General features: G+C 46.6%; 10 protein-coding genes across 33 annotated transcripts; 4 read left to right on the top strand and 6 right to left on the bottom strand.

Annotated features, from left to right (window-relative positions):
• The first annotated feature begins 4,994 nt into the window (after positions 1–4,994).
• On the top strand, positions 4,995–11,486 carry SLC37A4 (solute carrier family 37 member 4). Of its 6 annotated transcripts, none has more exons than XM_057552199.1 (10): positions 4,995–5,055; positions 6,294–6,635; positions 7,506–7,738; positions 8,043–8,286; positions 8,781–8,939; positions 9,187–9,272; positions 9,788–9,901; positions 10,099–10,164; positions 10,531–10,669; positions 10,780–11,486. In XM_057552199.1, exons 2-10 carry the CDS (start codon positions 6,488–6,490, stop codon positions 10,944–10,946), a joined length of 1,356 nt encoding a protein of 451 aa, XP_057408182.1. In that variant the 5' UTR covers positions 4,995–5,055; positions 6,294–6,487; the 3' UTR covers positions 10,947–11,486. The 6 variants fall into 6 exon arrangements, with proteins under 6 accessions (XP_057408182.1, XP_007196701.2, XP_057408184.1 ...); XM_007196639.2 differs by lacking the exon at positions 4,995–5,055 and adding an exon at positions 5,099–5,208; XM_007196640.3 differs by lacking the exon at positions 4,995–5,055 and adding an exon at positions 5,410–5,674.
• A 940-nt stretch (positions 11,487–12,426) lies between these two features.
• On the bottom strand, positions 12,427–15,325 carry TRAPPC4 (trafficking protein particle complex subunit 4). Its single transcript, XM_007196636.2, has 5 exons — positions 14,901–15,325; positions 14,563–14,737; positions 13,839–13,942; positions 13,067–13,193; positions 12,427–12,785 (listed from the first exon to the last, which is right to left on the bottom strand). Exons 1-5 carry the CDS (start codon positions 15,073–15,075, stop codon positions 12,707–12,709), a joined length of 660 nt encoding a protein of 219 aa, XP_007196698.1. The 5' UTR covers positions 15,076–15,325; the 3' UTR covers positions 12,427–12,706.
• Positions 15,326–15,431: 106 nt separating this feature from the next.
• Positions 15,432–17,300, top strand: RPS25 (ribosomal protein S25). Its single transcript, XM_007196637.3, has 5 exons — positions 15,432–15,587; positions 15,830–15,925; positions 16,483–16,666; positions 17,057–17,155; positions 17,251–17,300. The coding sequence occupies exons 1-4, from the start codon at positions 15,585–15,587 to the stop codon at positions 17,149–17,151; spliced, it is 378 nt and encodes a 125-aa protein (XP_007196699.1). The 5' UTR covers positions 15,432–15,584; the 3' UTR covers positions 17,152–17,155; positions 17,251–17,300.
• On the bottom strand, positions 17,266–26,021 carry CENATAC (centrosomal AT-AC splicing factor). Of its 2 annotated transcripts, XM_007196638.2 has the most exons (11): positions 25,859–26,021; positions 25,553–25,716; positions 25,032–25,130; positions 21,286–21,352; positions 21,145–21,207; positions 20,749–20,813; positions 20,491–20,596; positions 19,455–19,485; positions 17,762–17,851; positions 17,557–17,689; positions 17,266–17,473 (listed from the first exon to the last, which is right to left on the bottom strand). In XM_007196638.2, the coding sequence occupies exons 1-11, from the start codon at positions 25,976–25,978 to the stop codon at positions 17,410–17,412; spliced, it is 1,002 nt and encodes a 333-aa protein (XP_007196700.1). In that variant the 5' UTR covers positions 25,979–26,021; the 3' UTR covers positions 17,266–17,409. The 2 variants fall into 2 exon arrangements, with proteins under 2 accessions (XP_007196700.1, XP_057409105.1); XM_057553122.1 differs by lacking the exon at positions 21,145–21,207.
• Positions 21,372–23,310, bottom strand: LOC130708856 (enhancer of rudimentary homolog). The gene is given in 2 exon segments (XM_057553124.1): positions 21,372–22,580; positions 22,583–23,310. Coding segments are annotated over 2 exon segments (360 nt in total). The 5' UTR covers positions 22,638–23,310; the 3' UTR covers positions 21,372–22,275.
• A 60-nt stretch (positions 26,022–26,081) lies between the features above and the next one.
• BCL9L (BCL9 like) lies at positions 26,082–102,706 on the top strand. Of its 12 annotated transcripts, none has more exons than XM_057552424.1 (16): positions 26,082–26,201; positions 27,830–27,892; positions 28,101–28,243; positions 28,746–28,806; positions 71,999–72,267; positions 72,685–72,760; positions 73,989–74,725; positions 81,016–81,071; positions 89,703–89,804; positions 91,057–91,442; positions 92,117–92,236; positions 95,326–95,536; positions 95,695–95,779; positions 95,879–98,165; positions 98,604–98,885; positions 99,315–102,706. In XM_057552424.1, exons 9-16 carry the CDS (start codon positions 89,779–89,781, stop codon positions 100,406–100,408), a joined length of 4,491 nt encoding a protein of 1,496 aa, XP_057408407.1. In that variant the 5' UTR covers positions 26,082–26,201; positions 27,830–27,892; positions 28,101–28,243; positions 28,746–28,806; positions 71,999–72,267; positions 72,685–72,760; positions 73,989–74,725; positions 81,016–81,071; positions 89,703–89,778; the 3' UTR covers positions 100,409–102,706. The 12 variants fall into 12 exon arrangements, with proteins under 12 accessions (XP_057408407.1, XP_057408410.1, XP_057408412.1 ...); XM_057552425.1 differs by having other exon boundaries at positions 26,143–26,289; XM_057552427.1 differs by lacking the exon at positions 28,101–28,243.
• FOXR1 (forkhead box R1) lies at positions 34,674–43,880 on the bottom strand. Its single transcript, XM_007196634.2, has 6 exons — positions 43,805–43,880; positions 37,121–37,195; positions 36,772–37,019; positions 36,304–36,530; positions 35,185–35,423; positions 34,674–34,702 (listed from the first exon to the last, which is right to left on the bottom strand). Exons 1-6 carry the CDS (start codon positions 43,863–43,865, stop codon positions 34,674–34,676), a joined length of 879 nt encoding a protein of 292 aa, XP_007196696.1. The 5' UTR covers positions 43,866–43,880.
• UPK2 (uroplakin 2) lies at positions 50,927–53,046 on the bottom strand. Its single transcript, XM_007196635.2, has 5 exons — positions 52,971–53,046; positions 52,382–52,516; positions 52,056–52,194; positions 51,729–51,799; positions 50,927–51,326 (listed from the first exon to the last, which is right to left on the bottom strand). The coding sequence occupies exons 1-5, from the start codon at positions 53,044–53,046 to the stop codon at positions 51,190–51,192; spliced, it is 558 nt and encodes a 185-aa protein (XP_007196697.1). The 3' UTR covers positions 50,927–51,189.
• A 1,539-nt stretch (positions 102,707–104,245) lies between the features above and the next one.
• Positions 104,246–114,161, bottom strand: CXCR5 (C-X-C motif chemokine receptor 5). Its single transcript, XM_007196627.2, has 2 exons — positions 114,105–114,161; positions 104,246–105,313 (listed from the first exon to the last, which is right to left on the bottom strand). The coding sequence occupies exons 1-2, from the start codon at positions 114,159–114,161 to the stop codon at positions 104,246–104,248; spliced, it is 1,125 nt and encodes a 374-aa protein (XP_007196689.1).
• Positions 114,162–193,467: 79,306 nt separating this feature from the next.
• DDX6 (DEAD-box helicase 6) lies at positions 193,468–228,246 on the top strand. 7 transcript variants are annotated; one of them, XM_057552758.1, is made up of 14 exons: positions 193,468–193,618; positions 196,889–197,363; positions 200,028–200,091; positions 201,059–201,163; positions 210,312–210,441; positions 211,641–211,787; positions 212,912–213,006; positions 214,474–214,596; positions 215,085–215,213; positions 216,666–216,782; positions 219,830–219,893; positions 222,124–222,225; positions 222,706–222,888; positions 223,918–228,246. In XM_057552758.1, the coding sequence occupies exons 2-13, from the start codon at positions 197,164–197,166 to the stop codon at positions 222,879–222,881; spliced, it is 1,452 nt and encodes a 483-aa protein (XP_057408741.1). In that variant the 5' UTR covers positions 193,468–193,618; positions 196,889–197,163; the 3' UTR covers positions 222,882–222,888; positions 223,918–228,246. The 7 variants fall into 7 exon arrangements, with proteins under 7 accessions (XP_057408741.1, XP_057408735.1, XP_057408737.1 ...); XM_057552752.1 differs by having other exon boundaries at positions 222,706–222,912; XM_057552754.1 differs by lacking the exon at positions 193,468–193,618 and adding an exon at positions 194,034–194,115 and having other exon boundaries at positions 222,706–222,912.
• Positions 228,247–231,381: the final 3,135 nt, after the last annotated feature.

Raw genomic sequence — 231,381 nt, 5'->3', positions numbered from 1 at the left:
TATTTGGCAGTGGAAATTCTCTTTACTCTTTTTTTTTTTTTAATTCGTTGAGTTTCTTACTCTGATGTTATTTATTTTCCCAGATGATCTTTAAAACAATTTTACCCAATTTCCAAGAAATCCTATTGGGATTTTGATTGGAATTGCTTTAAAAACCCCAAATGGAAGGAATTCCCTGGCGGTCCAGTGGTTAGCACTCCACGCTTTCACTGCCTGGATTCAATACCTGGGTGGGGAACTAAGATCCCGCAAGCAGCGTGGCCGAAAAACAAAAAACAAAAAACTCCAAATGAATTTGGAAAGGATTGATGTTTTTACAGTATCAAAATCATCGTTTCTTCTTCAGGCATGTAGTATAATTTGCATTTATTCACGTTAGGTTTTATTATCCTGTAGCAAAGCCTGCTTACTTTTGGAGGATGTCATTGTCTTATTTTCTTTCCTTACTTTTCTTGGGAAATAAAGAGTGAGAAGACTAGCATTTACGTCTCTACATTGTCCTGGCCATAAGATGCTTTACAATGTTTTCTCGTTTAATTCCCACAGTGATGCTGAGGTGGGTTAGATCGTCCATGTTTTATTTGAGGGAACTGAAATGGGAGAAGGCAGGGAAATAACTTAGCATGACCCCTGGCTGAAAGGAGGTTGAGGATTGTAGTAGCTACGTTGGTACTGCAGGCGTTGAAGGCCTGTTAAACTCTATTTCTGGGCCATTTTTCAGAGCTCTTGGCAGGTGTCTCTGTCCTCACATATGTGGCTGAGCAAACCTTGTCCAGACTTTCTAGCTCTGGCTGACCTCTGAGACCCACTCCCTTCCCCTCCAAGCCAACTAGCTGCATCAGCAGTGGCCAAAGCAAGATTCTGTGCCTACCTCTGTCTCTGAATCCCCATGGTTCTCTCTCTGGTAGGAATTTTTAGCACTTCCCATTGGAATTATGACTCTGTCCAGTTTCTGTGCTTTCCATCTATTGCTCCTCAATAGCAAGCTAATTCTTACCAAACAGTTCTTTGAGTGTTTCATGCCCCTAAGCCCAAAATCCTTAACTCTATAAAACATGTTTATGCTATAATAGAAAAAAAATCAAGATATAAAAGTATTTAGATGGTGTGAATAATTGTTCATCTAGCAATTTACTGAGTATTACAGTAGTGTTTTGTACCAAACACTTAGCTGGGTACAGTGGTAAAGGGGCCATAGTCCATCCTCAGGGATGGGTTATTTAAGTGTTGAGAACCCAATAGAAAAACACTTTAAAAAATCTCACAGGGCTTCCCTGGTGGCACAGTAGTTAAGAATCTGCCTGCCAATTCAGGGGACACAGGTTCGATCCCTGGTCTGGGAAGATCCCACATGCCACGGAGCAACTAAGCCTATGTGCCACAACTACTGAGCCAGTGCTCTAGAGCCTGCGAGCCACAACTACTTAGCCTGCGTGCCAGGACTACTAAAGCTTGTGTGCCTAGAGCCCGAGCTCTGCAACAAGAGAAGCCACCGCAATGAGAAGCCCGCACACCACAACGAAGAGTAGCCCCTGCTTGCCGCAGCTAGAGAAAGTGCACGCACAGCAACAAAGACCCAATACAGCCAAAAATAAATAAATAAATACATACATACATAAATACATAAATACATAAATAAATAAATAATAAAAAGAAGAAGAATACCAACTCATAAATACAGAAGGAATGATAGAATGAAAAATCCTTCACTTTGCAACCACCATATTAATAAATGATTCAGGAAAGAATCATCAATAGATGATAAAACCACTGGGTGAAAGATTGTTGAAACAGGAGGATATATCTGTAGTATCAAAGTATGGTCCCACTATAGATTACTAATTACAAAGAGGAAAAGTTTCCTCTAGTACAGAAATCAGGTGGACACCATTTTAACTAAATGATCAAATTTATCACATGCTTCCTGATGTGGTACACTGAGAAAGACACATTGTCATCTATATAGTACTTCTGCCAAAATTATTTAATATGATCGTTATTGCAAACACAATCAGACATATCCATATGAGGGACATTCTGCAAAACAACTGACCTGGATTTTTGAAAAATACTAAAATCATGAAAGATTTCTTTCTCTTTCTTCCTTCCTTCCTTCCTTCCATGGGAAACTGATTTCTCTTTATTTAGGCCCTAGGAAGACAATTAAATTTGGTCACATATTACTTTTTTAAAAATCTAGTTTCAGGGGTTCCCTGGTGGTCTAGTGGTTAGGATTCTGGGCTTTCACTGCCATGGCCTAGATTCAATCCCTGTTCCGGGAACTGATATTCCACAAGCTGCGTGGCATGGCCAAAAAAAAAAAAAAGAAAGAAAAAATCTAGTTTTACACAGATAGGACCAAAGTATCAGAGAAATAATTTCTTCTGTAAAAATTGGCCAACCTTTATAAAAAATCTAACATACAATGTAATTCAAATTATATAAAGACTGCTTGGGATCATAACAGTCTGAATGCATGATAGTTGCAATTCCATTCTAATAGGTGTGAAAATATTTGCTCTCCTGTGGCTTTGGTCCAAAAGAGGTGAGCTGAATCTGCAAGAATAAACTAAGTACCTGTGGATGAAGAATGTCGTATTACTAAACAAAGGATGTTACAGCCATCAAGCCCTCAGCCACTGCAGCCACCACCAACTGTGCATCCTGAGGGGATTCAAAGGAGAAAAATAGGATGCTGGCCCAAAGAATTAATGTGCATATGAAAGGAATGATTTCAATGAGCCCAGACTCTTACATCTTCCAATACATAGAAAAGTCCTATATTCATTAACTTGAGATGTCTGGTTTTTCTTTGATTAACAGTAGTCGTTTGATGTTCTGACAACCTAGTTTTTGCCCATATATCCTGGTTCCTCCCTTACCTCTTCAGAGCAGTTCCTCAGAGCTATCTGAGAGGCTGTCTTCCGGGCTTAAGTCCTCAGCAAGTCTACTGAATAAAACACAATTCTCAACTTTTGTGTTGTGCATATTTTTTCAGTCGACATACCTAGTCTTTTGCCAACATTAATTTAGATTGCTATTGGTAGCAGAAATGTCCATGATGACTAGTTCTACTATAACAAAGTAAAATAAAATAATTTTTTCTTTCGGCCACGCCACGTGGCTTGTGGGATTCCCCGACCAGGGTTCGAACCCGGGCCACAGCAATGAAAGCACAGAGTCCTAACCACTGGACTGCCAGGGAATTTCCAATTAAAGGATAGTTATCATGAACACATCACAGTATCAGATAAACTTTTTATAACAGAAAAGTATGAAGAAAAAAAAAAAGATTAAACAGTTACCACAAACAAAAAAATAGTGTCTCCCCCATAACTCTATTTGAAGGGGTAGAAAGTGCGATTAGAGGTTTATTGATGCTAATATGAAAGGAAATTGAGTATTGTATTTATTTCTTATTTTATACAACTCTTACTCTTTATAACAATGTTTATAGTCACATCCATAAAAGTATGACCCATGGCATCTGAAAGCAAACACTCTGTAATTATTTAAAACGGCCTTTTAAAAAGTATAATACTGGGCTTCCCTGCTGGCGCAGTGATTAAGAATCCGCCTGCCAATGCAGGGAACAGGGGTTCGAGCCCTGGTCCGGGAAAATCCCACATGCCGTGGAGCAACTAAGCCCGTGCGCCACAACTACTGAGTCTGCGCTCTAGAGCCCGAGAGCCACAACTACAGAAGCCCGCGCACCTAGAGCCTGTGCTCCGGAACAAGAGAAGCCACCGCAACAAGAAGCCCGCGCACCACAGCGAAGAGTAGCCCCCGCTCACCGCAACCAGAGACAGCCTGCGTGCATCAAGGAAGACCCAACGCAGCCATAAATAAAATAAAAATAAATAAATTTATTTAAAAAAATTCAACTGAGTAAATTCTAAAAATCTTATTGGCTTTATTCAACAATTTATGAATCAGGACACGTCCAATCTAGCAGCTAGAAAGGCGCTCTGAAGAGATGTACAAAATGAAAGCCTTTTATAGGTAGCAGGGAACAGGAACAAGGAATTAAACTAGGCAAAAAGCAGATTGGCTATTACCAGGTTACTTCGCTTTAGGGAATGGCAGGGGGGTCTATAGGTAGATGACATAACTAAATAACTAGTGCTGAGCAGGCGATTCCTTTTTTATTTTCTTTTTGTGGCGGCACCACATGGCATGTGGGATCCTAGTTCCCCAACCAGGATCGAACCCAGGCCCCCTGCCTTGGAAGCACGGAGTCTTATCCACTAGACCGCTAGGGAAGTCCCAGGTGATTCCTGATTGACTTATTTAAGATTCCACTTCTGGGAGAGCCAAAACAGTAATTAAGTCTCCCTTTGGTGATGTGGGGCTTAGCATAAGCAACTCCATTTTGGACCTGTTGTGTTTTTAACATCACTCTAAAAGAGCTTTACTCTCAACTTTGAAGCACTTATTTCAGCAATTCTCTGATGGACTCTGTGAAAGCAATTATCTAAATTTTCTGAACTCCTATCTGAATCTTCTATTGAATCCTCACAACCACCCTATGAGGTTGGTAAGAAACTGGGGCTCATAGAGATTATTAATTACCCAGGGTCATGCTGTCAGAAGCAGCGCGTCCGGGATTCGAATTTAAGTTTTACTCGGGGCCCATACTTTAAACACTCTGGCTATTTTGTTTTAACTCTGTCCGCAATAGTCTGACCACAGATAAATGTTCAAATTGTGCTTACTGAGGACTGCATTAATTTCTTACAGAAAATACTGTGTTCTCTTACAAGATGTTTCCCTACCGTGAACAACTAGGGAACAGTAACTGGTAGCTGGAGGCACTCACTGATTTGGTTTGTCGAATGCCTTCAGTTAAGAAGGGAACGTACGACTCCAGCCCCTAAGGGGCGCTGTCTTCGCCCAACGACCAGCGTGACCCGCATTCTTACACGAAAACGTTTGTGGATGGCCTCGGCTCTCCGGACTGGAAGACGCAGGCGGAGTCCCCGCCCCACTCTGGGCGCATGCGCATGCGCCCGCCGGGCCCCGCCCCATGCCACTCCAGCTCCCACCTCCGTTCAGGTAGGGGGCGGTGTGCGGGGGAGGGGCGTCGCCTGGGGGCGGGGCTGGAGCGGGAGTCTCAAGCGTTGCTGCTCCTTTCTCGGAGGCCCAACTTCAAATCCAACCAGGAGCAGTTTCTGCGGCTGCCGGTTCAGGGGTGGAGGCAGTTGCTGGGTCCGTGAGCAGCACGCTCCCTCTCCTTTTTGTCGCACGAGTCCTGGGGTCTCCGCACCTCTCCAGCCCCTGCTCTCGGGCCCCCGTCTATTCCCAGCCGGAGTCGGGTGTCCTGGGTAGCTTGAGGACACGGGGCTGGGCAGGTGCCGAGAGCTCGCCGCCTCGCTCCCTCCTCCCCCTTCTTGCCGCTTGGCCCCACCCCGCCTGGCCGAGCCACTCGGCGCCGGAAGCGAGGGGCCTCCGGGGCCTACGTGGGGCAGCCTGCTCCGCTTGCGCCCACGCCTTCTGCTCCAATTGCTTTCCCAACCAAGCGGCAAAGCCGGGGTCGTGCTGCCGGGGCCCTGGGAAGCGGGGCGCATGGGCACTGCGCCTGGAGTCCATCGCTGCGCCTTCCCGCCCACGGGGCGTCCGGTCACCGTCCCTGAAGCCCCAGTCTGCCAGACCGGAGCCCATACTTACGTCAAGGGTAAAGGCGACCAGAGGCATCTCAGTGGCACAACCAGGACCCCTGCCCCTAGTGGGGCTTTCGGTGTGCAACCGTGGGTCCTGAGCAGGGAACTTCCTTCCCCCGCCCCTTGCTTACCGTTCTGCAACTGTCAGTAAACAGTTACACCCTATCGTGTGCTAAGCATCAGGAGTTACAGGGCTTGAGGTCAGTTCTGGAAGACTTGAAAGTGAGGTTGTTGGGGATAGGTGTCTGATTGAGTGTGTGTGTGTGTGCGTGTGCGTGTGTGTGTGTGTAGAAACTAACCCAGCACCTAGTGCAGTGCCTCTCAACCAGTAAGCCCTCAATAAACCTTCGCCGAATGAATGAGAAGGTAGGTGGATGAGGGAGCCGGGCTAGAGAGGGCAGCTCTACTCATCCCACCCCTGCCTCCCCTGAGCGCAAGCCGACAAAAATAATTAGGTTAAGCCTTTAATCACAGCTGGTTTCACGGGCAGGCGGACAGGGAAGAGCTGGGAAAGGCAGCAATCCTGGGGACACAGTGTGCTGGCCTGTTTCACGGACACTGCCTCCCTCTCGGACGCCTCCAGGCCCCCACAGCTTGGGCGTCAGTAATCTCCTGTTTTCTTGTCTCCCTCAGGACACCGGGTTCCCTAGGAGCCACCCCAGGCTTAATGATTGTCCAGAAGGTGCCTATGAAGGGAGCCTGGGAGGCTGGGTGGAGGAGGGAGCAGAAAAAGCCCAACTCAGCAGATCTGAGCACTTGAGAGCCTCAATCAGGAGCCGTGGTCAGAGGCTCTGTGTCCCGGCCAGTAGGGCCTGCTCTTTCCCACCATGGCGGCCCGAGGCTACGGCTATTACCGGACTGTGATCTTCTCGGCCATGTTTGGAGGCTACAGCCTGTACTACTTCAACCGCAAGACCTTCTCTTTTGTCATGCCGTCGCTGGTGGAGGAGGTCCCTCTGGACAAGGATGACTTGGGTGAGCCCTGGCAGGGCAGGGGGGGTGGGCCCAGGAACACAGGACCAGCAGAACAAGTTGGGTGTTTGTGCAGTGTGGTGGGTACAGGCATGTAGTGTGTGTGGAGTGTCTGCACAGCAGACGCCGGGGGACAGTGCATGTGCCGGATGAGGAGGCTCTGAGATCCATGTCTGTGGGCACAGGTAAAGGACTGTGGGTATGGTCTAAGCATGTCTGAGGGCTGCTTATCTGGTGTGTGTGTGTGTGTGTGTGTGTGTGTGTGCACGCCCGCCTGTGACTAACATGTGTCCCCAGAGGCACTGTGTGTTAGGGGGATTCTGAACATGGTTTCTGCACCTGTGTGGATGCAGGCTAAGACCACAGGGTGAGTGCTGGCCACTGACATTGTGAGCACTGGGAACTGGGGAGTTGGTGCAATGACTCCATGTGGCCTAGCAGGCTACCCTTAAGGAGGAATAAGGTCCCTGACTCCAATTCTAAGCCTTTTGCCCCATGTTCTGAGATGGGGCAACAGAACTGCCAGAGACACTGGGTTGGCATCCACGGTGAGGGAGAAATCAGGCATATGAGAATCCCATGGAGGAGGGCTGTCTTGCTCCCTGACAGCTGCTGCTGGAACTCTCCAAGAGGCTGAAAAGTCATGGGTCAGCCTGGGGCTAGTGCTGATGGAGAGGCCGGAGGAGTAGCCTGGCCCCATGAATGAATGTCAGGATTCCAACACAGGCCCCTCCTATTCCTCTTGCAAGGAACCAGTCTCACCCTGCCAGGCACCTCTACACACCTGACCCCATGCCTTCCTCCACCCTCCTGTGCCTCTGCCCTGGCCCCTAACCCCCCAGGTGTCCTGCTCCCTGCTCCCCTCCCCTGCAGGGCTCATCACCAGCAGCCAGTCGGCAGCCTACGCCATCAGCAAGTTTGTGAGCGGGGTGCTGTCTGACCAGATGAGTGCTCGCTGGCTCTTCTCTTCTGGGCTTCTCCTGGTTGGCCTGGTCAACGTAGTCTTTTCCTGGAGCTCCGCAGTACCTGTCTTTGCTGCTCTCTGGTTCCTCAATGGCCTGGCACAGGGGCTGGGCTGGCCCCCATGTGGCAAGGTCCTGCGGAAGGTGAGTGTCTGCTTCCAAGGAGCTAGTTCAGCTTGGCAGAGAGGACACCTAAAGAGCATGTGGGCACGCTGGCACCTCCACCCCCAACCAGAGCAGGTTCCTCAGGAGTTCCAGCCCAGCTTCTGTTGCTTGTCAAGGCTGAACGTGGTGGGATCAGGTGGCAGATGAGGGAATTGGCCCTGCCAAGTAGAAGAGCCCTCTCCCTCATCCCTGTAATGTGAGCTTCTGGGTCTGCGCCACCTGACCCTCACCTTCAATATGGACTGTAGGCTGGGCATCTACTCTGTCCCCCTCTGCCCCACAGTGGTTTGAGCCATCTCAATTTGGCACTTGGTGGGCCGTCCTATCAACCAGCATGAACCTGGCTGGAGGGCTGGGCCCCATCCTGGCAACCATCCTCGCCCAGAGCTATAGCTGGCGCAGCACGCTGGCCCTGTCGGGGGCACTGTGTGTGGTTGTCTCCTTCCTCTGTCTCCTGCTCATCCACAATGAACCTGCTGATGTTGGACTCCGCAACCTGGACCCCACACCCTCCAAGGGCAAGAAGGGTGAGTACGCACTAAAGCCGACCCCTAGGGAACCTTCATTCATCATTCACCTGGCAGACTTTCATTGAGGACTGGCTGTATGCCTGGCCCTGTACTAGCTAATGGATGTCGGGATGGTGATGGAGAGTGGGTGGGGAGTAAATAAAACTCCATCCTGAGAGGCAGTTAAGTACCAGACAAGTGGCAGAGTCAACGAATGCTATGACTCATGTTATAGCCTAGTCCTTCCTTACAAGAGAGCCAGAGTTCCCTGTGTGGACAGCATCCTAAGCTTAAGTGGCTTGGGTGCCTTCCTCCATCCCCACTGGTCCTCAGGTTCTCTTTCATTCGTTGAGACTTGCAGTGGAGAGGAGAAGGCAGAACAGTGGGTGAGGGGGACCTTCCTGCTGATCCTTGGCTATGTGGACGGACTCTGCCCCTATGGCTAGTGAATGAGTGGTGGGGGCAGGGCAGCCTGAGCAGAGTCCTGAGGCCTGGCGTCCTCCCACCCCCAGGCTCCCTGAAGGACGAGAGTACCTTACAGCAGCTGCTGCTGACCCCCTACCTGTGGGTGCTCTCCACTGGCTACCTTGTGGTGTTTGGAGTAAAGACGTGCTGTACTGACTGGGGCCAGTTCTTCCTTATCCAGGAGAGAGGACAGTCAGCCCTCGTGGGTGAGATGAGTGTTGGGATGGGGCAGGCCTAGGGAGCAGGAGCCAATGCAGGGGATGGGAAATTCAGACCCGCTTCCCTTTATCCTCTTTCTTCTTTCCCTGAGGCCGGGCAGTACTCAGGCAGCTGTGGCCAGTCACCCTTGGGGACCTTGTACCTCTCTGGGTTTCAGTCAGTCTGGGACAACCCCAAGGTGTAATACCCTTCCACCCTTCCTTTCCCTCTTCCCACCACAACTCCCCACTGCAGGTAGCTCCTACATGAGTGCCCTGGAGGTTGGGGGCCTTGTAGGCAGCATCGCAGCTGGCTACCTGTCAGACCGGGCCATGGCCAAGGTGAGTGGGCAGAAGGGACGGGAAGGAAGAGGGTCCCTTTAAATCTTCCCAGCATGACTGGGACAGGCACCAGAGAGGTAGGAGCCCTGGGGCACAGGCAGCTTGGCATATGCTGGTTTAGGTTGGGTGAGGTGGGAATGATTCCAGGCTACTCTTCTTTGCTAGGGATGTGGAGATGAGACTCTTGGGGGAAAGGGTTTTAACTGATGTCAAGGAGAGCCAGAATTTCTCTCCGCCTAGCTTCTCCACAGCCCCAGGGAAACTGGGGTTGGGGAGGGACTGGATGCAGCCTGCCACCACGTGTCCCCAAGCCTGCCCCAAGTGGAGGAAGGGATGTTGTGGAGTTTGGCCTCAGAACATAATAAGCAGGTCCCAGGGCCTCCCAGAGCTGCCTTGGGCCAAGAACTGCAATGGGATTGCCAAAGACCTGTCAGCAGAGGTCTGCTGTGTCAGCGTCCAGGGGTGAGGGTTCTCTGCTGCTCCTGGGGCCTGATGTTGCTGGACTGTGTCCACAGGCACGGCTGTCCATGTACGGGAACCCCCGCCATGGCTTGCTGCTGTTCATGATGGCTGGCATGACAGTGTCCATGTACCTCTTCCGGGTAACTGTGACCAGTGACTCCCCCAAGGTAAATAAACAGGGACTGGCCCACGTCAGGGACAAGGATGAGAAAGCAAGGGCCACTGACTCTGTCTCCCTCTCCCTGGTCTTTCTCTGCTTCTGACTGCCCTTTTCAGTTGTTTGTACCTCCATTCCCCTCCTCTGTACTCTGATGCCCCTCCTTGACTCTGGGCCTGGTTTCTTCTCCTCTCTATGCTCCTCTAGGATGTTGCTTTCTGGACTCCGGCTCTTCACCCTCTCGCTGAGCTCACAGGCTTTACAGAGCATGAGGTGCCCTATCTTTATCTCTGGTTTTCCGCTTGGTGTGTCTCACCTTTGTCCTACCGCCTCTGCCTTGCCCTTAGCCAATCCAGCTTGCACAAGTCCTGAGAAGAGACAGCATCTCACTTGGAGGGATGGCTCCTGAACCTCCCTCCCCTACCTGCACAGGCCGCTGGGTTGGCTGAATGTGGCCCCCACTCCTCTAGCTCTGCAGTCAGCTGTGCTGGGAAGTGGTGTGTGTGGGAGTCACTTACTGTCTGCTTTTACTACAATTAGTTGTTCCTGGGGCCAAGCATTCCTCTCTCCTCTGGCACGGGTAGGTAGGTAAAAGAGGCTTTCTCAGACTTTAAATGCTACCCTGCACTGCCCTTGCAGCTCTGGATCCTGGTGTTGGGAGCTGTGTTTGGTTTCTCCTCTTATGGTCCCATTGCCTTGTTCGGAGTTATAGCCAATGAGAGTGCCCCTCCCAACTTGTGTGGCACCTCCCATGCCATTGTGGGACTCATGGCCAATGGTAAGTGATACCCCCACTGATGCCTTGCACACCAGCCAGCTAGGGGCTGGAACAAGCCCCACTGGCTCTATCCTCACAATGACTCAGGCTCTTCCCCTCCTCCCTGACAGTGGGCGGCTTTCTGGCTGGGTTGCCCTTCAGCACCATTGCGAAGCATTACAGCTGGAGCACAGCCTTCTGGGTGGCTGAAGTGATCTGTGCGGCCAGCACAGGTGCCTTCTTCCTTCTACGAAACATCCGCACCAAGATGGGCCAAGTGCCCAAGAAGGCTGAGTGAAGACAGTGCAGGCTCTGGGGCATCCTGTCCCACTTGTGGCCTCTCCCCTCCATGGGGGTGGGGGAAGGGAGGGAGGGGACTATCTGACTAGCACCTTTGACTTTCCCTTTCTGCTCCCTTTCCCTCATCCAAGTGGCACTGGAAGTTATCAGTGGCTAACGAGGTCCCAGCTTCCCATCTGATCTCTATTTAAAAGACAACCTTTGTTCTTGGACTCCATTAGCTCCTATTTCCTGGCTTCAAAGAGGAAACCCCTGCACTCAGGGAGTCTCCTATATCCTTCTCCCTCTCTTGGGCCCTGCCCTGTCCCCATCCCACCCCATCCTCACCTGAGGTGAGGCTGCTCCTGCAGCAGCAGGGCAGCAATGGCCTAGGACCTCTGCCCTGAGGCCTCTCAGCTGGGGGCAACTGCTCCTGCCAATACCTTGGACTCCAGGGGAAGAGGGTCACTCTCACCAATACCCAGGGTACAGTAGGGGGGTATGGGTGGGAGAGTAGAAAGATTTGTTATAGAAAATTAAAACTAGATTTGATACTAAACCCTGTCAGTGAGTCATTCTTTCAAAAACGGTAGTACAGGGACTTCCCCTGGTGGCGCAGTGGTTAAGACTCCACGCTCCCAATGCAGGGGACCCGGGTTCGATCCCTGGCCAGGAAACTGGATCCCACATGCATGCTGCAACTAAGAGTTTGCATGCCACAACTAAGGAGCCCGCCTGCCGCAACTAAGACCCAGCGCAACCAAATAGAGAAATAAATAAATAAAATAAATATTAAAAAAAAAAATAAAGAGTACTTCTCAAAAAAAAAGGGGAGGTAATACAAGCCAGAGATAGCTTTTTTTGGGAAATACTCCCTTAATACATGCTTTTTCCACCCCAGAAGAGAGAGACTTCATTCCCCTGGAAGGGAAAGCTGAAGTGTAGATGGACTCCTTTAAACTCATGTCTCTACTGCCTTCAACTTCATACTGCATAATTCAATGAACATTTTGAAGATGAGACTACTGGGTGCCAGGCAGGTTAAGTAATTTGATGGAGGGAGATAACAGTGTAGTCAGAAAGCCTGGGTTCAAACTCAGTCTGCTGGTAACTAGATTTGAGACTTTGTGGCAGAGAGTTTGTACATTGCTTGCTGAATCTCATCTGTAATAGAAACAGAATGTACCCCCTGAGGTAAGGGAGAGGATTAAGTGAGATAAAGCAGTAAAACGTGGCTATAAGCACTTGATAAATATTCCATCATCATTTTCATTATCGTCATCACCACCATACCCACCACCTAGGAAGTCAGTAGCAATTCTGGAACTAGGACCAAGGCTCCTGATTCAAAGTCCCATGTTCATTCATTCACTTAATGAACATATATTTGTTTCGTTTTCTACTAGAACATAGTATCTCATTTTCCCAGAATTCCCTTATCATTCCTGTCTCCCCTCCTGAGGCTTTTTCCCCAAACCATCAATTAGGATAGCAAACACTGAGATCAAAGGAATGTTTATTATAACATTTATTGGCCTACCTCCTCCATAAATAATCTGTACAGAGTTGGGAAGTAGGACCATGATAGATACAGGAGGAAAGAGAGCATGGTATTAAGGCTCAGGCATCGGTACATGTCATCAGGCTCAGCAACCTCCCATTTTCAAGTGCACTAACAAATGCCGCTGGGATCTCCATCGGAGTGGAAACAGCAGGACCCCTGTTGCAGGATCTCTCAAGAATATGCGGGGAGTGGGGGGGGTCCACTGCAGGTTCAGCCTAAGACCCAGGTCCAAAAGTTCCAGCCTTCTCTGCCACCTCCAGGGCTAACTTCAGGTTCTGGTCAAACAGCTCACACCTAGGCCAGACCCAGGAAGCACAAATAAGGACAAAGTGTGAGGCCTGGCTCTCTCCCCACCTTGGGTGCAGAGGCACAGCCAGTGGAAACTCTGCTTGAAGAAGGACATAAACCCCAAGGAAAGTCTTTAGTTTCTCCAAAAAATAAATAAGTAAAAGGCTAGTTACTTTTGTTTTATTTAAAAATAACTCTACTACACTTCAAAATGACATTGGGGAAAAGCACACAGGGAGGGGGAACAAGGAGGCTTTGACCAGAAGCTGGGAAGTGGGACCACATACCTGATGGGCATTTCCAGGGAGTAAAATGGATTCTTCAGGGCAAAGTCTGAGTAAATCTCATAAATCTTTCGGAGAAGAGAATCTATCCCAGCCTGCCTAGGATCCGCCAGCACCACAAACTTTATCCCTGGAGAGGGACCAGGAATGATTACCAAAGGGTAGAGAATGCAGCAAATAATGCTGTCCTTTGTTTGTACAGCACTTTCATATGCCCACTTAAATTTTATCCTTATTGCTACCTAAAGCACGAAAAGCAAGATTTTGAATCTACAGGTGAGAGCAGAGAAGTGAAATGACTTTGTTGTATCACCCAGCTGACTGAGTGACCAGGCTTTGGGTTCTAGCTCTGTCGCTTACTTCTGGCCTGGGGGCCCCTCAGCAGAAAGTGCCAGGCAAGGAACAAACTCAGGCAGTTTTCAATGATCTGCCTTCAGGGAGTGATGCAATGACAGTTACGATCCAAAGGCCATTTCCATTTCGCATTCAAATTTCATTTTGGAACAACACACCTTCCAAAACGTGTGCAACATGAGATAACATTAAGGTGAGTTTATCTGTGGACAGGATAACCAAGGCTGAGCACGCTCAGTGGCATGGACAAAACTGGCGTCAGATTAAATATTGGCTATAGAGTCACAAAACAAGTAACTGTCTGTGCAGTTGTCCCAGAAAAGGCTAACCAACACTCCCTTGCTTACCAAACCCAACTTGGGTCAATCCCTTCTCCCAACCTGCCCCATCGCATCCCCTTGGCCTATCTAGAGGTGCGTACCTGTCAATGTCTGGAAGCAGTGCAGTTTGAATGTGTCTGTCTCCAGCATCTCAATGCCTGAGCTGCCCTGTTCAGGAGACAGCTGGGAGCCGATTGCGAACAGCCTATTTGCAAAGGAGGCAAAGCTGGGAATGCACCTCATTGCTATAAGGGAGAAGTGCTTCTCGAACTTTTCCACTGAAATGACCCTTATCTTCTGAAGAGTTCAAATTACAGCTTGAGAGAGTCAGAAGCAGCAGTGTGAACTGCCTGGCAGCAGTATCAAAATTTCTTAAAAATTCATTTTAATTCTGCATGTATTTTACATTCATACTTTCCTACAAAACATTGTACGTTGAAAACTTTGGGTGAAATTAACACTCTGGGACTATGTACCACGTTTACTCACCCCATAACTATGCATATCCAGCACATCTCATACCATAATTGACAGCAAGAAAAGATCTTAAAGATCATTTAGCTCAATTGCCTTACTTTAAAGATGAAGAAACTTAAGACTCAGAAAAGAGGTGACTTAGGCAAACAAAATCACACCACTGCCAGCATTACCTACAGCCTAGTCATACTGGATCAATTCTTTTCATGACACAAGAACTGACGATTTAGAAGGAGGAAGGTAAGCACCGCCGCTCAGGAAGTCTCTGAGCGCAGAACCACACTAATACAGCCAGTCTGTGAGCCAAGTGCAGACCGACAAAAATCTAGGAAGGCTTGTGAGACTTACGAGTGGAACATGGAGGCCAGCATGAGCTTCTCATTGGAGGTGAGGCGAGGCCGGCCGAATCGAATGGACACCGGGTAGTTAGCAGGGTTGCCCAGGTACTCCAGCACCTCTTTCCCATCGGCCGTGTACTTGCCGCTCACGTCCACACCATTGATGGCCAGCACTGCGTGGCCCACTGCAGAGCCGAGGCTAAGCGTCAACGAAGCCTCAGCTTGGGGATCCCGCCAAGGGGACAATGGACCCGGCCCCAACTCCTCACCCCCTCCATCCCCCGCCCAAAGACACCTGCCCACAACGGCGGCACTGGGCCCCGCCCCCCGGGCCCGAGCCTAACCCACCCCGGATGCCGTCGCGCTGGCCGAAGGCAACCAGCACACGCTCGTCATGCAGTTTGAGCAGCAGATCAAGCGGGTAACTGAAAGTCTTCTCAGCCTCGGCCCGTGGCGCGTAGCTGTCCAACTGGTAAATGAGGCCTCCAGCTTTGTTCACCACAAACACACTGAAAATCGCCATTGCTGCCGCCGCGACTGCGGGACTGCCTCCCCCTCCCGGCTCCGCCCCGGAACCGCAGCACAGGACCTGCCCCTGGCGCCCCGGCCGCGCTTCCCCTCTCGACCCCGGAGCGCGGCCCGCTGCGGCGCTTGCGCACTTGGAGCACGCCTGGCTGTCAGTAATGCCGGGAAGTTAGTTGTCGGGGTCTAGAAAATTGTTTTCCGTCCCTTTTCCCCGGTTTTTAGTGTCAGGAAACAGCAACGTGTGACTGCCTCACAACTAGCTGCAAAGCACAAAAGGTAGGGGCAGCCTCGAGTGCCTCCGGCTGCGGGATGAGGTCACACTGCCCACAGCCACTTCCGGGCCTGAGTCAGGCCTGAGCCTCCGGACTTCCACCGCGCGGTCCCGCCCCTTGCCCCGGAAGCACTCGCTGCAGGCGGAGGTTTCTGGGTTTCTTCGCTAAACGTACTTCCTTTTTGTCCGACATCTTAGCGAAGCGAGGTGGTAGCAGTTCCTCTCTCGGCTTCGTTATGGTGAGCTCTGTTCGGGGTCAGCCGGCGTGGTTTTGGGAGCCGGCGATGTCGGCGCGCATTTGGGGCGGCATCGGAGGAGGGCTCCCAGAACTGCCGGGCCGCGTGTCGAGGCGGGCGGTCTATTGCTTCCCCCATGTGCTCCGGCAGTGGGGTCTGGGCGGGGGTGGGGGGGTGGGGCGCAGGCGTAGGGGGAGCGTGGGGCTGCCTTGAGACCTGGCCGCATTCCCGCTTTTCTTCTGTAGCCGCCCAAGGATGACAAGAAGAAGAAAGATGCCGGAAAGTCGGCCAAGAAAGACAAAGACCCAGTGAACAAATCTGGGGGCAAGGCCAAAAAGAAGGTAGGAGTGAGTCGCTTGAACGTTGAGGGAGGCTGCGGGCGCCCGTCCCTTATCGATATATTGACTGACACCTAGCAGATGGCTTGTAAGGTTGTGGGGTCTAGAGTCAGGTTATTACAGCTTATGCTCTTATCACCATTCTGTTTTTTCCTCATTTGGAAAATGGGGTGATATATGCTGTTCGGAAATTTAATAGATGTGTACAGAGCATTTATTTTGACACGTAGCACATAGTGTTATTTTAATTGGTTCCTTGGGGCTCAGTCAGTATCCGAAAGTCTCAATAATAGGTTTTCCACACCCCCAACCAGATGTGTCTTTGATGCCGTTAACGACAACCAGGGTCTCTTTTTACTTTGAATTCTGGCTTTCTAATTATTTAAATCTTAATTTGCGGAGTGTCTGCAAATTCTGAATTTCATGGATCTCTGTAGGCCAAGGAATAGAGCCACTCTCTCAGTATAGCCGTAAAACCAAGTAACAATTCTTTGAGGCAGGTTGTTCAAGGAGGGAAGAACTGGAGCACTGATTTTTTTTTTTTTTTTTTTGGTGAGCAGAAGTGGTCCAAAGGCAAAGTTCGGGACAAGCTCAATAACCTAGTCTTGTTTGACAAAGCAACATATGACAAACTCTGTAAAGAAGTTCCCAACTATAAGCTTATAACTCCAGCTGTCGTCTCTGAGAGACTGAAGATTCGTGGCTCCTTGGCCAGGGCAGCCCTGCAGGAGCTGCTTAGTAAAGGTGAGAGGGGTGTGTTGTACTGATCTGTATGCTTTTGCACCTTAAATTGGCCTGACCGTGTTAGCCATCTTAAATGCAATAGGTGGTTGTTAGTAATGTAATTCTAACGTGTTAACCTAGGTTATTGGTTAGTGCCCAATAATGGAAACAGTGATTTTCAAGTTATAGTGTAGTGCTGTGAAGGTGGCCATCCTAAGAGCAGGTGGTGAGTCCCTTGTTTTAAAAGGATAAGTCAAATTAGATTATAACCAAGAAATGTAGGCATGTCTCCTGAACTCATGCTTAAATTCAGCATTTCTGTTTTGGGATGGGATGTAAAACAAATATTTCTAGTGTCTGATTAAGTATTTCATAGTACTACTGTGTGAAAAATTTATAATTTCTTTCTAGGACTTATTAAACTGGTTTCAAAGCACAGAGCTCAAGTAATTTACACCAGAAATACCAAGGGTGGAGATGCTCCAGCTGCTGGTGAAGATGCATGAACAGGTGAGCAAGAACCCAGGGGTTCATGGTGTAGGAAGTATGCATTCCTTCACAAGGCTCTATAGTTCTGATTCTTGAATATTTTTTTTTTTTTACAGGTCCCACCAGCTGTATATTTTGAAAAATAAAACTTTATTAAATCAAATAAGTGGGCATGTCTGTTTCCTAAGAAAGGCAGTTACAAAGGATAATAGTAGGTATTGGTTTGTTGGTTTGGCTTTGAGCATTACAGTGGTTGAAAATGTATTAGGAAACCATTAACTTTTCTTTCTATGTGGCTGCTGTTTGTTTCTTGCTGCGGCTTCAGTTTTGAATTGATGCCTGAAAAGAAATGAAGGGTTAGCAGGACGAAGGGTGAGATCTCCAAGGGGGAGTGGGTTGGGGTCCTGACACTGGGCCCATACCTAGATTGCCAGCGGCGTCCATTATTCCAGACCCGGCCAAAAGAGGGCAGCCAGCCTGCACTGGTACTGGAGTTATGATCAAAGTTGGCCCCAACTCTGTCTGGTGGGAGTTTCTTCAATTTCTGTTTTTCCTCTACAATAAGCAGTTTTATTTCAGTAGGAAGACTTAAAGAACCCATCACCATTTCTGAATTAGTTAACTTACTTTCTTTGAGAAACTCTTCATAGGAGGGTCCTATTTGTTGGTTCCCAGAGCTACAGTCCTCATCTTGGACCATCCAGGGAGGTGTGGCACCTGGAAAAGGAAGACCCTTTAAGCAGAAATCAAAGCACTTAGAAAAAGTTTTTAACCTTCAGGCTATTGTGGAACATACCTAGCTATAAGTTCCTACCTAACTGAAAACTATAAATGTTCGTAAGCAAAACCCAGGAATTCTGGACCATGGGAAGTTGAGGGGCCTAGGCTAATTTAAAACGTGCTGATACTTAATAAGCTGTATTGAGGCATGACTGACATAAAACAAACTACACACATTTAAAGCGTACAATTTGAAATGTTTGGGGTGAAATCATCACCATGTATCCTTGTGCCCCTTTAAAATATTTTCTAGCACACCTTCCTTATACCCCTTTTCCCAGGCAACCACTGATGTGCTTTCTGTTGCTATAGGTTAGTTTGCATTTTCTGTAATTTTGTATAAATGGAATATATTATGTACCCTTGTGTGCCTTTTAGCATAGTTACTTTGAGGTTTTTGTGTTAGACGTGTGTTTTCAATCATTCCTTCTTTGTTATTGAGTATTTTTTGAAGTGTTCATTTGCTGAGGCACATTGAGGTTTTTTTCAACTTTTTAAGAAACTGCCAAACTGTTTTCCAAAGTAGTTATGCCATTTTGCATTCCCACCAGCAGTGTATGAGAGTTCCTGCATATATAAATGGTCAGTCTTTAGCCTTTTTAAATTTTTTGGCCACACCACGTGTCATGTGGTATTGTTCCCCGACCAGGGATTGAACCCGTGCCCCCTGCATTGAGAGTGCGGAGCCTTAACCACTGGACCGCCAGGGAAGTCCCTAGTTTTAGCCATTTTGATGAGCATCTTTTTATACGCCTTTATTGAGTGTTGAGAGGTTTTCATATGTTGAGAATACACATCCTTTATTAGATGCTGCTTTACTTTGGAAAAACGTAAGTTTATTATGCTAAAGTTTGTAATCTTCCATTTTTCAAGCAAAGTATTTTTTCTCTTAGTTGAAATACAAGGAGACGAGTGGCTGTAGCATGGCTAATGCCATGGTGGGCACTGTGTAGGGTATAAAAATTTCTCTGGCCTTCAATTGCAACGAGTTTTATTTTTAAAATTTATTTTATTGAAGTATAGTTGATTTACAATGTTGTGTTAATTTCTGCTGTACAGCAAAGTGACTCAGTTATATATGTACTCTTTTTCACATTCTTTCCCATAATAGTTTACCACAGGATATTAAATATAGTTCCCTGTGCTATACAGGAGGACCTTGTTGTTTATACTCTTTTTATTTTCACTCTTAAGTGTATTATTTCAAAAAAAATTTTAACACAACACTCATATAGTGGTTGAACAAAAACCCTTACAAGAATTACCATGTCTGACATTTTCTAACTTTTAAAACACCTTAGATCTGAAAGTTAAAAAAAAAAAAAATCCAGTAAGCAGGTGAATGTACATCTGTTACTTTCCTGAGTTACTCAGATGCATTTGACATACGTGTCTTCGATACCCTTCTACCAATGAAAGGCCTAGAACTCAAGTGTGTCTCAAAGATCCCAAGTTCACTGACAGTGCTGTATCTTAATCAACTTTATTTTCTTAAAAAAAAAGCTTCTTACAGTTTGAGAAACATTGCCGTGGGTCTCACCTGAGTGGATGTTACCAATTCCTGGTGTATCCTGTAGTTGGAAATGGGGGGAAAAATCATAAGAAAGCCAAGAGATGATAGGATACTCGTAGCCTAGAGGAAGAAATTTTACAGGAGGTGGATGGAACCACTGCCATGTTGCTAGTTCCGCACTGGGTTGATGTTAAATCTTGCAGAGCACAGTAAATCACTGAAAGACAGTCTTGCCCTCACCAGACTCAAGGTCTTAGTAGCAGAAATGTCCAAAAATAAGTGCCAACTAGATGGTAGGTAAACGAAACCCTTTTCTTAGCATACATACTACTGGGAAAGAGAATTAAGTATGAATTATACAAATTACATTCACAGCTTTTTACATGGGGCTACATACATTTATAACCGTTTTCCATGAAAAAGTGACATTCGAGCTAAGAGCTGAAGGAAGGTGAGGGTTAAGTAGATGATGAGGGAAGGAAAGCATATCATTTAAGACAATGGCAATTACATGTTCAAAAGCAAGGAGGAGCACAGTGCAGCTGGAGGACAGAATGTAAGAAAGCAGGTGATGCAATTATTTTCTGTTGTGTTTGGGACAAGATGGCAGTAGTAGGAATTGTTCGAAGGTGGAATAGAGACCAGCTTGTATTCAGGAGATAAAATAGATAAGACATACTCATTGAGGTAATGTGAAAAATGAAAGAAAGGAGGGGATAAGAATCTGCAACTACAGTTAATGGAAACACAGGAGTGGTAGGGGTTAGCTTCAGGTACCTGCGGGGTATCTATAAATGTCCCGTATTGAGCTGGAACTATGAATTCTGCACAGCATGAGATTTAGGAGTTGGTACTCCTATGTGGCAGTTGGGGCAGTGTGTGGATAAGATCACCATGGAGGGTGAGGAAAAAGTCTGGGAACGTGATACTATGGGACAGGGCAGCAAGAGGGAAAAGCCTGCTAAGACAGGAATGGCCAGAATACACAGAAAAGCCAGGAGAGACGGGTGTCCTGGGAACTGAGGGGGCATAGGCCCTTTCCCAACTTTCGTATCCATTGTACCTGATGGCCAATGAATGTCAGAGGTTGTCCTGTCTCCATCCAGTCAAGCTCTGGGGCTGGTGGCAGGTCCACATATGAGGGCTGCTGTGAGGTGGAGGCTACTTGGCTGAAAAAGACAAACAGGAGCCAGGCTGGCAGACAAGGTCCTTGAGCCATGAGGATAGCAAAGATGAGATTTGTTCCCTTTTCCCAGCCAGAGTTACAGAATGTTCTAAGAGATGTCAGAACTCCCAATAAGAGGTTTCCTAACAATCTTACCTGTTTGTCCCGTTCCAGCTTCCAGGTGCCGAAGAGCCCTCTTCTGGGTCTGGCACTGTCTGAGGCTGAGTTTGATTCAGGAAAAATAAATGTGTCTAGGATGCTTAAGAATTTGCCTAGGCCATGCTCCCACCCTCCAGAAGTAAACAAATTGAGATACTGAGGGTGCTGCCCATATCTTGCAAACTTCCCTCCCTCCCTCCCTCCCAGCCTGGCCCACATCATCTCCACTGACAAAGGCCTGCCCCCTGGTGGGCAGGTAAGGGAATTAAGCCGAGCTGATGAAGCATGGAGTCCATGAATTCTAAGAAGAGCTGGTAGGTGAAATGTTGGACCTGGGAGAAGCAGGAATCAGTGGATTTGGATACTGCGCTGGCTCCTCCGAGGGAAACCAACCTCTAAGACAGACCGAACCACCTCCTGCCGGCTGTGCTCCACCTCACGGATCTGAGCTGCCATCTGTGGGAGGGAGGCTGCTTAGATAGGTACAAAATGGTGGGGGGGCTGGGTCCTTCAGAGGCCTTTCCTTTAACTCACCTCTTTAATCACTTCATCCTCTTTTTCCTCATAGGAATCCAGACTTTTCACCATGGACTTCTTGAATCTAAAAAGAAAAAGGGCAAGTCCCTGCCAGTTGTGAAAAGATCCTCAGTAGATCATTCTTCTCTGAATTTTGAGTAGTGTCAAACTCCCAGAAACAAAACAGTACAATGAACACCCAAGTACCTCTCCCCCAGATTCACTGTTAACATTTTGCCATACTGGCTCCAGTTCGCTTATAAACACATTTCTTTTCTGCCAAGAACATGAGACTTAATTCTAAATTTTTCAGCATGCATCTCCTGGGAACAGGAACAGCCTATGAAACCATTACCATACTTAAGAAAATCAATTTCCTTTTCTTGATGTCCAAATTGTCCCATATTTGGGACAACAATATATTTGCAGTTGTTTTTATCCTACAATACAAAGGTATCCGAATAACATCAATGCTGCTATCAACAATAAGACTACTAAGCAAAGCTCAGGATTTCTTTGCAGTTCATTAGTCCTCAGAAAACCTTCGAAGGGTGTACAGTCAGATTTTTGTGTTCAAATGTTACTTGAATTCTTATTCTTTCGTCATTGTTATCAATTGATATATAATTAATATAACTTTGCCTAATTTTATTATTATCTTTTGAAAATATAACTAAAGGACATTTATTTGTTTTTCACTAAGACTTTGTCTTGAGGACGTAACTAAACCGCGTCACCACCCCCCACCCCGATTTGAAGAAGGGTCAGTACCGTGAATGTTAAAGCAGATATGAACAGTTTGAAGGACTGGAACCAACAGTAACTGACAAAAACCAGCTTCCATCTAAATCATCATAAAAATGTTTTAAGTTAAAAAAAAAAGGGAGGGGGAGAAGGGGGCAAAAGGGGTTTCAGATTGAACAAGATCCTCACATTTCATCTAATACATTCAACGCTGGCTAGTGTATACCAAAATGGAAACTGGATTACTATAATACAAAACTTCTACTACAGCACTCTGTACACACCTGTGTTCCAAGCCCACCCCCATCCCCCTAATGCTTCCAAACTCAACTGTTTCCTGGCCTGTTGACGAAGGAGCATATAGATCTCTTTAATCCAGTCTTTGTTATAAGGCTGGTATGTCTGGGTATCAGCTCGGTAAACAAGGCAGCTGAGGTCTTCCAGGTCATCAATAAAATTAAATAACTGACTGATATACGTGATAGAAGGGCTGTTGGGATTCACTCTCTTTAGATGTTCTTCATACATTTTACAAACACCTTCCATGCATTCATTCACAGATTAATAGCATAAGTTCTGCCTTCTGGCCTCTTGGTAGGCTGTACCAGCAAAATGGTGTGAGACATAGTGCCAAACTCTTGCTGCAGCCGCTGCCGACTACTATGCCGACTCCGCCACCGCACACGAGCTTATAGCCTTTTTGCCTAATTTTAATATGTAAAACATTTATGTAGGGGAACGGCTCTATCAAGGTGCCCTGGCAGCCTTGCACGTATCCTTACAGGCAAAGCATTGAACTGCAGCTTAGAGTTTTGGCTGAAGGTCTGTGTGATCCTCCTGGAACACAAGAGGACGGGAGGCCTGAAAGGAACTGCTAGGAGGCCATCTCCCACTCGTCTTCCCTATCTCATGGGAGACCATTATGAAAGAGTTTCTCATCAACTCCCAGTTCTGATGGGGTATGGGACTTTGTGCTCTCAGATTAGAGCTGTACATATAAAGCACGTAGCTGCAGTCTAGACTTGGCTCCCCAGCAAAAGTACCGCACAGCTCACACTGCAGTCATCCAGCCCTATTTGTATCAGTATGGTCCTTTTTGGTGTGTTGGACAACCTGGGAAGCTGGCACTTTGGGCTTACTCTTTTCACTGCCTATGTAACAAACTGCTTGAATCTAAAAGCTCACTGGGACTTTCCTGGTGGTCCAGTGGTTAGGAATCTCCCTTCCAATGCAGGGAACTTGGGTTTGATCCCTGGTCGGGGAACTAAGATCCCACATGCTACAGGGCAACTAAGCCCACACGCTCTGGAGCCTGCGCGCACCAGAACTAGAGAGAAGCCTGTATGCTGCAATGAAGACCCTGCATGCCAGAACTAAGACCCGATGCAGCCAAATAACTAAAAAGACTAATCTTTAAAAATAATGATTAGGGCTTCCCTGGTGGCGCAGTGGTTAAGAATCCGCCTGCCGGGCTTCCCTGGTGGCGCAGTGGTTGAGAATCTGCCTGCCAATGCAGGGGACACGGGTTCGAGCCCTGGTCTGGGAAGATCCCACATGCCGCGGAGCGACTAGGCCCGTGAGCCACAATTACTGAGCCTGCGCGTCTGGAGCCTGTGCTCCACAACAAGAGAGGCCACGATAGTGAGAGGCCCGTGCACCGCGATGAAGAGTGGCCCCCACTTGCCGCAACAAGAGAAAGCCCTCGCACAGAAACGAAGACCCAATGCAGCCATAAATAAATAAATTAATTAATTAATTAAAAAAAAAAAAAAAAAAAAAAGAATCCGCCTGCCAATGCAGGGGACATGGGTTCGAGCCCTGGTCCGGGAAGATCCCACATGCCGCGGAGCAACTAAGCCTGTGTGCCACAACTACTGAGCCTACGCTCTAGAGCCTGCGAGCCACAGCTACTGAAGCCTGCACACCTAGAGCCTGTGCTCCGCAACAAGAGAAGCCACCGTAATGAGAAGCCTGCGCCCCGCAATGAAGAGTAGCCCCCACTCGCCGCAACTAGAGAAAGCCTGCGCGCGGCAACAAAGACCAGACACAGCCAAAAATAAAATTATTTATTAAAAAAAAAAAAAGTTAAAAAAATAATAAAAGTGGTTCATTGTATCTTTACTGGTCAAATCAGTCAGGCTTGGCCTGGCCTTGTCTTGTGTGAGCTTGAAATTCATAAAGCTCAAAAGTCAAACTATATTTAAATAAAAAGTTCAAAGAGTCCATCCTCATAATTCTCAATTATAACCTTTGCTGCTCAACTATCCTTTATTCACCCACCAAAAACCATACGGAGCTGAGCCAGTGTGTGAGGAGTGAGTGGCCTCAGTTTCTTACCTCCTCCCAGTCTGAACCACAGATTTTAAGGCAAGGTGGTGGGATTTAGGCATTTCTTATTTCCTCATTATTCTCTACACTGGGTAGAAAGAAATAACAAACACCATGTGTTTTCTTAACTTTGGCTTTGGGATCCCCTTGGGTTCCACACTCCACAATCTCAGTATGGTCCCAATAGAAGTGATGATGTGAGGCTGCCTGAGTCCTCTCCCTGAGGCAGGCAGGGCTCACTCCCTCTCTGTGCTGTCCAGCTTCCTGCACTCCAGTTCCTTGGGGTCCTCCGAGGCCAGTTAAAATAGAGTCTAAAACTATGAAAAGTGAGCACTGGGTGAGCACCAGTTTCTTGCACACTATAAAAAGCATCTTCTCCTAAAGAACCTTAGTAGTTTCTGTGTCATACATTTAAGTAGTTGATTATGGTCAGCTTTAATTATACACTATTCTCTATTTGCTAAATACATTGTAAATCCCCCCCCCACCCCACAACTAGACTATAAACCTTTCAAGGACTCTCATATTTCTTTTGTGTCCAATATGGTGCCTAGGATAATGAGTGCTACAAAGACAATGGTTACTAATGAAGTCCTTACTAAACTTCCCAAGTAGTAGAGGAAGCTCCAGTACCTGACACAGGCCCAGAGAATCCACACTCTGCTACTTCATCATGTGAAGTAGTGACTTACCGTGCATAATCCTGGGGGGAGATCAAAAACTTCTCTTTCATCTGGAACTCAGCCTTGTTCTCCCACCAGAATCTGTTGGTTGCTTTCTTGTGCTCTGGACTGAGAATGGAAAGGACAAGTAATCTCAATGATAGATTACAGAATATTACACAGATATCTAGGCATTAGATAAATAATGCAAACTGACATCTGGGTTTCTGTCTCTGGGCAAGGCTGAGAGAAGAATACTGATAGTAGTCTCTTCAAGATCTCCAGTCTCCCCCTTCCAATAAAAATGTGAGAATCTGAGAGGAAGTGATGGGAGGGAACCTTGATTGAGCAAGCTGCCCAACTGACTTTCCCAGCTAGACCACCAACACCACTGGGACCATGGCAGCCGTAAGCCCGCTACCCTCAAGGCTGACAATGCCTACAAGATGACTCAATCAAATCACAAAAGCGTTCTTCCTCTCACCCACCCTAAACTCTCCCTCCCACAAATGTACACGACTGTTGTATGCGGCTCCCGGCCCGGCGCTCACCTGGCCAGATGCTCCAGCAGCCCCCCATGCAGCACGGTCAGGTTTCCGTGGCTCAGGTGTTTCCTCACCTCACAGCCGCAGCACAGGCACCAACAGCACCGCTCGTGCTCGGGCACGAAACGCTCCACCTGAGCGGCGCGGACGGCCTTGCGGGCGGCCTCCACCTGCCGCGGAGAGGGTAGCAAGGGGAAGAGGCTAAGCAGGACCCCGGCGGGACCCCCAGATCCCACCCCCTCGGGCCCTCACAGCCCCGCCCGCATTCCCGCCCCATCCTGTCCAGGGTTTCCTCCAGCCTCCCGTCCGCACCTGAGGCAGAAGCCGCTCCAAAGCCACCTTCAGCTGCCGTTGGTGCTTGCGACTGTAGACGTGTCCGCGGCCGCAGAAGAAGGTCTGGCGGCAAACTGTGCAGCGCTCCGCCGGCGCCATCTACCCAGGACTGGGGATCCGCGACGCGCAGCCGCTCCTTCGCCGTCCGGTGACCTCTAACCCCTCAGGGGCGGGGCGAACCCAGCGGCCCCCGCGGCCCCCAGCGGCCGGCAGGCGCCACTGCAAGTCCTTCTACGGTTGCGCGGGTTTTTCTCCGGGAACCCTCGTTGCGCACAAATCCAGCCCGTCGCCAGTACCGCCAAATGCGGTCTGGCTGGAAAAGGTAAGGGGAAAGAGCGCACGCAACAGTTAGCGGGGACCGCGCACGTATCTGGGCACTGACAAGGACCCGTAGAGACATGTAACAAATCGTAGCTAGTATTTATAGGGTGCTCAGTGGGGGTCCAGAGCTTTACCTTAACTACCTCAGGTAGCCTTCACAATAACCCTGTGTGGTGTCCTGTTATTACTGGCATTTTACAAGCGGGAAACTGAGGCGTGAAGGAGGAGGTAAGTCTGTGGAAGGTTGCACAGGTGTAAAGCGGCAGAGGCATTACCAGCAGGCTGTAGGGAACACAAGCTGAAGGCCTAATCTAACACCTAATCACGCTCATACCCCACAGGGGTGATCTGAACGTTGCTCCTGTAAAGCTGTAAAGAGAAAGCTATAAAGGGTGCAGAGTCATTGCTGAGGGTTGGCAGACGTGTTTAATCTGTAAACGTGCTAAACTAGTGGAACTTTATTCTCTACAAGCCACTTCTCCCAGAGTCGACAGCCTTCCTGTCTGCCCTGCTCCCTTAGCACCTAAGGTGAATTGCTCCCTCCGAGGGCTGAAATCCCCAGACTGTGATCTCCACCCTAGAACTCCCTCCAAAAAGCCTGGGGCCTGGCCCACACCTTAACTTATAGGATGTGCAAACAGAGCTGGCACAAAGTCCCCAGCTTCCCTTACATTTGTTACCTGTACTGGTGCATTAACCTGAATGGGTTACAATGTCTGTGGGCATATCCAGTCAGCTCTACATAATTCAGACCCGGAAAGTAGCCAGACTCCCCTTCAGATCTTGACTTCCTGATGGAGCTTCCCTTTAGACTCAGGCCTTTGCCAGATGTGATCCATTTTGATGACCTTGCAGTTCTCAGTTCCTTGACCTCTCATCACTCCCCTGGCAGGGGTAATCCTGGACCTTGTCCACCAAAAATTGCTCCTTCTCTGAATTCAAACTCTGAAGTTCTACTCTGACCATCGTCTTCCATCCTCCCCTGTGGACTTACCTTCTATCTGGTCTTTAACTGCAGGGAGACCTCCATTCCTGAATATGAGTACTCTTATCCATTCACTTGTAAAATTATTCAGCATCTGCCAGCTACTAAATGTTTGCTCTAGGCCAGGTTTAAAAATTTAAAAACCTTTAAAATGTGGCCTCCCGCTCAGCAGCATCAGCATCTGGGAGCTTGTTAGAAATGCAAATTCTTGGGCCCCACCCCAGACCTACTGAATAGGAAACTCTGGAGTGGGTCCCAGCAATCTGTGGTTTAATGAGCCCTTCAGGTGATTCCGATGCTCAGTCAAGTTTGAGAATCACTGGTCTAGGTCTTAGGTCCTCTTGACTTCGCTTTACCCACTGGATCCCAGGAATACTTCCACCACACTCTCATGGCAACATATTACTTCACTTGACCTACCAAGACCTCTCATTCTGTCACACCCCAACCATCCCATCTGTTTCCGTCATTTGTCCCAAAGCTGCTTTAGAGTAGTCTATACCATCTGCTTAAACTCCTAACTTTTCAGCCCTCTGTAATTTGGGTTTTGAAACTGTTTCCCTAAAGTCTTCCATTACTGAGTATTCATTCGGCTGCCATCTGAACTAGACTGTGTGAATGGAACTCAATTTCTTCCTCTTCAGATCATCCCCTGTTTTCATCCTCCCGGTGAATGATACCACTAAACTAAAGCCTGGAGTTTTGGGGTAAGTTATCTTTTTTTTTTTTAATTTATTTTTATTTATTTTTGGCTGTGTTGGGTCTTCGTTTCTGTGTGCAGGCTTTCTCTAGTTGTGGCGAGCGGGGGCTACTCTTCGTTGCGGGGCGCGGGCTTCTCATTGCGGTGGCTTCTCTTGTTGAGGAGCACGGGCTCTAGGCGCACGGGCTTCACTAATTGTGGCTCGTGGGCTCTAGAGCGCAGGCTCAGTAGTTGTGGCGCATGGACTTTGTTGCTCCGCGGCCTGTGGGGTCTCCCGGACCAGGGAAGGGCTCGAATCGGTGTCCCCTGCATTGGCAGACAGATTCTTAACAACTGCGCCCCCAGGGAAGTCCCCGCGGTAAGTTTTCTTTGATACTCCCTTTCACTTAGTCCCCACATCCACCCTGTGCAAGCTGTCTTACTGGATTTCTGAGATGTCTAAAATCTGTTCTCCACCTTTTATACTCATAGACCATACCTTATTTCAATTCCCTACCTTTCTTGCTTAGATTCATGTAAAATCTTTCTGACTGGTTTCCAAGTGCCTGGTGTATTTCAGCTCCATTTATCCTCCACACACTGGTCTTAAGGTAGTCTCTAAAATGACTTTCCTGATTAATTTAATGTCTCTAAGTTGCCTTCAGGAAATATCTAAATTTCGCAACATGAATTTTACACTAAGTTTCCTAACCTCCTTTTCAGTCTTGTGTCCCACACTCCACCCCTCCCCCCGCCTCCTTCAGGCAATATTCCTGCAGTCCTGTTGCTCCTATGCACTTTAGCATCTCCAGCCCTTGGTTTCCTCTGCCTAGAATTTACTTCTTTCCAGCTCTGCCTGATAAATTCTTTCTATTATATAGGGCTCTGAAATATGAACTAGAATGGAATTTCCACAAGGCTGGTGACTTTGTCTGGAACATGGTAAGCTCTCAATCTATTCATAAGCTCTTAGATCAATTCATGATTGAATGAATGAAATGTCACCCTTTTTGTGAAGCCTACCAGAGTGGATCCTGCAGAATTAATTTTTCAATTCCAAGGTCCTTTGCTCATCCTCTTGTCGTTTTGTTTAGTAGTCAGTTGAAAACCCAATAGTTAAAAAGCTCTTCAAGTGCAGGGACTGTGTCTTTTTTTTACTAAATAATACTCAGACCCACAGAACTGAGCTTTTCTTTTTTTTTTTTTAAATTAATTAATTAATTAATTTATTTGTGGCTGTGTTGGGTCTTTGTTTCTGTGTGAGGGCTTTCTCCAGTTGCGGCGAGCGAGGGCCACTCTTCAGCGCGGTGCGCGAGCCTCTCACTGTTGCGGCCTCTCGTTGCGGAGCACAGCTCCAGACGCGCAGGCTCAGTAGTTGCGGCGCATGGGCCTAGCTGCTCCGCGGCATGTGGTATCTTCCCAGATCAGGGCTCGAATCAGTGTCCCCTGCATCGGCAGGCAGACTCTCAACCACTGCGCCACCAGGGAAGCCCAGGGACTGTGTCTTGATCATACCTGACTCAGTAGAACTAGCAGAAAGGGATCGTCTATGAATATTTCCCAAATTAAGTTAAAATCATCAAAACTCCAGGCACCCTGGTGTTAACATGCCCATGGGGTGGGAGTCTGTGCTGGGAAGGAGCCTCAGAAGCATGCAGCTAACAGCCTGCTAATTATGTTGCAGGAAAGGGGACCCCTTCCAGGGCCCAAGAGTGGGTTCTTGTCTAACACTCGGAAATGAATTGTCTGAGGACATACATGTACTGACGAAACAAAAGACTTTATTGGGAAGGGGCACCCGGGTGGAGAGCAGCAGGGTAAGGGAACCCAGGAGAACTGCTCTGCCATGTGGCTCGCAGTCTCAGGTTTCATGGTAATGGGGTTAGTTTTCAGGGTTGTCTCTGGCCAGTCATCTTTCTTGGCCTATATTTGGTCTGACTCAGGGTACTTCCTGGTGGCGCGTGCATCTCTCAGCTAAGATGGACTCCAGTGCAAAGGATTCTGAGAGGTTGGCAGGACAATATTATGGGCTGGCATCTCCTCCCTCCTTTTGGCCCCTCCCAGATTCTCCTGGTTAGTTTTCGGTGGCAGCACCATGTTCCTTATTGGGAACTCGTGTTGTGAGAGAACTCATGCAAGTGGTTATCATTGTGCCTGGCCAAGGTGGGTGGTATCAGTCAATGGTTCCCTAACAATTAGAGTATCAAACTACACAATAGGCTAGTGGATAGCTTTATTTATTTAAAAATTCTAAAAAGTAATTTCTTATTAAAAAAGAAAAAAAATCCTGTACCGAAGCTATAAATAAGAAGGGGGACTTCCTTGGAGGTCCAGTGGCTAAGACTCTGCGCTCGCAATGCCTGGGGCCCAGGTTCAATCTCTGGTCAGGGAACTATATCCCACGCCGCAACTAAAGATCCCACGTGCTGCAACTAAGACCCAGCACAGCCAAATAAATAAATATTTTTAAAATAAATAAATAAATAAATAAAAAGGGATTGGCCTCCATATCTTTTTGCCACCCGCCAATCCCCAAAGATGACTATTACTGTCTGATACCTGTTTTCTTCAAGACATTTTCTGTGCGTAGACAACATACTGTTCTGCTACTGTTTGTTTTTTTAGCCCTAAAAATGTATTATGAATATCTTTCTACACCAGTACATTGAGTATGATTTAAATACCGTCTATATCCCCCTGACTCTCAAATGTATTTACGTCTTCAGCTCAGGCTTATCTTCTGAACTCCAGACGTACAACAATTATCAACTTGACGTAACCACCCTGATGTCTCACACATTCTAAACACAAAACTGCTCAAACCTGCTGCTCCTACACAGGCTTCCCCTCCTCATCATTCATCCAGTCATTCAAACCAGAAACCTCAGAGTCATTATTTTCTCCTCCTGCATCTAGTCAATACTGTTGACGTGTTGATTCTGCCTCCAAGCTATATCATCAAATCAGGCTGCTGCTCTCCATTTCTACTGCCACCTGGATTCTGCAGTCACCTCCCTACAGGCCTTCCTGCTTCCATGTTTGCCCCCTCCAAGCCACTTTCAATGAGTGGCTAAGCATCATTTAAAAAATAAAAGGGAGTTGGACTTCCCTGGTGGCACAGTGATTAAGAATCCGCTTGCCAATGCAGGGGACATCACTTCCAGAGAAGAGCTAGATGTTGTTTTCCAGACTTGGAAAGCAGACCCTGTGCTAACGTCTCCTGTGAGAAATCTTCCCCAGTTCCTCTCACGCTAATTGCCCTCTTCTCTGTGCTTCCAGAGAACAAGGAATCTGTCTGTTAGGGAAGTTACTAGTGACAAGTCCTAGCAAACAGAGCATTCTTACTACCTAATGGGCCCCATGCTAGGCTCTGGGGTTTGGACATGAACGGGACTTATTCCATTGTATTGTCCTCACTGGTTGCCAAGGTCACTGAGGGTGAGCGCCTCTGGGACAGGGACTGTATCTTATACGTTGCTTGGTTTGGTGTTTTTCTACTTCATCAGTCTTAACACCCTAGGAATGGAGCAAATACTCTGTAAGACCGTCTTTACCACCCTGAAATGAACCTTACTGATAAAATAACCTACCTACACATACAATTAAAAAAAAATCAAACTGTAATGCTCTAACGGTAATACAACAGAAAAATAAAGGGAGAGAAATGTATAATAAAAATGTATTCTAATGGATAAACTATATATATTCTTTTTTGTAAATTTATTTATTTTATTTTGGCTGTGTCGGGTCTTCGTTGCTGCACGTGGCTCTGGTTGCATCGAGCAGGGGCTACTCTTCGTTGCGGTGCGGTGGCTTCTCTTGTTGTGGAGCATGGGCTTTAGGTTTGCGGGCTTCAGTAGTTGTGGCTCGCGGGCTGTAGTGCGCAGGCTCAGTAGTTGTGGCACACAGGCTTAGTTGCTCTGTGGCATGTGGGATCTTCCCAGACCGGGGCTCAAACCCATGTCCCCTGCATTGGCAGGTGGATTCTTAACCACTGCGCCGCCAGGGAAGTCCAATAAACTATATTTGAAAATATGAAACAGTTAAAAATTTGTACTTATTGTGAATAGCTTAAAGAGATGTCATTCAAATGATTATTGAAAATACTTTTTAAAAAATGGATATAGAGCTATTCTGATTTTTTAATTTATTAATTAATTAGTTTGCACCAGGTCTTAGTTGTGGCTCGCCGGCTTCTTAGTTGCGGCATGTGTGTGGGATCTAGTTCCCTGACCAGGGATCGAACCCGGGCCCCCTGCATTGGGAGTGCAGAGTCTTAACCACTGCGCCACCAGGGAAGTCCTGAAAATACTTTTTTCTGTATATTGGCTACCTTGAAATAGCTAAATATTTGTTTATACATGTAGAATCCCGATGATTACAACAAATACAAACAGACCAATACAGGCATGTGGTATTGGTGAGTTAAATACCAGAGCAGCTTTGCTGTCAGTGAAGTGATTTTCTGAAATGGCAAACAACTCTCAGAAAACTTCCAAACTAAAAAAAGTACAGTCTTCCTTCACTTTACATAAGAGTTGCATTCCTGGAAAATTCAGTATATAATAAAACGACACAACAAATACTTTCTGCTTAGGTGTAAAACCGGGTTAGGTTCTTGGCTCAGCTCATTCTCAATGGCCTTCGGTATGAGGCTCAGCTCTTTAAGGTGAGACACTGCCTCCTGCACTGACACTTGACACTCCTGGGCCTGCCAATCCCCCACATCCTTGCGGCAACCATAGGGCCAATGAGAGCCCCTGGCCTAGCACTGCTTTTGGTGCATATTCCAGAATGAATGCAAAGCTGGAGCAGGTAGAGCAGAGGTGGTTGTGGTGATGGACAAGTGACTAGGGCGAGACTGCATGACTGTTACCAAAAACGTGCAAACCAAGCAGATGAACCGGGGCCTTTCTTCAAAGATAAAGATTTTGGTCAGATAGGGCATGGGCCATGCTTTCAGGAATACCATGTTTCAGAGACTAGGGAGGAGGCAGTCTGATTTTATAGTGCTATAGACTGCAAGGGATTAAGGGCTGAATAAGTGGACAGAAATGAAGGCAACTCCTTAAATAGCTATCACACTCAATGACCTGAGAAGAATAACAGTACCTACTCCTTAAGGCCTCTGTATGGATTAAACCTGCAAATGCACTTAGAATGATGTCTGGTCCAATTGTAAGCACTCAATGTTAATATGCCAGACACAGGACTACACACTTTCCATTGTCCTATTTAGTTCCCAAATCAAATTTGTGTGTACTTTTACTATCCCCAATTTGCATGCAAAAGAAACTGAAGTTTAGAAATGTTAAGAAAACTGTGCTAAAGAAGATACAGTGAGAGATGACAGGTGATCTGCTGAGTGGGAGCAGAGCGGGGAGTCAGAGATGGAGCAAGGTCCCGGCTCCCACTGAGAGTTGCCAAGTGCTGAAAGTAAATCCAGGCCATCACTAGCCCACCAGCATCCTGGAGGAAGGAGGCGGGTCCTAACTAGACATCACAAGAAGCAAAAAAACAGCTACCATTTATTTAGAACTGGGAGCCAGGTTTGGTATGAAGCACTCTACTCCATCCCCCCACATCTCAATGCTGGTACAGTACTAAGAAAGAGCCATCAGGGACTTCCCTGGCGGTCCAGTGGTTAAGACTCTGCGCTTCCACTGCAGGGGGCGCGGGTTCAATCCCTGGTAGGGGAACTAAGATCCCACGTGCCATGCTGTGTGTCCAAAAAAAATAAAAATAAAAAAAAGAAAGAGCCATCATTAACTCATTTTCCTGATCAAGACACTCAAGCTTAAAGAGAAAGTGGCTGCCTGAGGCAGGTTCTTCTAGAACGAGGATGCAAGAGCAGCAAGCAGCTACATCAGAGCTGAGAGCCAGTGCCCTTCTTGAGACTCACGCACCACCCACTGCTACCTCTGGGGAGTAGTGATGCCCAGTCCCCTGGGACAGTGTCTGAGGCTGGAGCCATGTTTCTGTACAGGCCTGTTGTGGGGTGAGGGAAGAGCAGGAGAGGGAATGAGAAGGGTCATCTCAGCCCTGTGGGAAACCCAGCGTGAACTTCAAGCACTGTGGGAATGTCCATGGCATCCCGACACAGCTCTGAATCTCGTCCCTTCCTTACTTGTCCCCCTGGCTTCTCCCTATCCCTCAGGTCTGAGGCTGGCAGCTGGCCTTGCCCTGGACACGGTCTCCTGCAACCAGGGAAGCCACAGCAGCCCAGCTGTGATCTGCAGCCTCTAAGGACAAGTACTCTGGTTTCTACTGAAACCGGAAATATGGAAGGGCCATGCCTCTCAGCTCTCAGTTCCCACCCCTCACCCCCAATGCTTAAATGGGGGAAATGAGACTTAAGCCTGGCTACTCCTTTTCTCAAGAAATTCTTTCCTTTCACCTTTCTCACTGCTCCTTCATGGCCTCCTATAAGGGTCTTTCCTTCAACTGTTCCATAGATGATGTGTTTCCCTGGGCCTCTCCTCATTGTCCCCAGCTGATTACATCCACTCCTATGAGTGGGTGGTGATTTGGGGGGGCCTTTTGCAGGCCTGGCTGCTTTATGATAGCATCTCCCAAGAAAAATGGGACCCTAAAGAGGGTCGAGTGTTTTCTTCCTTTGAAGAAGGAAGAGTATGGGCTCCCTTTGCTGTGCATCAGGCAACTGCCCCACCCATCAGCTCTGAGGGCATCCCATTTCCAACCTCAGAACTCACCTCCGCCCCCACCCCTGCCCCATCCTCAGACCACGCACACGCCAGGGTGCTGCAGATAACTTTAATAAGGCGTGGGCTGATGGTTGGTTTGTGGAACTAAAGGTCAAAGAGGGAGGGCATCACATCTGTAAGGAAAGAAGAAAGTCAAAGGGATCTATCTGCCGTTTGCAGACGCTGTTCCCTAAGCCTGGAAAGCTCTCTCACGGCAAATGATCTACTTTTCCTCTCTCAAGGCCCAAATGCCACCTGGTCTCCAGGAGAAGAAAAAGCCCCCTTTGCAGAGAACCGCTTATACCATGCTTCCCACATTGTGTGGTCACCATTTCCCCAAGCTGCGGGGCTGTGAGTAGGGCCAGCTGCACCTTAGCTGTTTCTCCACCAACTCCCAGCACCTCAGGTTCCGTGCTTGTGTGTGGGGGGGGACCTCTGACGCAGGCACGACCCCAGGGTCTCAGAACACTGCTCTCCTCTCCCGTTCCTACAGAAGGTGCCACCCCCTCCCCGCCCCCTCCTCCGTGTGACCCTGGCTCCTTCTCTGCACACTCGGCCTTGGGTCAGGATCTTCAGGACCCCTTCCCTCGGCCCCACGTGTGACGAGGCCTCACACCTGGCTGGCTCATGCACTGTTGGATAGTTTCCAGCTTAGTGGAGGCCAAGGCGCGGGCCTCCTCTGCAAAGCGGCGGTGTCCCTCCTCGGTCAACTTCCAGAGGCAGGATCGGGGCCGTGTGCTGGCGCCACCCTGCGTGCTGACCGGCACTTTCTCAAAGCTGTCTCGGAAACAGAGATTGTGACGCACGGTATTCTTCCAGCCTTCAGGAGCCGTCCGGAAAAAGGGGAAATGTTGTCTGCAGACAGGGAGGAATGGTAAGGAGAGGTGTGGTCTCTCTGGGAGACGCCTTACCCTGGAGAATGTTCTCCCCCGGGGCCAGGAGCCTCAGCCCTTCTCTCACGTCGGAGAAGGGCAAGCTGGCCCGCGACGCACTCTGCCAACTGAGCATGTGTCAGACCTCCACCTGGCGCAGTGCTTGTGCAGAGCCTCACCTTATAGACCCAGTTCACTGCCCCCACTCCCCGGCTCGCTTTCCTCCCTCCCTCCGAGGGCTCAGGAGTTTGACTTGCAACAGGAACAGAGCAGAAATCAGGCCAACAAGCTCCTGTCAGAGGAATCCTGGTCAAGGAGGATGCCTCTTGCGGATTAATACTCTGTGACTCGTCTGATAATAGAGGGAAAAGGTCTGAGAAACTCGTCATAGTCATGGGTACCCGACTCTCAAAGCTCAACGTAAATCCCTTCTCAGCCCGGCTTCCCCGGGTCCTTGGGGAACAGGCTGTGCCAGGCAGTTCAGTCCAAAGGGAAAGCATGTGAGAAACTGTTGGGGAAACCAGATTTTATACTGGGTTTATTTTAAACCAGATTTTATACTTCCCTCTTGAGAGGGAAGATGGGAGAATTTATGACCCGGGTGATTTTATATTTTAAGGAACTAAGGTATAAAAAGGTTGGAGTTTCTTAGATGTGAAAGGGGGTGGGGTGGCTATCTTCCTGTCTATGTGAGGTGTGGACACACATTCGGGAACAACCCAGAACCAGTGCCTGGGAAAGGAGAAGTATCCTCTCAGCCCCAGATGGGGGAACTGAAGCAGCAGCCCAGGGCCTGGAAGGTATCAGAGCAGGGCCCTGCCCCCTCCCTTCGCCCTCCTCACAGGGCCCCCCCCTGCACATACCGAGTGAAACTGTAGATCTGTTGCACGTTGAGGCCACAGGGGGAACTGTTTCTTAATGCCAGTGCAATTAGGTGGAAGTAATTGAGAGGGGGCCGGGACCACAGCCCCCCCTCCTGGCTGTTGGCTTGCCGAAGCCTCCGACTCTGGAGGGGGGCCCTTTTGTGAGGGGACGGGAGAGCCACAGAGGAGCTGTCATCCTGGTCCTCCGCCTCCTCCTCTTCTGTGAGCTAGAGGAGCACAGAGTAGGAACTGGTCCTGACTCCACGGCCTCTACTCCAGGGGTGCAGTGGCAGGAAGGGGTGGTGGTCTAGGGCCACCATCTGGGCTTCTCCCCAACCCAGGGGCACAGCTAATTTCTGAACCCATTAACCCTTCGTTAACCCTAAGAAAACAGAACTCTCTGCTGCATCATCCCTGTGCCCACCCTGCCTACATCCCAAGTCCAGCCCACACCCCAGAAACCCCTACCTCCCAGTTGCTGGGGGAAGAGGCAAACCACTTCCGAGGGGGATACTGGTCTCCAGAAAGTGATGGCGACTCCACCACTGTGGCCTGTGGGCATTTGGCAAAGTCGTCTTCTTTTGGGGGTGGCTGAGGGGAAGGGACTATGCTTGTCAGATTCTTCCCCTTACTGGGTTCTGGGACCTCCAGCTTTCCAGGGGGGAACACGATGTTGGGGTCTACCCACATCCACAGGTTGGGCTCGAAATCTGGACCTGTGCAGAGAAAAAGGAGATTGCGGACCATAGGTCATGGGCTTTGGGTGTCCCGCCCAGGCCACAGGGCCATGTCAGAGAACTCACTCCCATCTACTCACCATCTTTATCAGGGTTGGGTTTTTTTCCCAGAGGTAGTTTTGGTGGCTCAACTATTCGGAGTTTATATCTGGCAACTAGCAAAAAGAAGAGAGTCAAAACATCCTAGGATTTTCATTTTGGCCCCTTGAAGCTTCCCTGGGAGGTGGCTATGGGCCCTGCCTGGGAAGTTATGATGCCATATTCTACTGGTTTCCCCTTACCTCTCTGACCTTTTCATTCTCCTCTGCATTCTTCTCTTCTCACCCCACATTACGGCCCCTAAACCATCTCATTAATGCCTGTTACTTTAGTCAGTCACCATCTATAAACTCAAGGCTTACAAATCTTTCTCTCTAGCCCAGACTTCTCTGCCAGCCCCTTAACTAGAACTGCCCGTGGGATAACCCACAGGCATTTGAACAACATTTCTAAAACCCAACTCCATTTTCCTGCTCTTGCTCCTGCATTCCTCGTTTCAGCGCGTGGCACCAGCTAACCAGCTGTCCAGGCTAGATACTTGGAAATCATTCTTTTTTTTTTTTTTTCCCTCAATTTTTTAGTTGAAGTATAGTTGATTTACAATGTGTTCGTTTCAGGTGTACAGCAAAGTGATTCAGTTTTTTTTTTTTTTAATTTTTTTCTATTTTTTTAAATTATTTATTTATTTATTTATTTATTTATTTATGGCTGTGTTGGGTCTTCGTTTGTGTGCGAGGGCTTTCTCCAGTTGTGGAGAGCGGGGGCCACTCTTCATCGCGGTGCGCGGGCCTCTCACTATCGCGGCCTCTCTTGTTGCGGAGCACAGGCTCCAGATGCACAGGCTCAGTAATTGTGGCTCACGGGCTTAGCTGCTCCGCGGCACATGGGATCTTCCCAGACCAGGGCTCGAACCCGCATCCCCTGCATTGGCAGGCAGACTCCCAACCACTGCGCCACCAGGGAAGCCCGTGATTCAGTTTTATACACACACACACACACACACACACACACACACACACACGCGCGCGCGCGCGCGCATATATATACACATTCTTTTTCAGATTCTTTTCCATTGTAGGTTATTACAAGATATTGAACATAGTTCCCTGTGCTCTACAGTAGGCCCTTGTTGGTTATCTATTTTATGTACAGTAGTGTGTATCTGTTAATCCCAAACTCCTAATTTATCCCCCCCCACGCCCCCTCCCCCGCCACCACTTCCCCTTTGGTAACCATAAGTTTGTTTTCTATGTCCGTGAGTGGAAATCATTCTTGACTCTTCTTTCCCGTACAGCCACACCCAATCAATCACCAAGTTCTACCATCCTAGTCCAAGCCTATAACCTAAAAGGTCTGTTTATCTTCTTTTCTTTAATTTACCGTATTGCAGTTTGAGTGATCTTCCCAAAATGTTAATCCAATCATGCCACCCTTCAGTGTAAAGCCTTTTGATGGCTTTCCATTGCCTTTGGGCCAAATCTAAATTCCTGAGATAGTCTACAAGGCCCTGGCTTCTCATCAGTGTTGAGTCATTCCTCCCAGGCTCTCCACCCATCTCCAACAGACCACATCTAGATCCTCTGCCTTCCCATAAGCTGTTCCCTTTGCTGGAAAGAAACACTCTTCCCTCTTCCTGCTTGCCTAGTTAAATGCTACTCACCCATCAGGTCTCTGTTTAAACATCTTTCTAAAGCAGGCCTTCTCTGACTACCTGTCCAAACACTCCCGTAGCACACATTTTATTGTAATTACCTGGTAAGTGTCTATCTCCAGGTCTGTCTCCTTCACTGCCTGGCACATGGGAGGAGCTCAACTTAACTGGATGAATGAATACATGGTGGGCTCAGAGTAAATCAGGTATATATTAGAGCTAGCTGCTCGACATGAAGCTGGCTTCTGGTCCAGTTAGGGGGAACTATTTTTGTCCCCCTCATTGTCCCCATGAGTGTCATCATATTACAGATGAATCTAGGTTTTTGTCTGGAAAATGATGATATACTTATTAGAGAGCTCAGTAATTAGAAAGGATGCCCATTACATCGTTAATGTTCAACACAGTATTCTAAAAAGGAAAAAGTAGTAAGAGATACAAGAAAGAAAAAGGCAAAACTGTAATTATTTACAGAAAAAAACATAGATTAACAGAAAACCATACAAAATCGATATATAAATTATTAGAACCGATAAGAGTCCAGCAAGTTTGCTGGATATAAGACCAACATACTAATCACCACTGTTCCTCTATACCAGCATTAAGAAACTGGAAAATAATTTTTTTTTTCCAAAAAGGTGCTGTTCACAATAGCAACCAAAGTTATAATGTATCTAGGGATTAACTCATCAAAGAATGGACCTTTATGTGAAAAAGATGTACTTACTACTTAAGGACCTAAAAGACTTCAATAAACAAAGACATATAATACATATTATAAAGATGCCAATTATCCTCAAATTAACCTATACATTTAATGCAGATATTATAACACATAAAAATTGAAAGGTTCTGCACAGTAAAACTCACAAGGGAAAAAAAAATCCATAGATAATAAACCAGAAAAAAAATCATCTCCAGAACTCTCAATTCTCTGATAGACAGCTCCTACAAATCAAAAAATAAAAGGCTAAGACAAATCTATACGTGGGTGAAAGATACGAATCAGTATTCAGAAGGAGGGGCTACCTGAAGATGCTCAGCCTTACTAGTAATAGGAACACAATAAAAGAATGATATAATACTTTACATCAAACTGACAAGAATTATAAAAAGAGGTAATACCAAGTGTTGGCAAAGATGCAGTGAAATAGGATCCTTTATTACATCTGAATAGCAACCGGTGCTGGTGAAGAATAATCAGGCAGCACTACAATTTACTGTCTAATCCTGGGTGTGTCTACTCAAGTTAAAAGAGGAATTTATATACTAATTTTCATTGCTACCATCATCTACCAAATTCTCGGCCACTCCCCCTCATTTAGAGGAATTTAGTTCCTGGCTCACTGTCACTAGTGCTACTCCTGCCTTAAATCTTGGCTATTTCAATAGATACATAGATGATTATCCTAATAACCTGGCCTCTAGTTTCTTGAACTCTTCTCCTCCCAAAATTCTGCCTTCCATCCTAACATAGACAGTCCTCACTGTCATAACCTAAACCAATAACTGCAACCTCTCCATAACCTCATTTTTGCACCATGTAAAAATGCACCACCTCCTCTTTCCAACCATCTCTTTTGATACCAACTGATAACCCCAATCCATTGATCTATGGCTTTGGAGCACTTGTTTGGTAGAGCTGGATTTAATCAGGGTTGTGGTTTGGCCAAGCAAGTGTTCCAAAGCCATAGAGAGCCAAAGGAGTCAACGGTGTATGCAAGAGAGTGAGCCTGTTTGACTGGGGGATTCCAGGTTAGTTAAAGAGAGGACATCCTCTCTAACTCTGCTCTTTGAGAGCAGGGAAAGGGTGATGAGATCAACAGACGGGTGATCTCAGTGGGATCAAAGGATAGTGCCTCTGTCCATCTCCCTCCCTTGCTCTCTCTGACACAGGTGGCCCCACGCCTCCTCAAGGACAGTGTTTGAAATTTATTTTGGCCTCAGGAGGCTTGTGGGATCTTAGTTTCCTGACCAGAGGGGAGTGAAAGCGCCAAGTCCTAATCATTGGACAGCCAGGGAATTCCAGTCTCCTCTCTTTTCTGTTATAAATTTCTGTCTCTGGACCATTATCATCATTCAAATATGCTGTTAATTCTCTCATCTTATTAAAAACAAGAACTTCTTTTGTCCCCACTTTCTGTGCCAGGCCACTACTCCATATTTTTGCTTTCCTTTGAGGAAGAACTCCTCGAAAGAATTGCCTATACTTTGTCTCCACTTCCTCTCCCTTCCACACTTAAAGCCTTGCCAATCAGTCTTCCTCCTCCACCACTCCACCAGAACCACTATGATCAAGGCTGCACTCCACCAAAACCATATAATCAAGGCTCTGCTTTGCTAAATCCAATAGTCAGCCCACCTCCGACCTGATCTCTCACAGCAGTGTTCCTGTCCTGTGACCACTCCTTCTTTGAAACACTTTCTTCACTTGGTTTCCAGGAAACCACAATATCAGTTTTGATTCTTAATGGTCACTTCCTCAGTTTTTTTGGTTTATCTCCTCTCCAATATCTTTAGAATGGAATGCCCCCCAGGGCTCATCCTTGGTTCTTCTCTATTCTCACCCCTTAAATGCCAGGCGTGTACCAAAGACTCTCAAAATTTATATCTGCATACCTCTCTCCAGAATTGCAGACTTATATATTCACCAGCTTACTCAACATTTCTACTTGGATATCTAAAAAATATCTCAAACTCAGCATGTTCAGAACAGAATTCCTGATTTTCCTCCCTAAACATCCTATCAGGAGCTTACCCCATCTCACTACAAGACAACCCATCCTTGCTCTTGATCAGCCAAAAACTCTGGATGAGTCATCCTCTAATCTCTCTTTTTTACACCACACATCCAATCCATCAAGCGAATCCACGTGGTTCTACCTTCTTACCATATCCTCTGCCACCACCCTGGTGGTGCAGTCTGCCATCGGCTCTTGTCTGGATTACTACAGTAGCCTCCTAACTAGTCTCCTGGCTTCCCAGTCGCTCTACATTTACAGTGTACCCTCAACCCAGCAGCCACAGTGATCTTTTCAGACTATAGATCATTCAGGATCAGCTACATAATTTGCAGCGCCCAGTGCAAAAGGAAAATGTGGGCCTCCTTGTTCAAAAATTATTAAAAATCTTAAGACAGTGATAGCAGGACATTAAACCAAGTATAGGCACACTATGCAATGGCACAGGTCACTCACTAAGCTGGCGATCATGTCACTCCTCTGTTCCAAACCTTTCAACCATGCTGCATCTTACTTGGAGTCAACCCTAACGCCCTCAAAGGGGAAGACGGCTCTTCCTGATCTCTGCTCCATGACCCACACCCTCTGAACTCTCCTCTTTATTTACTTTGATCCAGCCTCACTGGCCTCTTTACCGGTTCCTCCAGGCATATTCCTGAGGGCTTCTACACTGGCTATTTTTTCTGCCTGGGAAATTTTCCTCTAAGTATCCTCCGGCTCACTATCTCACCTCCTTCAACTCTGCTCTGCTCATATACTATGTTCCCAATGAAGACCAACCTGATGACCCTATTTAAAACTGTAGCTGCCACCACCTCCCAGCCCCCATTCCTGAGCCCTCTTACCATGTCCTTTTTCCCCCCATCTCAGTTATCACCTTATAACATACCATATATATATATATATATATATATTTTTTTTAATGTGGATTGCCTGTGTGGCCCCAGTAGAATGTCAGCTCCATGAAGACTTGTCTGTTTTGTTCATGATGTATCACGTGAGTGTCCAGAACAGTGCCTGGCAAATTGGAGGTGCTCAATAAATATTTCTTGAATCAGTGAAGATACAAGAATGTTCGTCAGCATTACTTATGGTGGCAAAGAGTTCCAGTGGAGTTTTGTCTCCATCAGTAAGGAGAATTAAAATGCAAAAAGTAATGTATGCAGATGATAGAATACCGCACAGCAGTCAGAAATGATGAACCAGATCTGCATTTAGCAACCGAAATAACTCTTAAAAACGATTTGGGGGCTTCCCTGGTGGCGCAGTGGTTGAGAATCTGCCTGCCAATGCAGGGGACACCGGTTCAAGCCCTGGTCTGGGAAGATCCCACATTCCACGGAGCAGCTGGGCCCGTGAGCCACAATTACTGAGCTTGCGCATCTGGAGCCTGTGCTCCACAACAAAAGAGGCCGCGATAGTGAGAGGCCCGCGCACCGCGATGAAGAGTGGCCCCGCTTGCCACAACTAGAGAAAGCCCTCGCACAGAAACGAAGACCCAACACAGCCATAAATAAATAAATAAATAAATAAATAAAAATTAAAAAAAAAAAAAAACGATTTGAATGAGGGGGAAAAAAGCAATGAGTTTATGTCAATTAAGTTCATCTATAAAAGCAAAATAATGCTAAACAGTTTTCAAAGATACACCTATCTAAAGACATTAAACGGATTAGGGTAGATACTTGGGAGTGTGGGAGGTGACAAAAGTGGGTGGGGATTGAATGAGTTAATCCAAGTACTTTGCCCAAACAGATGTCAATCATGTACCATGAATGTAGGAGGTGATTAACTCAAATCGCAACACTTGAGGACCAAACAAAAAAAGTTTTTAAAAGACAACGGTCAACTATCCATTCAGCAAATATTGAGCACCTCTAGGTGTCAGACAATGTATTAGGAGGTGGGGATACAGCCACGAACAAAACCGATTTTAAAAAGATTTTAAGAGAAAGATGAACGAAAACGTAGTGTGTCCCGATGGCGTAGGCGCCACGGAGAAAAGGCCGAGAAGAGGCCTAGAAAGTTCTGGGATTTAGCCGGGGTGGGTGGGGTAGGATTGAAAGGCCGTGTTCAGGCAGGACCCCTGCCCTCCCCGGGCTTTCGGTCGAGGCGGGGACTCCATTGCCCCTCGGAAAAAGTGGGGGTGGGGTGGGAGCTCCGGGGTTCAGCAAAGGGGGCGCGGGGCCCGGTAACGCGACATACGTCACGGGGCTCGTGGGGGCGAGTGGCAAGCGAGTCAAAGGCCGGGGAGCTTCCGGTCCGGCGCGCCCAGGAGCCTCCGACCCTCCGCGGCGCGCCCATCCCCCACGACCCCCCTCTCGGACACTCACGGTTCTGTTCCGCTAAGGGCAGGTGCGTAGTGGTGAAGGCCAGAAAGCACTCGTTCCCCATGTCCCAGTCCAGCAATCCCGGGACCTGGCCATGGAGGCTGGCCCAGAAGTCTAGGTGCTGGAGCTTCAGATCCACGATTAGCTAGAGGAGGGAGAGCCAGCACAGGGTGGGAGAGTCTGAAGAGACTGAGGCTGAGGTCTAGGAGGCACTTCCTCAAATACCCGCACTCTGATTGAGTTAGGTCGGAGCCCGCTCAGGTGTGCCCAGTCCGTCTGACACTCTTGCTCTCGAGCCTCCACTGAGTGCTCCTTGCCACGTCTTTCTGCAAGACCCCCCGCTTTCATTTGGGAACCTTGGGGGTCCAGAAGGGAGGTACCCCAGGCCCTCTTTCCCCTCTACATTTGCACCAAGCTCTTCTTTTATTTAGTAAATCAGTCTACCATTGAAGAACGATCCCGTGGTGGTATTAATAGCTACTTTCTAGAAGTTTGGAAGATTTCATGGTTTATCCAAGATTACATCTGTAAGTATATGGTGGAGATAGGATTAAATGGTGATTTTTTTTATTATTTTTTTTTGAATGGTGATATTTAAATTTTGTTTTTCATAATTTCAGATTTACAGAAAAGTCCCAAGAATACTATAAAAAATTCCAGTATACCTAAATCCTGTAACTCACCAATTATACCAATTATTAACATTTCATCACATTTTTGCTTTTGTCTCCATGTATGTAAGACATACATTATTTTTTCTGAACTGTTTGAGAGTAATTTGCAGATATCATGTCCCTTTACCCACAAATACTTCAGTGTGTATTTTCTAAAAACACGGATATTGTTTTACATAACCAGAAAATCAGAAACAAGAAAATCATCAAAATTTAACATTGATGGGCTTCCCTGGTGGCGCAGTGGTTGAGAATCTGCCTGCCAATGCAGGGTACACGGGTTCGAGCCCTGGTCTGGGAAAATCCCACATGCCACGGAGCAACTAGGCCCGTGAGCCACAATTACTGAGCCTGCGCGTCTGGAGCCTGTGCTCCGCAACAAGAGAGGCCGCGATAGTGAGAGGCCCGCGCACCGCGATGAAGAGTGGCCCCCGCTCGCCGCAACTAGAGAAAGCCCTCGCACAGAGATGAAGACCCAACACAGCCAAAAATAAATAAATAAACAAAGTAAACAATGCGTTAAAAAAAATTCTTTAAAAAAAAAAATTTAACATTGATTCAATACTATGTTTAAGATACACAATTCTATTCAGATTTCACCAATTGTCCCAATAGTGTCCTTTATTTAATTTGTTTTCTGGTCTAGAATCCAATTCAGGATCATGCAGGGCATTTAATATTTATGTCTCTTTAGTCTCTAATCTGGAGCAGTTTCTCAGACTTTTATTTATTTATTTTTAATTTTTTTTTGAATTTTATTTATTTATTTTTTATACAGCAGGTTCTTATTAGTTATCTATTTTATACATATTAGTGTATACATGTCAATTCCAATCTCCCAATTCATTCCACCACCCCCCCACCAGACTTTTAAATCTTTCATAACGTTGACACTTTTGAAGAGTACAGGCCATTTATTTTGTAGAATGTCCCTAATTTCCTCATAATTAGACTTAGATTATGCATTTTTGGCAACAATACCAGAGAAGTGATTTTGTTTCCTTCTTAGTACATCACATCAAGAGGCCCATGATGTCACTTTGTCTCATTATTTGTGGTATCCATCATGTTTCTCAATTGTGAAGTTACCTTTTTTTTTTTCTTTTGTAATTAGTAAGCAATTTGTGGGGAGATACTTTAAAGTGATCTAAAATCCTGTTTCTCATCAAGTTTGGACCCACAGATTCTAGCGTCCATTTACGATTCTTGCCTAAATCAATCATTACTATCATGGATGTGAAATGATGATTTTTTTTTTTTTTTTTGACTGTGGGATCTTAGTTCCCCAACCAGGGATTGAACCTGGGGCCACGATAATGAAAGCACTGAGTCCTAACCACTGGACCGCCAGGGAATTCCCTGATTTTTCTAAATCAATCATTACATCTCCATTTATTTAGTTGGCATTCTGTTGTAAAGAAGAGCTTTTCCTTATCTTATTTTGTTTATTTGTTATCAGTATGGACTCAAAGGATTGATTCTTATTTTACAGAGTGGATCATAATTCAGTATTGTAATTATTTGTTTTAATTCTTAAATTGTTCAGATTTGGCCAGAGGGTGAGGCAGCCCCCTCTGGTTCCTTTGTGCATACTGGGTTTTCACATCAGAGCTCATCCACCCTATATTGTGTTGCCTGTTCCTTGTCTACTAGACCAGATTTTTTTAAAAATAATTTATTTATTTATCTTTGGCTTCGTTGGGTCTTCGTTTCTGCACATGGACTTTCTCTAATTGTGGCGAGCAGGGGGCTGCTCTTCGTTGTGGTGCGCAGGCTTCTCATTGCAGTGGCTTCTCTTGTTGCGGAGCACAGGCTCTAGGCGTGTGGGCTTCAGTAGTTGTGGCACACGGGCTTAGTTGCTCTGTGGCATGTGGGATCTTCCTGGACCAGGGCTCGAACCCGTGTCCCCTGCACTGGCAGGCGGATTCTTACCCACCGAGCCACCAGGAAAGTCCCGACCAGAAATTTTGAGAGTAGTACCTGGTGCATAGGAGACCCTCAATAAATGTTGTTTTAACTATGGTGAAAACAACAGCTTTCTTTTAAAAAATTTACTGGGACTCTACCTTTAATATCAGTAATAATAACTTTTATGACAATTTACCTAATTATAAAAATAATACATGTTTGATGCATAAAACTTGGAAGTATAGAAAGCACAAAGAAAAAACAATAAAATAAAAATCACTCTTGTTATCAACCAGAGATAATAATTAATTACATTCTGATGTATATTATTCCAATCTTTTTCCTTATGAGTGTTTCATTTTTGTTTTATAAAAAATGTTATTGTAACGCATCCACCCTTTTATAGCCCTTTTTATTTATTTTTATTTTTATTTTTTTTCCTTTTATTTATTTTTTAGGCTATACTGTGTGGCATGCGGGATCTTAGTTCCCCAACCAGGGATCGAACCTATGCCCCCTGCATTGGGAGCACAGAGTCTTTTTTTTTTTTTAATATATATTTTATTGATTGATTGATTGATTGATTGATTGCTGTGTTGGGTCTTCGTTTCTGTGTGAGGGCTTTCTCCAGCTGTGGCAAGTGGGGACCATTCTTCATCGCGGTGCGCGGGCCTCTCACTATCGCGGCCTCTCTTGTTGCGGAGCACAGGCTCCAGACGCGCAGGCTCAGTAATTGTGGCTCACGGGCCCAGTCGCTCCGCGGCATGTGGGATCTTCCCAGACCAGGGCGCGAACCCGTGTCCCCTGCATTGGCAGGCAGATTCTCAACCACTGCGCCACCAGGGAAGCCCGGGAGCACAGAGTCTTAATCACTGGAGTGCCAGGGAAGTAAGTCCCCTATAGCCCTTTTTTGGTTGTTGTTGAATTTTATTTTATTTATTTATTTTTTGTACGGCAGTTTCTTATTAGTTATCTATTTTATACATATTAGTGTATATATGTCAATCCCAATCTCCCAGTTCATCACACCCCCACCCCCATAGGCCTTTTAAAATTAGTGTATCATTTAAGAATGTTTATATCGTGTAAATCATATCTCTGATAAGGGGTTAACATCGAGACTATATAAAGAACTCCCACAACTCATCAAAAAACCCAAACAACCCAGTTTAAAAATGGGCAAAGGACTTGAATAGACATTTCTCCAGAGAAGAAATACAAATGTCCAATAAGCACATGAAAAGATGTGCTTTTATATCATTAACATTAGAGAAATGCAAATAAAAACCACAATGAGATACTACCACATCCATTGGGACAGCTATTATAAAAATAAACAAAACACAGAAGATAGCAACTGTTGACTAGGATGTAGCGAAATTGGAATCCTTGTGGATTGCTGGTGGGAATGTAAAATGGTGCAGGCCCTCAAACCAAAAAATGTAGGGACTTCCCTGGTGGCATAGTGGTTAAGAATCCGTCTGCCAATGCACGGGACACAGGTTCAATCCCTGGCCCAGGAAGATCCCACATGCTGCTGAGCAACTAAGCCCACGAGCCACAACTACTGAGCCCACTCACCACAACTCCTGAAGTCCGTGCACACTAGGGCCCACGTGCCGCAACTACTGAGCCCGCATGCTGCAACTACTAAAACCTGCATGCCTAGAGTCCGTGCTCCGCAACAAGAGAAGCCACCGCAATGAGAAGCCTGTGCACCGCAACGAAGAGTAGCCCTCCACTCAGTGCAACTAGAGGAAGCCCGTGCACAGCAGTGAAGACTCAATGCAGCCAAAAAAAATAAATAAAATTGAAAAAAAAAATGTAGAATTACCGTATGATCTAGCCATCTCATTTCTCAGTATATAACCGAAAGAAGTGAAATCAGAGATTTGAACATACATCTTCATACCCATGTTCGACAGCCTTATTCACAATATCTAAAAGTGGAAACAACCCAAATGTCCATCAGTGGATGAAGGTGGTATATACATACAGTGGAATATTATTTAACCTTAAATTGTTCTGATGCATGCTACAACATGGATGAACCTTGAAAATATTATGCTAAGTGAAATAAGCCAGACACAAAAGGACAAATTTTGTACAATTCCACTTGTATATCTAGAATAGCCAAATTTATAGAGACATAAAGAACGGTGGTTGCCAAGGGTAGAGGAGGAGGGAATGGGGACTTATTATTTAATGGGTACAGAATTTCCGTTTGGGCTGCTGAGGTTCTGGAGATAGATAGTGGTGTTGGCTGCACAATGTAAGTGTACTTAATGCCACTGACCTGTACACTTAAAAATGGTTAAAATAGTACGTTTTATGTTATGTTCATTTTACCACAATTTCTAAAATGTTTATGTCAGTAATATCCAAACTTTGCTGCACATTGGAATCCCCTGGGGATCTTTAAAAAGTACTAATGCCTGGATCCCACCCCCAGTCATTCTGATTCTGGTGTGGGGTATGGCCTGGGTGTTGGGATTTTTAAAACCCCCCTGGATGATTCTAATGTGCGGCACAGTTTTGCTCCTTGTCTGATGTTCTTCCCACAATACAAGAGGGGTGGGCACCAAACCTCCCTCAGCTGGTGCAGTTAGGGTGGGAAGCAGGGCCTGAACCATTCTCCCTGACCCTCCCTCTTGACTCCAGGCCTCAGCTCAGTCAGGCCCACTGAAACTAAGGAGGGTCCCAGTGTTCACCTCCTCTCATCTATCATAGCACTTATTACAGTTTTATTTATTTACTTGTTCGCATTTTGGGGAATCTGTATCTTCCACTAAATTCCATGTAAGTTCCACGAGGGAGGAACAGTGTCTTTTCACAGTTTATTCCTAGCACCTCCAGTAGCACCTGGCACATAATAAATGCTAAGTTAGTGTTCGTGGAATTCATAGATATTGTTGTTCTTCTCTTCCATTGCCTCCCTCTCCCGGGCTCCTGGATTACTCTAGAAAGGGATCATTAGACCATTGTTCCAGCATCTTCTAACTCTGTGTCATTTTTTATTGTTTTTGCAGAATTTTTGGCACTTTCCTAGCCCCCGCCTTCTCTTCAGGGGCTTGTTAATTCATTCGTTCGTTCACTTATTCAACAATATTTATTGAGTATCCACTGTGTCCCAGGCACCTCAAAGGTACTACAGGCCCTTGGGAGCAAAGCGACAACTCCCAGGGAACATAAAGTCTGGTGGGGAGACAATTGAATAATCACATAAACATAATAAACATAGTAATGCTATGAAAGATGGGATAGGAGAACCCAACCTAATGGGGGGTGGAGGTCAGAGAAGGCTTCCCTGGGGAAGCTGGCTTAACTACGCAAATAGAATGGAGTGGGCATGGGGGCAGTCTTCAGAGCAGCCTGGGCTTGAGGAATAGTCTGTGCAAAGGCACTGAGGCAAGAGGAAACACAGGACATTAGAAGGCACATGGTGAGAGCCAGAGGGGCAGTTAGGGGAGAGACCCAGGGCTGTCTTTGAAGGCCACCTCAAAGATTTTGGTCTTTCCCCTAAGAGCAAGGCAAAGATCCTTAGAAGGAATATATATATTGGAGAAGACACGAATGAGGATGAGTACTCCCGCTCTTTTCCCTCCGTTACCCCACGGTACCACTCTTGCCCCCTCCGGCAGGGTTCTTCCACTTCTGCTCTCTCCTCCTAGAGACCCTTTCGCCTATTTTCTACTCCCCTTGCCCCCAGCACCCTGTCCTTGGGTCTCACCCTGGTGGCCCTCTGTCTTTTCCTGGTCAGAGCCTCTCTTTCCCCCAGCGCTTCCCCTTGCCCTGCTGGTCCTCACGTGGTGCACCAGCCTCGGCCACACCCCCACCCCAGGCCCCTGCTTGGGTGGCCTGCTCTGGAGGGTGCAAAACCCACAGCCCAGGTGTGAGTCTGAGAACCCTGACTCTTGGATTCTTTTTTATTTTTAATTAATTAATTAATTTACGGCTGTGTTGGGTCTTCGTTGCTGCGCACGGGCTTTCTCTAGTTGTGTCGAGCGGGGGCTACTCTTCATTGTGGTGCTCGGGCTTCTCATTGCGGTGGCTCCTCTTGTTACGGAGCACGGGCTCTAGGCGCGTGGGCTTCAGTAGTTGTGGCTCGCGGGCTCAGTAGTTGTGGCTCACGGGCTCAGTAGTTGTGGCTCACGGGCTTAGTGGCTCCGCGGCATGTGGGATCCTCCCAGACCAGGGCTCGAACCCGTGTCCCCTGCATTGGCAGGCAGATTCTTAACCACTGCGCCACCAGGGAAGTCCCTGACTCTTGGATTCTTATCTCATCCACCCCTTCCTGCCTCCTGGGAAACGCAACTTTGGGGCTCTAGGGCAGAGAGAGGACTGAGAGCAGCTGCAGCCTGGACATAGATGCTATAGGTTCACCCCAAAGTGGAGCCCGCTGAAGAGAAACACACACAGCAACATGGCATCAGGTTTTATTGTAGGGACTAAATTCACTGAGGGAAGGAAAAATTCCTGTCTGTCATGGGTAGGGATTGGTTAAAGAGGTGAAATGGGAGGAAAACCAATTCTGACACGAGTGGGATGAGGGGAATAATAGGGAGTGTTGGGTCAAGGTGAGGCCTTAGGGGACAAGGAGGGGGACAGAGGGAGGAAAGGGCTGCAGTGGAGAGGGGGCAGGGAGGGGAGGTGATGGCACCAGAGGAGCCAGAGCCTGGCGACTGTGGCCTGGGCGCAGGCAGTCTTTTCAGCAGAGGAGACAGGAGCAAAAGCAGAGCCCTGAGCTGGGGAAATGGACGGTGCCTTGGACTTCCTGGAGGAGCCTGCTGCCCGGTGCTGTCTTCCTCACTTTTGGGCGCCCAGTGCCAGGGCGATGATGAAGCCCAGAACCAGCAGGAACATGGCTACAGAGAGCAGCACCGTGATGACCACCATGCCCCCCGTCCGGGCCATTCCCAGCCCAATAGATTCTGCCTTCCTTCCTGTCAGAAGAGAGGAGGGAGGCCGTTGTGGTCAGGAGGGGCCCCCATCCTTCCCAAGGCTCCTAGCCTAGCCCCTCATCCATTCATCCAACCAGCCATCCCTTCACCCATTTATTCACCCACCCAACCAACGACTCGTTGGAGGGATCCAGACATCCATCAGAAAAACATTTACGAAGCATCTCCTAGGTCAGGCACTGAGGATACAGAAATTAATCGGACACAATCGCTACCCACAGAGTTTAGCGGTGTGGGCAGATGAGTCAACAGCCACTTAAAATGCCAAGGGCTCAGTGTGAAGATAGAGGTAAGCAAAGGAGCTAAGGGAGCACAGGGAGGGGCAGCTGCGGGATGGGGTGGGAGGGGCCTGGAAAGGCTCTGGGGCCCTGAGATGTTACTTACGAGGAAGTGTGGACATTGGGACCTCTCTACTGGACTCAGTGGATGCCCCCTTCGTCACTAGGTAGGAAATGCTTTTGTGGTGAGATTTGGGAGAGGAGAGAATCCTCAGTGAGTATCTGGGACTTAGGGTAAGAGGGAGCCCAGGCCTCCCCCTTCACAGCTATGCCTCCTGTTGTGCCCAGGAGAGGGGCATTCTTGCATCCCTTTAGCTGTGCCCTCACTCTCCCCCATGCTGACCACCTCCCACAACCAACACCAAAGTCAGGACCCAGCTTCTCTTCCTGTAGGCCCTCCCACAGATGCCCCAGGCCAGGGTCCGGTACTTACTAGTATTTGGTTCCTGGTACTAGGTTTGTCATCTGGTATGCACTGAGCCGGGTGACCGTGAAGCCAGACCCACTGTCCACCACGCTCACCAGTTCCCTGCGTCCGCGGCATGGAGGCACCACGAAGCTAGATTTCACCACTGGGCAGGAAATTGGGGGTGTGAGGCAGGGTCAAGTTTCTGGAGACCCCAAGGAGAAGGGCAGGCTTTAGAGTATGGATGACCCAAGAAGGGGGTCAATAGGAAGGGATGAGTGGGAGGAGGGATGCCGGGTGTCCTGGGAAGGGATCTCTGGAGACTAGGGGATGCCTGGGAGGGGGTAGCAGACCTTTGCTGTCATTGGCTCTCCGGACTATCAGTGTGGCATTGCCCCCTGTGAGGTGACAGGGGGGCAGGGCAACTAGCAGGCTTTCCGTCAGTGCTGGGGACAGCAGACCAGAGAGGCTTGAGATGTTGAAGTCGGCTGGGGGGCCAGGAGGGAATACAGGGGAGGATCAGTCCCCCTCTCGTCAACAGATCTGCCCCCCACGCCTGGGGGTCCTCTCTAAGGATGAAGAGTCCCATTCTGCAGTCCGTTTGCAGAACACGAGTCTTTGCCTGTGCAACCACCAGGTGGCAGGCTTGAGCTGCAGAAGCTACGTACTCCACCAAGCCGCTAGACCCTGGGTGCCAGAAGGGGGCAGAGCCCAACCCCACCCATATCCATAGCCTTGGACTCTTCCCCACACCTCCCTGCCTCCTAGATCTGGGACCAGGAGTGTGCCCTGGGCCCCAGGGACTGATGCCTGGTCACTGCCATCTCCAGTCCCCCAACCCCAACTGGCCAGACCAGCCCCTCTTTGAGAGCCCTGGAAGGCACAGTCCCTCCTCTCCAGACCCCTGAGCCCCTCCCCACCCCGGACAGAGATGGCAGAAACCTGCAGCCCCGGGGGCCAGGACAGCCAGCAGAATCAGGATCAAGGACAAGGTCCGGACAGGCAGCGGAGACGCCATAGCTGGGAGCTGGGGTGGGTGCTGGCAGGCTGTGGCTTCCTAAGGAAAGTGAGGGCCTGCCCCGGGGGCGTCTGATTTTGTCCTGGGGGTGGGAGGGGCTAGAGGGGAATCCTGTCCAACCTGCCCCTTGGGCCCTACAGCCTCAGGGGAGGCCCCCAGACAGGTTTTTCAGGATGGGGAGCTAGCCCTCAGGCCATGAAGGGGGAGGCCCTGGCTGGATCTTGGTGGCTTAGTCACCTGCAGAGGGGCAGGGTAACTAAGGTGGGGGGAGGGAAACCCCCTTCTTCTGGGGCACCCACGTGTAAGGGCATGAGTGTTCCTGCCTGCACGTGCATCTGGAGCCCGGCCTGTAGAGGACCGTTCCCCTCAGGTGGTGCGGGGCTCTTCCTAGGAGGGCGACAAGTTCTGAGTTTGCCCTGGTGTGCAGGGAGAGGAGAATAACCCTGAGGGGCTCCAGAAAGGGCTTGGTTGGGCAGGAATGGGAGAGAAGCTGAAAGAAACAGGTAGTAGGGGGTGGGGGCAGCAGAGCCAGGGGTTCCGGTTCTTGGCATCCACTGAGGCCCAGGCCCTGAGCTCTGGGAGAGGCAGAGGGGTGTGGGTGCCCGGGAGCGCACAGTGCTTCCCATTCTTCTCGAGAGTGGGACCAAGGATGCCGGGGAGGACTTCCAGTGTTCGGAGAGGTGGGCACTGACCCACCCAGTGGGGATGGGGGTGGGAACAGTCAGCCTTGGTCAGCAACCTTTGTGAACTGTTTGAGAATAAAGAAGAGAGAGAGGGGCTTCCCTGGTGGCGCAGTGGTTAAGAATCCGCCTGCCAATGCAGGGGACACTCATTCGAGCCCTGGTCCGGGAAGATCCCGCATGCCGCAGAGCCACTAAGCCCGTGCGCCACAACTACTGAGCCTGCGCTCTAGAGCCCGCGAGCCACAACTACTGAGCCCGCGAGCCACAACTACTGAAGCCTGCATGCCTAGAGCCCGTGCTCTGCAACAAGAGAAGCCACTGCAATGAGAAGCCCGCGCACCACAACAAAGAGTAGACCCTGCTCACCACCACTAGCGAAAGCCCCCACTCAGCAATGAAGACCCAATGCAGCCAAAAATGAATAAAATAAATAAATTAAAAATAAATAAATAAATAGATAGATAAATAAATAAATAAGAGGAGAGAGAGACCTGGTAGGAGACAATGAAAAAGAGACACAACTTCTCTGATGGCACCATCCGTGTTAGACCATCAGTGTTGGAGAGACGTGAAGGAGGAGTTGTGAGTGGAGAGAAGACAAGAGGAGAAAGCACCTACCCTGAGCCCCGGGCAGGGTCTTTGCTTGCTCCACACTTACCCTCACAGCCATCCTGGGTGGTAGATGTCATTGGCTCCCTTTTGTGGATGTGGAAACTGAGACTCAGCACTAGAGCCACTTGTGGAACATGGAATACTTTGTCAGGAGAGGTCATAGACCTCCTCAGAGAGTGTTATGTGTGTCTTTCTGCTCCAGGAGCCACTCTAGCCTCCCCAGTCCTGGAAGAGGGCCGGGGTCCTGATAGGGAAGTAAGGGTCTGGTGGGGTTGTGTCCTTACCCCCACGGTGGGAAGGTAGGCTCAAGGTCTGGGGTGTGAGCAGGCAGTGACAATAAAGATAGGGCTCAGGGCCCCAAGCAGAGTAGGAGGGCCTCAGACCAGTGCTTCTCCAAATTTAATGTGCATATGAATCAGCGGGGATCTTGTTAAGATGCAGTTTCTGATTCAGTGGGTCTGAGGTGAAGCCTGAAATTCTGCATTTCTAACGAGCTTCCAGGTAACGTTGATTGATGCTAGTCTGGGAGGCCCACACTTTGAGTCACCAGATGCTCTGTATTGCCTCCCCCCTCCCACACACACACACTCTGGATCCTGTGATGGAGATCAGGGGCAGGTGTTTTTCCCCAGTCTCCCAGGACAGGCTGCCTTTGGGTGAAGAACTGAATCCCGTTTTCCCTGCACCTTGGCTTTTGTCCCCTTTTAGATCAGCTCTTATCATCGTTCTACAAACTGAAAGAGGATCTTTTGCACATTGAGAACTTTGGAGAGCGGGAACAGACTAAAATTCCAGACCCTGGAATTCCAGGGGTGAGGGATCTTCTTAGTACTCTTCAATCCCATCACCAACTGGGAGGATGTTTACACTTGGGCTTGGGAGGTATCTCTTCCCATTTCAGTCACAAACCAGGAGCAGAAAGAAGAGGTTGGGTTTATTGCAGAGTGGATCGTGTTGGGTCCACTCCTAAGCCCCCATCCCCATCTGAAATTATGAGGGGGATGGAGTCGGGTAGGGGAGGGCAGAGCCCTGACCAGATTTTAAAAGGATAAGAGGGGCCTGTGCCTTTAAACCCTCCTTTCTCCCTCCAATCCCCCCCCCTTCCCCACCCCTGGCCCTCCCCAGGTTTCTGGAGGAGCTGAGAGTTGCGTCTTCTCCCTGCCCTGCCGAGCTGCTCACTGGCTGCTCTGGAGGCTGTGCTTTGCGGTCTCCATGGAAACCATTAGTTGCTAAGCAACTGGAGCATCATCTGTGCTGAGCTCTCGCATCTAATTATCCCATCATAGCAGCCGAGAAGGGTTTGGGGAGCTGAGAGAAGGGGGAGGACAAGCGCAGGAGCAAGAGGATAACTCTTTTAGCAGAGCAGATTCATTGACAACGCTGAAGTCATTTAAAGCCACAGCACTCTCTTCCTCTGGAGGATTTCCTCATGGCTTGGAAAAAGGGAACCAGGGCCACAAATGCCTGGAGTCTCTCTCTTGGACCCACTCTTTCTAGGCTGTCTCCCCCTTGGATTCTTGATTCTCAACTCACTCAAGTTCCCTTCCCTGCCTCCTTCCTTCCAAATCCCCTAGTCAAGACAACAAACATTTATTAAATACCAGTTATGTCCCTGGAACTGTGCTAGGCACCAGGGATATGAAAGTAAGATAAAATTTTGCCCTCAAGGAGCTCCTGATCTCTCTATTCTGCCACAAAGATTAGCTCCTAAAACAGACCTACTCTTTCTAAACTGTGGTTCTTCCTTTCTTCCTTCCTTCCTTCTTTCTTTTTAAATTGAACTATGGTAGTTTTGCAACCAAAAGAGCTCAGATCAGAGCTCAGATCTGTCTGATATACTTAATGGTTCTCCTTTCCTAATGCCACTCTTCTGCTTCCCAGTCAATTAGAAGAACATGTCCCCTTGGTTCCATGGGCATGTCAACCTCTGATGGGGACTACTGTCCTCCTGTTGAGGAGTGATACCATATGACTTTAGGTGAGTTACTTTGAACCTCAATTTTCTCACCTGTAAAATGGGAAGACTCATTCCTTACCATCTATCTAGTAAGATATGACAGGTGTACATATGCTTTAAAATAAAGGTGCAGAAGGAATGTAGATATCACGATCAGAATCTGTAGGAGCAGACTGGGGGAAACCCTGGCGACTTGGACCTGGGGGTAAGATGCAGTGCTCACCAAATGTTGTTCTGATGGGAAATGTCAGAGCCTCTATCCTTGAGATACTAGGCTGGAAAAAGCTGTGAGTAAGAAAATCTCAGTTGTTCAGTGATGGAAGACAACTGGATGCTTCTTTATTTTTTTCTAATGTTGCCTATGATACAACCACTTGCCTCAAATCTTCCAGCTTTCTGACCTTGGCCAAGTTACCTACCTAACTACTCTGAGCTGCAGTTTCCTCTTCTGTAGAAAGGGTATAAAGTCTGTCTCACCAGGATACTATGACTATCGCTCAAGCTAATTTATTTAAGAGTGCCTAGCACAGTATCTAGTTCAATTAATATTAATTTAAGTAATTTATCTCATCCTCTCCTTTTTATTAACCCTTGGTGCAGATGAAGACTAGAGGCTCAGAGGCAATAAATAATGTTCCCAAGGTCACAGAGTGAGCAAGAAATGAAGTGGGTTAGAATTCAGAACGTGTTTTCCAACCATGTCATTGAAGCAAAGGGAGATGGTTGGGCAGGAAAGGTAGTCTGAGAGGGGAGAGTGACTGAGAGGTGGACAAGCTGTTCCTTGGATATCACAAATGCCACAGGGGTACTAGGCACGCAGGAACTGCCTGCTCACACACTTATTCATTCAGTAAACATTTGTTGAACAACTCCTCTATGGTGGGTACTATGCTAGGTGATGAGATACAGAGATGACAAGACACAATTCCTGTTCTCAAGTTGCTGAATTTTGGAGAGTTGCAGAGTTAGCCTTACTAAGTGGGATATTCTAAAAAGAGGGAACAACACATGAAAAGGCTCAGAGAAGTGAATTATCCTGACACCTCCTGGGAACTGTGAACCATACATCTTGGCTAGAAAGAAGTATTAAAGGATGGACATGGTGAGAGCTCTAGCTACTGGTTGGGTCACCAATGGCTTTGTATGCTATGCTAAGGAGCTTGGTTTTTATGCTGAAGAAAACAGGAAGCCTTTGAGGTGTTTTACTTGCTTAAAGATCATTCTAGAAACAGTGTGGAGAATGAATTGGCAGTGGGTAAAAGATTGGTACGTTGTGTCAGCATTGGTCTATGTGGCCAATAGAATACGACAGAAGTGATGGTAGGTCACTTCTGGAGTAGGTCCTAAAAGGCATTGCACCTTCCTCCTTGCTCTCATGGATTGCTCACCCTGGAGGACATGGGAGCACCTCCATGGGGAGGTCCACGTGGCAAGGGATTGAGGCCTCCTGCCAAGACCCAGAGAGGAACTGAGGCCTCCAACCGACAGCCATGTGAATGAGCGAGCTTGGAGACAGAGCCTCCAGCTCCAGTCAGTCCTTCAGGTGACAGTGGCCCAGGTTGGCATCTTCTCTGCAACTTCATGAGACACCCAGCTAAGTCTTTCCCAGATTCCTGATTCTCAGAATAAATGTTTGCTTTTATAAGCCACTAAATTTGGGGATAAGCTGTTATGCAGTAATAGATAACTAATACCAATATCTTGGGCAAGTCAGATGAAAATGACATTTTCATAATTGAGTATATGAGTCTGGAGCACAGCGGGGAGGTCTGGGATGAAGAGAGGGAAGGCAGGCGATGGTTAAAATCATAAATGTAGAAAAGAGTCCTTGAAGAGAGTAGTGGAAGGGAAGGACAAGACAACCAAGGGCAGGATGCTAGGAAACACAGTGTCTAGAGGACAGATGGAGGGTGAGGAGCTGATGAAGGAGGAATGAGCATTAGGAGGAGAACCAGTAGAAAGTGGATGGAGGGTTTTGCAAAGGAGGTGTCAAACGGTATGAAGGTCAGGATTGAAGGCAAGGACTGAAAAATGTCCCTGAGCCTAGCATCTTGAGGGGTGTGTGTGTCCTTCAGAGCAGGTTCCTGCAGGTGAGGGGGGCAGAAGCCAGACTGCGAGAGTCCAGGGATAAGTGGGAGGAGGGAGAGTTAGAACTGTGTAGACTGCTCTTTGAGGAAGCTTGGCTGGGAAGGGAAGGAGACATAACTGGAGGGAATTGGGGGTACAGAAAAGTCTCATCTGTTTTGTTTTTAAAGTTGAAGATACAGGAGAGAGGGAGGTATAATTTACTGGGAGGCTCCTGGAGGAGGGAGAAGATGGGACTCACATCAGAGGTGGAGACATTAGCCTTTGGCTGTAGGAATGACACTTTCCAGCAGAGAGAAGAATGGGGGCAATGGTGCAGAGAAATTGTATACCTTTGGGGGGGTTGTGTTGGGAAAGGTTGGGGGATGAGAGAAGTAAGTTAAGGGCGCTCCCTCCTGAATGTGTCTGCTTTCCCTGGGAAGTAGGAAACTCAGGGGGGAGAAGGGTTTGGGGCCTAGGTGTTGTGGGGAGAGGAAGGCACAACTACAAACAGCCCTGAGGAAGTCTGTGTTTGGAGGTGACAGCCCAGCTCAGCGTGGGGACCACTGGTCTTCAGGGACACGGACTGTATTAGTTAGGGTTCTCTAGAGAAACAGAACCAACAGGATGTGTATATATAGACAGATTTATTTTAAGGAATTGGCTCATGCAAATGTGGAGGCTTGGCAAATCCAAAATCTGATGGGGGGAGGCCGGCAGGCTGGAGACTCAGGAAAAGAGTTGCAGTTTTTGAGTCCAAAGGCAGTCTGTTGGCAGAATTCCTTCCTTCTCATGGGAAGAGGGTGGAGGTCATCTTTGTTAGGGCCTTCAACTGATTGGATGAGACCCACCCGTATTATGGGGTAATCTGCTTTACTCAAAATCTGCTGATTTAAATGTTAATCTCATCCAAAAAACACCTTCACAGAAACATCCAGAATAAAGTTTGACCAGATATCTGGACAACATGGCCCAGTCAGGTTGAAACATAAAATTAATCATCCTACTGACCTTGACATTTTGGGAACTTTTCCAATTACTCAACAGCTAGAGCATAGAAATGATAAAACTGTCACATTGTACTGACTCAGTGTTAGGGTTTCCAAAGTATGGAAAGATGAGGGTATTGACAAGATTCAAGGGGTGGAGAATAAGATCTAGGCTAGTTTTGAGAAGGAGTGATAGATGTGACAGGAAAGAGGACTGAGCGAGGGGGTGTTCAATGAGGTCAAGGTAGAACAAAGGTGTGGGAGAGGTGGAGGAGCGGGAGTGGGGGCCATCTAGGTGGCTGCTAAGGAGACAAAGCCAAGATCCTCACTGCAGCTGGATGGGATCAAAATGTTGCTGGGAATTCCCTGGCGGTCCAGTGGTTAGGACTTGGCACTTTCACTGCGGAGGGCCTGGGTTCATTCCCTGGTCGGGGAACTAAGATCCCACAAGCCTCGCAGTGTAGCCAAAAAAAAAAAAAAAGGTTGTGAGGCGGGCAGGGGCTGAATACCCCCGTGTCTCCAGGGTCCAGGCAGATAACAAAAGTAGTAAAACAAGGTGAGACTGGGGCCAACTAGAAACAGTGTAGCAGCACGAGTTCCATCTACCAGGCCACCCCATGCAGCTCTGGAAGAGCTGCCCTGTGGAAGGTGGGGACCTAGTATGGCCACGCCTCCTCGCTTTTTCAAGAGAAGCCAAAAATCTGAATTTTTTGGTAAAATGATCTTATTTTCAAATTTTAAACTAAATATGTATTAGGAAAATGCACTTTGTGAGCCAAACAATATACACCTTCGAGGCCAGCTTTGCCCTCGGATCCCCAGGTTGTGTCATCTGGGACACAGGGTGTTGGAAGGATACTTGAGGCTGAGGGCATAGAGGCTGGAGGGTGTGGAAGCAGCAAGGGGTTCAGCACAGCCAGTGGGCAGGACCCTGGGCAGGAGGGTTTGCAGTGGAAGGGGTGGGGTGCAGAAGTGAAGGAGCAATCGCCCTGTGATTTCCACAGACAGGAGGAGTCTCCGACAGGGTTTGAGTAGGGAAGTCGCATAATTCAATCTAGTTGTAGAACAATTACTGAAAGAGTAGGTGGAGGCTTGATTGCGGGGTAATTAAGCCTCCCCTTAGGCTGAAGGAGAGCTAATCCATACAAGAAATAATGATGGCCCGAATTAATTTATTCAATAAATGTTTATTAAATGCCTTTGCATCAGTCACTGTGCTAAGTGCTGGACATTCAGAGGTGAACAAGACATTGTTCTCCCTGAAATTATGGTCCAGTGGGAGATACTGAAGAGGCCACTACTCATTGCATCAGGATTTTAGTAGAAGATGTAAAAATAACAGCTGTTATTTACTCAGTGCTTACAACATGCCAGGCGCTGTGCTAAATCCTTTATGTATATTTTCTTGCTTGATCCTCATGACAACCTCTGTGATGTGAGTACTGTTATTATTGTCCTCATTTTATTAATGAGGAAACTAAGATCAGACTCGCCAAAGAGGCTCCTCACAGAAGGGGCAACTTACATGGGCTTGGGTAGTCCTGAAGGGCTTCCTGGAGGAAGTGGTGAATAAGTGAAGACCTGAAGTTTGAGTAGGAGTTAGCAGGATGAAGGTGGGGGTGGGGTGGGGGGGTGGAGAGGGGAAATTGTTCTAGGCTGGAAGGGACCAAGATTAGAGAATGGGCCCGTAGGGAAGGTTAGAGTGGATTTTGAGGGAGTCACTGGAGAAGTAGCTGGGACAAGATGAAAAGTATTGTAAGCCCCTTTAAGCATTTTAATTTTTATCCTAAGGCTAAAAGGAAGCCCTTGAAGGGTTTTAAACTGGAGAGTGTCATGATCAAATTTGTATCTTATAAAGATGGTTTTTGCTGCAACGCAGAGATTGTGCTGGGTGAACAGCTGGGAGATATTTTGGATGTCTCTGACATGCGGTTGAGATAAGATTCCAGGCAAAAGATGATAGAAGAGGAGATTTGGGGGTGATGATTTGGCTGGGAGGGCTGTGGAGGGGGCTGGAGAGCAGAGTTAAGGGTGCCTCCCAGGTCCTGGCTGGGGCAGCTGGGTAGATGATGGCACTGTCACTAGCTGGGCATGAGTGGGGGTGGGAGGAGCAGATTTGTGGGAGGGGGTTGGAGATCACTGAACTTGCTGAGTTGAGGTGCCTGGAGGACACCCAGGTAGAGGTGTGTGGAAGGTGGTCGGATGCCTGATCTGGAGCTCAGGAAGGTTGTCAGCTAGGTGTGACAGCTGCAGCTTTGGAGAGAAGTACAAGCCAAGTAAGAAGACAAGGTCAAGGACAGAGCCTGGGGAACAGCAACACTATGGGCAGAGGAAAAGAGGAGTCTGCAAAGGAGAATGAGAATCTTCCCTAAAAGAAAAAAGAAGCGCCAGAAGGGAGTGGTGTCCCAGGTACCCAAAGAAGAATACTTCCAGTTTGTTCCCTAGGAAACTGGTGCTCAGGGAATAAAGAGCCATGAAGCGTACTCCTTGGATGTGGCAAGTAGGAGTCATGGAGATTGCTTCAGACTAGGGGAACAGGTGACTGAGTGGGACTGGACTAGCAAGAGGGTGTTGAAGGCCTGCAGGTCCTGGTGGAGTTGGGCCTGGGATTCGGTGAAAGGGTGGGAGACCGGACAGCCTGAGAAGGGCAGGTGTGAAGGCGAAGGACAAGGAAGAGGCTCTTCTTCTCACCCCCGGCAGTTCCTTAGACCCTCTTGGGTCCGGAACCTATGACGGGAACAGGGAAGGAGGGTCAGGAGGGGTGTCCTGGATATTGGTGGCATGTGGAGGAGATGGTGTGAACTGAAGCGGTAGAAGTGAGCTGATCTGGATCAGCCTTCCCTTCAGGCCTGAGGAGGAAGGAGCTCTATCCTCCGATCCCTCTCTACAGGGGTGTGGGGCAGGGACCTGGGATCTCCAGCTTGGTGACAAGGGATGTTTTGCCCCTCTTGGGGCCAGCCATCTCTTACACACACATGGACTTCCTGGTTAGGGAGTAGCTCAAGCCAGTCCCCAGAGAGAACAGGGAGCTGTTTCAAAGTAACCAGGTAGCCACTAGGAGGAACAGCAAGGTATGATGGAAGGGCACCAGCATCCTCTCGAATCTCATTGCACCCTCGTGGCAGGGAGGGGTGGTCTTGGCATAACTGCCCAGGCCATAACCTCAGTCTCTGCCTTCTCCCACCTCCCCAGGTCCTGTTTAATAGACGCATCAGATACGGTGCGCTTTGCAAAACTGTTATCTGTATAGAAGCCTGAGGGAGGGGGAGGGAAGCTGCGCCCTCCTCTTCCCCCGTTACAGCCACTTCACTTGCAGAGAGACCTGCAGTCAAATACCAACCCCCAGTCCCTCTGGCTCACTAGCTCAGAGACTTGCAAACCGAGAGCTGCCGGTTCCCCAGCTTCCCACGTGGCCGCGCTGTTTCTCACTGCATCGCCGGAAATGGCCTGGCCTCTGAGCTTCCCCCACTCCCACGGTCCTCTCCACCTCAGCCCTTCCTCCCCACTCCCCCAGCCCTGAGCTCAGAGCACCCCTTCGCCTCCCACTTAGCCCAGAGTCTGGCCGCTGTGGCGTATTTGCCTCAAGTCTCCCCACCTGTCTGTATCTCTCAGAATAGAATGAGAGCCTCAAACTCGACCAGCCCCCGAAGCCCCCAGCCTGCCCCGTCCTGTTCCAAGGGCACAGGAAAAAGCCGGGGAATGGGACACAGGCTCTGCAAGGTAGGCAGAGATCTAGGAGGAGAGGAAACAGTTTTGGAGCAGATGGGCCTGGCTGCACCCCACTCTGGCTGTTGCTCACCAGCTTGGGGCCTTGATCTCAGTTTCCCGCCTATCAATGGAGGCGATAAACCTACCTCTGAGGGCCGTGCTGAGGACGAAATGAAACAAGTCCTGGGGTGCCCAACACAGTGTTTGGCACATAGTAGGTGTTTAAAACAAGTTCCCTCCCCTGTCTTCACTTCGGGGCTCTGATGAAGAGGTAGAATGAAAGAAACTAGGGTCGACAGAGAGAGCTCTCCCAGAGTCAAGGAGGCACACTGGGGTGGCAGTACAGCTCTGCTTCACCCAGGGTGGGGGGAGGGGAAGGAGTGCCAGAGCCCTGGGCCCTCCAGTGCTTCTGTCCTCACTGCACTCCTTGGACTGGCCTCGGGAGACCCCTGGGAAAGGCATTCCTTGTGGGTGAAGGAGGTCTGGTGAGGAGGACCTGGGGTGGGGGCAGTGCCTCTGGGTCTTGAGCAACACCCCTCCCCACTCCCCCAACTCATAATCCGATTTATATTCCTACTCCCTCCTCTGGACCCGTCACCATGGCAACAGTTTTCTCAGTTGCACTTCATCAGTTTCTCGGCAAATCTTTTTTTCTTCCTTGTCCTTCCGTCTCTCTTTTTCTCCTTAACAGTCTGCCTTTCTCCATACCCATGGTGCTCACCTTTCCCACTCAACTTCTCTGTTTCTCTCTTGCGCTCCCTTTGTCCCTGCCTGCTTCTGTTCAAAGCTCTCTTTCTACACCTTCCCCCCTCATCTCTCCTTTCTCAAGTCCAAGATTGTAGCAACAAGCTAGAGTCTATTGGCTGGACAAGAGCTTGAGTTCCTTCTCACGTCAGGGCAGAAAAGTGGAGAGTCATGGAGGGACACAGTTTGGGTCCCAGTGGGCTCTGCACAGAGGTCAGTCATGCGAGACTGGATTTAAGGTCTGGTCTATCTATTCAACTCTGACCAGGAAGCAGGGAATGGGGGGCGGAGAGGGAAAGCAGGATCGGGCAGTTTCTTCTCTAGTCCCAAGTCAGAATCAGCATGGCTGGGCTTCTCTGGTGGCACAGTGGTTAAGAATCTGCCTGCCAGTGCAGGGGACACGGGTTCAAGCCCTGGTCCGGGAAGATCCCACATGCCGCGGAGCAACTAAGCCCGTGTGCCACAACTACTGAGCCTGCGCTCTAGATCCCGTGAGCCACAACTACTGAGCCCACATGCCACAACTACTGAAGCCCGCACGCCTAGAGCCCATGCTCCACAACAAGAGAAGCCACCACAATGAGAAACCTGCGCACCTCAACGAAGAGTAGCCCCTGCTCGCTGCAACTAGAGAAAGCCCGCGCGCAGCAACGAAGACCTAACACAGCCAAAATAAATAAATAAAATAAATAAATTAAAAAAAAAAAAAAGAAGAATCAGCATGGCTCTGGGGGGTTCCTGCATGGCACTGTCCTTGGTTCGCTTCCCAACTCACCCTCAGAGAACTTGCTGCATGCCTACAGCTCCCACTGGCATGGGGTGTGTCCCAAACACGTAAATTGGGCTCTGACTTCTCTCTCTCCAAATTCCAGTCAAGTCTCTCTACCTCCTCACTGGTCATAACCATGGGGATGCCTACCATCCTGCCTAATTCAACAACTCTAAACATGAACCCGTCTTCCGCAAAACATCACCCCGCTTTACAGTACTTCCCTGTCACTACCCAGGGTAAAGACCTCAGTGCTACCTGCGACTCCTCTCTCTCTGTCATTCTCCATATGTAGCTAGAGTCCAAGGGGTATCAATTCTTCTTTTGAAGAGGAGAATCTGCTTTTATCCCTTTGCCCTTTCATCTATACCACCCGAGACTGAGTGCCCAGCGAGTCATTTGAGGCTCACACTATAGTCCCATCCTCACCTGAGCCTCCTAGAAGGGTAGTCTCCTCTCAGAAACCAAACCCATCTGAAACATGATTTTCTTCTCACCCTCTTTTTCTACTTGATTTATTGAGCACCCATTATGTATTAGGCTCTTCATATATGTCATCTCATTTAATTTTCACAGTAATCTATGAAGTAGGTATTACCCCATTTTACAGGAGAAGGAATTGATGCTCAGAGTGGTTAAAGTAAGTTGTCCAAGTTCTACAACTAGTAAGCAATAGAGCTAGGACTCAAGTCCAGATCTGTGGAGTTCCACAGTTAGTGCTTTGTTTTATTTTGTTGCTATACTAGTCTGCTTCCATGTGACTCTTTTACTCAAAAACATTCTGGTTCTGAGCCTTCTGACTTTCTTATTCTTCCATTAGGCTTTTGAGGTTCATTATGATCTGACCCATTCCACCTACAACACCATGTATCTTGCTACTTCTCAATATGCCATGGATTGGTATCAACCAGGAACATTCGTGTGCTTTAGGGTTTGCCTTCATCTCTGTCCTGTTAAATATGTCTATTAATAGTGTATATGAAAATATAGTATCACATATCACAGATACAAGCCTGGAGGGATAGTAAACACTTTGAAAGACAGGGTAAGGATTCAAAAATCAGCTCCATGTATATAGAATGGTAGGAAAACCTAACAAGATGAAATGGTCAGAGATCTGTGTAAGATCTCAGCAACACACACAGACTAGACATGTCTTAGAAGCAGTTCAGGTAAAATAGAACTGGGGTATTAGTAAGTTCAGTCTGAGTCATCAGCATAACATGGTTGCCAAAAGTACATCCAATTTTAAGCCATATTACTAGAGAGATAGTTTTTGGAATAAAGGAGAGGATTGATAGTCCTGCTTTACTCCAAGTTGGCCAGGTGTCTTCGTGGGCATAACTTTAGTGAACTGGGAATGTTTAGGCTAGAGAAGAGGATAAGAGTCTGGAGTCATTAAAGCTCAAAAATGTGAAGGGCCAGGAGGTAGTTCATGGACTAATGGGTAGAGACCACAAGGAGATAAAATTCAGCTCAAAGGAGGGAAAAACAGATGTTTGTAAATGGAATGAGTTGCCTTGGGGGGTAGGAAGCCCCCCATTACTGGAGGTGTTCGTAAAGATGTTGATACACTGCTTGCCAGGGATGTTATCAGAGAGTTGAGCATCAGAAAGAATTGGAACTAGGTAGTTGGTCTTTGAGACCCCTTCCCGCCAAGATCTGTGACTTCTGTTTCTGCTCCATCTGTGCCCCTCACTGGGGCCTCTGTGCTTCCCTGTACCTGAGGTCAGTTTCCTGTTTCTCTTCCAGGTCTACCTGAGGATGCAACCTGCACTGGGTGCATCAACTCCACATCTTTTAATGATTTAGCATCTTTTATTGTTCTTTAATTGTCCCCATTTTATAAGCTCCTTGAGGGCAGGTGCCTTTATTATCTGTTACAGGATTAAAAACTTATTAACCACTGACTGTTCGCAGCCTCCATCTGCCTTGCCTCCCCTCAGCCCCAAGATAATTTTATCCCTCACCTGTTGTTGGAAATCTTGTCATGGCCTGCTCAGTTCCAGGGCTTTCGTAACATAAAACTGGGATAACAAGAGGTGAGAGATAAGACCTAGAGAGGCAGGAGACAGGTAACGTTTTTTTTGTGTTAGGGAGAATCTGGGTAATGGGTGAAGGAAAAAAGAAAATAATGAAACATAAGAGGCTAAGCTAATCTTTGTAATAAGGAGAAGATGGTGGGCAAAGAGAGACAGAAAAGCTTTCTTGACTACAGAGAACAGAGAGAGGCAGAGAGAGGGGCTGATTTAGGGTTTGCAGAGAGCGATTTAACTGTTGCAAGGTGCAGCAGAATAGAAGAGGAAAGGGAATTTGAACAAGATGTGCTGTAGGTTAAGAATTGGATCACCTTCAAGAGACACAAGTAAAAATTAGGATTCTTTTTTGAAATTACTTTTGATATTTGGGCTGTGGGACCCCAGAATATATTCAGGTTATACATCCTGTAACTTTCATAGGACCCAGCATGGTATCAGGGTGAAGGAACCCCATCAAGCAATACCCAGTCCCTGCAGATAGAGCAGACATGGTCCTGAGGCTGTGGAATCCTGCAAAAAGACAGAATTGTTAAGCTTACTCCCTTACTTCAGAGTTAGAGCTTTTAAAAACACTTCCTAATCTGGGATTTCAAGTTACAAATGCCCCAGGAGTTAGAATCGGTTACGGGTCTTGACAGATGGAGAAAATGAGGCCCAGGGAAGTTAATCAGCTCGCTCAAAGTCACAGAGCAGGTTTTAGGCCTGGTTGGGACTGGGAATATGCCTGGCCCAAGGCTTTGTCCACAATCCAGGGATGCCTTTTTAGGTTGAGCCAGAGACCTACATGCATGTAAATAAGGTCATGGTGGGAGAGGAAAGGGGGGCTGGGAGACTGGGGGTTCTGAGCACCCCTCCCTCTGTTCAGAGCCCTGCACCAGGCTCTGGGGGACGTCCAGATAAGGAGGCCAAGCCTGCCTTCCCAGATCTTATGGTCTCACAGGGAAATGAGCCAGATGCAGGAAGAAGTCCAATGGAAATTTGGAAGCGAGTGCTGCAGTGGTGTCGTGGAAAGTGTCTGGACTGGGAATTAGGAGACCTGGCACCTCTTCCAGCCATCGCTCACCAGCCATGTGATTTTAGGCCAGTCCTTTCACCACTCTGTGCCTCAGTTTCCTTACCTCTGAACATTCCATCTCTTCAAAATAAAAGCTTTATAGTGCTACATACAAGAGCAAGTTAATGCAGTTGCATTAATATTTTTTGGGGGTGTTGTCCCCCAATGCTCACCCCTCCCAGCAAAATCTCCGAAAGGCTTTTGCCTTCAGTTGACAGCAAGAATTAAATGTTCCCAGGACTCAGAACTGGCAGACAACCCAGGCAGTGAGGAGTAGGAGGTGACTTGTGTGGCCTTCTCTGGGCCCTGCCTCTGACAGCCTCTCTTGGGCTTATGAACTCTGCCTTCCATCCCCAAGCCGACCAGAGCCATGTGATTGTTTTTCTCTCAACAAACCAAGCCTTCTATTTAATTGCTATTCTCTTGATAAAAAAGAGCCTGGAGATAAACTCATCCAACCCCCTTGTTTTTTGAAGAAACTAAGGCCCAGAGATGAGGCTGACTAGGCCAAGGTCACGTACTCTTGGCTTTCAGGCCAGTCTCCTTTCTTTTTTTCTTTTTCTTTTTAAAAAATATTATTTATTTATTTATTTATTTATTTTGGCTGTGCTGGGTCTTAGCTGCAGCATGCAGGATCTTCGTTGCGGCATGCGGACTTCTTAGTTGTGGCATGCATGTGGGATCTAGTTCCCTGATCAGGGATTGAACCCAGGCCCCCTGCATTGGGGGCACAGAGTCTTACCCACTGGACCACCAGGGAAGTCCCCAGTCTCCTTTCTTTTGGGACTTGGAGAACTTATTAGACATGGATTGTTTGGGAATGCAGACTTAGCGATCTCTTACAACATCTGGTGAGACCCCTTGCTGGAATCCTGTTCTATACTTAGACTGCCAGTTAGATGTACTGTCTGCCTGGACAGAACCACACCTTAGGCTGGAATGTCTCAGCTCAGATGGTGCTCGCTGCAGGAAACTTTCCCAGACTCCCAAATCCCAGATAGATGTCTCTCCAAAGTGCTCTGCAAGCCTTCGTGACACTGAATTGAATTCGCCTGTTCACGTGTCTGTCCCCAACTAGAGTGAGGTCAAGTGACCTCTGTGAAGTCAAGGACCACATCTGTCTCATTCACCAACATATACCTATTGTCTAGTCCAGTGCCTGGCACATAGTAGGTCCTCAACAGATATTTTTTTAGTGAATAAGTAGGTGAGGTTGGTCAGAGAAGGATTCTTGGAGGAGTCAAGGAATCCAAGGAGGACAGGATTGTCCTTGGTTGGGTGAACTGCTTATGCGAAAGGAAGCCTTAGATAGAAGATAATTGGAAATGGGGAGAGGGAAGGAAGTGAGGCAACTGGGAAAAAAGAGAAAGGAACCCTTGAAGGTCATGGCCTTCGCTAACCTGGGAAGGCTTCTGGGTAGAGGGGAGGAAGGGTCTCAGCCCTGCCTGGGATAGGAGGAAATGGTTGTGAGCACCTAGAATCCCTCAAGAGGGCCTCTTTATGGGGGAGAAACTCAGAAGGCAGCTTGGCTAGAGGGGAGGGAAACTGATGGGGGACCGGGTAGCTGGTAGGAGCGTTGAAGCCTGGCTAGAGGTTTGCATTTGCTGCTGGGGTCTGGAGGGAATGGGAGTTCTGGGAAGGCTGGACACAGAGAGAAAAGAAGGTGAGGGGCAGCTTCCTTCTATTGCTTCCCTTCATTCGGTTGAGACCCTGGCAGGATAGAGCCTATATCTTCTATTTTCTCCTGTCCTCCTCCAGGTTTCTGGGCACCTGGGACCCACAAGTAGGGTCCCTAGGGCAAAGATCTGGAAGTGGCTGAGGCAGCCTGATAAGTGGGGATGGCATGGCAGGGATTGTGGGAGCTCCACCAGCCTCCGCATAGGATTCTCTTTCTCTCCAAAGGTGCTATTCCTGCAGGAGGAGTACTCTAGCTGCCTCCAAAGTTTTTCTTTCACCAATACCCACCTGAGCGTAGCTTTTGCCAGAGACTGCTAAGCCAGATCTAACCACCAGGGGGCAAAAGAGCAGCCCTGAGGTCGGCGTCCCTCCACTTCCCCACCCGCACACCTGAAGGCCAAGATGGGCGGTTCCTCACCTGGCTCTCACAGGGAGCCTGGGAGCTCCATTAACCCCTTCCTGCCTAGACTGAGGTACTGCTCTCAGGCATAGTCTTTCACGGCCGAACTGGGGGGCAAATCTGATGGTGGAGGAAGTGCTGCCTAGGAGAGGGGCTAGGGTGGAAGTGAAGTCAGGGTTTCCGGCTACTCGGGCCCTTGTCCTAGCTGGAGCTGGGGCAGGCTAGCATTCTCTGCCTCGGTTGGGTAGCTACCCCCTTAGATGTGTGAAGGAGCCCCCTGGGGGCCAAAGAGGCCTGGGCTGCGGTCACCTGCGTGGGCCTCCCAGGCGGGATGCGGAGGAGAATGCAGAAGCAGCCACAGAACCCAGATTTCCGGGTTCCCTGCATCCTTCTATCTGTCAGGGATCTTTGCAGCAACTAGTGGGGGTGATGGCGGGAGGGTGGCCAAAGGGTGGAGGAAGAGGCACAGAGGATTGGGGTGACAGGGGAGGGTAGACAGTTAAGATGTGGCAGGAGAGCGGACTGGATTACGGAGCTCTCAGGTGCCGGGTTTTGTGTGTCGCTCTTCGAGCACCAGGCAGCCTTCTAGGGCTCTGACAAGCCCAAGTTCCGAGACTGCGTTCTGGGCCACAAGGTGTTAAACTGTGGGTGGGAGTAGCGTCAGGAGTCCCTCCCTTCTTCCCTCCCTCACAGCGTCACCACCTAGGAGTCCACCAGGCTGGCGCGCAAGGAGTTAAGTCTGCCCGCAATCAGCAAGACTGGAGCCGGGGAGGGGGAGGAGGGGGAAAAGGAGGGGGTAGAGAAGGAGAAGGGGGAAGCAGACTGCGGGGAGACAGCGCCAGGAACCCCCTCCCCAGGGACCTGGCCCCTGGGCCCTCAGCCCCAAAAGAGGCCCTGCCCTCCCCGGGGTCGTGCTCTCTCCCCCCGCCCTGCCCCCGCCCTCCAGCTTTGTGTCCCCAGGAGGGTGGGCTGCAGGATTTCCAGCCAAGCCTTGGCTGCCTGCTCAGTTTTTCCAAACCCTCCAGTCGGGGAAGGCGGGAGCCCTGTCAGGATAAGAGTCCCTCCCCCACTGCCCCTGCCGGCCCCCTCTCCCAGCCTCCCTTTTCCTGCCCCCGCATCTTTTCCAAACTCCTTTCGCTGTCCGACCCTGGCCCCTGCGCCCCCTATCCCCACCTCTATTGGCTCCCAAGTTCCAAGTTCAGGTTGGAAGGGGCCAACTGGGTCCCACAATTCTGGAGAGGCGCTGGTAAAACCATACTCCGCAGGCCGACCCCGAGACCTGCGGGGCGCCATCCGTACTCCCAGCCTGGCGCCCGCCCCATCCAAGAAAGTGGCCCCAGGGACACCGGGGAGGGTGGCCCCGGGGTCTCCCGCCCTGGAATGGAGGCGGTGCTGCGGGAGCCGGCAGAGCAGGGCGGCAGGCTCTGTGCTGCTGGTGCCAGGCCCTGGGGCAGGCTTCGAGGAGGGGCAAAGTGTTCCGAGGGCTGGCACGGTTCTGTCCAGCAGGTCTATTATATAATAATCACCATCTATCAGGAAGCCAGGCAGCTGGAGTGAGTGGGGAAGCCAGGATGCCCAGATCCGCTCCTTTTCCAGGGCCCAGGAGGGTGTCTCCATCAAGCTGGGGGTGTGGCAGCAGCCCAGGAGTGAAATGAAGTGGGGGTCGAGGGGCAAGTGAGGGGCGCTGGGCAGTCCGAAGGCGGCCCGACAAGCCCCGCCCCCAGAAGCTGACTGACAGTGCCCTCAGCCAATGATGGAAGTCACTGTGGGGCTCAAAGTTAACCCTTTCTTGGGTCCCTGTTTGCTTTTGGGGATAGAGTCCCTTCCCAGGAACTGTTCTCTAGTCCTGAATCCCACCTGCACGAGGTCGCTGATGAGTACCAGCTGGAGGATCCTTTCGTCCTAGTCACCCCAGGTAGTAATCTCAGATAATCTGCAGCCCTAGCGCCTCCGACCCCCTACCCCCACCCCAAAAGTAAAGTGTATTACAAAATGTGGTTGTGTGTGTACACCCTGTGGTTCCAGAAACAGGCCCACGTAACGCTGGCACGCCCACACTGCACCACGAACAGGCTATACCCATGCCCGAACTTCACCGACACTCGACACTCGCTAACACACCTGTGACACTCCTCGTGACATAGTGACACACAGATATGCGGCCACACACGGTGGTTCCCCGAGTTCGCCAGTAGAGGGAGCCACTCCATTCCAGCAATGGGCCACCGGCCTCTCTCCTCTCCTCCCTCACTCCAGGGTTCCACCCAGAACTCGTGGCTGCCTAGAGCTGGGGCTCCGCATCCCAACCTGGAACCTACGCTGGGGGAATGAGTCACAGCTCCACCCAGGGGAGTGCTCTACATGGCTGCTCCACAGGACATGCCGAATACACTTGATTGTGTGCCACAATTAACAGACCTCTTGCAACACAGCCATCACTCACCCCTACAAACATTGTTTTCTGGACCTGCTATGAACTGGGCATCGTGCCAAACGGATCATCACAAGCCCATGCGGTTTGTCATGTATGTAACGGGAAACTGACCCACATAACTGGGTGGACCCTTCCTTTTAACAAGCAATCCTGTTTGAGAAATGGCCTTCTTGTCTTGTGGCTCATCTTATAGCAGGACCCTGGGGAGGGGAGAGGAGATTAAACCCTACTTCCATGGGTCAGGTACTATCCTAGGCTCTGAGATACACCAGAGCTCAGCCTCTCTGGGCTTCAGTTTTCTTTTCCTTTAAGTGGGAGTAATACCTATCTCACAGAGTTGTGATGATTCAGTCCCTAAACCAGCTTGGTCTTGGCATAGCAGTTAATAGGCACTTGGGGAAGTTTTGTTGATTGGCTCAAAGCACGATCAAGAGATAGTGTGTATGAAAATGCTTTGTAAACTTCTATGTTAGGCACCCATAGAGGTTGTTATGTTATCTTCTTTTAGGGTTTCTCCCCCTTTTCCAGCTGTGCCTCCCCAGACCTTGCCCAGTGCCCAGCTGCGGACACCATCAACCCATCAAGTGAGTATTTACTGAATCCCTACTATGAACCCAGCCCTTGAGTGCTGTGGGGAATATAGAGGCATAGGAGACATGGTTTGGGCCCTCAAGAATCTTTTGTGGCAACCAGACATACGCACAGGAGAATCAAGATAAAACATACAAGTAGGTACTCAGTTGGGTGGCATAGATGTAGAAGGTGAGAGGGAGGGAGGTCAGTGAGAGCTAGAGCTATCTGGGGACCATCTGTGAGGAGGGGCAGGGGAGAGCTCAGAGGAACCAAATAGCATGAGCAAAGGGGCTTGCTAGTGCCCTTCCTTTCTGAAGTGGTCAATGGTTGTTACTTGTTGGTATTAATCCTGGGTGGGTGGGGGTAGTGGGATACAGGGAAAGTGCCCTGGGGTAAGGAGACCCAAACTGTAGTCCTGGGCTTACCACTTTCTAGCTGTGTAACCCTGAGGAAGTCCTTAACTAATGCAAGCCTTTGTTTCCTCATCAGTGTCATGGGGCCATAACATTTTTCTCACAGGTTTGTGGCAAACACTGAAATAACATATGTGAAATGCTTTTTAAAACACTTTACAATTTTTTTCCATTGGATCTATTCTCCTATAGGGTCTTTGTGTGTGTGTGGCACTTTGAGCTTAGGATAGAGTTCTTTTGGGAGAACAAAGGTTTTACTTCCACAAACATTTTCTTAGTATCTACTTTACGCTGCTGAGGATTGAGGTGAAAAAGTTCAGTCTACATCCTCAAGAAACTCAGGGTCTACTAGGAAAGAGAGATGAATAAAGTGAATAAAGAGATGTTCAGTGCATAATGAATGTGGGTGGATACAATGAAGAGGGGACCCAGTGGGGGGGGGGGAGAGGGAAGGGGAGGGGGAGAGGGAGAGAGGGAGAGAGGGAGGGAGAGAGGGAGAGAGAGAGAGAGAGTGAGAGTGAGAGAGAGAGAGAGTGAGAGAGAGAGTGTTGGGGGTTGGGGGGAGTCGACTCCCACTGCTTCCAATCAGCGTAGATAGGAGGGTAGGTTTGTCAAACCTCTCCCCAGCCTGAGATGGTGTTAGCCCATCTCCTCCCCAGTCCTCGGGAATGGGGTGGAGAGTGGCATAGAAGCCCCCTCCCCGCCCCCGGGCCAACCTGCCTCCCGCTAGCCGGCCGGGCGCCTTACCGAGTCAGACCACTGGGAGGCTGGGGGAGCCGGGTTGGGCGAGGAGGCGAGCGAGATGGGGGAGCTCTTATTTTGACAGGGGCCTCTCCGGGCTCTGGTATGAAGGCAGAAGGAGGCAGCCAGAGAGCCCCGATGCTTATTCAGGCTGGGGAGCGGAGCCGAGTGGAGGGGCGAGCGAGGCTCCGGCAGCGCAGGGGAGCCCGGGGAGGCGGCGGCGAACGGCGGAGCCAGTGGCCGGACATGCCCCGGACTCGGGGCCGCTGCACCACCGCCGCTGCCCGGAGCCAGCCGGCCGGACGCCCGCACGCCTGGGTCCCCCGGCGCCGCGCCGCCCGGGGACTGCGACCCGGACCCTCGGCGTCCGACCAACAATAAGCGCCCAGACAGCCCCCTCCCAGCCCCGCGCCCGCCGTCCCCGCGGGCCTCGGGAAAAGTGAAAGGAGGAGACGAAGGAAGGAAGGAAGGAAGGAAGGAAGGGAGGAGGAGCAGGAGCCGGAGCCGTGAGGTTCGGGGCTGAGACCCCAGCCCTGAGCCCCGGGCCGGGCGGGTGTGCGCGCTCTCCCGCCGCTGCCCGGCGCCCAAGACCATGCTCCGCGGTTGGAAAGCAGGAACCCAGGCGCTCAGCGACCCCCGGATACCCACTCCCGGGCCGGGCTGGTATTGAGATCAAGGCGTCCAGGATCAAAAGATCACCACCTGCCCGCCCTCCTCCGCACCTCCAGCTGGCGAGCAGGAGGACCCCAATCCACCCACCGACCCTGACCTGGTCATGGCGTCCAACTCCGGCCTGGCGTGAGGACCCCCGACCCGCGCGAGGTGAGGGGAGGGCTGGGGCCGAGGGCGAAAGTCATGCCAGGCCAGCAGAGGCGCGAGGAGGGAGGAGATCCAGTTCGAATTGGGGAGGGGGAACACAGTCTGATTGTCTCTGGCCCTCTGGCACGCACCCCCAGGCTGTTTAAGGGGTCGGGGACGCCCCCAGGATTAGTGGAGGCCACTCTCGGGCCCCCAATCAGGTTGGCAGCCCCAGCGCACAGAGGGGAGGGCTTAGGGGCAGCCAGGGGACCCTGCCACCCTAGCACAGAGAACAAGGCCGGCCTTGGGCCAGCTGGAGCAGCAACTCTGCCCTGGGGGCTTCTGGGAGATGTAGTCCCCCTCTCAGGCTCACCAACCCCTTGGGTCTCAGCACCCCAGCACTCCTCTCCTGGCTTATAGGAGCTTCCATAAGGAGGTGCGTGGGGATTGGAGATTGCTGGGGGTCACCCTCTGCCCCCAAGCACTGCCTAGGAGCAGCGGGGGCTGTGACTGGAGGAGTCTCCCCTGCCAAGGATTCTTAGTGGTGTGGGCTTGGCCCGGGGGTGGGGGTGGGGGGCAGTCACACAGTTCCTTGGAGGTGTCTCTGCCTTGCTAAGAGGAGACAACCCCTGCCTTGGTCTGGGGGAGCTCTTGGGGGAGGAATGCGGGGAAGAGAGGGGAGGCTTGGGGCTTCTTGCTTGGCTGGAGTATGTCCTGTCCCAGCGCTGCTGGAATTTGGTTTCAGGGGACACCGAGGTCTACTCTCCCCTTCTCCCTCTTGGGAGCTGAGGAGAGTGTCCCTTACAGTCTGGGAGTCTGGAGGGTGTCCCTCTGGAGCAGTGAAGCCAGGATTGGCTTCTGTCTGTCTGTCCAGCTTCCTTCCTTCCGGGTTTTTCTGACACCCCCTCCTCCCTCCTCCTTCTGTCTGTCTGCTGCTTGGGGTGTGGGTCTGTGTCTGTGTCTGGGGGCCTCTGCTGCAGGGAGGAAAAGTGTTGCTCTGGGAGAGGTGAGCTGGGCATGTGACTGAGCCCCGAGAAAGGGGCTTGGAGGCCCCCTTGATCTTTGGCCTTGGTTTCCTGTTTTACCTAGGAAAGCTGTCTTCGCACAGTATCTGCTGTAACCCTACTGATGCCTCTGGGCAGCTCTCTGAATGAGACCCGCAGGGTGGGTGGGCTTCCACTCCCCTTGCTCTCCCCCCTCCTCAGCCTCTCCGAGGAGCAGCTACTTTTTCTGGGCTGGGGCTGCCTGGCTTGTCTGCTGCCCCTCAGCACTAGCTTGGCTGCCTTCTCTGGGTCAGGACCATGATTTCATGGCCCCAGGGGAAGAGCATGTTCAGGCCCTGTCTTTCTGGTATCAGCTCTGAGGCGCCTGCTGATAGGAGCTTCAGGACAGGATGAGAATGGGAGAGAAAGGAAGGTAAGGGGCGGGGTGGGGGGTGGGGGGGGTCTGGTATCAGGACGGAAGGCGCTGCCCTCCCGCAGCTAATCAGGCTCCTTGGCCTTGGAGAACCAGGCCTGGAAGCTCAGCCTTCTGGCCACTTGCCTCTGGAGATTCTCTGCTTACCTGTGTTGCTTCTGACTGGGGTGGGGCAGGGGTTAATGCTGGAAAGGGTGCTCCTGAAGGGGAGAATACCTATATAACCTTGGATCCAGAGTGACTCTTGTGCTCAGGGTAGCAGGGGCCTCACGCTAGAGATGGTTTCTGGAGGTCCATATGGAGGCTCAGAGTGAGTCTCTAATTACTGAGGTTGAGGGTCCAGGTGGGAAGAGATTACAGAGTCCTGGAGAAGGATTAGTGTTGGTGGTCCACAATCGATCACAACAGTGGTAATGTGCGACCTAGTGAACTTGCTTATTGAGTCTGTGTTGGACACCCATGATTCCCTTTGGATAGTGTCTGCCTCCCAACTTGTGGGTATTTGAGTTAAGCAGGAGCCCTGGGCCGCAGACTCAACTTCCATGAAGAGGCAGGGCAATAGCCTTCTGGGCAGAGGCCTAGTGGGTGGCAGTGTCGACTCAGCAAGGGCTGGAATGCCTGGCACCTGCTTTAGATTAAAGGAGATGCCTGCAAAGGGGGCTGCCTGCCTGCAGGGGGAGGGGCTGGGATGGAGCTGCGTGGAGCCCAGGAGTGGGGTGGAAGGAAAGGAGCAGGGTTGCAGGCAGCAGCAGCTCTGGCAGGAGTGGAGGGAGCCAGCAGTCACCCAGCTCAGCAGCCCCTCCTCCAGGGTGTCCAGGACAGGAGCTGGGGGCCGCCACACTGCCTCTGGCGCCACTGGCTGAAGTTCTGTCCCAGCGCCCTGGGGGGGCGGCTGCGGGGAGCCAGGGTGTCTGAGTGCCCAGTCTGCCCAGGACTGGAGGAGGCCTGCAAGGAGGTAGGGGGCACTTCGGGGTTCTTTTTGGCCTGACGCCATGTTTACTCTTCTGGGGGCTCCTTGGTTGCTGGTAGTGAGGCACTCCAAGAGCCTGGGCACCCAGGGGTGATGGGGAAACGGCATCCTTTCCCTGTGCCAGGAACCCTGGGCACTGCTTGGTTGCTGACCTCGGGGGAGGGGGCAGAGGGGATGGCACCGTGGGAAAGTGGGCAGCCGTGGGAGCCAAGCGGGTACAGGCTGGGTGCCGCGGGCAGGGAGCCTCTGCCAGGCCTGCTCTCCCTGGGGTGGGGCTCGCTGTTCCAGGGACTGGCTCAACCTGTTGAGCGCCTGCCTGCTCTAGGTTGGCATCTGTGCCCCTGCCTGCCAGCCCCACCAGCTGCCCACCCGTAGCCCCACTGTGGGGGCTGCCCCCAGGGATCTGGGGCGAGGAGGCTCTGACTGGCCAAGGGGCCAGGATGAAGCTGGTAGAGGCTCCTCCAGGGGCGCTAAGTTTCCCCAGGTCCCACCCTCTAACTACCAGAGCTGCGGCTGGAGCCAGTTGGAGGGCCAGGTAGCCAGAGGCTAGGAGCTGAGGGGCAAGGTGAGGAAAGCTGCAGCACTAGAGGTGCTGCATGTCACTTGGATGGGCCTCCCTGAAGGCAGCCTGGAGTTAAGGCCTGGCATTTCCTCTGCTGGGTGCCAGGGCCAGGCCTCCAGAGCCCCACCCCCAGCCTGGCCTGACCTCCCCTCCCTGGGAGAGAGCTGCCGACTTTCCCTGGAGGTTGGGGGAGGGGCAGTAAGGGCATCCTGGTGCCCTGGGAGGAGAGGGGTGACTTCCTGGATGTGGGCCTCTGTTGTAGTGCCTCGGCCTCCCAAAGAGCCGCCCTCCCTGGGAACCCAGGTAGGAAGCTCTGGCTTCCCAGGGAGATGTCCCCCACCCTGCCCTGAGTGTGGGTGGTCCTGGGTCCCCTGGAAGGTCCCTGACCCCCTGCAGGCCCTTGCTGTCCTCCCACACCCTCTGACCCCCCGTAGCTTTAGGCCTGCCTTGGGGCTCTGCTAGCTGGCGGGGAAGGGGAGCCAGCTGACACTCTGTAGGGGGGAAGGTGGCCACCACCACCCACCCACGGGTCGGGGAAGGGCCCAGGTGGGTTCCTTCGCCTTCTTTCTTCTCTAGTCAGTGGCTAAAGTGGAGGCCTCTCCTTCTCTGCCTCCTTTCCACCCCAGGCCCTCCCTACTTGGCCCCGGGCCACCTGCCCCTCCTAACCTTGGTGTCTGGCCTAGTCCCCATCCCCAGGGGCTGGGATGCCCTCTGTCCAAGTCCCTCTTCCAATGGGCTGGTGGCCCTGCGCTAGCCTGTCTTCCCCCTCCCCTTCACTCTCCACCCCCCAGCCTCAACTGAGAATGGCCCTGAATCCAGCATTTCCAGCATTTCGAAACCAGGATTGTTTTGAAATCCCTGAGTACTTCTCCACCCCCCTGCTCTGACTCCCCTCCTCCCCACTAGCCCAGAATTTAGTCCTCTAATCTGACTTCATGCTGTGCATTGCCTGGGTGTGTGTGTGTGAGTTTGTGTGCTAGCACATGGCCACGTGCATACTACTCTGTGTTGTATGTGTGTGTGCTCGTGTATCCCAGTGTGGGTCTATCTTCTGTCTGTCAGTAGTTCTGTGTGACTGGCTGATGTCATTTGTGTTTCCCGAGCTCTCTTTGGCCTTCTCTGAGTATGGGCGCCTCTATGGGTCTTAAGGAGTCCTTTTTGGGGAGTTTGGGTTATTTTAAAGAGGTATCCTGGATGTGTGTCTTTGGGGGTTGTGTCTGTTTCTCTCTCAGATACACGTCTGGGAGTATCTGAGGAGTATGCGTGCTCGGGATTGTGTCTCTGATGCATGTGCGTGTGCGTACGTGCGCACACTCAGTGCGCTCCGCTTCTGTTGCCGCCTCTATCCTCCTCCCTCAGAACATGTCTGGGGTGCGTAGCCACAGGTCTCCCCATAGCTCCCTGGGACATGGAGTCCTCTGTCCTTTGATAGGGAGGTTTCTTGGAGCGAGGCCACGGCTTCTGGCCGTTCTGTGGTCCTTGGAGAGAAAGTGTGCAGTGGGGAGACTTTGGGATAAACTGTCCCCAAGGCTGGGCTCTCTTCCTCTGCCCTTCACGGACACCTGGCACCTTAAGGGATCCCAGTACTCCCAGTCCCTCCTCTTCTTGTCCTGGTGACATCGTGGGAGCTGTCACAGGGCGGCCCAGGGCTCTCCACAAAGGGCTGGGGAAAGGGAGTTAACCCTCCACCCTTGGGGTCACTTGCTTCATTGGGGACAAGAAACAGCCAGCCACATCAGACCTGGGAGCTTGGTGGCTAAAGTTCAGAAAAGTTGACTTTGCTAGCTAGGGGCAGACAGCAAAACAAGACAAGACACTCATATTTCCAGCCTGAGCAGAAGACAGAGGGGCCTGGAACGCTGGGGCGGGGGGGGGTGATGTGCCACCGCAGAAATATGAAGCGTTGGATGTGAGGCCAGCTGCCATTGTAGCCTTGACCCTGGGAAGTCCTTCTTGATGTCTGACCTTAATCGTGTTTTACAGGAGGGGGGTGGGGATTGCTAAGGGGAGCTTCCTTTCTTTCTTTTTTTGCCAAAGCAAGAGTTGTGTTAGTAGAGTTATGTCTGCATGGGATGCGGGCCCTTGGAACCCTTGATGCCTCGCTATGACTCAGTTTCCCATCCTGGGATCTCAGGCTATAATTGAATACTTTCCTCTAGAAGCACTTGTAGCAAATCAGTGAAGAAGAGGGCTGGGGCAGGGGCTGTTTGTTGGAGTCAAGGGCCTATGGAGACAGCAGCACGAGGTGGGCAGAGAGAAAAGTTGTCTGTTTATAACCCCCCTTCCCATGGCCTCTGGTCCCAGGACTCAGTGGGAGGAAGGGAGGGGTAGAGGCACAGGTTGGTACAGTGCTCAGTGACCCAGCAGGGGGAGGGCCTTGGCAAGGAATTTTCAGTTTGTTTCTCAATCTCTGTCTCTGAGACACGCACACACACGTCACTGCAGACACCTTCAGGAGATGAGCCCAGAAAAGTCACCCAGGTGGTGGCAGGGCGGGGCAGTACCAGATGGGGCCGTGTGGTACCATGTTCTGGCAGACACCCTGTGCTTGCCCCCTAGAACTGGAAGTTGGGCCCAGCGGGAGGTCCCTTCCCCAACTCCCCTGTCGTGTGCCTGGGAGCACCACAGGCTGGAGAGGGTTAAGTCTGGTTGGCAGGGACACCCCCCCACCCAGTGCAGTGAGAGAGAGGGAGGGGTGGTTAGCAGCTTGCTCTAGTTGGCGTCTCTCCCAGAATTCTTCGGAAAAGAACTCCCCTTTGACCCCCAGTACAAACTGAGCCCAGCCACCAGCCTCCCTCCCGCCTGCCTGTGGGAGCTTCACCCAGCCCCCTCCTACTGAACTGCTAAGCCTGATTCTCTCACCCTAGGCCCTCCCAGCCAAGCCTGGTCCCCAGGGGCATCTTCAGGGGACAAGAGAGACCACACAGGGACATAGGACCCACACCATTCTTCTCCTTGACACAGGATAACCCCGGGGTGGCTGGTGCTGGAAGCTGGGGTCCTCGGGCCTCCCCATCCATCCCTCCACCCGGGTCCTCAGGCCGTGGGAGTCCTCCCCCCTCTCCCTGTGGGCTGAGCTCTGAGGGAGCTCTAAGGCATCTCTAGCGCCTTCTCCTTTCCTGCTTGCAGGGGAGGGAGGGGGAGCTGTGCGGTGGGGCCGCTGGGTCAGGCCTGGCTCCCGGCCAATCCACAGAAGTCATGGAGGGGGGGTGGTGTCCAAGTAGCTCAGGGACTTCCTGGAGCTGCAGGCCCGTCTGTGTGTACATGCTTAGTGGTGTGCGTGCTGGGGGTGGGGCTGGGGCTCTGGGAGGAGCAGGGGTAGAGATTGCTGGCCTGGGGCTTCTAGCTGTGACCCTCTCTCCACAGGGAGCCCCAGCCCAGATCACACCCTTGAGCCTGAGCCCGACACGCATTATCCTGAGGTGAGAGGTCTGTGTGCTTATGTGTGTCCTCACGGCCTCCTCGCTCAGCTCTGTCTGCCTCTGCCGTTGCCTCCTGCTTGGCTTTTTGTCTCGGGCGCCCTCCTCCTGGCTCTCTGCCCCCACTTCTCCTTTCATTCTCCTCCCCCCCGGAGGAGAGGGTGCTGACAGCCTACAACCTGGAACCCGGTAGGGGATGGGGGCGGGGCCGGGGCAGGAAGGGTTAAAGCGCCACAGCCGCTGCTCCAGTGAAAGTCCCAGCCGGGGTGGGTGGTGGGGAGCCCCAGCCCGGTCACCCCTGGAGGGCAAGGTACGGTTTCCTTCCCGGTCATCCCAGGTTCTTGCTCCCCCTCGCCTGCTGGCTTTGGCCTCAGCTGGCTGAGTCAAAGCCAGGGTGGCTACCAGCCACAGTAATGTGGTTTCTGCCCTGGCCCCTAGACAGACAGACAGACACACACACACACACACACACACACACACACACACACACACACACACACACACACACACACACACACACACACACACACACACACACACACACACACACACACACACACACACACACACACACACACACACACACACACACACACACACACACACGCTTTCTCCCTACTGCCACCCCCACCCCCTCCCTCCCTCCCTCCCTCCCCTCCTTCCTTACTTAGCAACAACTCCCTGAATTCACAACAAACACGCCTGTAGGCTCCTGGTCTGACTAGGGAAAGCTGGAGAAAGCGGAGGACTGCGAGGAGGCACTTCTCCTAGACTGTCCTCAGGAGGGAGGGGCTTCGAATCCCCCCACCCTCCCTGCTGGAGGCCACCACCCCTCAGGGACACAGAGGAAGTGGTCCTTCCAACTTAGGCAATGAAAAAAGTGGGGGGCAGTGCCAGGTGTGGCTGAGCAGGTGCAGGGGGGGGGGCAGGGCTGGGACTCCACCCATCACTAGTGAGTCCCACTTGACCTTTGACCCCCACCTGCGGAGACTCTTCCTGCCTCTGGGCCTCTCAGCAGGGGCCTGTGCTGTTGTCAAGGTAACTTGCCTTGCTCCTTCCCCAGACTCTTAGGGACCAGGATGGGTGACGATGTAACAGATTGGGGGTGGATGGGGCTGGGGTGGCCCAAGAACTCTGCTCTCAGAGCCCCAGTGGGCCAGGCACCTGTGTTGAGGGGGTGGGGAGTGGTGGCCTCTCTTTGATCTCTTCCCTGGGCAGGAACTGTGGCCTCTAGCTAGGACCTGGTGCACATCGGGGTTGGAGGGAGTATGGAATGAGGGGTTGAGGCACCATTCTTTCGTCATAGCACAGAGGGCTGCTACCAGGGTGAACATGTATTGTGAAATGGTTAATAGCCCAGTTGCTGGAGTGTCTGAGTTCAAATCCTGACTCTTCTAATTTTGGACTGTGTGCCTCAGGCAAATTACTCAACTTCCCTGGGCCTCAGTTTTCTTATCTGTAAAGTGGGGATAACAAGAGAACTTTCTTGTAGAGTACTAAATTAGAGGATTAAATTAGATAATGCATGTGAAGCCTTCAGGACAGCTTGATGTTACAGAGTAAATGCTCAATAAATATTAGAGATCCTCCTCGTTATTATTAGCCATAGCTCTTCATAGGAACTCGTGGTGCTCCCGGGGGCTTTAGCAGGGGAAGAATTGATGGGGGTGAGGGGAGTGTGGACGGTGGGGAAGAGACAGCCTTTCCAACACTTCAGACTCCTAGATTCTAATACCCATCCAGACCCACCTTCTTGCTGCCTCAGTTTCCCCACTGAGGGGAAACTAACATCTTGGTTGCAAGTTTGCCAAATAGCCATGGGCCTGGAGAGGGGTCTGAGGACTTAGGGCCTGTCTCCCTCCCCATATCCCAGCGCTTCTCAGAGCTGAGCCCTCCCACCCCCATGCTATTAGCTCAGATCAGCTTCAACACCCCTCCCACCATCCCATCCCCTGATGCTCTGTTCCTTCACCAGGCTGAACAGCTATTAAGACACTCTGTTCTTAAATGGCTTAGATGGCCACCTCCTCTCTTTCCTGGCCTAAGGGGTCAGGGACCTTCTTTGGGGAGAAAAGTAGCAGTGTGGAGCTGTGACATGGATGGCAGCTGTTAGGCCTGCCTTGGGGTCCAGGGTCCACTGGATTCCCTGTACCCTGCCTGGGCATTTTCCCTGAGCGTGGCAGGGCAGTGCCCAGGCCTGTGATATGTATAGAAGCCCAGATGGGCATGCCTGGCACCTGCTGTACACAGACGGGCAGAAGCCCATCCTGAAGCCCAGAGGAGGGGTGGGGTCATATCAGCATCCAGAGGACACCCCCAGAATCCTTTCCTCTGCGGCGTGGGTGAGTGTGGGCAGGGCTGGGAAGAGTTCTGTTTCAACCCTGTGTGCCCTGGGGCAGGCCAGGGGAGAATGCTGAGTGACTCTGGGTGAGCAAGGCTCCGAAAAGCCCTGGGATGAGAGTCGGATGATGGAGGGGCTAAGGCTTGGGAACGTCTGGGTGAGGAGCCCAGCGCTGGGCAGCAGGAATGGTGTGCCCACAAAGAGGGAAGCTCTGCAGATAAGTGGTTTGGTCTTCTGGGGAGTGAGTGTCCAAATCTCTGGAGAAAGTGGATTCAGATGTGGCAGAGTGCCTGGGATACCAGGGCTCTTGGGTACCTTCTCTGGCCTGGTACCAAGGGGGGTGGGCTGGAGGCCCTGGGTCTACTCACCACCTCCTTCTGGGAGCAGAGGGAACACCTCCCTTCCATGGGCCTGGGAGTGAGGGCTCAGTGTTGGCCTGGGCCATGCCTCACTGCTGGGCTGGCCATGCCGCTTTTGCCCAGCCCCTGGGGCCTGTTCGTTGGGCAGGCTGGGGCTATTTTTGGGATCGGGCTGGGGCTCTGGGGCTGGTTTCAGATGTTCCAGTGTGAACAGGAGAAAATGGGAACAGATGGCTGGAGGGTTCCAATCAGCAGGTCCTGCTGGGAGCAGGTTATTTTTAGGGCCTTGTTAACCCTTTGGGGGCTGTGGAGCCACCCTGAGAGGGACAGCCCTCTCTAGTTGAGAAGAGCACAGGTCTTCTCTCTGGACCTCTACTTTCAGAACTGCTTGTCCCAGTTGCTCTTCTTTCCCTCTCAGACCCTCCACTCTTTAAAGAGGCCCATGGCAAGAAAGTAGGCTCCAGGTTCCTCCCAGCCCAGACCCTGCACGGAGACTGCCAAGGAGTAGGACGGGGAGAGGGGTGGCTGGTGGAGGGGACGGGACGTGGGCCACTGTTGAAAGGAAACTCCCCTTTGCTTTTCTCCTGGGGTTTTGAGACAGCCCTGAGGCTAAGAGAGTGGATAACTGCTCTCTGGGCTCATGCTCTGGGTTTGAGTGTATGTCGATAAACCCAGTGATGCCCAGGGGAGTGCTAGCTGAGGGAGCTGGGCTCTGTGAGGACAGAGAAAAAGCCAAGTTTTTGTACTTGATACCACTGAGATGACGCCCATGGGCCCCGATCCCTTGGATACTCAAGAGCAAATATCTTGAGAGTGCCCATCTTTACCAAATGCCCAAGGATTTGGGTGCCATGTAGGGTGTAAAGAAGAGGACACCATGGCCAGAGGTGGTTTGTTGAGGGCCGAGTATGTCACAGGCATTCTGCTGGATGGTTTCACTATTAGTATCTCACTCGATATATTGATCCTCATTTTGCAGATGAGGAAACTGAGGCTCAGAGGGCTGAAGGGATGGACAAGGTCCCGTCGCTCAGAAGGGGTGGGATGTGATTGGCATCTTTGTCGGCCTGACTGCAAACCCGGTTCTCATTCCACTGCATCACTCACACTGCCTGCCAGTGTCCGAGCCACAGAGGCCCAGGCTGACGGGACTGGGCCTCCTCAGGGAGCAGGTCTATGGAATGAGTGTAGGAACGGAGGCCTGGGGTCAGGGGACCCTGCCTGTCACTGCTCTCACAATCCCTTAAGCCCTTCTTGCCTGAGGGTGCCAGGACTGACACCAGAAACCCCATTTGGCCTTCCTGTCTTCCCTGCGGGAGGATCACAGGCATACATCCTGTCTCATCAGCCCCCACCCCCACCCCCACCCGTCCTGGCCCACATGCCCCTGCTTCCTGTAGGGTCACAGCAGTCTGGATGTCAACGTGGGCAGAGCTCGAGGGCCCTCCAGCTGCTGCTGGTGCCAAGAGTTTGGGCCAGGCCAGCGAGGTGAGGGCTGGGAGGATGCCTCTGACGCTGGCAGTACCTGGGGGAGAGAGCAGAGCGGGCAGGCGGGCTCTGGGTGAGGTCCCGCGCCCCATGGTGCACTGCCTGTGCCAGCAGTCTGCCTGCACTCGCAACTCCCACAATGGCCCCATTGTTCCCAGCCGCCAGGCAGTCAGGCAGTTTGGAGGAGGTTCCTGGGCCACCCCTAATCCCCCCCCCCAAAAAAAAGGGCCAGATTAACCCCTAGGAGGATAGAGGCCAGGTGAGGGCCCACAGGGAGCTACCCTGCCCATTCCTCCCTTCTGGGAATCCAGGCTTGGGACGCCACCTCCCAACACGTGTACCCAGTGACAGGGCATCTCTGGAGATCGGGGTTTCCCACAGGGTGGGGAGTAGCACCTAGACCCTCTCCCACCCCTAGGGTGGTGTAGGTGCCAGGGGGCAGGAAGTGCCAGTGGGGTGGCAGGCGGAGACCAGATATATTTGGGCCGGTGGGGCTAATTCCAGCCACCGCTGCCTGCCCTACTGGCTCCTGAGCTCCTTTCCTTCCTGTGAAACCAGAGCTGGGTTGGGCCTAGCTCAGGATTTCGGTGGATTTAAAGAGGCAGCACCACCCCTGCCAGCCTGGCTTCCTCTCCCCCTCCCGAGGTAGGGTCTGGGGCAGAGAGAGGACTGGAGAGCTGCTTGCTCCTCCCTTGCCCCAGGCTAACCCCTGGCCCTTGCCCCTGCTGGGGTACCAGGCTTTTGGCACTCCCTTCTCCCAGAGCTTTGGGCGGGTGGGGTGGGCGGGGGTGGGCTGTGGTTTCCTGTGTTGGCTGTTTGTGCCTGGCCCAGAGTGCCCGCTGCCTGCCTGGGCTTCCTGCCCTGTCTTGTTTCCTTGTGCCCCCCTCCCCCTCCCCCCCCCCGGGGGAGGCAGCAGCCAGAGATTGAGCAGTAGCCTTTGGGGGCACCCTACTGCCAGGCCGTGACTGCTTCCCGAGGCCTGGCCACTTGGGCACTGGCTACGGGAGCCAAGTGAGGTGACCTCCGGCTTGTCTAGGCAATGCCACTTAGTCCGGTAGTTTCCAGAAGGGCAGAATCCCCTCCAGAAGCACCCTGTTCAAAGACCCCAGACTGGAAGGTCTGGGGCCAGGAGTTTCCATGTCCCAGCAGGGTTAGGGTTGCCTTGACATCACCCTGGGGCTGCAGGTGGGGTGGGGCTGGAAACTCCCAGACAAAATGGTTGATTTGCATGGTCTCCTTTGGCAGGAGGTGGGCGGAAGTGGGGAGAGCTGCTAGGAACTAGGGTGAGGGGAAGGCCCCCCAAGCCTGGAAGTCCCCATACAGAGGGTCCCAGAGCAATACCTTGGTTCTTGAGCAGATTTCCTGCTGGGCTCTGAATCCTTGACCTCCCCACCCGGCTGAGTCACCACCTCAGGAAGCGGAAGTGACCTGGGTGGTAGAGGAGAGCTTCTAGGGACCAAGGAGTCCTGACACCCAGGAGAAAGGGGACTCGGGACCTTGTTGTCTTGAGGACTGCCTCTCCCCGAGTCAGTGGCTGAGGATCCCACCACTAATACTCCCAGCAAGTTCCTGTTCTTTCAGCTACCACAGGGTCCTAGCAGCCCATTTCCTCTCTAGAGGTGTCTGCCCACTGCGTGTGGAAGCGTGGGCCCTCCAAGCATGTTCTCACTGCCGCTTTGGGATGGTTCTGAGCTGGGCAATAAGACTGGTGGGCTGGCTGGTGAACCAAGGAGAGGCTCCCAAGGTGGGGGCAGCTGGAAATAGGCAGGTTGCCCTGTGGAAGCCTTCCTGGTCTCCCTCCCCCAGCTGAAGTCAGGTGCACTTTAACCCTTAGGTCACTTCCCACCCCCACCCCCCCGCACCCCACGTTGCACCAGGAGGGCAAGATCTCAGGCAGGCTTTGTCTCAGCAGCCTCCTGGGCTCCATTCTCATAAGGTCTGCTCCTGGCCTCTTCACTCAGGTGACTGGCACCTGCTCCCTGTTTGTGAGCACATGTCACTGCTCCCCACCCTGCCCCCTAGGAGGCAGCCGCAGCGCTGTGTTCCCAGAGCTCCATCCCTTTCCTTTCACCTATCTCAGGGGCTCCTGGCCTGGTGCTGGGAAGCCCCTTCACTCTGTTTGTTTAAAAACTGCACCCACCAGGAATCAGCTTTCCTGCCTCCCATCCCCAAGGTTTTCCAGGTCTCTTCCAGGGACTGTGAGTGCTAGAGGAGGACGGGGGTCTCTGGGATCTGGGGCAGACCCCTGAGGGGCAAAGGGGGGAGGTGTGAGATGGGAAGCTCCTGACTCATCTGTACTTGACTCAGCTCGTCCTGCCACTGGGTGGGAGCGAGGGGGTGGAGTCCTAGAGGGGAGGGCAACTCCAAGATTCTTCTGGAGAGGAGGCTCAGCCTGACTGGGTACCCTGGAGAGGACTAATTTTCTAACAGCCCCTTCCCAAATTATTAGATGTCCCAATATTTGAAGCTGTGAACAGAGGAAAGTGGGTGGCCTTTGCCCTGCCCCAACCCCGGGAGGCTGGGTCCAGTGACCTGTGGTGTGTGGGAAGCCCATCTGTCGGGTGCAGGCTCAGATGAGCTGTCATGACTTGAGGGGAGGACACTGCAGTGGAGGGGAAGCACCAGGGGAATGGGGTCTTGGTGCTGCCATGTAATGGTCATGTGACCCAGGGGCCTGTCACTTCCTTTTCCCAGATCTCAGTTTCCTCACTGTGAAATGGGGATAACAATGCTGTCGTGGCAGGTGGTTGGTAGTTTTGAGGATCAGCAAGGTGGTGAAGGTGGAAGCCTGAGACCCATGTCAGCCCCATAGGCCTGCCCCTAAGCCCAGGTGCCCTCCAGCTCTCCCCGCCTCAGTCCCCCCAACCCCCCCCCCCGCACCCATCCCGCGTGATGCAGGAGATGGGGGCTGGCAGCAGGCTGCTTCCCAGCCAGGCCCTGGACTTTGGAATCTTCCCCTGAGGAGCCTCCCTCCCTAGAGACAGAGCTGGAGCGGGAGGGGGGGGGGGGAAGGCCAATTGCCCCGGGGTTAAGTTAGGGTTAGACTCCCACAGGGTCACTGGTGTGCCCCCCCCAACACCGCCCAGGTCCCAGCCCAGCCTCCGGCAGCTCGGCAGGGAATGTGGGCCGGTGTCTGGCTGGGCCTGTCACCGGGACAAAGCTTCTGGCCCAAGACCTCCTCCTCTCCCCCCACCCCTTTCTGGGATCTGCGGGGGGAGTGGGGGGACAGGGCTGGGGGCGGTCGGGTGAGGCTTCTGTGTTTGTGTAAGTCTGTTTGTTGGTGTATCTATGGCCCCGTGTGTGTTTCTTTGTGACTACCGGGCTCAACTTTCAATGGGTCGCTTGTGGCCGGGCCTCAGTCTTTTCATCTGTTCAATGAGTCGACGCGCTCCCTCTCTGCCCTCTGGCCGCCTCTGGAAACATGCCCCAGGCTGCTTCTGTGCTCCTGCTTTGGCCAGCGCCTCCCTCGCCCTCCCGCACACCTCCGCGGGCCGGCGTGAGCGCGCCTCTAGTTTCCTGGGCTCCGTGCGTGTCTTTGTCTCCCCGTCCACGTGTGAGCTGCGAGTGTGTGTGAGTCAGAGTTTGGGTGCTGGTGGGTGCCAGGGCCCCTGCCTGGCGGCGCCTAGCGCTGGACCGAACCTCGGCCCCGCCGTGGCGCGCGCCAGGCCCCTCGCCGCACTTGGCCGTGGGTCTGTCCGGGCGGCGCGTGCGGGGCCGGGAGAGACACGCTGCAGTCCTGCCCGTCGCCCGCTCCCCGGCTCGCTGGCTCGCTGGCTCTCTCGCTCGCTCGCTCGGCCTCTCCGCTCTGGCTCTGCCGAAGGGGGCGGGGTGGGGTGCTGGGGCGGGGGGAGGGGAGGCTCCTGCATTCTTGCGGTCGGGGAGGAATCTGAGCCAGCGTTACTGGTCTCCAGAAGAGCCCAGCTGCAGCCCCGGGGCCCCGCCAGGCCTCTCGCTGCCCGCCCGGGCCTGCTGGGATGGGCACGGGCTAGGCCTCGAGCTGGGGACGGGGCATCGCCCCTACCCGCGGCCCCCTTCCCGCCTGGGCGCCCAGGGGCAGGGCTCAGCTCTGGGGGCGGGGCGCCAGGGGGTCCCCCGCCCCCCGGGTGAGGGGCGTGCCTGGGGGCGGGAGTCCCCCCGGGGGCCTGACAGACCTCGCGGCCGCCCCAAGCGGGCACTTTTGCAACCCATCCTTTTAGTGAATTCTGCCCCTGCGGCCCGGGGGGCCTTGCTAGAGACTGCAAGCTCCCTGAGGGTAAGGTGCGGGAGGAATGGGGATAGGACCGGCCACTAGGATACAGGCCCCCGACTAGTAATCCTTCTTTGCCAGTCACACCCTACCCTATCCAGTTCCCTAGTCCCAGGGCTGTTGGGTCCTCCCGTCTCCCCTCCCCTTCTCACACCCCCTCCCCAAGTCACAAGTTTTCTCTTTGGGGCTTGTTGCTGCAGTCCCTGCTCCAGTACCGAGTACCTGGCTGGGCCCTGGGCACGCACAGGGGCCGTAGCCCCACTGTGTGTGGGAACCATGAGGATCCTGGCTAACAAGACAAGGTGTGTGGGTGTCGCGGAGGGCGGGATATGTGTGTGGAGTGAGGGGAAGGGAAGGGCCCAGTGGTGATGGGACTGAACTGTGCAGGCTTGGAGAGCGAGCCCCCCTGAGTACCTGGCTTCCAGGCCACCGGCGGGCTAAAGGGAGGTCAGAATGGGAAGGCCTGCCCCGAGGCAGGACCCCACAGCTTTAGTGCCTGGGCCCAGGGGACAGAGGGGAATGGCAACCAGCTAAGCCTGCTGTTCTAGTCCCTTCCAGCCCTTTCCTCTTAAAAACGGTTTGAGCAGACCCCTGCCCACCCCACTGTCGGGTCCGATGGCGCCCTCTGGCCTCAGTCTAGCTGGGGGTGGGAGCTGGAGGGAGGGGCGGTGCCTGCCTCCCTCCCCTTCTCCAGGAGAAGCCGGCAGACAGGGCCAGGCGGCAGCAGCAGGACAGCAGAGCTGAAATAAATCTGAGCTGGTGTGGAATGAGGGGGGATAAATATCCTCTCCCGTGATGTGATCTTTCCAGCGGCTATTAATAGGTCTCCGGGGAGGGGGAGGCGGTGGGGGGAGCGGGCTGGAGCTTAAAGGGCCCGCAGCCTAGGCTGCAGGAATCCTTGGCTTCAGTCTGCTTTGCACACCAGTCCACTCCCCTTTTTTTTTCCTGTTCCTGCCTGCCGGCCAGGCATACTAGTAGACCCTCTTGAGGCATTCCCCTCCTGCTCTGGGGAGCTGTCTGGACCAGTGGGTACCGCTCTCTGGTGTGCTTTTCCCCACTTCCCCAGGGGAATGGGGCTGGGGCATGAGCAGTGACCCTCAGGTCCTGTGCCCCTTCCATGCTGGTGTTGGGACACATGGCAGTTGAGGTTTGGGGACCTTGGAAGGAGTCTGAAGACAGCAAACCCTTGAAGAGAGGATGCTTAAGTGTTGGCCAGGTGCTAGTGGAGGGGGGTTGCCATGGAGGCTTGCAGTCTGTTGGATGCTTGGGCTGGGGGTGGGTTGGATTCTGGCAATGTGAGGCCCTGGTTTTCGTTTGAATTGTGGGGATTGGAGGGCGGAGGGGGTTGCCCCATCTTCACTGCCCAAGGTGGAGAGGGGCGTCAGCCCTTCTCTGAGGAGACATGGAGGGGGGTAGGGGATAGCTGGTGGTCTTAAGATGCCACTCAGCCCCCACCTCCCCTACCACTAGGTGAGGCAGGATGGGGCAATTAAAGTCCAGGCATGCTACACCCCTAGCAAGATTAACTTTTCATGTCTCTTCCACCTTCTCCAGGTTACCCCACCCTAGGAGGAGAGAAGCTCCAGGGAGCCCGCCGCTGTCCCCCCGCGGCCACTGCCCCCCTGCCCCAGCCAAGCCAATGCACCCAGAAAATAAGTTGACCAATCATGGCAAGACAGGGAATGGCGGGGCCCAATCCCAGCACCAGAATGTGAACCAAGGACCCACCTGCAACCTGGGCTCGAAGGGCGTGGGGGCGGGGAACCATGGGGCCAAGGCCAACCAGATCTCACCTAGCAACTCAAGTCTGAAGAACCCCCAAGCAGGGGTGCCCCCTTTCAGCTCGCTCAAGGGCAAAGTGAAGAGGGAGCGGAGCGTGTCTGTGGACTCTGGAGAGCAGCGAGAGGCTGGGACACCGTCCCTGGATTCGGAGGCCAAAGGTATCCCATTTCCTGATCCCCAAGACCCCAGCATCTTCCACAGCCCTAGACTCACACTTGCTGGGAGACCATCTTTCTAGCCCCCTTGCCTAATCGTCAACGCCCACTCCTCTCCAGCATTTATGCCGGGGGCACCTTTCTCTTACCCCCATTATACCCACCCATCTGGTCATTCTCTCAGGATTGGGTGCCACCCATGGAGGGGCCACACAGAGTGATGGGGCCTCTGGTCTGTCGGTCTCGTGCCTCTCCTGCTTTCCCACCAGAGCCCCCAGAGCGGGAGAGGGAGGTGCTCTGGGGTGAGGAGCAGACCCTCACACCTCCCAGGAACCTCCTGGTATCCTGGCTGGTGGGAGCTATGGTGTAGGCACTGGGGCCTGGAAGAGTAGCAGCAGTTTCCCCCTCCCCCCCCAGCCCTAATTAGAACCAGTTGTGGTTGGGGATTATGCTGGGCTTGGTGCTGGGTGGGGGAGGGGAGGCAGGCAGCAGGGCTGTAGAGAGAAATCAGAAACAAATGGTGTCGTGGTGGGGGCCAAGGGCTGGCAAAGTGCCCACCATGGCCGGGGCAATGCCCCCTGGGGTGGGGCATCTGGGAGACGGGGCTTGGGAAGGATCCCGGCTGTGGGAGGACAGGGCCTCTGGGTACTCACTCTGACCCCTGCCTGCCTGGGCAGAAGTGGCACCCCGGAGTAAGCGGCGTTGTGTGCTGGAGCGGAAGCAGCCATACAGTGGGGACGAATGGTGCTCAGGACCGGACAGCGAGGAGGATGACAAGCCCATTGGGGCCACCCACAGTGAGTGCCCACCATTGCCAGGATGCTGTGGCCCATGCTGCCCCCAGAGGATAGCCGCCCTGAGGGAACCTCCCTCTCCTCACCTAGGGCTTTAGAAGGCGCAGCCTGGGAAGAGGGAGCAAAGGGTCAGGAGCCCAGGCTCCTCCTCTCCCATCTCACATCTCTGACTCAGTCCCTCCCTGCACTGTGACAGCTCAGTTGCCGCCTTCCAGGTGCTCAGTGGCCCCCTCTCCCTAGGGACCAGGGTGGGGTAGGTTGAACCTCAGGTGGCCTCTTCCGGCCACATCTACACCTCCTCCCATGAATTCCTGGCCTATGCTGCCACCTACTGGTTATTAGAGGGAGGGCGGTGAGGGTCCAGCATCACTGGGAGCTGGACTGCTGGCTCGGCTGCACAAAGCTGTGCTAAGCCTGGGTGTGAGCTGACATTGCCTGTGTCTCTGGTGCCCTTCCCTACCCTCTAATTGACTCCTGGCAAGTGCCCGGAGTGCATCACCAGGACGAGGAGTGGGTGTGGGTGGATACCCACCCCTCTCATTCTTGCATTGATCAGCATTTATTTGGGCCTGGCACTAGTGATGGGGGAGAAACGGACATACTCCTGCCCTTGGGAAGCCCATATACATTGATTTGATGCTTTCCCTCCAAGCTTACATCTGTGTGTGGGGAGAAACAACTTAATGCATACGAAACTAACCAGAGAATGTTAAATTGTGAACTTGTCAAAAGCCAGACTGTAGAAAGAAGGAAGAAAAAAATATGCTGGATACTTTGCTACTTTGTTTTATTTAATCCTTATAATAGCCTTGTGAGGTAGGTGTTATTATGATGCAGAGGAGGAAACAGACTCAGCAGATGTTTGTGGAAAGAGCAGATCATGTCCGTGGAGGTGGTGTATGGGATCAAATACTGAAGCCTCTGCAGCTGGCTGGCACTTTAAAGGTCATCTGGTCCCAGCTACCCCCCACCCCCACCCCAGGGGACTCATTGGTGGTCCACAAGCCCCTGGCCAAACCCTTCAGTGATAGATGGGGGTGGTCACTGCTTCCCAGGACAGACCCTCCTCAATTCACTTTTATAACACTAGACTGTGCCATTGTAGAAACATGAAAACACAGGGAAATCAAAGAAGAAATTGCTAACATCCCATACCTGATACCAAGGCAAGCACTTAACTGTTTTAGTTATATTGCCATTAAATTCTCAAAGAGTTCTTAATGGTAGGGCAGTATAATGTAGAAGTTAAGAGCACAGACTCTGCAATCAGACTGCCTTGGTTTATATCCTGGGTCTTCCACTTATTATTTGTGTAAATTTGGGAAAGGGCCTCAGTTTCCTCATCTATAAAAATAATCTTTTCCTCTTAGGGTTGTTGTGAGGAGTCAATGAGTTGAGACATGTAGCACACTTAGAACAGTGTTAGCTTTTTTTTTTTTTTCTGGCTGCAGTGGGTCTTTGTTGCTGCACGCGGGCTTTCTCTAGTTGAGGCGAGCAGGGGCTACTCTTCGTTGTGGTGCGCGGGCTTCTCATTGCGGTGGCTTCTCTTGTTGCGGAGCATGGTCTCTAGGCGCGTGGGCTTCAGTAGTTGTGGCTCGCGGGCTCTAGAGCGCAGGCTCAGTAGTTGTGGCGCACGGGCTTATTTGCTCCGCGGCATGTGGGATCTTCCCAGACCAGGGCTCGAATCCGTGTCCCCTGCATTGGCAGGCGGATTCTTAACGACTGCGCCACCAGGGAAGTCCCCAGTGTTTAGCTTTTATTGTTGTCATTGTACTAGAAGTTTCCTTATTGAAATAAAAGCCTGCCTCTCTCCCCATAACTCATCTCCAGGAGTCCTAGTTCTGTGTATTGAATGTGCACCTTCCTCTTCCCCAGGGCAGCCCTCACACATTGAGGTCAGCTCTCAAGTTCCCCCCCTAAACTTCTGGCTCTGTTATTCTATGTAAAACTGGAGAGACAGGGTCCAGAGCAGGGCCGTTATGAGGTAGGAGTGTTAGAGAAGATTTCTTCAAGAAGAGGAGCCTGCCCGTGGGCCTGCGGGAAGGTGGCTGCTTCCCCAGCTCAAGGGAGACAACTTGGGGCAGTAGGTGCTGTCACTTACTGTCTGCAGGCCAGGCACTTGACTGGTGGCAAAGTTCCACCCACTCACTAGACCCATGAATGACCAAGCGTAGATCTTTTGTAGGCGAGGACTTACAGTCAGGGCTGTGACCATGGAACAAAACCTCACTCGGTGCCGAGGATGGCCAGTCTACCTTGGCAGTGAACCCAGTATGTCAGGCTTTTGTAACTCTCTGTTTTCTAAACAGTTTTTTAGTTTGTGATATAGTTGTGAGCTTTCTGTAAAAATAGATTTCTTTGACCAGCCCCTCCCCCTCCTGCAGGGCTGGAGTTAGTGTTTCCATTTTACAGATGAAGGAACTGAGGCTTAGAGGGAGGAAGTATCTTGTTCATAAGGTTGCAGAACAGTTAGTGGTAGGGCTAGAGTGAAAACCATTCAGCGTTTGAATCATTAGCTGTACAAACTCTTTGCCTTCTCCCCTCACCTGGCCAACGTGCATACACACGCACAGACCACAGTGAGGGGTCAGAGCAGGACCAAGCTCGGGGCTCTGCAGCCCCTGCCTGGTGCAGACCCTGGCTCTGCACTGCCTGGCTGTGTCACCTTGGGTGAGTAATGTCATCCCTCTGAGGCTGTCACGTGGAGTATACGACAAGTGGAGTGTACGACAGCTTCCTCCCAGGGATGTGATGATTAGGTGGAATCACATCCATAAGCGTCCGTCAGGGTGCCAGGCATGCGGGAGCCTATTCATAAGGGTCACATTTTCCCTCTCCCTCCTCTCCACATGGTCCGCACAATTTCCATCCTTTTCAAAGCCTGGTCTAGGGCAAGTATAGAAACTAGACTAGTGAAAATGCCCCATTGGGGCCCCAGATGACCCTGTGGGCACGAGCTATGAAGCAGTGAGCCTCTCTGTCCTTGGGCATCTCTAGGATGGTATGGTAGTGACAGGGGCGGGTGGGGGGCTGTCCCCCCACTGGATCTCCTCTCTAAATCTGGGCCTCTTTCCCTCTCCTCTCTTGTGCAGATTGTAATGTAGCAGACCCAGCCATGGCGGCCCCACAGCTGGGTCCTGGCCAAGCCGCCCAACTGCCCCTCAGCGAGAGCAGTGCACCAGGCCCCCCGCATGGGCCCCCGCCAGGCCTCCGGCCCGACGCCCCCGGGGGTGGAGGCGGGGGCGTCCCGGGAAAGCCTCCCTCACAGTTTGTGTATGTCTTCACCACCCACCTGGCCAACACGTAAGTGCCTCAGCGCTTGTTTGCCTAGCACCCCTCAGCCTGGGGTCCTGAGTGAGTGCCTGCAGGGGGCCAGGGTTGGCTTGGGTTGGGCTGGGTGAGGTTGAGGGCTCCCTCCTGCCCGCCTCTCTGAGCTGTCTGTGCCCAACCCTCCTGTGTAGGGCTGCGGAGGCAGTGCTGCAGGGCCGGGCTGACTCCATCCTCGCCTACCACCAGCAGAACGTGCCCCGTGCCAAGCTGGACCAGGTGAGTGTGTCACCTGGCCTGGGCATGGTGCTCTGTGAGCAGCGGATTGGCCAGTGCATCCCCTTACCTGTCTCGTGCTCTGCCTTTGTCCTCTTGCAGGCCCCCAAAGTGCCACCCACCCCAGAACCGCTACCCCTGAGCACACCATCAACAGGCACCCCTCAGTCCCAGCCTCCTCCACTGCCGCCACCACCACCCCCAGCCCCAGGCAGCGCCCCCCCTGCTCTGCCTTCTGAGGGGCCTCCTGAGGACACCAATCAGGACCTGACACCCAACTCGGTGGGAGCTGCCAGCACGGGTGGTGGCACTGGGGGTACCCACCCTAATACCCCTACAGCTTCCACCGCCAACAACCCGCTGCCTCCTGGAGGAGACCCCAGCAGTGCTCCCGGCCCTGCCCTGCTTGGGGAGGCCGCCAGCGGCAATGCGCAGCGGAGCCTGGTGGGCTCAGAGGGCCTGTCCAAGGAGCAGCTGGAGCATCGGGAGCGTTCCCTCCAGACGCTTCGAGACATTGAACGGCTGCTGCTCCGCAGCGGGGAGACTGAGCCCTTCCTCAAGGGGCCCCCCGGAGGAGCAGGCGAGGGGGGACCCCCAGCACAAGCCCCTCCCGCCCCCCAGCAGCCACCCACGGCCCCGGCCAGCGGGCTGAAGAAGTACGAGGAGCCCTTGCAGTCCATGATTTCGCAGACACAGAGCCTCGGGGGCCCCCCGCTGGAGCATGAAGTGCCTGGACACCCCCCGGGTGGGGACATGGGGCAGCAGATGAACATGATGATGCAGAGGCTGGGCCAGGACAGCTTGACACCTGAGCAGGTGGCTTGGCGCAAGCTGCAGGAAGAGTACTACGAGGAGAAACGGCGGAAGGAGGAGCAGATCGGGCTGCATGGGGGCCGCCCACTGCAGGACATGATGGGCATGGGGGGCATGATGGTGAGGGGACCACCGCCTCCCTACCACAGCAAGCCTGGCGATCAGTGGCCCCCCGGGATGGGAGCCCAGCTGCGGGGGCCCATGGATGTCCAAGATCCCATGCAGCTCCGGGGTGGACCACCCTTCCCCGGTCCCCGTTTCCCAGGCAACCAGATGCAACGGGTGCCTGGGTTTGGGGGCATGCAGGGTATGCCCATGGAGGTGCCCATGAATGCCATGCAGAGGCCTGTGAGGCCGGGTATGGGCTGGACTGAAGACTTGCCCCCTATGGGGGGGCCTGGCAATTTTGCCCAGAATGCAGTGCCCTACCCAGGCGGGCAGGGTGAAGCCGAGCGATTTATGACCCCTCGGGTTCGTGAGGAGCTGCTGCGACACCAGCTGCTGGAGAAGCGGTCGATGGGCATGCAGCGCCCCCTGGGCATAGCCGGCAGCGGCATGGGGCAGGGCATGGAAGTGGAACGGATGATGCAGGCGCACCGGCAGATGGATCCAGCCATGTTCCCCGGGCAGATAGCTGGCGGCGAGGGCCTGGCGGGCACTCCCATGGGCATGGAGTTTGGTGGAGGTCGGGGCCTCCTGAGTCCCCCCATGGGGCAGTCTGGGCTGAGGGAGGTGGACCCACCCATGGGGCCAGGCAACCTCAACATGAACATGAATGTGAACATGAACATGAACATGAACCTGAATGTGCAGATGACCCCACAGCAGCAGATGCTGATGTCGCAGAAGATGCGGGGCCCCGGGGACATGATGGGGCCACAGGGCCTCAGTCCCGAGGAGATGGCCCGGGTGCGGGCCCAGAACAGCAGCGGCATGATGGGCGGCCCGCAGAAGATGCTTATGCCCTCGCAGTTTCCCAGCCAGGGCCAGCAGGGATTCTCTGGGGGCCAGGGACCCTACCAAGCCATGCCCCAGGAAATGGGCAATACTCAAGACATGTTCAGCCCCGACCAGAGCTCAATGCCCATGGCAAACGTGGGTACCACCCGGCTCAGCCACATGCCCCTGCCTCCTGCATCCAATCCTCCCGGCTCTGTGCATTCAGCCCCAAACCGGGGGCTGGGCAGACGGCCTTCAGACCTCACCATCAGTATTAATCAGATGGGCTCACCGGGCATGGGGCATCTGAAGTCGCCCACCCTTAGCCAGGTACACTCACCCCTGGTCACCTCGCCCTCCGCCAACCTCAAGTCACCCCAGACTCCCTCACAGATGGTGCCCTTGCCTTCGGCCAACCCGCCAGGACCTCTCAAGTCACCCCAGGTCCTCAGCTCCTCTCTCAGCGTCCGTTCGCCCACCGGCTCGCCCAGCAGGCTCAAGTCTCCCTCCATGGCGGTGCCTTCTCCAGGCTGGGTCGCCTCGCCCAAGACAGCCATGCCCAGCCCCGGAGTCCCCCAGAACAAGCAGCCGCCTCTGAACATGAACTCTTCCAGCACCCTGGGCAACATGGAGCAGAGTGAGTCAACGGGGCCGGGCAAGTGGGCCCTGGCCTCTGGCGCTGGGAGCCTCCCCGGTGGGAGTATTCTTGCTGGGCCAGGGGAGTGGGTTAAGGCATCCGTGCCGGGGCCCAGAGGTGGACGGCTCTGCTCGCGGGGCAGACGCTGGCAGCTGTGTGTGAGCTTTCACAGGGAGCTCCACGTTCATCTCCCAGGCATTTCAAGGGGGTCATATTTGGGATCTCCCCACTGCCCGGGGCCCTGAGGCTGCAGGAACCGCTTGGAGACAGGTGGGCTGTAGTGACAGTGGGGGGCCTGTGTTGAGTGGGACATCTGTGCCTGGAGGAGTCAGGTGGAGGTTTGGGAGCTGACATCTTGTTAAGCCCCCAGTGTGAGCAGCCAAATTCATCTTCCCCTCCCCAGTCACCCCTGCTCTTTCTGTCTCCCCGCTTCTGTAGGTGCCCTCCCGCCTAGCGGCCCCCGGAGCAACTCCTCAGCGCCTCCCGCCAACCCTCCCAGCGGCCTCATGAACCCCAGCCTGCCATTCACTTCCTCCCCAGACCCCACGCCTTCCCAGAACCCCCTGTCACTGATGATGTCCCAGATGTCCAAGTACGCCATGCCCAGCTCCACCCCGCTCTACCACAATGCCATCAAGACCATCGCCACCTCAGACGACGAGCTGCTGCCCGACCGGCCCCTGCTCCCCCCGCCACCACCACCGCAGGGCTCTGGGCCAGGTGCGGGGACAGGGAGGGGCCGCGGGGAGAAGAGCTGATGCAGGCACTGGGCGTGGGAAGAGTTGCCACGGCCAGCAGCTGCCCCTGCGGTCCTGCTGGCTTTTTTGCGCTTCCAAAGAGCCCTGGGTGTGGAGTGGGGGGGGTGTCCCAGGACACAGTTCCCACTCGTCGCTCAGTGAAGCCAAGCCCGGAAAGCTGGAGTGGTCTTTCCACCTACTGATGTGTCCCTGGCCGGCTGGGCCAGAGCTTGGGCCTCTTGGCTTCTCAACTAAGTGCCTGGAGTCCCTTCCCTCGTAGCTAGGGCAAGCCAATGGTGAAAGCCCTCAGCCCGAGTACCAGCCTGGCTGGGGAGTGGGGAAGGACTGAGTTCTGCACCCTCCCCCAGCTGGGCACACACAGTTCCTGACCCCCATTTCTCTTTCCCCGCAGGGATCAGCAATAACCAGCCCACCCAGATGCACCTGAACTCAGCTGCTGCCCAGAGCCCCATGGGCATGAACCTGCCAGGCCAGCAGCCCCTGTCCCATGACCCCCCACCTACCATGTTGCCCTCCCCCACCCCTCTGGGCTCCAACATTCCACTGCACCCCAATGCACAAGGGACAGGAGGGCCCCCTCAGAACTCGATGATGATGGCTCCAGGGGGCCCAGACTCCCTGAATGCCCCCTGCGGCCCTGTGCCTAACTCCTCCCAGATGCTGCCCTTTCCCCCTCGGCTGCAGCAGCCCCACGGTGCCATGGCCCCTAGTGGGGGCGGGGGCGGGGGACCCGGCCTGCAGCAGCACTACCCTTCAGGCATGGCCCTGCCCCCAGAGGACCTGCCCAGCCAGCCGCCAGGCCCCCTGCCCCCCCAGCAGCACCTGATGGGCAAAAGCATGGCCGGCCGCATGGGCGACGCGTACCCCCCGGGCGTGCTCCCCGGGGTGGCGTCAGTGCTGAACGACCCTGAGCTGAGCGAGGTGATCCGGCCCACCCCGACGGGGATCCCCGAGTTCGACTTGTCCAGGATCATCCCCTCGGAGAAGCCAAGCAGCACCCTCCAGTACTTCCCCAAGAGTGAGAACCAGCCCCCCAAGGCCCAGCCCCCCAATCTGCATCTCATGAACCTGCAGAACATGATGGCGGAGCAGACCCCCTCCCGGCCCCCCAACCTCCCAGGCCAGCAGGGCGTCCAGCGGGGGCTCAACATGTCCATGTGCCACCCCGGACAGATGTCCTTGCTGGGCAGGACAGGTGTGCCCTCACAGCAGGGCATGGTGCCCCATGGCCTGCACCAGGGGGTCATGGCCCCTCCACAAGGCCTCATGACCCAGCAGAATTTCATGCTGATGAAGCAGCGGGGCGTGGGCGGTGAGGTCTACAGCCAGCCCCCCCACATGCTCCCCCCGCAGGGCTCTCTCATGGGCCCCCCGCCCCAGCAGAACCTCATGGTGTCCCACCCGCTGCGGCAGCGCAGTGTGTCTCTGGACAGCCAGATGGGCTACCTCCCGGCTCCGGGCGGCATGGCCAACCTGCCCTTCTAGCAGTCCCCGTGGGGGCTGGAGCTGGGGCGATACTGCAAATAGGATAACCTTAAGAAAGTTTCTTCCCCTTCGGTGTTGGGATGGCCTGGGTCAAGGGGTGGGGTGGAGGGGGTGGGAGGGGGCTTGTGTGGGGAGTGGCATTTGTGGAAACCAGATGTGCTGGCAGCTTAGGGGGAAGTGGCAGAGTGGGGTGGGGGATTTGGGATGGGGGTTGGTCCCATTTCGGCTGCCAGGACTGCCCCTCCCCCTCGCCCCCCCCACTCCAGTCCTACGGAGCCTCGATTTTCCCTCTTTCTCTGCGTCCACCCTCTTCAGCTTTGCTTTCAGAGCCCTGTATCTAATCCTTGGCAGGGAGCAGGAGAGGAGAGGTCTGTCTCCCTCTCCCTCCCCTTCCTGCTGCTGTCTCCTCCGGGAGCTTCACTTTCCTCCTCTTGGTTTCTCTGCCCACCCCCCCACCCCCGTTTTTCCTTCTGTCTTCTCCTGCCTCAGTTCCTCTCCCTGATGATGTGGCTGACCCCCTCTCCCACCCCAACCTGCAGGCGGCTGGCCAGGTGGGCAGGCGCCAGCTGTAGCTGTAAATAGAGCGCTGCGCTTTTGTGCCGGTTTGTGTGTGTGCTGTATTTCTGTGTTTTGATAGAAGTCACACAAAAAAAGGATAAAAGAAACCCTTCCCCCCTTTTTCAAATGATTGCCCCTTCCATTCCCCTGGACCCAGGGGCACGCAGTCTGACACACCTACCCGCTGTGGCAGTGTCTTTGGGTCCATAAAGGGTACCATTCCGGTCCCCTCCCCCCAGTGGTGAAATGACATAGCTACATCCACACCTAAACTGAGGTCAGACCACCTAGGCTTCCACCTGGTGAGGCCCAGCAGGGCTGAGACCCCCCAGGGCGGCAGCCTGTCTGCTGCTGAGTGATTCAGGAGAACGCGTGCATGTGCATGTGTGTTTGCCCCACAGAGGTGACACGGGGCCCTGGCTTCCTAGCTGTGGATGTCTGGTGTCCCCTGCTGCTACATCTTAGCCAGAACTTGAAGTCCTTGGTCCCCAGTCTGGGATGAAGGCAAGGAGGACGAGGCGGAGACTGTGTGGCCCCCTCGTGTGGAGCAGTGGAGGGGTGGCCCGGGGGGCCAGATGGTCCTGTGCCCGCTGCAGTGGCTCTGGGCCAGGTAGCCCCCAGGGCCATGACTCTTCCAGAGGCTACCACCTACTTCCTTATCACCAAAGGAGGAAAGGAAAAGGGTTTGGCCAAGTCCGTCTGTCTCCCTCCAGCCTCCACCCGCTGAGGATGGAATAGAGAAAGTGTTGGATGCGGAGCAGGAGAGCGTCTTCCCGCTCCTCTCTGCTGTCCGGTCACTGGCAAGGTCCCTCTGCCCAGAGCTCAGGGCTCTGTGCCCACCCAGGCGCAGCCACTGCCTTCCCCTCAGCCCCCAGCTCTTTCCCATACGAGCTCCCCACCGCCTCTGGTCAGAGCTGAAGCCATACACGATTGGGTGTTTTGCCCCCCTCAGCCCCAGGAGTAAAACACTTCTCCTTTTCTCACTTCCTTTCCTGCCTTGTGAGGTGGCAGGGCAGTTACCTGGCTGAGGCCTTTCGGACCGCACCTCCAGGGCCAAGGGCCATTTCTAGACAAGGTGTCTTCTGCCGTGGCCCCGTCCCCAGCCTTCCTGACCTGAGGGCCTGGTCTCCCATTGGCAGCTGTGATACAAAGGGAATTTGTCCCCAGTTCTCCCAGTCTGGTGCTGTCCTCAGTACCCCGTCAGCCAGGTCAAGTGCTTCCTCCGGGGCTGGCTGCGAGCTCCTGCCTCCCCCAGCCCCTCCCAGGGGCCAGGGCCTGGTCCCCCGTGTTCAGGGGCCACCTGCCCTCAATCCTGCCAGACACGTTCCCACCCTGTCTCAACCCGGGCCTCGTGCCCTTGAGTCCCCCACCCATGACCCAAGACTCCCCAAACCGACTCTTAAGTGTTTCCTGCGCAGAGGAGAGACGGGTCAGACTGAAAAGGGCCTGATGCCCTCCCCCTCCCCCACTCCTCCCACCTCTGCCACCAGACTAGCTTTCCAAGGTGAATTCCACAGGCCAGCTACTTCCCTCCATCCATGGCCACACCCCCAGCCATTTTGTACCATTATATAAATATATATATAAATATAAATATATAAATACAATATGTGAAGACATCTTCTTGGTTTTTATTTTGAAACAATTTTTAGGCTTGTTCCGGGGGTCTCTGTGCTGCCTGTACTGTATTGACCTGTTTTATAGGTGCCTTTTTATTAAAAAGAGAAAATTAAAAATCCAGTTTCTTGCTGTCTTGCTTCCGTGTCTGGCTCCTCCGCTGCCCAACTTACTATTGGGTGCTGGGAGGAAAAAGGGGCCCCAGGGATTCCCTGGTGTTCCACGGTGAAGACCTAGTCCCCTGGGTCACAGCTCTGATCTCCCCTGCGGGAGCCTCTTAGGGACCTTGGCTGACTGGCTTGAGTGGGCTTGGGCAACCGATGTGTGCCCTTAGCAACTACAGGGGTCCCTGATGTCTCATTCTAGGCAGACCAGAGGCTGGGGAGGAGGCAGGGAGAGCCCTCCCCGGGCAGGGGGCAGGCGGGCGCAGAGCGGCTTCCTGCGGTTCCATCTGAGTGGTATCCTCTCGGGGCAGCGCCCAGCTTCCTGGAGCCTGGGGACTTCCCTGCCTAGGCCTGCTTGTCACACTGCCCAGCCCAAGGGGATGCCTTGCGGCTCTTGCTGAGGCCCAGAGAGATGGCCTGGCCTGCAGGCAAGGGGCTGGATGAGATGACCCCCAGGGACCCCTTAGGTCTGTCTCTTTCCTCAGGAGGTCTCCATCTCTGCTCCGTGGTCAGATTCTCTCTGTGGGTCCAGGAGTTTCCCCTGGCTGTGTAGTTTGCGGGGAGAGGGACAGGGAAGAACGCGTCTGTCCCCTTCCCCATCGGTGCCCAGACCCACCAGGGCCCTGGACCCTGCTGCCCCTGGCCCACCCTGGGAGCTCTCCACCCTGGGCAGAGAAGACAGCTGGCTTTGGTTAATACTTGTTCATCCTTGGAGCTGGGGAAGGAGAAACTTTCCTTCCCTTGGTTGGGCCCCTCTCTGCTGACCTTAGTCCTTCTCTAGGATGCTGGCTGGTCTCTGAGGGCGCCTGGAGTCTGCCTCAGGCTGCAGACCTCCCAGGGCCCAGTGACGTGGGGCTGGCCCGGTGCCATTTGGGTCAGAGCCAGGGGCAGCCACCTGGACCGGGTCATCCTGAGCTTCCTGCTTGGTCAAGATGCTGCACGTCTGGTGACCTGAAAGAATGTCTGTGCTTGTTCGGCACTGAGACATGTTAAGGCCCCAGTCTGTTGCCAGCTGGCCTTTCCTCAGCCTTAACCTCCATCCATCCCCTGGTGCTCAGCCGCTTGTTACTTTTGGCAGGTGAGCTGGGAGGAGAGGTGGGTGGTTGTGGAGGTCGGTGGTCCATAAGATGATGGAGTACATTCTGGAAGGGGAATGACTTTCCCTATTGACAGGGGCAGAAGTAAAATTTGTTTCTTGAGCTTTAGATGGTTAGGATGAGAGAAGGTAAATGTGGTCCTCTCAGCCCAAAGTGATGCAGACGAGCACAGGTATCCTTTGCTTTGCCCTTGGGCTACTTTCCCTTCCCTGCACCCCAGCCTAGACCCGGGGCTGGGAGAAGAGCTGGCGGGGACGTCCCAGAAAGAGGGGTTGGTTCCTCCAGCTGCCCCATGTGAGGACACTGGCCAAGGCGAGCTCTTAGGATCCCAGATCCTGTTGGAAGGAGTTCGAGCATCACTGCCTGCCCCAAGGAAAGCAGAAACAAAGGGGGGCTAGGACCTAGAAGGTGGTGAGGGAGGTGGCATTCTCTGACTCCGAGAGGCTGCTCTTGCGCCAACTAGGGAAGAACTGGCAAAGAGAGGCAGGGCCGGCACAGCCCAGCTTGGTCAGAAGCCGCGACAGGTCACTGCGGAACTTCACGCCGGCAAACGTGTAGAGCATGGGATTGAGGCAGCAGTGGGCCAGGCCCAGGAACTCACTCATGGTGATGGCCACGGAGAGATAGCCATTGAACTCACAGCTACTGCCCAGGGCCTTCAGCCTCGTCAGGGTGTCCAGGAAGATAACGACGTGGTAGGGTGACCAGCAGAGAAAGAAGACACTTGTCACAAGGATGGCCACCCTGACCGCCTTCTGCCGCTGAGGACGCCGCTGGGCCTGGCACAGCCTGTGCACCACCCCGACATAGCACCAGGTCATCACCAGCATTGGCAGCAGGAATCCTCCGATGTGATAGAGAAAGCGGGAGGTGAACCAGGCATTGGTTTCGGCCTGGTTCTCTTGGGGGAAGGTGCAGCGTGGCAGAGAGTCGTTGTAATGGGGTTGACTGACCTTGGCGAAAAGGATCTCTGGCAAGGCGAAGAAGACGCCCGCCAGCCAGATGGTTGCACAGGTGATGTGGATGGAGAGGAGGCGGCGGTGGCGGTAGGCGTGGACGGCGTGGACGATGGCCAGGTAGCGGTCCACGGCGATGCAGGCCAGGAGCAGGCTGCTGCAGTAGAAGTTGATCTTGTGCAGAGAAATCACGGTTTTGCAGAGGAAGCTGCCCAGGACCCAGCCCACGGAGCCCTCGGCCACAGCGAAGGGCAGGATGAAGACCAGCAGGAGGTCGGCCACCGCCAGGTGGAACAGGAAGGTCTCGGTTGAGCTGCGCGTTTGCCGGTGCCGCTCCAGGATCACCAGCACCAGGATGTTGCCCATCATGCCCAGGAGGAAGATGAGCCCATAGGCCACGGGCACGAACACGGCCTTGAAGGAGGTCAACAGGGGCCCCTCAACTGTGGAGCAGAGGTGATTTTCCATTGTGTGGGTCTCCGTACTGTCATTGTAGCTGCCTAATTCCTTGTACTGCAAGGGCAAGGAGACAGGAGGGTGGGAACTGAGAACCAGTCTTTCCTCTCAGAGAGGGACCCAGACCCCCTGGTAGAGTAATCCTATCCCCCCAGGCTAACTGCTTTTGTCCCTGCACTCCCAGTCTGCCCACGGACCAAATCCCAGTTTCCCTTTGTGTTCCTCAAACAAATCACGTTGCCTTTTCCAACTTCAGTTTTCGTCTGTAAACATCCCTCACTGGGTAGTGACAAAGATGAAAGGAGATACATGGTGTGGATGTGCTTCATAAACTCTGAAGGGCTGGGCACCTGTAAGTCATTTCTCGTTTGCGAGTCCTCAGGTGTGGAAGGATGCAGCCGCAGGGGCTGGAATCAGGGCTTCCATTTGGGGGAATGGATCTGGTTGGGACAAAGAGCCACCTCTTCCAATTCTGAACAGAACAGAGGGCACTAAGACCTAGGATCCTGCTGAAGGGGTGGATGCTGATATGGCCTGCTGGCTTGCTCTCAGTTTGTCCCCTTGTTCCTTCATTATATCTGAAATTGCAGTAAGAGCCTCTTTTTTGTTTAATCGGCACAGCAAGCTCAAGGTATGTGGTATTCCTGTTTCACCCATGTCTTGCCAGAGATCAGGTCTGCTTGAACCCGCGCTGATGTAACTTCCACCACTACGCAGCACTGCCTGCCTGCCCTGCCTGTTACTCCCCATCCCCAGCAAACGCCTCACTCTGCTCCCTTCTCCTCGAGGGGGGTGGGGAGGGGAGGAGGGGGGGAGGTTTCCAAGTGAAGGGGCTGCGCCCACTCTGTCTCCGGAAGCTCACTCCTCCCTTGCCTCCTCCTCCTCCCCCCACCCCTCCCCACCCCAGCACTCAGGTTGTTTACCCAGCTAACCGCAAAGGAAGGCAGGGTGCCTGTTTTCATACCTTTCACTCACAGCTGTCCCCCTGCACCTGCTCCGCACTTCCCAGCTCTGTTCCTCCCACCCCCTCCCCTAACCAGCCCCCTCTCCACAGCATTTCAAAACCAATTATAACCAGCTTATGTGGGTTCAAAAAGGCACTTCTGTAAACGATGAGCCCCAGGGAGAGAGAGGATGGGAGAGGGTACCGGGCACCCAGGCTCAGGGTGGTCCCACCCTGCCCTCCTTCCTGGAGAGCGAGGGTCCCACACAAGCAGGGGGTGGTTGTACTGCTACCCAGGGCCCCAGTTGTGGGTCATACACTTGCTCTCAATGGTGGGAAGACCCATTCCCCAACCTGGGCCTTTCCTTCTGGTTCCTGGGACAGGTGGCTCTGGGAGAAGCGGGTGGGAGGATACATTAATGCAGTGGCAGAGTCATAGGCTCGCCCGACCCCAGCATCCCTCTGCCATAGCCCCAGTCTAGCCCTTCTTCACCCTAATGCTCTCCCCATTACTGGGGACAGGACTACTGTCTCCCCATGGGTCCCATTCTCACCGACTTCTCCACTCTTATCCATCTCCTACACAGAGGACAGGATGAGTTTTTCAACCCACGAATACCATCACATCAGTGTCCTGCTTAAAATCTTTTACTGGTTCCCTGTTACCTCTAAGCAGTGGTTTTCTTTTCTTTTTGTCTTTACCTTTTTTTTTTTTTTTCAGTTTCATAGAATTTAAAAAAAAATTTATTGGAGTAGAGTTGATTTAAAATGTTGTGTTAGTCATATTTAATAGCAAAGCCAATTATAAGGAAAAGTCATGTTTGGGATCAAGTTCATCAATGGAAGATTGGAAGAAGCCAACCTCAGTGCATTCACACAGCAGAATACAATGCAGAGCTCAAAAAGAAGTGAGGTTTACCTGCACATTCTCTTAGGAAGAGATGTTTACCATACATTACTAAATTTCAGAACTAGTTGTGGGGACTCTCATACAGCATAAGTCCATGGACTTTCTTTGCACGTTTTACTGGGGTTGGGGGTGGGGGCGGGAAGGGAGGGAGCCTCTGGTCCTCCGGTCTTTAAACCAGACACCCTTGCCTCATGTGGTGTTTCACACATAATGCTTTTGTTTAAGAAAATGGTTCTGATTTCACTGGAAGACCATGGACTTGCAGGGTGAGGTCTAAACTCCTCTACAGGGCCTTTACATTTTTGCAAACTGTATATTCCCCTGACCTTTCAAACCTCCTCTTCCACTTTATCGCTTTATCCCTCTCCTTCAGGTTTATCATTCTCCTGGCTGCCTGCCCCCGTCACGCTGATACAATCCTGTCTCTAAACTCTTCCTTTCGCCCAGCAGTCCTTTCTTCCCAAGTCTGCCTACTGCTATGCTTCCTTCAAGGCCCCACTCAATCCCACCTTCCTATGTCCTTCCTAACTTTTCTGCTTGGAATTACATTCTCTCTTCTTCCATCACGTGTGCCTTTATTACCTCAGTCAGGGTTGGGATGTCGGTGGCCTCATTGGATGGTGAGCTCCCAGGGGCAGGTCTCCTGTGTCTCCCTTACAAGGCCATGTGTTTTACACATGCCAGACATGCTGCAGATGTGTGCTACACCGCTTGGAGAGCAGTTTCCCAGATAAGGGAACTTATTCTGGGACTCTGGGGAAGTTCCTCCCTGTGCCTCAGCAGACTCAGACACTCAGACACTCCTTCTCACCCTTCTTCAGTTTTTGCCTCTTCCCAATGCTCTTGACAGCCTAGAGCCTATCTTGGGCTCTCTATCCGTATTGGGAGTTATTTCCAACATCGTCATTGAATACAACCATTTGACTCGTCCTGGAATTCAGCAGAAATTAAAGGGGAAAGCAGTGAGATGAGCTGTTTTCATGCAGAGCAAAGCAACTGAGACAGAAGGAGAAGAGACGCAGGGTTTGGTGCCGTCAGCGGGGCTGGACTCCGTCTACCTCGCGGTGGGAGCCTGGCCGTCCCACTGCCCAGCGGAGGTCTTAGGTGCAGCCAGCCTGTCTGGTCCAGAACCACTCAAGACCTGCCCTCTAAAGCATTCAGGTTGATTGGTTTGCTGCTCATCTAAAGTCAACACAGAGAGACAAGTCCCTAGGGCCCCAGAGCCCCCATCTCCTGAGAACCCAGGTTTAGAGGAGGGTTGGGAGTGGGGGACTGTCTTTCCCTTCTTGCCAAGAGGTCGTTGTTCGGCAGAGCGCTCAGGCAGAGAGGAGAGGACGGAGGAAGCTGGTTTGAGGAGTGCTGAGAGATGGCGATGCCCCTCAGCAGGAGGTGTCAAACAGACATCCTGGGGGCTCGGGAGTGGCACGTGTTAAAGCCACTTCCCACAGCCGGGGGATCCGGCACACCCGCCCTTCCTCAAATCATGGAGAGAGGTAATCGAGCAAGGTCAGCTCTGGCCCAGTGGGAAGTTAGGAATCAGGAATCCTGAATGCTGTGGGGAGTGGGCGCGGAAGGGAGCCCCCCAAGACTCACACCCAGAGGGAGCTCAGGGTGGGCCACATCTGGCCGAGCGCTCACTCATTCTTTGCCATGAGAAGCTGCAGGAAGCCACGGCCCTCAGGCACACACACACTCTGACGGCAGCATGACCCTGTATAGACTCAGACGTGTGACTGCTGGGGCCATGACAGCATGTGGCATAAGCAGGTACCCAGTGGACAGTAGCCTAACAGAGGCCAGGGACCCAGGCCTCAAAGAAGGCAAGAAAACATGATGACCGGGATGAAGCTGCGGAGAGGGCAGGAGTGGGGACTAGAACATTCTGTGTCCTGGTATTGAGGTGCCAGGAGAAGGGGGGATGGGGGGAGAGATCAAAGTGCTTGGAATTACAAATATTACTCTTCCTACCCCCACTCCGCCCCTCTGCCCCTCCCTTCTTTCCTTCCTCAGGAGCCTCTGTGGGACCCAGGCCCCTCCCTGGATAATTAAGTCCTCCAAGCCCCATCTGACTTCACATAATGAGGCTGTCTCACTGCCCTGCACTGGCCGGTGTGAAGCTCAGTGAACGTTTGCTGATGGGGCTCTGTGTCAGCAGGTGGGCAGTCGGTGTCTAGGACCTTCCTCGGGGGTCTGTCCTGGATCCTCTCCTCTTTTTCTCTCTCAGCCCTCTCTTGGGTGATACGGCTGGGGGAGGCTTTCAGACAGTGCAGCGTTCTCTACAACCTGGAACTACAGGTGCAAACTGACCAGATGGAATTGATAAAGAAAAGTGTAGAGACCTAGATGGGGTTTAAAACTTCAACTCTTCAGGGACAGGTTGGAGAAGACCTGACCTAACAACTGTTTATGAGAAAAAGACCCGAGAGTTTGTTGACTGCAAGCTTCAGATGAGTCAACAGGGTGACGTGGCGGCCGGCAGGGCTCTGTTACCTTATCTAGGTGAACAGAAACCTGTAGGTGGGCACCTGCCACCAACCCAGTTTGTTTGGGCTGGACAAGCGTGACCAGCTGTTAAGGGGTCTGGAAATCCCCACCCTGGGAGGAAGTTTCCAGGTCCTAGGCTGTGGTGTCCAGGAAAGAGAAGACTTGAGTCCGGGAGAGCTGGCTCCTTCAAGGACTGGAAAGAGCCCCCATGGCGAGAAGGCAGGATGGGCTTATTGTGTGAGGTCCTAGAGGGTAGAGCAGGAGAAATGGGCAGAGGTTGGGATTGGGGGTGTTTCAGTCAAAGGAGAAAGAACCTTCTAACAGGCCCTTGGGAGGAAGAGGAATGTTTGAGGCCCAGTGTGAGGGAAGGGATTCCTGCTCTGGAAAGGAAGCTGGGCCCTGCCCTCAGATGCCCCTTGCTCACAGCTCCCAGATGCTCCGAGTCTCCGGCTGCCATGCCCTGCCCTGCGCTGATCTGATTCTCAGTGTCTCCTTCATCTAGCTCAGCACCTGGGTGGGAGCCGTTGCTTCTCCAGCCTGTCTGTCCCGCACTGAGTGAATGGCCCAGGCTGACTTGCTTCTCAGCCCCCAGGAGGGAGGCAGGGCCGCTGAGTGCTTGGCTCATCCAGGGCTCCAGGGGCCTGAGTCATACTAGCTGCAAGAGGTGTCTACACACAGACGCGGTTCATCACTCTGGCTATAGGGGACACACACAGGCTCCGGCTCCTTTTATGTCCCTGGCTGGATATTCCCAACCCAGAGTCAGGAGTCATGAGTGGGACCAGCCAGGGTGTCTCTCACTACAGCTTTCAGTGGCTTGAGGGGTGCGGGGGTCTGGAGGAAGGAGGCTGGGCTGAGGGGCGAGGGCGGAGGACTTTATCCCTTCCCCACTCTTCCTTTAGAGGTTCCACACCCCCCAAAGACCATCTGAGACACCGGCTGGCCATTTGTCACATCTCCCCCCTCTCCCCGCCCCCACCCCTCAGGAGCAAGCCCACCAGGCTCCTCTTCCATCTCCACCCAAGGGTTTTGGCCATTAGGAACATGGCACTACTCTGGGTGTGGTTCTGGGGGGAGACTTTAAGCTACCCCTACCTCTGCACTGAGTCTTCAGGTTTCAGGGGGTCCCCCTTGGCACCCCAGATCAATTTGCACTTTGGGGACAGAGCCACACAGTCCGAGGGACAGGTAGACAGGTCTCTTAGGTGTGTACGGCAACCTCTTGAAGCCATCTCCTGGGTCAGTACTGATTTGAAATATTTTGTCCCATTGTTCCTGAAAGAATGAATACACATTCTTGTGTCCTGATTCTCAGTGCTAAATTCATGGTCACTTTTTCTGCCATTGTGCCAGAGGAGTGGATCAGCCACAGTCTGTGTCCTCACTGAAGGCAAGAATTCCTGATGGAGACTGTGGTCTGTGTGCCTGAGCCCAGACTTGCCCCAACACTGACCCCTCCCCAGGCTGGCCCTGGGTCTCGCCCTCATCTCTGACCCTTCCAATCACCCCCAGTTGGGGCTTCTTCCACTGGGGTTCCTCTGGGATTTTTGACCTGGTTTGGGAGGGGGTGAGCCTCCCTTCCCCCAAGGTAAACCCCAGAAACAGCCTGAGCTGGTTTTGGTTCCTCTTCTTCACACCTCCTTGATGAAATGGGACAGTGCCTATGAATGGCCTTTGCGTCCTGTGATGCTCTGATCACGCTGAAGTCATAGTTTGTGGGGGTCATCCCTGGGGAGGGGTCAGGGGAAGCCAGGCCCTGGGGCTGGACCAGCTTCACCCTGCTCTATAGCAGCTTCCCCTCCTGGCTGGTGTGCAGGGTGGGGCTGGAGGTGCAGTTTATGACTGACCCCCTTAGGTGCCCCAGGTCCTAGGTCTGTCAAGAGGAGGCTGCATGCTTTCAGATCCAGGTTCCTATGGACAGAGGCTTTTCTAGGTCTGCCTAGATCTGCCTTCCCAGCAGGATGGGTCCCTGGCATGCCCACCCCAGGGACCTGGCTCCTAGTTTCTGGTACTTAGCCACCTAGAGTTTTTCTGTTTGGATCCTCCGTTCATGGGAATTAGCAACCTATCTCAAGAAAATGGACATTTTAAACAGTTGATCTTAGAATGCAAGAGGAGGGAGGGAAGACAGGATGCCCAACACTCGGTTTATGGCCAAGAGTCCCCGGTTCTTAACCCAGCGTTGGAGTCTAGAACCCAGTGTTCCAGGACACTGAACTGATACTTGGTTTGGACCGGGAGAGGGAGAGGAATAGGAAGCAAAACAATAGAAGTGAGACTAACTCCAGAGAGAAATGGGGAGCTGAGACACTCAGCAGAGCAGCACAAATCAGTACATACATATTGAGAAGCTACTGCATACAAGATTCTTCTGCTGCCCTGCCATGCCAGGGCCCCTGTGCTGGCAGATACCGTCAGGGAGACTGTCAAAACTGCTCAACGTCCTGCTGTGAGTGGCGGGGGGTGGAGAGAGAGGGTCTGTACTTCTGAGGGGGCAACAGCCCTGGAGAGAGAGTATATGGGAGGTGAGTGCAGGCGGGATGAGGTGCTGGGGGCTGGCTGAAGACGGGTTCAGGGCCCGGATGGTCCTAGGACTCCTGGCTCCTGGCCCGACCCTGATGGAGGGGGTTCAGGCCTGCAGGGATGCCTGGACTGAGACCACTCATCTGAGGCGTTACATGAAGTGAGTCACAGCTCTCTGTCTCTGGGCTGCAGGTTTTCTTTGGTATGTGGGACATGCCCCGCTGTCTCCCTGCCCCCTGCCGCCACCTGTCTCTAGTAGGTCACGCAGTGGAGTGAGGCGTGCAGTTAGGGGAACTCTTGAGGTTTCTCAGAAGCCAGAACCGGCCAGGTCTTGAGTTGGTTACTGTGATATCCAACTGGGTCAGGGCTCGTGGTCAGCTTGAAGCTTCGGGCAGAGGAAGATGCCCAGTAACCTAGTCAGGTGAGGCCAGGGGCCAGGGATGGGGGCCAGGGTGGGAGCACGTTGCCTTGTCAAGGTTGTTGGGTTTTAGTCTGATTGGACTCAGGGCCAGTTTTATGGACGTGAGACCAGTACAGTCACGCAGGGCCCAGCACTTAGAAGAGCCCTGTGCTTGGTTTAGTGCTCTGCTGTCTCTATCTTGAAATTTTTAACAGAGGCCCTGCATGTTCATTTTGCATTGGGTCCCACAAATTAAGCAGCAGGTCTGATTAGACTGATGGTTCTGGCTCTGCTTTTATCGGGGGGTTGGATCTGAGAAGACAGACTTTGGGTAATTATCCCTTCCCCCACCTCCCCATGTTCTGCTTACGCTTCCAAGTCTTGGGATCTGGGCAAGTGAGGGGCAGACTTTTCCAAGCAAGTCTGGGAACACAGTTGGTGGAGTTATAGACTCCAGTCAGGGGAGCTAGAGGGAGTCGGAGACCATCTCAGGGTGAGTTTAGGGCCAGGAGAGCTGGCAGGTATAGGAGAAAAGGTTTGGACCTTTCGAAAAGGATCCAGCCCAGAATTTAGCTCAGAGAGAAGTTCTTCTCCTAGCAGTGCCCTTGGCCATGGGGGAAAGGGAGTGAAGACTACAAGAAAGTTTCTAAAAGATCCTTACAAGCAACACTCTGCTGCCCTCACACAGGAGCCTTGGGTCTCTGGTTGAGTTGCTCCTTACATACATCTTTTGGGGACCCAGTAACAGCCAAGCCAACTGGGTTACTCTGCTTCACGGGACAGTCTTGGGTGGGTGGCAGAGAGTGACGCTGGGGACTATTTTCTTAGTCCACCAAAAAATACCTTATCTCTAGAGAGCCCAGGCCTCTGAGGGAGGCCACAATGTGCTCAAAGACATTTCTAGGATTAACACCAAGTTCTTCCACTAACTTGATACCAGCTTGGCACCCCCTACCTCCTGACCCCAGCCCACTGGGGTCCTCTCCCTTGCTGACCATCTCCTTGGGTTTAGCACATAATCATCATCTACGAGCTTCTGGTGAGTAGTTTTTTTCTTTCTTCTTGGCTAGTCCGTGAGCTATTGAAGTGCCAAGACCAGGCTCTCACCTTCTCTCTCCAAGAGAGAATGTCGTGCCCCGATGACAGAATCGTATAGCAAGAGATGAATAAACATACACTGACTGGTCAACTAGCAATGCCAGCCTCCTGATATTAAGAAAACCTCCAAAGTACTTTCCTACCTACCCCGTATTCCAGCCCCGTATTCTCCTCCGATGAGGAGAGGAGCCCCTATTGAAGGATGGAGAGGCAAAGTGACTTGTTCTAGGTCCTAGAGCGTGTCAGGGAGGATGCAGGACCTGAACCCATACTTCCAATCCCCTCTAAATAAAGGATGTCTATTGAAGGCAGCAGCTCTATTTTCCATGGAATGAGAAATCAAACCTCACAAGGCAGGCGCCAATGGGCCCGTCTAGATTCTGCCGATCCGCAGTGGGAGAGGACTGCATGTCTTTCCCCTCTTCCTGGGGCCCCGGGCGCAGGATATTTAGAATTCCTGGGCGACCATAAGCTACCTGTCCCTACTCACCAGGTCCTCCAGGTTGTAGTTCATGAAGTCCATGTCCAGGGTTAGGGGGTAGTTCATGGTTGTAGCCGTATGTCACCAGACTGGCCACTGCCTGATGTTGAGAGCTTCTCCGCCTGGTGACTATAGAGAGGTGGCAGCCGTCAGCTGCAAATTTAAACAAATGAACTGTGTGCTGTCTCCTGGGGCTGCGTAGGACCCGAGGCCTGTCTCACAACTCATCACTTTTTTTTTTTCCACTGGGTCTTTTGTGTTTTTTTGAAGAAAAAGGGAAAATCCCCACAGCATCAGTGCTAGTCAAGCATTTCAGCTTCTTTCCCGGCAATAGTTGTCTCCGTTGGGGCTTGTAACTGGTTTAAAGGCTGCCGCTCGCTTCTCCTCCCTGTATCTCCACCAGCCTCCCAACAGGGAGTTGTGCCTTGTAATGAAAACCACCACATCGGTTGGGGGGCTTTGAGGGAAACTCCACGTAGAAGGGGAACAGGAGGTGAGCTCTTCCAGGCCCTCTCTTCCAAGCTGCCTCCAAACCCTCATCTGTCTGCCCACTAGGGCAACCCAGCCCCCAGTGTGCCCAGGGCTGAAAGTCCCTTGTCCTGGGAAACCCCTCAGTCCGAGGCAGACTGGGATACCCTACTTGCATCATCCTTTTGCCCAGGCAGGGGCAAAACCCCTTCCCTTTCTAGCTCAAGTTCAGAAGAGATAGGTTAGAAGTTTTCAAAGGGAGCAACAATAAAACAGTGCTGGAAGACAAAAACAAAATTACTCAAATCACCAAGCACAAAAATATAGTCACAGAAGAGTCATTTTCTGACTCAAAAATAATGATGTTCTAGCTATAAATTAACTTGGTTGGCACATAAATGGTTAACGTCATAGACTACCCAGCTAGAGTAGACTTTTACATGGCAGGACCCTGAGGCCCAGAGAGGCAGAGTGACGTCCTCAGGACACACAGCTAACCAGTGGCAAAGCCAGGATTGAACCCAGGCTTCCTGACTCCATATTCAGTGTTTCCTCTGTCCCACCAGGCTGCTACTCTTACAGGCTCAACGGAACCCTTTTCCTTTCCCTCACCTCTGCCCTGTCTGTGGACCCCTACCTTTAAGAAGCTCAATGTAGACCCTGATCGACTTCCCCTCCAAGTCTCATCTTCGTGCTTGTTCTTCCAGGAGAAGTCCACAATGATACAAAAACAGTGAGTGCACACACAGAGGCACCCACACGTGACGTGCTCTTTCCTTGCCCCACCTCATCCTCCCCTTCCAGCCAAATGGCCATTGGCTGGGATTCTCCCCTTTCTAGTGCCCTCCTTCTCCTTTTCCTCCATGTTCATCTTCCCCTTTTCTCTCCCCCACTTCACCCCAACAGATACATCTTTCTTGGGTTTTGACAGCTTGAGGAGTTTTCAGCCTGTATTTGTACTGTTGAGGTCTTTCTTTCTTCAATCTCCATTCACTGCCTTCAGCAACAGCTTTCAAGGAGGAAGAATTTCAGGAAAAGGGGCCAGAGTTCCCTTCTGCACTTCCAGTCAGGAAACTTTCAGGAGGAAGCTGCCCCAGTGTTTCCTGTGTACTCCCCATTCTTCCAGCCCCACCCACCCCAACATCCCCGCCCTTCCAATCAACTGATATACTCAATTTAGCTTTTGCTACTCTAAGGACATTGATCAGGAAAGAATATAGCATATAGAATCATGTAGGAATTGGAAGGGAATTTGAAAGGGCAACCATTCCATCCTCATTCCCCCCTTCCCCTACCCCCAGCAAATTCAAGATTCCTGTCACTACATCCTCATCAGATGGTCACCCAGTATCAGTCAAACATCACCAAGGGTGAGAAATTTGTTTCTTTCAAGAGATCATGTTTTAACGCAGTATGATTTAATCAACCCATTCTTTGACCTCTGGGTGATTTCTGCTTAATGGCCTAGATATAATCTGACTAGGACAAAATATAGGAAGATAAGATTTTCCTTGTTCAAGTTTCCAAACTTATATAACTGTAATTAAAATGGTCTTTCCTGTGGGCTCCCACTCCCCTTGACAACATGCTTAACAAATTTCATTTTGATGGTTCTAGTCTGTCATCTCAGCTTATAAGGGGAAACTTTTGAAATCCTGATTCAGTCCTCTGTTGATGTGATACCAACTTAGATAAGCCTGCTGTCCTTGGGTCTATCCAAGTCTTGATGGAAAATATTGACAGAACAATGCCGAAAACAGAACCCTACTTCATGCCATTAGAAACCTACTATTCTCAAAGGTCAGAGAAGACTTCATGGAAGAAGGAGGACATGAGCTGGACATTGAAGGTTTGGATAGAGTGACCTGATATGCCTGGAGGGGAAGGTGCAAGGTAGGGGGTGTGGGAGATGATGAAGACTGCATGAAAAAGTGTGTGGAAAGAATTACTCAAGATGTGATGGGTGTGGTGTTGATGATGATGATGATGGGGGGCGTGGGCAGCAGCAAGAAGATGGAGGAGGTTGGAGTGTACACTGGAAAAGGTAGGAATTGCTCTCATGGCCTTCTCCTCTCTTATTCTTCCCGTGGGTGTCCATTCACCTTGATGTGTGGCAGGTCCAGAAGAGGGGTTTGGGAGGAGGCTCAGGACTGCTCCTCAGGTGCAGCAGCAGGCTTTGGCTGTGGTTGCAGCTATGATGCTGGGGGCAGCAAGGCATCTGCTAGCTTCTCAGTGGCTGACCTGGGTTTTATGGAGAAGAGAAACCTGTGATGTCACCTGAACTCCTCTCTAGTCCCTTAACTTCCTGGTACTTCTTGCATTGTGGGCCCATTCAGATGCCCCTTCCTGTCTCTCCAGATGCCGGGACATACTGCAGGTTACCAGGGCCCACTTGTCCCGGCCACTGACCTTTGATGGTCAACTGGGTTTGCCCTAAATGGATAAATATCACCTGACTATGAGTTCTAATGTTGCCTTAGAAGGTTCAGAGAGTAACTGCCTCTGGTAGAAAAGATGATCTTAAGATCTTCAAAGCCATAAAGCCAGATTAGCCCCGCAGAATAGAGAGGGAAATGCCTAGCCTGTGACCCCTTGACTTTAAGGATGAGATGACAGGGGTTCCACCTGTGTGTGAGGGGGACATTTCCAGAGGAGGCAGCCCACATTTTATTTCAACTTGTTTATATTTCTGCCGTGTGGGATCCCAATCCCTACCCCATGGCCAGCCTACCCGAGGCAGAGCTATTTTCCAGGCTTCTCATCAAAAGCCTGACCACTGGTGGTTCTGACAAGGGTAGATTCGTGTCTGCCTTAGGCAAGATGGTGGTTTAGTATCAGCCCAGGTGGATGTTTCTCAGTAATTTTGCTTCACAGTTCATGCGTTAATTTTCTCTTTATTTCAGATACTAGATACAGTCACTTGTCTTGGAGTTCATTTCCTACATTCCACAGAAAAGTTAAGTTGTTCTGCAGAGTGTTTGGGGTGCAGGGAAAGGGTTGGGGTTTTCCCCCTATTCTTTCACTACCCTGGGGTGCTCACTCTCTCTGATCTGGACAGAGATCATGTTCTCTTTTTCCTCTGGGTCTTCCTCAGCTGTTCAGAACAGAGCTCCACAGGTCCCCACCTAGAGAGTCAGCCCAAGGAAGTGTTTGGGTATCTTTCCAGGATAAGAGAATAACAATAACATTCGTATAGCATTTACCAATCTACAAAGTCGTACAATTTTTATATTTCATTTTTCTTAATCTTTATACTTAATTTCAGATTTAACTCTATTTAATCCTCAAAACTCGTTATGCAGGAGGTATTGGCATCACCCATGGCCAAATTTGCGGGGGGGTGGGGCTGGAGGATGAGGAAACAGAGTCTCAGTTGCTCGCTCATGAGTACAGGGAGAGTGATGGCAGAGTCAGGGTCTGAAGCCAAACCCGGGGGTCTCTCTACCAGACCACACGACCTTCTCTCAGAGATTCAGTTTCGCAAAGGACGGGCACTTACCTGGCTATCTGAGGGGAAAACTCTGCCTAAACCCTTTATGAGCTTTTTATCAGACACTGACTATGTACCATGAACCGCTAAGCTCTTCACACACATCACTTCCTATGGTCCTCTGAACAGTCTTTAAGTGCTAGGTATTTTTATCACGTTATCACACATGTGGAAACTGAGCTTCAGGCGTAGTGGGAAGTAGCTGTAAGTGTTAACAGCTTTCTCAGTCACCAGTGACCCAAAAGCACAATAAAAATGAACACAGGAAGTGGGGTGGTAAAGGTTCTCAGTGCTGGAGCCAGCACCCACGCATAGCTCCTCTCTCATTAGGTAACAGGTAGGAGTCCTGCGGGGAGGAAGTGAGCTGCAGGTGCTGGGGAGGTGCATCAAGGTTGCCTCAAGGTTATAGGGGCCATGAGCGTGTCTGGGAACCTCCGGCCTGGGGCGGGTTGTGTGGTCAGGATTAGAGAGTGAGTGAGGTTCCTGGATCAGGTGCTTGCATGCTGAGTACGGCTGAGCCCCAGCCAGAGGGGTGATGTGAAGATCGAGGGAGGTGGGACTCAGGCTCTGCCCTGGGAGGACTCTGTCCAGCAGAGAAGGCAGGACAGACCCACGTACTCAAGTCTGCACACTCATATACACATGTAACTTGAGAACATTTTCAAAGCAACATACACGCATGTATTTGAACCCAGTGCGGGCCAAGTCCAGCAGTGTGGAAGACACACAGAGTAGGAAGGATATACCCAGCGTTCCTTTACACATAATCCTGTGCGTGAATGCGCCATATAAACAGTGGAAAGAAAGCCAGGTTTTATAGCAAAAGGCCTGGACTGGAGGCCCAGCATTTCTGTTTTTCAACAAGGCTGCTTTTAGGCCAGACCTGCCTAGATAGTCCAAGACACATCGAACACAGAATGCCAAACAGGGCATCCTTAGGAAAGTGGTTCTCAATTGTTATGCCTCAGAATCACCTGGAGGGCTTGTTAAACAGATGACTGGGCCCTCCCTCAGGTTTTCTGATTCCCAAGGTCTGGGGTGGGACCTGAGAATTCGAACTCCTAACAAGTGACCAGGTGATGCTGATATTGCTGGCCTTGGAAGCACACTTTGAGAACCACTGCCCTGGGCTACACAGCACTGGTACGTGGAGAGAGCTGACCCTGACCCAGCCCAAGCCAGCCAGCAAACTCTCAGCCTCTCCACACAAACCCTGCCACAGCTGAGGCTTCTCTACAACAACTCACCTCACACAACCGGCACCACAACCCACAGCTGCTTTCCCTCAGAACACCGGCTTCCCTGGGCCCCAAGCTGGCCCAGCTGAAATTCAGATCATGGCTCCCATCTCTGGCCCTTCTCTTGTCCATCTCGGCCTCCATGATAATTGGTGAAGCTTAAGTTCTGCTGGTTAACCTTCAGCACAACGTGTAACCCAGTCACTTTGACCGTGGCCCATAGTATGAAATAGGTCTTACATCACAGCCTCGTTGGCATGTGTACACGCACACACACACACGTTTCCCAAATAATACTTATTCTTTACTTATTCTTAGTATGTGTGATGTACTCATATTTTCTACCCTTCCTTTCTTCCTCCCCCGCTCCCTCTGGGTCTCTGCCTCTGTCTCTGCCTCTGTCCCTGCCTCTGTCCCTGTCTGTCTGTCTGTCTCTCTTTCTTTTTTTCTTCAGTGGAAGTCACTCCACCAAATTGCTTTCGTGGATCCACAATAAGTCCAATCCCTGGGTACATAAATTACAAATAAAACTTCTCTGAGCCTTAGCTTCCTAATCTGTACACTTGTAAAATGCCTGCACTGCCAATGTTGCTACTGTTTGTCTTGAATAATATCATGTATGTAAAAGTCTTTTTTCCAAATAGAAATACTCCAATAGGTACAGAGTGCTATTAAACACACACACACAAACCCACACCCATACACACCACACTTTTAAAAGGGGCTTGGAAAGGAAGTTCAGACAGGACTTTGAGGGAAGGGAACAGGGACTGACTGAGCCCCAGTAGAGGTCTGTAGGTGGTACAAGCATATCTTGGGGAGAGGATGGTGGGCAGTTTTTCTGGACTGGAGCAGAGGAAGATGTGGGACAAGGACAAGAGTCTGGGAAGGTGGATTCTGAGAGGCACAGAGAGCCTCTCTGGGCATTTGGATCACAGATGGGGCAACTGGGAAACGCGATAGATCCTTCAGCAACAGAACTTCACGGTGAAGATAGAATTAAAGGAAGTTTGTTCATTTCAACTTCAAAAAAACACTTATTAATTGCCTACTCCAGGCCAGCGTGTAGCAGTGAACAAGACAGACTAGCCTTGAAGATGTCTCTGATGAGGATGGGCAATGGGTCCTCATATAACTTAATTATTCCTTAAGCCTCCATTACATTCCAAGCACTGAACCAGATGCTGGGAACAATAATAAGAAACAATCCTACACATGACTCCCGCCCTATCATAGTTTACACTCTGGAGAGGAGGTAGGCAGTAAACCAATCAACTATTTGCTTAGCAGTAATGATAACTTATAAAAATCTATAAGTGCCCTGAAGAAAAGGAACAGGATTCCCAGAGAGAGAACAATAATGTGAACTCAATCTCCACAAACTAATAACCACAATCATAATACTCCCAGATTAATTTACAGTTTATAAAGTCCTTTCCCATGCTTTGTCTCAGCAGGACCTCATCTCAAGCCTGTGGAAAAAGCCAGCCAGGAGTTCTTCGCCTTTTTTTTTTGGTTGATGTTCTGCTCTTTTCAATAATTTTATTCCTTATCTTTTTCTTTTATAAATTTATTTATTTATTTCTCTTATTTATTTTTGGCTGCGTTGGGTCTTCATTGCTGAGTGCAGGCTTTAGCTGCAGCGAGTGGGGGCTACTCTTCGTTGCCGTGCGCGGGCTTCTCATTGCGGTGGCTTCTCTTGTTGTGGAGCATGGGCTCTAGGTGCGCAGGCTTCAGTAGTTGCGGCACGTGGGCTCAGTAGTTGTGGCTCGCAGGCTCAATAGTTGTGATACAGGGGCTTAGCTGCTCTGTGGCATGTGGGATCTTCCCGGACCAGGGCTCAAACCCATGTCCCCTGCCTTGGCAGGCAGATTCTAAACACTGTGCCACCAGGGAAGCCCCTCTTCACCTCTTTTATTTGTGAGAAAACCAAGGCTCAGCCGGTCTCATGAGTTGCATGAGTCTTTCCAGTAGAAAAGGAAGTTCAGCCAGTTCTGACTCCAGACCCAGTGCTCTGCCCTCCAAGGAGCAAGAGATGAACTGGCCCCCAGTGGGGCAGTTAGCCTGCTTGTTCTAGAGCAGATGTAAAGTGGCAAAATGTTCATCTCCAGGTGTAAAGAACAAACTTATGATTACCAAGGGGGGAAGGGTGGATGGGATGAACTGGGAGATTGGGATTGACATATATACACTATTGATACTAATGAGAACCTACTGTACAGCACAGAGAGCTCTACTCAGTGCTCTGTGGTGGCCTAAATGGGAAGGAAATCTAAAAAAGAGTGGATATATGTATACATATATCTGATTCACTTTGCTGCACAGCAGAAACTAACACAACATCGTAAAGCAACTATACTCCAATAAAATTTTTTTTAAAAAGTTCACCTCTTGGGCTTCCCTGGTGGCGCAGTGGTTGAGAATCTGCCTGCCAATGCAGGGGACACGGGTTTGAGCCCTGGTCTGGGAAGATCCCACATGCCGCGGAGCAATTAGGCCCGTGAGCCACAACTACTGAGCCTGCGCGTCTGGAGCCTGTGCTCCGCAACAAGAGAGGCTGCGATAGTGAGAGGCCCGCGCACCGCGATGAAGAGTGGCCCCCGCTTGCCGCAACTAGAGAAAGTCCTCGCACAGAAACGAAGACCCAACACAGCCATAAATAAATAAATAAATAAATAAATAAATAAATAAAAATAAATTAAAAAAAAAAAAGAAGTTCATCTCCCCTACGTCCACGGCCTCAGAGCCTCTACGTGAGGCTAGACAGAGGAACTGTGGTCAGCGAGGGGGTAAGGTTAGGGGCCTGGCCTTGGATGACTCACAGTGGGGCGGGCAGGACAGAGCAAACTTGAAAGGCAAAGGCAGGAAACGCGAAGCAGGACCGTGAGCTGGCATTGTCAAATCATCTGCACCATCTCCATCTCCGTCTCCGTCTCCAGCAGTGAAAGTGAACCGGGCCCAGGGCGGAGGTGATGGGCCAACGAAACTCACCACCGCGTTCACCTCCGTGACTGGGGACACAGTGAGGCAGGCCCACCTGCCGTATCAGCACCTTGATCACGGAGCTCATCAGAGACAGGTTTCCAAATGACTCGGCCCTGCTGCCCCAGGAAGGAAGCCTTCTGGGCTGCTGCGTGGGGGCCGCTGTTTGTGGGCCAGGCACTTGAAAGAGAGTAAACGATGACACAGCAGTGGGGGACAGGGCTGCTGACACTGCGGTTCCAGCTCTGGAGAGGAGGCCGGGAGAGGCTACGACAGAGCAGCCACCTGGCCTTACCCACCAAAGGGCGATGCTGGCAAGACCCCATAACGGCTCCCTGTTAGCAAGGAAACAAGCACCAGATTCTGTAACTTGGCATTTTTGGTCCCTGTACTCTGGCCCAGATGCACTGTTTTTCAGGTAATAACTACTTACAGAATGTCCACTATCTATTTCTAAACCTCTGTCCTCCTGCTCCCCCTCAGGTGCATCATCCTCGAGCCACACAGATTCCTAGAGTTTCCCCGCTTCCTCTCTCCGCCCCTTCCTGCCTTCACCTTTCCCTTAAGGTGTTTCCTGAAATCTCAGCAGCCCTTCCCCCATATCTCTGCTGGACCAAAACTTGAATATCCTCAAGGCCCATCTCAGTGCCCCTCCTCCACAAAGATTCTCCTAAATCAGAGTAACTTTTTCCTCCCTTGAACTTGATCTAGCGCTTTACCTACATTTCTTACCTTTCATCTGGCATTGTAGTTATTTATGTACTTATATACTCTCCTATTAGGCTATGAGAGCCTTTGGTGACCAAGTCCTTTATGATTCATTTCCCCCCTCTCCCTGAGAGCTTTGTACCTAGTAGGTGCTCAATAACTGTCTTTGACTGACTGACTCACTGAATGAAGGAATGAAGAGGGAATGGGAGAGGGGCCAGTGGAGGAGAGGTAGGAAGTCTGAGTAGGGCCCAGGGGAGGTTGGCTTTCCCTGAGGCTTTCTGTGGGCTGAGCCTGCAGAGCTTATCCTGGGACTGCCAGCAAGGTCAGGAGGAAGAACTCCGGCTTTTGAATCTCAGTCATCGGTAGCCGTATGACCTTGGGAAAGTCTCTGTCTTCTTCCTCATGTGTAAGTGATCTAACACCTATCTCAAAAGTTTATTGTGAGGATAGATATGTGATCAATACAGGAAAACACGCAATACCCAGTAGTGTTCGATAAAGTTGCTGACCAGTTAACCAAGTGAGAGGGGTTTGTTTTAGCTGCTTGTTTTAGGTGGGGTGGGTGGCTGGGGCATTTGCCCTACTCCTCTTTGTAGCAGAGACATCTGCACACTGATCCTGCTAGATTATAACCTAGCACAGTGCCAGGCACACTGCATGGAGTCAGCAGTCCACAGAGGTTTGATGAATGATTGAGAAACACTGCATGATAACTGAGTCAATAGCCTCTGGAATCTAAAATCTTCCTTCTGGGGCTTCCCTGGTGGCACAGTGGTTAAGAATCCGCCTGCCAAAGCAGGGGACACGGGTTCGAGCCCTGGTCCGGGAAGATCCCACATGCCCTGGAGCAGCTAAGCCCGTGCGCCACAACTACTAAGCCTGCGCTCTAAAGCCCGCGAGCCACAACTACTGAGCCCATGTGCCACAACTACTGAAGCCAGCATGCCTAGAGCCCGTGCTCCGCAACAAGAGAAGCCACCACAATGAGAAGCCTGCGCACCGCGACGAAGAGTAACCCCTGCTCACTGCAACTAGAGAAAAGCCCGCACGCAGCAATGAAGACCCAACGCAGCCAAAAATAAATAGATTAAATAAATAAATTTTAAAAATAAATAAATAAATAAAATCCTCCTTCTGGAAACTAAAGGAACATAAGCTGTGGCTGTTACTGTTGTTCTGCTTCAGGCAGAGGAATTCTTATCCTCCGGGTGGTTGATCCAGCCCTGTGATCCTCCAGGGCCCCTGGCTAGGTGCCGAGGGGAGGCTGTAGAGGCCGAGGTGGCAGAGGGGCTCAGCTTGTGCGCGAGGGCAATCACCCTTGCTTGACAGCAGACCCAGAAACGAAACGGTGCTTTTTGTCCTTGTCAGGCCTGGGGTGGGGAAGAGAAAGCCACAAGGCACTGAGCCTTACAAATCAGCCCAGTGCCCAGAAAATGGACCCTGGCCAAGGCTGCATAGCCGTGGAACTCACTGTCCTGGAGATCGGCCCGGGAGGCTGAGCCCTGGTCAGCAGCAAAGAGATGGCTCCTTGGGCTGGGCAGTGGGCAAAGAGGGTGGCTGGGGAGGTGCCTGGGGATAGGGTAGAATGAGCCCAAACTGGCCTTGACAACGTCCATGCACTCATTTCCTCCTGTGAGATGAGCAGAGTTTGGAACACATCATAGAAGGTTCTCGGACCAGGGGCACAGAAGGCTGATGAGGGGCTCCTTTCCATAATCTGAGGCTAGTGCCCCGGGATGTGTTATGTGTGGATGCACCCTGGAGAGAAACCGGCCTCACTGATGTCTAGAGATTGCTGAGCTGCAGGAATTCGCGGTCGGAGGACCGTTGTGAAACTGCACAACTCAGACTGGGGCTGGAACCCAATTGCACCTCAGCTGTGACTCGAACTCAGCCAAAACTCAGACTGGGAGTTGAACCCACTGTCTTTTAATTGAAATCACACACCTGGTCTCGGACTTAATGAAACTCAGGTTCTTTACGTCTCAGCGCAGAAGGAATTCAGCGAGAAGCAAAGTGCTAGGTAAGATGCAGATTTATTGAAAGAGATACACACTCCATAGACAGAGCATGGGCCGTCTCAGAAGGTGAGAGGCCTTTTAGATACACATTCCTTAGACATAACGTGGTCCGTCTCAGGTGAGAGTGGCCCTGAAATACGGGGTGGTTAGTTTTAATGGGCTGGGTAATTTCGTAGCCTAATGAGTGGGAGGATTATTTCAATTATTTTGAGAAGGGGTGGGGATTTCCAGGAATTGGGCTACTGCCCGCTTTTTGGCCTTTTATGGTCAGCCTCAGAACTGTTCTGGCACCTCTGGGCGTGTCACTTAGCATATGCTAATGTGTTACAATGAGCATATGTATAATGACGCTCAAGGTCTACTGGGAGTCTAATCTTCCGCCATCTTGGCTCTAAATGATTCTCACCAGTTTTTGTCGTATCCTCAACAGCTAGCCATTCTTTTAAAGGTTGTGCCCTGCCCCCTTCCCTCCTGTCTCACTTGGGAGGCCACAGTCTCTCCCCAGTTTTTTTTCTCTGGGTGCACTAAATCTGTGTGGATCCCGCTTTCAGAGGGCCCATCTACTCTTTCCCCTCCGTGCTGGGGGTCTCTGAGGGGAGGTTTTAGAGCCCTGCTGGAGACAGGGAGAAGGGAAGAGGGTGTCCTCACCCAGCCACCCCAAAACTGGCTGAGGACTTTGGGGGTGTGTCCCTGGGGCCATATCCTCAGGGACAGGGGAGCTCTCCAGGTCTCTCTCCAGCCCCCCACATCTGTGTTTAGGGGAGGCGCCCTGGAGCCTGGCAGGGGGAAGAAGCGGAGATTTGTTGCTTTGTGAAGCCTCTCCTTACGGACCAGACTTTTTTTTTCTAAAGAGGCTTCTTCTAGACTTATTATTTTTTTCAATCTAATTACACAATATAAGAACATGTTATTTTTGTAAATGATTTACAGAAAAAGCCCTTTGGTCAAGACCGACAATGAGCTCCTCCTTCTCCCCATGGATAACCACAGCGGCAAGGTCACTGGCCTTCTCTCCAGACCTATTCCAGGTACCGTCAAAAAGATAAGGTATTGCTTTGCTTCACTTTTCTGTAAAGGATGTCATGTTGTTCCTACTTCAGTACTGTAAGTCAAAGTCTTGTTTTAGAGGCAATATTACATGTACTTGGAAAATAGCAGGAAAAATCCGTCATAATGTTACAATGAGAACTAATGCAAATTTTGTGCACCGTCTTTTTTCTTACACACAAATTGCAAATTTGTAATCATAGTATCCATGTGATTTTGTAGCCTGCCTTTTCATTTAGCATGCTCTCATAAACATTGTTTAGAGGCTTTTTTTTTTCCCACCACTCCACGTGGCTTGTTGGATCTTAGTTCCCTGACCGGGGGTTGAACCCAGGCTCACTGCAGTGAAAGCGCTGACTCTTAACCACTGGACCGCCAGGGAATTCCCTGTTTGGAGGTTTTTAGCATGAAATGTGAATGCTTAAAATTGTTCTTTTCCTGACTCTTACTGTTTCCAAAATGATAAAAGAATAGCCAGAGCGAATAGATATTAATTAAATGTATTCACAATTATTGTCAGGAATGTACTATATGCCAGGTTTTGTTCTAGGCTCCAAGGATGTAGCAGTGAGCAAAATAGACAAAGATCCCTGTCCTCCAGTCTTCATAGAGCTTACTTTCTAAAGGTGAAAGACAGATAATAGGCAAAATAAATTAGAAAATCAGATAGCGTATTAGATAAATATGTATATGAGAAGGGCATATGTGCTATTAAAAAAGGAAAGCAGGAAAGGAGGACAGGGAGGGCTGAAGCTGTCAGGAAATACCTGACATTTAGAAGGGGACTTTTGGGTGAAGATTTGAAGCTTACAAGAGTGAACCAAGAGGATAACTTGGGGTAAAAATGTTCCAGGCCTCGGCTAGCAAGCACAAAGATTCTGAAGTGTGGAAACATGCAAGGAGGCCAGTGTGACTGCAGCAAAGCGAGCAAAGTGCTGTGTAAAGAAGATGACAGCAGAGATGGTGGGACCAGATTATATAAGGCCTCATAGGTCCTGTAAGGACTTTGGCTTTTACTCTAAGGCAGGAAGTACTGGAGGCAAAGGAGTGTCATAATATGACATTTGTTAACGTAGGCTCACTTTGGATGCTGCATTAAGAATAGACTCGAGGGGGGACTTCCCTAGCGGCACAGTGGTTAAGAATCCGCCTGCCAATGCAGGGGACACAGGTTCGATCCCTGGCCCCGGAAGATCCCACATGCTGTGGAGCAACTAAGCCCGTGCGCCACAACTACTGAAGCCCATGTGCTCTAGGGCCCGCGTGCCACAACTACTGAGCCTGCATGCCACAACTGCTGAAGTCCGCACACCTAGAGCCGGTGCTCTGCAACAAGAGAAGCCACTGCAGCGAGAAGCCTGCACACTGCAATGAAGAACAGCCCCTGATCGCTGAAACTAGAGAAGAGCCTGCGCGCAGCAACGAAGACCCAACACAGCCAAAGGAAAAAAAAAAAAAGCTCAAACATCAAAATAAATAACATAAAAAAAAAAAGAAAAAAGAATAAACTGGAGGGGAATAAAAATAGAAGCAGGGAAACCAAGAAGCTATTTCATTAGTCCAGGTAAGAGATGACGTTGACATGAACCAGTGTGGTTACAATGAAGGCGGTGAGAAGTGATCAGATTCCAGGTGTATTTGAAGGAAGCGCTGACATAATTTGCTAATGGACAACTCCAAGAACTTTGGCCTGAGCAGATAGCAGGATGCAGTTGCCAGTAACTGAGATAGAGGAAACCTGGGAAAAAGCAGGTTTAGGGAGGGAGATGAAGAGTTTAGTTTAGGGCATGTGAGGCTTAAAATAACTATTAGATGTCCAAGGGGAGTTGTCCGTCAGGCAGTTGGATATTCAAATATAGAGATCAAAGGAGAGGAAGGAGCTCAAGATGTAAATTTGGAACAAACCAGATAGACGTGAGTGTAGGCAGAGACGAGATGAAGGATTGTGGCCTAAGGCACAGGGTTCAGAGATGAGGGAAATGCATTCATTCATTGAATTCTCACAACAACCCTCTGAGGAAATTACTATTATTGTCATCATTTTATAAGTGATGAAATTCAGGCATAAAGTGGTTAAACAACTTGCCAAAAGTCACATAGCCAGTAAGCAGCAGAACTGGGATTTGAACCAGCCAGTCTGGTTCCAGTTACCATACACTTAACCTCTAGTTTATACGGGTGGGTTCTATTCATGATCACATTTTACAGGTGGGGAAACTGAGTCTTAGGCTAAGTAATTTGCTAATACTGGTGGCAGAGCTGGGATAGGAACTCTCTCATTGACTCTCTGCTTTGAGAGATCTCTGCTTTTTTAATCACTCTGCCGTATGACCTGAACAACTTTCTGGAGGTGGGGAGAAAGCCTTCTGCATCTCTCAAGTTATAGACCTTAAACAACTGCCTTTCCTCCTCACACACAAGAATTTTCTTTTTTCTTTTTTTTTAAATAAATTTATTTATTTTTTATCTATTTATTTTTGGCTGTGTTGGGTCTTCGTTGCTGTGCACGGGATTTCTCTAGTTGCAGTGAGCGGGGGCTACTCTTTGTTGCGGTGCACAGGCTTCTCATTTCGGGGGCTTCTCTTGTTGCAGAGCACGGGCTCTAGGCGCGCGGGCTTCAGTAGTTGTGGTGCACGGGCTCAGTAGTTGTGGCACACGGGCTTAGTTGCTCCGTGGCATGTGGGATCTTCCCAGACCAGGGCTCGAACCCATGTCCCCTGCATTGGCAGGCAGATTCTTAACCACTGCGCCACCAAGGAAGTCCCTACAAGAATTTTTTGACTTTTCACCGTGCTTGGAAAAATGGGATGCTAGGTCTAGCTGCCAAGGCAGCCTCAGCCTCTGTGACCCTTCCCCTCCCCCTTCTCCTGGCCAGGAAGCCCGTGGTTGGATGTGATTCCTGACTTCCTGGAGCTTAGGTCTTAAGGTGGTCCTATGGAATGGTTCTGTGTGGCCATCAGCAAGTTGCTTCCCTTCACAGCCTCAGTTTCCTCTTCAGTAAAACAAGGGGATTAGGTCAGGACAGCGGTTCCCAAGCTGGCTGTGTACCTGATTCACCCATCTGAGGATTGTTTAGAGCCTGTAGTGCCCACAACAGACCTACTGAATCAGACTCTTCAGGGGTGAGGCCCAGGCATGTGTGTGGTACTTCCAACATACCCCTGATTAGGACGCCCTGGGTGAGATGATCTTGAAGGCCTCTTCTCAGTTGTGTGTGCTGTGGTTCTGGGGCCTCCCTCATCTTGGACTGTGCTTCTCTGATGTCCCTCAGGGCCCAGAGCAAGGTGCAACTCTGAGTAGAGGGCAGGGAACTTTTTTTTTTTTTTTTAACATTTATTTATTTGGCTGTGCCAGGTCTTAGTTGCAGCACGTGGTATTTTCCTTGCGGCATGTGGGATCTTATTTGCAGCATGTGGGATCTAGTTCCCTGGCCAGGGATTGAATCTGGGCCCCCTGCATTGGGAGCACAGAGTCTTAGCCACTGGACCATCAGGGAAGTCCCCGAGGGCAGGGAACTTGAGTTCGGATTGCAGCCAGACCAGTAACTCAGCTCTAACAGGTTGCTTCCTCTCTCTGGACCTCAGTTTCCCCATCAGCAAGAAGAGTTTATGGGGGTGGGGTAGAGTTGCCCTAGATTCACTCACCCAGCAAGTATTTACTGAGCACCTACTTGACTCTTTGCCAAGCTCTACGATTCACTGGGTCTGAGTCTAAATCACACAGAAAGGTAATATCATAACGGGTGAGGGTGGGAGGAGGGCTGCTGCCAGGCAACTTGTCCCAGTTGCCTGGACTTCGAAGCATGGATGCCATAGGTCCTTTTTGAACAGGGTGAAGGTCCCCTCTCCCTAAACCCTCTTCCTGGCCCTGGCAGCTCCAGCTGGTCTCCACAGCAACAAGCAAGCCTGCTGGGCTCAGGAAGGGAGCAGTATGCAAAACTGGTCAAATAAAAATCATTAGCTTTTCTAGATAATCTTAGTAACAAGCTCTAAAATATTAAACTAAACAACCCCACTTAAAATAGCACAACTACAACCTAGTAAGATCAACGTGTGGGCCCCAGCACCGTAGCAGCGTCACCTGAGAGCTTGCTAGAAATCCAGAATCCTAGCCTCTGCCTGGGGCCTGCTGACTCAGAGTCTGCTTTTTAAGAAGATTCCCAGGTGATGGTATGCACGTCAAAGTTTGAGAAGCACTAAACTAAAAATAAAATCGCCTCAGAAAACCCCTTGACAACAAATATGTGTGAGACCAGCATGAGGACAAGCACGTGAATTCCCTGAGAGACAGCACATAGCACTCCACGTTTCTGGATGGGGCGACTCAGAGGTGTGAAGATGTCTATTCTTATGAGCACAGAATGTGTAAAAGTGATTTGTGAAGTTCATCTGAAAGAATAAATGGCCAAGAATAGCTTTTTTTTTTTTTTTTTAAGTAAATAAAAATAATGAGATGGGATTTGCCCTATCAGAGAGAAATGGTGATAAGTAAGAATTCAGGTTCTGGAGGAAGTAGACCTGGGTTTGAATCTGGCTCCACCACTTCCTGGACATGTCACTGTTGTAGAATGAATTGCGCTCCCCACCCCATTCACATATTGAAGCCTTAACCCCCAAATGTGACTGTACTTGGAAAGAGATCTGTCTCTCTCTCTTTGACTGAGAACAAAGGAAAGGTCATGAGAGAACACAGCAAGAAGGAGGTCATCAGCAAGCTAGGGAGAGAGCCCTCACCTGAAACCAAGCCCTGCCAGAACCTTGATCTTGAACTTGCCAGCCTCCAGAACTGTGAGAAAATAAATTTCTGTTGCTTAGGCCACACAGTCTGCAGTATTTTGTTGCGGCAGCCTGAATGGACAAATATAGTCACCCTGGGAAATATTCCTAATGTCTAGTAGCCTCCGTTTCCTCATCCAGGAGAGTGGGAACAAGAATACCATTTATAGCATCATTTTGAGTATTAAATGGAATAATACTCAATAATAAATGGATTCAAAGCACTCAGCACAATGCTTAGCCCTTAACAACTATTCAATAAATAACAAGTACAATGATAACAACTGTGCCACTGGGGCAGAAATTCAGAGAAAGACCAATGGAACCGAGTAGACAACACAAAAACATACTTCAGCATTTATATAAGCTCCAGGAGAGAGGACAGGGACTGTATGTTTATTCACCATTGTCTCATTCCCCCCCGTGCAGCACGAGTATGGCACATAGCAGATGCTTTAAGATATTTGTTGGCTGCCTGAATTAGAATTTAATACTATACATGCTAAAGGAAGACTCATAAATCACTGGTGACAGAAAAGACTGTTCTTTGAATGATGCTGGGAAAATTGCTGATTTGGAATAAAATAGATTTTATCATTAAATGTTGTAAAGGGGATTTCAAACCATGACGCACGGTAAGAAATATGTGAGACACCTCAGCCCAGTAAATACACTCACATATAAATTCATAATTAAAGCAAAAGATCATAAAACAGTATTTATCCTTATTATGTCAGATGGACTTTGATCTAATCTGTTCTACTCCATTCCACTCCTATCTTATCCTATTAGAAAGAAAATTCTTGTCCCTACCCAGTAGACTGATCTCACAATACTAATGGTAGCTATCAGCAGTTTGAAAAGTACTACCTTATAAAATTAATTTCCAATTTGAAAAAGAAAAAGAAATTATAGATAAATAATGTGAAGTCTTGAAGTGAGAAAGGACTTGAGATTAAAAAACAATGGGAAAAAGCTCGCAGAGGCAAATGTCAACAGGTTTGACTATTTAAATATTTATTTATTTATTTATTTGGCTGTGTCGGGTCTTAGTTGCGGCACGTGGGATCTTTCGTTGCGGCGTGTGAGCTCTCCATTGGGCGCTCGGGCTCCTCTCTAGTTGCGGTGCACGGGCTCCAGAGTGCGTGGACTTAGTTGCCCCACGGCATGTGGGATCTTAGTTCCCCAACCAGGAATCGAACCCGGGTCCCCTGCATTGGAAGGTGGATTCTTAAACACTGGACCACCAGGGAAGTCCCGGTTTGACTATTTAAGCCTTTGAAACGTCTGTTGGAGGGATTGCGTGTGGAAGAGGCAGCCGTGACTGAAACAGGACATGACCACGACGCGAGGGGAAGAGGCCGTTCATCCCTGACGCTTCTTTCTTCCTCACGCTCACCTGCCCCTAAGCATCAGCAAGAACTGGGGATGCAGCCTTCATCTGTGCCCTTTTCTCCCTCCCACAGCCCCAACTGAGTCCAGCCACCACTATCTCTCACCTGAACTGCCTCCACCACCTCCTAACTGGTCTCCCCACTTCCACTCTGCACCCCACCATCCTGTCTCCTCACAGCAGCGAGAGTGAGATATTTAAAGTATAAATTAAATCACTCCCTTCTTAACACTCTTCATGTACGTACAATGCAAACTCTTGGATGTGGCCTCAAAGCTCGATGGAGCGTGGCCCCTGCCCACCTCCACCTCATCCTCAGATGCTCCCCATCCTCCTTTTTCCCCTGGCCTTCTCTCCGTTCCATCTGAACACAGCGCTCTTCCCTCAACTCCCTGCTCCCCTGGCTTCTTCTCATCCCTCATAACTCAGCCTCGGTTACCTTCACACAAACCAAAGCAGGCCCCCCCCTCAGCGATTTTTCCCCCAAATGTGTAAATATTTGCTATTTGTTTGCTCCTTTCTTTTTTTTTTTTTTTTAAATTTATTTATTTATTTATGGCTGTGTTGGGTCTTAGTTTCTGTGTGAGGGCTTTCTCCAGTTGCGGCGAGTGGGGGCCACTCTTCATCGCGGTGCGCAGGCCTCTCACTATCGCGGCCTCTCTTGTTGCGGAGCACAGGCTCCAGATGCGCAGGCTCAGTAATTGTGGCTCACGGGCCTAGTTGCTCCGTGGCATGTGGGATCCTCCCAGACCAGGGCTCGAACCCGTGTCCCCTGCATTGGCAGGCAGATTCTCAACCACTGCGCCACCAGGGAAGCCCCGCTCCTTTCTTTATTGTCCAACTCCCCTTAATAGTCTAAGTTCCTTGAGGGCACGGACCGCTCAGTCTTCTTGACTGCATCATCCTCGACACCCAGCACAGGGTCTGGCCTATAGTAAGTGCTCAATAAATATTCACTGAATGGAGTACATGCTAAGACCAGAGCAGGAGGGGCTCCAACTTTGGGCCTGTGCTTTAGAGGGCCCTGCTCTGGCCCTCCCATAGTTCTGCCCTTCCCTATAGGGAGGAGAGAAAATGTGCCCACTGGGTGGCTTCTCCCCACAAGTACATATAATACCTGGGATCCTAGAATTCCTTTCCCAGCTCCCCTCAGCCCTCTTCCAGGGCCTGCGTGGGCCTCTTTCCTGGGCCCATCATCCCAAGGACAGGTTGGGTTGCTTATGCGTGCATCCCTAGGCCTGAAAGGTGGCCAAAAGTGACTGAAATTTCGGTGTGTAGTGGAACTTGGAGGTGCTGGTTGAGGTAGCCACAGGCATGCCCCCAAGGCCCTGGGCAGGATGGGGTGGAGGTGTAGGGTTAAAAGAGGGAGATGCCAGCTCTGCCTGCACCCCGACATTCTGGAGAGAAACTCTAAGGAGTCCAGGAATTCTAAATTAGAGCTAGGCCTTCCTGGTTGTTCTGAAGGTATATTTGTCAAGGTAGGAGGCTAGACTATATATATATTTTTAAATTTATTTTATTGAAGTACAGTTGATTTACAATGCTGTGTTTATTACTGCTATACAGCAAAGTGATTCAGTTATACATATATATTCTTTTCCATATTCTTTTCCATTATGGTTTATCACAGGATATTGAATATAGTTCCCTGTGCTATACAGTAGGACCTTGTTGTTTATTCATTCTATATATAATAGTTTGCATCTACTAATCCCAAACTCTCAATCCATCCCTCCCCTACCCCCCCACCCCTTGACAACCAAAAGTCTGTTCTCTATGTCTGTGAGTCTGTTTCTGTTGTGTAGATAAGTTCATTTGTGTCATATTTTAGATTCTACATATAAGTGATATCATATGGTACTTGTCTTTTTCTTTCTGACTTCCTTCACTTAGTATGATAATCTCTAGGTCTAGAAGATAGACTGTATTTTATCTAATAGTCTCTTAGCTGGACTTATAACTCTTATTTATTTATTTTTCTTTTCAAATTATTCCTATGAGAATTTTATTTTTTTAAATTGAAGTATAGTTAATTTACAATGTTGTGTTAGTTTCGAGTGTACAGCAAAGTGGTTCAGTTATATATATATATACTCTTTTTCAGATTCTTTTCCATTATAGGTTATTACAAGATAGAGTATAGTTCCCTGTGTTGACTTATAACTTTTAAATATTAGATATATGGTCTATGGGTGTCCATCTGCACTTTTGCCCTGGGCCTGGCTGGGTCAGGGACAGGCCTGGCTGAATGCATGAACAGCGACTTCCTGGGGCTGAGCTCTCCTTCCCGTGGATAGGGAGTGGGGACACACACAGACTCTGAGAGTTGGAGCTCCCACTGAAACTTGACCCTAAAATCTCTGAAGCCTTGATAGGAAAGGCGGAGGGGAATGAAAAACTGTCATTTCAAAGCTGATGTTAGTCCATTTTCATTCTAGGGAAACCGCTTAAGAGGACTTTTACTTATGCAAATGTAGAGCAAAGCTACTCTTCTGAAAAGGAGATGCCTGTGGCCCAGTGGCCCAGGAGCATCACTTCTGCTCAAACAATGGCAGTAAGCCTTTGTCGTAGCCAGAAAGGCATCTCTTCAGATTCTGTTTCCAAAAAAAAAAAAAAAATTGTATAAAATATAATTTATACAGTAATATTAAATGAATGATCATCATGTGTCAGATACTGTGATAAGCACTTTACATGATTATCTCATTCAGTCTTCATAATACCCAATATTATCATCTTCATTCTATAAATAGGGAAGCTGAGGTTCATAGAGGTTGTACAATTAGCAAGCAGCAAAGCTAGGATTTGAACCTTCATCTGACTCTAGAGATGGCATCACCTCTATCAACCTCTGGAATCATTAATGATCCTCTAATGTGGAATGCCCAGACTAGAAGGGCATCCTCAAGACTGACTCAGACTGGGGCAGAACAGGAGAAGCCATCACTTTGTGTGAAGTGTGTGCCAATCAGAGTCATCCTTCTGACTTCGGAACTGTTTCTTGACCAAAGAGGGAGAGGGAGGAACCACTTTACAACAAGGGCACAAAGATGCAGCCGGCAGGAAGGAGCCAAGGCCCTTTCTCCCTCTGGGCCAGGCCAGGAAGCGTTGAGCCCCACCCAGGTGATCAAGCCACAAATAGCAAATATTTACACATTTGGGGGAAAAATCTTGATCACCCAGGTGATCAAGCCACTGTTCAGAAGGGTGATGTTGAGAACGGCCTCAAGGTGATGCTGAGATAGCTAGAGTGTCTCACAGAAGCTTAGGGCCCACTAGACAGGGGCCAGTGGCCAGAGTGAATTGCTGGGATGAGTCACTTTGGAGAGCCAGAGGAAATCTGAAAACAGCTCCCACTAGCAGCCTGGAGCCGCGTCCTGGACAGGGCTGCCCCCTTGATGCAGACGGGGGGCTGGACACTGTATTGGAGACCTGTGGGTCCAACATGGAAGGATGTCCTTGTCCTTGGCTGTGGAGGCCTGTAGGACTCAAGAGAACTTTTGCTTGTAGATTTAGCTTTTTTTAATTTAAACTTTTCAAACCACATGGTTAGCAGAGTGCAAATGCTGCCTGCCTCCTATCCAATCCCCTTGCACTTTCTGGGGGGGTCTGAGCAAAGAAAGTGTAAGAACTCCATCCTCTCCCACCCCTCCTCCAAGAAAGGAACCCTGCCTATTTGCTGCAGCTCAGTGGTTACACTTTTCTCGATGCTTCTTAACATTATATTGTAAGCTGTTTGTTCATATTTAGCTTGTGGTTGACCTAAACAGCCAGATCTTTTTCATACAAACTGCTGTCAGGCCAGTTTTTCCCAGCCTATGCTTCTAGTATTTGTGCAACGGATCAAAAAAAAAAAGCAAAATGTAAATGCAGGACATTTCACTTTTAATTTTGTTTGAATTTGGTCTGCTGAAATAATGTAAATATTTTATTCTGTCACCTTTTATAGTAATCCCTTTGCAGCTTTGTATCATCTGCAAAACTGATGAACACTAATTATTTTGTAGTTAATGAAAATTAACTACAAAATATTCATTAGTAATTAATGAAGATGCAAAATAGGACAAAACAGAGTCTTGTGGCATAGCATGACAATGGGGGTTCTCAAACTGTGGTCTGAGAATCCTGGAGTTCCCTGAGACCCTTTCAGAGGGTCTGTGAGATCAAAACTATTTTCATAAAAACGCTAAAATGTCTTTATCCCTCTCATTCTATTGTGAACAAACTGTGGAATTTTTCAGAGGCTACATGACATATGATACTGCAATAGACTATGCAGAAGTAGTTATGAGAATTCAGCTGTTTTCTATGAGCCAGACATTACAGAGGTTTGCAAAACTGTAGAACGAAACCACTCTTTTCTCACTATTTTTTTTCTTTTTGGAAGATATAGTCATTTTTAATAAAAAGGTTATATAATATAAAATAGAGAAACAAGAACCTATAGGGAATTATATTCAATATTTTGTAATAACCTATAATGGAAAAGAATCTGAAAAAGAATATATATATACATATATACATAACTGTATCACTTTACTGTACACCTGAAACTAACACAACATTGTAAATCAACTATACTTCAATTAAAAAAAAATCTAAAAAATTTTTTAAAAACTTTACATAACATACAGCAGGTTTATTTTATTTTAAAAGCAGTTAAAACATTTAACATGTTTTATTAATTTTAATTTCCAATACAATAATATTGTATTAACAGATATAATCCACATAAAAGTTCTGAGGGTCCTCAATAACTTTTTTAAAATTAATTAATTAATTTATTTATTTTTGGCTGTGTTGGGTCTTTGTTGCTGCGCCCGGGCTTTCTCTAGTTACAGTGAGCGGGGGCTACTCTTCGTTGAGGTACGCGGGCTTCTCATTGCGGTGGTTTTTCTTGTTGCGGAGCATAGGCTCTAGGCGTGCAGGCTCAGTAGTTGTGGTGCACGGGCTCAGTAGTTGTGGCTCGCGGGGTCTGGAGCGCAGGCTCAGTTGTGGCACATGGGCTTAGTTGCTCCGCAGCATGTGGGATCTTCCCTGACCAGGGGTCGAACCCGTGTTCCCTGCATTGGCAGGCGGATTCTTAACCCCTGCGCCACCAGGGAAGCTCCCCACCCCACCCCGCCATAATTTTAACTGTAAAGATCCTGAGACTACAAAGTTCAAAATATGGTAGAGATATTCCTCTAGGCTGATAGCTAGCCCTTACTCTATGAGTTGTCACAATAATGTGAAGATTCTCAGAATTTCTCTAGCACTTTTCTTCTAAGGCAGAGGCAGTACAGTCAGGCAGGCACTGGAGATTAAAGAGACTGGAGCTCTAATACTGGCTCTGTCACTAACCGGCTGTATGATCCTGGGTAAAACCTTTCACTTCTCTGGAGAACAGTTTCTACATCTGTAAAATTAGGAGCTGTATGGGATTGACATCTAGGGTCAATTTTTTAAAAATTAAAGCACTTTTACCAACCTCTTTGTGGGAGGGAGGAAGGGGCAGGTAGGTATTTGTTCTTCATTTTACAACAAATACCTACAACAGGGAAGTTAAGGTCCAAAGATGTTAAAGAGAAAGACACGTCCTAAGCTGGTATCAGATTCAGGATTGAAGCCGGGGTCCTTGTCTTCTGGGCTAAGACTTGATCCACTCAATTGCTAATATTAAGAATAATAGTATTTGCATGTATATAGCATTAAAAAATAAATTCATATTTTGAAACAACTCCAAATTTCAAAAAGTTGGACAGAGGGAAAGAAGAACTTTATAATTTTCATGACTATGGGAGCCAGCCTCCATCGTGCCCCCCAGTAATCTTTACCTCCTGGTATTTGTGGTCTTGGGTAGTCTCCACCCACATTCAATAGTACTGACCTGTGTGACCAACAGGATATTTGTCAGTAAGTTGAAGTATAGGGTGTGACTTTGAGACTATGTCATAAAAGACAATGCAGCTTCCACCTTGCTCTTTCTTAGATTCCTCTAGGGAAAGCCCACCACAATGTTTTGAGGACACGTAAGCATCCCTGTGGAGAGTCACATGTGATGAGGAACTGAGTCTTCCTGCCAACAAGCAGCACCAACTTGCATTCATGTGGAATGCAAAGGAGGTCAGATGTCTTTGCAGACTAGACTATGACAGAGGTTGGAGAGTTGGTAGAGCCCTGGGGTAGAGCAGTGAAGGTATACTGCTGGCCCTGCCAACTAAAAGAAAACTGCATCGGGTGATCTCTTCTAAAAGGTATAGAGTAAAAAAGCACTAGCCAAATCAATAGCAAACCAAGTGCCATGGGATATGTTGATTTGCTTTAGCAAAGAAATCATACCTGGAACAGCAGATGTGATTGAGTCACAAAGTTTGGATCATCCATTGTCATTCTCCAAGTTCCATCGGTCTTCGGACAGACAAATAGATGATTTGAGTGGGGGATATGGTAGGAATAACTACCTCTGTATCTTTCAAGACCATGTTGGTGGCACTAATCTCTTCAATCCTTCCACAAATGTGATACGTTTTTGGTTTCCTATTTTAGTAAGTGGACACAGTTCTAGTGACTGCCATGTGGCCTTTTCTATAACGAGAGCCTTTCCTCCCTGGGTCAGGGAAATGTCTAACAGTTGCTGAACATATCTACCCAGATACCTACTGAGTATATCTAAGCTGTAATATATATCCATCTATGTATTCTGGGACTGAGGAAATAATAATGGGATGGGTTCTGGGAACCACTGGGCTTGCCGTGAGATAGAGCCAAGCCAAAACTCCAAAGATCATCTGACTTCCCTAAGCCTCTACTTTGACAGTGGACCACAGTGACATTTTGAGTTTCCAGGGATTAGCATCAGTTCAGAGCCAATATTCCGTAATCCCCTAAAAATCTGGTTATCTCCTCTTCCTAATGCCCAGTCGCCCTGGTAAATGGCTGCAGGTCCCTTCAGGGGAAAGGGTTGTCAGAAGATTTACAGCATGACTTTTTGGCAATAGAGCAGGTTCCTTCCTCAAGTGGTCCCAGTCTTCCCTTCATTCCAGGGAGTCAGGGTTTATGAACTGGCTCCAATCTAAGAACTGGTTGAAGGGCTCTTGCTCTATTGTCAGAAGTCAGACTTCTGTTCACTACAACTAGAGCTTTCCCACTCATACAAACCAAGTAAGACTTCAGTAGGCTGCCTGTCCATTTCTGTCCCAGGGACACTCTGATCAGTTAGCTGGTGCCAAAGCTCTGTAATCCAAACCACTATGACGCCTGCTTTGGCTCTGCTGCCCATTAAAGTAACGACACTAACTTGTCTTTGTTACTAAATGCCTCCACTTTGCTCCTGACACCCTGATATCCCATCATTTCCATTGCGTTAATTCAGGGAGCCCATTTTGATAACTGCATTTTCCACCACCATGCCCTGCCTTTAGAGAATAGCCACTATAGAGCTCTTCAAGGACGCTGGTGTTCTTCTTACCAATGCATGTCTCAAAATCCTGGTGAAGGAAGTATCCTCTGGATCCTACCAAGGAATAGTGTTCATTGGTTTTACATTATAAATCTACTCTAGTATTCTGAATACCTTCCTCTTCTGTACTAGAAGTTCTGACATCTCAGCTTCATTCAGTGCAAGCCCTTTTTGGGTTTAGTCAAACTGTTAGAGCCATTCCCAGCCAACATGAGCAAATACATTAAATCCAGAATCTCTGCTTAGTGCACCCATGTTAACACATTCAGCCCAGTCCACAATTATATTCCTTCCATCCCGATCCAACACCTTTAGGATCCATCCTCATGCATATTCTCTGGGTTTCCGTCAACATACATTGGCATTGGAGGGGGTCTTGATGAAAGGTAAAGAGTATTGTTTGTACTATTGTTATAACTTTCAGTAAGGGTGAAATTACGTCAAAACAAAAAAGTGAAACAATACATAAACTGACAAACTTTCAATATTCTTTTGGTGTATATGGTGCTTCCTCATGGGTCACACTAGTGCCTGCTGTCACTTGAATCAGGTCACAGATCTAATAGAGGTGGGTGGGGTTAGGTTCCTAGGAGGATGAGCAGTTCCCTGCGAGGCAAATACTTCAGGGGAGGTCATTACAGGTTCTTCAGGTAAGGGAAGAGTAACTTCATTTTTATTGCTGAAGGAGGGTCAGCAGAATTTAGAGTTTAAGGACTTCAGTTTCATCAGAATCTGTCCATATGTCCCTATCCTAAGATTCAGGGTCTCACTCCTTCCCAATCAATGTCTTATGTTAACATGAGACCCTGCTTGGTTATGAATTCAATTTGTATTGAAATTCAGTTCCCTGCAAGTAAAAGTTGAGGGTTTGGTTATCAGAAATCTTGACCCTGAGGCTACAAGAGATAAAAGTTTCTTCTAGGGCAGTCAGAGAAGTCTTTTGGTCCCTTTCCCAGATTTTGGGCTGGGAATTTAAAGGCCTAAGCTTATTATTTTCTTTCTCCAAACTCTCCAGCATACTTAGAAGCAACCAACAAAGCTCACTGTTTGTACTAAAATGTTCTAGGGCTGCAAATATTTGGTTACTCAAAGGCCTGCCTTCCATAGGCATTTATCACAGTGAACATTATCTACAAGTGAGAATTTGACTGTTTTGCCACTGAATGCCATGGAATACCCATGGCCCCTTTACCACTGGCAATAATCATTAATGCATTTAAATTTAATCAGATCAGAAAACCAATTTCAGATTCCCTTCCTTAAGGGTCTACTTCCCTGAGACCACAGCCAGAACCCATAAGCGTATCAGTCAGGAAAGCTTAACCACTGTGAATTATGAGATAAGGAGTTTACTATGGAAATTAGAGTTTACACAGTTTTGGAAGGAGCTGGAGAAGTGAAGGGCCAAGAGAGAAGTCAGAGGATCAAGAAAGGAGTCACCAATATGGGAAGCCAAGCATATCTAGCTGACATGGGAGTGTGATGGGAAAGCTCATGAAACTGCCACCTCTGCGGGCCCACCAGCAAGTGTCTGGAGATGGGCCCGGGGCCACTGTTGGTCAGCAGGGTCAACAATTGGGAAGCATTTCTGGACACTAAGGAGAGCAAAGCAAGGACAAGCTTGAGGTCATTAACACTTCTGTTTCCAACAGTTACCACATCTAACCACAAGGACCTTCAGAGAATCATATTTGCTGCTTTATTTCTGCTTTCCAAATCTCATGCACATTCCTTCATTTGACTAATTCTAACCTGAAACCATCCGGGCAACAGGATTCTGGCAAACATAGCTCCAGCTGAACCAAGTTCTCACAGTGCAGAACCACTATAGTAACGTGCAATGTGTGAGCCTGGACTGGAGAAGAACAACCCATAAAAGACATTTTGGGGACATTGGGATTTTTTTTTGAAGAAGGCTGCTATTTTATACATTTATTTTTGTTTATTTATTTATTTATTTATGGCTGCATTGGGTCTTCGTTGCTGCGCGCAGGCTTTCTCTAGTTGCGGCGAGCAGGGGCTACTCTTCGTTGCGGTGCGCAGCTTCTCATTGCGGTGACTTCTCTTGTTGCAGAGCACGGGCTCTAGGTGCTCGGGCTTCAGTAGTTGTAGCACGCAGGCTCAGTAGTTGCGGCTCGTGAGCTCTAGAGCTCAGGCTCAGTAGTTGTGGCGCACGGGCTTAGTTGCTCCGCGGCATGTGGGATCTTCTCGGACCAGGGCTTGAACCCGTGTCCCCTGCGTTGGCAGGCAGATTCTTAACCACTGCGCCACCAGGGAAGCCCTGGGATGATTTTTATATGGAACAGCTATTAGACGATTAAAAGGGATTAATGGGGTTTTTTTTGGCTGTGCCGCGCGGCTTGAGGGGATCTTAGTTCCCCAACCAGGAATTGAACCTGGGGCAGTGGCAGTGAAAGCCCGGAATCCTAACCACTAGACCACCAGGGAACTCCCATAAAAGGGATTAATGTTAATTTTTGTGCTTGATCATGACACTGTGGTTGTGTAAGAGAATGTTATTCTTAGGAGTTAAGTGCTTAAATATTTAGGGGTGAAGTTTCCAATGTTCTAGCATTTATTTATTTTTATTACTTATTAAGTGAATATGGTAAAATATAGGTGGTGGATCTGCAGATGTTTCAACTCTTCTGTGTATTTGAAATTTTTAAGAGTAAAATAATAAGGAAAAGACAAGACTGCTATGATGATTACTTCCTCTGGAAGCCTTTCCTGCTCACCTCCCCCTTCTCCTCCAAGCTGGTTATGTTCATTCTTTTACTCTGCAACACCCCAGATGTAGCTCTGAGGCATTTATCACACTGTATGTTAATTTCTTGTTTTCTCTTCCCTCTCCCCCTCTAAACTCTGAAGTCTTTAAAGGACACCAGTGTCTCTCGTCTCTAACTCTCTAATGCTTCTTCCTGTACCTGGCACAGAGTAGGTGCTCAATTAATCCTTGTTCAGTCAAGAACAGAAGAAAGTCTAATTGAGGAATTTCCTTCAGGGATACCACCAAATTAGGGTTCAAGTGAATCTAAGGAAAGCAAGGTTTTGAGTTTAAAAAATTTTTGTTTCAAATTACAAAAGTAATACATGCAAATAAAAATAATAGAGAATTAAAGTGAAAATGAAATTATTGTTTTATTCCTGTCACATACATATACTCCAACCCGGGAGTCAAGAGTTTAGAATATATCCTTCCAGAACTATTTCTATACAATTATAAACACACACACACACACACACACACACACACACACACACACAAAACAAATGTTTGGTGACTTACTTTTTTCTTTCCTTTTTAAAAAATTAATTAATTAATTAATTTTTATTTTTGGCTGTGTTGGGTCTTCATTGCTGCACGCAGGCTTTCTCTAGTTGCGGCGAGCAGGGGCTACTCTTCGTTGCGGTGCGCGGGCTTCTCATTTTGGTGGCTTCTCTTGCTGCGGAGCACGGGCTCTAGGTGCATGGGCTTCAGTAGTTGTGACACGCAGGCCGAACCGTGTCCCCTGCATTGGCCGGCGGATTCTTAACCACTGCGCCACCAGGGAAGTCCCTACTTTTTTCTTTTAACCTAATAATCCACATCAGTGTATAATAGATCTACATCATTCTTTTTTTTTTTAAATTTATTTATTTATGTATATTTATTTTTGGCTGTGTTGGGTCTTCGTTTCTGTGCGAAGGCTTTCTCTAGTTGCGGCAAGTGAGGGCCACTCTTCATCGCGGTGCGCGGGCCTCTCACTATCGCGGCCTCTCTTGTTGCGGAGCACAGGCTCCAGACGCGCAGGCTCAGTCGTTGTGGCTTACGGGCCCAGTTGCTCCGCGGCATGTGGGATCTTCCCAGACCAGGGCTCGAACCCGTGTCCCCTGCATTGGCAGGCAGATTCTCAACCACTGCGCCACCAGGGAAGCTCCTCTACATCATTCTTTACACAGGCTACAAGTAATTTATTGTATGTATGTGCATTTATTTATGTAACAACCACATTTGGATGAGCATGTGGATAGAGGAACAGTTTCTACAGGAAACCAGTAGCCTAGACAAAAAGGGATTTGGTAAGTCCAGTAATCAAAGGAGTAAGAATAGCTCAGCCTTAGACTGTGGGTATAAAGTCAGGGTAAACTGGCAAGGAAGGGACTTTACCAAAGCCTCAGCTTACAGAAAAACTCGGCCTTTTCAAGGAATGAAATAGAGAGTATAGAAGAGAATGATCCAAGAGTGAAACTGAATTGAGCCCGCTGACAAATGTGAGACCATGTAAGCACCTAATCTGCATACACTGACACCGTCCCACGAAATTAACGCAAGCTGGAGGACAGTGAAGCAGCCAATTGCAGACTGCAAATAGCCACCAGGGAACAAGTGAAAGTGGCAAGTGTGTTGGGCCTGGTTCATCTTGGAGGAGAAAGTCCCACAGGTTTCCCAATGACAACAGAAAGTTACCCAAACAAGTGCTGATGAAATCCTGCCAGAAGGCTGTTTCGGGGGCCATCTGATCTCATCAACTGGGACCCCCACTGCTTTCGCTTTCCCTACTCATTCCTCATGCACAAAAACAAGCTTGTTTTGTCCTGTAGCTCTCCCTCCTTTTTGAGCATCCTCACCCTCCCTAATTATCCAATCTTTTTTTCCCTCTAAATTTCTTTTTTTAATAATTAATTAATTAATTAGGTTGTGCTGGGTCTTCATTGCAGCAGGCGGGCTCCTTAGTTGTGGCTTATGGGCTCCTTGGGTGCGGCATGCAAACTCTTAGTTGGGGCATGTGTGTGGGATTTAGTTCCCTGACCAGAGATCGAACCCAGGCCCCCTGCACTGGGAGCGCAGAGTCTTAACCACTGCACCACCAGGGAAGTCCCTCTCCCTAAATTTCTAACGCCCACCTTGTGTTCCACTCAGACTATTACTGTGTCAACAGAAAGATGCTAGACTGCACTGAGACTGTTAAAATGATGGTGTTTACCTATTCCAAAGCATAGTATGAACACATCCACGTCAATTTACCTTCATTGCCATGTCATAAGTGTGTGTTCGGGGTTCTGGCTGCTGCTAACGGCAAGTATTCCTGCAAATAAAATAAATATTAATAAGTTTATATGCATAATTTACTTTATACAAATCCAACGAGTGGTGATCCAAGAAATAACAAGTTTTGGAGGCAAAGTAAGTCCTTAAATTGGCAATTTCGAACTGGGATTCTGTGTAGTGCTGGGAAATCTGAATGTTCCACTATTCAAACACATACTACTCAATAGTGTTCGAGGTTGGTGTTTCTTTAGCGTTTGAATATTCACTGTGAATTACAGTCATTTGTATATACTTCAACAGAAGAAATGCAAAGAGAAGAGATGTGAATGTTGTAGAATACACTGACAGGAAATCAGAAACTAATCTAAGGGACTTCCGTGGTGACACAGTGGTCCGCCTGCCAATGCAGGGGACACGGGTTCGATCCCTGGTCCGGGAAGATCCCATGTGCCGCGGAGCAACTAAGCCCATGAGCCACAACTACTGAGCCTGCGCCCTAGAGCCCGCACACCACAACAACTGAGCCCGCGCACCACAACTACTGAGCCCGCGCACCACAACTACTGAAGCCCGTGTGCCTAGAGCCCGAGCTCCACAACAAGAGAAACCACCGCAATGAGAAGCCTGCGCACCGCAACAGAGTGGTCCCCGCTCGCCACAGCTAGAGAAAGCCCACGGCAGCAACAAAGACCCGACACGGCCAAAAATAAATAAAAATAAATAAATAAATATATTTAAAAAAACAAAGAAACTGATCTAAAATCTGGATTTGCAAAAGTAATACCAATTTCAACAGTAAAACCAAAATCAGGGCAGGCAGACAAAATATTTTCATTGTTAAAGGGGAAATGAACTTGTATGAACCAACATGTACTCTAATACCTAACTTAAAGGTGATTTTAGATATTTTTTTAGCAATTCGACTGACATTAATGCAAATGAAAGAACTTTCTTTTATATCTAGAATATTTGTCATGAAACAAAGATTAGACTACTAGACAGGCAATTAATTCTTTGTGTGTTTAAAATTTTCACTTTAAGAATGCTGACTTTTTTTTTTTAATTTTATTGAAGTATAGTTGATTTACAATGTTGTGTTAATTGCCGCTGTACAGCAAAGTGATTCCGTTATACATATATATATTCTTTTTCATTATGGTTTATCACAGGATATCGAATATAGTTCTCTGCACTGTACAGTAAGTAGGACCTTGTTGTTTATCCATTCTATATATAATAGTTTGCATCTGCTAACCCCATACTCCCCATCCTTCCTTCTCCCACCCCCTTCCCACTTGACAACCACAAGTCTGTTCTCTATGTCTGTGAGTCTGTTTCTATTTCATACATATGTTCATTTGTGTCGTATTTTAGATTCCCCGTATAAGTGATATCATATGGTATTTGTCTTTCTCTTTCTGACTTACTTCACTTAGTCCATCCATGGACTAAGTCCATCTCTAGGTCCATCCATGTTGCTGCAAATGGCATTGTTTCATTCTTTTTTGTTTGTTTTTATAAATTTATTTATTTTTGGCTGTGTTGGGTCTTTGTTGCTGCATGTGGGCTTTCTCTAGTTGCAGCGAGTGGGGGCTACTCTTCATTTTGGTGCACAGGCTTCTCACTGCACTGACTTCTCTTGTTGCAGAGCACAGGCTCTAGTGGGCAGCCTCAGTAGTTGTGGCACACGGGCTTTGTTGCTCCGCGACATGTGGGATCTTCCCAGACCAGGGATTGAACCCATGTCCCCTGCATTGGCAGGCAGATTCTTAGCCACTGCGCCACCAGGGAAGTCCCTATTTTGTTCTTTTTTATAGCTGAGTAATATTCCATTGTATGTATATACCCCATCTTCTTTATCCATTCCTCTGTTGATGGACCTTTAGGTTGTTTCCATGTCTTGGCTATCATAAATAGTGCTCCTATGAACATAGGGTTGCATGGGGTTTTTTTTGTTTGTTTTTTGAATTTTTGAATTTTATTTAATTTATTTTTTTATACAGCAGGTTCTTATTAGTTATCCATTTTATACATATTAGTGTATGCATGTCAATCCCAATCGCCCAATTCATCACACCACCACCCCCCGCCACTTTCCCCCTTGGTGTCCATACGTTTGTTCTCTACATCTGTGTCTCTATCTCTGCCCTGCAAACTGGTTCATCTGTACCATTTAGGGTTGCATGTATATTTTTGAATTATAGTTTTGTCTGGGTATATGCCCAGGAGTGGGATTCCTGGATCTTATGGTAACTCTATTTTTAGTTTTTTGAGAAACCTCCATACTGTTTTCCATAGTGACTGCAACAATTTACATTCCCACCAACAGTGTAAGAGGGTTCCCTTTTCTCCACACCCTCTCCCGCAAGAATGCTGGCTTTTATTTATTTATTTATTTTTAAGGCTGGAGACCAAACCCAGAGGATTTATTTATTTATTTATTTATTTATTTATTTATTTATTTATGCCTGCACTGGGTCTTCGTTGCTGCGTGCCTGCTTTCTCTAGTTGCGGCGACTGGGGGCTACTCTTCGTTGTGGTGCACGGGCTTCTCATTGAGGTGGCTTCTCTTGTTGCGGAGCAGAGGCTCTAGGTGCACAGGCTTCAGTAGTTGTGGCACGTGGACTTCAGTAGTTGTGGCTCGTGGGCTCTAGGGCACAGGCTCAGTAGTTGTGGTGCACAGACTTAGTTGCTCCGTGGCATGTGGGATCTTCCCGGACCAGGGCTCGAACCCATGTTCCCTGCATTGGCAGGTGGATTCTTAACCACTGCACCACCAGGGGAGCCCCCATGCTGACTTTTTTTTTTTAACAAATTTATTTATTTTATTTATTTATTTTTGGCTGCATTGTGTCTTTGTTGCTGTGTGCGGGCTTCCTCTGGTTGCGGCAAGCGGGGCCTGTTCTTTGTTGCGGTGCACGGACTTCTCATTGCGGTGGCTTCTCTTGTTGTGGAGCACGGGCTCTAGGTGCGTGGGCTTTGGAAGTTGTGGCATGCGGGCTCAGTAGTTGTGACGCACAGGCTCTAGAACACAGGCTCAGTAGTTGTGGTACACAGGCTTATTTGCTCCGCAGCATGTGGGATCTTCCCAGACCAGGGCTCGAACCCGTGTCCCCTGCATTGGCAGGCGGATTCTCAACCACTGTGCCACCGGGGAAGCCCCATGCTGACTTTTAAATGCTAAATATTGATAGCATTATCTATCAATTTTTAAAATGGTTTTTGTTTGGCGTTAATTTGTGTTAACTTTTTAGATTGTCCTTTAGCGTTTTCCATTATCAAATGTTATATCAGGTAGAGACCATGTTTACATGTTATTGAAATTAATCTTGTCACAATATGTTGGTTTATAATAATAATAAGTGTACATTTATTATTACGTTGCTTTTTTATAGCAAGCCTCTGAAATTTTTAGTATAACCTTATCACAGAAAACTGATTCGCTGTTTATAATTATGATCACTCATTATTATTTAAAACATGTAAATAAAGTGTTATGAAAAATACAGAATAATTTATAGCATCAAGAATTCCTGGGCTTCCCTGGTGGCGCAGTGGTTGAGAATCTGCCTGCTAATGCAGGGGACACGGGTTCGAGCCCTGGTCTGGGAAGATCCCACATGCCACGGAGCAGCTGGGCCCGTGAGCCACAATTGCTGAGCCTGCGCGTCTGGAGCCTGTGCCCCGCGACGGGAGGGGCCGCGATAGAGAAAGGCCCGCGCACCGCGATGAAGAGCGGTCCCCGCACCGCGATGAAGAGTGGCCCCCGCTTGCCGCAACTGGAGAAAGCCCTCGCACGAACCGAAGACCCAACACAGCCAAAAATAAATAAATAAATAAATAAGAAAATCCTTTAAAAAAAAAAAAAAAAAAAAAAAAAAGAATTCCTGGTGATTTCTAGTTATTATTCCCAAATCCAGAAGATTGTAAATTGATAATTTTTGAAGCTGATCGTAGGCACATGAGAAGGTTCATAATACTATCGTATCTGTTTTCATATATGTTTAAATTTTTTGTAATAAAAAGTAAAACAAAACTGGATCATGCTACATTCCTGCCTAAACTTCAGTGGCTTTCTAATGCCCGTAAGATGAAAGCCAGCTGCTTTGAAAGCTTGCATAATTTTGACCCTTTCAGCTCTCTGGCCCCAACTCATCTCACTCTCCCACTACTTTCCAGCAACACTAGCCTTCTTTCAGTTCCTCAGACTCACCACTCAAGATCTTTGCCTGTGCTGTTCACTCTGCTTAGAACACTCTTACTGACCGTATTTCCCTGGCTAACTCCTACTCATCTTTAAATATGAGTTCCTCTTGGAGGTTTTGCTTGGACCAATCTCCCCCACCTCACACCACTAAATCTAAACGAGGTATCCCTGTGATAATCTCACACAATTTCTTCATAGCACTCAACACACTTTGTAGTTATATATTTATTCATTACTTATTGTTTTAATGACAATATCCCTCATTACATAGTAAGCACAGAGAGTGTGTCTGTTTTTCTCACCCCTGTTTTGCCTGCACCTAGCACAATGCTCGGTACAAAATAGGCCCACAGTAAATATGAGTTTAAACAATCCCAGCTGTGCAACATAACAATTAGAAAATAAAGCAAAATTGTTCTTAATGAATATAAGACAGCTCTCAGTGTTCACCAAGTTTTTTGCATTGCTCACAAACATATTCTAGAATCTCACCCAAGATCAACATTCAGCTTTCTATTTGTTGTTTCTGGAGTCTACCTTTCTTCCTAACAGCTTTAATTAAATCTAAAACTGATCCTCCAAGGTTGGCAGTGAAAGGAAGATAAGAATAGGAGACCTAAGAGACATAGCAACCAATTGCAATTCTATTTGCCTAGAATTTGAAGTCTTGTCCCGAGATTTAGTTTTTGGTGCAAAAAAAGATGACTTAGAGCCTATAGATCTATAGATCACTATAGAGCCTACAGATTTTAAAAAGACAGCAATGGAATTATGAAAAACTTTACCCCAATGAAAATTTGACAACTTAGATGAGATGGATAAATTACTTGAAAGAGACAAATTATAACAACCGACTCAAGAAGAAATAAAATACCTGAATTGTCCTATATCAATCAAATAATTGAATTTGGAATGAAAAATCTTCCCCTAGGCCCAGATGGCTTCCTTGTTAACAAAATATTAGCAAATTGAATTCAGCGATAGGTAAAAAAGATAATACAACATTCCCAAGGGGATTTATCCTAGGAACCCAAGATTGGTTTGAAATCAATTAACGTAACTTACCATGTTAATAGAACAAAGGAGAAAAGCCATATGATTACCTCAATAGATGCAGACAAAGCATTTGAACAAATTCAAAACCAATTTGTAACAATCACACAACACTCACCAAGTTTTTTTTTTGTGCAAGATTCACTTTGTATGTAGCCTAACTTCCTAAACTAAGCATCTCCCTCTACAGCAAATCCTGAGGGAGTCAACACTCAACCTTGAACAAATATTTGTGAGACAGGAGAGAAGCGGGTAGGGTACAACTTTTAAAAGAAAGACATAGCCATTAAGGATACAACATAAACTGGTTAGAACAAACTAGGCCCAAGATGACAGAAGATTCGACTTCCAGTAGACCTTGAGCCTCATTATACATATGCTCATTGTAATATATTAGCATATGCTAAATGACATACCCCTCAGGTGCTGTGACAGTTCCAAGGTCGACCATAAAAGGCCAAAAAGTGGGCGGTGGCCTAATTCCTGGAAACCCCTGCCCTTTCCCCAAATAGTTGAAATTATCATCCCACTTTTTAGCCTATGAAATTACCCAGCCCATTAAAACTAACCACTCTGGCACCCTGAGGCCTCTCGCCTTCTGAGTCGGCTGACACTCGGTCTATGGAGTGTGTATCCCTGAATAAACTTGCTTTCACTTTACTATGGCTTGCTCTTAAATTCTTTCCTGTGTGAAACCAAAGACCCTCATTTGGCGGCCTGTCCCAGGGACTCACCCAAGACCTGGGACATGACCATCCTCTTGCGCCCCATTCTTCTGCAACATTTGGGTGCCTATAACAGGTTACGCAATGTTCTAGGAGCTGAGGATACAGCCGTGAACCAGCCAATGAAGTCCCTGCCTTGTAGAGTTTGGAAATAGCTTTGATTTTATTAAGGGTTCTGGGAGAATTCCTTTCACTTTCATCCTACCCATGCCACTTCTGAAAAATCTGTATGTGTGCCTGTCTTCTCTTCCCTCCTCCAATTCTCCATAATTTCTCTCAGATTATGGGGTAAATAGTGACTAGACCTACAAGTTCTTTCAGTGCCCTAGGAGGTAATTTATTTGGGCTCTGGAGTCTTTTTTTTTTTTTGTAGCAAATAAGTCTAAGAATATTTATTTATTGATTTTTAAGTTGGGGTATAGTTGCTTTACAATGTTGTGCTAGTTTCTGCTGTACAGTGAAGTGAATCAGCTATATGTGTACATATATCCTCTCTTTTTCAGATTTCCCTCCCATGTAGGTCACCACAGAGCATTGAGTAGAGTTCCCTGCTACACAGCAGGTTTTCATCAGTTATCTTTTTTATACATAGTAGTGTATATATGTCAATCCCAATCTCCCAATTCATCCCACCCCCACTTTTCCCCCTTGGTGTCCATATGTTTGTTCTCTACGTCTGTGTCTCTATTTCTGCTTTGCAGATAGGTTCACCTGTACCATTTCTCTAGATTCCACATATATGCATTAATATACACAGAGGCTCACTTATTATCTTTCCCACATCTTGGACTTCAATTCACATTTAACTCCATTCTCCTTAGTGGAGCACTAAATAGGAGAGGCATGGTTTTCTGTCTGTCACTTGCAAATCTGGAGCTTTATGCCTGAGCACTAGTTAATAATTATCTTCTTGTTCTAAACACTTAAAAAACAGTTTTATTGAAATATGCTTCATATACAATTTAAGGTGTTTTCCTATTTAAAGTATATAACTCAGCGTTTTTCAGTATATTCACAGGTTTGTGCAACCATCATGGCGACCTAATTTTAGAACGTTTTCATCCCCCCTTAAAAAAATCCCATACCTATTAGCAGTCAGTTCTAAACACTTTTAAAGTAGCTTTATGACTGTCCTTAGCTGGTTTTCTCAAGCCTCAGTCTAGGGAGGGTCTTCCTCCTTGGTTTCAGTCTCCCTAGAACTGCTGCTGTAACTGGTGCACACATTCTCTCATATGTTATATTTGAGCTTGCCCTTCTTCTGTTTTCCTCTTAGGATCATAGTGGATGTTGTCTTGACAATATCCAGCCCACCTCACCCACTCCTGATCCAAGAACTTGGGAAAAGAATGGATGCACAAGGGACTTCCCTGGCAGTCCAGTGGTTAAGACTCCATGCTTCCAATGCAGGGGGTGGGGTTCAATCCCTAGTTGAGGAACTAAGATCCTACATGCCATGCAGCACGGCAAAAAAAAAAAAAAAAAAAAAAGGATGCACAGAATGAGAACTTACAAGAAGTTTTTAACAAAGAGTTAGAAAATATAAAGGACAACCAAATAGAGTTGAAGAATACAAAAGCTGAAATGAAAAATACACTAGAAGGAATCAACAATGGAATAAATGAGGCAGAAGAATGGATCAGTGTGCTGGAAGACAGAGTAGTGGAAATCACTGCTGCAGAACAGAATAAAGAAAACAGAATGAGAAGAAATGAAGACAACTTAAGAGACCTCTGGGACAACATCAAATGTGCTAACGTTCACATTATAGGAAGGAGAAGAGAGAGAGAATGGGCCTGAGAAAATATTTGAAGAGACAATAACTGAAAACTTCCATAACATGGGAAAGGAAACAGTCACTCAAGTCCAGGAAGCTCAGAGTCCCATTCAGGATTAACCCAATGAGGAACACACCAAGACACATAGTAACCAAATTGACAAAAATTAAAGATAAAGAGGAAAATTTAAAAGCAACAAGGGAAAATCAACAAATAACATACAAGGGAACTCCCATAAGACTATCAGCTGATTTTTCAGCAGAAATTCTGCAGGCCAGAAGGGAGTGGCATGATATATTTAAAGTGATGAAAGGGAAAGACCTACAACCAAGAATACTCTACCCAGCAAGGCTCTAGTTCAGATTTCACAGAGAAATCAAAAGCTTTACAGATAAGCAAAATCTAAAAGAAGAATTCAGAACCACCAAACCAGCTTTACAAGAAAAGCTAAAGGAACTTCTCCTGGCAAAAAAGAAAATGGCACAACTAGAAAAGAAAATTACAAAATGGGAAACTCATCAATAAAGGCAAACATACAATTAAGGTAGGAAACCATCCACACACAAACTAGTAAGGAGGTTAAAAGACAAAAGAAATAAAATCATCTGTATCTGGAAAAAGCAGTTAAGGGACATACAAAAAAATTAGATATAAAATATGATATCAAAACCAATAATCGTGAGAGGAGGAGAGTACAAATGCAGGATATTTAAAACGCATTTGAAATTAAGAGATCAGCAACTTAAAACAATCATGTATAAATATAGACTGCTATACCAAAACCCCATGGTAACCACAAACCAAACATTTATAATAGATATACACACAAAAAAGAAAAAGGAATCCAACACAATACTAAAAATTGTCATCAAATCACAAGAGAACAAAAGAAGAAGGGGAAAATAAAGACCTACAAAAACAAACCCAGGGCTTCCCTGGTGGCTCAGTGGTTAGGAATCCACCTGCCAATGCAGGGGACACGGGTTCGAGCCCTGGTCTGGGAGGATCCCACATGCCACGGAGCGGCTAGGCCCGTGAGCCACACCTACTGAGCCTGCGCATCTGGAGCTTGTGCCCCGCAACAAGAGAGCTGCGATAGTGAAAGGCCCGCGCACCACAATGAAGAGTGGCCCCCGCTTGCCACAACTGGAAAAAGCCCTTGCACAGAAACAAAGACCCAACACAGCCAAAAATAAAAAAATAATAAATTAATTCATTAATTAAAAAAAAAACCCAAAGCATTTAACAAAATGGCAATAAGAACATACATATCAATAATTACCTTATGTGTAAACAGATTAAATGCTCCAACCAAAAGATATAAATTAGCTGAATGGATACAAAAATAAGACCTGTTTATAAGAGATCCACTTCAGATCTAGAGACACATACAGACTGAAAGTGAAGTGATGGAAAAAGTTATTCCATGCAAATGGAAATCAAAAGAAAGCTGGAGTAGCAATACTTATATCAGACAAAATAGACTTTAAAATAAAGACTGTTAGGGAATTTCTGAGTGGTCTAGTGGTTAGGACTCCGTGCTTCCACTGCAGGGGGCCCGTGTTCAATCCCTGATCAGGGAGCTAAGATCCTGCAAGCTGCACAGCATGGCCAAAAAAGAAAAAAAATACTGTTAGAAAGATAATGAATGACACTACATAATGATCAAGAGATCAGTCCAAGAAGAAGATGTAACAATTGTAAATATATATGCACCCAACATAGGAGCACCTCAATATGTAAGGCAAATGTTAGCAGACATAAAAGGAGAAATTGACAGTAACACAATAATAGTGGGAGACTTTAACACCCCATTTACATCAATGGACAAATTATCCAGACAGAAGATCAATAAGGAACAGAGGCTTTAAATGACACATTAGACCAGATGGACTTAACTGATATTTATAGAGCATTCCATCCGAAAGCAGCAGAATACACATTCTTTTCAAGTTCACATGGAACGTTCTCCAGGATAGATCACATGCTGGGCCACAAAGCAAGCCTCAGTAAATTTAAGAAAATTGCAACCATATCAAGCATTTTTTCTGACCACAACGCTATGAGATTAGAAATCAACTACAAGAAAAAACTGCAAAAAACACAAACATGTGGAGGCTAAACAATATGCTACTAAACAACCAATGGATCATTGAAAAAATCAAAGAGGAAATTTAAAAATACCTAGAGACAAATGAAAGCAAAAACATGACAATCCAAAACCTATGAGATGCAGCAAAAGCAGCTCTAAGAGGGGAGTTTAAGCAATACAAACTTACCTCAGGAAACAAGAGAAATCTCAAATAAACAACCTAACCTTACACCTAAAGCAACTAGAGAAGGAAGAGCAAACAAAACCCAAAGTTAGTAGAAGGAAAGAAATCATAAAGATCAGAGCAGAAATAAATGAAATAGAGACTAAGAAAACAATAGAAAAGATCAATGAAACTAAAAGCTGGTTCTTTGAAAAGATAAACAAAATTGATAAACCTTTAGCCAGACTCATCAAGACAAAAAAGGAGTGGGCCAAAATCAATAAAATCAGAAATGAAAAAGGAGAAGTTACAATCAACACTACAGAAACACAAGGGACCATAAGAGACTACTACAAGCAACTATATGCCAATAAAATGGACAACCTAGAAGGAATGGACAAATTCTTAGAAAGGTACAATCTCCCAAGACTGAACCAGGAAGAAATAGAAAATATGAACAGGACAATCACAAGTACTGGAATTGAATCTATGATTTAAAAAACAATACAAACAGATGTAAAGATATACTGTGTTCTTGGATTGGAAGAATAAATATTGTTAAAATGACTATACTACCCATGGCAATCTACAGATTCAGTGCAATCCCTATCAAATTACCAATGGCATTTTTCACAGAACAAGAACAAAAAAATTTTAAATTTGTGTGGAAACACAGAAGACCCCAAAGCAATCTTGAGAAAGAAAAATGGAGCTTGAGGAATCAGGCGCCTTGACTTCAGAGTATATTACAAAGCTACAGTAATCAAAATAGTATGGTACTGGCCAAAAAAACAGAAATATAAATCAATGGAACAGGATAGAAAGCCCAGAGATAAACCCACGTACCTATGGTCCATTAATCTATGACAAAGGAGGCAAGAATATACAATGGAGAAAAGACAGTCTCTTCAATAAGCTGTGCTGGGAAAACTGGACAACTACATGTAAAAGAATGAAATCAGAACATTCTCTAACATCATATACAACAATAAACTAGAAATGGATTAAAGACCTAAATGTAAGACCAGACACTATGAAACTCCTAGAGGAAAACATAGGCAGAACACTCTTTTACACAAATTGCAGCAATATCTTTTTGGATTCATCTCTTAGATAATGGAACTAAAAACAAAAATAAACAAATGGGACCTAATTAAACTTAAAAAGCTTTTGAACAGCAAAGGAAACCATAAACAAAATGAAAAGACAATGTACAGAAAATATTTGCAAACAATGCTACCGACAAGGGATTAATTTCTAAAATATAAAAACAGCTTATACAGGGACTTCCCTGGTGGTCCAGTGGTTAAGAATCCGCCTTCCAATGCTGGGGACGTGGATTCAATCCCTGGTCGGGGAACTAAGATCCCACATGCTGTGGGGCAACTAAGCCTGCGTGCCACAACTACTGAGCCTGTGCACTCTGGAGCCCGTGAGCCACAACTAGAGAGAAGCCCGTGTGCTGCAACAAAGAGCCTGCTTGCTGCAACGAAAGATCCACATGCTGCAATGAAGATCCCAGGTGCCGCAACTAAGACCTGACGCAGCCAAAAAAAAGCTTATACAGTTCAATATCAAGCAGACAAACAAACAAACAAAAACCCAATCAAAAAATGGGGAGAAGATCTAGACATTTCTCTAAAGAAGACATACAGATGGCCAACAGGCACATGAAAAGATGCTCCACATCTCTAATTATTAGAGAAATGCAAATCAAAACTACAATGAAGTATCACCTTACAGCAGTCAGAATGGCCATCATCAAAAAGTCTACAAATAGGAGGGTTCCCTGGTGGCCTAGTGGTTAGGATTCCAGGCTTTCGCTGCTGTGGCCTGGGTTCAATCCCTGGTTGGGAAATGGAGGTCCTGCAAGCTGCCCAGCACAGCCAAAAAAATAAACAACAACAACAACAACAAAAAAAGCAAAAAAAAAGAGAAATGCATTCAATCAGTCTCTATGCAAAATAAAAATGCTGGAGTAATAAATGCTGGAGAGAGTGTGGAGAAAAAGGAACCCTCCTACACTATTGGTGGGAATGTAAATTGGTGCAGCCACTATGAAAAACAGTACGGAGTTTCCTTAAAAAACTAAAAATAGAGTTGCCATATGATCCAGGGATCCCACTCCTGGGCATATATCCAGAGAAAACTATAATTCGAAAAGATACATGCACCCCAATGTTCATAGCAGCCAAGACATGGGAACAACCTAAATGTCCATCAACAGATGAATGGATAAAGAAGATGTGGTATATACATACAATGGAATATTACTTGGCCATAAAAACGAACAAAATAATGCCATTTGCAGCAACATGGATGGAACTAGAGATGATCATGCTAAGTGAAGTAAGCCAGATAGAGAAAGACAAATATCATATGATATTGCTTATATGTGGAATCTGAAAAAAAAGATACAAATTAACTTATTTACAAAACAGAAATAAACCCACAGACATAGAAAACAAACTTATGGTTACTAAAGGGGAAGTGGGGAGGGATAAATTAGGAGGATGGGATTAACATATACACACTACTACATAAAAAATAGATAACCAGGGACTTCCCTGGTGATGCAGTGGTTAAGAATCTGCCTGCCAATGTAGGGGACATGGGTTCGATCCCTGGTCTGGGAAGATCCCACATGTCGCGGAGCAACTAAGCCCGTGTGCCACAACTACTGAGCCTGAGCTCTAGGTCCTGCAAGCCACAACTACTGAGCCCACGTGCCATAACTACTGAAGCCTGTGTGCCTAGAGCCCGTGCTCTGCAACAAAGAGAAGCCACCGCAATGAGAAGCTCGTGCACCACCATGAAAAGTAGACCTCGCTCGACGCAACTAGAGAAAGCCTGCGCACAGCAACAGACCCAAAGCAACCAAAAATAAATTAATTAATTAATTAAAACAAAGTAAAAAATTAAAAAAAAAAAACCAACAAGGACCTACTGCATAGCATAGGGAACTATACTCAATATTTTGTAGTAACCTATGATGCAAAAGAACCTGAAAAAGAATCTCTATCTCCATTGTCTATCTATCTATCTATCTATCTATCTATCTATCTATCCATGTACCTGTCTATGTATCTATCTAAATCACTTTGCCGTATACCTGAAACTAATACAACATTGTAAATCAACTATACTTCAATTTAAAATTTTTCAAAAAAACAAAAATTAAAAAAAAAAAGAAATCAAAGCATTTTCCCAGTTTACTAGAAATTATACAAAGCATCTTTTCTAGTGATTGCATTAATGTTCTACTGTGGGAATATACTGAAATTTATTTAACCAGTCTCATTTTTTGGTACCTAAGATGTTTCTATTTTTTCAGACTCGTATATAACACTGCATCCTTGTGAATAACTCTTTGTATATATTTTGGATAATTTTTTAGGATAATTTAAGAGGAGAATAATTGATATGCATCACCAAATTATTTCTCTAAAAGCAGTCTCAATTTGCCTCACCACCAGCAGGACATAAGAATAGCCTTTGCACTGCACACTTGCCTGCCCTGGATAGCCTTTTTTTTTTTTTTTTCTTTTTTTAAGTTTTGCAAGTTTTGATAGATGAAAGATGGTACCTGGTTTAAAAAATTTGCATCTCTTTTGTTATTAGTGAACTTGAACATTTTCCCACGTGTGTTTTAGCTATATATGTTTCCTCTTTTGTGAACTGTTCAAGTTCATTTATTTTTCAGGGTTGGGGGGTGTCCTTGACCAACCTCTTAACACACCTGGGTCATTCGCTCATAACCTACAGAAAGAGGTTTTCTAAATAAAGAGGATATTAAATAATATATAGATATCTAGAAAGGGGTTTTTCTTCATAAAATGTAGAGATTGAAAAAATGGGGTCAGAGTACAAATATTCATTTCTGAAAGGGCTATTAGCCCTCTCTGACCAGCTCCAACAGACTGAAAAGTTGGCAAATGTAGCCGTGGGCAAAGCACTAAGGTCTTGAGAATTTCCATACTTAAAAATCTCCAAGTTTAAGTTCCCAGTGTCTCACATATAACCTTAAACTTAAGCTCCTTAGGACTGTGATAAAGATCTAAGTGGCCTTGTATTTGGAAAAGATTTGGGATGGGGGGGTACTGCAAAAGTGATGCAAAGCTATTATCTATTTTCGCCCAAGGCAAGAAAAGAAAGACTAAGCATAAACTGTCTTAGGACAGGTATGGTTTAGATATCAATAAGGACTAGCCAGCTGTCAGCCGAGTGAGTCTGTGGACCAGATCATTGTGAAAATCTGGTTACTTTGTAGGAAGAAATTGAGAATTCCTTGATAACTTTTTGTGTGTAATAGGCATGGCCTAAGGGAGATTGGGATGGGTTAACTAACCTGGATTTCAGCTGGTCCACCGAACGTGAAAGAGTATGATCTCAGAGGGCCGTGACATTATCACGTCATCCAGCCATTTCTGAATTAACAGCCCATTAACATGCAGGAATTCTGGGCCTGAGTGGGAATCCCACTGAAGTCACACTACAAGGTGAAGGTTAAGGGGGGAATACCAGACCGGAACCTGACATTTCATTCTGCTTCCCTGGCAGGACCTTTTCAAAGAAACAAGAACTGAAATGTAGCTTGAACTGGAATGCAAAGCAGGCCGCTATTTCAGTCTGAATCATGAGTAGGGGCTGCAGTGGGCCATCCGAAACTCAGGGGCAAAAAAAACCCGAATACCGAGGCAGGAGCTGCACATAATAAAAAATTGAAACTGTCTGGGCAACAGGACAGTTCCAAGCATTAGCTACACTGGGAACCGAGCCAGGAAGCAGAATTTTATAGCATTTCCTTCCTGGCTAGAGCCATGCACCAGTGGTTCCCCCTCTGTCTCTCTCTCTCTCTCTCTCTCCCCCCTCCTTCCCAGGATTCCTGCAGTCAGTCCCCTGATCTGCCGCAGGACTGCAGGACGCGGGTCTCTTAGCACTGCTTGGCCTTGTACTGCAGTGTAGCCATGTCACCTGGTGCTCTGCCCCTCCCCCAGCCCAGCCCAGGGTCATAGCGGCCTGCGGTGTTGCCAAGGAGCTGGCATCACCCAGATCCAGAGGGCAGAATAGTGGCTGAGGTGGCCAGCCACGTCATCTGTAACCCAGAGTGTTTATGTTCTCTGCAGTCCAGCGACGCAAGAATCTGCCAACAATCCTCACATTTATTCTGCTTTCTTGGGCCTTCAAGAAGTGAATAGCTGCCATGAAAACAAAGCAAAGAAAGCTCTGATGGGAAAAAGGTTCAGGCTTCCTTCTTGAATTACCTTTCCTGCCTTTTTCTGCTAAGTCATCTTCCTCCCTTCCTCAGACTCCCGTGTATCTCCCCTTCTGGAGAGCCTTCCTTAACCCTGGCTAAGACCTGCTCACTCAGGCTCCTGTTCATCTTTCCCAGGATCATCAAAAAAGAGTTTTTTTTTGTTTTTGTTTTTGTTTTTTAATTAATTATTTATTTATTTATTCTCTTTTGACTGTGTTGGGTCTTCGTTTCTGTGTGAGGGCTTTCTTCAGCTGTGGCAAGTGGGGGCCACTCCTCATCGCGGTGCGCGGGCCTCTCACTATCGCGGGCTCTCCTGTTGCGGAGCACAGGCTCCAGATGCGCAGGCTCAGTAGCTGTGGCTCACGGGCCTAGTTGCTCCGCGGCATGTGGGATCTTCCCAGACCAGGGCTCGAACCCGCGTCCCCTGCATTGGCAGGCAGACTCTCAACCACTGCGCCACCAGGGAAGCCCAAAAAAGAGTTTTTCATTCAAGGTCCAGCTACCTCCTAACCAGGGAAGCTGAAGGACTGTTGAGAGAAAGTAAATTGATTTTACTATTAGCTTAAGTTACACATATATCTTCAGTACCTAGTAAGCACCAAATGTATGTAACTTAATTGACATCAGATGCAAAAACACCACAGGTACTTGAGAGCCAAGGCAACTTTAATTTTTATATTACCTGTGCATACATCATTATTGAAATCCCAGGATCTTGATTGAGACAGACCTAAGTTTAACTCTAGGCTTTACACTTACTAGTTGTGACCTTGGACAATTCACTTCACTTCTCTGAACTGCCTTATCATATGAAACAAAGATCATAATAACATGCCTCATAAGGCCTTTCAGAGGATTATGTAAATGAGCCTCTCGTTCACATTTGTGAACAGTTAAGCGACAGTTGCATTACTCTGCGTGTACATATTCTTTCATATGTTCTCTCTGTACACCTCTGCTTTTTGACCGTGATCTCTGTGAGGATGGTGCCAGGCTCTACCACCTGAGTTGGCTGTTGTCCAGCGGATTGATCCTACATGCATAATGCCAAGAAAGCTCAGATACTGTCTCATGGTACTTGAAGTAGACTCAGGAGAGAGGCCTGGACCATTGATTTTGAGACACAGCATTGATGTCTGCATAATGAACCAAGCATGCTACATCAGGCCATGATACACAGTTGTGAAGTTTTAGGAAAGTCATTCATTTAATTATTTGTTTATTCACCCAAACATTTATTGAACATTTGTTATGTTGGAAAATATACAAGTTCTCTTTCCACTTAAGCTTACAGTTTAATTATTTAACCTAAAGATATAATGAGGCAATTTAATTAATATTCATTGGAAAAGATTTCAACTATGTAAGGGGACATTGTGCTTTATTAAACAAAACCAGAACCTCCGAAGCTTAGCTCTTGAAAGAGAATATCTAGATAAGAATAACTGGCTGAACTGAGTCGTGACTCTGTCCCAGGTTCCCCCTCCCTCAGGTTTGCTATGTCTTTTTTTTTTTTTTTAATCGAAGTACAGTTGATTTGCAATGCTGTGTTCGTTTCTGTGCTGTAAGTAGGACCTTGCTGTTTATCAGGTTTCCTATGTCTTTGCTGTTTCCTCTCTAACACTCTGGCCCAAGCATAGATTATAAAATTTTTGCTTATCAGTGAAATCGGTTGGAGTTCTCAACAAAATATTTTACTAAAAAAAATAAGAGAGAAGAAATGGACACCCTTGAAAGCAAAATGAAACATTGTTATGACTTTGGAAAATTGTTTGGTGGTATTTACTAAAGCTAATCACAATCAGATATATGCAAGGACTCAGCAATTTCATTCCTAGGAAATGTACCCAGTGTGCATTTTTTGAGTACATAGTATATCTAGGATGATAATAGCAGTACTATTTGTAATAGCCAAATATTGGAAACAACCTAAATCTCATGTGCAGTAGAATAGACAAATTAGGGTATCTTTACACAGTAGAATACCACACAGCACCGCAACGAACATACTACAACTACAGGTAACAAATGCGTGAATCTCACCAGTGCAATGTTGAGAGTTAAACCAGACACAAAAGGGGATCTGCTGTCTGTTATTCTATTTATCTAAAGTTCCAAAACAGGCAAAACCAATCTGTGGTGTTTGCAACCAAGATAGTGATTGTCATTGGAACTAGTGACTACAAGGGCACAGGGACACCTGGGGGGCTAGTAATGTGCTATTTCATTGATTTGGGTTCTGGTTACATGGGTGAAAATTCATTGAGGTATTCACTTATGATTTCTATACTTTTCTTTTTTTTTTTTTTTAAAGGATTTTCTTATTTATTTATTTATTTATTTGTTTATTTTTTTGGCTGTGTTGGGTCTTCGGTTCGTGCGAGGGCTTTCTCCAGTTGCGGCAAGCGGGGGCCACTCTTCATCGCGGTGCGGGGACCGCTCTTCATCGCGGTGCGCGGGCCTTTCTCTATCGCGGCCCCTCCCGTCACGGGGCACAGGCTCCAGACGCGCAGGCTCAGCAATTGTGGCTCACGGGCCCAGCTGCTCCGTGGCATGTGGGATCTTCCCAGACCAGGGCTCGAACCCGTGTCCCCTGCATTAGCAGGCAGATTCTCAACCACTGCGCCACCAGGGAAGCCCTATACTTTTCTATATGTTCAGTACACATCAATAAAATGTGTTTTAGAAAATAGTATAGAACAGTCTGATTTCCTGATCATTCTACAGCTAACTCACTCATGGCCTTGGTTTGAATGATCTGTAACCTAACTCAGACTGGGCAAATACCCAAGCACTTTGCATATGTTCCTGTTTCTTCTGTCCCCTGAACACTTATTGGGAGCAGGTGTGGTCTTATTTCCCACCACACAAGAGGTAATGTCTAGACAGTTGTGTCCCTTTGGTGGCTTAGCTTACCATCCCCCTGGGTCTCCTAGCTAGTTCCTGTCTCCCAACCAAGGGATTTTCCTGACCCCAGATTGGTAGAACTATGGTGAACGATTCAGTGAATAGGCATATCTTTTGGGTGAGATCCCAGCCCCCGTATCTAAGAGTGGCTATGCCCCTAATATAGATACAATAATAAAGTAATGCTTTAACAAAACAGTAGTTATTGCATTCATGCCATAATTTCTCCCCATCTTTTAAAATAAGTTTTATGAGGGCAGGATTTTGTTTTATTTTACTCATGGCTGCTATAGCCCTAGCACATAGAACAGTCCCTGGCACATAATAGGCACTCAATTAAAATGTTTTGAATGAAATAATTATTCTCAAAGAAAAGAAGCATACACAGAGGATAAGAGTGTGTGTTCTAGAATTAGACTGCTTAGATTCAAATCCTAGTTATACCACTTGCCAGCTGTGAGATGTTGGACAAATTATTTATTCTATTCATGCCTCATTTTTCTCATCTGTAAAATGGAGATAGTACTGGTATATCTTCCTCTTAGAGTTACTATGAACTTTAAAGAACACATGTAAAGATAATGTATGGAACAGTTTGGTGACCACTATGTCAAAAGTGGGCTGGCCTATCTCTTAGAAATGCAAGAAAATTGAAGTCTTCTGACCATCTGTGTGACATACAATAGCATAAGTAATAAAAAGAAATGATAATAAAAACAAAATTAGTGACATGAAGAAAACTTTTAAAAATATTAAAATTCAAGAACCCAGCAAGATTTTTTTGTAGGTATGGACAAGCTTATTCTAAAATTTATATAGGGAGGCAAATGAGCTAGAATAGCTAAAATGATTTTGAAAAAGAAAGGTGGGAGAAATCACTCTGTCTCATGTTAAAGCTTATGAAATAGCTACAGACTCACTATAAAGCTACAGTAATCAAGACAGCGTGGACTGATAGACACATAGATCAATGGAACAGACCAGAGGACCCAGGAATAGACTCACACAACTATGTCCAACTGAATTTTCACAAAGTGACAAAAGCAATTCAACAGAGGAAGGATACCCTTTTCAATAAATGGTGCTGGAGAAATTGCACATTCATTGGCAAAAGAAAGAAAAAGAAGAACCTTGACCTAAATCTCACATCTTATACAAGAGTTAATTCAAAATGGATCATGAATTTAAATGTAAAATATGATATCCAGAAAAGACAAAAACTCTAATTAGAAAAGATACATGCCCCCCAATGTTCATAGCAGCACAATTAAAAATAGGCAAGGTATGGAAGCAACCTAAGTGTCCATCAACAGATGAGTGGATAAAGAAATGTGAGATATGTATATATGTATACATATATATCTACACACACACACACACACACACATAATGGAATACTACACAACCATAAAAAAGAATGAAATAATGCCATTTGCAGCAACATTGATGGACCTAGAGATTATCATACTAAGTGAGTAAGTCAGAGAAAGATAAATGTCATATGATATCACTTATATGTGGAATCTAAAAAAATGATACAAATGAAATTATTTACGAAACAGAAACAGAGTCACAGACATGGAAAACAAACTTATGTTTACCAACGGGGAAGGGGGGGATAAATTAGGAGTTTGGGATTAACAGATACATACTACTATATATATAATAGATAACCAACAAGGACCTACTGTACAGCACAGGGAACTATATTCAATATCTTGTAATAACCTATAATGGAAAAGAATCTGAAAAGGAATATATATATATATATATATATATACACACATATATACGTGTGTATATATATATCTGAATCACTTTACTCTACATCTGAAACTAACACAACATTGTAAATCAACCTGCTTCAATAAAAAATAAAAATTAAAAAAATGTAAAATATGAAAAAAGTCAGTCTCTGTATGATTCCATTGATATGACATTCTCAAAATGACAAAACTATGGAGATGGTGAGGTGATTGATGGTTGTTAGGAGACAGGGATGGTGTATGTGTGTGTGTATGTGTTGCTCACAAGTATAAAATGATAACACAAGGGGGTTCTGTTGTGTTGATAGAACAGTTCTTTATCTTGATTGTGGTGGTGGTTCCATGAATCTATGTGGTTTAAAAATGTCATACAACTACACACCTGTGAGTGAATGCATACTAAAAATGGCAAAAGCTGAATAAGGTCTGTAGTCTAGTTAAAAGTATTGTTCCAATGTCAATTTCCTGGTTTTCATATTGTAATACAATTATGTGAGATGTCACCATTAGGGGAAGCTGGATGAAGGGCAAACAGGATTCTATTCTACTGCTTCAGCCTTCTGGGAGTCTACAATGGTTTCAAAATAAAAAAATTTTAAAAGTGTAAAACCAAAGGGTTAATCTCCAAAATTTACAAGCAGCTCATGCAGCTCAATATCAAAAAAACAAACAACCCGATCCCAAAATGGGCAGAAGACCTAAATAGACATTTCTCCAAAGAAGTAATACAGATTGCCAACAAACACGTGAAAGGATGCTCAACAACACTAATCATTAGAGAAATGCAAACCAAAACCACAATGAGGTATCACCTCACACCAGGCAGAATGGCCATCATCAAAAAATCTACAAAGAATAAATGGTGGAGAGGGTGTGGAGAAAAGGGAACCCTCTTGCACTGTTGGTGGGAATGTAAATTGATACAGCCACTATGGAGAACAGTATGGAGGTTCCTTAACAAACTAAAAATAGAGCTACCATACGACCCAGCAATCCCACTACTGGGCATATACCCTGAGAAAACCATAATTCAAAAAGAGTCATGTACCACAATGTTCATTGCAGCACTATTTACAATAGCCAGGACATGGACGCACCCTAAGTGTCCATCGACAGATGAATGGATAAAGAAGATGTGGCACATATATACAATGGAATATAACTCAGCCATAAAAAGAAATGAAATTGAGTTATTTGTAGTGAGGTGAATGGACCTAGAGTCTGTCATACAGAGTGAAGTAAGTTAGAAAGAGAAAAACAAATATTGTATGCTAACACATATATACGGAATCTTAAAAAAAAAAAAAAAAGGTTCTGAAGAACCTAGGGGAAGGACAGGAATAAAGACACAGACGTAGAGAATGGACTTGAGGACACGGGGAGTGGGAAGGGTAAGCTGGGGCGAAAAGAGTGACATGGACATATATACACTACCAAATGTAAAATAGCTAGCTAGTGGGAAGCAGCCATATAGCACAGGGAGATCAGCTCGGTGCTTTGTGATCACCTAGAGGGGTGGGATAGGGAGCGTGGGAGGGAGACACAAGAGGGAGGAGATATGGGGATATATGTATACGTATAGCTGACTCACTTTGTTATAAAGCAGAAATTAACACACCTGGGCTTCCCTGGTGGCTCAGTGGTTAAGAATCTGCCTGCCAATGCAGGGGACACGGGTTCGAGCCCTGGCCCGGGAAGATCCCACATGCCATGGAGCAACTAAACCTGTGCACCACACTACTGAGCCTGAGCTCTAGAGTCCGCAAGCCACAACTATTGAGCTCACGTGCCACAGCTACTGAAGCCTGCGCGCCTAGAGCCCATGCTCCGCAACAAGAGAAACCATGACAATGAGAAGCCCACGCACTGCAACGAAGAGTAGCTCCCGCTCGCCGCAACTAGAGAAAGCCCATGCACAGCAACGAAGACCCAACACAGCCAAAAATAAATAAATAAATAAATAAATAAATTTATTAAAAGAAATTAACACACCATTGTAAAGCAATTATACTCCAATAAAGATGTTTTAAAAGAGAGAAAAGGGACTTCCCTGGTGGTGCAGTGGTTAAGAATCCGCCTGTCAATGCAGGGCACTCGGGTTCGAGCCCTGGTCTGGGAAGATCCCACATACTGCAGAGCAACTAAGCCCATGCGCCACAACTACCGAGCCTGCACTCTAGAGCCTGTGAGCCACAACTACTGAGCCTGTGTGCCACAACTACTGAAGCCCGCGCACCTAGAGCCCACGCTCCACAACAAGAGAAGCCACTGCAGTAAGAAGCCTGTGCACCTCAATGAAAACCCAATGCCTCCAATAAATAAATAAATAAATTTATTTTTAAAAATAAAAAAATAAAAAAAAAGAGAAAAAAATTAAAACGACAGGCAAAAAAAAAAAGTGTAAAACACTTCTCACAGCATGTGATACAATAGTAAGTGCTCAATAAACATTAACTATTATTCTCGTTTTAAATTATTGTCAATATTATTATAACAAAAGGAGAATTACTCATTCACACTCTTTGCCTGGCACAGAGCAGGCAATCAATAAATATTTGTTGATTAAATGAATGAATTATAGGTATGGGGGAAAGACGGAAGAGTGAGATTTTAAAATTGGAAGCGGCCTTCATGGAACTTCCATTCTAAAGGAAGAAACAGACATGAAAATAACTAAACATAAGGCTTCATGGAGGTTGTGGCTTTGAACTGAGACTTGGAGAATAAGTAGATGGAGAAGAAGGATGAAGAATATAATAGGAGATGAGAATATAAAGGAGATTGAGGAGGGTTTTGAGTGTTTCTAAAGAGTATGGTCCCTTATTCTGCGGGTGAAGGAGTGCCATTAAAGAGTATGTGTAAGATAATTCCAGTGGCAGTGTGAAGCATGGATGACCAGGGAGAGTGTAGGCCACCTGAAAATATATAGTCCCCTACTAGGAGATTACAGTTTAATTCTGAGTTGACAAGGATATATTTATGTTAACATGTCAGCAGTCACATGGCTATGACTAATTTTTCTCTGGTCTGGATAGACTTTTTAGAGGAGGTGAATCCTGACCTTTTACAAGAAGGAAGTAAAAAAGGTGGAGGAAGGGCGTTCCAGGCATCTCCATTTTGAGTTATATCTACTTTCTAGAATTCCAGGACTGAATGGAAATGAAGTCAGTGTACATTACCCCAGACAAATAGGTGCCTTGCAGAAAAAAAAAATTAAGGTATTAAATCTAAAAACAAGTGATTTCTTTAAAACTAATACAAAGAAACTCTGCAAGAAGCTCTCCTCTGGCACAGTTAAGGATGTTGTAATTTGAGGATTTACACTTCACTTTATTTCTCCACCTGGCCTATTTCCTGTTTCTAAGGTACTTTGGTTGCCATGGAAACATAAACAAACATAACTACTTTCCTCTAGTTGGACTGCTGAATTCCACCCTGAGCTCTACCCCTCTGCTTTCTCTCTCACGGCCACTTCCCACAACACTGCAGTTAACCATTGCCTTTTTCTACCGACCTACCTACGCCCCTCCTCCCTGCCCCATTAACTTTCTCTCCCAATCTCTCTCTCCTGATGTGGTAGCACTCTTGAGTGTATGGATAGCTATTTGCCTCCCAACTTATACATTCTTTGTGCGAACTAACCTCTCACCAGTGGGATTGCCTCCTGCCAAGACTTCCATTTTTTTTGTGGAGCTATATTGATTGGAATTAAGAATACCTTGGGTATTGACATTTTGTTTCCTATTAAATAGCTGTATAAGGAAATAGTAATAAATTTTTATGAGTAGGAAGATAAACAGCACAAAGCCTCAAGGAATTAGTGAGATGCACACAAATTCGTTCAAAATAGTGATCCAAAACAATGAGTGACCTAAGTAAAATTAAGAATTAGAGGAAATGGATTGAGGGGAGCAATCAAAGTCTGGAAAGTTCATAAATGAACTATGTGTTTCAGTTAAGAGAAAGAAACCATTCTTTCTCTTTCCTTCTCCTCATTCTCCCTCTTCTTCCTAATAGAGTCATAACTTGGGACATGATGTGAAGTATGGTGACATTGCATGAAGTATGGTGACATTCCTAATGGGATGCAATACGGATCAGCTGGGGAGGAGATCTGACTCTGAACAGAAACTCCTGGAATGTCCTATAGCAACTGGTGGATCTAATGTCAGAGCTGTTTGTGATATGGGAGAATGGGTGAAACATTTCATCTTCTGTGATAAGCATTGTTAGCATGAAAAACCTTCCTGTGCTTTGTGCTGCCAGGAGCAGGTCCCACCAACACATGCCCTACTATCGAGGAAACTGCAAAAGAGAACTCAAAAGATTGAACACAGATCTCCTGTGAGAGATGTATTTACATGCTATATGTAGATAAAGTGAGTATATTTTTAGAGTAGCAAGTTCTGGCCAAGCAAGTTTAACATGAACACATGGGTATTGCCCTACTTCAACAGACCCACCCAATCAATATTCTGTGTTTGAGAGTGGAAGTGAAAACTTAATTACTGTGAAGAGCTTATTGTATAAATGACTGATTTAGTTCCCATAATACACTGTCTTGTAATAAATCTACACCATCTTCCCTATGAGATTAATTTTCCTCTAGGACAGAGTCCCTGTTAAATCACCAGCTATCTGGGAACTTCGAGAAAAGTCATTCTAGATTGACAAGTTAAACATGTAAGCAAGCACTGATTTTTTAACGTATACAAAAATTTTCTAAATTGGTAACAATAGGGTATAATAAAATTTGTAAAACTGTACACCAAATGTCTCAGAATGCTGCACTTCTAAAGTTTTTTTTTTTAATTAATTTATTTTTGGCTGCGTTGGGTCATCGTTGCTGAGCACAGGCTTTCTCTAGTTGTGGCGAGCAGGAGGCCTCTCCTCATTGCGGTGCGTGGGCTTCTCATTGCGGTGGCTTCTCTTGTGGCAGACCATGGGCTCTAGGGCGTGTGGGCTTCAGTAGTTGTGGCGCACGGGCTTAGTTGCTCCGGGGCGTGTGGGATCTTCCCGGACCAGGGATCGAACCCGTGTCCCCTGCACTGGCAGGCAGATTTTCAACCACTGCATCACCAGGGAAGTCCCCTAAAGTTTTTATGTAGTCCCCTTATAGTTTTTCTTGTCATTTTCCCTGCTGTTGGCGCCCACTTCCCTTTGCTCTTAGGGTAGAGCTTACTTATCACAGACTGTCTTCCCTTATAATACAGTTTCTAATTTGCTACAGGCAGATGATAATTGTCACTTACATTTGAACCACACTTCAGCAATTATAAAGTGCTTATCTGACCTTTGAAGTTGACATCATTGTCTGTCAGTAATAACCCTAGGGCCTGGCCTGGCCAGTCATAATATTCCATCTCTCTCACCAATGACTGGTTCAGGGATGGGCACATGTCCCTAGCTGGGCCTATTGAATCTGTCCTAGGATTTTTGTCAGGGTGATCAAGAAAGCAGTTCATCTGAAGTTTATCTTAATACTATGAAATCAGGTAAACCTGGAGCTGCCCAAGTCCATCTTATGGCCTATGAAAAGATCCTAACGTACAGAAAAACAGCTGAGAGATGGAGGGAGATAGACCTGCAAACAACATCGTTTGAACATCTGAATCCTGGACTTTTCAGCTTGCATGAGCGCCTGCACCCACTCCACCACACACATCCATTTTTCATTTCTATTTTGTTGTGTTTAAACTGGCTTGACTTGGGCTTCTGGGTTTCTCTCATTTGTAACCAAAAGAATTCTGGCAAATACAAACTTCCCATCAACACTTTGAGATAATAGGGATATTATTACTGGTTTTACAGACTGAGAAACTAATGACTTATTCCATACATGAATACACATCATTGTAAATAGAAAAAGAACTTCAACCCAGGTCTCACTCTCACACTTTCACATTTCTTAATCTGGAGCTTTTTTTTTTTTTTTTTTGCTATATTAAATTCCTTTTCAAATAGCCAAATGTGTTAAAATTGCATATAAAACAAGGGAAAGTACGCTCTGAGAAAGGGCCCACAAGTAAGACATCATGGGGTGATCAATGCTTCGTGAGCACTTGGGGACAGATTTGCTGAGGCCAGACTCCAATCTTCTACACCCCACAGCATGTCAGAAACTTCCACCATTCAATGAAAGATTCCAGTCAGTAGGGGCTCCAGGACTGCCTGGGGAACAGATTTTCAAAAATAAAGACTCTCAAAACAAGTTTTCCGCAGAGTTTTAATTTGAACATTTTCCCCCAATGGATAAAGTCTTTCTCCTCCCTTCCTTCCGTCCTTCCTTTTCTTCCCTCTTCCTTCCTTCCTTCTTTTCTTTCCTTCCCTTTCTTTATTTCTTTCCTTCTTTCTCCCTTCCTTCCTTCCTCCCTCCTTCCCTCCCTCTTCCCTTCCTTCCTTTCTTTTCTTTCTCTCTCCCTCCCTCTTTCTCTCTGTCTCCCTCTTTCTCTCTGTCTGTCTTTTTCTTTCTGGCCACACGCGCAGCTCGTGGGATCTTAGTTCCCCACCAGGGATCGAACCTGGGTCCATAGCAGTGAAAGCATCTAACCACTGGACCGCCAGGCAATTCCCTCTCTCTCTTTCTATTTTTTGGTTTCTTTCTATTTTTTGGTTTTCGTTCTAGAAAAGAGTCTGCAAGAATTATTACAAAAAACAAAAAATGTAGCCTCTTGCTCCCTCCACCCCACTTTCTTGCCTCACTTTTTACTCTTTTAACTGATTCCTTTGTATTTTCCAGCATATTTTGAATAATATGGTTAGACTGCTACTTACTGATTTTTCTGTTTTAGATTATTATCTATTGGCTTCCCCATTATGGAAGATGAAGATTTATCTCTCTTTTACACACACCATCACTACCACCACCATCATCACCACTGGTTTATATGTGCCATTCCCCTTTTCCTAATATAATTATATCATAATTTTGGTTACTTAGTCTTATTAAGATTATTAAGTCATTAAGGCTATGTAAATGCTATTCACAAGTGAGTCATATAATGTACTATGATTAGTGTTCCTTTCTTGCAAAACTTTTTGTTTCCTGGAAGTTAATAATTATCCTTTTTGTTTGTTTGAATGCTTAGTTTTCTAATTCAGCTCCAAACTCTCCCCCAACCATTACATCCTCACTCAATACATTAAGTGCTTTGGGGGTTCTAGTGTTTTCATTTGGCAACATCTCCCACTCTAGTCCAGACTGGTTGCTGTGACCCCAGCTGCACAGTGTCTGCCCAGGATCTCTTTTCACCATCATCCTGTGATTCCCTTCACCTTTCTCTGTGTTGTGACTTTCCAGTCCATGTTTTCCTCCTTGATTTATTTCTTCATTTTGGTGAAGTACATCCCTTAGTAGCTTCCTGAATACAACTACAATTTTCTGTAGTTGGGAAATTAATTTTTGGAGACTTTGCATGCTTGAAGATGTCTTTGCTTTCCTACTTCATTGATAGTTTGGCTATATTTGGGATTCTAGGTTATAAATAATTTTTCCTCAGAATTTTAAAGGTATCTCTTCATTGCCTTCTAGCTTCTAGTATGACTGCTAATAGGTCTGAAGTCATTTTGATTCCTAAGTCTTTCTTTGTGGCCTATGTTTGATTAGTTTTGCTCCTAAATCTTTCTATGTGGCCTATTTTTGATGAGTTTTGTTTCCTTTCTGGGACCTGTTCTTCTCTTTATCTCTGATTTTCTGATGTACCTTGATGATGTAATGTGCCTTGTTGTGGGTCTGTTTTCATTCACTGTGCTGGCACTAGGTGGGACATTTCAATGTGGTAAGTCATGTCCTTCAATTCTGGGGAATGTTTTTTTTTTCCATAAATTTTATTTATTTATTTTTGGCTGCGTTGGGTCTTCGTTGCTACGTGCAGGCTTTCTCTAGTTGTGGCGAGTGGGGGCTACTCTGGTTTGTGGTGCGCGGGCTTCTCATTGCCGTGGCTTCTCTTGTTGCAGAGCACGGGCTCTAGGCACACAGGCTTCAGCAGTTGTGGCGTGCGGGCTCAGTAGTTGTGGTGCATGGGCTTAGTTGCTGCTCAGCATGTGGGATCTTCCTGGACCAGGGATCGAACCCATGTCCCCTGCATTAGCAGGCAGATTCTTAACCACTGCGCCACCAGGGAAGCCCCTGGGGAATGTTCTTTAATTGTTCATTTGATAACTTCCTCCTCTCTGATTTCTCTGTTCTCTTTCTTGAGTACCTATTTAGATGCTAGATCTCTTGGTCTAATCCAATTATTTGGGGGCTTATTTTGTTTTTGATTTTTACCCCTTTATAATCTATCTTTGTCTTTTTTTTTTTCTGTAAGATTTCCCCAACTTTGTCTTGTAAACTTTCTGTTGTGTATTTTTTTTTAAATTTGTGCTATCAGACAAAGACAAATACTGTATGGTTTCACTTATATGTGGAATCTAAAAAACAAACCAAATGAATAAAACATAACAAAGTAGAAACAGAGTCACGGATAGAACAAGCAGGTGGTTGCCAGAGGTGAAGGGGGTGGGGGGGAAAGAAAGAAATAGCTGAGGGAGATTAAAAGGTACAAACTTCCAGTTGTAAAATAAATGAGTCACGGGTGTGAAATGTGCAGTGTGGGGAATATAGTCAATAACTACATAATATCTTAGTACGGTGACAGATCGTAACTAGACAAAAAAATTCTGCTGTCACTTTTTTTTTTAATTTATTAATTAATTTATTTATTTTTGGCTGTGTTGGGTCTTTGTTTCTGTGCGAGGGCTCTCTCCAGTTGCGGCGAGCGGGGCCACTCTTCATGGCGGTGCGCGGGCCTCTCACTGTCGCGGCCTCTCCCGTTGCGGAGCACAGGCTCCAGACGCGCAGGCTCAGTAGTTGTGGCTCACGGGCCCAGCCGCTCCGCGGCATGTGGGATCTTCCCAGACCAGGGCGCGAACCCGTGTCCCCTGCATTGGCAGGCAGATTCTCAACCACTGCGCCACCAGGGAAGCCCCTGCTGTCATATTTTTAATTTACAACAGTTATTTCTTGTTTATGAGTGTTTCTTTTTATAGCATACTGTTCTTGTTTCATTAACTTGATCCTCTTATTTCTCTGAGGATATTAGTGATAGATTTTTAATTTAATTTCTCTTTTTATCATGAAAGAAGTTTAAATTTTCAAAAAATTGTGAGAATAGTTTAAAGAAATTTTTTCTTGGATCATTTGCGAGTAAATTGCCAACATGATACCCATCATCACCAATACTAGTATGTATGTATTTCCTCAAACAAGGACATGCTTCTACCTAACAAAATCATTAGAATCAGCAAATTAATACTGATACATGACTGCCATCTAATCCACAGACCACCCCAGTTAAATTTCTCCAATTGTCCCAATGCTGCCTTTTATAACAAAGGATCCAATCTAGGACCATACATTGCACTTATTGTCCTGTCTCTTTAGTTTCTTTTAGTCTAGAACAATTATTCCACTGTTTCTTTGGCTTTCATGACCTTGACAATTTTTTACAGGCCAGTTATTTTGTAGAATGTCCCTCACCTTGAGTTTCCTCATGATTGAATTCAGGTTATGCTTTTGGGGGGCAAGAATAGCATAAAAGTGATGCTGTGTTCTTTTTATTGCCTCCTATCAGGTAATAACTGGTTTCAATTTGTCCCATTATTGAGATTGTTTTTGATCACTTGATTAAGTAGTGTCTGCTAGGTTTCTCCATTGTGAAGTTACTCTTTTGCCCCGTGTAATTAGTAAGAATTTTGTGAGGAGGTACTTTGAGACTGTGTACATATCCTGCTCCTCATCAAACTTTTACTCATTAGTTTTTTTGGCTGAATGAATTTTTACTATGATGGTTGCCAAACAGTGATTTTCCAATTTATTATTCCTTAATTTATTAGTTGTCATTCTACAGTAAGGAAAAATTTTCTCTTCTGCCCATTCACTTATTTATTCATTTTTTATATTAGTACGGACATATAGCTTCCTATTTTATTCAATGGATTATAAACTTTGACTATCATTATATATTTTGATGCTCAAATTTTCTTAATGAAAGTCCCTATCAAGCTCCTTCTATGTTCTTTTGATATGTCTCCGTCACTCTTTAAGCACCTCTGTATTTCTGACACAGGAACGTGGTCCAGGTTTATCTTGTACTTTCCCTATCTCAACCCTGGAATCAATCATTTCTCCAAGGGTCCCTGGTTTCTTTTAGTAGAGGATGGTATTTAGAGACTAAGATTTGGGCAGTAGAGGTGTTCATTGCCATTGGAGTAATGCTGTTTCCAAGCTCTCTCTCAGTGGATGAAGCTAGAGAATATGTGTATCCAAAACCCCACTTGCAGACACTCACCTCCCCTGGACCCCAGTTGTTCTCCTTATTCTGCTTAGGTACCCATAACCTGTTTTGGGCCACTGTCACATACAGCCTCCCACCCCACACAGATGCTATCTTCCCTCCACCTGGGCTCCAACATATCACATGGGTTGTGGACATGACTCCTTACTCTGCTCAGATTCTGACCTCCCGAGCTGTATAGCTGCCTCTGCTTCCCCTGGTCAGACACCCTCCTTGCCCTGCCCAGGCTCTGACACCAAGCTTGGGGCTATTGCCACCCACCCCTCAATGCTTGATGGCCTCTTTGACTCATCTGGGCTCTAACACACTGGTAGGTTACTGCTGCTGTCACTCCCACTCCCTCTGCAAATATTTTCTTTATCCCACTTGGGCTCAATACCTGTGTGGATTCCTTGTCATTCTACTTAGACTCCAACTCCCCACACTTGGCTGCCAGTGTCACCACCCCTGACCCCCACCCCACAGAAGTCCTGCTCACCTTGCTCTAATACTCCCCACAGCCCCTCATAGATAACCTACTTGCTCATGCTGACCTAATGGCTTTGGGACTAAATTAGTCAAGAGGAATGGAAGAGAGGAAGACAGGAAGTAGGTTTCTACCTAGTCTGTTTTCTTTAAGTAGCTTTTTTCTGTTTGTTTTGGTCTCTCTTTCATATAAGAGGACATTCTCAGATACCTAGTGATTCTTGGTTGTCTGTGGGGGGAGGTGGAGGGGGTGTTTGCTTATCATTTGGGTACTTTACTGATCTTGCAGGGCTATTTCACTGAGGAACATCCAAAGGTTATATCTTTAGGTCTTGTCTCTTTTATCTGCTCCAGAAACTAAACCTCCAGCTTTCTGCTGGAATGAGGGAAGAGGGAGGAGCCGTTGCCCAGCAGCTTGGAGTCAGCGAGGGGGTCCGGATGTCTAACAGCATTTTAACCGGACTTTCAACCAATCTCCTGTTTATAGTCCCTCCTCACCGTAACGTCCAGAGGTACCTGTGTCAGCAGTTCCTGACCCTTTGAAAGTTCTGGGTGAAAATCTAGTTGCTTCTTGGCCTTCTCTGTCAGTTAGGACACCAGTTTCCTGGCTCTGCTAACCCAGTTACCATTCAACTCCTCTCCTGTCCTCTTTGTTCTTAAGAAGTGTTTTTTAAAAGTCTCTTTTCTGTCATTTTAGTAGAGTTTTGAAAGGAAGTGGAATTAAGTGCGTGTTTAATCTGGCATCTCTTACTGGAACTCCAATTTGAACTTTCAGGCTTTTAATTTGCCTTCATGACTCAGTATCCAGGGTCAAAAGCCCAAATACAATTCTTTTGGATTGCGTGTACTTTTAATCCTTCATCCTTTTACTTCTTTGTGTTTCTTTCCGTTTGGTTCTTCTTACCATTGACCTCTTTGCCATCTCTTTCACTGTGTCCTATACAATCCTCACTGCAATAACAGTAATAAAGAAATCTTGACTTCTCCCTGTTGACAAAAAATTAATCAGTCAATCTAAGAAAGAAATGGAAAATTTTATTCAAGCCAAATTGAGGATTACGACTTGGGAACAGCCTCTCAGAAAGCTCTGAGAATGGTTCAGCCCGTTAAAGGTCAAAGTACAGTTATATAAGTTTTTGAGACAGAGGGCTCTACATTAAATGAGGTATTTTTGACAGTACACAATCCAGATTGTGGGTCGTTGTCGTGGCCCCTTACAAGATTTAAGAAGCAAGGCTATCTCCCAAGGAGTTGCAACCCTTGATGAGATCAAGAAAGAATGTTATCTCCTAAGGAGGTCTGGTTAATGCAGATGTACGATACACACTAAAGGGGAAGGAGGAGGCTCAAATGGACAAAGAAAAGTTTTATGTTTAAATTTTCCTTGTCATGCCATAAAATATGAATTTTTTTCATCATCCCTTAGCCACACATCAAATTTATCCCCAAGGCTAAATTCTTGATTCTTCCTCCTAAATATCTCTAGAACCTGCTACTTCTCTCCCTCAACACTTGATTCTCACTCAAACCTTCATTTCTCACCTGGATTACCTTCTGATCTTCCTGCCTCTAGTCTAGCTCCATTTTATGCATCTAATTTCTTCTTCTAAAATACAAATGTGATTGTGGCACTTTCCCAGGGTCATGGTTTTAAAATTCAAATTTGAATGCTTTCAGGTGAGTGTGTACTCTGGAAGTCTTTGCAGGCCCCATCACTTCCTCTAGGACATTTTTTTAGGCCACCTGCCTTCCCCTAAAGGCGTTTGAGCTTCTGATTCCCGTTGCCATAGGGTAAACTACAAACTCTTTATCTGACCTACAAGACCTTCATGATCTGGCCTTGCTCATCTCTCTCCAGCCTCATCTTTCCCCATAACTCTGTTCTCTAGCCAACCTGAACTACTGAATACTTTTACTTCAAATTTGCCAAACTGCATCTTGCCTCAGGGCTTTTTGTGTGCTATTCTCATTCTCCCCTTCACATTCATCTGGCTAATTCTGACTCACACCTCAGTTTCAGTTTAGACATAATTTCCTTTGGGAAGCCCTACCAGTTATTTGCCCCTCCTGCTGGCTCTTGCAGGGAACTCTGTCTACTTCTTTTATAATAGCACTTATCACAGAATATTCTAATTACCTGTTTATTGTTCTATCTCCAAAATGTATCTCAGTATTTGACACATAGGAGACCCTCAATAAATATTTCTGAATTAATAAATACATTTATTTAGTAGCTAATGATAGGTCAGGCCCTGGGATAAGCTATATATAAATATATAGATATTTATATACCATACACACACACACACACACACACACACACACGATCTCCTTTTGTCCTCACAATACCTCTGGATGTAGATATTATTATCATGATAATACACATTTTCTAGGTGAGGAAATTAAGTCTCAGAAAAATAAAGAAACGTGGCCTAAATCATATAGCTATTAAGCAACAGATCCAGGATTCAAATACAAGTCTGCCTGATCCTGAAACCTTGCTCCCAACCATTTAGGTTGCTACATCTTTAGTCTAGTTCAGGAAACAGCCATCCATGCCTTCCTGGACCAAGTCCTAGCGTGCCCCAGGCACTTGCTCTCTCACGGTCCCCTTGTAAGTAGTCCACTCCCTCTTTCATGATCTGTTGTGCACACAGCCAGGAGACGGAGCAGCATTTTCATGGCATCCCATAGCTTCTCCCAGGTAGGGTTGTCAGATTTAGCAAATAAAAATTCAGGAAGCTGGGCTTCCCTGGTGGCGCAGTGGTTGAGAATCTGCCTGCCAGTGCAGGGGACACGGGTTTGAGCCCTGGTCTGGGAGGATCCCACATGCCGCGGAGCAACTGGGCCCGTGAGCCACAATTACCGAGCTTGCGCGTCTGGAGCCTGTGCTCCGCAACAAGAGAGGCCGCCATAGTGAGAGGCCCGCGCACCGCGATGAAGAGTGGCCCCCGCTTGCCACAACTAGAGAAAGCCCTCGCACAGAAACGAAGACCCAACACAGCCAAAAATAAATAAATAAAAATAAAAATAAAAAAATCGCCATATTAAAAAAAAAATTCAGGAAGCCAAGTTAAATTTGAATTTCAGGTAAATAAGAAATTATTTTTTTGTCTATGTCCCAATGCAATATTTGAGACATATTTATATTAAAAACTTATTCTCTGCTTATCTGAGATTCTAATTCTTAACTGTGTGTCTTGTATTTTATCTGGCATCTCTGCACCATTGTCCTTCCACCTTCTCTGAAAGCCCCTCTACTTTCAAACCATCCTGCTCACTGTCATCTATTGATTCATTTGTTCAACACATACTGAAAAACCAGATACTGACTTGCTGTGATACCACACATCCCCTACAGGGAATATAGAGAAGTCACTACCTTATCAGTATTTAGCGCTCTATTTTTTTTTTTAATACATATCACTCTGAGCATATAAACATGCTCTAGCCTTCACAATAATTGTCAGCCCTATTTTCCCTTCTCAGAATCACCCTATTTTTCTCCTCTACTCAGCTCAGATTCTTAAAAGACTTGTCTCCACTTCCTCACCTTCCATTCATTTGAAAGATAGGGTAAAGAAGAGTGATTAAGAGTATGGATTTTACTGTCAGAATACTTGGGTTAATATCCAAACTGACTCTTGCTATTAGTAACCCAAACAGCTTGATCTCTCTAAGCATCAATTTCCTTGCCCATAAAAAGAGATAACAGTGCCTGCCTCACTTCAGAGGGTTGCTGTGAGCATTAAATTAGATCATTCATATAAAACACTTAGCACATGCCTGCAGATAATAAACATTCAATAAACATTAGTATTATCCAACTGAAATCTATATTCTGCCCAGTACTCTACTGAAAATGCTCTGGCCTAGGTTATCAATGACCTTGTAATTGTCAGATCCAAGTGTATTTTTCGGTCCTCATCTTGCTGAACTCTTGTGACACTTGGCACTACTTCTTTCTTTTCTTTTTTCTTTTTTAATATTTATTTATTTATTTGGTTGCGCTGGGTCTTAGTTGCGGCAGGCAGTTCCTTATTTGCAGCTTGCAGGCTCCTTAGTTGCAGCAGGTGGGCTCCTTAGTTGTGGCATGGGAACTCTTAGTTGTGGCATGCATGTGGGATCTAGTTCCCTGACCAGGGATTGAACCCGGGCCCCCTGCGTTGGGAGCTCGGAGTCTTAACCACTGTACCACCAGGGAAGTCCCACTACTTCTTTCTTGAAGTTCCCTCTCCCTTTCTCCCCACATTCTCCTTGTTATCCTTGGCCTGTCTCTTCTTCTCAGACTTCTTTGCCACATCCTCTTCTTCTGCCTGACTCCCCTGATGTGCTCTTCCTTGAGTTTATCCTTCGTCCTTCTGCCTCAGTCCCACCTACCTTTCCTGGGACATCATTCCCACTCCTGTTGTTTTAACTCTCCCTCTCTGAAGGAGACATTTTTCCTTTTTCCACTTCTGACCTCTCCTCTGACCTTCAGTTCCATATCTCCAGATAGATGCCTACAATAGACTGAATGGTTGCTTCCCTCCAAAATTCATATATTGATATTCTACTCTCAATGTGATGGTATTTGGAGGTCGGGCCTTTGGGAGGTAATTAAGTCATGAAGGTGGAGTCCTCATGAATGGGATTAGTGCACTTATAAGAAGATGCCAGGGAGCTAGCTAGCTCTCTTTTCTACCATGTGAAGATACAATGAGAAGTCAACTGTCTGCAACCTGGAAGAGGGTCTCACCAGAACCTGACCATGTTGACACTGATTTCAGACTTCTAGTCTCCAGACAGAAATAAATTTCTGTTGTTTATGAGCCACTCAGACTATGGTATTTTGTTATAGCAGCCTGAGCTGATTAAGACAATGCCCAAGAGGCATCTCAAACTCAGTACTCAACTTAGCCATTTCTGAAAGTATCACTTACCATCCCCACCATGAACCTAATCTTCCTCTTAGGTTCTCTCTGACAGTGGCTGTTGCTTCCAACCTCCCAAGTCTGCAGGCCTAGAAACCTAGACGTTATTCTTTCCACCTCCTTTACCTTTCTTTCTTTTTCTTTTAAATTTATTTTTGTTATCTACCTATCTTTCTATCTCTCTCTCTCTCTCTCTATCTATTTATTTATTATTTTTGGCGGCGTTGGGTCTTCGTTGCTGTGCACGGGCTTTCTCTAGTTGCGGTGAGCGGGGGCTACTCTTTGTTGCAGTGTGTGGGCTTCTCATTGCGGTGGCTTCTCTTGCTGTGGAGCACGGGCTCTAGGCACGCGGGCTTCAGTAGTTGTGGCTCACAGGCTCAGTAGTTGTGGCTCGTGGGCTCGAGAGCGTAGGCTCAGTAGTTGTGGCGCACGGGCTTTGTTGCTCTGCAGCATGTGGGACCTTCCCGGACCAAGGCTCAAACCCGTGTCCCCTGCATTGGCAGGCAGATTCTTAACCACTGGACCACCAGGGAAGTCCTCCTTTACCTTTCTTCCCCACATCCAATCTATTCCCATGTCCTGTCATTTAACTTACTATTGATCTCCCAAATCTGTTTCTCTTCGTCAACCCTCATGCTGGGTAGAGAATGGATTATAAGGACCAAGGAGATCAGTTAGGAGGTGTTTTCAGTAGTCTAAATGAGAGTTGATGAGGAACCTCTTAACTGGTCTCCTTGGCCCCTCAAAAATCCATCTCTATTCAGCTGTCAGAGTAATATTCCTTTTATTTTATTTTGCCACACCACACGGCTTATGGGATCTTAGTTCCCCAATCAGGGATTGAACCTGGGCCCTTGGCAGTGAGAGCATGGAGTCCTAACCACTGGATTGCCAGGGAATTCCCAGAGAGTAATATTCCTATAGTCCCATAAAGTCACCCTCATCTTCAAAATCTATAGGTTAATGTATAACCTTCAATGCTTGACACAGGCTGTTTATAGAGTGATTCCTGATGGGCTCTCCAGCCTCAGCTATAGTCACTTATTTTCCCAACACACACCTACACACCTAAGCTACTTGTGGGACCCCACTCCCCATCCTAGTCAACCTGCTGTTGACTCTGTCAGTAATGCTCTTTAATCCGTGGTCCACCTGATCAGTTCCTACTCAACCTTCAGCATCTTGCTCAGAATTTCATCTTGAAAGCTTCCCTGAAACACTGCATCCCTACCCCCTTGCAGAATTAATTACTCCCTGTACTCCTCTTAGGCTTAGTGCATATTTTCTTATTTTAAAGCTTGGTACATGTTTTTATTATAGAATGCATTATTATGTTATTTTGGTAATGTGTTTATCTTTGCTACTATTAGAGTGTAAATTCCTTTTCATTCATATTTGCTCCCCCAGAGTCAAATGTCAGGTCTGGCACATAGTGGATGTACAGTTAATGTTTTTTAAGCTCAACTGAATTTCTGTACAGGTGAGGCCTTGAGGAGGAAGGAAAAGGGGATATTAAGAGAGAGGGGAGGTGGGAGCTAAGTTTGGAGAGGTTGGGAGAAGGCACCTTGTTTGCCAATCTACAACACTTGGCTTTTACCCTATGGAAATTTGGAACCAGCAGAATCTTCAAGCTGGGGAGTGATGTAGAAAAAATTGTTTCAAGAAGCCAGTTCTAAAAGCAGACTTGAAGACTGTTGCAATAATGCAGGCAATGGATAATAAATGTGTACATCAACATAATGACAGTGGTTATAGACAAAGGAGCTAAGCTGTAAACAGTATTTCTGAAATAAATTTGATCAATTTAATTCAGAGGGGTAAGGAATGAAGGTTAAGACTTCTAGGTTTCTGGCTTAGATGGCTGGTGATACCATTAACCAAGATACACAATACAAGAAGGGCAGGGATGTTGGGGGGTTGGGACACAGTCAGAATGAAAGGCTAGTGAGGCAGCCAGAATAGATGTACCTAGTCACTAGATGGGGACACAAGCCTGGGGGTTATGCATTTGGTAGTTATCAACACACTAAATGCCTGGTGACCTCATGATGGGTGAGATCATCTTCAAAGGAAGAAAGAGAACCAGGAAAAGTGGAGTCCTAGGAGCCAAGGAAGGAAGATATGGAGAAATAGTGGGTACTCAACAATATCTAACACTGGAGAGTAACGTGTTCCCATGTGTGTTTTATGAACTCCCCTGGGATGTTTGGCAGTATTCTACTACTGGGAACGTGAGAGAACAAAGAGAGCAACTGGTGATCGAGTTTGGAAAATCCTGTGCTAAACAAATTTGAACAATTTTTTTCTGTTGCAGGATTTTACATTTACATATTCACACTGTGAATTTCCCAGAGGGAAATGTATTCATTCATTCATTCATCCTTTCAGTTCGACAAATATTAAACATCTTTTATGTGCTGGAATTATGGGGCTATTTAGTAACAAAACAGATAAGGGCTCCTGCCCTGAAGAACATGAATTTCTCAGAAAAGTCAGATATTAACTAATTAAACAAATTAACTGCAATTGAGCTACATGCTACAGAGTTGACGCACAGGTTACTACAGCAGCGTCTAATAGGAGGAACGTGAACTCACTTTTTTACCAGAGCAACTCTAGGGACTAGTGTTCTGCAGAACCAAATTGAGGAAGTGTGACTGTGGAAAGGTCAAGTAGGCTGAGAACTAGAGCATATGTCTGTGGATTTAAAAACAAAGAGGTCATTCATGGTACTAGTGAGAGCTGTTTCACAGAGTGGGAGTTGATGAGGTCTAGACAGACAATCTACTCTTTGGTAAAGTAAGGGAAGAAGCAAACAGGGCTGCAGCTGCAAGGGGAAGAGAAAGTCTAGGGTAAGTCTTTAGTCTTTAGTCTGTCTTTTGTCTGGGGAGTCATACCCATTTGCAAGTTAAAAGGAAGGAATCAGAAGAGCTAGACAGTTTGCACTCAGAAATAGTGAGGGCACTCAATCATGTACAGTATTCACTTGTAAATGTTTGTTTGGTATATTCTTTGCTCTAGGGATTGTACTAGGCACTTGGGATACAAGGGGGAAGACAATATACATCGTCCCTGCTCTCCTCTATTCTAACAGGGAAGACAAACAATAAACAAGTCATCATGAAGAAATAAAATAATTAGAGCTATGATAAGAAGTATGAAGAAAATAAACAAGATCCTGTGATAGGGGACACGGTGTATGTGTGTGCGGGAGGGTCTTTGAGGAATGAGGTTTACTTGAAGAATAAGAAGAAGCCAGCTGTGTAAGGAGAGGAGAGGAGTGCTTCAGTTAGAGGAAACAGTAGGTCTTGAGGTGGGAAAGAGTTTAGCTGATCTAAGAACTTCCAAGGGCCACTGTGGCTCAAGTAGAACGAGCAACTAGGAGAGTGGCAGGAGCTGAAGTAGGAGGGGTAGGTAGGACTCGGATCATGTAGGTCCTTGCAGACCAGGGCAGGGAATTGGGAGCATATTCTCAGCATATTGGGAAGCTATTAACAATGCAGGGTACTGATGCTCTCATTTACATGAAAAACTATCACTAAGGCTGTGTGGAATATAGATTGGGGTAAGACAAGGGGTAAGTAGGGAGCCCAAGTTAGGACACAACAGCAGTAAACAGGCCAGTGAAAGACAATTCTGTCTGGTTGAGATTGGAGGCAATGGGGTAAAGGAGTGGACAGATTCAGGAAATATTTTAGAGGTTGGTGATGGATTGGATATAAGGGATGAGGGAAAGATCTAGGCTGAGGAAGTAGAAATTGAGATACTATGTAATTCTGTTGGAAGGATTTTCTTTTTCAGTAAAACTTTCTGTGATCATCAAAATGTTTTACATTCGCCCTGTCCATTATGAGCCATACTGTGTGACTATTTATTTATTTATTTATTTTTGGCTGCGTTGGGTCTTTGTTGCTGCACGCTGGCTTTCTCTAGTTGCGGCGAGCAGGGGCTACTCTTCGTTGTGGTGCACGGGCTTCTCATTGCAGTGGCTTCTCTTGTTGTGGAGCACAGGCTTCAGTAGTTGTGGCTCACAGGCTCTAGAGCACAGGCTCAGTAGTTGTGGCACATGGGCTTAGCTGCTCCGCAGCATGTGGGATCTTTCCAGACCAGGGCTCGAACCCGTGTCCCCTGCATTGGCAGGCAGATTCTTAACCACTGCGCCACCAGGGAAGTCCAAGAGCCCTTTCAATAAATACTTACTGAGCACCTACCAAATGCTAGGCCTTATGTTAGGTGTTGGACATACAAAGAATAAGGCATAGATAGATCCAGTCATTGTGAAAGGCAAACCTACAACCAAATTAACTCTGATAGCAAGGGATCTGCACAGTCATAGAAATTTGCACAATGGTGGCACTGAGGTGGGAGTGCTTCACTCTGCCTGGGGTACTGGAGGGAAGGGATGTAGGGAAGGAGGTAAGGCCAGGTTCTCTAGAAGATGAGTCTAGAGGTGGAGAAGGGAAACTGAAAAAGACTGAGCTCTGTGACCTTGATTTTTTCCACGAAGCAGGAGGCAGTCATCTGCTGTGAGTCAGTAATAGGTTAGAAGACTTATGTTATATATTCTTGGTTGTGTTCTCTGTAGGTGAAGTACCTGGATTTGCACCTTCAGCAACCAGCATGATGTCCTGACCTTAGTCACAGGGCATTTTATACTCATCCAGAGATATCATTGAGAGCATATCTCCAAAAATGTCTGCATCTCCACACATTACTTACTACTCTATTATTCATTCAACATTTTTAATTGTACGCTTTATTTTTCCTTCCAGTTTTATTCGTAACTGACATACAGCACTGTATAAGTTTAAGGTATATAGAATAATGATTTGACTTACATACATCATGAAATGATGACCACAATAAGTTTAGTGACCATCCATCATCTCATATAGATACAAAACTAAAGAAATAGAAAAAAATGTTTTCCTTGTGATGAGAACTCTTAGGATTTACTCTCTTAACAGCTTTCATATATACCATAGAGCTGTGTTCATTATATTGATCATGTTGTACACAACATCCCTAGTACTTATTTATCTTATGAGTGGGAGTTTGTACCTTTTGACTGTCTTCATCCAATTCCTCCTCCCTCAACCTGCCCCTCTGGTAACCACAAATCTGATCTCTTTTTCTATGGGTTTGGTTGGTTGGTTGTTTTTGAAGTATAATTGATCTACAACACTATGTTAGTTCCTGTTACACAACATAGTTATTTGGTATTTCTATACATTTCAAAATGATCACAGTAAGTCTAGTTACAATATGTCACCATACAAAGAACATCGTTATCGACTATATTCCCCACACTGTACATTTCACACCCATGACTCATTTATTTTGCAACTGGAAGTTTGTACCTCTTAATCTCCCCACCTATTTCTTTCTTCCCCTTACCCTTATTCAACAGCATTTAATAAGCATTTATTGTGTATCTGGTATAGAATAAATGAATGAGTGGTGAATAAATGAACAAAAGAATAAATGGTTGAATGAATGAACAGGTAAAGAATTACAGCTTGTCATTGACACTAGAAACAAGATTTAACTAAAAATCTGATAGCAATTATATCTTTAGCTACCCCACTTTTAGCATCGAAACCTTTAGCTGCCTAGATCACTCACTATAAAAATAGCTATTGTTTATTGAGGCTTGCAATGAGTTAGGCCCTATGCTAAGCAGTTTACATGTATTTCTCATTTACTCTTCTCATAATCACCCCAGAGGCAGAGGTATCATCCTGATTTTACAGATAAGAAAACAGGTTTAGGGAGGTTAAATAGCTTAGGAATTCAAGGTCTTTTTATTCCAAAGTTAGATCTCAACACTATGCATAGTTTTCACTCTTCCCCTACATCCAAAAGACACTATGCTTTTGCATAACCATTACTTGATCTTTTGAACCTGTACCCTGAAAACATTACTGAAATTGTTAGGATGGAGATATCTGAAGCTCCTCCTTTTGCTGGCTGGAAGAACGCAGAGGCATGCATCTACAAATAGGGAAGGTGATCTTTGACCCTGGTGCCACCGACTGTGGGCACCTAACCTGATATTTCCTACCATTGTCATCACTTCACTCTTTCCTACAAATTACCAGCCAGTAAGTATTGAGCATCTCAGTTACCAACCAATTTATAAATATGAACTAGTTTTGTTATGTGGAATGGAGAATTATTAGACATGATACTTGCCTTGAAAGAGCTTCCAATCTAGTAGAAGAAATAAGATCACAAAAAACTCAACAAAAGCAAACTAGCTAGTATGTACCTGGGTACTAAATGGCGTGGCACAGTCTATAATCAAAGAGCTTGAGAGACATGACATTTGGAGTCAACTGGGGGCAAAGGAAAGTAACATTTATTGGACTTTTTTTTAGCCTAACACACTTACAATGTGTTAGATATTGTGCTAGACTCTTCACATATGTGATCTCATTTTAATGTATCATCCAGTTTTATTCAACAAACACTTCCTGAGCTTTTACTATATTTATACAAAATACTAGGTGTTATTGATGAAAGAAATAGGAACATGACTTTGTTCCTGTCCTCATTGAGCTTAGAAATAAGACATGTGTACAAATGGCTGATACAGGGCTTTAAACAACAGTGACTGTATAATTTATTGTCCAAATTGGGATGCTTTTGAGAATAAAGAGGATCACTATTAATAATTACTGTGGAACACCCCAGGCATTAAACCCAGACTGCTCTGAACAATCCAGGTTGTTATCACCTCGGCAAGGAGAGAGCTTGAAGTGGTGGCCAAGCACAAAGGAGCCAGGGGGCTGAATCAGCGAAACCCAGTGCTAGAAATGGATCATTTGGGCTTGCTGCTTGGGAGGGCACAGGCAATAAGCATGGAAACAACATAATTTCAGGTAGCTTAAGGGGGTAAAGAGAGAGGGGAAGGGGACTACTTTAAAAGGCATGGCCAGGGGAATTCCCTGGTGGTCCAGTGGTTAGGACTCCACGCTTTCACTGCCGAGGGCCAGGTTCAGTCCCTGCTTGGGGAACTAAGATTCCACAAGCCGCAAGGCACGGCCAAAAAAGAAAAAAAAAAAAGAAGCATGTTTAGTGGGAAGACATTTCGGAGGCAGTAATATTTAAGCTGAAACTTGAATGATGAGAAGAATCAAGAAATTGAAAGACAAAAAGAAAAAAAAAAAATCACAAGAATGGTCTTATCTCAGCAGTGATCTGAAGGTCAGTAGGCCCAACCTCCCACTCCTGGGGTTTGGGGTGAGGAGGTTTAGGGGCCTCCTACTTAGTGTGAAGAGAGATGAGGGGATTTCAGTTTTATTCTGTAGGTAATAGAGAATCATTAAAGAGTCTTGAACAGAACAGTGATATGAGTGGAAAAATTACTCTGGCACTAGTGTATAGGGTGGGTTAGAGAGGGGAAGAGGTTGAAGCAGGAAAGCCAGGCAGCTATTGAAATAGTCCAAGCAAGAGAAAAAACTCCGGGATTGGGACAGTGGCAGTAACATTGGAGAAATAGAGATGGAAGTGATACCCCAGAGCAAGAACGTGTAGGATTTATGCTAGGATGTCACCTAGCATAGTGCCAATCCCTAGGAGGCCCTCAGTAAATGCTAGCTCCTCCCCTCCCTCACTCAGCAGGTAATGGGAGTGAGGGAAGATTGTTTCTGTTTGCTGTCTAGAATCGAGAAAAACCTGGGCGGGAATCCAGTTTCAGGTTAAGGGGAAGAACCAGTAGAGAGGGAGATATCAAAAATGTAAGGGAAAGGGGGTTACCGACAGCATGTTTTATTTAAAAAGGGATAGATGTAAAGGTGAATATAGTCTTAGATAGGAGGTGTGATACTTCATCCTCCAAGACAGGATCAACAGAAGTCTGTCGAGGGAGGTGGAAAGTCAGTGAAGCTTCTATGGAACATCTTTGATTTGAAGGTGGGCTTATGGATAGAAGAAAATATTTGGAACGCTTCCGTGGGAAACAATTTGTCCAACAGCTGTTCTCACCCTTGGTTGAATATTAGGCTCCTCCTGGGAGCCTTAAAACAAAAAATGATGCTGCACCCCCAGCCCCAAAGATTCTGATTTAATTCCTCTGGGATGGGGCCCAGGCACTGGTGTTTTCAAAAGTGCCTGTGTTGCTGTTAATGAACAGCCCTGATTGAGAACCATCAGAAAGAGGTTCGAGGGCCTCAGAAAGGGCTCAGCTGAGGTATGGGAGCAGGGATTTGTTGTTGAGCCAATCAGCCTGGTTACAGGGCTCTCTCCAGCACCAACTTTTCTGGAGCAGAAGCTGTGAAATTAGAGCATGGTTCTTGTTTACTGAGGTTGGTAAAGCACTAGGCTGAAGAAGTAAGAGGTGATAGAGGTTGGGGGAAAAGAATTGGCCAATCATAGATTGTCTAATCTGACAGAAAAAGCAGAGGTTCAGATGAAAGTCGATAAAATAATAATAGCAACACCACATAATTTTTTTGAGTGCTATCTACCAGCTGCAAAAATAAAGTGATTTATACAAATTCTCGTTTACTCTTACCGAGCTCTAGGTCCTCATTTATTATCCTCATTTTATAAACGGGGAAACCGAAGCTCAGAAGTTAAGAAAGGTTCCCAAGTTTATGGAGTTAATAAGTGGCAGAACTGGGATTTGAACCCAGATCTGACTGACTCTAGAACCTGAGCTCTGGTTGGGCAGGAACAAGGGAGTGGGAAGGAGGGAAGATAAGAGCCTGTAGGAATCTGCTGGGTTTGAATGGGCTTGAGATTGGCCTCGATGAAAGGAGATGAGAGGGTTTCTGAGGGAAACAATAGAAGGTGAGGGAATGGGTCCTGAGCATTGGAGGGAGAGTGGGAAATCAGATTGGATAGGCACACTGACAGGCCCAATCTGTCAATGGAATGTAGACTCCATGTGGCAAAAAGGAACTGGGCGACACTAAGGGGTTATTTAGGAGGTGGTTGACGTGATAAAGAGTAACCTTAAAATTTATCAAGCAGATAAAGAGCTAGGAAGGTCACTGAGGAGAGCTCTGCACTGAAATACTTTTTTCTTCCTTTGTTCCCTGTCTTGCCCTGGTAGCCACAGATGTGACTTAACCCACCCATGGCACTCAGGACTGCAGACTGCCCACTCCTCAGCTCTAAGCTATCTTTCCAGGGCTCGTACCTAAGATCACAGTTCTATGTTCAAGGATTAATAGAAGGCTCTGCAGATTGACTAGTGGCTGGAAAGCGGGGCTGCGCACTTTGTCATGTTTGTTGCTACCCCTGCAGAGAAGGTTATTCAGAAATATAATGTTGTTACAAGGTGCTGGGTACAAAGGAGGCACCGTACACATACCAACACCACGAGAATTCCACAGGATTGCCAGGGACCTCCATCAACATCACTCATTAGCGACTGCCCCTGACCTAACTCAGAAAGTACCCAAGAGCACCAAGCCATCTTCGATGGGGACGGTGTCAGTTCTTTCTTGATTTGAGTAGACCAAATTAAATTTATACCTAAAGAACTAGTTTCCAGATTTCAGTGTCTTTCCAGCCCACATTGTTTTCAAATTAATGAAAATCAAAATTGCTGGTGCACAGTAAGGAAAACTGAAGAGGCAAAATGAATAGCTAGAATTCTCTGAGTGATGACCAGAGCACAAATAATGCTGGGACCTGATGAGGCCAAAAGACACCTAGTGAGCTTAGCTAGCTGGTTGTGGTACCCTGGGAAGGGGGAGATGTTATCTGTCAAAGGGAAGATAAATTCTGCAAACCAAACCTGGCAGTTTGGGGAAAATGTGTTTAACCCACTCACTTCCCTCGTTATTTGTAATATTGCTTCCCTACTTTTCAACTTGAGTTTACTCTGGAAGTGGAACATTTATTCCAACAAAATGTGCCCGGTGTGGTCTCTCAGAGATTAAAGACATCTGCTTAGTAGGCATTAACTTCAGTGTAGTACTTGCACCTCTCTGAGGATGTCTTACTAAGCCCTCAGTAGGCTGACGCTGCTTCATTTTCTTCAGGTATATAAACTGAAGAGGCAAATTTTACCTGCTCTGAAGTCCAAAGAAAATGGTACTTGGCTCCTTGGGCTCATTAGCCTTTAGTCTTAGTTAGTAATTACCAGATGTTGCTCAGGCATATTTGGAAAAGAACTTTATCTGTATAACTTTCTTTTGGAAAATCAGAACATTATACTGCAAATTGTGAAGGAGGGGAAATGCTGTACTAGAAAGCTTAGCCAGGTGTGACATAATCATTTTCTTGAGGATGTGGTGTGGCAAACTTTTTTTCTTCTAGGTAATGAACACATTTGCTTGTAGTTTGAGTTTAAAAAAAAAAAAAGCTGGGGCTTCCCAGGTGGCGCAGTGGTTGAGAATCTGCCTGCCAATGCAGGGAACACGGGTTCGAGCCCTGGTCTGGGAAGATCCCACATGCCGCGGAGCAACCAGGCCCATGAGCCACAACTACTGAGCATGCGCGTCTGGAGTCTGTGCTCCGCAACAAGAGAGGCCGCGACAGTGAAGAGGCCTGCGCACCGCGATGAAGAGTGGCCCCCGCTTGCCGCAGCTGGAGAAAGCCCTCGCACAGAAACGAAGACCCAACACAGCCAAAAATAAAAAATATAAATAAATAAAAGATTACTATTAAAAAAAAAAGCTATTATGTTTCCTTTAAAAAAAGTGTAGACCGTCAAAAGTGTGAAATCCATTTTAGCCTGTTGAAAATATTTGGGTTTTTAAGATAGCATGACAGATGTATATATTCCAGGTTCAAATTACTCAGAATTCTAGATTCTAAATATTATAAACTGAAGTTGAAATCAAATGTAAATTAACCTGTGATTTTTTTTTTTCTTCTAGTTATTTTTAGGTAAATAACTGAGGATAGGATGTGAGGCTGGCAAACAATATTCGCTGGGAGGACCCTTATTGTGATCGAATTCCAAGTAGTATTTTTTAGTCACATCTCATTCTTACACACACACGAATCCTGTTGTGTTTTAAACAGATACTGAAAACCTCAACTCTATTTGTGAATCTTTTTCTTTTTTAAGATATCTTTCCTACAGACAGAATCTCTAGCAGCCAGCCAACAATCCAGGCCTAACACTTTAGCTAACAGCTTCATGGTTCAAAAAAAGTAGGGTGGGGGAAGTGAGAGTGAGTAAAAACAAAATGAAAATGACCAGTATGTTTTGGGAAACACTTTACTACAGTTATTAGGTGACCTCACTGGGGATAGCACGCCCTCCAGAAACCGTATTTACCACGAATCACCCAAACTATTATATTCAATAAGGTCAAAGGGCTGATTTATGTAATATTTTTAAATTTACATTTTATAAATATAAGGATACTGTGTGTATTATCAAATAATTCATTTGTATTTCTAAAGTGTCATATTTTCTATCGTTCTTGTTAATCTGTTTGAACTAGGGAGAGCAAAAGGTATTGAGATAGTTGAATATTGGATCCATCAATCACTAAAATTGAACCAAGAAAAGATCCAAGTTTTCATAGTTTAATTCTATACCATCCATACTTCTCACCAGAAAACTGATAAGGGCTGACATAAATAACTCAGTTGGAAGGATATCTGACTATCTTATAAAAACATTATGCAGAAACTTTAAAGGTGTTAGCCCTGGCAGGATTCCTAGGTGAGAATAGGCAGCTATACCATATTCTACTTTTGGTGGCCTCCTCACTTTTGGTTTTTGTCATGACCTCAACCAGGCCCCCTTTGAAGGTTTATTTGTGAACACAAACCTTTCTCCTTTGGCTGGTCTCATTTTTTTAGTGGTCTAGGGAAAGAGACCGAGGCAAGCTGTGGCCTATTTTAAATCCTTAGGTTCCCTTCCCTCCCACTCCTTGCCCTCCTCCCCTCCACATTCCTGCTACATGGAAAGGCAGTGGGGCCTCATACCTCAACATTTTATTAAAGAACCACTTAGCCATTCTCTCCCAGGATGGGCACAAGATGCCGGTTATTCCCTTAGATGAGTGGGTTTTTAAAAAGCTGGGTGGGAGACCCCATGCTACAAATTTAATTTAAAAACTGTTAAAGGAACCTTTTTTTAAATCTCAAGAACAGCCTTTTCACACTTCTCTACCACCTTTCCATTGGCTGTGTGTAAATAAACAAAGACCACCAAGTGAGAACAGGCTATTTATTCAAAGCTTGCTACAGCAAGGGAGGCAGCCACCTTCACTCAGCTTGGGACTTACAGGCCGGCAGTAAAAAAAAAAAAAAAAAAAAAAAAAGGGGGTGGGCGGAGTAGGCTTCAGGGTATGCTCTGATTGGAGGTTAACTCGGGGAAGCTGGAGGCGGGCTAACTAGAAGCCGGGCGTCTAACGTGATTGGTTGGGGGGGTGGAAAACATATTTGGCTTTCTCTGATTGGTCCCGAGTTGGTAACAGGGGCAAAAATTTGGGAAGCTGGCAGTCAATGACCGACTCCTGCCCGTTCTAAGCTGATCAGTGCAGAGGCTGTGGTTTGGCTTCCCGTGTTGGTTGCAGCAGAGGTTGTAGGTCGTAGTTCTGTTGTCAACATATGGTCCCGTCATTGCCCTGTATATTGTCTGTCAACTGGGTGAGACCCAGGTTTTTATTTTCCCTTGACCTAGATAACTTTCTAGCTTCCGATTTTTGTTTTACCTGGAACAAGATTGCATTCCTATTATTTCTGTTAAGGATAAACGGAGACATTAGGATATGGAAAGTATTTATGGGAACAAATACATCAGTGTCTTTCTGATGAGGGTCAGGCTGGAGAAAGAATCACCCTCGGTCCTCTGATTCCCCATTTGCCTACAGAACGCCTATTACCATTATAACTGACTCCTTAGCAGCGTTTCCTTCCTTCGGGGGAGGCTCGGCCTCCTTGGTTCCCTCTCTTTGAGGACTGCCCTTTGGGGCCGAAAGAAGAGGATCGTTGCCCCAGTCTCCCACTCCCCTTCCCGAAGCTCGCTTTCCGGGTTCCGGCCCGGGTCGCACCCCCGCTACCCAGCACCCCACCCCCGCCCAGTCCTCCTACAGCGTCCTCCACCCCCGCCCCCGCCCGCCCGCGCACAGCGCCCCCTGTCCCCCGCCCCGCGCCCTCCCCGGTGCTCCCCACCGCACCGGTCCCGGCCGGCCCCCCTTCCGGTTCCCACACCCGGACGCGTGCCGGCGCCTCCGGACCACTGGTTCCGCGCGTTCCTGCACGGAGGCGCGCCCTGGAGGGGCTCGAACGGACGCGACCCCCTTGGTCCCGCAGCAGCCTCCCCGGCCCGCGGGAGATGTCAGGTCAGCTCTCCTGTCCCCGAGTCGCTACCAGGTCCTTGGTCAGGAATAAGCAGATCCTTCTCGGGTCCCAAGCCCCCGACATCCATTCTGGGGGGACTCTTCCCAGCCACCATTCCCCGATCATTTCTCCTCAGCTGTGGAAAAAGCAGCCCTCCTTTCTCTTCAGAAAGGGACCCGTATTTTCCCTTCAACTTCCATCAACTTGGGCCCCCGCGGGCCCCCAGTCGGTGGGAAAGCACTACCCTCCATTTTCGCCTCAGGGAGGTTCCTCGGCCCGGATCTCTCCTGCCACGAATCAGGAGAGGCCGAGGCGCCGCGGTGGGCTCAGCGGCTGCAGCTGGGCCCTCGCCATCTTGCGCGGAGGAGGAGCCGCGGCGGCCGCCATGCGGAGAACTAAGGGGCGGGGGCGCTGCGGGCGAGGGAGGGGGCGGGGGAGCCGAGTTAGCTCGGCCCGGGCGGCGGCTTCGGCGGCGCCTTGAGAGCGGGCAGCGGCGGAGGTAGGGCTGGGCGGCCCATGGAGCGGGCGAGCGCCGGCAGGCTGGCCCACCGGCCCCCGGCGTGGAGCGGGGCGGGGGGCGGGGCGGGGGGCGGCCGAAGCGAGGGGCCGGGTGGGGGCGGGCGGAGGTTTCCGAGGAGGAAGGAGCCGCCGCCATTTTGGGAGCTTCGAGTCAACAATAAAGGACCGAGGGTACAGAGCGGGAGTGGCCTCAGTGGTAGGACTCGGGCCCGAGCCGCGAGGAGTGGGGTGAGGTGAGGGGGTGGAGGTCGGCGGTGCAGCGGGGGCTGCGGGGAGTCCCCCCCGCCCCGGCCGGCGTGGAGGGCGCTCTGAGGCGGAGGACTGAGGCCTGGTCGGGCCCGGGGGAGGAAGGCGGGCGGCAGTTGTGGGGCGGGGGCGCTCGGGAGGAGTGGGATAGAGCACTGTTGTGCCCGACGGGGTCCGGAGGAGGAGCGGGAGAATTCCTCGGAGGAGCTTTGTGGGAGACGAGGGAAGGTGGGATCGTAGGGGGCGGCAAGGACTTAGGGAGATCGTGGAGGTTACAGGGTACGAGGCGGCCCTATAGGGGGCGGCAGGGATATGCAGTAGCGGAGGGCTGGGTTTCGAAGAGGACCGGCTGCTTGACGGAGTAAGGCCTTGCAGGTCGATAACAAGGGGGTGATTATGGAGCCCCAGAGTCATGGAGGAAAGGAGGGGCCGTCTGACTTAAGGGTTTCTCTTCGGGGCCTTTTGGGGGAGCCCCTATTGTTTCCTACCCGCGGAGCTGGTTCCCTGCTCTTGTTGCGCAGATACGATTGCAGGGCCCCAACCCTTTTGTGTTTATGGGCCCAGGGAGCTGACTCGAAGTGTGTGGGTTTGGGGGGGGGTGTTGAAGGGGAGGGAAACAAATTATTTGCCTACAGTTATGGGGCTCAAATCATTGGCTTGTTTCTTTCCCTTATCGCTCACTCCCCTTTCTCTTCCACAGTCCCCTCGCCCCTTCAAAATAGAACGGTCACTCCAACTTGCAGACCGAGCTTAGAGAAACTGCGCTGCATTCGCACACAAAAGGTCTTTTTGGAGATGACGATACTGTTTTGGGTGTGAAACTGTCAATTGCTAACTACAATCTGGGAAGTGCTGTAATTAACTCCGTTAGGGGTTCCTCCCAACTCGTCTCTGTTTCGTTCGTATTTTTGAAAATGTAGAAATATAACTTGCAAATCTAAATTGGGAAGGGGTAGGAGGAATATTTCTTTTCCTGAGACGTAGAGCTGCAGTGCTGGTTTTAGCTTAATTAAGAGGGGAGCAGTTATCACATAGTCACATTTTGGATGCAGGGAGGTATGAGGTCTTACATGCATGATGGACAGTAATGATATCATTTAATTTTTAGAAGTTGCCACTTTCATCCTCTTAGTGCTTGCAAATAAGTCTTCTGGTATGAAGTAGGTGATATCGCTGATCATAATATAAACCTGTCAATACAGGAAACCAATTACTACCTTGCACTGAAATTGGGTGGCTCTTAACCACCCTCTGCTTAAGAGGTCACTCAGCTTCTGGGAGACTTGGAAATATACAGCTTTGTGTACGTGATAATCAGGATTTGCTTGTGAGCAACTTTATTTTCAATTTAAAAAAAAGACATCAAAGGGTTTTTTTTTTAATTTTATTGTTTGAGAAACCTTGGTGTATGGCAGAAACGCTAATTAATAAGCTAGTGTATATTTGGTAAGAAATGTAAAGGAGTCAAAGAACAAAGCAAACAGAGTAGCCCTTTATTTTCTGGCCTTTTTCCCTCTGGCTTTTAAATTATGTTTTCATTTACTTCCTTTAAAAATAATTTTATTTGGGGAATAATTTAAAAATTTTTTTAATTAATTTAATTAGTACTCTGGGTTTCCTGGAAAGTTTGATTAAAGTTACTAGTATCTTTAGCCTTTCACAGATTTTTTTTTAAAACAGGTAATTTCCTTTTTGTGTTTTTGTAATTTAAAAAAATGCTACTTCAAGTTGGGATATACTTTTTGAAAAGTGTTATATTTAAAAACGTAGAAGTTTTTTTAGTATTCAGTTTTAATTAAGGTAGCTAAAGGTTTTCTTGGCTGTTTTTCAAGCAAAAGATTTTGACATGTAGACATATTTATATCCCTTGACTGCTTCCGTTACTCTTTTAAAGGGCAAAAACTTAAGGGAAAAAAAATATTTTTCTTTATAAAGTTTAACTTATGTCGTTGAAATTCATAAGGGCATAAATGTGTTCTTCTGAAAGCATAAGGTGAAGTCAAAGGCTCAACTCTTCAAGGATTCTCAGTTGTCAGAAATAGAAAAAAAATTAATGAATTGTCTTGCCTTGTTCATTTGTAGATTTACATTAAGTTGTGTGATACTTCATTGAGTTGTAATGCAATTGAGTGTAATGACTCATTGACTTTAAGAGGTGGCAGGGACTTCAGAGAATTCATCAGGGAGGAAATAAGGGAAGAGATTGTGATTTGACAACTAATGCTAACTTAATCACAGTATCTTTCTACTTGGTATTCTCTGGGTTGCTTTGAACTGACAGTTTAAAATGTTTGAGATCAGTCTCGGTGCAGGTTTGGTTTTTGAGGCAGTTCATCTTTTTGTGTCTTTCCTAGCTTGGCTAGTGATTTGGTCTCAGTGCAGCTATATTCTTAATTCTTTAATTTAAAAGGAGAGAGTGCTTCTAAAGGAGTTCTTTAAAAGGGAAACAAAAATTTTTTTTTCTAATTTTACTCTGTTTGCTAATTTAACTTTTTTCTTTGTTTCAGACTGAAGTGAGCGAATTCAGATATATAACTCAACCTTGTTAGAGGGCTTTATTAAAAAATAAAGAGTTGATTCTGTGCATGAGAGCAAGTTACTGCTGCTTACCGTTCAGAGACTTACAGGTGCTTGCCTGCATTGCAATAAAGGACTCATATATTGAGCAAGACTTATATTTATCTCTTCGTTTTGGAGAGCCTAATAAACTGTTATTACAGTTTCTCTACTGACTTTCAAAAGTTTTGAAGTTTGAAAGAGACATCTTTGCAATTAATACAGCATGAGCACGGCCAGAACAGAGAACCCTGTTATAATGGGTCTATCCAGTCAAAATGGTCAGCTGAGGGGCCCTGTGAAGCCCAGTGGTGGCCCCGGAGGAGGGGGCACACAGACACAGCAACAGATGAACCAGCTGAAAAACACCAACACAATCAATAATGGCACTCAGCAGCAAGCACAGAGTATGACCACCACTATTAAGTAAGTGTTAGAATAAATAATAAACACACTTGGGGGACCAAGGAGATTTATTTTGTTAGTTTGTTGTTGACTGCTTTGTGTATACCTTAGTTTAACCATTTTGATAGCAAATAGAGGACAGATGCCTTTGTTTTATGGCCAGCAGGTATTTGCAGTAGAAGAATGTATTTCTGTCATAACTAATTCAGGTTTATTAAGTAACTTAACAGGCACAGATTAATATATATTAATTTTGTGTAGACTATTTTTTGAAACATTTCTGGCTTTCATAATGAGCTCAGATTCATCTTGTTTTTGCCAGTATGGTTTTTTCCCTAGTGTTGGAACTTGACCTTATCCTAGTTTGAATGGCAGTTATAGCCAGTTTCACGTTTTAAATTTAAAGACTTGCCCAGCCTTCTGAACTTCAAACATACTCATAGAAAATTTATCCATAACTTTTTTTTAGTTTATGACACTTTGCTTTTCTGCCCTATTTATTTACTTTTCAAATACACTTTCTCCTCCTTTTACACACACACACAAAATAACAAGCAGTTTATGTCATAGGGAACTCAGGATTTTGAACTCTTGTAAACACATCTTTGAATAGTCCCAAACCCGTTTGACAACTTTTAAAAACGTAAGAGCCTCATCTTACTACGGAATATTTTTTCTTTTGAATTTGGAAGTGTGTAGGCTATCATCTTTAAGTGTACACTTTAAAGTATTTGAGTGGTAACTATGACTCCAAAGAATCAGTTAATAGAAAACATTCAAGAATCTTGACCCATTTGAGATTTGTCTTTGTTAAAAATCTAGCCATGTAAGTTGATTTAACCTCTAGAAATCTTCGTAAGATGATAAAACTCTTTCAAGGAACCAAAGCTTGTGTTTTATTACAACCTAGATCTTTTCCATGCTTAAAAAGTACTTACTAAAGAAAAATAGTCCTAACTTCCAACAGAATTGGTTTGGTCACTAGGAGAATTGGCATTAATGCGTATTATTTTTGAGATGAATATTTTAATTAGTATAGAAATCAAGAATATTTTCTAAATTGCAGTTTGTCTTGACAAAATATGAATAGGCTAGCAATATTTAGGCTACTTTTAATTCTTAATCATAGAAACATAAAGCTACATTATTTCATTTTGAGAGTATTTTCTACTTGAACTCAGATTTGAGACAGTAGTGGATTTTGCCTTTTTTTTTTTTTTTTTTCTTTTCCTAGGATTAATGGTTTCTCTTCAATTCCGTGAATCTTTAAATCTCAGTTTAAATGTCATCTCTTCTATGAAGACTTCTAGATCCCATGGCTGAGAGCTCTTCTAATACCTATCTCTATCACTTATTTTCTCATTAAAAAATTTTTTTAACCTCCTAAGATTATACATTTTTTTTGTAGGCAGATTTTGCGTTGTATCTTCCCACATTTTTATCCACTATTTAGTGAATTTGGCAATGTGGCAAGCTGGCTTACTAGGATGTTCAACTGACATTTTTGTTTATACCAAACTTTGCTATAGTATGGACTGGGGTGAAAGGCTTTAGTACCCTTGGATTGGTAGCAAATAGTTCCCTGTGTTACAGTATCTGGGATTATGTGGGACCTAGCTTTAAGTAAAATATATGCTTATCTTTCTAAATCAAGACTCTTGAGATGTTTGGGGTGCTCTAATTATATGAGTTATTGCAATTAAATCAGTGAAAGCCTACTTATTTTAAAGACACAGTTGAAAGCATTGTCTGCTTTATTGACAGTCTTTTTTCTGTTAGATGCTTTGGGTATTGTATTATTTGAAGTTTTTACCTGACCAAAAAGAAAATTTTTTATTACGTTTCCTTTGTTGTTTTCTTTCATGGTTTCAGGCATCCCCAGTAAAAAAGATAAAGAGAGACGTTTACTAGCAGCTAATGTCGAGTTCTTCTTTTGCCAGGCACTGTGCTGAGTACTTTATAGAAATTATTTTATGTAATTTTTATCCCATTTTTTATGTGAGAGAATGGAGGTTTAGAAAAGTAACTGTTCCAAGGTCACAGAACTAATATGTAGAAGAGTCAGGGCTTGAACTCAAGTCTGAAACTTTATAGATTCCTTGGCTTTAACTAGTCACCAAGAGTTACAAACTCAGATGCCTATAGGGGACTGCCAGATTAGAGGGTACTTGCCCTATTAAAAGGCATCAACCACTTGATTTTAAACTCCATTTACTAAGCTCTGTCAAACTATTGCCATGCAGAAATTTGAAACCAGTGTTGCTAAAGCTTCCAGGTTTTTTCAAGAAAATCCAGAATCTGGACTTTTACACAAAATCTCCTAATTTTTTAATGTTGGCCACTAATTTAAATTAAAACACACACTATATAGGTCAAACAAAACATATGGGTTACCAGTTTTGAAAATGGTTGGACTGTATACAACACTGCTTCTCTTAAGAGGATGGATACCTTACTCCCTTCTATTCTTGATTTTTTAAAATTCTCCCTAGATTGTTGTGCTTTGTAAGAGAGAACAGTTTTTCTAAAATTGTTTATCTCTTTTGTTACCTGTATTCTTAAGTAAACGGCAATATGTTAAACTTAGTGTGGTTTTTAGAATTATAATCGAGATGAATTATCTTTGTATTTTAGAATACTAATGCTGTGAATTCTGATACTTCAATTTTACTGTATTCTCTCTAGACCTGGTGATGACTGGAAAAAGACTTTAAAACTCCCTCCAAAGGATCTAAGAATCAAAACTTCGGTAAGTTGGTTATAACATTCAAGTGGAAAAATGATGTGGAAAGTGAAGTAGTTATTTAATGATAACAGGCACTGTGTTTACTCTTAAGTAAGTTGAAGTGGTTGAAATTGTATAACTCATGTATGATGAGTTGCCCAAAATTTCCGCTATTTGGAGGAATTAGTAATAATGTGTATGTATACACATTATTGCAGTATATAATGTAATATTTAATATACAGTATACAATACAATAATTATCACTATATATACAGTATTTAATATATAATTTATATATTGAATATTGTGTTTATACGTGTATATATATCTTATCTCATTTGTGGAACGCTTTTATGGTTTTCAAGGCATTTTCTCAAAATTCTCTTGTTTCCAGCAGCACAGTAAGTTTCAGGGTAGGTATTGTCCACATTTTGTGGATGAGAAAACTGAAGTTGAGAGGTTAGTTCTCTTAGCCCAGTGTTCTCAACCAAGGGCAATTTTTGTCCCCTAGGAATCATTTAGCAATAGCTGGAGACATTTTTGGTTATCACAGCTGAAGGGATGCTACAGAACAGCCCCTTAGAGCAAAGAATTTTCTGGCCCAAATGTCAATAGTGCTGGGCTTGAGAAACCCTGGTTTAGACTAGGATATTTGTAGGCAGTGCATGGTGGAGCTAGGGTTTGACTTCACATCTTGTGGTTTGATACTTATATAGAAATAACAGTATTCCATCAGTCCTTAGAGAAAAATGACCACAGGGTGGCTGGTCTTTCCCCAAAACATAGTTTTTAAATGGCTTGTGTGTGTTAAAGAGAGTGGTTATTTTTCAGTTGAACTATAGATCAAGACAGAGAACTAATCTGCATATATTTATATTTTAAATGGGGTAAAGAATTAGTCTCTCAAACACTTTATTAAGCATGCTAATTACCAAAGGAACCCAGTTGTACTTCATTCTTCTGATGTTTGTCTGTTTTTGTTTGACCAGGATGTGACCTCCACAAAAGGAAATGAGTTTGAAGATTACTGTTTGAAACGGGAGTTGCTGATGGGAATTTTTGAAATGGGCTGGGAAAAGCCATCTCCTATTCAGGTATGTTTCCCCTTTTTTATCATATGTATAATGTTATGAGTTAAGCATTACACACTTTTTGATCTGCGGGAATGGTACAGTGAAACAACAATTCTCTCCAGTTTGTATACACACACATATATATATATATGTACACACAGGCATACACACTTTCTGAACCTTTAAATGGTAAGTTACAAAATCATGGCCCTTTATTTCTAAATATTTCAGTGTGTATTTCCTAAGAATAGGGATAGTCTCTTGAATAATCATAGTACGGTTATGTTCAGTCAATTTAACTTTAATGCAATATTTCTATGTCATCTGTCATTTGTAGTCTTATTTTTAATTGGCCCCCAGATTTTGTCTTAAAGCATGTTTTTTCTCTTCTGTATAGGACCCATCCTAGGATCAGGTATTGCATATAATGGTTACATCTCTTTTAGTAGTGAGCATTTCCCTATTCTTTTTTTGTCTTTTATGACATTGACATGTTAAAAATATGGCCCCCTTCCTTTTTTTTTTTCCTCCAGTAGAACATTCCTCATTTTGGGTTTGTCTCATGTTTCCATGTGATTAGATTCAAGTTATGCATTCTTAGCCAGAATACTGCAGAAGTCACATTTGAAGGGATAGTGTTCATCTATTCCTCAAGGGTGATTTTAATTTTGATTACACTTTTGAAGTGGTGTCTTGATTTTTCTACTGTATAATTATTGCTCCCCCCCACCACCTTGAAACTAATAAACAGTCTTTGGGGAGCATTTTAAGGCAATGCAGATATACTACTCTTCATAAAAATTTCCCCCTAGCTCCTCCTTATGTATCTATATATTATCAATGTGGACTCATGAATTACTTTTTTTTTTAATGGTATTTTTTTATGTATATAGATTTATTTATTTATTATTTTTGGCTGCGTTGGGTCTTCGTTGCTGTGCGTGGGCTTTCTCTAGTTGTGGTGAAGGGAGGCTACTCTTCATTGCGGCGCACGAGCTTCTCATTGCGGAGCACGGGCTCTAGGCGCACGGGCTTCAGTAGTTGTGGCACACGGGCTCTAGAGCTCAGGCTCAGTAGTTGTGGAGCATGGGCTTAGTTGCTCTGCGGCATTGGCAGGCAGACTCTTAACCACTGTGCCACCAGAGAAGTCCCTTTAATGGTATTTTTGTGCTTGAATTGTCCCATATTTGGCCAGTGTGAGCTCCTTCAAGCCAGTTCCTTTGTGTTTGTAATGTTCCTCTTTCATTTTTTTCCTCTGATAGACTATTTTATAAAGCAGTTTTAAGTTCATAGCAATTGAGCAAAAGAGATTTTTCATAAATCCCTGCCCACACTCATGCATAGCCTCCCCCATTATCAGCATTCCCCACAAGAGCAATATTTGTTACAACTGATGAACCTGTGTTGACACATTATCACCCGAAGTCCATAGTTTGCATTAGGGTTCATTCTTGGTATTGTACATTCTGTGAGTTTGAACAAATGTATAATGACATGTATCCACCATTATAGTATCATACAGAGTAGTTTCACTGACCTCTGTGCTCCACCTATTCACCCTTCCCTTCCCACTTCGTTTTTCGTGAGCACTTCCTTTTTGGTATATCATGATGTCAAGCTTATCTGTAGAGCTACCCTTCCCCAGCCTCAGAATCAGCTATTTCTCCAAGGAACTCTGATTCCAATTAGTGGGGAGTAGTATTAGGGACCAAGATCTAAGCACTAGGTGCACTCTTTGAGTGGAAAGAGCAAGGAAATATATGTATGTATACACATACATGCCTGTAGACCTAAACATGCATTATACATACACAGATTTGATAAATGTGTTTGTTGTCTTCACATAAATTGAAGCTGTTGAATCCAAGCTATACTCGGGACAAACTCTGTGACATCATTGAGTACTTTTCCATTGAACAAACATGTATCAAGTGACCTAGAAAGTGTTAGACCCTGAGGGTGTTATGATGAACAAGATAAATAGGGTTCCTGCACTCAGTAAGGACAGCTTATTGTACAGGTAATTTCAGTGTAATGTAATGGGCACATATATGTAGTTGAAATTGCACATATATGTAGCCACTAGGGAAGATGGAACAACATGGAAGAAGTGATCCATGTTCCAAGTGGGGAACACTGGAATGGTGATTGCCTGGGGATGAGAGTGTGGCTTTGTGGACAAACTGAAAGGAGTTTGTTGTGGTTAGAGAAAGTATCAAGATAAAGTTATACCCCATCAGGCAGTTTGAGTGCAGATATCAAAAATATTTAGGAATCTACTTTTCTATAATATAGTTCATGTTAATCTATTTTATCTATAGGAGTGAAACATTTTATGGGCACTTTTCTACTGTATCATTCAACTTTGTATCTCTAGTACTTAGCAAGGTGCATGGCAGGAAATAGGCCCTCAGTTGTATTGCTTTGTTGGAATTATGGTTAATGGATATCTGTAAGCGAACTTCGTCTAGAGAAGTGTTTGAGAGCACTGTCTTTGCGGTGAGGCTGCGCAGGTTGAATCCCAACTCCACTCCTAAGGAGATTATTTAAATGTCTTGAAGCTTCCGCTTTCTGACCTATAAAATTCATAAAATAGTATATACCGTGGAGTTGTTGTAAAGATTAAATGAGGTAATTCATGTTAGTATCCTAACTACAGTGGCTAGTAGGTGACAAATGCCCAATAAATGTTATGGAGTTTTATTTTATGTAGTAGTTTTATCAAAAAAGGAGATTGGTTCATTTAGCAGAGTTAATTCTTAACGGACGCTTGCTGACTCCTGTTTCACACCTTTGTATTAAATTTTAAAATTCACTTTGTTATTTGCATTCTCAGTTTGGTATAACATATAGATAATTAACTCTCCAGCCGCTTAGCCAGTCTATCATCTAGCTTTTTCTGTAAAGTAGAAATGATCTCCCTCACAGGGTTTTTATTGTGAGGACCAAAGGTAGTGTACAGGCATACCTCGTTTTACTGTGCTTTGCTTTACTGTATTTTGCAGATACTGCGTTTGGGTTTTTATTGTTTTTTTTTTAAAACAAATCGAAGGTTTGTGGCAACCCTGTGTTGTCACATGATTATTATTTTTAAATTAAGGTGTGTATATTGTTTTTTTACACAGTGCTACTGCACACTTAATAGACTATAGTATAGTGTAAACATAACTTTTATATGCACTGGGAAACAAAAATATTTGTGTGACTCACTTGATTGCACTGATCTAGAACCGAATCCGCAATGCTCCAAGGTGTATTTTGAAATAGCAAGCAGAGTATGAATATAAAATATTATTCTATATACCTGAGACTATCATTCACATTGCTTTTTCCTGCACTATTGTTTTGCCTGAGAATCCATGGAAAACACAAGATAACATGCTTCTTAGAATCATTCAGTGTAACAAACCATAAATACTAGGACTTTAGAACCAAAAGAAATCTAGAAGGCCTCTAGTAAAATCCAACCTTGTGACTGACATTCTTCTATTCTCTTCTTGTCTACCTTCTCTCCTCACTTTTTTTTTTTGTTATTTTTTTTCTTTTCCTAAAACGTGTCTACTGTCTTTATAGTACTTAGTTTTACAGTTTTATTCAGGTTTTTTTTTTTCTCTCCAGATATAAAATCCTCTTGATCAGATGGGTGTCATATGCATTTGAATCTTTTTTAAGAGATCTGACTTAGTTGCATTTTGGCTATAAGATTATTGGAAAATGAGGCACTTAAAATCTTTTGAGATGATATAATTTTACACTGACAGGCTGGAACCGGATATACTACAGATTGCTTCCACACATCTTTCTTTGGTACAGCCATCTGTGATTCTAGTTCTAGGTCTGAATGCTGTGCCCAGTAGCATAACCATACCATTCTAAGGCCTAGCTTTACAGGAATAGAGACTTCTTCGGAGGACCTAAGAGTCTGTTATTCTGCTTAACATTGAGAAACCTTATATTAACTTGGGGATGATTGGTGACAGCTCTTGCTGCTTCTAGACCTTAGGCACAACTTTTGAAGACTTTTTAGGTAAGAAGGTGATGGAATGGCAAGTAGTTCATTATTGAGGGAAACATGGAAGTTCTTCTTTTGGCAACCAAATTTCATATCAAGTCGGGAATCTCAAATTATTTTGAGAAATTATTTTGTTAACCAAGTCTAATTGGTCGTTTATTAAATATATAGTTAAGAATTAGAGCATTCTTAATTCTTTTGTAATTCATTCCTCCTGCTGACATGGATTTATTGCCAAAAGAATTATTTTCCTAAATTCTCAAAAAAGTCTTTAAATGCATGTCTTCATTGGTTACTATGGTAAAATTGGGGTGTGTTCCTTAAGCTGGAGATGTTCTTTTTGAAATTACTATCTTCCATCTCCTTTTTTTCTGGGTAGCAGTAGATGTCTTAACTATTGCTTACCTCCTCCACAGTACCCATATTTTTTTCCCCCTGAAATTAAGGTTCTTAAATTCAACTGGTCCTAGGAAGTAAAAAGAAGCAGCTACTCTAAAAGCAGCTAGCTGGGCAATTTGGAGCCTTTTCAGGTACTGTACTTTTGTAAAATGCCTCTCAGTACTAGGAAATTGGAAGGTATCCCATTCTTTGGTTGTAGGCAACAGAAACCAACTTGGGTTAACTTAAGCAAAAGGAAATTTATTGAATATCAGGAATTCACAAGATTAGGGAGAAGTCTGGAGAAACACACTTGGCATTGGCCAAGAACCAAGGCAGTCCTAAAGGGCTCAGGAAGCTGTAAATTGTTATAGGATGCACTATAGCAATTTCAATTCTTAGAAGGGAGCATTCAGCCAGCCTGACTTCAGTCAGTGTCCTCCATTTAGCTGAGGAAGTTGGCTAGACTATCCATTGGGGTGGGGAGGATGTAATTTCTCAAAAGGAAAGTTAAGGTGCTACTAAGAAAGGGAAATGGATAGCAGGGTTATAAAAACACAGTAAATACATACTTACTCAGTCCCTAGACCTTACAGTGGAACATGGACTTTGGAGAGCTAAAGTGGCAGAATCGGACCTTAAGGTCGTGGGGTTGTTTCTTTTTTTTGTGTTTGTTTGTTTTGGTTTTTGGTGGGTTTTGGTTTTGTTTTTGGTTGCTTTGTTTTGTTTTTGGTGGCTTTAGGGTATAAATCACACAGCACACAATTCACACATTTTAAGTATACAATTCATTGTTTTTTAGTATATTCACAGTTGTGCAGTCACACAACTAAAACAGTCAGTTTTAGAACATTTTCATCACCCCAAAAAGAAACTTCTTTAATAATCACCCTTCATCTTCTACTAGCTCTAAGCAACCACTAATCTACTTTCTGTCTGTATGGATTGGCTTATTCTGGACAGTTTCACGTAAATGGAATCATACAATATATGCTCTTTTGTGACTGGCTTTTTTGACTTAGCATGTTTTTAGGGCTCATCCATATTGCAGCATGTATCAGTACTGCATTCCTTTTTATTGTTGAATAATATTCCACTGTATAGCTACACCACATTGGTTTATCCATTCTTCAGTTGGTAGGGTTGTTTCCACTGTTAGCTGTTATGAATAATGCTCCTTTGAACACTGGTGTATGAATTTTTGTGTGGAGATATTTTCATTTCTCTTGGGTATATACCTAGGAGTAGAATTGCTGGTTCATATGGTAACTCTAACCTTCTGAGGAACTGCCAGACTGTTTTCCAAAATGGCTGTACATTGTACTTAGTGGTATATGAGGTACTGATTTCTCTGTTTGCAAACCGAAGTTCAAATCCTGGTTCTAGCATTTCTTGCTTTGTGACCTTCGGTAAAACAGTCTGAGGATCCATTTGTCAGTTGTAAAACAAAAAGTACCTAACTTGGAAGGATATAATTAACGTTAAGTATCTAAGCATAGTGTCCACCACAGTAAGTTTTTAAAAATTATTTAGCTTCCTTCCTCCTTTCTCTTCTCCCTGGCAGCTCCCCATGACTTCCTCTTGGGTTTCAAAGCTGTCTGAGTTGGACTTGAATTCTCTTGCTTCATATTCCTTAATCTTCCTAGCAAACAGTGGTAAGAGACGGTGTGGATATACTGGATTTCCTGACTGCTAATCATAATGATCACCATATGAGATGAAATACAGTGCATCTTAACTTACAGACTAGCTTACTTTGTTAAAGTCCTATCCTTAAACAGTTTCTGTAGAGCATAAGTCCGGTCAGAGTAGAGGAATAGAAGTCAGTGAATGGCTTTTAAGTCGAAAGATAAACCCCAAATAGGAATTAGGATACCCCCAATCTAATTCTATCCTGTCTTACTTCATTCAGAAGTCTTATCTTTTTTTATTATTATTAATTTTTATTGGAGTATGGTTGCTTTACAATGTTTTGTTAGCCTCCACTGCACAACAAAATGAATCAGCCATACACATACAGGTATCCCCTCCCTTTTGGACTTCCCTCCCATTTAGGTTACCACAGTGCATTAGGTAGAGTTCCCTGTGCTATACATATGTTCCCATCAGTTGTCTATTTTGTACATAGTTTGAATAATGTATATGTGTCAATCCCAGTCCCTCCTTCCCCGCCCCTTTCCCCCTTGGTATCCATACATTTGTTCTCTACGTCCAAATCTCTTTCTGCTTTGCAAGTAAGATCATGTATACCATTTTTCTAGATTCCATATATACACGTTATTATACGACATTTGCTTTTCTCTTTCTGACTTCACCCTGTATGACTCTCAGTTCATCCGTGCCTCTACAAATGACCCAATTTCGTTCCTTCTTATGGCTGAGTAATATTCCATTGTATATATGTACCACATCTTCTTTATCCATTCCTCTGTTGATGGACATTTAGATTGCTTCCATGTCCTGGCTATTGTAAATAGTGCTGCTGTGAACATTGGGGTGCATGTGTTTTTTTTGAATTATGGTTTTCTCTGGGTATATGCCCAGTAGTGGGATTGTTGGATCATATTGTAGTTCTATTTTTAGTTTTCTAAGGAAACTCCATACTGTTCTCCATAGTGGCTGTATAAATTTACATTCCCACCAACAGTGTATGAGGGTTCCCTTTTCTCCACACCCTCTCCAGCATTTATTGTTTGTAGATTTTTTGATGATGGCCATTCTGACTGGTGTGAGGTGATACCTCATTGTAGTTTTGATTTGCATTTGTCTAATAGTGATGTTGAGCATCCTTTCATGTGTTTGTTGGCCATGTGTATGTCTTCTTTGGAGAAATGTCTATTTAGGTCTTCTGCCCATTTTTGGATTGGGTTTTTTTTTTGATACTGAGCTGTGTGAGCTGCTTGTATATTTTGGAGATTAATCTTTGTCAGTTGCTTTGTTTGCAAATATTTTCTCCATTCTGAGGGTTGTCTTTTTGTCTTGTTTATGGTTTCCAGAAGTCTTATCCTTTTAAAGAACCTGATTCAGGAAGTCACTGGGAGACTACCTAGCCTTTTTTTCTGCTGTAGAACTGAGTAGTATGCAGGTAGCCTGTTTAAAAACCATAGAAGAGAATGAACCCATGGGGATAATGGGCCTTCAGGACAACAAAAGATTAATAGAGTTGACTCAAAGTAGGGGGGAAGAGATTAAGACCAAAGGGTCAAAACCAAGGTTTTCTTCCTTGACCTGCTTTACCATACATAATAAGCAGACTGTTTAATGCTGGCTGTAGGAACAAGATAATAGAATATTGTCACTGGATCATTTTCGCAGTTGTTCTGGCAGCTGTGTTAGTTATTCTGACCATATGGAACCCATCTGACCCCTGTGATTGGGGTTCTAGAATAAGAGTCATGGTGGGAAATGAAAGTCATGATGCTTACGATTTAGGTATTTCTCCAGTAACGGTTTTTGGGGTTTTTTTTATTTTTATTTTTTGGCTGCGTTGGGTCTTTGTTGCTGTGCGTGGGCTTTCTCTAGTTGCGGCAAGCGGGGGCTGTTTTTTGTTGCGTTGTGCAGGCTTCTCATTGCAGTGACTTCTCCTGTTGCAGAGCCTGGGCTCTAGGCGTGTGGGCTTCAGTAGTTGTGGCACAAGGGCTCAGTAGTTGGGGCTCAGTAGTTGTGGCACACAGGCTTAGTTGCTCCGAGGCATGTGGGATCTTCCCGGCCCAGGGCTCGAACCCGTGTCCCCTGCATTGGCAGGTGGATTCCTAACCACGGCGCCACCAGGGAAGTCCTTCAGTAACAGTTTTAAAGTGTTAGAGATACTTGTTTTGCTCATTAGCTCAAGCATAGAAAGAACTAATTATTTTAGTGATTGTGAATCTCTTTTCCTAATTTATTTTCCTAATTTTCTAGTTTTAGAAATTAAAATGTTTAGTTTTAGAAATCGAAATATTCTGCTTCCTCTCTGTTTATACCTGTTTTACTTTTTAAATTTCTCTCCGTATATGTGTATTTAATATTTAGTAATTGTTAGGAATCCTTTGCTATTGTCTAGGAAATATTATAATATTATATAATAAGAAATATTGTCTTCTGCAAAACACATAAGACAAACTAAGCCAAATATGAAAATGAGAAGTCAGCCTTGGTAATGTGACCTTGGATCAAGATAACTGGAATAGAGTTGAGACTCCAGTTGAGCACATCTCAGGACAGAAGTTGGCTGTGAGACAGACATTGGACATTATGTAATATGATTTTTAAAAAAATCAAATAGGACCTGAGGTTAAACTTTCCCAGCTGATTCCTGTTTTGTGTAGGGATAAATTGTCCAACCTACAATTTTTCATTGTGGTCAAATTGGTTTACTAGTCTCAGAATATCTTATTACAGTCTTTCCTTTGAATATTGTTTGTGCTGTCTTTTCCTCCAGTTTTTAATTGTGAAATGTCCTTTGCTTTTTTTTCCTCTACGTATTCATGATGTTAACCCAAGTTACTCTTCTTGGTTGTTGATGCTCAGCTTCCTTAGACAACACATTTGCACATGCAGACTTACATATACAGTTTTTTTTATTACTTGAGTATATATTTTATAAGCAGTTCTGGTAAATGTCAGTTGATACTGATGGTGATGTGGACTGGTCCTGCTAATTTATTTGGTCTCTACTTATTCTTGTAAAATACTTCATAATACCAAAGAGCTATGTATACTTTCAGTGTGTTTTAGAGAAGAATTTGCTTATGTACTGTTTTTATTCACAAATAATTTGCATTGTCTTATCTCTTCTAGGAGGAGAGCATTCCCATTGCTTTATCTGGTAGGGATATTTTAGCTAGAGCAAAAAACGGAACAGGCAAGAGCGGTGCCTACCTCATTCCCTTACTTGAACGGCTAGACCTGAAGAAGGACAATATACAAGGTTAGTTGTTTGTTTAAATTGTAAATGGCGATTTAAATCTTGGAGCTATTACCATCTGTTTTTTAGTCAGAACTTAAATAATCTGGAATTCGTATTTATCCTTTTCACAGTTTTTGGCCTGGTTGTCTTGTAAAAATGATCGCTAACTTTTTAAAGAGATTTCTAGTTTTCAAAGTTCTTTTACATATTACACAGCTATGACAACATTCCAGTGAGATAGGCAAAATAAGTATTATTGTCCTATAGATAGGAAAAGCTAAGATCTTGAGAAGTTAAATTATCTGACATAGATACTTACAAACTATGGAACTGAAATGTTTCTTGTGACAGCTCTGTGTCTGTAGAGTTCCTTGTAGAAACATGAACTTTTTCTCTTTAAAGCCTTGTGGTTTGGGGATTTTAAGAGCTTAGGCAGTAGGGAAGAAACAAATTTCCATAACTGTACCCAGAGTAAGCTAATAGAGTTAAGTTTTCATCTCTGAAGCTTTTTCTTAAATTTTCAGCTGTTTTTTCCCCCAGCTTTCTTTCTTTCTTTCTTTCTTTATTTTTGGCTGTGTTGGGTCTTCGTTTCTGTGCGAGGGCTTTCTCTAGTCGCGGCGAGCGGGGCCCACTCTTCATCGCGGTGCGCGGGCCTCTCACTATCGTGGCCTCTCGTTGCAGAGCACGGGCTCCAGACGCGCAGGCTCAGTAGTTGTGGCTCACGGGCCTAGTTGCTCCGCGGCACGTGGGATCTTCCCAGACCAGGGCTTGAACCTGTGTCTCCTGCATTGGCAGGCAGATTCTCAACCACTGCGCCACCAGGGAAGCCCTCCCCAGCTTTCTTGATCTATAATTATTATTTCTGCCATCTCTCTGTTACTAACTTTCATGTGATATAAATAGAACTGGGCGGCAAGAGTTTCTTATTTGGGTATTTTGACTAGTGAATCTCTTACTAAAATATTAATGAACTTTGGGCTAATAATTGACAACTCGAAGAACCCTTTAAGGGGTTGTAACTAAGAAGAGTACAAGAATTGTATAGCATTGTTACTGAGGAAAAGTCTAAATCTGGAACACTATAATAGGTTCTCTTTTTTTTTTTAAGAAATTTATTCATTTGAGTGTCTTAATTAAAAGGGGAAATATTTCTGTAGCTTCTTAAACTCTTAATATATGCTGGTTTTTTTCTGTTTTCTCTGTTATTTGTTATTTTCCAGCAATGGTGATTGTTCCCACTAGAGAACTTGCTCTACAGGTCAGTCAAATTTGCATCCAGGTCAGCAAACACATGGGAGGGGCTAAAGTGATGGCAACCACAGGAGGAACCAATTTACGAGATGACATAATGAGGCTTGATGATACAGGTAGGAAATGATTGATGTAAGGTGGCTGGCTCTCTGTAATTCCACACACAGGTGTTTCCTTTCAGTAACTTATTAAAGTTGTTTTTAAAATTAATAAGGAACAAACATTGCAGTAGAAAAATGAATAAAGGAAATGACCATTTCATTCAAGCATAAAAACAAATTGTTTTAGTAATTGAAAGAATATTCAACCTTACTAGTAATTTTTTAAATTACACATAAAAACAGTAAAGTGATACTGTACCTTTCTGATTGACAAGGTTAATTCATATTGGCAAGGCTAATTAGTAACCAGTAATGTGAGTTTGTGGAGAAATTGGCTGTCTTGCAACATGGGGGTATAAATTGATATAATCTCTATGGTGGGCAATTTGGCATTATATTTCAAAATTATAAATGTATATTTTTAAGAATCTTTTTTTGAAGAAATAAGTGGACAAATGCAAGGTTGTTTACTACAGCATGGTTTGTAGTACTGAAAAAATTGGAGCAACATGAATGTCAGGGGAGTTTGGCTAAAATACATTGGGTATAGTCTGAAGGGAATTCCACACGGCCATTAAAGAGTGAAGCTGACCTGTATTCATTTTTTAATGAAGAGTTCTCCATGATACATTATTTAGTGAAAAAAGAAAACAGCAAGAATGAAATCCACTTATATAAAATTATATATAGAATTTTAGTCAAAATTTTATATATGATTATCATTTGATAAGTTTAATTACTATATTCTTTGTGCTGTCCTGTTATTTAAAATGATTATTTGATCCTTATTACAGTCTTCAGAAGACCATTGATCTAGATTAAAGGCAAGCTACTGTATCAGAAGCTTGGCATACCTTTTGTTTTTCCTTGGGGGTTGCCCCAAGACAAGTATGCCCCTTATTTGGAGCAGGTGATTTGGGAAGTTGTAGCCCCACCGCATGTAGCAGTGAAACTAACAAGGTATTCTCTAGCCAACCAAAGATGAAATGGAAATCCATATTCTAAAACACAGCTTTGCCTCTTTGTATTATTCCTACCTCTACAGCAGTATTTCTGATAAAATATATGATATAAACCTTTACTATATCCTTTTTGCCCCAACTAAAATTAACAAAAATATGTTTTCTAATCTTGTGTAGTGCATGTCGTGATAGCTACCCCTGGGAGAATCCTGGATCTTATCAAGAAAGGAGTAGCAAAAGTTGATCATGTCCAGATGATAGTATTGGATGAGGTAATGTCTCTTCATTTGGAAACATACTATTCTGTACTACTCTGGCTTTGTTCATAACTGCCAGTGAGTGAAGCATAACCTCTTCGTGTTTATGAGCTTTTATTTATTTATGTATTTATTTTTAGTTTTTGGCTGCATTGGGACTTTGTTGCTGCGTGCAGGCTTTCTCTAGTTGTGGCGAGCGGGGGCTGCTCTTCGTTGCAGTGGGTGGGCTTCTCATTGCGGTGGCTTCTCGTTGCAGAACACAGGCTCTAGGCACACAGGCTTCAGTAGTTGTGGCACGCAGGCTCAGTAGTTGTGGCTCGCAGGCTCAGTAGTTGTGGTACATGGGCTTAGTTGCTCTGCGGCATGTGGGATCTTCCCGGACCAGGGCTCGAACCCATGTCCCCTGCATTGGCAGGCGAATTCTTAATCACTCTGCCACCAGGGAAGTCCCTATGACCTTTTAATAAATGCATGACTCTTGTCGGTTCAAACTAATTTGCTTATAAAACATGTTTTACCCTTTAAAAACAATAGATGATAGGAATTTATAGGAGTAAATCAGCCTTGTGTCTTTTTCTTAGTAAAGCCAGGTTTTTATTTTTCAATAAGAGAAGTTGTTGAATAATCTCAAAGCCAAGTTCATTCTAAGTCTCTTTCCATTCTGTGATTCATCTTAAGAAGCATGTAATGTCTCTAACCCCCCATTTAACATACAACTTTGTATTGTTTGGTTTTTCATCTCTGTTATAATGTGTTATCTCACCAGGTTATAAGTGCCTTTTAAGAACTTATTCAGCTCTGCATCCTTGGGACCTAGCAGTGTTTTATATGTATATGAAATCAGTGTTGATGTTTTTAAAGTTATTTTCCTGTTTGGTCTGTGTTTTAGATTACTAGAGCAGTTTCGTCATGATCTAATTTGGAACAGGTTTTTATCTTTGAGTAATGAGAGAGCACATTTATTAGTTACTGCGTGCTAGCACTAAGTGCTTTACATGTTTTTTCATTTAATTTTTGCAAGAATCCTATAAGGTAGGTATCCTATAAAGTAGTTACTACAGTAAGAAGACACCTTAATTTTTAAATTGTGGAAACTGAAATAGTCAGTGGTTAAGAAGCCTCCCAACATAGCTAATAAGCGAAGGAGACAAGTTTTAAACCCAGGTAGTTTGACTCTGCAGCCTGTACTTTCAATCACTATACCATAATGTCTCTGTAATGGGAGTCACATTAAAATTTTGTTATGGGAACAAGGATTATATCTGTCTAGGACTTTTTTTCCTTGGAAGATGAGTATTACAGACTTTTCCCCTTCTGAATCACTGGTAATGTGTCTTGGTGCCTTTGGACTATGCAGTGTTGTAGAGGACTTACTGTTTACGACCAGGAGCATTCCATGAACTTGCTGGATGATGCCTTATTAACCAAAGACCTTAGACATTATTTCATTGTGTTTAAGATCGTCTTCTCTTTGTACTGCAGGCAGATAAGTTGCTGTCACAGGATTTTGTGCAGATAATGGAGGATATTATTCTCACGCTACCTAAAAACAGACAGATTTTATTATATTCTGCTACCTTCCCTCTTAGTGTACAGAAGTTCATGGTGAGTATAAACCTGTACTTGGAAGCAGTACTATCCTGTTGTTCATGAGTATATCTTTATCCATGATTACATCTTACTACTAGTCTATATATTAACGCTGATTTCAAGTTTTGGGCTTTTTCTTTAGCTGATCAATTAAGGTTTGTTGTGCATAAATTAACTGATTTTTTTAAGATACAAAAGTAATTTGATTCTTATTTGTTCACTTAGCTTTTGTTGTCAGACTGACATAGCCATTGATGCTAGATAAATTGATTACAGCATAATTCTATATTTAAAGTACAAAATAGTAACTTAGCTGTATATCTGAATGTTATATCTCCCATTTTATGGTAATTTACTTCTTTCATGACAGATAATAACATTTTAAAGAGGGCTCCATCCCTTAAAGTAAGAGTTTATCAGACAGAAATGTATGAGGATATATTCTTGAGTTTAAGAAATAGACTCTGCTTTCATTTAAATATGAGACTCTTCTTTTTTTTCAGAATTCCCATTTGCAGAAACCCTATGAGATTAACCTGATGGAGGAACTAACTTTGAAGGGAGTAACCCAGTACTACGCATATGTAACTGAGCGCCAAAAAGTACACTGCCTCAACACACTTTTCTCCAGGGTAAGTCTGTTAGGCTTCAGCGGCTGAATGTTGTCCGTTACTTACTACTTAACCTCAGTAAAACAAACAGTTGTATCAGTTTTCTCACCATTTTCTTTTTCTTTTCTTTTTTTTTAAATACTTATTTATTTGGCTGCTCCAGGTCTTAGTTGTGGCATGTGGGATCTCTTAAGTTGCAGCATGTGGGCTCTTAGTTGCGGCATGCGGGGTCTAGTTCCCTGACCAGGGATCGAACCCGGGCACCCTGCACTGGGAGCACGGAGTCTTAACCACTGGACCACCAGGGAAGTCCCTCTCAGCATTTTCAGTGTAAAAAAAATTCCTTAGTATTTCCTGAAAGGTAGTTTGAGTTGTTGATCTGAAGCTGATACTGTATGATTGACAAGTCACAGGCACTTCTAATTTGATTCTAAAGTAATTTGACCTTAATTACAGATAATCCTCATTATTCTCAGTAATTATAATTGTTCCGTTGTAGGCAGATTCTGTTTTTGCAAATTTGCCTACTTGCCAAAATTTCCTTGTCACCCTGAAGTCAGTACTCGGGTGCTCTTGGGGTCATTTGCAGACATACGTGAAAAATTTGAGACCTCATGCGGTTTCCCCCTGCTTTCTTGTTTCAGCTCATACTATAAATGAACACCCTTTTCACAGTCTATTTAGTGCCACATTTCCCACATTTCTGTGCTTTTCTGTTGATTTCACTCTTTTAAATGGCCCCTAGGCATAGTGCTGAAGTGTTGTCCAGCGCTCCTAAGTACAAGGAGACTGATGTGCCTTGCAGAGATAATGTATTAGATAAACTTCACTGAGGCATGAGGTACAGAGCTGTGGGCCATGAGTAAATAAGGTGTCTTTAAACAGTAACACTGTTTAAACCAAATTCCTTGGTGGTCCAGTGGTTAGGACTCCATGCCTCCACTGCAGGGGGCATGGGTTCGATCCCTGGTCAGGGAACTAGGATCCTGCAAGCTGTGTGGCAGGGCCCAAAAAAAAAAACCAGTAACACACATAAAACAAGGTTATCTGTTGACCCGTTGATGAAGAAGTTAAGTGTTCCTCACAGGAACCTAACCCTGTATTTCCCCTGGAAGCAGTGGTCCTATATTCAGTAATTCAGTGTTTCCAGTAACTGTATAGAACATAACTACCTCAAGTAATGAGAGTTGGCTGTGTTTTACTCCTGTTGGCAATTATGCGGCCCTTATGAAAAATACTCTGCTACAATAAAACTTATTCTACAATAAAAATTATCTTCAACTACTATGTAAATGAATAGTACTTAAAATTTTTACAGTTTTGCATCTCTCTTGTATCATGAGATTCTAAGTCTTAGATGATATTTTCAACATTAGGGTTAATATTTTCAAGATTTGGCAAAGTTAATGAAGGTTTTTGTTTTCCTTCCTTATGTCATCGTTTTGTTTTGTTTTGTTTACCCCCTGTGCTCAGCTTCAGATAAACCAGTCGATCATTTTCTGTAACTCCTCTCAGAGAGTTGAATTGCTAGCCAAGAAGATTTCTCAACTGGGTTATTCTTGCTTCTATATCCATGCTAAAATGAGGCAGGTGAGTGTAAAACTTGAAGTTGCATAGATTTTTTAAAAAACCTTTTTCTTAGTATTTCTTGGATTTTGTTTTGTTTTAATGCTCTTCCAAATGCCCTGAGTTTAAGAATAAATTATTCCTTAGCAGGCAAAGGACCATTCATTTTAACCTCTCTGGCATTAGGTTTTCTAACTACAAACAGGGGTAATAGTACAAATTCTTACCTCACAAGGTTGTCAGGAAGATTGAGATTATGTAGGAATGAATAGTTTGTAAGTTGCCAAACATAATAGAAATGTGAGATTTTATTCCCTTCCTTCCCCGTATTCTTAGATTTGGGCTAGTATTTAATACAGTAATCACTAGCTACACGTGGCAATTTAAAAGAGTTAAAATTTAAATAAGTAAGTTAAAATTAAACAATATTTAAAATTTAGATTCAGTGCAATCCCTATCAAACTACCAGTGGCATTTTTCACAGAACTAGAACAAAAAATTTCACAGTTTGTATGGAAACACAAAAGACCCCGAATAGCCAAAGCAATCTTGAGAAAGAAAAACGGAGCTGGAGGAATCAGGCTCCCTGACTTCAGACTATACTACAAAGTTACAGTAATCAAGACAGTATGGTACTGGCACAAAAACAGAAATATAGATCAATGGAACAGTATAGAAAGCCCACAGATAAACCCACTCACATATGGTCACCTTATCTTTGATAAAGGAGGCAAGAATATACAGTGGAGAAAAGACAGCCTCTTCAATAAGTGATGCTGGGAAAACTGGACAGCTACATGTAAAAGAATGAAATTAGAACACTTCCTAACACCGTACACAAAAATAAACTCAAAATGGATTAAAGACCTAAATGTAAGGCCAGACACTATAAAATTCTTAGAGGGAAACATAGGCAGAACACACTATGACATAAATCACAGCAAGATCCTTTTTGACCCACCTCCTAGAGAAATGGAAATAAAAATAAACAAATGGGATCTAATGAAACTTAAAAGCTTTTGCACAGCAAAGGGAACCATAAACAAGACGAAAAGACAACCCTCAGAAAGGGAGAAAATATTTGCAAATGAAGCAACTGACAAAGGATTAATCTCCAAAATACACAAGCAGCTCATGCAGCTCAATATCAAAAAAAACAAAAACCCAATCCAAAAATGGGCAGAAGACCTAAATAGACATTTCTCCAAAGAAGATATACAGATGGCCAACAACACATGAAAGGATGCTCAACATCACTAATCATTAGAGAAATGCAAATCAAAACTACACTGAGGTATCACCTCACACCGGTCAGAATGGCCATCATCAAAAAATCTACAAACAATAAATAAATGCTGGAGAGGGTGTGGAGAAAAGGAACCCTCTTGCACTGTTGGTGGGAATGTAAACTGATACAGCCACAATGGAGAACAGTATAGAGGTTCCTTAAGAAACTAAAAATAGAAGTACCATATGACCCAGCAATCCTACTACGGGGCATATACCATGAGAAAACCATAATTCAAAAAGAATCATGTACCACAGTGTTCATTGCAGCACTATTTACAATATCCAGGACATGGAAGCACCCTAAGTGTCCATCAACAGGTGAATGGATAAAGAAGATGTGGCACATATATACAATGGAATATTACTCAGCCATAAAAAGAAATGAAATTGAGTTATTTGTAGTGAGGTGGATGGACTGAGAGTCTGTCTTACAGAGTTAAGTAAGTCAGAGAAAAACAAATACCGTATGCTAACACGCATATATGGAATCTAAAAAAAAAAAAAAAATGATTCTGAAGAACCTAGGGGCAGGACAGGAATAAAGACCTAGACATAGAGAATGGACTCTAGGACATGGGGAGGGGGAAGGGTAAGCTGAGACGAAATGAGAGAGTAGCACTGACATATATATACTACCAAATGTAAAATAGATAGCTAGTGGGAAGCAGCCAAATAGCACAGGGAGATCACCTCATGCTTTGTGATCACCTAGAGGGGTGGGATAGGGAGGGTGGGAGGGAGATGCAACAGGGAGGGGATATGGGGATATATGTATACATATTGCTGATTCACTTTGTTATACAGCAGCAACTAACAACAATGTAAAGCAATTATACTCCAATAAAGATGTTAAAAAAATAAAATTTAATTCTTCAGTCACACTAACCACATTTGAAGTGCCACATTACATGTGACTAGCAGTCACAGTTTTGGAAAGTACAGATACAGAACATTTCCATCATTGCAGAAGGTTCTGATTTTTCTGTGTACTTCCTCAGGTACATCTGTTTTTACTGTTTGCCTTTAGAAAAGGATGCAATCTATTTCAGAACTTAATTCAGCAGAAAATAGATTCAACACCATCACAAGACAACATTTTGTGTTTGTGCTGACGTGAAATTTCATAAAGTAGTTTCTGTAGGCTAACGGGCTAAGAACTTAATCAACTCACATATGGTTTTCAAAGAAGCTTAGTGTCATGGATCAGATACCTTCATGTAGGCCCCTAATATTAAAATTATCACAGGAAATGAATGTATTAAATTGAAGAGAATATTTCAGAATGGAAGAACATTGTGTTGAAAAGAAAGACCAGTTTGCCAGATGCTAGATTTATTGCTTTTTGCTAGTCAGTGTGTGTTTTCATTTTTGTTTTTTAATTGGAAAGTAGTTATTTTTAGCTTTTGTGTATAATAACTGAAAAGGTAAATAGTAGATGTTTTGGTCAAGCCAAACTTTTGACATCTTTTGTTTGAAATATTTTAGAAGTATGGTGAAAATTATCACTAAAAATCCACTCCAGCAAAAAAGAAAAATACCTTTAAGAATTGAGATAATAAGCAACATATACACACGTATTCATATTAATTCCCATGGGAAACTAATTTATGGTTAATTATTTTCACGTTTTGTTTTTAATTTATGTGTATTGAATTTGGCTCCTTTCTCATTCATGTAAAAAAATTTTGGGGTATAAAGAACTTTGGGTAGGAGAAAAAATCATGGCAGTTTGGGGGCTTGTGTGAGTTTTAATCAAATCAAATGCATTACTTTGTTCCTAGGAACATCGGAATCGTGTATTTCATGATTTCCGAAATGGCTTATGCCGCAATCTTGTTTGCACTGGTAAGTATTTTGTTTTGTTTACCCGTAGTTTTTCTTCTTTGTTTTGCTCTTTCTCTATCGTATCACGCAGTGAGGCCTGTGACATAGTCCAGCTTGCTCTACTATCATTTCTAGAATTTCTGAAGTTGAGAATGAGCTGTAGTTAACTTTTGAAATTAGGTTCCATACCTGAAACTGCAGAAGACTTGTTCTGGCACTCATACCTCATCTCTGCCTTTTAAACCAGTTTTGGGGTTTGTGTATTTTCTGAATAGTTTTAGCATACAGGAATGAATTTTATATAGCATACACAAAATGAATTAAGAAACTATGTTTTAGAAGTGTTTATCATGGCCTTTTTGGGGTTTTTTGCCAGAATCAGACCAGTTTATATTTTGGTATATTTCACTGTGAAGAAAAACAAACTGGGGCGGGGCAGGTGGACAGTCAGAGCAGACAAAACAAATGGATTCAGTAGCCTCCCATCTCTACACTGGGAATATAGTCTTAGTATTGATAATAGATTAATAATCTAAACTAGGCTTCTGGATAAAGGGAAGAACCTGGATTTTTTTTTTTTTTTAATTTTTGAGGTATACACACAGATAAATACAGAACTGCATGGGTTCTGAAGGCCGATTGTAAAGTTATATGCAGATTTTCAACTGTGAGACCCTAACCCCTGAGTTGTTCAGGGGTCAACTGTATAGACAAACAGAAAGTGCCATTTGCCATTAACCATTTCCTTATTTGAGAATGAAAAATACTTTTTTGTTTTCTAGAAAGAGTTCTTAGTACTTATAGAACTCACCCATTGATATGAATTACTGCTGTGGTTACGTGGTTTTATTTTTAAGCATTACTTGCAAGGCTGCCTTCAGATAAGTTTTTGAAGTGCCGATGCTTTCTTCTTTCTGATTTTTCAGAACAGTGGGTAATATGTCGTTAAATAAGTACTGAATAACATTTATGTGTAAAATGTATAAATAAATATATGCAAAGTACCACTCCTCTCTTCAAGGAGTAGTTGTTTAATCAGAGATAAAAAGATAACATTAAGAACCTAAGGCAGGGCCTGCAGACTTATTCTGTGAAGTGTCATATAGTAAATACCTTAGACTTTGCACACCATATGGTCTCTGTTACAAGTTGTAAACTTGTGGCAGTATATAAACAAATGGGCATGGCCACATGGCAGTAAAACTTTATTTACAAAAACAGGCATTGGGCTGGATCTACAAGGGAGTAAAGGTAATTTGCAAGTGGGAGGTATGTACAGTAAATAATCATAAATTTTCGTAAGAGAGGGAAGGTGACTAGCTGAGGTGATCTGAGAAGAGATGAAATTGTAATTTAAGCTATAGGTGAGTTTCAGACTTGAAGAAGAAGGAATTTTAAGTTAGGGGACTGGTATAAAAAGTAATCCATAGACGGCTAAGAAGATATGTTTAAAGAATTATAGTGGACAAGTTTGGTGGAGAGGAAGGTTTGAGATGTGTTAGAGAAGTATGTTAGGACCAGAGTATAGAGTGGAGGACCTTGAATATCAGTTTTAAATTTTATCTGGAGGCAATTTAAAATAATGAGTTACAAATTCAAAGCAGTATTTTAGAAATATTTGACCATGGATTATTTTGAAGTGTGGAGCTGATAGATGCAGGGAGAACTAGTTATTAGCCTATAATAATTATTTCTACCTGTATTTTTCAAAGCCTAAATTAGCATAATAATTGTGGGACTAGAAAAGAGTTAGAGGGGATAGCCTTGCATATTAGCTTACCTCAGACCTGTTATAAATCATTTAGCAGAACGGGATGAATGAATTCTAAACAAAGCATAAATAATTACTGCTAGAGGATTATGTCTTTTTAGAAGTATTCTACGTTACACAACAAAATTTTTAAAAATAATTTACTCTGTTAGCCTTGGATTAAATACTCAAAAATAGACGGAAGAAAATTATACTCCTGAGACTCATTTATGAGTGTATAGCTTATCAGTCATCCTTGACTTGCACAGTCACCTTAGACCATTTTTTAAAACTTTGTTACAGGACTGGGAAAAGGTAACTTGTTGAGCAGAAAGCTGCTTATGGTAATGTGCATGACAGATAATGCCAGTAATTTGCAAATGCTTTTGAATTACTGATGAGGTGAATGAAGCTTAGGTTACATTAGAAATATATGTTAAAGAGTATTATGGCACCAAATTGAAGGATATAATGGAGTTTTTGTTTTTGTTTTTTTTAAAGATTTGTTTACCCGAGGTATTGATATACAAGCTGTGAATGTGGTAATAAACTTTGACTTCCCAAAGCTGGCAGAGACCTATCTCCATCGTATTGGAAGATCAGGTGAGGAAAAGGAAGGAGATGTTCTTCGTGGAAGTTGTTTGAGAAGTTTAATCACTAAATTTTGTTCCTTTGTAGAGTGTGGTAGCAGTTAGAACAGTGAATTAAAACTAATTTAGTTGTTTGATATATCAAATTATTTCCAATTCTTCCAGAACACTTATTTTAAAAGGTTAAAATAACTTTATGCTTAATTTAAGATTCACAAATGAGAACCTCACTTCTGTAACTGTACTGTTTAGTATGTATATTCTGGCAACTTCTGACAGAAATGAGCACCGGTTTTTTCATTTGAAAAAGGTAAAATAGAAGTACTACTTCAGGCTGTGAAACCTGAAGTTGTAACGTGTGTATGGGTTCATATACTCAGAATGGTAGTGAACAAAAACATAAATCCTTTATGGATTTGCCACTTACACACTAGTGCTTGCACATTGATTCCCATATTTAACTGTTTTATTAATTAAAATTGGTTTTTGTTAGGTCGCTTTGGTCATCTTGGCTTAGCCATCAACTTGATCACATATGATGATCGCTTCAACCTGAAAAGTATTGAGGAGCAGCTGGGAACAGAAATCAAACCTATCCCGAGTAACATTGACAAGAGCCTGTATGTGGCAGAATACCACAGCGAGCCTGTAGAAGATGAGAAACCTTAACCAGCATGTGTGTACCCGACAAAATAGCAAAGTGAGCATAATGTTTAAAGAAAGGAAATCAAGGTCCTCTTTCCTGGGGGAAATTTGATGTTCCACGGTATATAATTAGCAATAAAGGATGAAATACCTCTTGGCATAAATGACAGTAAACAGGAAGTATCTCTGTTGAAGTTGTGATCTTATTGGCGAATCCATAAATGCGGTTCACTTGAATACAGTCTTCCTAAGTAATGTAGTATGTGAGCAGTACTTAAGACAAGTTCAGACTTCTAAAATAATGGAAGCAAAAAAGAATCAGCGATTTTGAATATGAAAATATTTTTGCTCTTTTCCTTTATCACTCGGTCATCTTTGTTAGCGTTCACTCTTAATTTCTAATGGGTACATTAATAAACTATGTTAAATTACCTGTAAAATTTTATTGCTAAAGGTGTAATCAGGTTATGAGGATAACTGTCTTATTTTAAATGCCCACTCTGGTTTCCTGCAGATGGTTTCTCATCTTTTGGTGACTGTTGGGCTCTGGTAGAAATGCTTAAAACAAGGCTTAACATAGGGAAAAAACCTCTAAAACAGCCTACATTCCTCTAAGGAAAATCTGATTTAATTTGAGAGCTGATAGTTTCCAAATCAGCAGTGAACATCCTACCTGTTGCTATTTTTAGATTTTTCAAATTACTTTCTTCACTTTAACCTTTTTATCCTAATTTAAATGTCAAACACAAAACCCTTGGACAAATATAAAACTAGCCCATGTTTGCTAATACATTGGCAGGCTGTTGAGTTCATGTACGGTTTAAAAAAAAATTTTTTTTTTTAATTGTCACAGAGACTGCTGCCTGTTACCAGAACTTTCAGGGTTTCATTCTGTCTCTGGGATACATAGAAATTCCTTAATCCTGAGTGGATTCTATAGTAGGCAGACAGGCTCAGTAGAAGCTGTGATAGAGAGCAGTGGCACGGGGATTGTGAACACCTGTGTGTCCTAGTTCATATTGTTTTCAGGACATTAATTTCAGGCTTCTTTTTTTTTTAGGTTTTGACAAACTACAGAAGGCTCGTTTGGATCTGTGACACATCGATTTTGGGGGGATGCTCTTCTCTTTGTGGGTTTTTCATCTTCTTTTATTTTGGAACTATGAAGACTTAAAAGAGCTCAGACATTTTTTCTTTTTTTTAATTGGTGAAGAGAAAAAAGCTGAAAAGGAATTTACCTTTTTTGTTCCACTTGTTTGCACTGTGTGCTGACTGAACATTAGTTGCACTAACTGCTGGTTTTTTTAAAATGTTTTCTGGGGAAGGGGGACAAGGAAGGAGGAGAAAGAAGAGAAGGGGAGAAACCCTAAAAAGAGAAGAATCTTGATGAACACAAGCTTGTCTGCGATTTCAGAATTCTCCAACAGCTGACTCTTGAGTGCATTTCAACTTCTCCCTGGTTACTCATCCGTTTTTTAAGCCTGAAGAGCTTATTACTTATTTGTGCAAAGTGCCTTATGCTATGAGACCATTCAGAATATCATCTTTTAGACACAGCCCAAGGAATCAACAGTAGTAGTGTTTTTTTTTTTCTTTCTTTTTAAAATTTTTGTCTTTCCATTTTGGTTTCAAGTTGAAGTCTCTCTCTTCCCTTTCTACCCGATACTCAAGCCCAGGGCTGGAAGATGAAACGTATTAGTAATGTTAAACACCATTTTCTTTTTCTTTATGTGGAGGAGTTGATATGCAACTGCAGTTCATCCGCACTGTAAATACATGTATTTAAAAAAAAAAAACAATCCCAAGTAAAAATTTCTTCTGGGCTGAGTAGATGCAACATCATCGCTCCCAAAGGAAAGAGCAGTCTATCATTGCAGGAGCCATATGACAAGCCTTTTGTGCTCTATAGCAGAACACTAAAGACTGGTTTACATACGCCTCCATTAGCAGTTATGGCACTTGATGTGTAGACATGTCAGAGCCTTTGACCCTCTTTCCTCTGTGGCAAAGCGTGTCCCATAGAAAATTGGGTGTGTATACTTGTATAAACTTTGTAAATAGGTTTTTTTCTGGGTTCATATATATATATACATATATATATATATATTTTTTTTTTTTTTTGGATGAAGGTTGCTGGGATTAAGGGGATTAGAGTGATTATGGGAGCAGCTAAAGATGAGAGGGGCTCAGTTTTCCGCAACACTAAATTCTAAAAAAGTACTTTGGCTTCTTATTGTAGAGAGCAGACCTCTACAGGGACACCCTCTGTTGGAAAAGGGACCCAGAAGTCTGGGAGTCACTGCTGCCACACTTTGTCTCATATAGTACCTTTGGAGGAGGCCTGACAGAGCAAGGAAGCTTCAGAAACCTGTAATTCAAGATGTTATTTTTGAGACGCTCTCTCTGATAATGTTTCTTCCCCCCTTTTTAAAAGTTTGAGAAACTTTTCAAGCTCAGCAAAAGGGGACAAAGAATAATTTGCCTTGCAGTGTGGCAGTTTGAGTGGCAGTTTCTTTGAGCAGTATATGTATAAAGCATGGATTTGCATTTCAGAATATTAGCCAGTACCAGCTGTGGTAACATTAGCAGTTCTGGGGCTTACTTTCTGTGGATCTTCTGTACTGTGTAAGTGTATTGCCCTCTGCCCACCTTGATACATAAACTTGCAGGAATGGGCAACCCCTGAGAGCTGTTAACTTTGATGCTACAGAAAGCTGCTTGCCATCCTCTTGCTTTGTGACAAGAATTATCTGTCATTTTGCATTGTAAATTGCTGGCAAATGCGTTACAGTCAATAGTGTTGCTTTAAATTGTGCCCCTCCCAACATGCTTGATGTTTGGCCTGATCTCCAGGCAAAAGGAGTGAGATGAAGCAAAACCAGTGAACTTTTTTTTTAATGTTTTTAATTCCCTTTTAACCCAGTGTACTAGGTCAATTAGGAGGCATCTAGGATCTTTTTTTAAAAAAAGGAAAAAATAAAATTAAAAAAATTTGATTTCCATATGCCATTGTTTTCCAAAACCCTAAAATATTGCAAGATGTGTCCTGCATAAACTTTCATGCTTAACTCATCTGGAAAAAGAAATCAGTTATTCAAAGTTGCTTTTTGACTCTGCCTAGTTCTAAGCAAAATTGTGACTCACCCAAAATTCCTTGAGGGTCAAAATCCTGTAGATGCCTCCTGATCAGACATAGCCCTAACTCCTTAAAAACTGTAGCAAGAGCTGCACAGTACAAACCCCAAAATAACTCATTTATCTGGTAGCCAAGCCACATGTGTCTATCCAGCCAATGTTGGTTACTAAATACAAGGCCTACTTAAGGAAGTAACCTTTTTCCGGGGAGGGGTGGGGGGAGGGAATTTAAAAGGCATCAACTTTTGACCAAAAATCTTGCCCTTGTACTGATGCAGCTCTCTTTCTCCCCCACCTCTGGCGAGATAAGAGGGATCATTCATTATAGAAGAAAAACAAGGAATGCTCATAAATGCAATTTTGTGTCTCGCTAGAGAGTGTGTGGGTGACTAAGCAGCGCAGTCTTTTTTGCCATCCTCAGACTGTGCTCTGCCTAGTGCCACATGCCTGTGGGTCCCTCTAAAAGCACAGACTTTAAATTGAAAGTATTAATGAAGTACAGCCTCTGATGAGGAGTGGCACTTAAAACTATCTGGGACACCACTATTGGACACAGTCTTGTAGAGGCAGCTGTCCAGTTTTGGTGCTTGTCTCTTGAATAGGAATTGTTAAATGGAAAGATGCTCTAAGGACTAGGTCAAAGCCTAGTCTTTTTTTTTTTTTTTTTAATTGCCCTTACAATAAGGAGCATTGTTACTATTGGAAGTTGTTTTTGTGTTCCTTGCAGTACTGGGTGTTTATTTTAAGTAATGATAATATTTTTCCACTGGTTCATTTGGATGAAAACTGTTTGCCCTATTTTTAATATTTAAATTACATTCAGCACCTGGTTTAATCAGTGGTTATTAGTTGTGTAATGGGTTGTGGACTGTTACACAGCTTGCTGCCTCTGTCTTTCTCTTTTCCTTACATTCCGATGGAGAAACTTCCTTGCCTTTTCCCTTAGGAATGGAATGGAATAAATTTATTCTAAAATGATCTTCCATGGGAAGAAGTAAGGGAGAGAGAAACCTAAATATAATCTCTAAATTATTTTCAAGTTGGTTCCAGCATCATAATATGGGTTGGCCCCAAAGACTGGGGGGGGAGGGGGGAGGCAATTGGTTATCAATATTTGTTTTCAGAATGAGATGGGAGCATCTTTCCTTTGCCATGTGCTTTGTGTTAGAGACCGTCATGCTTGGGTTAGAACCAGACAACCCAGCACAAAGCCTTGAGTGTAAATTGTTGGAATCAAAACATCTCATTCTGATCACTTGATTTTTTTTTTTTTTTTAATAGGGGTGGGAGGGAGGTTACTTTGCCCCAAAAGGGAGGGTATCTGCACTAAGGATTTAGAAACACTTTGGAAGCTCATAACCTCATCAGAAACTGCCTTTAGTCACACTCCTGACCTTATAGATGAGTAACAAAAAGATGAAATAAGTTCTTGGGAATTAAGCCATGTTATTTTAATTTGCTCCTTTTTCAACGTTCTGTGTCTCTTAAGCTGTTATTGTGGAATCATTTTCTGGCAAAATACCTTTGTCAAGCAAAATTATTGGCCTCGTGGGAGCTGACGTCAGTCAACTGGTGAATTTAAGTGGACTTTGGTGAGCTTATAGTTGTACTTTATATCCTTAAAGGTAGTTTTTTAAAACTTCCAAAGAAAACCCACTCTCCTTTCTGATCTAAAAACTCATCTTTGGGGTAAAGAGTTAAGTGTCCAAAGGTTGTAACAGTTCATGAGGTAAGAGGGCGCTAGCCTGGCACCTGGATTCTGCCCCTCCGTTGCTGACAGATTCCAACAGAAGTGTGTTTAAATTCTCCAGTAGACAATACTGGGTTGGGGGGGAGGGGGGGTAGGATTGGGTTGCTAAGGTACAGGCTGCTGTACTTTACCCAGTGGTTGTGAGGGAGGGTCCCTGGAGAAAACCAAGTCGCTAGTCCCTTTTTTGAAACAAAATTAAAACTTGAAAAAAATTTTTCAGTACAAAATGGGATAGAATTTAATGTCCCTAGCCACAAGGGACCAGTTCCACTGAGAAGTGAACAGTGGGGATTCAATTTTGAAAACATTTGGGGAAAGGGAAAATTGGCTTTTCTGTTAATTGGCAAATGTTCCAGTGGGGCTCTGTTTTTGTTGGAATGTGTTATGTTGTATGTACACATGTATGGACCAGAGTGTCTGCTGAGTTTATAAAGTTAAGAAAAGCTGGTTGATAAAATCTTGATTTTTGTTACTTTATCTCAATAAAAGCCCACTGGAACTTCAGATGTGTGTGTGGTGTGTCTATAGCAGCAGGCTGTGCGGTTTAGGAATACTTGCCTTTGAAATCATTTTTACTTAAATAACTCACATTCTGGTAAAGCAGTAAGATTCTCAGCACTACTCCTCTCAGCACTACTCCTCTGAATAAAATATGTGAGCACCTTTGTCCAGCCTTATTCGTTGTCCCACCGTTCGCATTTCACTCTGTTTTCATAGCCTAAACACAGAACAGATAAATCAGTTGGAAAGGAGAGAGATGTTGGTCCACAGTATGTCCGGGGGACTGCCGGTGGTCAGTCACCTAGAATTGTTCAGATGTTTTAGAAAGTTGAACAAAAATTACTTAGGAATTAACGATATGAATGGAATTTGTATTCTGAGACCGAGAAGTACTAATGAAAGGAAAGCAGAAGACCTAAATAATTGGAGAAATCCAGACACAAAGCTGGACACAGCATCCTTGCCCCCCACCCCAAAAGAAATTCTTCAGTATAACAAAATAATGTTCCTGACATGTATGCTGAAAACTGCAAAATATGCTGATGAGAGAAATCAGGCCTGAAGACATAGTCTTCCAATCCATGAACATGACACCTCTATTTTTGTCAGTTCCCCAGTTTCATCTGTAGGTTCAGAGTATTTCCTTCCAGTCAGTCCCAGCAAGCTTATTGACAAGATAGCCACCAAGATAATTCTAAAATTCATATGGAAAGGCAAACCGCCATAACAGTTTTGGAAAAGAACAAAATTGGAGGACTCATTACCTGAGTTCAAATTATAGGAAGCTACAGCAGTCAAGAAATTTGTAAATTCAGTTCTTTCACTACAATACACTGAAGAAATGTAGGAAGATATGCCATCAACATTTTCATCTAAGGAGCAAAGAATGGATGTGTACAGTCTGGCCGAAGATCAATTTTTCTTGTAGATGCTGTGTGGGCAGTTGTTTGTTCCTAGTTCATTAGGTGCATTTCCATTATCCTGTTAATCTAATCGCGGAACAGCGTACCGGCTCTCTCTCTGCCTCTGGATTTGTCCCACCCTCCCTCAGTTTACTGTCTCCAGAGATTGACCTGTATGAACCACATAAATATTTCCTCTGCTCTCCGGCTCCCATTTGGGTTTGCTCACCAGGGATTCCCCCTCAGGAAATTAGAGAAAGAGTGAGGTAGGAGTTTGTATTCCTTTAATTCCCTTCCGATAAGATGCCTCTAGCTGCTTTGTTTATCAACTGGAGATCTCTGCAGCTGAGTCTGTCACTCTCTCCCTCCATTTTCTGGTAACCATCCTCTCCCCTTGGTAGATTTTCCCTACACCCATGCTTTTGTAAATAGGCCAGATGTAAATAAACTCTCCTCAAATTTTCCTATGCCATGTGTTTCTTGTTGGGACCCAGACAGAGTAATTGGTACCAGAAGTGGCCCCAGGAAACAAACTCTTAAAACGAGATTCTGGGATTGGGTTAGTTATATTTGATGAGCTCAATGATAACCTCCTTATGGGGGTTGGTGGATGGGATGGAACATGAATAATTCATGGTATACAGTGGCATCACAATTCAAATTTTCACTGGTAGTACCATGGGATTAAGTGCAGGTAAAGGACGAGGCATAGGGAAATCAAGGGGCTGTGACAATCAGCAATAATACAACCTACGGACTGGGAGAAAATATTTGCAAATGTTATGACCAACAAGGGATTAATTTCCAAAATATGCAAACAGCTCACACAACTCAACAACAGAAAAACAACCCAATCAAAAAGTGGGCGGATGATCTAAATATTTCTCCAAAAAAGACATACAGATGGCCAAAAGGCACATGAAAAAATGCTCAATATCACTAATTATTAGAGAAATGCAAATCAAAATTACAATGAGGTATCACCTCACTCTGGTCAGAATGGCCACCATCAAAAAGTCTACAAATAATAAATGCTGGAGAGGGTGTGGAGAAAGAGGAACCCTCCTACACTGTTGGTGCAAGTGTAAATTGGTGCAGCCACTATGGAGAACAGTATGGAGTTTCCTTAAAAAACTAAAAATAGAGTTACCATATGATCCTGCAACCCCACTCCTGGGCATATATCTGGAGAAAACTATAATTAGAAAAGATACATGCACCCCTATGTTCATAGCAGCACTATTTACGATAGCCAAGACACGGAAGCAACCTAAATGTCCATCAACAGATGAATGGATAAAGAAGATGTGAAACATATATACAATGGAATATTACTCAGCCATAAAAAAGAATGAAATAATGCCATTTGCAGCAACATGGAAGGACCTAGAGATTATCATAGTAAGTGAAGTAAGCCAGACAAAGACAAATATCATATGATATGCTTATATGTGGAACTTACAAAAAAGAGAGAAAAATGAACTTATTTACAAAACAGAAATAGACCCACAGACATAGAAAACAAATTTATGGTTACCAAAGGGGAAAGGTGGGGAGGGATACATTAGGAGGATGGGATTAACATATACTCACTACTATATATAAAATAGATAACCAACAAGGACCTACTGTATAGCACTGGGAACTATACTCAATATTCTGTAATAACCTATAAGGGAAAAGAGTCTGGAAAAGTGTATCTATCTACATATCTATATCTATAGATATATATATCACTGAATCACTGTGCTGTATACCTGAAACACAACATCGTAAATCAACTATACTTCAATAAAAAAAAATAATAACTTCCTTGTACCTTTCCTCCACCAACCACACACACACATAAAAGTGGTAGGCCTTTTAAAACTTGTTCTTTGGCACGGGGTAAAAAAAAAAAGAAAAGGCCTCAATTGCATACATAAGATTAAAAATATGAACATGCAATTAACATACAAACAGAACAAGAAGGCCTCCCTGGGAGTTTTGAAGAGGGTCCCTTATCTGTAGATAGCTTTGTCCTTAGCTAATTGGTTACTGTGTCCCTAGGACTGAAATAGATGGCAGCCTTCTAAAGTTTTACTAGATTTGTATACACAGAAAATCTCTGGATCTGATGAACAGAATTCTGACTTGAGCCAGTCTGTTGATCTCCTCTGAAGTTTCCAGATGCGAGACAGTTAGCTGACACAGAGCCTCTTGAATAAAAGCGAAGCCTTTCTCAAAAGGACTTGTG

The sequence above is a fragment of the Balaenoptera acutorostrata genome, chromosome 9, assembly GCF_949987535.1.
Source record: "Balaenoptera acutorostrata chromosome 9, mBalAcu1.1, whole genome shotgun sequence".
NCBI lineage: Eukaryota > Metazoa > Chordata > Mammalia > Artiodactyla > Balaenopteridae > Balaenoptera > Balaenoptera acutorostrata.
Note: the sequence above shows the minus strand (reverse complement) of the source record. Positions and strands in the feature narration are given on the sequence as shown.

Bases quoted from the DNA above. Each gene is read 5' to 3' on its own strand.
- SLC37A4 (XM_057552199.1), top strand. From the start codon at position 6,488: ATGGCGGCCCGAGGCTACGGCTATTACCGGACTGTGATCTTCTCGGCC. The intron at 6,636-7,505 runs GTGAGCCCTGGC...CCTCCCCTGCAG, and splicing joins TCTGGACAAGGATGACTTGG to GGCTCATCACCAGCAGCCAG. The intron at 7,739-8,042 runs GTGAGTGTCTGC...TCTGCCCCACAG, and splicing joins GTGGCAAGGTCCTGCGGAAG to TGGTTTGAGCCATCTCAATT.
- TRAPPC4 (XM_007196636.2), bottom strand. From the start codon at position 15,075: ATGGCGATTTTCAGTGTGTTTGTGGTGAACAAAGCTGGAGGCCTCATT. The intron at 13,943-14,562 runs GTAAGTCTCACA...CTTTGCAAATAG, and splicing joins CTGGCCTCCATGTTCCACTC to GCTGTTCGCAATCGGCTCCC. The intron at 13,194-13,838 runs GTACGCACCTCT...GTCCCTCTCCAG, and splicing joins CTGCTTCCAGACATTGACAG to GGATAAAGTTTGTGGTGCTG.
- RPS25 (XM_007196637.3), top strand. The intron at 15,926-16,482 runs GTAGGAGTGAGT...TTTGGTGAGCAG, and splicing joins GGGGCAAGGCCAAAAAGAAG to AAGTGGTCCAAAGGCAAAGT. The intron at 16,667-17,056 runs GTGAGAGGGGTG...ATTTCTTTCTAG, and splicing joins GCAGGAGCTGCTTAGTAAAG to GACTTATTAAACTGGTTTCA.
- CENATAC (XM_007196638.2), bottom strand. From the start codon at position 25,978: ATGGCGCCGGCGGAGCGCTGCACAGTTTGCCGCCAGACCTTCTTCTGC. The intron at 20,814-21,144 runs GTTGGTTTCCCT...AATCAAACTCAG, and splicing joins TGGTTCGGTCTGTCTTAGAG to CCTCAGACAGTGCCAGACCC. The intron at 17,852-19,454 runs GTGAGACCCACG...TTCCTTTTCCAG, and splicing joins AATTGGTAACATCCACTCAG to GTGCCACACCTCCCTGGATG.
- FOXR1 (XM_007196634.2), bottom strand. From the start codon at position 43,865: ATGGGGAACGAGTGCTTTCTGGCCTTCACCACTACGCACCTGCCCTTA. The intron at 37,196-43,804 runs GTGAGTGTCCGA...TCTTTTTGCTAG, and splicing joins GCCCTTAGCGGAACAGAACC to TTGCCAGATATAAACTCCGA. The intron at 34,703-35,184 runs GTGTGAGGCCTC...CTTTCCTTACAG, and splicing joins ACAGTGCATGAGCCAGCCAG to ATGTGATGCCCTCCCTCTTT.
- UPK2 (XM_007196635.2), bottom strand. From the start codon at position 53,046: ATGGCGTCTCCGCTGCCTGTCCGGACCTTGTCCTTGATCCTGATTCTG. The intron at 52,517-52,970 runs GTTTCTGCCATC...CTGGCCCCCCAG, and splicing joins CCTGGCCCCCGGGGCTGCAG to CCGACTTCAACATCTCAAGC. The intron at 52,195-52,381 runs GTCTGCTACCCC...TTTCCTGCCCAG, and splicing joins GAGAGCCAATGACAGCAAAG to TGGTGAAATCTAGCTTCGTG.
- BCL9L (XM_057552421.1), top strand. From the start codon at position 75,411: ATGTCCTGTCCCAGCGCTGCTGGAATTTGGTTTCAGGGGACACCGAGG. The intron at 75,708-81,015 runs GTGAGCTGGGCA...CTCTCTCCACAG, and splicing joins AAAGTGTTGCTCTGGGAGAG to GGAGCCCCAGCCCAGATCAC. The intron at 98,166-98,603 runs GTGAGTCAACGG...CCGCTTCTGTAG, and splicing joins CCTGGGCAACATGGAGCAGA to GTGCCCTCCCGCCTAGCGGC.
- CXCR5 (XM_007196627.2), bottom strand. From the start codon at position 114,161: ATGAACTACCCCCTAACCCTGGACATGGACTTCATGAACTACAACCTG. The intron at 105,314-114,104 runs GTGAGTAGGGAC...TTGCCCTTGCAG, and splicing joins ACTACAACCTGGAGGACCTG to TACAAGGAATTAGGCAGCTA.
- DDX6 (XM_057552758.1), top strand. From the start codon at position 197,164: ATGAGCACGGCCAGAACAGAGAACCCTGTTATAATGGGTCTATCCAGT. The intron at 197,364-200,027 runs GTAAGTGTTAGA...TATTCTCTCTAG, and splicing joins AGTATGACCACCACTATTAA to ACCTGGTGATGACTGGAAAA. The intron at 211,788-212,911 runs GTAGGAAATGAT...AATCTTGTGTAG, and splicing joins AATGAGGCTTGATGATACAG to TGCATGTCGTGATAGCTACC.